This window comes from Pseudophryne corroboree, chromosome 11, assembly GCF_028390025.1.
Source record: "Pseudophryne corroboree isolate aPseCor3 chromosome 11, aPseCor3.hap2, whole genome shotgun sequence".
Classification (NCBI taxonomy): domain Eukaryota; kingdom Metazoa; phylum Chordata; class Amphibia; order Anura; family Myobatrachidae; genus Pseudophryne; species Pseudophryne corroboree.
Genome location: NC_086454.1, coordinates 265690677 through 265979034, shown reverse-complemented (window position 1 = coordinate 265979034; position 288358 = coordinate 265690677). Strand labels below are relative to the sequence as shown.

The 288358-nt window shown below is 45.5% G+C and overlaps 1 long non-coding RNA gene and 4 pseudogenes across 1 annotated transcript; 2 read left to right on the top strand and 3 right to left on the bottom strand.

Moving 5' to 3' along the window:
* Nucleotides 1-101316: 101316 nt before the first annotated feature.
* On the bottom strand, nt 101317-278345 carry LOC134970154 (uncharacterized). Its single transcript, XR_010189696.1, has 4 exons — nt 278122-278345; nt 229382-229508; nt 224915-225048; nt 101317-102745 (listed from the first exon to the last, which is right to left on the bottom strand). It is a non-coding gene; the product is annotated as an uncharacterized LOC134970154 (long non-coding RNA).
* On the bottom strand, nt 197190-197309 carry LOC134971271 (5S ribosomal RNA; annotated as a pseudogene).
* LOC134971479 (5S ribosomal RNA) lies at nt 208011-208130 on the bottom strand (annotated as a pseudogene).
* Nucleotides 211920-212039, top strand: LOC134971304 (5S ribosomal RNA; annotated as a pseudogene).
* LOC134971303 (5S ribosomal RNA) lies at nt 227909-228028 on the top strand (annotated as a pseudogene).
* Nucleotides 278346-288358: the final 10013 nt, after the last annotated feature.

The following is a 288358-nucleotide window of genomic DNA, read 5'->3' as shown; positions in this document are numbered from 1 at the left end:
ACAATCTTCATTCCGGGAGTAGACAACTGAGAAGCAGACTTCCTCAGCAGACACGAGCTCTACCCAGGGGCCGTTCATCTATCAAGACTTACCGCATCTACGTTTGACGGCATGGAGGTTGAGCGTCAAATTCTAGCCCGGAAAGGGATCCTGGATAGGGTTATTTCAACCCTGATACATGCCACAAAGGGGGTAACGTCTAAACATTACCATCGTATTTGGAAAAAATACGTCTCTTGGTGTGAGAACAGGAAATTTCCTGCAGTGGAATTTCAACTGGGACGTTATCTCCTTTTTCTGCAGTCAGGTGTGGGTGTGGGCTTATGTTTGGGCTCCATAAAAGTCCAGATTTCGGCCTTATCCATTTTCTTCTAAAGACAATTGGCTTCTCTCCCTGAGATTCAGACATTTGTGAAGGATATTCTGCACATCCAACTGCCCTTTGTGCCTCCTATGGCACCTTGGGATCTCAACGTGGTGTTGCAGTTCCTGTAATCGGAATGGTTTGAGCCTTTACAGGACGTAGACATCAAGTTTCTTACGTGGAAAGCCGTCACGCTGTTGGCCTTGGCTTCTGTGAGGCGTGTGTCGGAGCTGGGGGCGTTGTCTCACAAAAGCCCCTATTTGATTTTTCATGAAGAGAGGGCTGAACTAAGAACTGGTCAGCAATTTCTTCCAAAGGTGGTGTCTGCGTTTCATATCAACCAACCTATTGTGGGGCCGGTGGTTACCGACACCTCTGCTACTTCAAAGTCCTTGGATGTGGTGAGGGCTTTGAAGATCTATGTGAAGCATACAGGTCGTCACAGAATATCTAACTCGCTGTTTGCTCTCTATGATCCCAATAAAATTGTGTGTCCTGCTTCAAAGCAGACAATTGCACGCTGGATCAGGCTTTCTATCCAGCATGCTTATTCCACGGCAGGTTTGCCATGTCCAAAATCTGTAAAGGCCCACTCTACTAGGTTGGTGGGTTTTTCCTGGGCGACTGCCCAGGGTGTCTCGGCTTTACAGCTGTGCCGAGTGGCTACTTGGTCAGGTTCGAACACGTTTGCTAAGTTCTATAAGTTCGATACTTTGGCCTCTGAGGAACTTCAGTTTGGTCAATCAGTTCTGCAGGAACCTCAGCACTCTCCCACCCGGTTTGAGAGCTTTGGTACATTCCTATGGTACTAATGTGGACCCCAGTATCCTCCAGGATGTAAGAGAAAATAGGATTTTAATTACCTACCGGTAAATCCTTTTCTCGTAGTCCGCAGAGGATACTGGGCGCCCGCCCAGTGCTTCGTTTCTTCCTGCACTGTTACTAGAGATGTGCACCGGAAATTTTTCGGGTTTTGTGTTTTGGTTTTGGGTTCGGTTCTGTGGCCGTGTTTTGGGTTCGAACGCGTTTTGGCAAAACCTCACCGAATTTTTTTTGTCGGATTCGGGTGTGTTTTGGATTCGGGTGTTTTTTCAAAAAACCCTAAAAAACAGCTTAAATCATAGAATTTGGGGGTCATTTTGATCCCAAAGTATTATTAACCTCAATAACCATAATTTCCACTAATTTTCAGTCTATTCTGAACACCTCACACCTCACAATATTATTTTTAGTCCTAAAATTTGCACCAAGGTCGCTGGATGACTAAGCTCAGCGACCCAAGTGGCCGACACAAACACCTGGCCCATCTAGGAGTGGCACTGCAGTGTCACGCAGGATGGCCCTTCCAAAAAACACTCCCCAAACAGCACATGACGCAAAGAAAAAAAGAGGCGCAATGAGGTAGCTGTGTGACTAAGCTCAGCGACCCTAGTGGCCGACACAAACACCTGGCCCATCTAGGAGTGGCACTGCAGTGTCACGCAGGATGGCCCTTCCAAAAAACACTCCCCAAACAGCACATGACGCAAAGAAAAAAAGAGGCGCAATGAGGTAGCTGTGTGAGTAAGCTAAGCGACCCTAGTGGACGACACAAACACCTGGCCCATCTAGGAGTGGCACTGCAGTGTCAGGCCGGATGGCCCTTCCAAAAAATACTCCCCAAACAGCACATGACGCAAAGAAGAAAAAAAAGAGGCGCAATGAGGTAGCTGTGTGACTAAGCTCAGCGACCCAAGTGGCCGACACAAACACCTGGCCCATCTAGGAGTGTCACTGCAGTGTCACGCAGGATGGCCCTTCCAAAAAACACTCCCCAAACAGCACATGACGCAAAGAAAAATGAAAGAAAAAAGAGGTGCAAGATGGAATTGTCCTTGGGCCCTCCCACCCACCCTTATGTTGTATAAACAGGACATGCACACTTTAACCAACCCATCATTTCAGTGACAGGGTCTGCCACACGACTGTGACTGAAATGACGGGTTGGTTTGGACCCCCACCAAAAAAGAAGCAATTAATCTTTCCTTGCACAAACTGGCTCTACAGAGGCAAGATGTCCACCTCATCATCATCCTCCGATTCATCACCGTGTACATCCCCCTCCTCACAGATTATCAATTCGTCCCCACTGGAATCCACCATCACAGCTCCCTGTGTACTTTGTGGAGGCAATTGCTGCTGGTGAATGTCTCCATGGAGGAATTGATTATAATTCATTTTAATGAACATCATCTTCTCCACATTTTCTGGAAGTAACCTCGTACGCCGATTGCTGACAAGGTGAGCGGCGGCACTAAACACTCTTTCGGAGTACACACTTGTGGGAGGGCAACTTAGGTAGAATAAAGCCAGTTTGTGCAAGGGCCTCCAAATTGCCTCTTTTTCCTGCCAGTATACGTACGGACTGTCTGACGTGCCTACTTGGATGCGGTCACTCATATAATCCTCCACCATTCTTTCAATGGAGAGAGAATCATATGCAGTGCCAGTAGACGACATGTCCGTAATCGTTGTCAGGTCCTTCAGTCCGGACCAGATGTCAGCATCAGCAGTCGCTCCAGACTGCCCTGCATCACCGCCAGCGGGTGAGCTCGGAATTCTGAGCCTTTTCCTCGCACCCCCAGTTGCGGGAGAATGTGAAGGAGGAGATGTTGACAGGTCGCGTTCCGCTTGACTTGACAATTTTCTCACCAGCAGTTCTTTGAACCCCTGCAGACTTGTGTCTGCCGGAAAGAGAGATACAACGTAGGTTTTAAATCTAGGATCGAGCACGGTGGCCAAAATGTAGTGCTCTGATTTCAACAGATTGACCACCCGTGAATCCTTGTTAAGCGAATTAAGGGCTCCATCCACAAGTCCCACATGCCTAGCGGAATCGCTCAGTGTTAGCTCCTCCTTCAATGTCTCCAGCTTCTTCTGCAAAAGCCTGATGAGGGGAATGACCAGACTCAGGCTGACTTCACGTGTGGCAAGTTCAAAAGGTTGCAGAACCTTGCACAACGTTGAAATCATTCTCCACTGCGCTTGAGACAGGTGCATTCCACCTCCTATATCGTGGTCAGTTGTATAGGCTTGAATGGCCTTTTGCTGCTCCTCCAACCTCTGAAGCATATAGAGGGTTGAATTCCACCTCGTTACCACTTCTTGCTTCAGATGATGGCAGGGCAGGTTCAGGCGTTTTTGGTGTTGCTCCAGTCTTCTGTACGTGGTGCCTGTACGCCGAAAGTGTCCCGCAATTCTTCTGGCCACCGACAGCATCTCTTGCACGCCCCTCTCGTTTTTTAAATAATTCTGCACCACCAAATTCAAGGTATGTGCAAAACATGGGACGTGCTGGAATTTGCCCATATTTAATGCACACACAATATTGCTGGCGTTGTCCGATGCCACAAATCCACAGGAGAGTCCAATTGGGGTAAGCCATTCTGCGATGATCTTCCTCAGTTGCCGTAAGAGGTTTTTAGCTGTGTGCGTATTCTGGAAAGCGGTGATACAAAGCGTAGCCTGCCTAGGAAAGAGTTGGCGTTTGCGAGATGCTGCTACTGGTGCCGCCGCTGCTGTTCTTGCGGCGGGAGTCAATACATCTACCCAGTTAGCTGTCACAGTCATATAGTCTTGAGTCTGCCCTGCTCCACTTGTCCACATGTCCGTGGTTAAGTGGACATTGGGTACAACTGCATTTTTTAGGACACTGGTGAGTCTTTTTCTGAGGTCTGTGTACATTTTCGGTATCGCCTGCCTAGAGAAATGGAACCTAGATGGTATTTGGTACCGGGGACACAGTACCTCAATCAAGTCTATAGTTGGCTCTGCAGTAATGATGGATACCGGAACCACGTTTCTCACCGCCCAGGATGCCAAGGCCTCAGTTATCCGCTTTGCAGCAGGATGACTGCTGTGATATTTCATCTTCCTCGCAAAGGACTGTTGGACAGTCAAATGCTTGGTGGAAGTAGTAAAAGTGGTCTTACGACTTCCCCTCTGGGATGACCATCGACTCCCAGCAGCAACAACAGCAGCGCCAGCAGCAGTAGGCGTTACACGCAAGGATGCATCGGAGGAATCCCAGGCAGGAGAGGACTCGTCAGAATTGCCAGTGACATGGCCTGCAGGACTATTGGCATTCCTGGGGAAGGAGGAAATTGACACTGAGGGAGTTGGTGGGGTGGTTTGCGTGAGCTTGGTTACAAGAGGAAGGGATTTACTGGTCAGTGGACTGCTTCCGCTGTCGCCCAAAGTTTTTGAACTTGTCACTGACTTATGATGAATGCGCTGCAGGTGACGTATAAGGGAGGATGTTCCGAGGTGGTTAACGTCCTTACCCCTACTTATTACAGCTTGACAAAGGCAACACACGGCTTGACACCTGTTGTCCGCATTTCTGTTGAAATACTTCCACACCGAAGAGCTGATTTTTTTTATATTTTCACCAGGCATGTCAATGGCCATATTCCTCCCACGGACAACAGGTGTCTCCCCGGGTGCCTGACTTAAACAAACCACCTCACCATCAGAATCCTCCTTGTCAATTTCCTCCCCAGCGCCAGCAACACCCATATCCTCCTCATCCTGGTGTACTTCAACACTGACATCTTCAATCTGACTATCAGGAACTGGACTGCGGGTGCTCCTTCCAGCACTTGCAGGGGGCGTGCAAATGGTGGAAGGTGCATGCTCTTCACGTCCAGTGTTGGGAAGGTCAGGCATCGCAACCGACACAATTGGACTCTCCTTGTGGATTTGTGATTTCGAAGAACGCACAGTTCTTTGCTGTGCTTTTGCCAGCTTAAGACTTTTCATTTTTCTAGCGAGAGGCTGAGTGCTTCCATCCTCATGTGAAGCTGAACCACTAGCCATGAACATAGGCCAGGGCCTCAGCTGTTCCTTGCCACTCCGTGTGGTAAATGGCATATTGGCAAGTTTACGCTTCTCCTCCGACGATTTTATTTTAGATTTTTGAGTCCTTTTTTTACTGATATTTTGTGTTTTGGATTTTACATGCTCTGTACTATGACATTGGGCATCGGCCTTGGCAGACGACGTTGATGGAATTTCATCGTCTCGGCCATGACTAGTGGCAGCAGCTTCAGCACGAGGTGGAAGTGGATCTTGATCTTTCCCTATTTTTGGAACCTCAACATTTTTGTTCTCCATTTTTAATAGGCACAACTAAAAGGCACCTCAGGTAAACAATGGAGATGGATGGATACTAGTATACTTATGGATGACGAGTGACTGACGACACAGAGGTAGCTACAGCCGTGGACTACCGTACTGCGTCTGCTAGTATAGAGATGATAATGATATAAAAAATATATATATATCACTACTGCAGGTATATATAATATAATGACGGACCTGCTGGACACTGTCAGCAGACTCCTAAACTACTAGTATGAAGAAGATAGAAAAATAAACCCCACCACAGGTAGGTATACAATTATGGACGAGCACTGACGACACAGAGGTAGCCACAGTCGTGGACTACCGTACTGCGTCTGCTAATATAGAGATGATAAAGATGATAGAGATGAACAAAAAAAATATAACACTACTGCAGGTAAATATTTATATAATATAACGAATGACGGACCTGCTGGACACTGTCAGCAGAATGCGTTTATAGAATAAATAAAAAAAACACCACAGGAGTGTTTAACTTTTTCAGGCAGACAATATACTGGTGGTCACTGGTCAGTCACACTGGCAGCAAAAGTGTGCACTGTACTCCTGCTATAACTGCACCCCAGTCTCCCCCACAATTCAGCTGTGTGAGCAGTGAGCACTCAGCACAGTCAGATATACATAGATGATATTATCATGCAGCACACTGAGGCTGAGCACAGATATGGTATGTGACTGTGTATCGTTTTTTTTCAGGCAGAGAACGGATTATATTAAATAATAAATAAAACTGGTGGTGGTTGAAGAAGATAGAAAAATAAACCCCACCACAGGTAGGTATACAATTATGGACGAGCACTGATGACACAGAGGTAGCTACAGCTGTGGACTACCGTACTGCGTCTGCTAGTATAGAGATGATAATGATATAAAAAATATATATATATCACTACTGCAGGTATATATAATATAATGACGGACCTGCTGGACACTGTCAGCAGACTCCTAAACTACTAGTATGAAGAAGATAGAAAAAAAAAAACCCACCACAGGTAGGTATACAATTATGGACGAGCACTGATGACACAAAGGTAGCTACAGCCGTGGACTACCGTACTGCGTCTGCTAGTATAGAGATGATAATGATATAAAAAATATATATTTATATCACTACTGCAGGTATATATAATATAATGACGGACCTGCTGGACACTGTCAGCAGACTCCTAAACTACTAGTATGAAGAAGATAGAAAAATAAACCCCACCACAGGTAGGTATACAATTATGGATGAGCACTGACGACACAGAGGTAGCTACAGTCGTGGACTACCGTACTGCGTCTGCTAGTATAGAGATGATAATGATATAAAAAATATATATATATCACTACTGCAGGTATATATAATATAATGACGGACCTGCTGGACACTGTCAGCAGACTCCTAAACTACTAGTATGAAGAAGATAGAAAAATAAACCCCACCACAGGTAGGTATACAATTATGGACGAGCACTGACGACACAGAGGTAGCTACAGCCATGGACTACCGTACTGCGTCTGCTAGTATAGAGATGATAATGATATAAAAAAAATATATATATCACTACTGCAGGTATATATAATATAATGACGGACCTGCTGGACACTGTCAGCAGACTCCTAAACTACTAGTATGAAGAAGATAGAAAAAAAACCCCACCACAGGTAGGTATACAATTATGGACGAGCACTGACGACACAGAGGTAGCTACAGCCGTGGACTACCGTACTGCGTCTGCTAGTATAGAGATGATAATGATATAAAAAATATATATATATTACTACTGCAGGTATTTATAATATAATGACGGACCTGCTGGACACTGTCAGCAGACTCCTAAACTACTAGTATGAAGAAGATAGAAAAAAAACCCCCACCACAGGTAGGTATACAATTATGGACGAGCACTGACGACACAGAGGTAGCCACAGCCATGGACTACCGTACTGCGTCTGCTAGTATAGAGATGATAATGATATAAAAAATATATATATATCACTACTGCAGGTATAAATAATATAATGACGGACCTGCTGGACACTGTCAGCAGACTCCTAAACTACTAGTATGAAGAAGATAGAAAAAAAAACCCCACCACAGGTAGGTATACAATTATGGACGAGCACTGACGACACAGAGGTAGCTACAGCCGTGGACTACCGTACTGCGTCTGCTAGTATAGAGATGATAATGATATAAAAAATATATATATATCACTACTGCAGGTATATATAATATAATGACGGACCTGCTGGACACTGTCAGCAGACTCCTAAACTACTAGTATGAAGAAGATAGAAAAAAAAACCCCACCACAGGTAGGTATACAATTATGGACGAGCACTGACGACACAGAGGTAGCTACAGCCGTGGACTACCGTACTGCGTCTGCTAGTATAGAGATGATAATGATATAAAAAATATATATATATTACTACTGCAGGTATATATAATATAATGACGGACCTGCTGGACACTGTCAGCAGACTCCTAAACTACTAGTATGAAGAAGATAGAAAAAAAACCCCCACCACAGGTAGGTATACAATTATGGACGAGCACTGACGACACAGAGGTAGCCACAGCCGTGGACTACCGTACTGCGTCTGCTAATATAGAGATGATAAAGATGATAGAGATGAACAAAAAAAATATAACACTACTGCAGGTAAATATTTATATAATATAATGAATGACGGACCTGCTGGACACTGTCAGCAGAATGCGTTTATAGAATAAAAAAAAAAACACCACAGGAATTTTTAACTTTTTCAGGCAGACAATATACTGGTGGTCACTGGTCAGTCACACTGGCAGCAAAAGTGTGCACTGTACTCCTGCTATAACTGCACCCCAGTCTCCCCCACAATTCAGCTGTGTGAGCAGTGAGCACTCAGCACAGTCAGATATACATAGATGATATTATCATGCAGCACACTGAGGCTGAGCACAGATATGGTATGTGACTGTGTATCGTTTTTTTTTCAGGCAGAGAACGGATTATATTAAATAATAAAGTGGTCAGTCACTAGTAACTAACTATCAGCAAAACTCTGCACTCTGAGTACTCCTAATGCTCCCCAAAATTACTAAGTAATCAACTCAAGTGTCTCTATCTACTAACGGAGAGGACGCCAGCCACGTCCTCTCCCTATCAATCTCAATGCACGTGTGAAAATGGCGGCGACGCGCGGCTCCTTATATAGAATCCGAGTCTCGCGATAGAATACGAGCCTCGCGAGAATCCGACAGCGGGATGATGACGTTCGGGCGCGCTCGGGTTAGCCGAGCAAGGCGGGAAGATCCGAGTCTGCCTCGGACCCGTGTAAAAAGGCTGAAGTTCGGGGGGGTTCGGATTCCGAGGAACCGAACCCGCTCATCTCTAACTGTTACTTGGTTAAGTATTCTTGGTTCAGCAATTGCTGTTCCTGGTTTAAAGTTTGGTTAGCTTGGCTGTCTTCCGGTTTGTGTGTGCTGGTTCGGAATCTCACCACTATCCTTTTTTATCCTTCTCTCAAAGTATGTCCGTCTCCTCGGGCACAGTTTCCCAGACTAAGTCTGGTAGGAGGGGCATAGAGGGAGGAGCCAGCCCACACTATCAAGTTCTTAAAGTGCCCATGGCTCCTAGTGGACCCGTCTATACCCCATGGTACTAATGTGGACCCCAGTATCCTCTATGCAATATGAGAAAAGGATTTACCGGTAGTTAATGAAAATCCTATTTTTTGTACCGCCCGGCTGCACATGCGATCGCAAACTTGCAAAGCAAAAATACACTCCCCTATGGGCGGCGACTATCTGCTCGCAGCAGTGCAAAAAAACCCAAGCGGGCGATCAGGTCTGAATTAGGCCCATTGTCAGCAAGATGAAAAGATGAAATATAAAAATATAACGATATAAAAGATAAAAATAGATATAAAAAACAGGAGCAAACAGTAATAAACGGTACAAAATAGTAATGGAAAGATAAAAAGAAAGAAAGGAGGAGAGGAGAGGGAAATCGGGTGTCAGCTGTATCAATTAAGATGCAATATGGGCAGTATATTCCAGGGGGAGGCATTTGATATGCCGGCTGTCGGGATCCCGGCACTCAGCATACTGGTGCCGGGATCCCGAAAGCTGGGATACCGACAACTATTCTCCCTCTTGGGGGATCCACGACACCCCTGGAGGGAGAATAAATAGTGTGGCACGTGTAGCAAGGGGCTCTTTTGCGCTTGTAACGCTGCCGGCATGCCAGCGGTCGGGGTCCCGGCACCGGTATGCTGGGCTCCAGGATCCCGACAGCCAGCATATTGTAGGTCTCTATTCCAGGGTCTCTTTAGATCTTAATCAATCATACCAGATGGCAGTAAAATCAGAAGAAGACAGTTTATTAGAGGTTGTGAGGTCCTCCGCAGCCATGTAATGATCCACCCTCTAAAACCACATAGAGAACGGGGTACAACTGAGGCTCTCCAAAAACACTGGATAGTCACTCCTGTTGCATTTAAAAGGTGCCGACGCAACATTTTTTTAAATTGAGCAAGAGGCATAAATGTGTAGTTAGGAAGCCAAAACTCGGGAGCATCGGGAGTATGTTTTATTTTTTAGCATATGTCCTTTTCCCCATAAACTAGCAGTAAGGTGCTGTATGTATCTGGTGTCAATTCAGGAGCAAATGCAGAATTTCTGGAGGGGAGTTTCCAAATGGTAGATTTTAGAGTGATTGTCACCAGCCGATGAAGGATGCATAATTAGCATGTAACAAGCTATAGTCCGCTCCAAACACAGTGCAGCTTATGTAATACAGTACTACCGACATATGCAGACACAATGTTCATGGTAAGCCACCTACCAGATTCTTTCTATGGTGCGATGACTGAGCACTCAGATCCACAGACACACACACAGCAGTCATAGGACGGGATGTACAAAGAATGCAGCCACATTCTGCATTGATACTAATCACATATGTACTAGTCTAACATATGCGATTAGTATCGAAATGCGATAAGTGAGGCCCCTTGCGAAGATTGGTGTGCCGATGAGAGGTGTGAGCGGGTCTCCGTCACCTCCTGACCCATGGAGTTGATGTCTGCAGCCAGTTCCAGGCTCCTCCTCCCTGTAGCCGGAAGGGCTGCTGGCTGTGTTGCTGGGGGAGAAGGAGGTTGGGATCAGGGGCCGCGATGGGAGGCTGCCAGCACACAGGTAAGGGGGCAGGAGTGAGCGGTGCTGGGCGGCGTGGGTGGTGGGATGCTGCTGTGGGATGTAGTACTTAAAGGCTTCTATACGTTAATGTCATAAAAAGCTGGCATTACCCTCGGCATTATTAATGGGTGGCCAGGGCCTAGTAAATTTGAAAATACCATAAAAACACAGAAAACAGGGTTTTCATCTCATTTTTCCTTTAGTACATCCCGGCCATAGTAGGCAAATCTGCCTCCTCTGGGCATGTGCAGCAGCTCCATTCTACTCTTTATACTAGTGGCCGCTAGCCAGGCTGTGGGGAAAGAAGGTTTCCGGCTTACTGGACTGAACTGGACACCCCCTTCCCGTGTGTTTGCCTATGCAGTGTTCTAATGTACTAACATTGCACTTTTCTCAGCACTAAGAGACATCCTGCATCAACGCTCATCGCAGCCATGCAGGATGTTTCAGTGCTGCAATGTATGATAAAGAGAGTCACCGGAGAGGTGTTACGATGAGCCATCTATCTGGTGATCTCTACCATGCCTTTATGGGTCAGTGTGGGTGCTTAGGAAACAAATGATCTTATTCTAATGCACTGGTAATTGACACACAGAGCCATACTTAGATGTCACTATGTGCTCCTGGCCAGGGAATGGTCAGTAAGTACACATTATACTTTGCCACCATGGCGGCAGCATTATTAACGGGAGATGTAGGTGCTGGTGGAGAAAGATCTGCCTTTCTTATACATACTGTAAAACACGGCTTCATACATTTACGCTTTGGTCTTTGAAGCATTTCTGGAGAGTTCCCTTAAATTTTATTCCCTCAATTCCACTTGAAATTAAACTGGGGGAATGTGAGAGGGTCTGACTTTACAAAAGTGATGATTTTTCCATAATTTTGCCACCGGGGTTAATGCGGCAAAGCCAGCTCGGTTCTGTCTTTAATAAAATTGTTGCATTAAATCCTGCAAAAAAAATTGCTGAAAATTCTGCACTTTGCTTAATAAAATCCTATTACGTTCCCCCAGTTTTTTTTAATGCTGTCACTTTGAAGTACGCAATGAAGGCAAGACCCCAAATTGTGAAGTCTACAACCCTTTTCTGACTGAGAGCCCGCAGGCGCTGGAACAATGTCCGAAAAGCTCTATACTGTATTTAAGTTGGCAAGTGCAAGACATCACATTCATGGTTCATTAAATACACACCTAAGACTGAAATACTTTGGCATGCTCTTGTTATACCGGAGGAGATCAAATGCCCTTTTTAATAATAAAAAATAAAAAAAATAGGAAAATGTTTGTAATCTGTATTTAGTAATGTTAAAGTAACATAAAGGTCAGGTCCACTGTCAGACATTCCCATAATGCTTCAGTGTTGCCTCTATCCTGAGGAGTCTGGAAGTAAGAAAATGTCCATTATGCAGTGTTGGAATGAACAATTGGGTCAAGTTCTCAATGGATTAAGCTTTTAAATCTGTCTATTAGATTTCAGTTTAAATGAAGTATCGTTTCTCCCCCTTCATGTCTGTAACCATACCTCCCAACTGTTCTGATTAGAAGGCTGTCTCCCGCTGTCCCACCAGCAGATGAAACTCCTGTGAAGTGGATGTTGGGAGATGGGCCATGTCCGATTACCCAATAGGCTGCAGCCTATGGCGCATTGAGTTTTGGGGCATACTCAGCTAAGTGCTGCTTTTATCTGCGTTTGTGCCCGCATAGGTGCTCAGCAATAGGAGGACATCTACTCCAGCAAGGTTGGTAATTAACAGGCATTAGGCTGCCCAGCAAAGATGACTGGTCAAAGACAGCAGGATGTCTGGCAAATAATGAGCTACTGATCACCATGGTGGCTTCTACTTGCCTCCCCTCCCACCACTTCAATAAGATCCTCCCTTGGATCTATGTGGTCAACACACACAGTAAGTTATTGCACCCATTGTGGTTTGTATGGTGACCATGGGTATATAATACTGGGGACTATATGTAAATGTATATATATATATATATATATATAAAATGGCTGGAATACCCGGCGTTGCCCGGGATTTTAAGAATGTTTGTTTCCAAAAATAAATTGAAATATTAAACACAGAGTATAAATAACATTGTAGATAGCTGAATACCCATGCTTCGCTATGGGATGAGGATGGTAAATTAGAATGATAGTTGTTCGTTAATTTACGTTGGTTGGAGATCTAGTATATAGGAATATTTTGCTTCCCTGACGCGCTTTGTGTAGTGGCCGGACCCCTTCTTGGCCCCCCAAGGGACCCTGCTCTTCCCACTATACAACTCTCAGTCTGCGGCTTATTGCTGCCTCCATTCCCCTCCTCACATCAGTCAGTGCACCAGTGAGATTATCAATTTATTTACAGTTTCTTATTTAGCGTAGCACATTATGTATCTCCTGATATACTCCGTGCTGCTGGGGGACCATGCTATTTCCACTATATAACTCTCTGTGTGGGTTTGTGCTACCTGCATTCCTCTCCTCACATCATGTCACTGGCCCTGTCATCACTGACATATCATGCATGTCCTGATATAGTCTGTGCTGCTGGCCCACCCCTAGGGGTGCTAGTGGTGTATAACCCCCACAGAGTTTGTTCCCAGATTGTAAGTCAAACGTGCACCAAGTTTGGAGTAACTTGCTCCAGCCCTTCCAATGTTACGCTGTCTGCTGACATACTCTGTGCTGCTGGCCCATCCCTAGGGGTGCTAGGGGTGTCTAACCCCCACAGTGTTTGTTCCCAGAGTGTAAGTCATATGTGTACCAAGTTTGTTGTAAATTGCTGCAGACATTCCAGAGTTATGCTGTCTGCTGAAATACTCAGTGCTGCTGCCTCACCCCTAGGGGTGCTAGGGGTGTATAACCCCCACAGAGTTTGTTCCCAGATTGTAAGTCAGATGTTTACCAAGTTTGGTGTAAATTGCTCCAGCCCTTCCACAGTTATGCTGTCTGCTGACATACTCTGTGCTGCTGGCCCATCCCTAGGGGTGCTAGGGGTGTCTGACCCCCACAGTGTTTGTTCCTAGAGTGTAAGTCATATATGTACCAAGTTTGTTGTAAATTCCAGAATTATGCTGTCTGCTGAAATACTCAGTGCTGCTGCATCACCCCTAGGGGTGCTAGGGGTGTCTTCCCCCCACAGTGTTTGTTTCCTGTTTGTAAGGCATATGTGTACCAATTTTTGAGTACATTGCTCCAGCAATTCCGGAGTTATGCTGTCTCCTAATATACTCTGTGCTGCTGTCTTCCCCTGGGGGTGCTAGGGATTTCTAATTTTTTTAGTTGCCTCGGCCATGTTTTAATATGCTTGTATGTCAAATTTCACGATCTTTGCTTGTAAACACACACACACACACACACACACACACACACACACACACACACACACATACACAGAGATGTGCATCAGCCTATTTTTGCTGGTTTTGTTTTTTTCTCTTATTCATCCTCGGGTTTTGGTTTTTGCAAAAAATGCCTCAAATCACAGAATTATTTTGTTCCTCTAGTATTTTAACCTCAATAAAATTCATTTCTAGCAATTTCCAGTCAATACCTTTCAAATTTCAAAGGGCTTTTATATTACGTGAATATATGCACTGAGGTACAGCGCACACAGGCTGTACAAACATTCAAACAAACAACTTTAAAAAACAAATAATTGTAACATTTTTAGCAACTGACACTGCAGGGAGTCACACTGCTTATATGCAAACGTAGTGGGCAATGGGGAATGGCCTGTGGAGTTAGTGCAACACCACTGTGTAACAGAAATTATTAGACTAAAGGGAATAGACACAGCACAACCACTCGATGGATGCAGTACAGCTTGTGGATTGACACAGTGACAGCAAAGCTTGTGGATTGACACAGTGACAGCAAAGCTTGCGGATGGACTGACAGTACAGCTTGTGGATGGACACAGTGACAGTACAGCTTGTGGATGGACGCAGTGACAGCACAGCATGTGGATAGACACATTGACAGTACAGCTTGTGGATGGACACAGTGACAGCACAGCATGTGGATGGTCACAGTGACAGTACAGCTTGTAGATGGACACAGTGACAGCACAGCATGTGGATAGACACAAGTGACAGCACAGCATGTGGATGGACACATTGACAGTACAGCTTGTGGATGGACACAGTGACAGCACAGCATGTGGATAGACACATTGACAGTACAGCTTGTGGATGGACACAGTGACAGCACAGCATGTGGATAGACACATTGACAGTACAGCTTGTGGACTGACACAGTGACAGTACAGCTTGTGGATTGACACAGTGACAGTACAGCTTGTGGATGGACACAGTGACAGTACAGCTTGTGGATGGACATAGAGACAGTACAGCATGTGGATGGACACAGTGACAGCACAGCTTGTGGATGGACACAGTGACAGTACAGCTTGTGGATGGACATAGTGACAGCACAGCATGTGGATGGACACAGTGACAGTATAGCTTGTGGATGGACACAGTAACAGTACAGCTTGTGGATGGACACAGTGACAGTACAGCTTTTGGATGGACATAGTGACAGCACAGCATGTGGATGGACACAGCACTTAGCCCCAGCAGAGCACAGCGCAGAGTGACTGAAGTGGAATGGCGCCGAGTCACCACCACGGAGTTCTCATATAAAATCCATAACCCACGAGAATCCAACACCGGGATTGTGACATATTGGCTCGATTTGGAATGTGGGCCCAGTGGGAAATCCTTATCCAGGGCTCGGATTTACTTGGTTACTGAAAGTTCACATACTGTAGGCTCATATTTCCTAAAATCCAAACCACTCATCTCTAAAAAAAAAAAAAAAAAAGTTTCTGTTTTCTCACAAATGATAACTTCCCACTGGGACTCACACAGAGCTTAAATTATTAACTTAGTGCCGCAGCACCTCCTGAGTATTATTGAACACACACAAGTTTAAAGAATACTAAAAACTTTTTTTCTGTATTTTGACAAATGACAACTTCACACCATGACTCACATAGCGCTTATATTATCAACGCAGTGTTGCGGCACCTACTGAGCATTAATGAACACACACAGGTTTTTAAAACAACCCCGCAAAACTCTTTTCTGTTTTTCCACAAATTACAACTACTTCACCAAAAACATTTGCAGGCATTGGTGTGCATCAATAAAGGTTTACTGCTGCCCTGTATTACTACTGGGAGCTCTGGGCTGCACTGTTGGCAGTAACATCACCAGTGTGCTTCAGTAAAGGAATAATGCTGGCTGCTGCCCTGTATTAGGAGCTCTGGACTGCAATGTAGGTAGTGACAAAAAACACCAGGTTGCACCAAGGGTTAATGCTGCCCCTGTATTTGGAGCTCTGGGCTGCACTGTGGGCTTACAGTACCAGTGTGACTGACTGTGCACCAATAAATAAAATAGAGGGTTAATGTTATGGTTAAAAATAAAAAAAATGATGACATTCAAATAAATATAAATAATGCTGCCCTTAGTTAACTGCTGTGAAATGGTGTCCAAATCACCGGCGGAGGGGCTTATATGAATTGGGTAGATTCGGTTTTCTGAAAACTGAACCCGCTCATGTCTAATATATCGTATACAAAACTGATGAGGTCGGCACTCACTTATGTGGGCATCTGCCTGGGTGCCGTCCTAAGGTCCAATGTATATCAAATGTCGTTCTAATAGAGAGGGGTATGCATCCATCCACTCATCATGTATATAGAACAGGCGGCACTCTCAGGTCTTTGTGAAAAAAGTGTATTATCAAAAAAATTCAATGAAATAATTGGCACATAGCGCCAACGTATCAGCGCCGCGCAGGGCGCTTTTTTCAAGGCTGTGTGCAAAAGGCTACAAGCAAACCAAAGTGGATGGATGCATACCCCTCTCTATTAGAACGACATTTAATATACCGTATATATATATATATATATATATATATATATATATATAATTAATATTGTTATTATATAGGCAAAACTAAAAGGGAATTGAAAATCAGAATATTAGAACATACACGACATATAAAGAATGGAGTTACCAAACACAGCGTACCCTGACATTTTAAGCAATTCCACAATAGTGATCCAAATCTATTGAAATTCAAAGGTATAGAACATGTAACATTGGACCAGAGAGGAGGGGATAGGGACAAAAACCTGACAAAGAGGGAAACTTTCTGGATAATTACACTAGATACTTTGATCCCTAGAGGACTAAATGAAAATTACGAAATCACCCCCTTTATTTCAGACCAGTGATCCCTAATATACTACTTGGTAATGCTACGAGATGCCTATGTCTCTGATTCTTTAATAGTGAACTGATTTCTTTTAGGAAGTCCACTGAATGTCCCGAAGGAGAAGGTAGTATAGTCTCCCCTGAGTAGAGGTATATATGTACCTTTGGTGTCTATTGACTTGTCTATTTATACACCTATCTGTCTATCTCTGCGCTGACCCGCCTATTTGTATATCTGTTTGTTTACTTATGGATCCTCCTACTGAAGCAGCAATGCTGTTGCTCTAATCGGTATTAGTAAAAAAAGGTATATATTTTTAAAAAAAGTTCTGAATATGTGGTGTATATCTGTCTGAATAATGAGAGAAACGTTTATTGATCATATAAGAAATACCAGATTATAGCTCTGATAAAGGTTATGCTGCGATCTCTGCTTTAAAAGTGATAAATGAAGGAATTACAATTCTTCTAGATATACCAGTTCCCTGCCTGTTTAAATGTCTAAATATCTGAATATATGCTATAGTTATTATTGCACAAAGGGGGTAATTCCAAGTTGATCGCAGCAGGAAATTTTTTAGCAGTTGGGCAAAACCATGTGCACTGCAGGGGAGGCAGATATAACATTTGCAGAGAGAGTTAGATTTGGGTGGGTTATTTTGTTTCTGTGCAGGGTAAATATTGGCCGCTTTATTTTTACACTGCAATTTTGATTGCAGATTGAACTCACCACACCCAAGTATAACTCTCTCTGCACGTTATATCTGCCCCCCCCTGCAGTGCACATGGGCCCTCATTCCGAGTTGTTCGCTCGTTATTTTTCTTCGCATCGGTGCGATTTTCCGCTAACTGCGCATGCGCAATGTTCGCATTGCGGCTGCGTCAAGTAAATTTGCTAAGAAGTTTGGTATTTTACTCACGGCATTACAAGGTTTTTTCTTCGTTCTGGTGATCTGAGTGTGATTGACAGGAAGTGGGTGTTTCTGGGCGGAAACTGACCGTTTTATGAGTGTGTGCGAAAAAACGCTGCCATTTCTGGGAAAAACGCGGGAGTGGCTGGAGAAACGGGGGAGTGTCTGGGCGAACGCTGGGTGTGTTTGTGACGTCAAACCAGGAACGAAACTGACTGAACTGATCGCAGTGGCAGAGTAAGTGTCGAGCTACTCAGAAACTGCTAAGAAATTTCTATTTGCAATTTTGAGAATCTTTCATTCGCAATTCTGCTAAGCTAAGATTCACTCCCAGTAGGCGGCGGCTTAGCGTGTGCAATGCTGCTAAAAGCAGCTTGCGAGCGAACAACTCGGAATGACGGCCATGGTTTTGCCCAACTGCTAACACAAATCCTGCTGCGATCAACTCAGAATTATCCCCATACTGAGGCCAGATGCAACTAAGCCACTATGTATCTCCTGTGTACTCGTATTGAAATAACCTAAAGAAACATTGTAACGAAAGGAATTTACCTTGTAAATCGAAACAAGAAGTATTACTAACAACTGGATAATTTGTGAATGGTTGTTTTGACTATAAAGTGTAAAAAAATGCGCTCTGATGAGATCTACCCTGAAGTATCTATTTCTTTTTTTATGGTTCTCTCATACTCAGACTTATGGGCCCTACACACTGGCAGATGAAACAGAACGATATGAACGTTCTCGTTCATAATGAACAAGAACTCGTTCATATCATTCTGTGTGGAGGCACCAGCGATGAACGATGCGCGGCCCCGCACTTGTTGATCGCTGGTGCCCTGTCGCTTGTGCATGCAGGCCAATATGGACGATCTCGTCCATATTTGCCTGCACTGCTATGGAGCCGAGTGATGAGGGGAGTAAAGAAACTTCACTCCCCCCGTCACCTGCCCCCCCGCCGCCAGGTCGCCCGTCGGTCGTATCCGCCTTCGGGCGGCTTGGCGGCGGATCGGTATGTGTGTAGGGCCCATTAGTCTGTCTATGGTAATTATGAAACACTGCAATCAGGTGTTACATGAACACGGAGCATAGAAAGTCTCCTTGTCTCCCCTAATGCAGCGTGTGAATATAAATTGATTATATATACAAAACATAATAGGTGATATGCAGGATAAGAAATTAAACTTAAGAATTATCTAAAATGAGTGTACTTTTATAAAGAATTTTTTTATTGTACATGTTCTTAATGTGTATTCTAATGTGTATAGTGTGTTTTATATACGGTAGTTAGCTGATGCATGTGCTGATTGGATACTGCTACAATAAAAACCAAGTCCACGTCACCAGGGCCAACCCTCTGACGAAGTCTGACGACGAAATGCGTTGGGGCATGACCTAGTGATTCCCGGATCGTCTCTCCCCGCTCTGTAAGCGGTGGTGTCCTGACATGTTGAGATTAGTCTGTGGCGCGAGGTACAGGATCCTGACGCGGATACTGGCGGGTGGTGGAGCCAATGCCGAGGATTTTACTTTTAAACCAAGTGGTATTTAAAGCCCACTCAGATGAACTCTGAGGTATAAAAAACAATTAATGTGTATGTACGAGTTTTTATGAATAAAAAGCATACTGCACTATGACGCGCCCCTCTGACTTTCCTTTTTAGACATATATATATCTATATATATGCTGAGGGGGCAGGGCCACCTCCAGGAAGAACAGCACTGCCTGGAGCATCCTTATGTGCACAAATTTAAGTAACTTCAGTCACTGAGGAGCGATGAATATGAATGTATACAGGTGAGAGTGAGTGTATAAGGCTAGGTTCCTGGAGGTATGTCGTGTTCACTGTGGCTGAGCATCAGGGCTGAATTAAGGACCATACTGTATGTGCCTACTGTGATAAGCTTAGAAAATGTGACCAGTGCTGTAGTGTAGGTGTGGTCAGTGCCATGTGGGTGTGACCAGTGCTATGTGGGTGTGGCCAGTGCCACATGGGTGTGACCAGTATTGTGATTGTGTGGGTGTGGTCAGTGCCATGTGGGTGTGACCAGTGCTATGTGGTTGTTGCCAGTGTCATGTGGGTGTGACCAGTACTGTGTGGGTGTGGCCAGTGCCATGTGGGCATGTACATTTTCTACCCTATCAGCCCCAATGTCTCCCTAAATACATCAAAGTAGAACAAGTCCATAGTTTAATAGAAATACTATTTTAATACTTATTATACTTATACTGATTTATGGCCAACCGTGTGTTCAGCTGGGTGTTTGGCCATCCTCATGCTGTCAGGGTGATGATTCTATTTTTATGTGGAGGCCTGGGGCTGGAGTCCCATCTGTCTCAATGTTAATCTGGATAGGACCTGGTCAGACAGCTGACAGTTACCACGTCGACATTCACCATAATGTTGACATTAGAATGTTGACATGGCTCAATATGTTGAAAGGCACATTGTGGACATCTGAAATGTCGCCATATGAAATGTTAGGTTTAGGGATTAGGAGTAAAATACAGGAACGCTGCTCTCCCAGACGTCCCCACCAGAAGTGCTGGTCACATGGCCGCTGGGCTGATCACATGACGACACTGGAGATGCTGCTGTCGCTGTGACCAGGTAAGTGTCTTCTAGGCCACAAGGGACATTAGGTAAACATTCTGTTGACATTTTATCCCTGTAAACAAGATGAATGTTGACATGGTCACTGTTGGCATGCTGAGAATGATGACATTTCAACCATGCTGACATTCTCATCTTGACCCAACACATGTTGACATAAGAACTGTCGATTTAACACATCATACCCAGGCCCAGATTTATCAAGCCTTGGAGTGTGATTAATTGCACGGTGATAAATTACCAGCCGACCAGCTCCTAACTGCCATGTTACAGGCTGTGTTTGAAAAATGACAGTTAGGAGCTGATTGGCTGGTACTTTAGCACCAAGCAATTTATCTCTCTCCAAGGCTTGATAAATCTAGGCCCCAATCTGGCCCTGCTGTGCATAGCAGCCTCAGACCTAAGTTTGTCACTTCCGCTTAGCTCCACTTCCATTCCCACTTCAGGTCCAGCTGGAGTTATGCTGAAAATAACAATCTGTCTTACAGGTAAGCATGGAGAATGCTTCTGAGAGAAGAGAACCGTGCATTCACCAACTCCCCCGTTGCACCTTACATTTCCTCTGCCAAAGTAACTTTCATTTTCCCACTTCTGCAGAGTAACAGGTCACTAAATTAGAACAGGCAGATATTAATTATGTGACAGCATTACGAGGTGAGAAACTGGAAACAAACAGTTGACACTGGAACGTCACAATGCCATAAAACTTTAATTAGATGTGTACATTAGTCATTTTGAATTGAAGTATTAATATAGGACATACAAAAACTCATGTCACAGAAGAAAAGTTTCAAACCTTCCTGTAAATGCCACTTCTCTCATTATTGGGAAGTGATGTCTCCCGGGAACCATTGACCCAGTCTGTTTTATTTACAAAATACAGTCAGGCGGAGAACAAGAGCATAGAGTTAAGACATGCTCTCATCAAAAAGCGGTAGGATGGCGCTTTTCCTTCCAAGGCTTGCATAAGTGAGTAGGGACTAAATACATCTGACTGTCAGTTCTCCTCGTGAAGCATTTTTATAAGTGCTTTGAGATCCTGTTTTTGAAGCAGTGTCCTATATAATGCTGAAGTATTGTTATGACAGCATATTCTGTCTGTAAGGACACCGAAGGGATCAGAAATGTTGGTATTTGCAAAACGCTAACAGGTTCTCTTTGCATTGATTATCATAGAATATGTAACACCGAGAAACTTGTGTCTTCTATTTTGTAATTTAAACTTTGCCTCAATGCCAGTCATTTGTGTGCATGGCAGTAAAATATTGGATGCTCTTGCGGCCTGAAAATAAAATGTATCTCGAGGGACGGACTCCTGTCTGTTGCAGAATATTCTCTTTGTTCAAGTATCAAATGCACAGGGAAGATTGTGAGATAAATTTTACTGTGACCAGAACATGTAAAAACGTAAAAGCATAACATGGAGGTTTAGCAGGAAGAAGGTATAATAGTACTCTTTCTCAGCAAAGAGAGACTACACAGTGATAGCTTCAGACACAGTGCCACCTATTGTCCCTCCAGTATAGCTTCCATGCAACACCTAAGGGAAAATTCAATTAGTGCTATTACAGTATACTGCAGGGTACGTGGGCAGAGTCACCTTGCTTACTTTTGCTCACATCCCATAGAAGTGTGAGCAAAGATGAGTCAGATTTCCCCTACCATAGCTGTTGATAACTATCACCACTGTCAACAGTCATAGAATGCAGGGGTAGGCACTGGTCATTATTGTGAAAAGGCACAATGGCTGTTTAAATTACAGCTTTGAGAAAGACGTTGGTTGTCGAAACGCGTCGGAAGGAGAAATGCGTTACTCACTACCAGTAAACCTGAGGAGCTGTATAAGTGTTGTTTGCCTGGGCCCATTTCTACTATGCAAAGGATTTTGATTCAAAGTGCTGATAACATCTGTTTCTGATAAAAAATAAGTAGACCATTACTGTCCATTTGATCGGTGAAGTAAAAAACAGCTCATATGCCTAAGCAAGCGTAATGTTTGTGAGTTCATATGTACACAAAGGGGGTAACAAAGACTCAAGCCCGGGTGATGGAACATTCACTCCCTTATAGTCATTTGTGCACATATGATGAAATTTGTCCTGCATGAATGACAACATAAGCTTCTATTGTTATTTCCATGTTACTGAGTTATAAAAAAGACCATTGAAAAGAATGGTTCGATAACAGCTTGAACTACGCAGTGCTAAATATCCTGGAGTTAGTTCAGTGAATTCTCGGGCAGAATCAGAGATGTACATAAACCTGATGGCTGCGTACATCTCTGATGGTTTCAGATCTGGACATGTGCAGATCTCTGCCTGCAGCAACAGTCACAGTGCCCCCTAAGGCGCAACAATGATTGACATGCTGCGGCCATTTGAGGACAGGGAAGGGGCGGCCCCTGCCAGTGTTCCAGAAATGATGGCCGTGTCGTCCCTATCTACTGGGCATGTCGAAGCAAGTGGTTGCACCCTTGGACACAGCTTCACTGACCCTGGCAGCGTGACAACACGACCATCCTGAGTAATGTAAGGGTTACACAGATACGCGATATTCACGCACAGTGAAACCATGCAGCAGTGTTTGTTTTATTGCATTACTCTAAACTCTAAATCAGCTCCAGTCAGAATATCCTAAGGGGCCCATTTAGCAGAGCAACTCTGTTATTTTGGTGTCACCCCCTCAGATGGTGTCACCCAGTGCGTCCCGCAACCCTCTCATGGGGTCAGCTTACCGACGCCAGGATCCCGGCAGCATACCGACGCTGGGATGCCGGCGGGGAGGGGCGAGTGCAGCAAGCCCATTGCGGGCTCGCTGTGCTCGACACGCTGCGGGCTCGGTGGCGACCTGCGGTCACCACAGGTTCTATTCCCACTCTATGGGTGTCGTGGACACCCACGAGTTGAAATAGTCCCTGTTGGTCGGCATGCCGACCATCGGGATAGCGAGCCGTCGGGATGGTGGAGGAGGTCATGTGACTGTCAGTCAGCTGACCGGCGGTCACATGAATAGTGAATACCACCCCTCTCATGATGCCACTGCCTGCAGTAGGGCTTCAAGTAATACACTGCTGTTGTTTTTCCATGGATGGATGGTAACAACTAAAAGGAGCAGTACAGACATTAACAAGAATTACAAAATAAATAACATTATATAAATCATAGATTCCCTATAATCACCAGCAATATTGCTTTAATTGACAAAGGGGAAAGTATGTAATGAGATCTACTCTGTGTTGCTGAGGTTTGTGGAGCAGTGTGGGCGTCACTGAAATGTCACATGTAGGCACATAGAGGCAACAGAAATGGTCTTTTCAAATGCTCCATCTGTTTCCATTTTAGGATGTGTAGTATGTGGCAAGAGGATCAAGGGAGCGAGGAACCAAATCTGTATTCTTGTTTATATTATGGCTGTCATTAGCCCAGAACAAACACTCGCATCGCTGCAAAACTTTTTGAACTGTTAAATAAAGACCAACAGACAAACTGCAAAATGACTGAACAAAAGGAACCTTTTTAAATGCTAATCGATCCACTTTCTTTTTCCTTTTACAAACAGAAACGTTAATACATTAAACAAAAACGACTCTCTTTTAAATCCGACGTGGAGTGCAGAATAGATTCTGTACACATCCAAGTTCACTTTGGAAATTTACAGAATTACGTCTTTTGAAATATTCTGTGTCCTTACATTCTCATCCGAAGAGCGAAAATAATAAATGTATACTCAGCCCTAGAGCAATGCTTTGTGAAATGCATGAACATACAGCAGAGCAGTACGTGATATGTGTAAGATAATGATATTGAGTCTAGAGATGTGCACCGGAAATTTTTCGGGTTTTGTGTTTTGGTTTTGGGTTCGGTTCCGTGGCCGTGTTTTGGGTTCGAACGCGTTTTGGCAAAACCTCACCGAATTTTTTTTGTCGGATTCGGGTGTGTTTTGGATTCGGGTGTTTTTTTCAAAAAACCCTAAAAAACAGCTTAAATCATAGAATTTGGGGGTCATTTTGATCCCAAAGTATTATTAACCTCAATAACCATAATTTACACTCATTTTCAGTCTATTCTGAACACCTCACACCTCACAATATTATTTTTAGTCCTAAAATTTGCACCGAGGTCGCTGGATGACTAAGCTCAGCGACCCAAGTGGCCGACACAAACACCTGGCCCATCTAGGAGTGGCACTGCAGTGTCACGCAGGTTGGCCCTTCCAAAAAACACTCCCCAAACAGCACATGACGCAAAGAAAAAAAGAGGCGCAATGAGGTAGCTGTGTGACTAAGCTCAGCGACCCAAGTGGCCGACACAAACACCTGGCCCATCTAGGAGTGGCACTGCAGTGTCACGCAGGATGGCCCTTCCAAAAAACACTCCCCAAACAGCACATGACGCAAAGAAAAAAACAGGCGCAATGAGGTAGCTGTGTGAGTAAGCTAAGCGACCCTAGTGGCCGACACAAACACCTGGCCCATCTAGGAGTGGCACTGCAGTGTCAGGCCGGATGGCCCTTCCAAAAAATACTCCCCAAACAGCACATGACGCAAAGAAGAAAAAAAAGAGGCGCAATGAGGTAGCTGTGTGACTAAGATAAGTGACCCTAGTGGCCGACACAAACACCTGGCCCATCTAGGAGTGGCACTGCAGTGTCACGCAGGATGGCCCTTCCAAAAAACACTCCCCAAACAGCACATGATGCAAAGAAGAAAAAAAAGAGGCGCAATGAGGTAGCTGTGTGACTAAGATAAGCGACCCTAGTGGCCGACACAAACATCTGGCCCATCTAGGAGTGTCACTGCAGTGTCACGCAGGATGGCCCTTCCAAAAAACACTCCCCAAACAGCACATGACGCAAAGAAAAATGAAAGAAAAAAGAGGTGCAAGATGGAATTGTCCTTGGGCCCTCCCACCCACCCTTATGTTGTATAAACAGGACATGCACACTTTAACCAACCCATCATTTCAGTGACAGGGTCTGCCACACGACTGTGACTGAAATGACGGGTTGGTTTGGACCCCCACCAAAAAAGAAGCAATTAATCTCTCCTTGCACAAACTGGCTCTACAGAGGCAAGATGTCCACCTCATCATCATCCTCCGATTCATCACCGTGTACATCCCCCTCCTCACAGATTATCAATTCGTCCCCACTGGAATCCACCATCACAGCTCCCTGTGTACTTTGTGGAGGCAATTGCTGCTGGTGAATGTCTCCATGGAGGAATTGATTATAATTCATTTTAATGAACATCATCTTCTCCACATTTTCTGGAAGTAACCTCGTACGCCGATTGCTGACAAGGTGAGCGGCGGCACTAAACACTCTTTCGGAGTACACACTTGTGGGAGGGCAACTTAGGTAGAATAAAGCCAGTTTGTGCAAGGGCCTCCAAATTGCCTCTTTTTCCTGCCAGTATACGTACGGACTGTCTGACGTGCCTACTTGGATGCGGTCACTCATATAATCCTCCACCATTCTTTCAATGGTGAGAGAATCATATGCAGTGACAGTAGACGACATGTCCGTAATCGTTGGCAGGTCCTTCAGTCCGGACCAGATGTCAGCATCAGCAGTCGCTCCAGACTGCCCTGCATCACCGCCAGCGGGTGGGCTCGGAATTCTGAGCCTTTTCCTCGCACCCCCAGTTGCGGGAGAATGTGAAGGAGGAGATGTTGACAGGTCGCGTTCCGCTTGACTTGACAATTTTCTCACCAGCAGTTCTTTGAACCCCTGCAGACTTGTGTCTGCCGGAAAGAGAGATACAACGTAGAGCACGGTGGCCAAAATGTAGTGCTCTGATTTCAACAGATTGACCACCCGTGAATCCTTGTTAAGCGAATTAAGGGCTCCATCCACAAGTCCCACATGCCTAGCGGAATCGCTCAGTGTTAGCTCCTCCTTCAATGTCTCCAGCTTCTTCTGCAAAAGCCTGATGAGGGGAATGACCTGACTCAGGCTGGCAGTGTCTGAACTGACTTCACGTGTGGCAAGTTCAAAAGGTTGCAGAACCTTGCACAACGTTGAAATCATTCTCCACTGCGCTTGAGACAGGTGCATTCCACCTCCTATATCGTGGTCAGTTGTATAGGCTTGAATGGCCTTTTGCTGCTCCTCCAACCTCTGAAGCATATAGAGGGTTGAATTCCACCTCGTTACCACTTCTTGCTTCAGATGATGGCAGGGCAGGTTCAGGCGTTTTTGGTGTTGCTCCAGTCTTCTGTACGTGGTGCCTGTACGCCGAAAGTGTCCCGCAATTCTTCTGGCCACCAACAGCATCTCTTGCACGCCCCTATCGTGTTTTAAATAATTCTGCACCACCAAATTCAAGGTATGTGCAAAACATGGGACGTGCTGGAATTTGCCCAGATTTAATGCACACACAATATTGCTGGCGTTGTCCGATGCCACAAATCCACAGGAGAGTCCAATTGGGGTAAGCCATTCTGCGATGATCTTCCTCAGTTGCCGTAAGAGGTTTTCAGCTGTGTGCGTATTCTGGAAAGCGGTGATACAAAGCGTAGCCTGCCTAGGAAAGAGTTGGCGTTTGCGAGATGCTGCTACTGGTGCCGCCGCTGCTGTTCTTGCGGCGGGAGTCAATACATCTACCCAGTGGGCTGTCACAGTCATATAGTCCTGAGTCTGCCCTGCTCCACTTGTCCACATGTCCGTGGTTAAGTGGACATTGGGTACAACTGCATTTTTTAGGACACTGGTGAGTCTTTTTCTGAGGTCTGTGTACATTTTCGGTATCGCCTGCCTAGAGAAATGGAACCTAGATGGTATTTGGTACCGGGGACACAGTACCTCAAACAAGTCTATAGTTGGCTCTGCCGTAATGATGGATACCGAAACCACGTTTCTCACAGCCCAAGATGCCAAGGCCTCAGTTATCCGCTTTGCAGCAGGATGACTGCTGTGATATTTCATCTTCCTCGCAAAGGACTGTTGGACAGTCAATTGCTTGGTGGAAGTAGTAAAAGTGGTCTTACGACTTCCCCTCTGGGATGACCATCGACTCCCAGCAGCAACAACAGCAGCGCCAGCAGCAGTAGGCGTTACACTCAAGGATGCATCGGAGGAATCCCAGGCAGGAGAGGACTCGTCAGAATTGCCAGTGACATGGCCTGCAGGACTATTGGCATTCCTGGGGAAGGAGGAAATTGACACTGAGGGAGTTGGTGGGGTGGTTTGCGTGAGCTTGGTTACAAGAGGAAGGGATTTACTGGTCAGTGGACTGCTTCCGCTGTCGCCCAAAGTTTTTGAACTTGTCACTGACTTATGATGAATGCGCTGCAGGTGACGTATAAGGGAGGATGTTCCGAGGTGGTTAACGTCCTTACCCCTACTTATTACAGCTTGACAAAGGCAACACACGGCTTGACACCCGTTGTCCGCATTTCTGTTGAAATACTTCCACACCGAAGAGCTGATTTTTTTGGTATTTTCACCAGGCATGTCAATGGCCATATTCCTCCCACAGACAACAGGTGTCTCCCCGGGTGCCTGACTTAAACAAACCACCTCACCATCAGAATCCTCCTTGTCAATTTCCTCCCCAGCGCCAGCAACACCCATATCCTCCTCATCCTGGTGTACTTTAACACTGACATCTTCAATCTGACTATCAGGAACTGGACTGCGGGTGCTCCTTCCAGCACTTGCAGGGGGCGTGCAAATGGTGGAAGGCGCATGCTCTTCACGTCCAGTGTTGGGAAGGTCAGGCATCGCAACCGACACAATTGGACTCTCCTTGTGGATTTGTGATTTCGAATAATGCACAGTTCTTTGCTGTGCTTTTGCCAGCTTAAGTCTTTTCATTTTTCTAGCGAGAGGCTGAGTGCTTCCATCCTCATGTGAAGCTGAACCACTAGCCATGAACATAGGCCAGGGCCTCAGCCGTTCCTTGCCACTCCGTGTGGTAAATGGCATATTGGCAAGTTTACGCTTCTCCTCTGACGATTTTATTTTAGATTTTTGAGTCCTTTTTTTACTGATATTTTGTGTTTTGGATTTTACATGCTCTGTACTATGACATTGGGCATCGGCCTTGGCAGACGACGTTGATGGAATTTCATCGTCTCGGCCATGACTAGTGGCAGCAGCTTCAGCACGAGGTGGAAGTGGATCTTGATCTTTCCCTATTTTTGGAACCTCAACATTTTTGTTCTCCATATTTTAATAGGCACAACTAAAAGGCACCTCAGGTAAACAATGGAGATGGATGGATACTAGTATACTTATGGATGACGAGTGACTGACGACACAGAGGTAGCTACAGCCGTGGACTACCGTACTGCGTCTGCTAGTATAGAGATGATAATGATATAAAAAATATATATATATCACTACTGCAGGTATATATAATATAATGACGGACCTGCTGGACACTGTCAGCAGACTCCTAAACTACTAGTATGAAGAAGATAGAAAAAAAACCCCCACCACAGGTAGGTATACAATTATGGACGAGCACTGAAGACACAGAGGTAGCTACAGCAGTGGACTACCGTACTGCGTCTGCTAGTATAGAGATGATAATGATATAAATAATATATATATATATCACTACTACAGGTATATATAATATAATGACGGACCTGCTGGACACTGTCAGCAGACTCCTAAACTACTAGTATGAAGAAGATAGAAAAAAACCCCCCACCACAGGTAGGTATACAATTATGGACGAGCACTGACGACACAGAGGTAGCTACAGCCGTGGACTACCGTACTGCGTCTGCTAGTATAGAGATGATAATGATATAAAAAATATATATATATCACTACTGCAGGTATATATAATATAATGACGGACCTGCTGGACACTGTCAGCAGACTCCTAAACTACTAGTATGAAAAAGATAGAAAAAAACCCCCCACCACAGGTAGGTATACAATTATGGACGAGCACTGATGACACAGAGGTAGCTACAGCCGTGGACTACCGTACTGCGTCTGCTAGTATAGAGATGATAATGATTTAAAAAAAATATATATATCACTACTGCAGGTATATATAATATAATGACGGACCTGCTGGACACTGTCAGCAGACTCCTAAACTTCTAGTATGAAGAAGATAGAGAAAAAAAAAACCACCACAGGTAGGTATACAATTATGGACGAGCACTGACGACACAGAGGTAGCTACAGCCGTGGACTACCGTACTGCGTCTGCTAGTATAGAGATGATAATGATGTAAAAAATATATATATATCACTACTGCAGGTATATATAATATAATGAGGGACCTGCTGGACACTGTCAGCAGACTCCTAAACTACTAGTATGAAGAAGATAGAAAAAAAACCCCACCACAGGTAGGTATACAATTATGGACGAGCACTGACGACACAGAGGTAGCTACAGCCGTGGACTACCGTACTGCGTCTGCTAGTATAGAGATGATAATGATATAAAAAAAATATATATATATCACTACTGCAGGTATATATAATATAATGACGGACCTGCTGGACACTGTCAGCAGACTCCTAAACTACTAGTATGAAGAAGATAGAAAAAAAAAACCCCACCACAGGTAGGTATACAATTATGGACGAGCACTGACGACACAGAGGTATCTACAGCCGTGGAATACCGTACTGCGTCTGCTAGTATAGAGATGATAATGATATAAAAAATATATATATATCACTACTGCAGGTATATATAATATAATGACGGACCTGGTGGACACTGTCAGCAGACTCCTAAACTACTAGTATGAAGAAGATAGAGAAAAAAACCCCACCACAGGTAGGTATACAATTATGGACGAGCACTGACGACACAGAGGTAGCTACAGCCGTGGACTACCGTACTGCGTCTGCTAGTATAGAGATGATAATGATATAAAAAATATATATATATATCACTACTGCAGGTATATATAATATAATGACGGACCTGCTGGACACTGTCAGCAGACTCCTAAACTACTAGTATGAAGAAGATAGAAAAAAAAACCCCACCGCAGGTAGGTATACAATTATGGACGAGCACTGACGACACAGAGGTAGCTACAGCCGTGGACTACCGTACTGCGTCTGCTAGTATAGAGATGATAATGATATAAAAAATATATATATATCACTACTGCAGGTATATATAATATAATGACGGACCTGCTGGACACTGTCAGCAGACTCCTAAACTACTAGTATGAAGAAGATAGAAAAAAAACCCCACCACAGGTAGGTATACAATTATGGACGAGCACTGACGACACAGAGGTAGCCACAGCCGTGGACTACCGTACTGCGTCTGCTAATATAGAGATGATAAAGATGATAGAGATGAACAAAAAAAATATAACACTACTGCAGGTAAATATTTATATAATATAATGAATGACGGACCTGCTGGGCACTGTCAGCAGAATGCGTTTATAGAATAAATAAAAAAAACACCACAGGAGTGTTTAACTTTTTCAGGCAGACAATATACTGGTGGTCACTGGTCAGTCACACTGGCAGCAAAAGTGTGCACTGTACTCCTGCTATAACTGCACCCCAGTCTCCCCCACAATTCAGCTGTGTGAGCAGTGAGCACTCAGCACAGTCAGATATACATAGATGATATTATCATGCAGCACACTGAGGCTGAGCACAGATATGGTATGTGACTGTGTATCGTTTTTTTTCAGGCAGAGAACGGATTATATTAAATAATAAATAAAACTGGTGGTGGTCACTAGTAACTATCAGCAAAACTCTGCACTCTGAGTACTCCTAATGCTCCCCAAAATTACTAAGTTAGTAGTAAATCAACTCAAGTGTCTCTATCTATTCTAACGGAGAGGACGCCAGCCACGTCCTCTCCCTATCAATCTCAATGCACGTGTGAAAATTGCGGCGACGCGCGGCTCCTTATATAGAATCCGAGTCTCGCGATAGAATCCGAGCCTCGCGAGAATCCGACAGTGGGATGATGACGTTCGGGCGCGCTCGGGTTAACCGAGCAAGGCGGGAAGATCCGAGTCTGCCTCGGACCCGTGTAAAAAGGCTGAAGTTCGGGGGGGTTCGGATTCCGAGGAACCGAACCCGCTCATCTCTAATTGAGTCCTGTGCACAGATGCAGGGTTCTAGAAAAGCCACTAATCAGTGTTTCCCGATACAGTTGGAAAAAGCTTTGCATTATGGCTGAGGACTCTCTAACATGGTCTATATCTACAAAACCTGGTGCAATGAGACAATATACAGATGTAGCCATGCTCATCCAGCCTGCGGCACAGTCGCACGTGCCCACGCTCCTTAGTAGCCGAGCTGCAGCTTAGTAGTAAGGCGCCCATGTATTCATTTGGGTGCATACTTAAACTCACATGTGCGTCCTAGTCGCGGGCACACTTGCCGCTCCTGGCTTACTGCAAATACGGCAAGCAGCAGACTAGATGAGTGTGGCTACATCTGTAGTGAGCGTTCCTTTGCAGCACGGACAATTGCACCGCTGTAGACGTTTTTTTACCCACTTCCAACGTGGCTATAGAAATTGGAGTAATAACTGAAGGCCTTAGACCCAGTATTGTGCATAGTACAATAAACGCAAACAGGGCTGCCATCAGAAATTGTGGTGCCCAGGACTGACAAAAGAGACAAAGCCCCTCTGTTCCCCCAAAAAAAATATTCTGCCACACCGCTCCACCCCTATGTGATGTCATACATTGTGACATTACATATAGGTGGAGTGTTGCAGACCTACTTGAACGGTTCACAGAGAGCTGATGCACAGGGAAGGCTTGTTTTAAGAAGTTCTCCCTGTGCATCAGCCCGCTGTTGTTTCACAGCCTGGTGCAGCTCTCGGTATTGGTGCTAGGAGCCAGGAGTGGGCCCTCTTCTCTGTAAGGGCCTGGGACACCAGTCCCCACAGCACAGCACCCCCCCCCCCCTCCCCCTATGGCTGACCTGCACGCAAACGGATCTGAGATGGAAACCATTGCTTCCATTGAAGTCATGTCCTTTCTCTGGTAGCTTGCATTCAGGAGCTCTGTGGTGTCATTCCACATTTCTGAATGTATATAGTGTGCAAGTAACACAAACACATGCGTTTGATTTAGCCTGCCGTTTCATTGGCATTCCCTGGCACAAATCCAATCCCAGTGGGTGCTTGCCATTAACTCGACACAAGAGGAGGGGTGGCATGGACACTCTCCAAACTGTACCACCTCCTTCACCCTTCCACTGCTATGGACGCTAAATCAAACTCAGGCAATAGTAGTAACAAGCAACCTGTATGATAACTGGTTATAGAGTCACAAGTGCTTTCCTTCTCTGAAATCTTGCAAGTAATTGAAACTCATAGGAATTCCTTGCAATTTGGTGCATTAGGTAAGATCCCTGACAATAATACTTCTTCTCCCTCTCCTCATTATATAACCAGCTAAGCAGCAACTTAACCCTAACCTTTTCCTGACTAAGAGAAGCATGTTATGGTTTCTGACGTTGGATCACATTAAATTAGTTTTGATTAACTCTCTTACGGTTGTTAGGAGACACTCAGACTCCTCTGAGACTTGCCAAATGTCTGCGGTGGAACAGTCTGTTCTTCAGAGGTGCAAAGCTTACGGTCTTCATCCTATGTTTCTATAGTACCCAGAATAAATGTATAGTAGATGTTAGTGTGTTGGATTATCACGGGCCTGATGTTACCAGGTTGTGGTGCGTTGGCAGGAATCACCTCATTCTCTAGCACTCAGTAGCACTGTTGCTTTCCCTCACTGACACTGCCACGAGGAAAATGTTCCCTTTCCCAGACACAGACAGACAATATACAAGCAAAAGATATTTGAGTCTATTTCTAGGTACTACAAATAAAGGCTAAAATGGGTCACTTCATTTAAAGGAGCATTTCTTAAATCACACTAAATATAGGATTTACTAATGAAATATCCCAAATGCCTAAGTGACACTTCTTACTAAATATTCCCTCATTAACTATACAAGAAATGCAGAGTATCTAGCTCTTCATAGATGCATGTTATGTACCAATAATTCTCACAGTAATGACAACATAACAGTTATTCTTAATCATCTCTAATTAGCAGTACACAATCATATCAACATAGCAGTTCACAATTATATCTGGTTTACTCAAGCAAGGAACGATATAGGGGGTAATTCAGATCTGATCGCTGCTGTGCATTTTCGCCCAGCGAGCGATCAGATCTGAACTGTGCATGCGTATGCACCGCAATGTGCCGACGCGTCGCACAACAGCAACAGGCATCGGCACCAAGCGACGGTATGGTGCGGAAAAACAGAATTTACAGGTGTTCGCAAGGTGACTGACAGGAATAGGCCATTTGTGGGTGGCAATTGACTGTTTTCCAGTAGTGTCCGGCGTTTTCTGGGAGGGTGTCTGACGTCAGCTCTGGGCCCCGATCAGCAGGATTCCATCACAGAGAGTAAGCCCTGGGCTGAGCACAGACAGCACAAATTGATTTTTGTGCAGCTCTGCAAAAGAAGCGATCGCACACTTGCACAGCACTTTTCCCCTCCCCCTGTAGGTGGCGACTATCTGATCGCAGGTCGGCAAAAAACGCAGCCCAGCGATCAGGTCTGAATTAGGCCCATAGTCACAAAGATTCCTATACACTCTAAATATGGTTAGTTTAATGAACGTTCACCTTAAATTGATGAACGGTCCCTCGGGCAAAGTCCAGAACACAGAACTAATAAAGCAGCTTTACTACTTTCAACCTGGGTTGTTCTGGGGAATGTCGTGTGCACAATTGGGTCCCTTACTTGGATGTATGCAGATACAATAAGATCTGTAAATGGTATAATTGCAGCATGATAATGTATGCAATAAGAAAGGGATAGTTAAAATCATCAAACCTGCATCAGTCTTTCCACATATACCTGTTTGCTGTTTACCCAGGATCAATCATTTCAGAAAAGATTTTAAACATTGGGCCTAATTTATATTTGTATGCAACTGCATTCGTAATTGCACTTTCCTAGGATATGGAGCTGCTAATGTTAGCAAGTGAAGCTGACGCCCAGAAATGAGAAGAGACGGCCACCGGAACCATTGAAAAGTAATTTGCAATTGCGTACACATTTGCAGCATATACGCAAAAACAAGGAACACTGAGGTTAAGGTAGTCCAATGGCTAAGCAGACTGGACACAGCAGTACAGACACAGGAGCCATGTTTTAGCACATATGAGCTTTCAGCTGATGACAGATACAAGCCCCAAAAATGGCCATAACACCCCTGCGTTTTCCCAACCACTCCGTTAACACCTCCAAATGGTACTTCCTGTCAGTCACATATCCCTGAAATCCTCAATGCGAGCGGGATCACAGCGTCACCTTTCTGCATAGCGATTGCAGCACGTGTGCAGTCTGCTGCTAATCGCTCCACTGCGTGAACATCGGCCCCTGCGTACAAACATGAATTAGGCCCTTTGTTTCTATGCAATATCTTTTCTGCTGCAATCAAGTGTAACATTTGAACTTGTATAGGTAGGTTTCATGTGGTTTTCTTATTGCATACATCATGGCACTCATCTGGTTTTTTTTCAATTATTTTGTTTACTCTATAGCCTTTACTAGAGTTGCTGCAGACATCCTAGCGCTGCTCTTCTGCTTTTTTTGTCCATCTTTGCAGCACTGATATATATATATAGTAATAGGAAAATGGGGGTCATTCCAAGTTGATCGTAGCTGTGCTAAATTTAGCACAGCTACGATCATTCACACTGACATGCGGGGGGACACCCAGCACAGGGCTAGTCCGCCCCGCATGTCAGTGCCGGCCCCCTCGCAAAAGTGCAAAGGCATCGCACAGCAGCGATGCCTTTGCACTTCAAGAGTAGCTCCCGACCAGCGCAGCTTTAGTGTGCTAGCCGAGAGCTACTCGTCGCTCCCTGGCCCGCAGCGGCTGCGTGTGACGTTACGCAGCCGCCGCGGCCCGCCCCCCCCAACAGTCCGGCCACGCCTGCATTGGCCGAACCACTCCCCCTAAACGGCGGGTTAACGCCACCGTCCAGCCCCCTCCCGCCCAGCGACCACCTCTGCCTCGGAGGCGATCGCTAGGCAACGACGGTTGCCATGCACCGGCGCACTGCGGTGCGGTGCATGCGCAGTTCCGACCCGATCGCTGCGCTGTGACAAACTGCAGCGAGCGATCGGGTTGGAATGACCCCCAATGTCTATCATACAAAGTAAGGATGGCGATATAAAAAATTAGTTTCTGTCCCCAAATTACTTTCAGGCAGCGGCTGCCTCTCCTATTCAGGGCAATCTGGGATGACTGGAGATTTCCTTTCTACTGTGATGCTTGGTCTGTTGCTTGGTCACTGGAGCTGGCGGTGGCACCACAAGGCTCAGCAATCTCTTTAATGCAACTAGTCTCTCTCTGGACACTGACTTTCACATGCAGCTTGTCTCTCTTACTCAGGTTGTCTCTCTCACTCACCTGCGTAGCAGGGCGGCAGTGGGCCCTGTGTGGGTCCAGTTCCCGTGTGAATGCTACCATGATGTTGTGCAGAGGGGGAGGTGCTGCCAGCACCAGGGAGTGCAGCCCTGCCCACTGCATTCTCAGGACTCGCTGAGCAGCTGTACACACTGCAGTGTGATTGGCCATAGCATCCACTGTAGCAGTAATTCTAACTGCAGCTGCCGTCTCGCTCTCTGCATAGTTCCATACTATTGGCTGCTTGAAAAACTCCATCTTAGGGGAGGGGGGGATTCAATTGGGTGCAAGGAAAAAGCCTTGCAGACCATGGGCCTATATTTGGGATTACCGCCAGTATGCATGCTCCCGATACCCACGATATCCAATTTTGGAGGCTGCAGAGAGGGGAGGCGGCTGCTGGGAGGGGAGGTGGCTGCTGGAAGATGTAGTTCTCCCAGCTGCTGCACCTGAGGGATCACACACACACACACACACACACACACACACACACACACACGGGGTCACACACACAGCGGGGTCACACACGCACACTCATGCACAAACACTCATTCACTCTCTCACACTCACAGACACTCACATGCTCACCGCTGCTGCAGGAGTCCGGATACCAACACTGAAGGAGAAGACACATCTTTGGAAGGTTAGTAATTGCTGACTGATTAAGATAATTGGAAACTTCCAATTGCTTAGTTAGTCCCCAAGGGAGGTGCTGCCTGGGGGGCCAAAGCAAGTCCCAGTAATTTTTCCTAAAAATAAAGATTTTAGGAAAAACCAGACTTGCTCTAGAGGTCTAATCACTGTGTCTCATATTCAGTCCACTAATTGAATAGCAAACCCTGCGACAGTGGGAAAAACTCTGCACTGCAGATTTTTTTTGATCTCCCACCCTCAACTGAATTCTCCCATTAGTCTATCCTTTGTTATTCTCTGACCTGCAGTCCCAAGAGAGCGCCAGGCATAATACCTCCCCCTACATCCCGCACCCTTAGAATCCCGACAGTCGGCATGCCGACTAGCAGAGACTATGTCCACGACACCCATGGGGGATATTCAATTGTTTGAAAAGTCAGTTGGGTATCTGTTTTTTCCTATCTAACAGACAGGAAAAAACAGACATCCAACTGACTTTTCAAACATTTGAATTTCCCCCATAGAGTGGGAATAGAACCTGTGGTGAGTCCGCAAGGGGCTTGTTGCTCTCACTCCCTCCGACAGCCATCTCAATGCTGGGATCCCAGCGTTGGTTTGGCCACGCATACCCAACTCGTGGGGACATTGGGAAGTGATACACTGCAACTGGGGGTATCACATTTCTGCAGCACAAATCTGTGGTTTGCTGTTAGTAAATTTGCGTTTTGCAGTGTATAACGTTATACCATCATCATCACATCCTTATTTATACGTTATACTATAATGTATAAATAAGGATGTGATGATGATGGTGCACCCTAACTGCATCACACAGCGGAATTAACTGACACAGCTGGGCACACTTAAGGCAATGTTCTGCCAATGAAACTTGTACATTTTCTGCGCCCATATGCAAGGCCAGGCCATTTTAATGTGCTCCTATAACATGTAATAGTGAAACAAGGAATGCTTGCTAAGTTAATATAGACTGAGGAGCTATTAGTTGAAGCGGTAAATAAATCACAATCCATAAAAAAAATCACTGTCCAAACTTTTTCAATATTAACTTGGCGAGGGCTGTGTAGCACTACACAGCGGTATGGAGGAGCCCCATAAATCTTTTATAAACATTCATGTAGCGCTTCAAAGAAATAAAGTTCAGATTCGAAGTAGACAAATGTTTTCTGTGTCCACTTGCCTTTGGCACATTTATTAAATATACATAAAAGACACAGAAACATACCCTGGCTGTGTCTTGTAACACCTTGTTCTGTGCCGCCCTGAAATTACGTGTGATATGTGCTCTTAGAAGAAGATGGATTGTTCACATGTAACTAGGCTAGTAATGTGGAAACGTCACAAAGGCACAAGCCTAGGGTGGAAGAATTGCAGCATGTCTCATCACTGGATTGTAACTCTATATTATTACTTTTTTCTTTCTTCTTTTATATCAACAATCATGAAGACAGAGAGACGGACAGAATGGTTCATTTAGGGTCTATCCATTATTGAGTCCCAGTTACCCCCCAATAAGTAAGTATCCAGCTAGTTGCGAGGTGTAGTAGTGGATCGTAAAATACCATAGCAATTCAATATTGCTCCAGTGATCACCGATTGGATGGCTGCTCCAAAAAGCACCCGTCCTTGTGATACCAACCACTGATGATTCCCTCGCTAATTATCAGCAGAAGAATTTTACACTGCCCAGACCGACACACCAGTGTTAGTGCACATGTGCACCGCTGGAGGGGACACAGGGATGGAACAGCAACCCAGATCTTCTCATAGGGAAGAACAGGACTGAATGTGGTGTATTTTTTCCTACAATCAAACTCCAAACACTTTAGTTTTCTGAGTTTGCTGAATACTGGAATACTAGTGTTTCCGCATGTATAACGGGCTCATAAGTGATCATGAATAGGCCCCCTTGTCAGATATGCTTAAACAATACCAAGTTTCAGCACTGGTAGTTTACATACAGGTAAGAAGGTGCTGGCTGTAGTCCCTTAATGTTATACCCCTTTTCCATCTGAGTACCAGGTCCGATCCAGGATGTTTAACCCGGCTACAACCCGTGTCAGCCCGCCGTTTCCACTGTACTTCGACACGGGTTATTCCCGGGTCGGATCTGTTTCCACTTAACCCGGGTAAGCTCTGTAAAAGCTATTGATGTCACTTGTTACTCGGGTCTGAAAACACGGGTAATGACCGTTTCCACTGTACAATTACCCGGGTCATTACCGTGTTACCGTGTTCAACCCAGGTAGCTACCCGGGTAGGATTCCAGGGTCACTCAACCCGTGTTGAGCCGTTTCCACTTGCTAAAAACCTGCGTTGATGCACGCACCCGTGCAAAAACATGGGTAAGTTTAGCTAGTGGAAAAGGGGTATTAGTAGCTGGAGCTCAGTGGGGGAGCCTCAGTGACAATAAGGACATTGGGGGTAATTCCAAGTTGATCGCAGCTGGATTTTTGTTAGCAATTGGGAAAACCATGTGCACTGCAGGGAAGGCAGATATAACATGTGCAGAGAGAGTTAGATTTGGGTGTGGTGAGTTCAATCTGCAATCTAATTTGCAGTGTAAATATAAAGCAGACAGTATTTACCCTGCACAGAAATAAAATAACCCACCCAAATCTAACTCTTTCTGCACATGTTATATCTGCCTCCCCTGCAGTGCACATGGTTTTGCCCAATTGCTATCAAAATCCTGCTGCGATCAACTTGGAATTACCCCCATTGAGCAGATACATATCTCCCTAGGCTTGCCTAGTGGTAGCACTGGCCCTGGCCTCAAAACTGCTTTTGCTTACAATCCATCCATCCTTATAAGGAGGACATTTACCTCTCATACAGTTAGTGTCTCTCCTGTGGTGTAACTAGTGGTGAATATTTTAATCCCAATCTAACATTTATATAAATTTAGTTGATTTGATGGCCAAAAAAGGTAATTTCCATTCATTCACAGTTTTATCCATTAAACCATTTATACAATTATCCACTGTTGTTATATAGGCTCATCATGGAACCCGCTAAATCTCTGAAATAAAATTATAAGCAATATTAGAAAAAGTGAATCTGGTTAAGATAGCACATTAAGGGATTCATGAGATCTTATTGGTCTAATAACCGGAGCAGGGCTTTATAAAGAGATACACCAGGAACTTGCCTAGACAGGAGGTTTTCCATGCCACCTCATCGGAGCAAGCATGACTAACATGCAAGGGGCACAGCTACCATCTTAGCCAGTGAAATACTGCCACAGGATTCACAACAACAGCCCTCTCTAAGTATAGAAAGCATTTTATAAATGTTACCTCAAAACTGATTGGTTGCCATGGGCAACTTCTGCACTGGCCTACTCTTTTCACTGCTTCATGAATAGATCCCTTTATCTCAACAACTATTTTTTGACAAAAAAAAAGCAAGTGAGATGTTAATAAGACTAGCGCCCAATTACAAATATTTGGGCATATTCACAATGCCTAGAGCAGTACGCACTCTAACTACAACCCTGAACAGTAGACAAAAGTCAGACCATGCTCAAAGAGGGTAAGAACGCTAGAAAAGCGTGGCATACTCTTTCTGCTATTACTAGTGCGGTTAGGTGGCACGTCACCTTTAAGTATCTTTTCTGCAACAAGTCCTGGATTGTCATGTTTCTGTGCCTAGTCACATGCTCCCTTTCTTCCCTCAGTAGCAGCTGTGCGCACATGAATGGTAAATCAAGAACAGTACACTGTTACTTACACTTATTTCAAAGATTTCCTATCAGAGTCTATTTCCATCCCTGGCAATCTGCTAGCAGTTAGCCCGCCTCTATACTAATTCTGTACAGTAAACACCTGACTGACATCTGGCATTTCTGTAACCCATCAAAAATGGTTTGTTCTTTATAGAAATGTTTTCCGGCGGTATATTTCAGGGTCTTATGATGATAAATCCTATTTACAGGTTTTAAAGTGGTGTTAAATAACAAGTGCTGCCACAGTACAGCATCCAGATCAATGAATCTACAAAAGTTGAATTTTCCCCACTATTTTTAATTGAAAAGTTATTTTTAGACTAGTCCTTTAGTGTACGCCTGTCGTTTTTTTTCTCCAAGTAAAACTCGAACATATAACGGGAACAACATCTCTCCTGCAGTTGCCAGAGGTGCGAGTCAGTCATGTCCGCCAAGCAGTAAAATACCAACTTGTAGATCACATGTCCTGTATTATTTATTGAACTCCGTTGATCCGTTGATCTCACTTTGTCTTTCATTGTCACCTCATTTGTGTTCTCCATGGGGAAGCGTGGTGGCACGGTGGTTAATATTGCGTCCTCAGAAGTCTGGAGTTTTAGGTTCAGTTCAACCTGTGTGAAGTTAATATGCTCTCCCAGGGGGGTATTTATCGAAGATTGGAGAGAGATAAAGTGGAGAGAGAGAAAGTACCAACCAGTCAGATTCTAAATTACATTTTACAGGCTGTGCTAGACAATTGACAGAAGCGGATAGGTTGGTACTTTATCTCTCCGTCTTATTTGTCTTCTAGATTTGATAAATCCCTCTCAGCTACCTATCCCCAGTGTTAGCATACTTCTCCATTTTGGGGATCCACATGTAGCGAAAGTACAAGCCAAGCAGCTAATAATAATCACACTAGATACCAATGTAAGTGTTGCACCGGCTAGCTCAGAGGGTGCTAAGCCTACTGTACCTATTTCAGAAGACTAACCTGGGAATTAGGGTTATCTTCTCCAATGTAGTGTCTCTATCCTCCACCCAAGTCCTACTCTTCAGGGTTACACATGTCCCCTGGGCTGCAGCTCTGACCACACATTGCAGGGGGGGCTGGTTAGCACCTATAAACATACATGTGATTTTGTATATAATATATATGCTGGCTACCTTACCCAGGGATCAGCATCTGTCGTTGTGTGTATCACTAACCTGCTGTCTGCTGAAGCGTAGGAGACATCACTCTGCTTGTCTGTCATCTTCTATAAGCCCGCCCCTACACTCCTGTGAGCCAATGGGAGTCATGGGACAGGCTTATAGAAGAGGATCGGCAAGCAGAGTGATGTCTCCTGTGCAGCGACGGCAAGTCAGTGATACACACAGGGGCGACTGCTGATCCCTGGGTAAGGCAGCCAGCACATATATTACATACAACATCACATGTATTACAACATAAAAGCAAGAGAGCAGGTGCACCATACAAACACATAGGATGCACAAGCTGATTAAAATGATATGCAGCTTGCCTATATTCTGTATGTGACTGTGACTGTTTCTGCATACAAAATGCTATGTTACAGGAATTTTCAGGAATACACTGTAACATAGCATTTCGTATGCAAACACTGCAGCAGTCACACACAGAATATAGGCATGCCGCATATCATTTTAATCAGCAGAAGCTTCTTGTGCCCCTAGGCATACCAAATGCCCTAAGCATTTGCCTAGTTCGCCTATGCCTAGGGCTGGCTCTGGTTGAAAGGTAAGATATGGGGCTCAGAGAGGCTTGCTGCTCAGAATGAATACCTTGTTGAGCAACCATATTATTTCTTCACATTGTATTTCACATTGCATTTTATGCATGACGATGATAACTGGCTGAAAAAAGAATTGCCATTTTCAAGAGTTTAAGAGCAAAAAGCATCTAATATTTTTGGTGCTCATTATAAAATAATTCAAATAAGGTGCATTTTCATCAAATAAGACGCCCAACGTTAGCAGAGCTGTCAACTGACTCACAGCAGGCATCTATTGAGGCAAGATGTATGAGGACACGTCTGTATCCAAGCAGTATCAGAGATCACAGTTTTAGCGGCCGTGTGAGTGGGATGGTTGTGCAATAGTGTTCGCCATATGTGTAAGGGGCATTATGTGTGTCATGTGTATAAATTAATTAATAATGTGTGGCAAATTTGTAAGGGGCACTATGTGTGTCATTATGTGTATAAAGGCACTAATAATGTGTGGCATATGTGTAAGGTGCATTACTGTGTGGTATTATGTGTATAAATGCATTACTAATGTGTGTCATTGTGTGTAATGTGCTCTATTGTGTGGCGTAACATATAGAAAGGGCACTACTGTGTGGTCTAATGTGAATAAAGAGCAATATGGTGTGGTGTAGTGTGAATAAGGAGCAATTCAGTGTGATGTAATGTAAATAAAGGGCACTACTGTGAGGAGTAACTATATAAGGTAAAGTGGTACTACTGTGTGATGCAACGTGAATTGGGGACACTATGGCATGATAAAATGTGACTAAAGTTGCAGTACTATGGCGTAATTTTAAATGGGGGTACGTTTGTGTTGCCATGTCCCTTCCCAGCAAGATCATATCCCTTTTTGGGCTGTGCGCCGAATGTGCGCACTGTTCCTATTTAAAATATAGGGGGTAGAAACACCAAAATGAGGACTGCTATGGGTGAGGGGTGATGGTGATGGGAAAGGGGTGCAGGGTCAGAGGCGGAACTAGCGGCGGTGCTAGGGGGCACCAGCCAAAACTTGCCTAGGGCATCATATTGGTTAGGGCCGGCTCTGCTTCCACCGGCAAGTGGGTTTCTGTAGCACCATCTTGCCAGTGATATTCAGGAAGATGGCATATGTGCACAAGAAAGCACAGGCACAGCATCAGAGTCATTGCTTTCACTGTGCGGCGCCATCTTCCTGAAGATAATAATAATAATAATAATAATAATAATAATTTTATTTATATAGCACTCTTTCTCCCATGGGACTCAAGGCGGTTTACAGACATAGCATATGGTGCAAAGGATTTAGTATTACAGCAAAAAGATAAGAGAAAGGAAAAGAAAACCTAGAGAGCCCAAATGACATAATGCAGGGTTGGTGCAGTCATTTTGGGTAATAATTTCCACAAGTTAAATATTATAGCCACAAAAGGTACCAAGCGAGGCAGCCTTCTTGGGCACACTACATAGGAATATGCTGGGTGGAATAGGTCACGCATAGAAGAGATTACTCAAAATGGAGTGATTACAGTGTCCTAACGCTAGGAGTAGAGTCCCAACATAACCATTCCATCCCACCCACGAGCGTTTGATGTCACTGGAAGGATGGCTCCTAGCAAAGAGTAATACTTAGGGACAGATTTACTAAAGGGTGGTTTATAAACCACCACACACTGGATGTGAGTTTCAGCCTGAAAACTTAAACTGCATCAGATGTGTTACCCTAAACCGCATACAGGGCCTGATTCAGCTATGTATGTAACTGTGTAAAATTTGTGCAAATGGATGTGTGAAAAATGTTAAAAATTCCCAATGAACATGCGTCCCATTGGTGTGCCTCACAATATGCAAAGCCAATGCTGGCGCATGCATATAAATATTAAGGCAATGTACGGGGTGTTACTGGGGCGGTGACTGGTAGGTGGCTGGTAATGCACGCATTAATGGTCCATCTGACGGGGGTATGTTATACTGTAGAAGTGTCATGGGCGTGTCACTGAATGTTTCTGCATACAGAGACGCTCAGCCGTTTGCGTCTTCATGCTCCAGGTGGCAATGCAGTGTGCCCACCGACAGTGGGCATCTCAGTCCTTGCACATTTATATCCACGCTATTACACAGTGGAAGGGCTATGTAGCAGCATTACAGATCTGACTGCAGCAAAATATGCAAACAAGGATGCTGCTGCAGGCATTTCTGAATCAGGCACACAATCTATTTCATCTGTAAAAGCCAAAGCGTTACTCAGCATAGGGGCCAGCCCTGCAGGGGGCATCCAAGGAAACCACTGGGCCCCACAACCAGAAAATACTGGCCCAATGCTGATTAGTATTGTGCCCAGGGCAAGGCTGCCCAAATGCCAGAAGGGCTGATGGGCTGATCCGACCACAAAGAGAGACCTGGCTGACTGAGCAGCTCAGCCTTCCGGCACTCTGTTCAGCTGCCCAGCTCTCATAGTCAGGGGCTGGCTGAGCAGCTCTGCCTCCCTGCGCTCTGTTCGACCTCCCAGCATAGAGAGACGGGGCTAAATTAAATGTCAGAGCTGTACAACAGCCCCAGCTCATCCTTGACTGTGCCCCTTCTAGTGTCCCTGGCTGATGGGTTCCAGCAGAGGCGTCACTCACCTCTCAAACCCCTGGGTCGGGTGGCCAAAAAATGGGAGTGGCTTCGCGAGAAGGGACCGTGGCTTTGCGAGATGGGGCCGTGGCTTCGCGAGATGGAGGCGTGGCTTCACGTTCCTACCTCCAATTTTGTCAGATCGGGGGTCCGGGAGATGCAGCCTGGCCTCAGAGACTAATTTCGTCAGTGCCGGGTTCAACATGGTGACAGGAGCCGGGTTGCTGCACGTAATATTACAGTGCAGCACCCGGCTCCTGTCACTGAGCAGGAGCCGGCACTTTGGTGTCACCCCTCGGCGGATGACATCCGAGTGCGGGCCACACCCCCCGCACCCACCTTCTGACGCCACTTGGTTCCAGCATAATATACTAAAAATAGAGTGCAAGTACAACAATCCCAAAGTGACAATTGCCAATTTTGTTGGCATAATGAATATATTCAATTTGTTAATCCCCTCCTAGAATAATTTAATAGTGTTCCCCTGTGGAACCCTTAAATACAGTAATAGTATTGGTGAATTAGAGATGAGCGGTCTGGATTCCAAGCAATCCGAACATCAGGCATCCGAGTCTACCCGAGCAGAGGCTTGGGTATTCCTGCCCGACGCGGATCCCACATTGAGTCCTAGTGTCACCCACTCGGTGTCAGATTCTTGCAGGACTGTGTCGGCAGTCGCTCGTCCATCCATAATTGTATACCACCTACCCGTGTTTTTTCTTTTTTCTTTCTTCTTTATACATACTACTATAGTAGCTTACTGTAGCAGTCTGCGGTGCTGCTGAGCTGACAGTGTCCAGCAGGTCCGTCATCAGTCATTACATAATAAATATATCTACCTGTCCGGCTGCAGTACTAGTGTGATATTATATATATATATATATTGATTTCATCTCATTATCATCCAGTCTATATTAGCAGCAGACACAGTACGGTAGTCCACGGCTGTAGCTACCTCTGTGTCGGCAGTCGCTCGTCCATCCATAATTGTATACCACCTACCCGTGGTTTTTTTTCTTTCTTTCTTCTTTATACATACTACTATAGTAGCTTACTGTAGCAGTCTGCGGTGCTGCTGAGCTGACAGTGTCCAGCAGGTCCGTCATCAGTCATTACATAATAAATATATCTACCTGTCCGGCTGCAGTACTAGTGTGATATTATATATATATATATTGATTTCATCTCATTATCATCCAGTCTATATTAGCAGCAGACACAGTACGGTAGTCCACGGCTGTAGCTACCTCTGTGTCGGCAGTCGCTCGTCCATCCATAATTGTATACCACCTACCCGTGTTTTTTTTTTTCTTTCTTCTTTATACATACTACTATAGTAGCTTACTGTAGCAGTCTGCGGTGCTGCTGAGCTGACAGTGTCCAGCAGGTCCGTCATCAGTCATCACATAATAAATATATCTACCTGTCCGGCTGCAGTACTAGTGTGATATTATATATATATATATTGATTTCATCTCATTATCATCCAGTCTATATTAGCAGCAGACACAGTACGGTAGTCCACGGCTGTAGCTACCTCTGTGTCGGCAGTCGCTCGTCCATCCATAATTGTATACCACCTACCCGTGTTTTTTTTTCTTTTCTTTCTTCTTTATACATACTACTATAGTAGCTTACTGTAGCAGTCTGCGGTGCTGCTGAGCTGACAGTGTCCAGCAGGTCCGTCATCAGTCATTACATAATAAATATATCTACCTGTCCGGCTGCAGTACTAGTGTGATATAATATATATTGATTTCATCTCATTATCATCCAGTCTATATTAGCAGCAGACACAGTACGGTAGTCTATGGCTGTAGCTACCTCTGTGTCTTTTAGTTGTGCCTATTAAAATATGGAGAACAAAAATATTGAGGTTCCAAAATTAGGGAAAGATCAAGATCCACTTCCACCTCGTGCTGAAGCTGCTGCCACTAGTCATGGCCGAGACGATGAAATGCCAGCAACGTCGTCTGCCAAGGCCGATGCCCAATGTCATAGTACAGAGCATGTAAAATCCAAAACACCAAATATCAGTAAAAAAAGGACTCCAAAATCTAAAATAAAATTGTCGGAGGAGAAGCGTAAACTTGCCAATATGCCATTTACCACACGGAGTGGCAAGGAACGGCTGAGGCCCTGGCCTATGTTAATGGCTAGTGGTTCAGCTTCACATGAGGATGGAAGCACTCAGCCTCTCGCTAGAAAAATGAAAAGACTCAAGCTGGCAAAAGCACCGCAAAGAACTGTGCATTCTTCGAAATCCCAAATCCACAAGGAGAGTCCAATTGTGTCGGTTGCTATGCCTGACCTTCCCAACACTGGACGTGAAGAGCATGCGCCTTCCACCATTTGCACGCCCCCTGCAAGTGCTGGAAGGTGCACCCGCAGTCCAGTTCCTGATAGTCAGATTGAAGATGTCAGTGTTGAAGTACACCAGGATGAGGAGGATATGGGTGTTGCTGGCGCTGGGGAGGAAATTGACAAGGAGGATTCTGATGGTGAGGTGGTTTGTTTAAGTCAGGCACCCGGGGAGACACCTGTTGTCCGTGGGAGGAATAGGGCCGTTGACATGCCTGGTGAAAATACCAAAAAAATCAGCTCTTCGGTGTGGAAGTATTTCACCAGAAATGCGGACAACATTTGTCAAGCCGTGTGTTGCCTTTGTCAAGCTGTAATAAGTAGGTGTAAGGACGTTAACCACCTCGGAACATCCTCCCTTATACGTCACCTGCAGCGCATTCATAATAAGTCAGTGACAAGTTCAAAAACTTTGGGCGACAGCGGAAGCAGTCCACTGACCAGTAAATCCCTTCCTCTTGTAACCAAGCTCACGCAAACCACCCCACCAACTCCCTCGGTGTCAATTTCCTCCTTCCCTAGGAATGCCAATAGTCCTGCAGGCCATGTCACTGGCAATTCTGACGATTCCTCTCCTGCCTGGGATTCCTCCGATGCATCCTTGCGTGTAACGCCTACTGCTGCTGGCGCTGCTGTTGTTGCTGCTGGGAGTCGATGGTCATCCCAGAGGGGAAATCGTAAGACCACTTTTACTACTTCCACCAAGCAATTGACTGTCCAACAGTCCTTTGCGAGGAAGATGAAATATCACAGCAGTCATCCTGCTGCAAAGCGGATAACTGAGGCCTTGGCATCCTGGGTGGTGAGAAACGTAGTTCCGGTATCCATCATTACTGCAGAGCCAACTAGAGACTTGTTGGAGGTACTGTGTCCCCGGTACCAAATACCATCTAGGTTCCATTTCTCTAGGCAGGCGATACCGAAAATGTACACAGACCTCAGAAAAAGAGTCACCAGTGTCCTAAAAAATGCAGCTGTACCCAATGTCCACTTAACCACGGACATGTGGACAAGTGGAGCAGGGCAGGGTCAGGACTATATGACTGTGACAGCCCACTGGGTAGATGTATGGACTCCCGCCGCAAGAACAGCAGCGGCGGCACCAGTAGCAGCATCTTGCAAACGCCAACTCTTTCCTAGGCAGGCTACGCTTTGTATCACCGGTTTCCAGAATACGCACACAGCTGAAAACCTCTTACGGCAACTGAGGAAGATCATCGCGGAATGGCTTACCCCAATTGGACTCTCCTGTGGATTTGTGGCATCGGACAACGCCAGCAATATTGTGTGTGCATTAAATATGGGCAAATTCCAGCACGTCCCATGTTTTGCACATACCTTGAATTTGGTGGTGCAGAATTTTTTTTAAAACGACAGGGGAGTGCAAGAGATGCTGTCGGTGGCCAGAAGAATTGCGGGACACTTTCGGCGTACAGGCACCACGTACAGAAGACTGGAGCAACACCAAAAACGCCTGAACCTGCCCTGCCATCATCTGAAGCAAGAAGTGGTAACGAGGAAGAATTCAACCCTATATATGCTTCAGAGGTTGGAGGAGCAGCAAAAGGCCATTCAAGCCTATACAATTCAGCACGATATAGGAGGTGGAATGCACCTGTCTCAAGCGCAGTGGAGAATGATTTTAACGTTGTGCAAGGTTCTGCTGCCCTTTGAACTTGCCACACGTGAAGTCAGTTCAGACACTGCCAGCCTGAGTCAGGTCATTCCCCTCATCAGGCTTTTGCAGAAGAAGCTGGAGACATTGAAGGAGGAGCTAACACGGAGCGATTCCGCTAGGCATGTGGGACTTGTGGATGGAGCCCTTAATTCGCTTAACAAGGATTCACGGGTGGTCAATCTGTTGAAATCAGAGCACTACATTTTGGCCACCGTGCTCGATCCTAGATTTAAAACCTACCTTGGATCTCTCTTTCCGGCAGACACAAGTCTGCTGGGGTTCAAAGACCTGCTGGTGAGAAAATTGTCAAGTCAAGCGGAACGCGACCTGTCAACATCTCCTCCTTCACATTCTCCCGCAACTGGGGGTGCGAGGAAAAGGCTCAGAATTCCGAGCCCACCCGCTGGCGGTGATGCAGGGCAGTCTGGAGCGACTGCTGATGCTGACATCTGGTCCGGACTGAAGGACCTGTCAACGATTACGGACATGTCGTCTACTGTCACTGCATATGATTCTCTCCCCATTGAAAGAATGGTGGAGGATTATATGAGTGACCGCATCCAAGTAGGCACGTCACACAGTCCGTACTTATACTGGCAGGAAAAAGAGGCAATTTGGAGGCCCTTGCACAAACTGGCTTTATTCTACCTAAGTTGCCCTCCCACAAGTGTGTACTCCGAAAGAGTGTTTAGTGCCGCCGCTCACCTTGTCAGCAATCGGCGTACGAGGTTACTTCCAGAAAATGTGGAGAAGATGATGTTCATTAAAATGAATTATAATCAATTCCTCCGTGGAGACATTGACCAGCAGCAATTGCCTCCACAAAGTACACAGGGAGCTGAGATGGTGGATTCCAGTGGGGACGAATTGATAATCTGTGAGGAGGGGGATGTACACGGTGATATATCGGAGGATGATGATGAGGTGGACATCTTGCCTCTGTAGAGCCAGTTTGTGCAAGGAGAGATTAATTGCTTCTTTTTTGGTGGGGGTCCAAACCAACCCGTCATTTCAGTCACAGTCGTGTGGCAGACCCTGTCACTGAAATGATGGGTTGGTTAAAGTGTGCATGTCCTGTTTATACAACATAAGGGTGGGTGGGAGGGCCCAAGGACAATTCCATCTTGCACCTCTTTTTTCTTTAATTTTTCTTTGCGTCATGTGCTGTTTGGGGAGTGTTTTTTGGAAGGGCCATCCTGCGTGACACTGCAGTGCCACTCCTAGATGGGCCAGGTGTTTGTGTCGGCCACTAGGGTCGCTTATCTTACTCACACAGCTACCTCATTGCGCCTCTTTTTTTCTTTGCGTCATGTGCTGTTTGGGGAGTGTTTTTTGGAAGGGCCATCCTGCGTGACACTGCAGTGCCACTCCTAGATGGGCCCGGTGTTTGTGTCGGCCACTAGGGTCGCTTATCTTACTCACACAGCTACCTCATTGCGCCTCTTTTTTTCTTTGCGTCATGTGCTGTTTGGGGAGTGTTTTTTGGAAGGGCCATCCTGCGTGACACTGCAGTGCCACTCCTAGATGGGCCCGGTGTTTGTGTCGGCCACTAGGGTAGCTTATCTTACTCACACAGCTACCTCATTGCGCCTCTTTTTTTCTTTGCGTCATGTGCTGTTTGGGGAGTGTTTTTTGGAAGGGCCATCCTGCGTGACACTGCAGTGCCACTCCTAGATGGGCCAGGTGTTTGTGTCGGCCACTAGGGTCGCTTATCTTACTCACACAGCTACCTCATTGCGCCTCTTTTTTTCTTTGCGTCATGTGGTGTTTGGGGAGTGTTTTTTGGAAGGGCCATCCTGCGTGACACTGCAGTGCCACTCCTAGATGGGCCCGGTGTTTGTGTCGGCCACTAGTGTCGCTTATCTTACTCACACAGCTACCTCATTGCGCCTCTTTTTTTCTTTGCGTCATGTGCTGTTTGGGGAGTGTTTTTTGGAAGGGCCATCCTGCGTGACACTGCAGTGCCACTCCTAGATGGGCCCGGTGTTTGTGTCGGCCACTAGGGTCGCTTAGCTTAGTCATCCAGCGACCTCGGTGCAAATTTTAGGACTAAAAATAATATTGTGAGGTGTGAGGTATTCAGAATGGACTGAAAATGAGTGGAAATTATGGTTTTTGAGGTTAATAATACTTTGGGATCAAAATGTCCCCCAAATTCTATGATTTAAGCTGTTTATTAGTGTTTTTTGAAAAAAACACCCGAATCCAAAACACACCCGAATCCGACAAAAAAAATTCGGTGAGGTTTTGCCAAAACGCGGTCGAACCCAAAACACGGCCGCGGAACCGAACCCAAAACCAAAACACAAAACCCGAAAAATTTCAAGTGCACATCTCTACAATACACATGTACAGCAAGGAGAGATACAGGGCCTGGTTCACGGTTGGTTGCAAGATTTCTATGCAGTTGAGTGATTATTGGCCGACTGCACTTGAGCCGCAACGTTGAAGTAGAGCTCATGATTTGACTGGTTGTATATGGAATCGCCATGCTTCGGGCAAGGTGCCTTGCTCCGCTACCGCTTCGCTCGGCACAGATTACGGTTCCAATCGTATTCCACATGGATCGTTAAGTATGAAAAAAGCCAAAAAATTAAAAGAAAAAAGTGAAAAACTCATGTCGACCTTTTGACCTGTCGACCTAGTACATGTCGACATAAAGGCCATGTCGACCTAATGGCACTGTCAACCTTCAGTGGTCGACCTATTGAATGTCGACCTAAGTTGTGTCGACCTAACGACCGTAACCCCTTCCCGCAGCCATGCTGCACGACATTAGAGCTACTGTACTCAGATGTCCGATGATCAGCTGATCTGCGAGTGGTGCTGCGTATTTGGATGCTGCCACTGAGATTTGCAAAGACGTCAGTAGGTGTCTCAATACAAATCCCTGCGGCTGCGCGTCAGTAGCATATTTGTGTGGGATCACATGCATCAGGCCCACTCAGATAAGTGCAGATAGTCACCATCTACAACATATCACAATAGTTCTTCTGGATTTTGAACCTTTTTAATAATAATAGCATTCTGCTTCTGCAGGTATTTATTTAATTTCATCATTCAGTGATCCATAAACAATGCATGCTTAACAAGATCAGTTAATTAACAATATCACAGCAACCTACTAATTAGTAAAAAAAAACCTGCAATGACATTTAAAGTTGATAATTTTCTTTTAACTAATTCTACATATGTTTCACAACTTTATAATTGAAATTGTATAGGATATTCAGTTCTCACAGTTGGAAAACTGGGATGAAGTCATTTGATACTATACGGGACGTATTTATCAAAGTGCAGCGATAAGACTGACTTACAGATGTAGCCATGCTCATCTTTGCTGCGATGCGGTATGTTGCATCATGGCTTGCTGCATGGAGTGCCAGGCTGCAACTGTTCGCAGTCGACGGTCGCTCCATTCATTCAGCGATCCCGGCTGTGTATAGTAGCAGCCTGGCGCGCCATGCAGCAACCCGTGATGCAACATGCCGCATCCCAGTAAGATGAACATGGCTACATTTGTACAATACTGGCGGTGATACTCAGCTGCCTTAGTGATACCGGTTCGGAGGCGCAAGGGTCTTGCTAAGTCTCTGGAGATATGCACGTGCGTGACTCGGGCACAGTGTGTAACTAGAAACCCAGACATTTATTATTATTGCAAAGAAAATATAGAATTAGAGAAAATATTGAATACATATAGAAAAAGTGCCTTATTCAAAGATTAATCTGATGACTAGGGTGGCCAATTCCAGGCCATTTTTTCTATCCCGGGAATCGGGATTGAAGAAGATCAATCCTGGGATTCCCTGGATACCCGGGATTGACTTCTTTTCAGTGTCTTCCCCCCCTTCCCTGCCCAACTCACATAACTAACCCTAAACAGGACTTCCACTTGCTGGAGGTGCAGGGCGGCAGTGAGGTCCGGCGGGCGGCCAGTACAAGGCGGCAGTGAGGTCTGGCGGGCAGGCGGCTGGCTGCGCAGTGTGACCTCTAACTTCACGTCATGCTGCGCAGCGTGTACTGCCCAGACGAGGAAGAGCTGAGCATGGGGAGCCGGGCAGCGTCCAAGCCTCCTGAGGACGCTCAACGCTGCCCAGCCCAGCATAGAAAATACTAAAGTGGTGGCCAATCCCGAAATCCTCGTTTGAGACTCAGAACTAAGTGATATGCAGAGAGAGTGGTTTTCACTGGCGTTCCTGAGAGGTAACAAGGGTGTATCTAGCCAGACGTAGGCGTGATTGAGGCATTTCCTGGCAGCGGCTGCATCTAAAGATGCAGCAGCGCTGACACAGGAGGCCATCTTCAGAGGCAAAACTGCAATATAAAACAGTGGCTGCTCAATCAATTTAATAGTCCTTCACAGATGCGTGAAAGGGAGAGGTTATTCTAGACAAGAAATAAAGGAAAAATATTACCCCATCACACTGCAAAGGATCAGCAACGAGATTTGAATACTACATGATAATAGAAATACAGAGATCTTAGTTGCATATATTTGCAAATATATGATTAAGCAATAAGGCCCAGTCAACAATTCTCTGTTCTGGCAGTTGCTAACGCTACATAATAATTATAGCACCCACTCTGGGTCATATAATTGCATATTGTTATGCTACATGACAATAGCACACACATGAATATATCTATATTGAGAGCCAACGCACCTGGGGGTACCCCGAGATCCTCAATAGGTTATTTCTCGGACGCTAACAACTGAATTTTGAAACTATTGTATAGTATTTATAATATTTCTGTTGGACAGTCCTCCTTACTTAGTAATGAGCTATTTATGAATGATAAGGTGTAATACAAATACCAAGTGGTTTTATAAAATAAACAGGATTTTATATACCTACCGGTAAATCCTTTTGTCGTAGTCCGTAGAGCAGTAATTTTCAACCTTTTTTTTACTCGCAGCACATCGAACAATATTTTAAAATTGCCAAGGCACACCATAAGTTCCCCACAGAAAAAAACAAAACAGACACATTGGCCCTCACAGTAAAAAAAAATCCACACATACATTGGCCTACACAGAAAAAACAATCACATTGCTCCCCACATAAATCATGTTGCTCAATACATAAATCCTATTGCTCCCCCACATAAATCAATTACATGCTCCCTATAAAATCATGTTGCCCACACATAAATCAATCACATTTCTCCCCATATAACTCCTATTGCTCTCCACATGAATTACTCACATTGCTCCTCCCATAAATCCTTATTCTCCCCACAAAAATCCTATTGTTACCCACAGGAGAACTAAAATAACAAATATTAGCCCCTAACGGTCAGCTGTCCTCCTCCCTGTCCCTTAGTGGTGGGGGTTGTTCATAGTGGAGTGCTGCGAATACTGAGCAGCGGGCAGTCGGGCATATGTGGATGTGGGTGGGCAAGGAAAGCTGTGTATGCAGGTGGGAAATGGAAGGTGTGTATGCAGGCGGTTGGGCTGGCTGGGTGGTGAGATGTGGCGGCCATGACCTATGATATCACACCGCCACGTCTTCATGGCATAGGTCACAGCTGGAGCACAACTAATCCTCTAAGAAGAGCCTGGGCCAACAGTTCACTCTGAAGGTGCAGGAAGCTGCTTTGGCTCCATGGCACACCTTGCAACTGGTCGCGGCACACTAGTGTGCCACGGCACACTGGTTGAAAAAGCCTGCCGTAGAGGATGCTGGGGTTCCATTTAGCACCATGGAGTATAAACGGGTCCACTAGGAGCCACTTGCACTTCAAGAGTTTAACAGTGTGGGATGGCACCTCCCTCTATGCCCCTCCTACCAGACTCAGTCTAGAAACTGCCCGAGGAGACGGACATACTTCGAGAGAAGGCAATACACAGATAGTGGTGAGATTCACACCAGCTCACACATAATAAAAGGAGAACCAAGCTAACCAACTTGAAACAATTCAGCAACGACTGAACCAATAATACTTAACCAAGTGACAAGCAGGAATACGAAGCATTGGGCGGGCGCCCAGCATCCTCTATGGACTACGAGAATAGGATTTACCGGTAGGTATATAAAATCCTGTTTTCTCTTACGTTGTAGGGGATGCATTTAGTACCATGGGGATGTACCAAAGCTCCCAGGATGGGAGGGAGAGTGCTGAGGGTCCTGCAAAACTGATTGGCCTCTGAGGTCCTACAGTTTGGTCTAAGTATCGAACTTGTAGAACTTAGCAAACGTGTTCGACCCTGACCAAGTAGCTGCTCGGCAAAGCTGAAGGGCCGAGACACTCCAGGCAGCCGCCCAGGAAGAACTCACTTTACGAGTAGAGTGAGCTTGTACAGAACTTGGAACCGGCAATCCTACCGTAGAATAAGCATGCTGGATAGTAAGTCTGATCCAGCGAGTAATCGACTGCTTAGAAGTAGGACACCCAATTTTGTTGGGATCATAAAGGACAAATAGTGCGTCCGACTTTCTGTGATGAGCAGTTCTCTTCACATACATTTTTAAAGCCCATACAACATCCAAGGACTTTGAAGTAGTCGAGGTGTCAGTAGCCACTGGCACCACAATAGGTTGGTTGATATGAAAATCCGACACAACCTTTGGAAGAAATTGCTGACATGTTCTGAGCTCAGCTCTATCCTCATGGAAAATCAAGTAGAGGCTCTTGTGCGACAATGTCCCCAATTCTGACACACGTCTTGCAGAGCCAATGCCAACAGTGTGACTGCCTTCCAAGTAAGAAAGTTTATGTCCACCTCCTGTAAAGGTTCGAACCAATCCGATTGCAGGAACTGCAGCACCACATTAAGATCCCAAGGTGCCGTAGGAGGCACAAAGGGTGGTTGGATGTGAAGAACCACTTTCAAGAATGTCTGAACCTCAGGGAGAGCAGCCAATTGTTTCTTGAAGAAAATGGACAAGGCTGAAATCTGGACCTTTATGAAGCCTAAGCGTAGACCCACATCCACACCAGCTTGCAGAAAGAGGAGAAAACGTCCTAGTTCAAACCCCATCGCAGGAGCCTTCTTGGATTCACACCAAGACACATACTTTTTCCAAATCCGATGGTAATGTTCAGACGTTACTCCCTTCCTAGCTTGGATCAGAGTAGACTTTTGTTATGCACACCAGTGCCTGCAGGAATGTACTGGTGTCAGAACTGTTATGCACTCCAGTGCCTGCAGGAATGTACTGGTGTTTGAACTGTTATGCACACCAGTGCCTGCAGGAATGTACTGGTGTCTGAACGGATAGGTATGCAAAACAAATGAACTCACAGACAGACTGGGGAATATGACATTACGTACACAGAAGGTGATAGGGTAACAAAATACACACAAAGTGAACAGAGAAGCCCAGAGGCTAAGGAACTTGGTGTCTCCCTAGTATTAGTAATGCTCAGATGGGAAAAGCAAGATGTTGTGTTTTAATACGTAGAGAACCCGAAATGCTGTTGCTAAGGGCAACAGCAAAACCCTAAAGGGTTACCAACGGGTGTGGCAGTAAACTCCTTGGTCAGAGATGGAATGATAGACACAAGGAGAGTCTCCACAATCCTAATTCTCACTTGCAGTGCACAGGTTCAGCTTACTGCCACTAAACTGACACCTGACACCTTGCACAGTGAGACAGGATTTAGGCAGGCAAGTCTTAGAATACAGCCGCAAACTTGCTAAGTTCACAGAGTAGTAAAAGAACCCCAGCAAGCTAAACGACTGACTCCAGTCTTACTGCTAGGTCTGGATTGGCAGAGTGTAGTACCAAATCCCCAGGCCTATTTGCAGTAAGCAACAACAAATACAAAGCTACACAGTACTGGCTAACTTTCAGGAACTGACTAACCAACAAAGATTCAGCAGCATCTGCTTAACCTGAGAAGAGGCCTTATAAAGCAGGTGCTGTCCACGCCCCACTCAGACCTCACAGACTGTGAGCACAAAAACCAGCACCGGATCCCCTGCCGTGCACAGAGCCTGTAACCACTGCACAGCAAAAGACCCGAACCGGAGTATCAGCTGCGCTCAGGTTACTCCGCTAGCACTTGTCTCCCGTTTGCCATGACGACGTGGCAGCACAGGGCAGGAGACCCTAACAGTACCCCCCCCCCTCTGATGAGGGGTCAAAGAACCCCTACTACCGGGTTTATCGGGGAACTGCGAGAAGAAAGAGCGTATCAGTCTGGGGGCATGAAGATCACAACTGCGCACCCACGACCGCTCCTCTGGGCCATACCCCTTCCAGTGCACCAAAAATGACAGCCAACCCCGAACCATCTTGGAGTCAAGAATCCTTTCAACAACAAACTCCCTCTGGCCACGTATCAGAAGAGGGGAAGGTCTTCCACTGGAAGAAGGATTACTAATCGCCCGTTTTAAAAGGGAACAATGAAATGTTTTATTGATACCCAAAGAACGGGGCAGATCTAACTGAAATGCCACCGGATTGATAACCCTGGTGATCCTATAAGGGCCGATGAACCGGGGGCCTAACTTATGAGATGGCTGTCTCAACTTCAAATTCTTGGTAGACAACCAGACGAAGTCTCCTAATTTGAAGCTGCAGGGTCTTTTCCGCTTATCAAAAACCCTTTTGGTCACTAATGACACAGACACAAGGGCTTTCTTCACTTTCCGCCAAATACCTCTAAGGACCGAAACCACAGAGGAACCACCAGGCGTGGAGTCCAGGGGGTCAAAAGAATTGGCCTTAGGATGATGCCCATACACACAAAGGAAGGGAGAGATCCCTGTAGCAGAGTGAGCCGCGTTGTTATAGGCAAACTCCGCCATGGACAGATGAGCAACCCAGTCAGTCTGACACTTGGAGACATAACACCTGAGGAACTGCTCCAAGGACTGGTTCACCCTTTCAGTCTGCCCATTAGACTGCGGATGGTAGCCTGACGACAAGCTGACAGAAATCTGGAGATCGGAACAAAATGCCCTCCAGAATTTGGCCACAAACTGGGATCCGCAGTCAGAGACCACATCAAGTGGCAACCCGTGGAGACGCACAACATGCAGCATAAATAATTCAGACAGGCGTCTGGCCGATGGCAGCCCAACCAGTGGAACGAAGTGCGCCATCTTCGAAAACCTGTCAACGACAACCCAGATGGCTGTCATCCCCGAGGATTTGGGCAAGTCCACCACAAAATCCATTGAAATGTGGGTCCATGGCTTAGATGGGATAGAGAGTGGATGTAATGGGCCAACAGGAACCCCTCTAGGAGTCTTATTTCGGGCACAGATGTCACATGCCCGAACCCACTGATCCACATCCTTAGCCACCGAGGGCCACCACACTGCCCTAGATAGCAACTCCCGAGTTCTGGCAATACCCGGGTGACCTGCCGACTTCTTGGCATGGAATTCCAGGAACACTCGCTGTCTTAACCTAGGAGGCACAAACAAAAGACCTACCGGAAGGTCTGGAGGAGCCTGCTCCTGTGCTCTAAGGACCAATGATAAGAGGTCCTGGGTAATGCCCACTTTAATACATGATGGGGACACAATGGGCAACGGCTCCTCGGTGGTCTCCTGGATTGGAGCAAAACTCAGCGAGAGCGCATCAGCCTTGATGTTTTTTGACCCAGGGCGATATGTTATCAAAAAATTAAAGCGAGCAAAAAACAAAGCCCATCGTGCCTGCCTGGCATTGAGACTCTTCGCTGACTCTAAATATGCCAGATTCTTATGGTCGGTGAGAATTGAGACCACAAACTTAGCCCCCTCAAGCCAGTGTCTCCACTCCTCGAGTGCATCCTTAATAGCCAACAATTCCCGGTTACCCACGTCATAATTCATCTCGGCAGGCGAAAATTTACGGGAAAAGTAAGCACAGGGATGAAGGCGATTATCAGACACTCCCATCTGAGAAAGCACTGCCCCAATACCCATCTCAGAGGCATCCACCTCCACCACAAAAGGACGCTCTGGATCTGGGTGTCGCAGCACCTTGGCCGATACAAATGCCCTTTTGAGACGGGCAAAAGCCGCTTTAGCTTCACAAGACCAGTGAGCAACATCCGCCCCTTTCTTAGTGAGTGCCACCAAGGGCGCCACTATAGACGAAAATCCAGCGATAAATCGCCTATAAAATTTCGCAAAGCCCAGGAAACGCTGAAGCGCCTTCAAACTAGTGGGCTGCACCCAATCCAGGACTGCCTGTACCTTGGAACCCTCCATTTGGAAACCTTCTGGGGAGATAATATATCCTAGAAATGCGATTTGCTGAACTTCAAATTCGCACTTCTCCAGCTTCGCCCCAAGCCGGTGGTCTCTGAGTTTCTGGAGGACTAAGCGTACATGCTTCCGATGTTCCTCCAGGGAATGGGAGAAGATTAGGATGTCATCTAAGTATACAACTAAGAATCTATCCAAATATTCCCTGAGCACATCATTCATGAAACCTGGAAGACTGCCGGGGCATTACAGAGCCCAAAAGGCATCACCAAATATTCATAATGCCCTGAGTGGGTATTAAAGGCAGTCTTCCATTCATCCACCTCTCTTATTCGGATTAGATTGTACGCACCGCGTAGGTCAATCTTAGAAAAAATGGTGGCAGTACGAAGCTGGTCAAACAAGACCGAAATGAGAGGCAGTGGGTATGAGTTTTTAATCGTGATACGGTTCAATTCCCTGAAGTCGATGCAGGGTCGCAACGAACCGTCCTTTTTACCCACGAAGAAGAACCCCGACCCAACTGGAGACTGTGAAGGTCTGATAAATCCCTTAGCCAAGTTCTCCTGAATGTACTCTGCCATAGCCTGAGTCTCAGGACGTGACAGGGAGTACAACCTGCTCTTGGGAAGCTTAGCATTTGGCAACAAATCAATGGCACAGTCATAGGGGCGATGGGGAGGTAGTACCTCTGCAACTTTTTTGGAGAACACGTCCGCAAAATCCGTCCGCAAAATCTGCATAACACCCTGGCAATCCTGGCAAACTTAGCTGCGAGAGCCTGACTGGAAGGCTCAAGCAACTCCTGAAACAATCAGTACCCCAACTAAGAATCTCCCCAGAGACCCAGTCAAATTGAGGATTGTGGGCCCTTAACCAGGGTAACCCCAACACCAATGGGGCAAAAGTACAGACAGTCACATAAAAGGACAATTTTTCAGAGTGTGTGGCTCCAATAAACAAAGAAATCTGGCTAGTGCAAGAGGTAATTTTACCTTGGGATAATGGTTCCCCGTTTAACCCACAAATCTCAATTTCCGATGCCAAGGGTACTAAGGGAACAGAGTGTTTCAGGGCGAATTGGCGGTCCATAAAAACCCCGTCGGCCCCACTGTCCACAAAGGCCTCAGTCTTGACAGTTTGACCGAGGATCTTCAAGGTCACCGGAATGATAAAAGTCTTCTTGGGAAATTCTGACTTCTGGCCTGACAGGATATTTCCCATCACCCTCAGGCCCTGAAGTTTTCCGGCTTTTCTGGGCATGATACTACCACATGACCTTTATTCCCACAGTGCAAACACAACCCCTGCTGTCTCCTCCGCGTCTTCTCACGCGAGGAGAGGCGGGTAGCCCCAATCTGCATAGGCTCCTCGGAAAATTCCTCAGAGTCTGAGGTTCCCTTGGGAAAGAAGGAAACCTCAGTCTCCCTTTCAAGCCTACGCTCTCACAGCCGTCTATCCACCCGGATGGATAACTGCATGAGCTGATCCAAGCTATCAGGCAAGGGATATTGTACCAGTTGGTCCTTTATCTTGTTAGAAAGACCTCTTCGGTACTGGTGTCTCAGGGCTGGGTCATTCCACTGGGTATCATGGGCCAACCTCCGAAACTCCGTACAGTAAACCTCAACTGGCCTTCGCCCTTGCTTAAGGATCGAAATCTGAGCCTCGGCTGAGGCCGTCTTGTCAGGGTCATCATACAACATGCCCAACACTTTTAAGCGACGGACAGTCAGGCTGCAACCCATATGCCCAGACCTGTGGGTCTCCTTGTAGCAAGGAAATCACTATGCCCACCCGCTGAATCTCCGACCCAGAAGACTGAGGCCTAAGCCGGAAGTATAGCTTGCAGCTCTCCTTGAAACAAAAGAACTGCGAGCGATCTCCAGAAAAATGATCCGGGAGATTTACTTTCGGCTCCTTAACCCCTGAAGGTGCTGCTGCTGCGGGAGCTCCGCCAGCGGCCTGGGAGGTGTGCATTTTAATGGACAAATCATTAAATTGTCGAGTCAGGACCTGCACCTGATCGACCACCTGTTGCAACTTATTTTGAGGGGTATGCTCCATATTCCCACAAAATTTCAACAGGAGTATTAGGCTGCTGAATATGTTATGCACACCAGTGCCTGCAGGAATGTACTGGTGTCAGAACTGTTATGCACTCCAGTGCCTGCAGGAATGTACTGGTGTTTGAACTGTTATGCACACCAGTGCCTGCAGGAATGTACTGGTGTCTGAACGGATAGGTATGCAAAACAAATGAACTCACAGACAGACTGGGGAATATGACATTACGTACACAGAAGGTGATAGGGTAACAAAATACACACAAAGTGAACAGAGAAGCCCAGAGGCTAAGGAACTTGGTGTCTCCCTAGTATTAGTAATGCTCAGATGGGAAAAGCAAGATGTTGTGTTTTAATACGTAGAGAACCCGAAATGCTGTTGCTAAGGGCAACAGCAAAACCCTAAAGGGTTACCAACGGGTGTGGCAGTAAACTCCTTGGTCAGAGATGGAATGATAGACACAAGGAGAGTCTCCACAATCCTAATTCTCACTTGCAGTGCACAGGTTCAGCTTACTGCCACTAAACTGACACCTGACACCTTGCACAGTGAGACAGGATTTAGGCAGGCAAGTCTTAGAATACAGCCGCAAACTTGCTAAGTTCACAGAGTAGTAAAAGAACCCCAGCAAGCTAAACGACTGACTCCAGTCTTACTGCTAGGTCTGGATTGGCAGAGTGTAGTACCAAATCCCCAGGCCTATTTGCAGTAAGCAACAACAAATACAAAGCTGCACAGTACTGGCTAACTTTCAGGAACTGACTAACCAACAAAGATTCAGCAGCATCTGCTTAACCTGAGAAGAGGCCTTATAAAGCAGGTGCTGTCCACGCCCCACTCAGACCTCACAGACTGTGAGCACAAAAACCAGCACCGGATCCCCTGCCGTGCACAGAGCCTGTAACCACTGCACAGCAAAAGACCCGAACCGGAGTATCAGCTGCGCTCAGGTTACTCCGCTAGCACTTGTCTCCCGGTTGCCATGACGACGTGGCAGCACAAGGCAGGAGACCCTAACAACTTTGTTCGGAATGCCCTTCCGTGCTAAGATCTGGCGTTCAACCTCCATGCCGTCAAACGTAGCCATGGTAAGTCTTGATAGGCGAACGGCCCCTGTTGTAGAAGGTCCTCGTGAAGAGGACGAGGCCTCGGATCCTCCAGCAGTAATTCGAGAAGATCCGCATACCAAGCCCTTCTTGGCCAGTCCGGAGCAATGAGGATCGCCTGAACTCTTGTTCTTTTTATTAGTTTGAGAATCCTTGGGATGAGTGGAAGTGGAGGGAACACTAACACTGACTGGAACACCCACGGAGTTACCAGGGCATCCACCACCACTGCTTGTGGGTCTCTTGACCTGGAACAGTACCTCCGAAGCTTCTTGTTGAGGCGAGAGGCCATCATGTCTATCTGAGGAACACCCCATCGGCTTGTTACATCTGCAAATACCTCCGGGTGGAGGCTCCATTCTCCTGGTTGGAGATCGTGTCTGCTGAGGAAGTCCGCTTCCCAGTTGTCCTCTCCTGGAATGAAGATCACCGACAGCGCCACCACGTGCCTTTCTGCCCAGAGGAGGATTCTTGTTACTTCTGACATGGCAGCTCTGCTCATCGTTTCACCCTGTCGGTTTATGTAGGACACTGCCGTTACATTGTCGGACTGAACCTGAATGGCCTGATCTTGCAGAAGATGTGCCGCCCTGTAGAAGACTGTTGTATATGGCTCTTAGTTTCAGAATGTTTATTGGAAGGATGATTTCCAGACTTGACCACTTTCCTTGGAAGTGTACCCCCTGGGTGACTGCTCCCCAACCTCTGAGACTTGCATCCGTGGTTAGAAGGATCCAATTCTGAATCCCGAACCTGCGTCCCTCGAGTAGGTGAGAAGATTGCAGCCACCAGAGGAGTGAAATTCTGGCTTTCGGTGACAGGCGTATCCGCTGGTGCATGTGAAGATGTGATCCTGACCACTTGTCCAGGAGATCCAGCTGGAAGAACCTTGTATGGAATCTTCCATACTGCAGCGCCTCGTAGGAGGCTACCATCTTTCCTAGAAGGAGAATGCACTGATAAACCAATACCCGGGCTGGCTCCAGGACATCCTGGACCATTGATTGGATCACCAACGCTTTCTCCACTGGTAGAAACACCCTCTGTACTTCTGTGTTGAGTATCATCCCCAGGAAGGGCAGTCTCCTTGTCAGCTCCAAATGTGACTTTGGAAGGTTCAGGATCCACCCATGATCCCGGAGTATTTGAGTTGAGAGAGCAATACTCTGCAACAGCCTCTCCCTGGAAGATGCCTTTATCAGGAGATCGTCCAGATATGGAATTATGTTCACTCCCTGCTTGCGAAGGAGGAACATCATCTCTGCCATGACCTTGGTGAACACCCTCGATGCTGTGGATAGGCCAAATGGCAAGGTCTGGAACTGATAGTGACAGTCCTGTAGTGCAAACCTTAGATAGGCCTGGTGAGACAGCCAGATCGGAATGTGAAAGTACGCATCCTTGATATCCATGGAAACTAGAAATTCCCCCTCCTCCAGCCCTGAGATCACGGCTCTCAGAGACTCCATCTTGAATTTGAATACCTTTAAGTAGGGGTTCAATGACTTCAGGTTCAATCTTGCTTTTACCGAACCGTCCGGTTTTGGTACCACAAACAGGTTTGAATAGTAACCCTTGTTTTTTTGGAGAGTTGGAACTGGAACAATGACATTTGTTTGTACCAATTTTTGAATGGCTTCCTGCAGGATTGTACTTTCTGTCAGCAAAGCTGGTAAGCCTGATTTGAAGAATCTGTGAGTTGGGAGTTCCTGAAACTCCAGTCTGTACCCCTGGGTAACAATATCTTTTACCCAGGGGTCTAGGCATGATGACGCCCAGATGTGACTGAAATTTTTTAGCCTCGTTCCCACCTGCCCGATCTCCAGGCTGGGAGGTCCACTGTCATGCCGGAGATTTTGAGGAAGCAGAACCTGGTTTCTGTTACTGGGAACCTGTTGTTACGTTCACTGTACTCGGTACTCAGGGTGGACAAGCCCCGAGCACAGGAACTTAATGCTGCAGTGGAAACGGAGCTCGGCAGCAACCCCTAAGGTACCCTGACTCCGTTGTCTCACCCTCGTGATCAGCCTACGCCTGCGAGAATATGTTTGTTTGTGCCCACGGCAGCCGCATTTGAAGGGCGGATTAAGTCTGCCCAACTCCGATGCCCCCCGGTCTTAATTGGAGACAAGGCGTAAACTGAGACGGGGCGATGACAAGGGGAGCCTCTAACTAAAGATGGAAATACCCAGTTGGAGGTGTTACAGAACTCAAAGGAAGTATGTGCTGCACAGCCGCCAGGACGAACTACAACAAAGGAAATGCTGTCCACATGCCGACACAATACTGTTGTGTACCGGCGATGACAGCATACGCAGAACCCTCTACAGAAAATCCAAAGCAAATATAACAAGAAGCTACGGCCAAGGCCGTAAGATGAGGCAAAGCCGCTACTCACGAAACCGGTGTGAACACAGGCGGACGGTCAAGAACCCCCAAAGCCGAAGACACAGGCTCACCGAACCAGAGGGCAGGCAGGATTCCGACAACAGCCCAGAGGACACCAAGACACAGGATAACTGGATCTGGAACATGCAATACCACAGGACTTATGGACAGGAACACGCCAAGGCAGGAAGCAGCTCAGCATAAGCTGTCAACGGCGTCAGTGTCAGGCACTGGGGGCGACTATAACAGGGAGCCCTCTAATAGCTGCAGAGAACCTACATTAGCGATGTCGTGCAGCTGCCCTGCTGCACAACCAAAGGCTGACAGGTGGATAACAAATTACATGGCAACGGGGAACGCCATCTGCCTCCGGCATCCCCGTTGCCAAGGACCGGGCAGCTCACTGCGCACAGCGTCCTCCCGTTACCAGGCGCTGTGCGGGGATCAGGAGGAGGCGCGGCGGACATGACGCGCCGGCCCCGTTGCCAATCAACGGCCGGGCACCGGCGAGACCCGCCGCGGCAAACACCTGTTGGTGCAGGTTTTTGGGATTTTCCCCGACCTCCCCTAAAGTAGGTGGAGGCACCCATGGATTTTTTACATTTTGCGGTCCAAAAGGACTGCAGTGTAGGATATGGTTTCCTAGCCGATGCAGCTGCAGAAGGAAGAAAGGTCGACTTACCCCCAGTTGCCTTGGATAGCCACGTATCCAGTGCGTCCCCAAACAGGGCCTCACCTGTGAAGGGTAGGTTCTCCACACTTTTCTTGGATTCTGCGTCCGCAGTCCATGTTATGATTCCAGCACTCTGGTCAGAGGAGATCTTATGGCAAGGACCGGAGCACTGGAACGGAATGCTGGGGAAGGGAGCAAGACAGGAAAATAGCCCCTGGCGCCCTAACTCTGTTGTCTCACCCGTGTTGTCAGAGATCCCCTGCGAGACTATGGTTTCTTGAGCCCTTGGCAGCCGCGTTTGAAGGGCGGATTATGTCTGCCCAACTTCGATGCCCCCCGGTCTTAATGAGAGACAAAGGGAAACCCGAGACAGGGTGATAACAAGAGGCCCTCTAACTAAACAACCAGGCCAGGGGCTAAGCAAACTCAAAACTATAATATGTGCGGAGAAACCACCAGGGAAAAGGACAACCAAAATATCCACTTGTCCAATTCTCCTACCCGGCACCGCCGAGTACCAGAGAGGACTTGTGGAAGCGGAACCCTCCGCAAATGCTCCAAACACAAAATATAAAAGGTAAAGCGGCTGAGCCGCAACACACGGCAGAGCCGCAACTCACGAACACCACTGGATATAAAACGGTGATCAGTCAGGACTCCAGGGAACCAAACGACCTCTTGGGATGAGATGACAACTCCCGAATACCGGACTTCTGAGGACTGGAATGACCGGATACAGCAGAACTGGAAACAGACTCTCAGCAAACAAAGGCAGCATGCAGGAAGCTATTACCGGCGTCTGTGAGAAGCCCTGGGAGTGTATTTAACAAGGAGTCCTCCAATCAGCTGCTAAAGGCTGATTAGAATAAATGCCGTGCTGCTGCCTTGCTGCACGGCCAGAGAGCAGGTGAATATCTTAATTTCCTAAAGCCTAGCAACGGGGAACGCAGTCCCCCAGTGGCGTCCCCGTTGCTAGGGTCCGTGCGGCTCAGCGCGCCCGGCGTCTAGCGTTGCTAGGGAGCCGGCGGCTGTACGCGCACGGCGTCTCTAGTTGCTAGGCGCCGGGCCGCGCAGACAAGCGGACCCCGGCGCCTAACAGTACCCCCCCCTTGAGGAGGGGTCAAGGAACCCCTAAAGCCAGGTTTCTGAGGAAATTCCCGAAAAAATGCCCTCTTGAGCCTCGGGGCATGAAGATCCTTATCCAGGACCCAAGACCTTTCCTCCGGACCATAGCCTTTCCCGTGAACTAGAAAATACAGCCGACCCCGGGACAATTTGGAATCGAGAACCTTCTCTACCAAGAACTCCTGTTGTCCCTGTACATCCACTGGAGATCTACCCTGAGTGATCTTCCGAGGAAATCTACTGGAAGAAACGTATTGTTTCAACAGGGAACAATGAAACGTATTTCCAATCCTGAGAGATCTTGGTAAACGTAACCGAAAGGCAACTGGGTTGACTCTTTTAATAATAAGAAATGGCCCAATAAATTTGGGTCCCAGTCTAGCCGAGGATTGTCGAAGCCTGATGTTGCGAGTCGACAACCACACCCTATCTCCCACCTTAAAAGTGCAAGGACGTCGGAGCCTGTCAGAAAATTCCTTCTCTCGAAAGGCCGCTTAGCCGATTCAATGTATTGCAGGTTCTTATGGTCAGTCAATACCGAAATAGTATGTTTTGCTCCCTCCAGCCAATGCCTCCACTCCTCGAAAGCCCACTTTACCGCCAGTAACTCCCGATTACCAACGTCATAGTTGGATTCAGCGGAGGAAAATTTCCTGGACATAAAGGCACAAGGATGTAACTCCAGAGACTCCGGATCCTTTTGAGAAAGGATAGCCCCCACTCCAACCTCCGAGGCATCAACCTCCACCACAAAGGGCAATTCCGGATTAGGATGTCTGAGGACTGGAGCCGAGACAAAGGCTTGTTTCAAGGCCCGGAAGGACAACTCAGCTTCACGCGACCAGTTGGTAGGATCCGCTCCTTTCTTTGTCAGAGCTACAATGGGAGCAACCAGGTCAGAAAAAGAATGAATGAACCTCCTATAATAATTCGCAAACCCTAAAAAGCGCTGAATTGCTTTTAAATTGGTGGGTTGCGCCCAACTAAGGATGGCCTGGAGTTTCTTTGGTTCCATGGAAAATCCCTGAGGGGAAATTATGTACCCTAAAAAAGATACTTCCGTGACATGAAACTCACACTTCTCCAGCTTGGCATATAAATGATTCTCACGTAACTTTTGAAGAACCAGACGCACCTGGGTAACATGTTGTTCCATTGATTCAGAAAAAATCAGGATGTCGTCTAAGTAAACGACCACGAATTTCCCTAGGAAGTCACGGAGCACATCGTTAATGAGGTCTTGAAAAATTGCCGGAGCATTGGACAGGCCGAACGGCATCACCAGGTATTCGTAGTGACCCGACTGAGTACTGAAGGCCGTTTTCCACTCATCTCCAGATTTAATTCGGATGAGGTTGTATGCTCCTCTAAGGTCAATTTTAGAAAAAAATCACAGCAGAACATAACTGATCAAAGAGTACAGAAATCAACGGCAAAGGATAGGTGTTTTTAACTGAGATCTTATTCAGGGCTCTAAAATCAATGCAAGGTCTAAGCGAGCCATCCTTTTTCTCCACAAAGAAGAAGCCTGCACTTAAAGGAGATTTTGATGGTCTAATAAATCCTTTCTCAAGGCTCTCCTTTACATAATCATTTATAGCCGCAGTTTATGGCCCGGATAATGCATATAATCTTCCCTTTGGCAATGTGGCACCAGGAATTAACTCAATAGCACAATCATAAGGCCGATGGGGAGACAGAATGTCCGCATTGCCTTTGGAGAAAACATCAGCAAACTCCAGGTATTCCACCGGAATGAGTTCTGGAATGATAGCTGCTACTCTGACTGGAAACGTAATACATTCCTTATCACAAAAGGTACCCCATTGTGAAATCTCCCCCGACCGCCAATCAATGGTGGGATTATGAAAGGCCAGCCAAGGGTGACCCAGAACAACTGGAACTGCTGGGCAATGTGTAAGAAAGAACTCGATTTTCTCGGAATGTAGAGCTCCTACTGTAAGTAGTACAGGGGGTGTATGGAGAGAAATAATCCCATTAGACAGCGGACTCCCATCTAAGCCATGCATGGTGACACACCTACCCAAAGGTAACTGAGGAATGCCTAAGGCCTTAGCCCAAGTTAAATCCATAAAGTTTCCTGCAGCTCCACTGTCAACAAAAGCCGACACCGAAGAACTGAGGCTGCCAAAGGAAACTTTAACTGGGACTAAAAGGGAGTTATTCGAGGAGATAAGCTGCAGACCTAGGTGAACCCCCTCACAATTCACCTGGTCAAAGCGTTTCCCGACTTGTTCGGACAATTACGAGCAAAATGTCCCTTACCCCCACAGTACAGACAAAGACCAGAATTTTGCCTTCTGGCTCTTTCTTCAGGAGACAGCCGGGAGAGACCCATCTGCATGGGCTCCTCTATGTCTTCAGGAATGGAATATACACACGGACTTGACCTTACAGGTGCTCCTTTTTCAGCCCTCCGCTCCCTGAGACGACGATCAATCTTAATAGAAAGCTCCTTGAGTTTATCGAGAGTCTCAGGAGCGGGGTACTGAAGGAGACTGTCTTTTATAGACTCTGATAAGCCGAGGCGAAACTGACTACGCAGGGCTGGGTCATTCCAGCCACAGTCGTTCGACCAACGGCGAAACTCCGTACAATAAACCTCCGCAGGATTTCTACCCTGTCTGAGAGCGCGCAACTGACTTTCAGCGGACGCCTCTCTATCAGGGTCATCATACAAGAGCCCTAAAGACTCAAAAAAAACGTCAACTGACAACAATGCCGGATCCTCTGCTCTTAAACCAAATGCCCAGGTCTGAGGATCCCCCTGGAGCAAAGAAATAATAATCCCGACCCGCTGAGATTCAGTACCCGAGGAAGTCGGTCTTAAACGAAAATAAAGTTTACAGGATTCTTTAAAATTAAAAAACTCTTTTCTATCACCAGAAAAACGGTCAGGCAAATGCATCTTTGGTTCAGGGACTACCCTTGGGGAAGCTCGCAAAAGATCTTCCTGCGACTTCACCCGAAGAGAAAGATCCTGAACCATCTGAGTAAGTTCTTGGATCTGGCTGACTAAGAGCTGACCAGGATTTGGCCCTAAACCTGTTGGATTCATGAGGCCGATAAACAAGTTCTTGGATCTGGCTGACTAAGAGCTGACCAGGATTTGGCCCTAAACCTGTTGGATTCATGAGGCCAATAAACTCTCACAAAACTGAATGAGAAAAAATTAAACCCCGTTTAATTTTAAGTTTTGGTATGGCCGGTAATAATGTTATGATTCCAGCACTCTGGTCAGAGGAGATCTTATGGCAAGGACCGGAGCACTGGAACGGAATGCTGGGGAAGGGAGCAGGACAGGAAAATAGCCCCTGGCGCCCTAACTCTGTTGTCTCACCCGTGTTGTCAGAGATCCCCTGCGAGACTATGGTTTCTTGAGCCCTTGGCAGCCGCGTTTGAAGGGCGGATTATGTCTGCCCAACTTCGATGCCCCCCGGTCTTAATGAGAGACAAAGGGAAACCCGAGACAGGGTGATAACAAGAGGCCCTCTAACTAAACAACCAGGCCAGGGGCTAAGCAAACTCAAAACTATAATATGTGCGGAGAAACCGCCAGGGAAAAGGACAACCAAAATATCCACTTGTCCAATTCTCCTACCCGGCACCGCCGAGTACCAGAGAGGACTTGTGGAAGCGGAACCCTCCGCAAATGCTCCAAACACAAAATATAAAAGGTAAAGCGGCTGAGCCGCAACACACGGCAGAGCGGCAACTTTACGAACACCACTGGATATAAAACGGTGATCAGTCAGGACTCCAGGGAACCAAATGACCTCTTGGGATGAGATGACAACTCCCGAATACCGGACGTCTGAGGACTGGAATGACCGGATACAGCAGGACTGGAAACAGACTCTCAGCAAACAAAGGCAGCATGCAGGAAGCTATTACCGGCGTCTGTGAGAAGCCCTGGGAGTGTATTTAACAAGGAGTCCTCCAATCAGCTGCTAAAGGCTGATTAGAATAAATGCCGTGCAGCTGCCTTGCTGCACGGCCAGAGAGCAGGTGAATATCTTAATTTCCTAAAGCCTAGCAACGGGGAACGCGGTCCGCCAGTGGCGTCCCCGTTGCTAGGGTCCGTACTCAGCGCGCCCGGCGTCTAGCGTTGCTAGGGAGCCGGCGGCTGTACGCGCACGGCGTCTCTAGTTGCTAGGCGCCGGGCCGCGCAGACAAGCGGACCCCGGCGCCTAACAGTCCATTGGCACAGCCACAATCCTCTGCGTGCCGAGACTGCCATGGTTGTGGCCCTTGCGTTAAGCAGGCCCAGGTCCTTCATGGCTTCTACCATGAAACCTGCGGAATCCTGTATGTGACGTAAAAACAAGTCAATGTCACTCCTATCCATGGAATCTAATTCATCAAGTAAGGTTCCTGACCACATTACTATGGCCCTAGAAATCCACGCACAAGCAATAGTGGGTCTCAGAGCCACTCCCGTAGCAGTGTATAACGATTTGAGCGTAGTCTCAATCTTGCGGTCAGCCGGATCCTTAAGGGAGGGCGCGCCAGGGACAGGTAAGACAACCTTTTTTGACAATCTAGATACAGAAGCGTCCACTATTGGTGGGCTTTCCCACTTCTTCCTATCCTCTTCTGGGAAAGGGAAAGAAACGAGTGATCTTTTAGAGATTTGGAATTTTTTCTCTGGTTTCTCCTAGGTTTTTTCAAATAGAGAGTTCAACTCCTTAGAAGCAGGGAAGGTAAGCGAGGATTTCTTATTAAAATTAAAATAATTCTCCTCTTCCTGACCAGGTACATTCTCAGTAATATGCAAAACATCCCTAATGGCTTCAATCATCAGTTGCACCCCTTTGGCAAGGGCTGCACCCCCCCCCCCCCTCCCCCTCCCGGCATATCCCCATCACCGTTCCCTGTATCAGAGTCGGTATCAGTGTCAGCTTGCATTATCTGTGCAAGTGTATGTTTTTGTAGGGGTGGTCTTCTGTTTGCCGGCGGTCGGGCTCCCGGCGCTCAGTATACCGGCGCCGGGAGCCCGACAGCCGGAATACCGACAATTATTTTCCCTCGTGGGGGTCCACGACCCCCATAGAGGGAGAATAAAATAGTGTGGCGCGCGTAGCGCGCCACCGTGCCCGTAGCGTGGCGAGCGCAGCGAGCCCGCAAGGGGCTCATTTGCGCTCGCCAAGCTGTCGGTAAGCCGGCGGTCGGGCTCCCGGCGCCGGGATGCTGGTCGCCGGGAGCCCGACCGCCGGCCAGCCGTAGTGAACCCTTTTTGTAGGTATGTAGGTGGGTTGAGGGGCGCAGTAGTGGGGGCTGAATACATCATAACCTCCATAGATTTTCTCAAAAACTGCATCTCCTTCTCAGTATGGGACAATTTTGTAGAAATACTGGATATCATCCTCCTTATGGAATCCACCCAGGTGGGTTCGGACCCAGAAGGTTGAGCATTTGTACACTCTTGAGTAAATAGTATAGAGTCTTCAGGTGAAGATATACATTCTGCAATACAGGACCCACAGTCCCTAGACATGGTAATGTGAGTTATATGCACCCTTACACACACACACACACACACACACACACACACACACACACACACACACTTGTCAGACAGTTTCCCCCAGAGTACTTTCAGAGAGTCACAGAGTATGAGGAGCCAGCCACACCACGCCCTTTCAGTCTGTTAATATGATAACAGTCCGGCGCTGACTAACTATCCTTAACAGGGTAGCTAGTAGTATTATCACACTACCCCCTCTAATCTATAACCCCCTGGTACCGCAGAGGTGCTGGAGTTATGTGGAGGGACAGCGCTTCCCTGTTAGCATCTTGTGTGGAGATCTGCAGGGAGAAAATGGCACCGGTGAGCCGCTGGTCTGCTCTGAGAGGAAGCCCCGCCCCCTGCAATGGCGCGTGGCTTCCCGCACTTTGTTATTTATACTGGCCTGAGGTATTAATGTTAACAGTGGGATTAGCCCTTGTTAGTTCTTGACCAGTGTGGAGTTTTATCGTGCTGGCTCAGGACGCCCCTCAATAGCACCTACAAACTGTGCATGTTGCTGAGCCTTCCTGGAGCGCAGCCATCAGAGCTGCGCTCCCACCCTTGTGCCGCCTTGTCTACCCGCCGGCGACCTGCTAACCGGGATGCCGGCGGTGTACTCACCACTCTTCTATCTTCTGGCTCTGTTAGGGGTGGTGGCGTGCTGCGGGAGTGTGCGGTCGCCTCGTGGGCTTGCGGACATTTCCCTCAGGAGCTCAGTGTCCTGCCAGCGGAATAATGTACCATTAACTCTTTATTAAGTTGGTTCATTACTCCCCACTAAGTCCCACGAAGCAGGTAGACTGTTGCCAAACAGCCTCCTGTAAACTAACAAACTCTAGAGAATAATAAAACTAAAGAAAACTCCTAGGAGCTCCCATAGCTGTGACCGTCTCCTCCAGGCACATTTTCTAAACTGAGTCTGGTAGGAGGGGCATAGAGGGAGGGGCCAGCCCACACTGTTAAACTCTTAGAGTGCAAGTGGCTCCTAGTGGACCCGTCTATACCCCATGGTACTAAATAGAACCCCAGCATCCTCTAGGACATAAGAGAAATATACATATAATATCACAGTGTCCACAGTAACTCCTAACATGGAAATACAGTAAAAGTATAGGCTCCTTTCGCTTATGGAAAAAGTGAGGGCATGCTACATACGCATTACCATTCTGTTTGCAATCCACTCACATTCACAAGGGGGAGCTGCCTGTGACTCGGAATCAGGCCCAGATTATAGAGAGCTGTACATTTAAATAATGTAAGAGACCTACAGTATGTACAAAGGCCTGATTCATGTTTGCAAGCAAAGCAAAAAAGCAAACAACTGGGCAAAACCATGATGCACTGCAGGTGGGGCAAATGTAACATGTGCAGAGAGAGTTAAATTTGGGTGGGGTGTGTTCAAACTTAAATCTAAATTGCAGTGTAAAAATAAAGCTGTCTCACATTTGTGGGCTACATGCAAAAGCAGCCGGTATTTACCCTGCACAGAAAAAATATAAATGTATTTGCTTCCCTTGCATTGTAAATGGGGGGTCATTCCGACCGTTCGCACGCACCGGTTATTTGCGACGGTACGAATATGTTGGAAATGTGCATGCGTGTCGTACGCATTGCGCACGCGTGTCGTTGCGTCGCCGGGCAACGACGTCGCCAGAGACAAATGTGATCGCAGCAGTGATCGCAAGAAGATGGACAGGCAGGTGGGGCAAATGTAACATGTGTTCCATGTTCCAAGGCGGATACACACCGTTTCCAGCCATTTTCGGGGAGTGGTAAGAAAAACGCAGGCGTGTCCAAGCGAACATAGGGCGGATGTCTGATGTCAAAGCCGGGACCTGCATCGCTGGATCCGTCACACAGGGTAAGTAGGTCTAGGGCTAGTCTTGTTTTGTGTGAAACTTTTTTAGCATAGCAGGGATGCACAAGCGTTCGCAGCCCCGCTATGCTAAAATACACTCCCCCATAGGCGGAGATTAGTTGATTGCACCAGCAGCAAAAAGTTGCTTGGTGCGATCAACTCGGAATGAGGGCCCTGGTTTGTTCCAGATACAAAGTTACTTGCTTTTTTGCTTTACTTATAAACATGAATCAGGGCCAATGTCACTAAACAGAAAATAATGATCATGTCCAAACACGCTTTAAATCCAAGAGGTATAGGGAACACATGATGCAGAAAGTAGATGGCAAGGATATTTGGGAGTGACTAGCTTTGGGTTTAATTACAATAAAGAAAATTATTCATTACAGATATAATTTTGTTTTTAATAAGTCCGTCCCACAGATCATCTAAAGTTTTTAAAGGGGTGAGGATAGTTTTATCGGACTGGGTAAGGCATACCGCCCAACTGTCCCGATTCCAGCAGGGCAGTCCCGCTATTTGGACCTTGTCCCGCTGTCCCTTCCGCGGGTCGCAGTGTACCGCGGGCAGGGGGCAGTTGGGGGAGCCTTTGATCACCCACTGCTCTGCTCGGCAAAGCAGCGAGTGATCCATTCAGTGCTGGGAGGGGAGCAGGGGGCTGCCCAGCTGATCAAAGAGCGCTGGGCATGCCCCAAAACGGGTTCGCGGAGCGAGGCCACGCCCACCCAATCGTGACCACGTCCTCCCACCCGAGGCCACACCCCTTTTCGGGTCGAGCACGGCTACGCCGCACGACTGTCTCGATCCAGAGTCATTTAAAGTTTGAAGGTATGGGTAAGGTTTTCCTACTTAGTGGAGGAAGAGGAGGCGTATTGCATCCAAGGATGAAGGATGATAAACATGGACATTACAGCCCAAATGCCAATGAGGTGTTTAAATAATAGAGGTGGGAGAGGAATTTTGGAGTTATTGATGGTCTAGGGTCAACACCGTGAATTATATTTGGATGCCAATAACTGTAAGGAGCAGCAGTTGAGGAATGCTGGAAGATGTAGAAGAGAAGAACGACACAATTCATGACTACTGCCATGGAGATACAGTAGGTCAAAAGATCAAACAGGTAGAGAGGCTGGCCCCATATATATTTAAAAAAAACGAGATTTATAGTACACTGTGCTCCACAGGGAATGACATTGGGGTGTAGAGTAGGATCTTGATCCGAGGCACCAACAGGCTCAAAGCTTTGACTGTTCCCAGAATGCATAGCGCCGCCTCCTCTATAACCCTGCCTCAGTGCACAGGAGCTCAGTTTTTGTTAACCAGTCCAATGCAGTAGCAGGCCAAAGAGACGACAACTGTTAGTAGCCACATACACCACATTCTCACGACAGGAGAAAGTGTCAGCGGCTAATGCCATACCAACCCAAATTAGCTAAGTGTGTCAGGGTGGGCGCCCTGTGGAGCCCAGTGTACCTCGCAGAAAGAGATTTAACAACGGTAAGTTCTTACCATAAATCTCGTTTGCTGCTGCGGGGTACACTGGGCTCCACAGGGAATGACATTGGGGATGTCCTAAAGCAGTACCTTATGGGAGGGGAAGCATTGTAGTGGGCACAAGAACCCAGTGTCCAAAGGAAGCATCCTGGGAGGCGGATGTATCAAAGGCATAGAACCTTATGAACGTGTTCACTGAGGACCACGTAGCCGCCTTGCATAATTGTTCAAGGGTCGCACCACGGCGGGCCGCCCAAGAAGGTCCAACCGACCGAGTAGAATGGGCCTTTATGGTAGCAGGAGCTGGAATGCCAGACTGTACATAAGCATGGGCAATCACCATTCTAATCCATCTGGCTAGGGTCTGCTTGTGAGCAGGCCAGCCACGTTTGTGAAAACCAAACAGAACAAAGAGAGAATCCGACTTCCTGATGGAGGCAGTTCTCTTCACGTAGATACGGAGAGCCCGTACCACATCCAAAAACCGCTCTTTGGAAGACAATTCAGGAGAGGAAAAGGCTGGAACCACAATCTCCTGATTAAGGTGGAAAGAAGACACCACTCTAGGTAAATACCCAGGACGTGTTCTAAGAACTGCCTGATCACGGTGAAAAATCAGATATGGTGACCTACAAGATAAGGCACCCAAATCCGACACCCATCTAGCAGAGGCAATAGCCAGCAGAAACAACACCTTAAAAGAAAGCCACTTAAGGTTTGCAGATTCAAGAGGCTCAAATGGAGACCCTTGCAAGGCCTCCAAAACCACCGACAAGTCCCAAGGGGCCACAGGAGGGACATAAGGAGGTTGAATCCGCAACACACCCTGAGTGAACGTATGTAACATCGCAATTTTTCTCTGGAACCAAACCGACAAGGCAGAAATATGAACCTTGATGGAGGCCAGATGAAGGCCCAAATCCAGGCCCTGTTGTAGAAAGGCCAAAAGTTTGGCCGTACTAAACTTGTAAGCATCAATATTGTTAGATGGGCACCAAGCAAAGTAAGAATTCCAGACCCTATGGTAAATCCGAGCAGAAGCCGGTTTCCGGGCCTTCAATATAGTTTGAATGACCGCCTCAGAAAAACCTTTGGCCCTCAAGACGGAAGCTTCAAGAGCCACGCCGTCAAAGCCAACCGAGCTAAATCCTGATATACACAGGGGCCCTGAACAAGGAGATCTGGGTGCTGTGGAAGAAGGGGACGCTCTATCGAAAGACCCTGAAGGTTTGAGAACCAATGACGTCTGAATCACGCGGGAGCGATCAGAAGTAGGATTCCTCCTTCTTGCTTGAACTTCCTTATTACTCTGGGCAGGAGTGACACCGGAGGGAACACGTATGGCAGCTGAAAGATCCATGGAATTGCCAGTGTGTCCATGAACGCTGCTTGAGGATCCCTTGTCCTTGCTCCGAAGACCGGAATCTTGTGATTGTGTCGAGACGCCATCAGGTCCACATCTGGAAGGCTCCACCTGTCCACGAGGAGTTGAAACATTTCTGGATGGAGGCTCCACTCTCCGGCGTGTACGTCCTGACGACTGAGAAAATCCGTTTCCCAGTTTAGGACCGCCGGAATGAATACTGCCGATATGGCTGGCAGATGGCGTTCTGCCCACTGAAGATTCCTTGAAACTTCCATCATTACCATTCGGCTTCGAGTGCCGCCTTGATGTTTAATGTAAGCCACTGTGGTGGCGTTGTCCGACTGTACTTGATCAGGTCTGTTCTGTATTAAATGCTGGGCCAAGTTCAATGAGTTGAACACCGCCCGCAATTCCAGAATGTTTATCAGGAAGAGAGACTCCTCCTTGGTCCACCGACCCTGAAGGGAGTGTTGCTCCAACACCACGCCCCAACCTCTCAGACTGGCATCCGTCATCAGAAGGACCCAGTTGGAGATCCAGAAGGGACGACCCCTGCTCAATCCTTGGTCCTGAAGCCACCAGCTGCGCTCAGTAACAGACGGACCTCCGGAAGACAAGGAGATCATTTGAGACCTGACCTGAGGCAGGTCGTCCCACTTGGCAGAGGGCAGGAATGGAATTGAGCGTACTCCACCATGTCGAAAGCCGACACGATGAGACCTAGCACTTGCACTGCCGAATGTATCGACACTTGCGGACGAGATAGGAAGCATCGAATCCTGTCCTGAAGCTTCAGGACTTTCTCATGAGACAAAATCAACCGCTGGTTGTGAGTGTCCAACAACGCCCCCAGGTGCACCATGCTCTGAGCAGGGACCAGGGAAGATTTCTTCCAGTTGATGAGCCATCCGTGGGCTTGCAGAAACTGGATAGTCAGATCCAGATGACATAGGAGAATTTCTGGGAAATTTGCCAGGATCAACTAGTCGTCCAGGTACGGTAGGATCCTAACTCCTTTACAGCGGAGCACAGCCATCATTACCACCATGACCTTGGTGAAGACTCGCGGAGCCATGGTCAAACCAAAAGGTAACACCCGAAATTGGTAATGGAGGTTGCCAACCGCAAACCTCATGTATTGCTGATGAGACATTGCAGTGGGAATATGCAGGTAAGCATCCTGTATGTCCAGGGAGACCATATAATCCCCAGGTTCCAATGCCAGAACAATAGAGCGAAGAGTTTCCATACGAAACTTGGAGACCTTCACAAATTTGTTCAATGACTTGAGGTTGAGAATGGGTCGGGATGACCCATTCGGTTTCGGGACTAGGAACAGCGGAGAATAGTACCCCTTGCCTCTCTGAGCCAGAGGCACCTGTACTACGACTCCTGTGTCCAGGAGGGACTGTACCACCAAATAAAGAGTTTTTGCCTTCACCTATTCCGAAGGGTCGTCTGTCAGGCAAAATCGATGAGAGGGACGATTTTTGAAGGATACAGCGTAACCTCGAGTGATGACTTCTCATACCCAGGCATCGGAAGTGGTCTTCAACCATTCCTGGGTATACCCTAGAAGTCGGCCCCCCACCCTGGGATCCCCCAGACGGAGGCCCGCCCCATCATGCGGCAGGCTTATCAGTCTTGGAAGCAGGCTGACAGGCAGCCCAGGCCCATTTGGGTTTGGGCTTATTGGGTTTGGAAGTGTGAGCCTGTTTCGGGTATGCCTGAGCCTTTGCTTTCCCTGAAGGACGAAAGGAAGTACTCTTAGCCTTCGGTACCGAAGGAGCAGTACTAGGTAGACAAGCTGTTTTAGCAGAAGCTAAGTCAGCCACAATCTTGTTGAGGTCTTCTCCGAAAAGGATGTCTCCCTTAAAAGGGAGTACCTCCAGGGTTTTCTTAGAGTCCAGATCCATGGACCAGGACTGTAACCATAGAATCCGGCGAGCCAGTATGGACGTAGTAGAAGCCTTGGCCGCCAGGATACCAGCATCAGAAGCCGCCTCTTTAATGTAATGAGAAGCTGTGACAATATACGATAAGCATTGTCTAGCATGATCAGAAGCGTTGGAAGACATCTCAGCTTCCAACTCCTGAGCCCACGCTTCAATAGCCTCTGCAGCCCATGTCACTGCAAAGGTGGGCTGGTGCGCAGCACCTGCTAAGGTGTAAATCGCTTTTAAATAACCCTCCACACGCTTATCAGTCGGTTCTTTCAAAGACGTGACGGTAGTTACGGGCAGAGCTGAGGATACCACTAGCCGCGCCACCTTCGAATCCACTGGCGGTGGTGTTTCACAATTTTTACTTAGCTCCGCAGCGAGGGGATAGCGAGCCAGCATCTTCCTGTGAGGCGTGAATTTCTTTCCTGGATTTTCCCAGGACTCCTGACGTATGTCAACTATCAGAATGAAGTAAAACTTGTTTAACCACTTTCTGACATTTAAATCTGCGGCATCAGGCTCCGGGTCATCAGTAATCTGAAGAATGAGCCTGACAGCCTTCAACAAGTCAGCAACATCCACCTGTGAAACAGATTCCCCATCAGACATGTCAGAATCAGAATCTGTGGGGTCAGTATAAACGCCATCCTCATCAGACGAGGTGTCTGGGTCGTTGGTGGATTGTGAGAAAGTAATAGCCTGCTTAGAGGACCCCTTGGTCTTAGGCGGGCGAGGGTTAGACTTCTGAGTAGTCAGTGATTGGTTTAATTGCTGTAACTGAGCAGACAGTTGATTTGCCCAAGATGGGATAACCGCAGGCACCATAAGCGGCTGTACCGGCACAGGAGGTCTCATAGGGGGCGTTAATCTAGTTACCAGTGTATTCAAAAGTGTGGAGAAAGTAGCCCAAGGCGGGTCATTTTTAACCCCCGTTGCTACGATCCCACTGGAGGGTAAGGAGCCCCCAGAACCTGAACCCTCAGCTGCTATATTTTCCTCAAATGTGTCTGCAGCGTCACCACCACACAATGTGGGATCAGCTCCAGCACCGTTGCCCCTTGTAGCTGACATATCCGAAAGCTCAATGCAGGGCAACCCAGTACAATATCGGCAGCACAATACCTGACAAGAACCCCCTGTGCAGTGTAACAGCACAAACAGGGAATTCAAGAGGTATATGGTGACTAAAAATCACAGAGAAAAATACACACTGAGTATATCTTGTGAAACACCTATATTAAATGATAAACCTGACGCACTTAGCCCCCTCAGGTTATAGAATATAGGGATAGCAATCTGAGTGAGATACACGAAATGGATGTCACACAGCAGCTATATGCACACACACATAGTCACATTATACAATGCAGAAATTATGACATGCAATAAAACTGCACTGGACTAGCAATACAAAGTAGTACTAAGTATCAGTGGTTAAAGTGGGCCGGAACGGGGCGGAACTGCGTTCCGTCACCTCTAATTGCAGGCGGAACCAGTTCCGCCTCCGTCCGGCCACTGCATCAGGTCCCGGCTCATTGTAAAGTTTGCAGCGTCCGCCAGCCAATCCCGGCTCGCGGACCGGCTGCATAACCAATAAAAAGAAGGGGCGGCTATTTCAAAAGCTGGCGTGAGCCAATCACGGCTCGCGGACCGCCAGCCAATTAGAAGCTGCCAAGTGGCAGTTTCTCATTGGCTAACAGTCTGGAATACGTGATTGGTGCGCAATCGGCGCTAGATTCAAAAGAGCAGCCCCTTCTTCCCCTATACAGATACTGGGAACGGCGAGTCTGTCTCCCCGCAGCACAGCGTAATGGGACCGCCGGAGCCCGTGATTCCACTGTCCCCCCGCACACATGCACAGGCACCCCCCACAATCCACGCGTGCCCTACATTGATTGCTGCACATTCCTGTGCCCCTCTCCTGCTGCGCCCGCCGTCAGGTCTTGTGAGTGAAAGTGGAGTGTGCTTTCTTTCGTCGGCGGCCGCGCACTTGAATCACCCTCCTGGACTCGTCCCACAATGTTACATGATGACGTCACACCGCGTGTCCTCCCTCTCCACCTGCCTGCACTCTCTCCTCGTGTGCCGACATGCGCCATGCCAATGCTACAGCCTCCCGTACCGCAGGCCTGCAGCTGAGGTCAGTTTCTACAGGGGAAAGAGAGGGGGCCTTCCAGTGTGTGTTCCCCAAAACAGCACTCCTCATAAAATCAATATGATCATTAATTAGGCATACATGTTTCTCCAGCGGCACACAATAAGGACAAGAATCGGCTTTAGTCACTAAAGCCAACTCTTGTCCTTATTGAGTGCTGCTGGAGAAACATGTGTTTTTTATATATATATATATATATAATATGTGTGTGTGTTTGTTTACGCTGACAGGGAGTGAGGGAGAGAGAGATATGCAGCTCCAGGGCGGATACATTTACTCTAAATGGCGCCCTGGGGCTGGGGGAGGGGCTACAGGTCAAAGCCTTATCCCCCTGCTGGACTTCACCACTGGGTACTGTGGGCTTATAAAAACGGTTTATGAGAGGAAACTGACCTGTGCCCTTGCCCTGGTGGTCTAGTGGAGTCCCTGTACTACCACAGTGTCCACGCCAGCGCGCGCGGCCCGCCACCGGCCGTGCGGGATCGCAATTTACAGCGGGTCCCGCCAAGGGGACCCACTTACCTGCTCCCTGAGTGCGGCCACGCGATCCAGGAGAACAGCGGTAGTGTGTGTGTGACTAACTGGAAGAAACCAGAGCCTACGCTGTAAGTACCCGGCAACCAGGGCGCGGGAGTATACTGTGCCAGAGGCGTAACTAAGGCAGGGTGAGTGGGGCACGTGCCCTGGGTGCCTTGGCAGGCCCAGCAGGGGGGGGGGGCCCCCGCGCCACCGGCGGCCAGGGCATCATGCCTACTCGCCCCCGTCACGCTGCAATGTGAGGGGAGGAGAGCGCAGCGTCTCTCCTGCCCCTCGATGTGCTAACTACCGCTGCCGCGTGGCGCTGCTTGTGTGTCTGGTCTCCGGCAGCGTTAGCCAATCAGAGCTTGCGGACCGGTTTCTGATTGGCTGCCGGTCCGCGAGCTCTGATTGGCTAACAAACCGGCGCCACATTTAAGATAGCCGCCGCCGGAGACCTGGAGCGTTGAGTGGCAGGAGAGGCGCTACGCTGCACTCTCCTCCCCTCACATAGCAGAGGGAAGCGGTGAGTGACGGTGGGGGGGGGGGAGTCTTATATCTGGCACTGTGGGGCATGTAACTGGCACTGTGGGGCATGTATCTGGCACTGTGGGGCATGTATGGCATTGTGGGGCATGTAACTGGCACTGTGGGGCATTGTATCTGGCACTGTGGGGCATGTACGGCACTGTGGGGCATGTAACTGGCACTGTGGAGCATTGTATCTGGCACTGTGGGGCATGTATGGCACTGTGGAGCATGTAACTGGCACTGTGGGGCATTGTAACTGGCACTGTGGGGCATTGTAACTGGCACTGTGGGGCAATGTAACTGGCACTGTGGGGCATTGTATCTGGCACTGTGGGGCACTGTGTATCTGGCACTGTGGGGCAATTGTGTATCTGGCACTGTGTGAAAAGTAGGTGATAGTGTGCTGAGTGGCGACGTAGCGGGTAGGTGATAGTCATGTTGGCATGCCCCATTTTCAGTGACCACACCCCTTCTGGTGCATGGCCACGCCCATTCTGGTGAGAGTCCACACCCCTTCTGGTGCGTGGCCACACCCCTTCTGGTGCTAGGTCACGCCCATTTTTTTGGCGCACATACTTCTTTCTGTGAGGTTTTTTTTTTTTTGGGGGGGGGGGCGCCACTCTTCATCTTGCCGTGGGCTCTGAAAACCCTAGTTACGCCTCTGCACAGCGCCGCTGGGGGAGGTGATGGAGCTGCAGCAGGAGATGTCTGACTGACAGCTAACACAGTCAGTGTCTCTGCTGCAGCCCTTGAAGTCTTCATTTTTCATTAAAAGCTTCTTCTCAGGGCTGCTGGAGCAGCCCCCCTGTTGTATGCCTGCTTACTGCATGGCACCAACTACAAAACTGAGCTCCTGTGCACGGAGGCGGGGTTATAGAGGAGGCATCGCTATGCATTCTGGGAACAGTCAAAGCTTTGAGCCTGTTGGTGCCTCGGATCAAGATCCTACTCTATTCCCTTTGGAGCCCAGTGTACCCCGCAGCAGAAATAAAAATCCAGGACACACTAATTTTCAGATATGAAATACGGCAGAATTTACCGGGATCCTGCCTGCGCAGACATCCCGCACCGCACCCTACTATATAAACCCCATAATATAGGAGTTATATTGCTGTGAAGATAAAATACAGGTTATACATAGACTTCAGTGGTGTTGGGACATTTATCTGCAGTACCATAGGGACATATGCGCAGACTTACAACATCGGCCGCTTGCGTGCGACATAACCGCTGCAGCCACCTCTGAATCAGACCAACTATGTGTATATAATGTCTACGCACCCTGAATCATACATAGTAACATAGTATCTAAGGTTGAAAAAAGACAATTGTCCATCGAGTTCAACCTATTTGTGGTCTCCTATGAAGGATTATTTTGTATAAAATTTTGACTGATGTTGATGACTGCTGTTACGTTTTACCCCTCTTTTTTTATAATAACCATAGTGCATGACTATGCCCCGTAACCCTGGATATCCTAATCCATTAAGAATTTATCTAACCCATTCTTAAAGGTGTTGACTGAGTCGGCCATTACAACTCCCTCAGGCAGGGATTTCCAAACACGTATCGTCCTTACCGTAAAAAAGCCTTCACGCCGTATTGTGCGGAATCTCCTCTCCTCTAACCTAAGCGAGTGTCCACAAGTTCTCTGTGTTGATCTAACCAAAAACAGGTCCTGCGCATGATCTGTATATTGTCCCCTTATATATTTGTAGATGTTGATCACGTCCCCTCTTAATCTCCTCTTTTCCAGTGTAAACATGCCTAGTCTTGCAAGCCTTTCCTCGTATTCCAGCGTCTCCATACCCTTAATTAGTTTGGTCGCCCTCCTCTGAACCTTTTCTAGCTCCAGGATATCCAGACACTCATATTCATATGTTTTGTGTGGAATTACAATAAAATTCTCTGCACATGGAAATAATTTCTGTTTTAATAATGTCTATCTGTTCATGTCATTTAGTGCCAAACAAAAATAAGATATAAGCAGAAATATGTTGAATAACTGTCGTGTATAAGGAGTTAATAACATTTTCCTAGTTATGCCCATAATCTATTGCAAAGAGTAATATAAGACCCATATTTACTGGATTCAATTTACCGCAGTTGTTAAAATGTCACCTTTAAAATGCTGATATTGATTTACTGTATGAGACCTAATACGCTGTTTTCTACACCAGTAAATCTTTAAAACAGAATGTAGCATTTGCTAATACTGAAGGAGATAAACACAGGACAGATTAGTGACTTAAAAAAAGAAAAAAGAAAGAAGAAACAATATAAAAATCTTGCACCCTGGAAACTCGTTTAGTCATTTTATTGTTGTCCATCTTCTGACACCATTAAATTAGTAGTTGTATTATTACGCTGGTGTGACTTCACTCTGGGGCAGCTTTACTAAGCCTTGGAGAGAGATAAAGTGGAGAAAGACAAACTACCAACCAATCAGCTCCTGTCATTTTTCAAAAACAGCCTTGTAACAGTTGGGAGCTGATTGGGAGCTGATTGGCTGGTACTTAATCACTCTCCCCTTTATCACGCTCCAAGGCTTAGTACATCTCCCCCATTGTCTTTCTATCTTTTTCTGTGCATTTCATCATGTTTTTTATATGATCCGGCAACTGTTTATTTTGTGGCGATACAACACAGCAATCCATATAATTCTATCCAGGGAACAGCCTTGTAACGTATCAGAAATGTAAACATTCTAGAATTGCGCTCCCATCTAAAAAAGGTCTAAAACAATTTCCAGCCAATCTGGCATTTACATGTCATGCACAAAGCCCACTGTGTTTTCTGCTTCACAACAGCCACTGTGCATTCCAAATGCAGCTGTAAATTGTAGATACTATTGTGATAAACCGGTTCTCAATGCACACTGTCAAATACTTAATGGCATAGCGGGAGGGCGGGAGGCTCCCAAAAATCGTGTGGTGCTCCCAACCCACCGGAAGAGAAGGCTAGTCTCTCAAATATGTCCTCCACCACCCACAACACCCCCACCCCCAGTCTCTGCAAAAGTGGGCAGACCAGAGTAGCAGATGACACGATTCATGCTGAAACGCAACATCATAGCCCCACCCCCCGCTTTACAATGCCTGCATTTCATAGCAGGGGGCATGGCTATGATAATGCGATCCCACAACCATGCCCCCTGCACAACCACCTTTACTGTGTCACACTCCTGAGCTGCCCTTTATATTAAGCCACGACCCCGAACCACCACCCACTGTTCCGTTCTGGCTGCCCCCTCCCGGAGGGCATTCATGACGCGCCATCAACTTTAAAATGTATTCATCGCATACTTGCCTACCTTGCTACCCCCTTTGCAGCTTGATGTGCACCCCTTAGTATTGGTAATAAAAAACATTATGGGGCGTGGCCATGCCTGCCAGATTTGGACACACCCTTCAAGTGCCACCATGATTATGTAGGTGATACAACTGGTTCTGCAATTGTGGGAGCATTTATTTGCAGAAGACATTTTTTTTAACTGCAGTCAGGAACTTCAAAGAGATTATAGGCCCTCATTCCGAGTTGTTCGCTCGTTATTTTCCTTCACATCGGTTTCTGCTAACTGCGCATGCGCAATGTTCGCACTGCGGCTGCGTCAAGTAAATTTGCTAAGAACTTTGGTATTTTACTCACGGCATTACAAGGTTTTTTCTTCGTTCTGGTTATCGGAGTGTTATTGACAGGAAGTGGGTGTTTCTGGGCGGAAACTGGCCGTTTTATGGGTGTGTGTGAAAAAACGCTGCCATTTCTGTTAAAAACACGGGAATGGCTGGAGAAATGGGGGAGTGTCTGGGCGAACGCTGGGTGTGTTTGTGACGTCAAACCAGGAACGAAACTGACTGAACTAATCGCAGTGGCAGAGTAAGTCTCGAGCTACTCAGAAACTGCTAAGAAATTTCTATTCGCAATTTTGCGAATCTTTCGTTCGCAATTCTGCTAAGCTAAGATTCACTCCCAGAGGGCGGCGGCTTAGCGTGTGCACTGCTGCGAAAAGCAGCTAGCGAGCGAACAACTCGGAATGAGGGCCATAATCTTGAGCATTATCCCTATTTTCTATATGTTTCAACAAAGAAGTCCCATTTGCTAATCCAACCAGTTTTTCAAAAAGTTGCGTGGAGGCTGCTGATTCATCCTTTGTGCTTCTGCTCCCCTGGATTTACAAATAGAAAAAACAAAGGCCTGGACCAGGTCCCCACATTTCATCATTCCTTGGACCGTGTTGGAGGGATCTCCACGAAACCGTGGCAACTTTTCCACAATCTACATCAAGGGACTGCCATTCTGCGGGACGCTGAACCGCTTTAAACACCTTGAATGCATCAGTGGTAATTATTCACGGTTGTCTATTACTGTATAGGTGCTTATGGGATCAAAAGGGACTATTCAAAAGGAACAGGTCATTTGAATTCTATCTGACCCAGATTAACTTTTCCATTTGGGAGCAGGACTTTAAGCAGCAATTCTATTAACCTCAGCTACATTTTAAATGTGTAATTTTCCCTTTTTTCAAATTAACTTTATTTTGTGTATTCCATTTTTAATCATTTAATATGTGGATTGCAGAGATCTACTCATTTCATATGTGACCATTTAGCGCTTTATGTTTTCTTTTTTGGGTTTGTAGCAGACCTGCAAACTTGGACATTTCCGAGGTACAGTATCACCCGCAAATGTCAATAATCACTGTGCACTACATTGGGTTACAGTGACTTTATTCCTCAAGTGCTCTTACTTATTGAAACTCCAGACACTAGGGGAAAACTGTACTCACCGATTGTCTGCAGTATGATAGGGTTGTCCATCGATTGGTTAACCATCGACAGCAAAAATCCATCTATGGAAAATAATTAGTGTCTCAAACCATGGCTGAGCTGAATTAGTGGTGTCACGTGATAGTGGGTTGCCAACTGAAGAAGTAGGATGGGGCTTTGAAACATGTGATGGGTGAATAGCTAAGGACCATGCAACTCCAATATTAAGAAAATCCAATGCGTGTTACCAACTGATCTCTGCCATTAATGATAAAACCAGCAACCATCGGTATCACACCATCAATGTTTGCTAACCGTCGGATGTTGATGGCCATCCCTAAGAGAGATTATCTTATTCTTGCAATACAGAGACTGGCAAGGATTATTTAAGGATGAAGCCTTATACTAACCTAGAATTGGCCCAACCCATTACTCTAGCACAGTGACCTTCTTAAAACAAATTATGTTTGTAGAGCCTGTTCCTGTGACCTACTTTACTGCTGGCTTATGTGCCATGTAAGTGACATTCCCTAATAGCTACTATACAATACAGTAACAATCATTGGTGACCAATATACGGGTCAATATGAAGGCCAGACCCTAGCAATTAATGTATATTACACAGACCATTCTATAATGGAGATTTGTACATTACAAAGCCCCTTCACTGGTGGCTGGTGTAGATACAGTACAGAACCTATTTCCACAGAGTGAATTTGCTTGTAGCTAGTGTAAAACACAGAGTCCATTTATGGATGGCCACAAATGTAGGTGCTTCCAGGCCATCATCGCTTGCAAAGTGATAAAATGAAGAGTGAAAAAGTACCAGCCAATCAGCTCCTGACATTTTTTAAACACAGCCTGTGACATGGTAGTTAGGACCTGATTGGCTGGTACTTTTTCTTTCTCTATTTTATCACTCTCCAAGCGATGATGCATCTAGCCCTCCATCTTGAAATGCTCTTGTAGGTCAGTTAGGCAGCATACCTCCCAAGAGTCCCCATTTTTGCAGGACAGTCCCAATTCACAGGTTGCGATAGACGTGGGGTTGTAGCAAAAACTACATTTCTCAGTGGGTTAGGCTGTGGTTTGGATGGATCAGGGATGGGACTTATTTTGTTCCAATTTACATTTGTTACTAAATATTAGGAGGAATGCATACAGTGGGGTATATTTACTAAGCTCCCGATTTTGACCGATTTGGTGTTTTCTGTTCAAAGTGTCATCTCGGGAATTTACTAAACTCAAATCTCGGCAGTGATGAGGGCATTCGTATTTTTTTTACGGCTGTGTTGTAAAAATACAAATGAATACACCATCGGTCAAACGCGGCTGTTTAGGTATAGAACTCGGTCATTTACTATGCATTCGTATTTGAAGTCTCTACCGTGAAAATGCATTTGTGGCCGTGAAAAAAACCAATTCGTAAAAAAATGCGGAAAAAATATAGACCTGCTTTTGAGAAGCGTGTTTACATGTGTTTCCAATTCTACATTAGTCACACCTGAATTTTTTTGACCTTTAAAAGGGACCCAAGCACATTTTTCTAATCTCTCACTCTGAAATGGCTGCTGCCGTGTGTAGTACTGATTTCTTGTTTGCTGGGGGATACCTGAGACTGCTCCATGATGCTACAATAAACCAGGGCCAGGAAACTGAACATGGTCAGCAGGTTGTACAGGTGCCGCGGAGGCTGCGCAGGCCTCGTTTTTTTTAGGGGGCGTTTATACTTGAACGCATTGGCTCATGACCAGGTCATACAGATATTCCGGCTAAATAGAAACAACATTTTCCATCTGTATGACCTCGTCAAACTGGACCTAGACCCTGAGACAGCACGCTCTCGCTCTGTCTCAGGCCTGCACAAACTCCTGGCTGTGTTGCACTTTATGGCTACTGGTAGCTTCCAGGCTGTGACTGGTGATGTAATTGGTATTTCCAAGCCCACCTTTTCAAAATATTTAATTCAGGTTAGTTAAAACATACATACACGTCTATGTCTAAGTGGTGCTTCTGTTATGTAATATAACACAGTATTGTATTTATTACAGGTCATGACACTCACCTTATATTTTGTAATGTCCACTCAGGTTTTGGATGTCTTGGATCCCCACATAGATGCCTCTATCTGCTTCCCTACCCAGGAGTCACAGTGGCATGCAGTCAGGGTAGCTTTCTATGAGCTTGCTGGCATGCCCAATGTGCTGGGTGCCATAGATTGCACACACGTTGAGCTGAGACCACCTAGGGTCAGGCAATATATTTATACCAATAGACATCTGGGCCAATCCACTAATGTCCAGGTGGTTTGTGATGCAAATCTAAAAATGATGAGTGTTGTTGCGGATTACCCTGGCGGCTGCCATGACTCCTTCATCCTCAGTCAGTCATCCCTCTTTGATAAGTTTGATGCCGGACAAATGCCTGATGGCTGGCTGCTGGGTATGTTCCAAGTGTTCTCTACTAATTTTTTTTTTAATTTACTGCGCTTAATGAAGTAAAAAGCTGCTTTCTTAAGGATAGATACTTGTGATAATTAATAGAAAGCGCTAGGTGCTGATAAAATATATAAGTGTGTGGGTGAAATATTGATATTAATATCTTATTAAAAGTGCGGTACCTGTGAAAAGAAATTTACTGATTAGTAAAAAATGTTTACACTCTTTTGAGTGCGTATATTTAGGAGTAGCCAGCAACACTTTGTTTTTATTTGTCCTGGTTTGCCCGTGATTTTCCTACCTTTCCCTGTGCTTAGATGATTCTGTGCCGCTGAGAGCGCTGCGGCTCTGATGTTCCTTTCTGTGCGGCGGCCGGCGGGGCTGGCGGCGCTTCAAGTCCCGCTGCGTCCAGCAGGGCTGTGCGCTGATGTAGTCTCTATCCCGGCTCCAGGTGCAGCTGTTGTTAGCTGCTCGTGTTGCGGCCGATGGTATGGCCGCGCAAAAGGCTTCCTCCTTGTTAGTAAAAGACTCCCCAACGCGTTTCATGCAGTTAAATGCACTTTTTCGAGGAGTGGAAGTGAATAAAATGTCTTTATTAAGTTAAGTTTTTTATATTAAAAAATACCTGCACTTCCGGACGGAAATGACATCATTTTAAGTGGGAACCGTGTGTTAGGTTATATACTTATAGATGATTATTATGAAATATGTAGTTTGATGAATTTATACCAGGTACCGCTAATAGAATGGGAATATTTGTTTGTTCATTTGTTTTTATTTATAGATAATGGCTAAAAACAAAAACACAAAAATTAATTAAAATTATATGAAAAAAATTATATTTATTTCTAATTGAATTAATTGTTTGAAAATTTTTTGATATTTTAGTCTTGTCTGAAAAAGAATATACTTGGTAAACCTGTATTAAGTTTCTTGCAGATTTGATGTTGTTATTTCCGAAGGAATGGATTTAATTCAATTTCTACATTCAAACCCTTTGGAGTCATGGTTTTTAGATCAAAAATCCATTTTGTTTCTACCATTTTCAGTTCTTCCGAAATATTGCCACCTCTCCAATTGGGTTGAACTTTTTTAATCACCATGAATTTTGTTCCGGTTGGATTTTTATTATGAACTTCTAAATAGTGTTTTGAGACGTTGTGTGTGGTCAGTCCTTTTTTAATGTTATTGATATGTTCTGCGAACCTGACCTTTGCTTTTCTTTTTGTTTGTCCGACATATTGAAGGTTGCACGGACATTGTAGGAGATAGATTACTCCCTCTGTATCGCAGCTTAATACTTGATTGATGTGGTATATTTTTCCAGTTACTGTGGATGAGAAGTTGGTGGTATTTTTCATTGTTCTGTTGCTTATCCCACATGCTTTACAATTTAAGCATTGTCTGTATCCTTTATCAATGAGATCATGCTCTTTTTTCCTCTGTTGATGTAGGTAGCTTTTTACAATTGTCTGTTTAATGGATTGCGCTCGAAGATAGATAATCTTTGGTTGTTCTGGTATTATGTGTTTCAGTGTCTCATCTAGTTGTAAGATATGCCAATGTTTGCGTATCATATTTTCTAGTATTGTTGTGTTACTGCTGTATTGGGTGATGAATGGCAGTTCTGGTAAGTTTTCTTTTTTATCTTTGTCTTTGTACTTAAAATATTTTCTGTCCAGATGGTATCGTCTTCCCATTTTGACACAAAAAGGTTGGCATAACTTGGGGCCAAAGGTGTGCCCATAGCGGTGCCACATTTTTGAAGGTAGAATTTGTGGTTATACCAGAAATAGTTATGCTTTAATATGAATTCGATGTTTGCCATGATAAAGTTGATTTGTTGATTTGGAATTGTAGTTTGAGTGGAAAGGTAGTGTCTTGTATGCATGCATCCTACTTCGTGTCCGATGCATGTATAAAGTGAGTTGACGTCTGCTGTTCCTAATGTATATGATGTTTTCCAAGTGACATTTTCCAAAATTTGAAGAATGCTGATAGTGTCCTTGAGGTAACTTTTTTGTTGAGTAACCAGACTTTGTAAAAAATGATCAGTATATTTGGATAGGTTTGATGTAATGGAATTGATGCCTGAGATAATGGGTCGTCCAGGTGGATTTGTAAGGTGTTTATGAATTTTTGGCAAAAAAATAAAATGTCGGATTTTTCGGGTTGGTTGTGTGAGATAGTCAAATTCTTTTTTGTTAATGATGCCTATTTCTATGCCTTCTTCGAGATGTTCTTGCAGCTCTTTCATAAAAACTTGTGTGGGGTCTTGTTTTAAAATGATATACGTGTCTAGATCTCCTAATAGACGTTCTGCTTCTGCTTCGTACATGTCTCTTTGCATTATGACGATTCCTCCACCTTTATCTGCGGGCTTGATAACTATTGTTTCGTCCTTTTTCAATTTCATCAAGGCTGTACTTTCTTCTTTTGATAGGCTGTATCTTATTTTCTGTTTTTGGGGAATTTTGTCTATATCCTCCTCCATAGCTTTTTGAAATGTATTGATGAATGGACCTTTGCAGTGGCCTGGATTGAATATTGATGTAGGTTTGAAATGGGTATGTTGCTATTCATTGGTGGATGTTTGTGGAACTTCAGTCTGTATGTTATGAAAATATTTTTTGATTGTTACTTTTCTAATAAATTTTTGCAGATCTATGTATAGGTTGAAACTGTCCACCTTGGAATGGGGCACAAACTTGAGACCCTTTTTCAAAAGCTGTTTTTGTGATGTCGTTAATTCTTTTTTACTCAGATTGAAGATTGTTGTTTTGGATTCCAAGTTTGTTATCTTCTTTTTATTTCTTTTTCCACCTCTTGTTCCTCTTTGTCTTGTTCTCTGTTTTTCTTTGATTTTTTGTTCAGGGGCGATGTTCTCTGATCTGGTGGTTTTCTGCCAATATGGCTGTTCTCTAAAAAAACTTGTATATCTTTGTCTGAGGAATATCCGTCCGTGTCATCGCAGTGGTTACTTTTGGTTGATTGTTTCCTCCATTGTCTGTTTGTGTAACTGTTGAGTTATTTTCTCCTTTTTGATGTTTCTTCTGATTATTTTCTAATAAGGACGAGAATTGTTTTTCATCCTCCTGTCTTGCCGTGTGTTGACCTTGAATATATGAAGTTCTCGCTAAAGCGTCTTGGTAAACAAAGTTTCTTTGATTGTAAGGTTTGTATTCTCTTTGATTTCTGTATAGAGTTTTCTGTTGTATAAGTGGTCTCTTTCCTACTGGGTGTTTGTAGGGGGTCTGCACAGAAAATTATCTTTGATTTTTCATCTCATTATATGTGAATTTTCTGCCTATATTCTGTATTGGTTTGGTTGTTTGTGTTGTTCTTTTTTCATTTTGAGATTTTTGATATGCCTGTTGTTCGTCTATGTCTCGTTTAAATTTTATTTGTTTTTGAATCATGATGTTATTTTCTAATTTATTTATTTTTTCTTCTGTCATTTTCATCAGATTTTTGAAATCTTCCATATTTGACAATGGTTCAAATTGTTTTTCATAGATTTGGATATTCTCGTTGATTTTATTAATGGATATTTCTCTGTCTTTGATAATTAATTTTATTAGATCTTCTGAGCAAGTATCCAAGATTTGGTTCCATTGGGTGTAGAAGTCTGATTGTATTGGTTCAAATGTGGCATTTTTTTGGACCCTCAGACCTCGTGAGATCATATTGTTTTCTAGATATTTATTTAGAGTCGCAATTTCCCACCATTGTTTATACATAAAGTTCCTGTACATAAAGTTTCTCTGATTTTAGAAATTGGTTACAAAACCCTTCTTCTTCGTTAGGAGGATCATTATGTATGATGGTGGTGGAAAACATATTTTCTATATTATTCCTATAGTTGTTAAATGATATATGAGCAGATTTGTACGGTATCATTATTTAAAACTAGAGCAGCAGCAATTATCCAAATGATCTCTACTAAAAAAAAAAATTGAATTTACTGCGCTTAATGAAATAAAAAGCTGCTTTCTTAAGGATAGATACTTGTGATAATTAATAGAAAGCGCTAGGTGCTGATGAAATATATGTGTGTGGGTGAAATATTGATATTAATATCTTATTGAAAGTGCGGTACCTGTGAAAAGAAATTTACTGATTAGTAAAAAATGTTTACACTCTTTTGAGTGAGTATATTTAGGAGTAGCCAGCAACACTTTGTTTTTATTTGTCCTGGTTTGCCCGTGATTTTCTTACCTTTCCCTGTGCTTAGATGATTCTGTGCCACTGAGAGCGCTGCGGCTCTGATGTTCCTTTCTGTGCGGTGGCCGGCGGGGCTGGCGGCGCTTCAAGTCCCGCTGCGTCCAGCGGGGCTGTGCGCTGTTGTAGTCTCTATCCCGGCTCCAGGTGCAGCTGTTGTTAGATGCTCGTGTTGCGGCCGATGGTATGGCCGTGCAAAAGGCTTCCTCCTTGTTAGAAAAAGACTCGCCAACGCGTTTCATGCAGTTAAATGCACTTTTTTGAGGAGTGGAAGTGAATAAAATGTCTTTATTAAGTTACGTTTTTTATATTAAAAAATACCGGCACTTCCGGCCGAAAATGACATCATTTTAAGTGGGAACCGTGTGTTAGGTTATATACTTATAGAGGATTATTATGAAATATGTAGTTTGATGAATTTATACCAGGTACCGCTAATAGAATGGGAATATTTGTTTGTTCATTTGTTTTTATTTATAGATAATGGCTAAAAACAAAAACACAAAAATTAATTACAATTATATGAAAAAAATATATTTATTTCTAATTGAATTAATTGTTTGAAAAAATGTTGATATTTTAGTCTTGTTTGAAAAAGAATATACTTGGTAAACCTGTATTAAGTTCCTTGCAGATTTGATGTTGTTATTTCCGAAGGAATGGATTTAATTCAATTTCTACATTCAAACCCTTTGGAGTCATGGTTTTTAGATCAAAAATCCATTTTGTTTCTACCATTTTCAGTTCTTCCAAAATATTGCCACCTCTCCAATTGGGTTGAACTTTTTTAATCACCATGAATTTTGTTCCGGTAGGATTTTTATTATGAACTTCTAAATAGTGTTTTGAGACGTTGTGTGTGGTCAGTCCTTTTTTAATGTTATTGATATGTTCTGCGAACCTGACCTTTGCTTTTCTTTTTGTTTGTCCGACATATTGAAGGTTGCATGGACATTGTAGGAGATAGATTACTCCCTCTGTATCGCAGCTTAATACTTGATTGCTGTGGTAGATTTTTCCAGTTACTCTGGATGAGAAGTTGGTGGTATTTTTCATTGTTCTGTTGCTTATCCCACATGCTTTACAATTTGAGCATTGTCTGTATCCTTTATCAATGAGATCATGCTCTTTTTTCCCCTGTTGATGTAGGTGGCTTTTTACAATTGTCTGTTTGATGGATTGCGTTCGACGATAGATAATCTTTGGTTGTTCTGGTATTATGTGTTTCAGTGTCTCATCTAGTTGTAAGATATGCCAATGTTTGCGTATCATATTTTCTACTATTGTTGTGTTACTGCTGTATTGGGTGATGAATGGCAGCTCTGGTAAGTTTTCTTTTTTATCTTTGTCTTTGTACTTGATCAGTTCTTTTGTGTCCATCTGTTTCAACCTATCGATATGTTTTTGAATTTCAAAGTCGGGGTATCCTTTTTCTACGAAGTTATGTTTCATAAGTTCACTTTGTTCTAGAAAGGTGTTGTCATCCGTGCAATTTCTTTGTAGTCTTTGTAGTTGGCCTCCAGGAATGTTTTTGATCCATTGTCTGTGATGGTTACTGTGAGTAGGTAGTGTGTTGTTGCCATTAACCTCTTTAAAATGTGTCCTGGTTTTTATTTTTTGATGTTCAATAAAGATCTCGAGATCTAAAAAGATGACTTGTTCTTTACTGGTTGTTGTAGTGAATACCAAGTTTATTGAGTTGCTATTGATGTACGTGATGATTTGTTGTAATTTATCTTCTGGTCCGTCCCAAATGAACAGCACGTCATCTATATAGTGATACCAACAAATTAAATTTTCCCAAAAAATATTTTCTGTCCAGATGGTATCGTCTTCCCATTTTGACACAAAAAGGTTGGCATAACTTGAGGCCAAAGGTGTGCCCATAGCGGTGCCACATTTTTGAAGGTAGAATTTGTCGTTATACCAGAAATAGTTATGCTTTAATATGAACTTGCTGTTTGCCATGATAAAGTTGATTTGTTGATTTGGAATCGTAGTTTGAGTGGAAAGGTAGTGTCTTGTATGTATGCATCCTACTTCATGTCCGATGCATGTATAAAGTGAGTTGACGTCTGCTGTTCCTAATGTATATGATGTTTTCCAAGTGACATTTTCCAAAATTTGAAGAACGCTGATAGTGTCCTTGAGGTAACTTTTTTTGTCGAGTAATCAGACTTTGTAAAAAATGATCAGTATATTTGGATAGGTTTGATGTAATGGAATTGATGCTAGAGATAATGGGTCGTCCAGGTGGATTTGTCAGGTGTTTATGAATTTTTGGCAAAAAATGAAATGTCGGAACTTTCGGGTTTGGTTGTGTGAGATAGTCAAATTCTTTTTTGTTAACTTTATGTATAGGAATCCAAACAATGGTGGGAAATTACGACTCTAAATAAATTTCTAGAAAACAATATGATCTGACGAGGTCTGAGGGTCCAAAAAAATGCCACATTTGAACCAATACAATCAGACTTCTACACACAATGGAACCAAATCTTGGATACTTGCTCAAAAGATCTAATAAAATTAATTATCAAAGACAGAGAAATATCCATTAATAAAATCAACGAGAATATCCAAATCTATGAAAAACGATTTGAACCATTGTCAAATATGGAAGATTTCAATAATCTGATGAAAATGACAGAAGAAAAAATACATAAATTAGAAAATAACATCATGATTCAAAAACAAAGAAAATTTAAACGAGACATAGACGAACAACAGGCATATCAGAAATCTCAGAACGAAAAAAGAATCAGATCAGAGAACATCGCCCCAGAACAAAAAATCAAAGAAAAACAAAGAACAAGGCAAAGAGGAACAAGAGGTGGAAAAAGAAATAAAAAGAAGATAACAAACTTGGAATCCAAAACAACAATCTTCAATCTGAGTAAAAAAGAATTAACGACATCACAAAAACAGCTTTTGAGAAAGGGTCTCAAGTTTGCACCCCATTCCAAAGTGGACAGTTTCAACCTACACATAGATTTAAAGTTAATTTAGACCGAGCGCTGTGTGGTGAATGTGAAATAATGTGAATAATAATAAATAAACTAAATAAAATAAAATAAGATAAATTAAATAATAAATAAATAAGGGAAAGGGATTGGGATTAATGCAATGTTTACAGCTCCTTTATGGATATGTGGAGCCGAGTGACACTGTCTCTGCAGGAAAAGGATTCAGTCTTTTGTATTCAAAACTGTCCCTGTCTTACCCTGAGAGATGCTTCCGATGGTGCAAGGGGAGGTATAGCTGTGACAGTTCCGCTGTGGTCTCTCCCGCTAGCCGTACTTGGTTGTTTTTCCGCCTGGATCACCGCGACCGGAAGTTCGGGTCCCCGCTTCCGGTTGTTCGTGAAACGGCAGGTGGTAGCGGTTCTAGTGTCCTTTGTATCAGCTCCTTTTGTCCAACGCGTTTCGAATCCTATTCGGATTCTTTCTCAAGGAAGGATTGGAGTTTCTATCATTGTTTTGCTTTTTATAGGAAAAAACTTTATTAAAAAACAGGAAGTGGCCGGAACCGGAAGTGAGGTTTCCGGCGGCATCCTCATGGTAAAACAAGGGGATATATTCTATAATATTCCCAAAGTTAAAAATTGCATTTGAGGATGGGAATGGGGGATTGGGGATCGAAAATTATATTACAATAAAGTAAAATACAAATAAAATAAAAATAAAATAAAATAAAAACAAATATATAAAAAATGTAAAAAATATATGAATAAAATAAATAAAATAAAAGTGTTCATGTGAATGAAAAGATTTTTTGATGTCAAGAGTTCTTGATCATATATTATAGGAAGACATTCAGCTCTATGTCAATATTGAGGCCATGTGGTTCTAGGGTCTTCATTTTGTATATCCACTCTGTTTCTTTTTTCTTTAATGTTTTTACTATATCCTCTCCTCTCCAATGGGGTTCGACATTTTTGATCCCAATGAATTTTAATCCAGCTGGATTTTGATTGTGTTTGGTGAGAAAGTGGGCTGAAACACTGTGTGTTTTTAAACCTCTTTTTATATTGTTGATGTGTTCTGCTATCCTTATCCTTAGTTTACGTTTGGTTTGTCCTACGTATTGTTTGCCGCAGGAACATTCCAAAATGTAGATAGCTCCTTCTGTGTGACAAGTTACTTGATCTCTGATTATGAATTCTTCTTTTGTTATGTTGGAGTGAAAAATGGTTGTTGGTTTTGTGGTCGTTCTTTGATTTTTGCATCCTGGACAGGTTGTGCAGGGGTGGAAACCTTTACTTTTTTTATTACAATTCTTTGGTTCTTGTACAATTGGTAAAAAACTTTGGGTCAGTTGCTGTTTTAAATTATTTGCTTTTTTATATATATATATATATATATATATATATACATAGATCTGCAAAAATTTATTAGAAAAGTAACAATCAAAAAATATTTTCATAACATACAGACTGAAGTTCCACAAACATCCACCGATGAATATCAACATACCCATTTCAAACCTACATCAATATTCAATCCAGGCCACTGCAAAGGTCCATTCATCAATACATTTCAAAAAGCTATGGAGGAGGATATAGACAAAATTCCCCAAAAACAGAAAATAAGATACAACCTATCAAAAGAAGAAAGCACAGCCTTGATGGAATTGAAAAAAGACGAAACAATAGTTATCAAGCCCGCAGATAAAGGCGGAGGGATCGTCATAATGCAAAGAGACATGTACGAAGCAGAAGCAGAACGTCTATTAGGAGATCTAGACACGTATATCATTTTAAAACAAGACCCCACACAAGCTTTTATGAAAGAGCTGCAAGAACATCTCGAAGAAGGCCTAGAAATAGGCACCATTAACAAAAAAGAATTTGACTATCTCACACAACCAAACCCGAAAAATCCGACATTTTATTTTTTTGCCAAAAATTCATAAACACCTTACAAATCCACCTGGACGACCCATTATCTCTGGCATCAATTCCATTACATCAAACCTATCCAAATATACTGATCATTTTTTACAAAGTCTGGTTACTCGACAAAAAAGTTACCTCAAGGACACTATCAGCATTCTTCAAATTTTGGAAAATGTCACTTGGAAAACATCATATACATTAGGAACAGCAGACGTCAACTCACTTTATACATGCATCGGACATGAAGTAGGATGCATGCATACAAGACACTACCTTTCCACTCAAACTACGATTCCAAATCAACAAATCAACTTTATCATGGCAAACATCGAATTCATATTAAAGCATAACTATTTCTGGTATAACCACAAATTCTGCCTTCAAAAATGTGACACCGCTATGGGCACACCTTTGGCCCCAAGTTATGCCAACCTTTTGTGTCAAAATGGGAAGACGATACCATCTGGACAGAAAATATTTTTTCGGAAAATTTAATTTGTTGGTATCGCTATATAGATGACGTGCTGTTCATTTGGGACGGACCAGAAGATAAATTACAACAAATCATCACGTACATCAATAGCAACTCAATAAACTTGGTATTCACTACAACAACCAGTAAAGAACAAGTCATCTTTTTAGATCTCGAGATCTTTATTGAACATCAAAAAATAAAAACCAGGACACATTTTAAAGAGGTTAATGGCAACAACACACTACCTACTCACAGTAATCATCACAGACAATGGATCAAAAACATTCCTGGAGGCCAACTACAAAGACTACGAAGAAATTGCATGGATGACAACACCTTTCTAGAACAAAGTGAACTTATGAAACATAACTTCGTAGAAAAAGGATACCCCGACTTTGAAATTCAAAAACATATCGATAGGTTGAAACAGATGGACACAAAAGAACTGATCAAGTACAAAGACAAAGATAAAAAAGAAAACTTACCAGAACTGCCATTCATCACCCAATACAGCAGTAACACAACAATAGTAGAAAATATGATACGCAAACATTGGCATATCTTACAACTAGATGAGACACTGAAACACATAATACCAGAACAACCAAAGATTATCTATCGTCAAGCTCAATCCATCAAACAGACAATTGTAAAAAGCCACCTACATCAATAGGGGAAAAAAGAGCATGATCTCATTGATAAAGGATACAGACAATGCTTAAATTGTAAAGCATGTGGGATAAGCAACAGAACAATGAAAAATACCACCAACTTCTCACCCACAGTAACTGGAAAAATATACCACATCAATCAAGTATTAAGCTGCGATACAGAGGGAGTAATCTATCTCCTACAATGTCCGTGCAACCTTCAATATGTCGGACAAACAAAAAGAAAAGCAAAGGTCAGGTTCACAGAACATATCAATAACATTAAAAAAGGACTGACCACACACAACGTCTCAAAACACTATTTAGAAGTTCATAATAAAAATCCTACCGGAACAAAATTCATGGTGATTAAAAAAGTTCAACCCAATTGGAGAGGTGGCAATATTTCGGAAGAACTGAAAATGATAGAAACAAAATGGATTTTTGATCTAAAAACCATGACTCCAAAGGGTTTGAATGTAGAAATGTAATTAAATCCATTCCTTCGGAAATAACAACATGAAATCTGCAAGGAACTTAATACAGGTTTACCAAGTATATTCTTTTTCAGACAAGACTAAAATATCAAAACATTTTCAAACAATTAATTCAATTAGAAATAAATATAATTTTTTCATATAATTTTAATTAATTTTTGTGTTTTTGTTTTTAGCCATTATCTATAAATAAAAACAAATGAACAAACAAATATTCCCATTCTATTAGCGGTACCTGGTATAAATTCATCAAACTACATATTTCATAATAATCCTCTATAAGTATATAACCTAACACACGGTTCCCACTTAAAATGATGTCATTTCCGGCCGGAAGTGCAGGAATTTTTTAATATAAAAAACGTAACTTAATAAAGACATTTTATTCACTTCCACTCCTCGAAAAAGTGCATTTAACTGCATGAAACGCGTTGGGGAGTCTTTTTCTAACAAGGAGGAAGCCTTTTGCACGGCCATACCATCGGCCGCAACACGAGCAGCTAACAACAGCTGCACCTGGAGCCGGGATAGAGACTACATCAGCACACAGCCCTGCTGGATGCAGCGGGACTTGAAGCGCCGCCAGCCCCGCCGGCCGCCGCACAGAAAGGAACATCAGAGCCGCAGCGCTCTCAGTGGCATAGAATCATCTAAGCACAGGGAAAGGTAGGAAAATCACGGGCAAACCAGGACAAATAAAAACAAAGTGTTGCTGGCTACTCCTAAATATACTCACTCAAAAGAGTGTAAACATTTTTTACTAATCAGTAAATTTCTTTTCACAGGTACCGCACTTTTAATAAGATATTAATATCAATATTTCACCCACACACTTATATATTTCATCAGCACCTAGCGCTTTCTATTAATTATCACAAGTATCTATCCTTAAGAAAGCAGCTTTTTATTTCATTAAGCGCTGTAAATTAAAAATTTTTTAGTAGAGAACACTTGGAATATACCCAGCAGCCAGCCATCAGGCATTTGTCCGGCATCAAACTTATCAAAGAGGGATGACTGACTGAGGATGAAGGAGTCATGGCAGCCGCCAGGGTAACCCGCAACAACACTCATCATTTTTAGATTTGCATCACAAACCACCTGGACATTAGTGGATTGGCCCAGATGTCTATTGGTATAAATATATTGCCTGACCCTAGGTGGTCTCAGCTCAACGTGTGTGCAATCTATGGCACCCAGCTCATTGGGCATGCCAGCAAGCTCATAGAAAGCTACCCAGACTGCATGCCACTCCTGGGTAGGGAAGCAGATAGAGGCATCTATGTGGGGATCCAAGACATCCAAAACCTGAGTGGACATTACAAAATATAAGGTGAGTGTCATGACCTGTAATAAATACAATACTGTGTTATATTACATAACAGAAGCACCACTTAGACATAGACGTGTATGTATGTTTTAACTCACCTGAATTAAATATTTTGAAAAGGTGGGCTGGGAGATACCAATTACATCACCAGTCACAGCCTGGAAGCTACCAGTAGCCATAAAGTGCAACACAGCCAGGAGTTTGTGCAGGCCTGAGACAGAGCGAGAGCGTGCTGTCTCAGGGTCTAGGTCCAGTTTGACGAGGTCATACAGACGGAAAATGCAAACCAGGACAAATAAAAACAAAGTGTTGCTGGCTACTCCTAAATATACTCAGTCAAAAGAGTGTAAACATTTTTTACTAATCAGTAAATTTCTTTTCACAGGTACCGCACTTTTAATAAGATATTAATATCAATATTTCACCCACACACTTATATATTTCATCAGCACCTAGTGCTTTCTATTAATTATCATATGTTCCAAGTGTGTTGTGTGTATGTGTGGTAACTTCAACCTCGTCATTATGTTTTTTCCATAAACCACATGTCCTAATGTTGCCTATATCTGTCTGCCTATATTGGTTATGGCTGCTACTCTTGGCTCCTTACTCCATTGTCCCAACCTGATTCTCCTGCTGAAGACAATTATAATAATGCACATAAGTCCACGCGGAATGTGATAGAAAGATGTTTTGGGGTGCTGAAATCTAGGTTTCGGTGTCTGGATAAGTCTGCAGGGCTTTTGTTGTATAGTCCCTCAAAGGTGACTAGGATTGTGTTCTGCTGCTGTTTTCTTCATAACATGTGTTTGCGCCAACATCTGCCACATGTTGGTGATGAAGAAAACAGTCAGCAAGTAGGTGAGTTAGAAACATCTGGCGACAGTGTGAGTACAGATGTAGGGAGGCAGGTAAGGCAAGAAGTGATTCTGCGTTATTTTACCGGTAAGTATTATTTATTCATAATTAACCTTGCCTAACACCAATTATAAAATGTTTCATAGGTCTGAATTCTGTTTGTGTTGCATTATTGTTTGTTATTTCTCATGTTGTTTACAGTTAGGCAATAAAATGTATAACTTACACTGTCACTCATTAACAAATGAAACATTACACATATTGCGTATGATTAAATTATTACCTTAAACTCAGGCATTTTGAGTGAATCAATTAGATAATTTGTAATTTTCTAATAACATACTGTAGTTGTTGCTGCAGCCTTGATCATTTCTTTGTTTTTTGTTTGCTGGGTGCAGAGGATTGGGATGGTTCATTGGTCCTGGTTCTCCTGGATCGTCTAACTGGGGAGGTAACTGGGGTCTGGCTTGGTGTGGTTGTTCCTGAACTTGAGCTTAGTTGGTGGGATGCCAACACATTTAGGCTTTGGCTCAGGTTGTTGAGGCTTGCTGTGAGTTGTGTAGTTGCGGCAGTGTTGTTGGCAATGATTCGGGAGAGGCTTTCGTTTATTAATTGGTTATGTTGTATAATTTGTATGAGGGCTTGTTGCTGCCGCTGTTGGTCATCCATGATTCTTTGTAAATTTGCGTGCATTTGGCTGTTGTCTGCCCTCATCTGCCCCATAGAATTTGCTACTCTGCCAACTTGAACTATCAGTCTGCCTGAGTTCCGACTGAGTCTAGGCAGATGATGGGGCAGACTGGCAAGGTATTGGCTGTGGGTGTTCAGACAGGCATAGTGTTGCGCCTGTTGTGTGGCCCAACTGGACCAAAACTCTGGGCCATTTGTGGCTGGGGTGGTGTTGGGCTCAATTGGGGGCTGTGGGATGTTTGGGGTGGTTGGGTTATGTCCTGCGGCGTGGTTGGCTGGTTTGGATCAATCGCTTGCAGGTGTAGTGTGTACGATTTCTGCAAGTCAGTTTCCTGCTGGGTATCCTCGGGCATGATGGGTGGTTCTGTATGGGGTTGAAGACAGCCACTATTTAGTCAATATTTAGCATTGGTTTTTTTATAGCTTTACGTCAACATGCATTACTTCATAATATTCATGTTGTAAATAATAAATAGATTGTGGGCTAAACTTAACAATTTAGGTCACCTTTTTGTAGAAATATGTGGCTTCTTACATTCCCTACTCAGTTCAAAAATGTTTCAGGGAATTGTTGGACTCTGAGCCATAATTAATGTGCTAACACGAAGAACTCTAACAAATACAAATTACTAGTGCTGTGCACCGGAAATTTTTCGGGTTTTGTGTTTTGGTTTTGGGTTCGGTTCCGCGGCCGTGTTTTGGATTCGGACGCGTTTTGGCAAAACCTCACCGAAATTTTTTTGTCGGATTCGGGTGTGTTTTGGATTCGGGTGTTTTTTTCAAAAAACCCTAAAAAACAGGCTTAAATCATAGAATTTGGGGGTCATTTTGATCCCATAGTATTATTAACCTCAATAACCATAAGTTCCACTCATTTCCAGTCTATTCTGAACACCTCACACCTCACAATATTATTTTTAGTCCTAAAATTTGCACCGAGGTCGCTGGATGGCTAAGCTAAGCGACACAAGTGGCCGACACAAACACCTGGCCCATCTAGGAGTGGCACTGCAGTGTCAGGTAGGATGGCACTTCAAAAAAATTGTCCCCAAACAGCACATGATGCAAAGAAAAAAAGAGGCGCAATGAGGTAGCTGTGTGACTAAGCTAAGCGACCCAAGTGGCCGACACAAACACCTGGCCCATCTAGGAGTGGCACTGCAGTGTCAGACAGGATGGCACTTGAAAAAAATACTCCCCAAACAGCACATGATGCAAAGAAAAAAAGAGGCGCACCAAGGTCGCTGTGTGACTAAGCTAAGTGACACAAGTGGCCGACACAAACACCTGGCCCATCTAGGAGTGGCACTGCAGTGTCACGCAGGATGGCCCTTCAAAAAAATACTCCCCAAACAGCACATGATGCAAAGAAAAAAAGAGGCGCAATGAGGTAGCTGTGTGACTAAGCTAAGCGACCCTAGTGGCCGACACAAACACCTGGCCCATCTAGGAGTGTCACTGCAGTGTCACGCAGGATGGCCCTTCAAAAAAATACTCCCCAAACAGCACATGACGCAAAGAAAAAAAGAGGCGCAATGAGGTAGCTGTGTGACTAAGATAAGCGACCCAAGTGGCCGACACAAACACCTGGCCCATCTAGGAGTGGCACTGCAGTGTCAGACAGGATGGCACTTCAAAAAAATTGTCCCCAAACAGCACATGATGCAAAGAAAAATGAAAGAAAAAAGAGGTACAAGATGGAATTGTCCTTGGGCCCTTCCACCCACCCTTTTGTTGTATAAACAGGACATGCACACTTTAACGAACCCATCATTTCAGCGACAGGGTCTGCCACACGACTGTGACTGAAATGACTGGTTGGTTTGGGCCCCCACCAAAAAAGAAGCAATCAATCTGTCCTTGCAATCTGTCCTCTACAGAGGCAAGATGTCCACCTCATCATCATCGTCCGATTCATCACCCCTTTCACTGTGTACATCCCCCTCCTCACAGATTATTAATTCATCCCCACTGAAATCCACCATCTCAGGTCCCCATGCACTTTCTGGAGGCAATTGCTGCTGGTGAATGTCTCCACGGAGGAATTGATTATAATTCATTTTAATGAACATCATCTTCTCCACATTTTCTGGTAGTAACCTCGTACGCCGATTGCTGACAAGGTGAGCGGCGGCACTAAACACTCTTTCGGAGTACACACTGGAGGGAGGGCAACTTAGGTAGAATAAAGCCAGTTTCTGCAAGGGCCTCCAAATTGCCTCTTTTTCCTGCCAGTATAAGTACGGACTGTCTGATGTGCCTACTTGGATGCGGTCACTCATATAATCCTCCACCATTCTTTCAATGGTGAGAGAATCATATGCAGTAACAGTAGACGACATGTCAGTAATCGTTGGCAGGTCCTTCAGTCCGGACCAGATGTCAGCACTCGCTCCAGACTGCCCTGCATCACCGCCAGCGGGTGGGCTCGGAGTTCTTAGCCTTTTCCTCGCACCCCCAGTTGCGGGAGAATGTGAAGGAGGAGCTGTTGACGGGTCACGTTCCGCTTGACTTGACAATTTTCTCACCAGCAGGTCTTTGAACCCCTGCAGACTTGTGTCTGCCAGAAAGAGAGATACAACGTAGGTTTTAAATCTAGGATCGAGCACGGTGGCCAAAATGTAGTGCTCTGATTTCAACAGATTGACCACCCGTGAATCCTGGTTAAGCGAATGAAGGGCTCCATCCACAAGTCCCACATGCCTAGCAGAATCGCTCTGTTTTAGCTCCTCCTTCAATGTCTCCAGCTTCTTCTGCAAAAGCCTGATGAGGGGAATGACCTGACTCAGGCTGGCAGTGTCTAAACTGACTTCACGTGTGGCAAGTTCAAAGGGTTGCAGAACCTTGCACAACGTTGAAATCATTCTCCACTGCGCTTGAGACAGGTGCATTCCACCTCCTTTGCCTATATCATGGCCAGATGTATAGGCTTGAATGGCCTTTTGCTGCTCCTCCATCCTCTGAAGCATATAGAGGGTTGAATTCCACCTCGTTACCACCTCCTGCTTCAGATGATGGCAGGGCAGGTTCAGGTGTATTTGGTGGTGCTCCAGTCTTCTGTACGCGGTGCCTGAACGCCGAAAGTGGCCCGCAATTCTTCGGGCCACCGACAGCATCTCTTGCACGCCCCTGTCGTTTTTTAAATAATTCTGCACCACCAAATTCAAGGTATGTGCAAAACATGGGACGTGCTGGAATTTGCCCAGATGTAATGCACGCACAATATTGCTGGCGTTGTCCGATGTCACAAATCCCCAGGAGAGTCCAATTGGGGTAAGCCATTCTGCGATGATCTTCCTCAGTTGCCGTAAGAAGTTTTCAGCTGTGTGCGTATTCTGGAAAGCGGTGATACAAAGCGTAGCCTGCCTAGGAACGAGTTGGCGTTTGCGAGATGCTGCTACTGGTGCCGCCGCTGCTGTTCTTGCAGCAGGAGGCAATACATCTACCCAGTGGGCTGTCACAGTCATATAGTCCTGAGTCTGCCCTGCTCCACTTGTCCACATGTCCGTGGTTAAGTGGACATTGGGTACAACTGCATTTTTTAGGACACTGGTGACTCTTTTTCTGAGGTCTGTGTACATTTTCGGTATCGCCTGCCTAGAGAAATGGAACCTAGATGGTATTTGGTACCGGGGACACAGTACCTCAATCAAGTCTGTAGTTGCCTGTGAATTAACGGTGGATAACGGAAACACTTTTCTCACCGCCCAGGCTGCCAAGGCCTGAGTTATCCGCTTTGCAGCAGGATGACTGCTGTGATATTTCATCTTCCTCGCAAAGGACTGTTGGACAGTCAATTGCTTACTGGAAGTAGTACAAGTGGTCTTCCGACTTCCCCTCTGGGATGACGATCGACTCCCAGCAGCAACAACAGCAGCGCCATCAGCAGTAGGCGTTACACTCAAGGATGCATCGGAGGAATCCCAGGCAGGAGAGGACTCGTCAGACTTGCCAGTGACATGGCCTGCAGGACTATTGGCTTTCCTGTGTAAGGAGGAAATTGACACTGAGGGAGTTGGTGGTGTGGTTTGCAGGACCTTGGTTACAAGAGGAAGGGATTTAGTGGTCAGTGGACTGCTTCCGCTGTCATCCAAAGTTTTTGAACTTGTCACTGACTTATGATGAATGCGCTGCAGGTGACGTATAAGGGAGGATGTTCCGAGGTGGTTAACGTCCTTACCCCTACTTATTACAGCTTGACAAAGGCAACACACGGCTTGACACCTGTTGTCCGCATTTGTGTTAAAATAATTACACACCGAAGAGGTGATTTTTTTTTGTAATTTGACCAGGCATGTCAATGGCCATATTCGTCCCACGGACAACAGGTATCTCCCCGGGTGCCTGACTTAAACAAACCACCTCACCATCAGAATCCTCCTTGTCAATTTCCTCCTCAGCGCCAGCAACACCCATATCCTCATCCTGGTGTACTTCAACAGTGACATCTTCAATTTGACTATCAGGAACTGGACTGCGGGTGCTCCTTCCAGCACATGCAGGGGGCGTGCAAATGGTGGAAGGCGCCACCTCTTCCCGTCCAGTGTTGGGAAGGTCAGGCATCGCAGCCGACACAATTGGACTCTCCTTGGGGATTTGTGATTTAGAAGAACGCACAGTTCTTTGCTGTGCTTTTGTCAGCTTAAGTCTTTTCTTTTTTCTAGCGAGAGGATGAGTGCTTCCATCCTCATGTGAAACTGAACCACTAGCCATGAACATAGGCCAGGGCCTCAGCCGTTTATTGCCACTCCGTGTCGTAAATGTCATATTGGCAAGTTTACGCTTCTCCTCAGACGCTTTTAATTTTGATTTTTGGGTCATTTTACTGAACTTTTGTTTTTTGGATTTTACATGCTCTCTACTATGACATTGGGCATCGGCCTTGGCAGACGACGTTGATGGCATTTCATCGTCTCGGCCATGACTAGTGGCAGCAGCTTCAGCACGAGGTGGAAGTGGATCTTGATCTTTCCCTATTTTACCCTCCACATTTTTGTTCTCCATTTTTTAATGTGTGGAATTATATGCCAGTATCAATAGCAATGGCCTACTACTATATATACTGCGCACAACTGAAATGCACCACAGGTATGGATGGATAGTATACTTGACGATACAGAGGTAGGTAGAGCAGTGGCCTACTGTACCATACTGCTATATATTATATACTGGTGGTCAGCAAACTGTGCAAAACTGAAATGCCCCACAGGTATGGATGGATAGTATACTTGACGACACAGAGGTAGGTAGAGCAGTGGCCTACTGTACCGTACTGCTATATATTATATACTGGTGGTCAGCAAACTGCAAAATTGAAATGCACCACGGGTATGGATGGATAGTATACTTGACGACACAGAGGTAGGTAGAGCAGTGGCCTTCTGTACCGTACTCCTATATATTATATACTGGTGGTCAGCAAAATGATGCACTGTACTCCTACTATATACTACAATGCAGCACAGATATGGAGCGTTTTTCAGGCAGAGAACGTATAATACTGGTGGTCACTGGTCAGCAAAACTCTGCACTGTACTCCTCCTATATAATACTGCTGGTCCCCAGTCCCCACAATAAAGCAGTTTAGCACAGATATATGCAGCACACTGAGCACAGATATGGAGCATTTTTTCAGGCAGAGAACGTATAATACTGGTGGTCACTGGTCAGCAAAACTCTGCACTGTACTCCTCCTATATAATACTGCTGGTCCCCAGTCCCCACAATAAAGCAGTGTGAGCACAGATATATGCAGCACACTGAGCACAGATATGGAGCGTCTTTACAGGCAGAGAACGTATAATACTGGTGGTCACTGGTCAGCAAAACTCTGCTCTGTACTCCTATAATACTGCTGGTCCCCAGAATAAAGATATTTGCAGCCCCCTGAATCAAAGTGAGTGGACGCCAGCCACGTCCTCTCACTATCATTTCCAAGTCACGAGTGAAAAATGGCGGCAACTCGCGGCTCCTTATATAGAATACGAATCTCGCGAGAATCCGACAGCGGGATGATGACGTTCGGGCGCACTCGGGTTAACTGAGCCATACGGGAGAATCCGAGTCTGCCTCGGACCCGTGTAAAATGGGTGAAGTTCGGGGGGGTTCGGATTCTTAGGAACCGAACCCGCTCATCACTAGTTTAAACAGATATTAATTATATATTACTTGTGTATCATATCTGTATAAATCTCACAAGTTGATAGCTGTACTTTCCTCCAGTTTAGATGGCTAATAAGCACCCAGCATAATTTCTTTTCACCCGCTAATGATAGAATCTTTCCAGGCCAGCCATCCTCGGTGTACAGAATCTCTTTAGTATCCTAATATTATTTGCTGTATTTGGATGCTGTGATAGTTTACATACACGTCGGGTGGAGGATATGCAATCAGACTCCTATGAACAGTATTCAGCACACTTTGATTGTCATCAGCTGCAGCTTATTATTTCGTCAAGGATTCCTCCTGTTTATCGATGACAAACAATGTGCAATCACTTTCTATTGATTGTAAATCACATTGCATAGACTGGGCGCACTTGGCAAAAAATAAATAAATTAAGAAAAAGTGATGCCTTATGCCCATTGCCGGGCACGAGGAGGCTCCAGGCTTTCAAATGTACTCACTTACATTTATTTTCATCTGTACAGTGCCATGTTGTCATGGCAGGGAAGGATGGAGGGAAGACAACCTCGTATGCTGTTGTGTAACTACAAGCCACAGCATTCCCTGACAGGCACACAATAATCTATAGAACAATGGGGGTCATTCTGACCCATTTGCTCGCTGCTTTTTGTTACAGCCGAGAGAACGGGCCCCTACTGTGCATGCGCCGGCCCCGTAGTGTGCCAGCGCATGTCAGACGGCCGAAGGCCGTAGCAGAGATGCGATCGCCTCTGCCTGATTGACAGGCAGAGGCGGTCGCTAGGTGGGAGGGGGCGGAATGGCGGCATTTGGCCGCCATTTCGTGGGAGCAGTCCGGCAAATGCAGGTGTGGCCGGACCGAATGGGGGTCGGGTGAGTGATGAGTTGCTCCCGGCCAGCACGCTATAGTTGCGCTGCCCGTGAGCTACTCTTGAAGTGCAAAGGCATCGCCGCTTTGCGATGCCTTTGCACTTCTGCGCGGGGGGGGGGAGGCCCGCACTGACATGTGGGGCAGGATAGCCCTGTGCTGGGAGTCCCCCCACATGTCAGTGTGAATGATCGTAGCTGTGCTAAATTTAGCACAGCTACGATCAACTCGGAATGACCCCCCATGTGCAAAGTATTGTCCAGTCGGTATATATATATTAGTGATGTGCACCGGACATTTTTCGGGTTTTGTGTTTTGGTTTTGGATTCGGTTCCGTGGCCGTGTTTTGGATTCGGAAGCGTTTTGGCAAAACCTCAACGAAATTTTTTTGTCGGATTCGGGTGTGTTTTGGATTCGGGTGTTTTTTTTCAAAAAACCCTAAAAAACAGTTTAAATAATAGAATTTGGGGGTCATTTTGATCCCATAGTATTATTAACCTCAATAACCATAATTTCCACTCATTTCCAGTCTATTCTGAACACCTCACACCTCACAATAATATTTTTAGTCCTAAAATTTGCACCGAGGTCGCTGGATGGCTAAGCTAAGCGACACAAGTGGCCGACACAAACACCTGGCCCATCTAGGAGTGGCACTGCAGTGTCAGGCAGGATGGCACTTCAAAAAAAATGTCCCCAAACAGCACATGATGCAAAGAAAAAAAGAGGCGCACCAAGGTCGCTGTGTGACTAAGCTAAGCGACACAAGTGGCCGACACAAACACCTGGCCCATCTAGGAGTGGCACTGCAGTGTCAGACAGGATGGCACTTCCAAAAAATAGTCCCCAAACAGCACATGATGCAAAGAAAAAAAGAGGCGCAATAAGGTAGCTGTGTGACTAAGCTAAGCGACCCAAGTGGCCGATACAAACACCTGGCCCATCTAGGAGTGGCACTGCAGTGTCAGACAGGATGGCACTTAAAAAAAATTGTCCCCAAACAGCACATGATGCAAAGAAAAAAAGAGGCGCACCAAGGTCGCTGTGTGACTAAGCTAAGCGACACAAGTGGCCGACACAAACACCTGGCCCATCTAGGAGTGGCACTGCAGTGTCAGACAGGATGGCACTTCCAAAAAATAGTCCCCAAACAGCACATGATGCAAAGAAAAAAAGAGGCGCAATGAGGAAGCTGTGTGACTAAGCTAAGCGACCCAAGTGGCCGATACAAACACCTGGCCCATCTAGGAGTGGCACTGCAGTGTCAGACAGGATGGCATTTCAAAAAAATTGTCCCCAAACAGCACATGATGCAAAGAAAAAAAGAGGCGCACCAAGGTCGCTGTGTGACTAAGCTAAGCAACCCAAGTGGCCAATACAAACACCTGGTCCATCTTGGAGTGGCACTGCAGTGTCAGACAGGATGGCACTTCCAAAAAATAGTCCCCAAACAGCACATCATGCAAAGAAAAAAAGAGGCACACCAAGGTCGCTGTGTGACTAAGCTAGGCGACACAAGTGGCCGACACAAACACCTGGCCCATCTAGGAGTGGCACTGCAGTGTCAGGCAGGATGGCACTTCAAAAAAATAGTCCCCAAACAGCACATGATGCAAAGAAAAAAAGAGGCGCAATGAGGTAGCTGTGTGACTAAGCTAAGCAACCCAAGTGGCCAATACAAACACCTGGTCCATCTAGGAGTGGCACTGCAGTGTCAGACAGGATGGCACTTCAAAAAAATTGTCCCCAAACAGCACATGATGCAAAGAAAAAAAGAGGCGCCCCAAGGTTGCTGTGTGACTAAGCTAAGCGACACAAGTGGCCGACACAAACACCTGGCCCATCTAGGAGTGGCACTGCAGTGTCAGACAGGATGGCACTTCCAAAAAATTGTCCCCAAACAGCACATGATGCAAAGAAAAAAAGAGGCGCACCAAGGTCGCTGTGTGACTAAGCTAAGCGACACAAGTGGCCGACACAAACACCTGGCCCATCTAGGAGTGGCACTGCAGTGTCAGACAGGATGGCACTTCCAAAAAATAGTCCCCAAACAGCACATGATGCAAAGAAAAAAAGAGGCACACCAAGGTCGCTGTGTGACTAAGCTAAGCGACACAAGTGGCCGACACAAACACCTGGCCCATCTAGGAGTGGCACTGCAGTGTCAGACAGGATGGCACTTCCAAAAAATTGTCCACAAACAGCACATGATGCAAAGAAAAAAAGAGGCGCACCAAGGTCGCTGTGTGACTAAGCTAAGCGACACAAGTGGCCGACACAAACACCTGGCCCATCTAGGAGTGGCACTGCAGTGTCAGGCAGGATGGCACTTCAAAAAAATAGTCCCCAAACAGCACATGATGCAAAGAAAAAAAGAGGCGCAATGAGGTAGCTGTGTGACTAAGCAAAGTGACCCAAGTGGCCGACACAAACACCTGGCCCATCTAGGAGTGGCACTGCAGTGTCAGACAGGATGGCACTTCCAAAAAATAGTCCCCAAACAGCACATGATGCAAAGAAAAAAAAAAGCACACCAAGATCGCTGTGTGACTAAGCTAAGCGACACAAGTGGCCGACACAAACACCTGGCCCATCTAGGAGTGGCACTGCAGTGTCAGACAGGATGGCACTTCCAAAAAATAGTCCCCAAACAGCACATCATGCAAAGAAAAAAAGAGGCACACCAAGGTCGCTGTGTGACTAAGCTAGGCGACACAAGTGGCCGACACAAACACCTGGCCCATCTAGGAGTGGCACTGCAGTGTCAGGCAGGATGGCACTTCAAAAAAATAGTCCCCAAACAGCACATGATGCAAAGAAAAAAAGAGGCGCAATGAGGTAGCTGTGTGACTAAGCTAAGCAACCCAAGTGGCCAATACAAACACCTGGTCCATTTAGGAGTGGCACTGCAGTGTCAGACAGGATGGCACTTCAAAAAAATTGTCCCCAAACAGCACATGATGCAAAGAAAAAAAGAGGCGCCCCAAGGTTGCTGTGTGACTAAGCTAAGCGACACAAGTGGCCGACACAAACACCTGGCCCATCTAGGAGTGGCACTGCAGTGTCAGACAGGATGGCACTTCCAAAAAATTGTCCCCAAACAGCACATGATGCAAAGAAAAAAAGAGGCGCACCAAGGTCGCTGTGTGACTAAGCTAAGCGACACAAGTGGCCGACACAAACACCTGGCCCATCTAGGAGTGGCACTGCAGTGTCAGACAGGATGGCACTTCCAAAAAATTGTCCCCAAACAGCACATGATGCAAAGAAAAAAAGAGGCGCACCAAGGTCGCTGTGTGACTAAGCTAAGCGACACAAGTGGCCGACACAAACACCTGGCCCATCTAGCAGTGGCACTGCAGTGTCAGACAGGATGGCACTTCCAAAAAATAGTCCCCAAACAGCACATGATGCAAAGAAAAAAAGAGGCACACCAAGGTCGCTGTGTGACTAAGCTAAGCGACACAAGTGGCCGACACAAACACCTGGCCCATCTAGGAGTGGCACTGCAGTGTCAGACAGGATGGCACTTCCAAAAAATTGTCCCCAAACAGCACATGATGCAAAGAAAAAAAGAGGCGCACCAAGGTCGCTGTGTGACTAAGCTAAGCGACACAAGTGGCCGACACAAACACCTGGCCCATCTAGGAGTGGCACTGCAGTGTCAGGCAGGATGGCACTTCAAAAAAATAGTCCCCAAACAGCACATGATGCAAAGAAAAAAAGAGGCGCAATGAGGTAGCTGTGTGACTAAGCAAAGTGACCCAAGTGGCCGACACAAACACCTGGCCCATCTAGGAGTGGCACTGCAGTGTCAGACAGGATGGCACTTCCAAAAAATAGTCCCCAAACAGCACATGATGCAAAGAAAAAAAAAAGCACACCAAGATCGCTGTGTGACTAAGCTAAGCGACACAAGTGGCCGACACAAACACCTGGCCCATCGAGGAGTGGCACTGCAGTGTCAGGCAGGATGGCACTTCAAAAAAATAGTCCCCAAACAGCACATGATGCAAAGAAAAATGAGGCGCAATGAGGTAGCTGTGTGACTAAGCTAAGCGACCCAAGTGGCCGACACAAACACCTGGCCCATCTAGGAGTGGCACTGCAGTGTCAGACAGGATGGCACTTCCAAAAAATTGTCCCCAAACAGCACATGATGCAAAGAAAAAAAGAGGCGCACCAAGGTCGCTGTGTGACTAAGCTAAGCGACACAAGTGGCCGACACAAACACCTGGCCCATCTAGGAGTGGCACTGCAGTGTCAGGCAGGATGGCACTTCAAAAAAATAGTCCCCAAACAGCACATGATGCAAAGAAAAAAAGAGGCGCAATGAGGTAGCTGTGTGACTAAGCAAAGTGACCCAAGTGGCCGACACAAACACCTGGCCCATCTAGGAGTGGCACTGCAGTGTCAGACAGGATGGCACTTCCAAAAAATAGTCCCCAAACAGCACATGATGCAAAGAAAAAAAAAAGCACACCAAGATCGCTGTGTGACTAAGCTAAGCGACACAAGTGGCCGACACAAACACCTGGCCCATCGAGGAGTGGCACTGCAGTGTCAGGCAGGATGGCACTTCAAAAAAATAGTCCCCAAACAGCACATGATGCAAAGAAAAATGAGGCGCAATGAGGTAGCTGTGTGACTAAGCTAAGCGACCCAAGTGGCCGACACAAACACCTGGCCCATCTAGGAGTGGCACTGCAGTGTCAGACAGGATGGCACTTCCAAAAAATAGTCCCCAAACAGCACATGATGCAAAGAAAAAAAGAGGCACACCAAGGTCGCTGTGTGACTAAGCTAAGCGACACAAGTGGCCGACACAAACACGTGGCCCATCTAGGAGTGGCACTGCACTGTCAGGCAGGATGGCACTTCAAAAAAATAGTCCCCAAACAGCACATGATGCACAGAAAAAAAGAGGCGCAATGAGGTAGCTGCGTGACTAAGCTAAGCGACCCAAGTGGCCGACACAAACACCTGGCCCATCTAGGAGTGGCACTGCAGTTTTCTAGCGAGAGGATGAGTGCTTCCATCCTCATGTGAAGCTGAACCACTAGCCACTAACATAGGCCAGGGCCTCAGCCGTTCCTTGCCACTCCGTGTCGTAAATGGAATATTGGCAAGTTTACGCTTCTCCTCAGACGCTTTTAATTTTGATTTTTGGGTAATTTTACTGAACTTTTGTTTTTTGGATTTTACATGCTCTCTACTATGATATTGGGCATCGGCCTTGGCAGACGACGTTGATGGCATTTCATCGTCTCGGCCATGACTAGTGGCAGCAGCTTCAGCACGAGGTGGAAGTGGATCTTGATCTTTCCCTATTTTACCCTCCACATTTTTGTTCTCCATTTTTTAATGTGTGGAATTATATGCCAGCATCAATAGCAATGGCCTACTACTATATATACTGCGCACAACTGAAATGCACCACAGGTATAGAATGTAGATGGATAGTATACTTGACGACACAGAGGTAGGTACAGCAGTGGCCTTCCGTACCATACTGCTATATATACTGGTGGTCCCTGTGTCAGCAAACTGCAAAACTAAAATGCACCACAGGTATAGAATGTAGATGGATAGTATACTTGACGACACAGAGGTAGGTACAGCAGTGGCCTTCCGTACCGTACTGCTATATATACTGGTGGTCACTGTGTCAGCAAACTGCACAACTGAAATGCAGCACAGGTATAGAATCTAGATGGATAGTTTACTTGACGACACAGAGGTAGGTTCAGCAGTGGCCTTCCGTACCGTACTGCTATATATACTGGTGGTCACTGTCAGCAAACTGCAAAACTAAAATGCACCACAGGTATAGAATGTAGATGGATAGTTTACTTGACGACACAGAGGTAGGTACAGCAGTGGCCTTCCGTACCGTACTGCTATATATACTGGTGGTCACTGTGTCAGCAAACTGCAAAACTAAAATGCACCACAGGTAAAGAATGTAGATGGATAGTATACTTGACGACACAGAGGTAGGTACAGCAGTGGCCTACTGTACCGTCCATAATGCTATATATTATATACTGGTGGTCAGCAAACTGTGCAAAACTGAAATGCACCACAGGTATGGATGGATAGTATACTTGACGACACAGAGGTAGGTACAGCAGTGGCCTACTGTACTGTAATGCTATATATTATATACTGGTGGTCAGCAAACTGTACAAAACTTAAATGCACCACAGGTTTGGATAGATAGTATACTTGACGACACAGAGGTAGGTACAGCTGTGGCCTTCTGTACCGTACTCCTATATATTATATACTGGTGGTCAGCAAAATTATGCACTGTACTCCTACTATATACTACACAATGCAGCACAGATATGGAGTGTTTTTCAGGCAGACAACCTATACTGGTGGCCACTGGTCAGCAAAACTCTGCACTGTACTCCTCCTATATAATATTATACTGGTGGTCCCCAGTCCCCACAATAAAGCAGTGTGAGCACAGATATATGCAGCACACTGAGCACAGATATGGAGTGTTTTTCAGGCAGACAACGTATACTGGTGGTCACCGTCAGCAAAACTCTGCACTGTACTCCTCCTATATAATACAGCTGCTCCCCAGTCCCCACAATTAAGCAGTGTGAGCACAGATATATGCAGCACACTGAGCACAGATAAGGAGCGTTTTTTTCAGGCAGAGAACGGATGAAACTGGTGGTCACTGATCAGCAAAACTCTGCACTGTACTCCTCCTATATTAATATAAAGCTGCTCCCCAGTCCCCACAATGATATAAGCAAGCACAAATATTTGCATCAACTCAACAATAAATAAATGGAGAGGACGCCAGCCACGTCCTCTCCCTAACATTTCCAATGCACGAGTGAAAATGGCGGCGACGCGCGGCTGCTTATATAGAATCCGAATCTCGCGAGAATCCGACAGCGGGATGATGACGTTCGGGCGTGCTCGGGTTAACTGACCATACGGGAGAATCCGAGTATGCCTCGGACCCGTGTAAAATGGGTGAAGTTTGGGGGGGTTCGGTTTCCGAGGAACCGAACCCGCTCATCACTAATATATATATATATATATATATATATATATATATATAATCAAGGAAAAAAATGGCGTCACTCCAGGTCTTAAGGTGGTAAATCTTCAATCAGAAAAATGTGGAAACATCACAAAAATCCAACGTTTCGGGGCCCGTAACCCCTTTGTCAAGGTGTCACGGGCCCCGAAACGTTGGTTTTTTGTGATGTTTCCACATTTTTCTGATTGAAGATTTACCACCTTAAGACCTGGAGTGACGCCATTTTTTTCCTTGATTGTTTATACTCACTGCTGTGGAGGGCACCCAGGCATTTATACATTACAGGACCAGGAGTGCTGGGCATTACATCTATTATATATATATATATATATATATATATATATATACAAGCACTTGTGGTTCCTAGGGAGGATATAGCACACTCCCAATAGCAAAAAGAACCAGGCGGCACTATGAGGACTGGTGCAAAAAATAGTGAATTTTAGTGAAAAATCACATGAATAAACATGCTTAGATTACAAATAAGTAGGCTTAATAACAAGTTATAGGAAATACTGCTATGCACGTATAAATGCTAAGAGACATAAGCATTTTAAATGAAAAGGAAGAAAGTGGTCTGTGGCAATCTAAGAAAAAGTCATAATGATCACTTTAGCAAACAAAGAGAGAAAAATATGTGAAAATTAAATGGTTGTAATGCAGAAAGTCCCAGTGGACACATACAATACCAGGGGATACCAGGGAGTGATCTGAACTACAAAGGGTTCAGCATCACTGAGCACAGACGGCCGTTTCACCAGGGTGAGCAACTTCCGAATTTTCTAAGTCTGTATCTATCTCTTGGTTACTTCCCAATAATTTTAGATCATTACTAATTTTTGGCAATCTTGGTTTTGTTTTCTTATGAATGCCGTATTGGAACCAATTCTTACTAGGATCTTCACGGTAGCAAACACAGCCTCGACCAGGGGATTACCATCAATTAATTATTAGTGAATTGTATTTATAATTATACCTACCTGTGCCCTGTTTTTGATCAATTAGGCTAATGGATTTCTAATAACCTATTGTCACTACAATTGTAAATGCATTTCATTTTCATCCATTTGTGTCCTTTATCTTGATCAACCAGGCATATATTTGTTTTCCATATATTTTTCACCATAGGTGCTCTTAATTTACTGACATGGAAGTGGGGTATTCCTGCACTGCTATGAGAAATGTGTATAAGGTATATATGTAACCAACATATAGTAAGTGACCTGGAATAATTTCTTGAATAATTAGTGGTGTTGGCGGTGCTCCCCCGAGGAAATGACAGATACAATCACTGGGGTTTTTTTGTCCCGGGAAGGAACCACGGAACCAAAGAAGAAAACCTCTTTGTGGGGGCACTCATTTAAAGATTATTGTTTAAAAGTTTATTGTTCCTTCCCGGGACAAAAAAACCCCAGTGATTGTAGCTCTTAATTTACTATCAGGCCTATCCTGATTTTTGATAATTCTGAATCAGATTCTTCTTTCCCTGTGTGGGATTTATCAATTATTTATTTATTTATATACTTTATACATTTGAACACTTTTTCTGTGAAGATTGTTACCAATATATGTATATTTTGTGTATTTGAACATTTTTCTGTATCAAAACCTTCCCCCTTCTTTTATGTGGAACTAAATTAAAAGTTAAGTTTTAATAAATTTACAAATTTCAAAGCGTGCCCCAACACAGAGTCTTTCTTTTTTCTCTTTCCTATTCAAGCTTTTACTGACTCTGGGAGCACCACCAACTTATAATAATTATCAGGTACCTTCAAGGATCTCTATGCTTAGTATTGTTGGTTAGCCTAACAGTTTTCTACAAGTTTTGTACAAACCCATGTCCATTGCTATAATAACTTTCCTGTGCGGAACCAAACCAAATCTCTCTGTTAAAAATTATAAATCACATAGGCTTTGCATAAAAAAAAAAAACCCCACACACAGACACCCACAGGAAAATAATAAAACACATACAGAAGGCTTTGAATTGCATGAAAAAAACCACTCACGTTCGCCTCCATATGAAAAAAACAGACATATAGGGCTGGATGTAATGACACACGAGATCGTCGGAGGTGCGAGATGCCGGCGAGTCTCAGACGTTTTATTAAAACGGCAATTACTAACAAGGCATGGTTTTGCCTTGTGAGTGATTGCCCCTTTAAAAAAAAGTCTGAGATCGTCTGGCATCTCGCACCGCCAGCGATCTCGGGCGTTATTACATCCGACCCATAGGCTTTGCAAGACAAAAAAACACACACACATAGGTGTAATACCCTGAAGCTATTGCACCATGGAGATCCCCTTGTGATTTTTTTTTTGTTTACATTGTGGAACTACAAGTCCCAGAGTAGATCGTGGGCTGAACTTTATGTGACCCTGTCAGATTGGGACAGGGATTTTGCCGCCAATTCTCTGGTCCTGTCACTTCTTACCCAGCAACATAAAAAGTCTGGGAAACATGTCCCCAGCTGATTGGGTCCCCTGGGTTGTAGGGCAGAGTGACCAGGGGGTGGTCTGTTGCTGGGGCCCCGGGAGCCAGTCATCATAGAGGAGAGGGGAGGTGGAGGAGCACCAGGACCCTTAAAAGAAGCCTCACAGCACAGGAGAAAGAGACCTGGAGGAATGGGAATATGTACCTGGGGAAGTGGAGCCATGTAGTGTCCAGAGCCTGAAGACTGGAGTATGCAGCGCTGGGAGGATCGCTGCCAGAGGAGCCCTGGAGGAATGGGAAGATTACCTGGGGAAGGTGTCGCCATGTAGCCCCAGGAGCCGCCTGCCAGTGTGTGAGGACCGTCTGCGCAGAGAAGAAGCCGAGGGGAGAACCAGCGACCGGAGCACCAGTGCCAGAAGAATGCCGGAGACCCTGCCTGAGGAGAAGAGCTGGCCGCGTCAGTGCCAGCGGGGATGGAGTGCGGAGAAGAGCCGCCGCTGCTGAGAGACTGGAGCGCTGGGCCGGAGGAACCGCAGCCCGTCCAGCAGAGCAGTGATGACATCCGTCCCCTGGATTCCAAGGAGCGGCAGATGAGAAGCGCGCAGGCACCGCGAAGGACGACCCCGGGAAGAAGACCCCAGCGAGGACCCCTGGCGGCTGGAGTACGGCGAGGACCCGAGAAGACCCCAGCGTAGAGATGACGGCGCGGACCGGAGTCTGCTGCACAAGAGGAGTGAAGACCCGGAGACGGCGCGGCGGCAGCTGAAGAGGAGTAGACCGGACCGGAGACTGAGGAGGGAGACTCCAGACAGCCACGCTGAAGATGCGGAGGATCGGAGGTGGCAGAAGCGCCGCAGCGATGGGTGAGAACTTGCAAACAACCCTTCCGCTGCCAGAAACTCTGCCCCTGTTGTGCCCTCCGCTGCAAAAACTCTGCTAATAGGGGACATAGTATTAGTAAAGGGTGTAGACACCCCTAAGATCCCCTGTGTCCGGTATTTAACCCCTTCCGCTGCATGAACTCTGCATTTGGGGAACATATTTACTAAGTGGGTAGGTTGCCCTTCATGAGTGCCCCGGTGAGACAATTAATAATAAAAGGGGTGGGCTCCCCTCATCACAGTACCCCCGCAAGTTTAGATAATTAGGAGTTGCGCTCCCCTCATTTGTATGTGCCCGGCTTAACCCCTTCTGCTGCAAAGACTCTGTAATCTGGGGGCAATATATTGTATTCCAGGGGAAGAGGCTCCCCACTAGTGCTGTGCCCCGCATATTTGTTTTGGAATGTTGTAAAAGGGGGTAGACTGCCGTTATATATTTGTGAATGTATTTATCTGCTATTAAGGAATGCTGGTACTGATAGTTCTTTTTATGCAAGTTCCGCCCAGCAGTGTGAAAGCTAATGTTAATGCATTTATCTGCTATTAAGGAATGCTGGTACTGATAGTTCTTTTTATGCAAGCTCCGCCCAGCAGTGTGAAAGCTAATGTTAATGCATTTATCTGCTATTAAGGAATGCTGGTACTGATAGTTCTTTTTATGCAAGCTCCGCCCAGCAGTGTGAAAGCTAATGTTAATGCATTTGTCTGCTATTAAGGAATGCTGGTACTGATAGTTCTTTTTATGCAAGCTCCGCCCAGCAGTGTGAAAGCTAATGTTAATGCATTTATCTGCTATTAAGGAATGCTGGTACTGATAGTTCTTTTTATGCAAGCTCCGCCCAGCAGTGTGAAAGCTAATGTTAATGCATTTATCTGCTATTAAGGAATGCTGGTACTGATAGTTCTTTTTATGCAAGCTCCGCCCAGCAGTGTGAAAGCTAATGTTAATGCATTTATCTGCTATTAAGGAATGCTGGTACTGATAGTTCTTTTTATGCAAGCTCCGCCCAGCAGTGTGAAAGCTAATGTTAATGCATTTGTCTGCTATTAAGGAATGCTGGTACTGATAGTTCTTTTTATGCAAGCTCCGCCCAGCAGTGTGAAAGCTAATGTTAATGCATTTATCTGCTATTAAGGAATGCTGGTACTGATAGTTATTTTTATGCAAGCTCCGCCCAGCAGTGTGAAAGCTAATGTTAATGCATTTATCTGCTATTAAGGAATGCTGGTACTGATAGTTCTTTTTATGCAAGCTCCGCCCAGCAGTATGAAAGCTAATGTTAATGCATTTATCTGCTATTAAGGAATGCTGGTACTGATAGTTTTTTTATTGCAAGTTCCGCCCAGCAGTGTGAAAGCTAATGTTAATGCATTTATCTGCTATTAAGGAATGCTGGTACTGATAGTTCTTTTTATGCAAGCTCCGCCCAGCAGTGTGAAAGCTAATGTTAATGCATTTGTCTGCTATTAAGGAATGCTGGTACTGATAGTTCTTTTTTTATGCAAGCTCCGCCCAGCAGTGTGAAAGCTAATGTTAATGCATTTATCTGCTATTAAGGAATGCTGGTACTGATAGTTCTTTTATTGCAAGTTCCGCCCAGCAGTGTGAAAGCTAATGTTAATGCATTTATCTGCTATTAAGGAATGCTGGTACTGATAGTTCTTTTTATGCAAGCTCCGCCCAGCAGTGTGAAAGCTAATGTTAATGCATTTATCTGCTATTAAGGAATGCTGGTACTGATAGTTCTTTTTTATGCAAGCTCCGCCCAGCAGTGTGAAAGCTAATGTTAATGCATTTATCCGCTACTAAGGAACGCTGGTTACCTGAGACTGTTGTTTACAAGCCATAACCAGCCTGCTTTAATTGTGCACAAGTTACCTGCTTACCTGCTACTTGTATTGATAACGCTGGTTACCTGAGACTGTCGTTTAATAGCCATAACCAGCCTGCTTTAATCGTGTACAAGTTCCTGCTTACCTGCTACCTGTATTGCTGACGCTGGTTACCTGAGACTGTCGTTTAATAGCCATAACCAGCCTGCTTTAATCGTGCACAAGTTCCTGCTTACCTGCTACTTGTATTGCTAACGCTGGTTACCTGAGATTGTCGTTTAGTAGCCATAACCAGCCTGCTTTAATTGTGCACAAGTTACCTGCTTACCTGCTACTTGTATTGCTAACGCTGGTTACCTGAGACTGTCGTTTAATAGCCATAACCAGCCTGCTTTAATCGTGCACAAGTTCCTGCTTACCTGCTACCTGTATTGCTGACGCTGGTTACCTGAGACTGTTGTTTAGTAGCCATAACCAGCCTGCTTTAATTGTGCACAAGTTACCTGCTGACCTGCTACTTGTATTGCTAACGCTGGTTACCTGAGACTGTCGTTTAATAGCCATAACCAGCCTGCTTTAATCGTGCACAAGTTCCTGCTTACCTGCTACCTGTATTGCTGACGCTGGTTACCTGAGACTGTTGTTTAGTAGCCATAACCAGCCTGCTTTAATTGTGCACAAGTTACCTGCTTACCTGCTACTTGTATTGCTAACGCTGGTTACCTGAGACTGTCGTTTAATAGCCATAACCAGCCTGCTTTAATCGTGCACAAGTTCCTGCTTACCTGCTACCTGTATTGCTGACGCTGGTTACCTGAGACTATTATTTAGAAGCCATAACCAGCCTGCTTCAATTGTGCACCAGTTACTTGCTTACCTGCTACCTGTATTGCTAACGCTGGTTACTTGAGACTGTTATTTAGAAGCCATAACCAGCCTGCTTCAATTGTGCGCCAGTTTCCTGTTTACCTGCCACTTGTAAGTTTTGTTAGGATAATAAAATGGAGTTGGATACTATATTATGTTTGTGTTGTCATTGTGTCTGAGAGGTAAAGCAGGTCTGCCGCTCTGATCACCCGAACCTGATTCACACTAGCACCCCACAATTTAGTTCAAGTTTTCGGCACCGTAAATGTCATGTGTTTGGTTGTGGGTGGACATTACATAAAATTTTGGCGTCACGAACAGGATCAGAGAATCGCAGGCGGGCCTGTGCTCCAGACACAATGACTTGTTTGCCAACAGAGCTGTACCCAGTTCAAGGCTTATGTTAACCGATGTATAGTGTTAAGGTGTATACGTGAGGACACGTATAATTTTAGGGGGGAAGAATGTAATACCCTGAAGCTATTGCACCATGGAGATCCCCTTGTGATTTTTTTTTTGTTTACATTGTGGAACTACAAGTCCCAGAGTAGATTGTGGGCTGAACTTTATGTGACCCTGTCAGACTGGGACAGGGATTTTGCCGCCAATTCTCTGGTCCTGTCACTTCTTACCCAGCAACATAAAAAGTCTGGGAAACATGTCCCCAGCTGATTGGGTCCCCTGGGTTGTAGGGCAGAGTGACCAGGGGGTGGTCTGTTGCTGGGGCCCCGGGAGCCAGTCATCATAGAGGAGAGGGGAGGTGGAGGAGCACCAGGACCCTTAAAAGAAGCCTCACAGCACAGGAGAAAGAGACCTGGAGGAATGGGAATATGTACCTGGGGAAGTGGAGCCATGTAGTGTCCAGAGCCTGAAGACTGGAGTATGCAGCGCTGGGAGGATCGCTGCCAGAGGAGCCCTGGAGGAATGGGAAGATTACCTGGGGAAGGTGTCGCCATGTAGCCCCAGGAGCCGCCTGCCAGTGTGTGAGGACCGTCTGCGCAGAGAAGAAGCCGAGGGGAGAACCAGCGACCGGAGCACCAGTGCCAGAAGAATGCCGGAGACCCTGCCTGAGGAGAAGAGCTGGCCGCGTCAGTGCCAGCGGGGATGGAGTGCGGAGAAGAGCCGCCGCTGCTGAGAGACTGGAGCGCTGGGCCGGAGGAACCGCAGCCCGTCCAGCAGAGCAGTGATGACATCCGTCCCCTGGATTCCAAGGAGCGGCAGATGAGAAGCGCGCAGGCACCGCGAAGGACGACCCCGGGAAGAAGACCCCAGCGAGGACCCCTGGCGGCTGGAGTACGGCGAGGACCCGAGAAGACCCCAGCGTAGAGATGACGGCGCGGACCGGAGTCTGCTGCACAAGAGGAGTGAAGACCCGGAGACGGCGCGGCGGCAGCTGAAGAGGAGTAGACCGGACCGGAGACTGAGGAGGGAGACTCCAGACAGCCACGCTGAAGATGCGGAGGATCGGAGGTGGCAGAAGCGCCGCAGCGATGGGTGAGAACTTGCAAACAACCCTTCCGCTGCCAGAAACTCTGCCCCTGTTGTGCCCTCCGCTGCAAAAACTCTGCTAATAGGGGACATAGTATTAGTAAAGGGTGTAGACACCCCTAAGATCCCCTGTGTCCGGTATTTAACCCCTTCCGCTGCATGAACTCTGCATTTGGGGAACATATTTACTAAGTGGGTAGGTTGCCCTTCATGAGTGCCCCGGTGAGACAATTAATAATAAAAGGGGTGGGCTCCCCTCATCACAGTACCCCCGCAAGTTTAGATAATTAGGAGTTGCGCTCCCCTCATTTGTATGTGCCCGGCTTAACCCCTTCTGCTGCAAAGACTCTGTAATCTGGGGGCAATATATTGTATTCCAGGGGAAGAGGCTCCCCACTAGTGCTGTGCCCCGCATATTTGTTTTGGAATGTTGTAAAAGGGGGTAGACTGCCGTTATATATTTGTGAATGTATTTATCTGCTATTAAGGAATGCTGGTACTGATAGTTCTTTTTATGCAAGTTCCGCCCAGCAGTGTGAAAGCTAATGTTAATGCATTTATCTGCTATTAAGGAATGCTGGTACTGATAGTTCTTTTTATGCAAGCTCCGCCCAGCAGTGTGAAAGCTAATGTTAATGCATTTATCTGCTATTAAGGAATGCTGGTACTGATAGTTATTTTTATGCAAGCTCCGCCCAGCAGTGTGAAAGCTAATGTTAATGCATTTGTCTGCTATTAAGGAATGCTGGTACTGATAGTTCTTTTTATGCAAGCTCCGCCCAGCAGTGTGAAAGCTAATGTTAATGCATTTATCTGCTATTAAGGAATGCTGGTACTGATAGTTCTTTTTATGCAAGCTCCGCCCAGCAGTGTGAAAGCTAATGTTAATGCATTTATCTGCTATTAAGGAATGCTGGTACTGATAGTTCTTTTTATGCAAGCTCCGCCCAGCAGTGTGAAAGCTAATGTTAATGCATTTATCTGCTATTAAGGAATGCTGGTACTGATAGTTCTTTTTATGCAAGCTCCGCCCAGCAGTGTGAAAGCTAATGTTAATGCATTTGTCTGCTATTAAGGAATGCTGGTACTGATAGTTCTTTTTATGCAAGCTCCGCCCAGCAGTGTGAAAGCTAATGTTAATGCATTTATCTGCTATTAAGGAATGCTGGTACTGATAGTTATTTTTATGCAAGCTCCGCCCAGCAGTGTGAAAGCTAATGTTAATGCATTTATCTGCTATTAAGGAATGCTGGTACTGATAGTTCTTTTTATGCAAGCTCCGCCCAGCAGTATGAAAGCTAATGTTAATGCATTTATCTGCTATTAAGGAATGCTGGTACTGATAGTTCTTTTATTGCAAGTTCCGCCCAGCAGTGTGAAAGCTAATGTTAATGCATTTATCTGCTATTAAGGAATGCTGGTACTGATAGTTCTTTTTATGCAAGCTCCGCCCAGCAGTGTGAAAGCTAATGTTAATGCATTTGTCTGCTATTAAGGAATGCTGGTACTGATAGTTCTTTTTTTATGCAAGCTCCGCCCAGCAGTGTGAAAGCTAATGTTAATGCATTTATCTGCTATTAAGGAATGCTGGTACTGATAGTTCTTTTATTGCAAGTTCCGCCCAGCAGTGTGAAAGCTAATGTTAATGCATTTATCTGCTATTAAGGAATGCTGGTACTGATAGTTCTTTTTATGCAAGCTCCGCCCAGCAGTGTGAAAGCTAATGTTAATGCATTTATCTGCTATTAAGGAATGCTGGTACTGATAGTTCTTTTTTATGCAAGCTCCGCCCAGCAGTGTGAAAGCTAATGTTAATGCATTTATCCGCTACTAAGGAACGCTGGTTACCTGAGACTGTTGTTTACAAGCCATAACCAGCCTGCTTTAATTGTGCACAAGTTACCTGCTTACCTGCTACTTGTATTGATAACGCTGGTTACCTGAGACTGTCGTTTAATAGCCATAACCAGCCTGCTTTAATCGTGCACAAGTTCCTGCTTACCTGCTACCTGTATTGCTGACGCTGGTTACCTGAGACTGTCGTTTAATAGCCATAACCAGCCTGCTTTAATCGTGCACAAGTTCCTGCTTACCTGCTACTTGTATTGCTAACGCTGGTTACCTGAGATTGTCGTTTAGTAGCCATAACCAGCCTGCTTTAATTGTGCACAAGTTACCTGCTTACCTGCTACTTGTATTGCTAACGCTGGTTACCTGAGACTGTCGTTTAATAGCCATAACCAGCCTGCTTTAATCGTACACAAGTTCCTGCTTACCTGCTACCTGTATTGCTGACGCTGGTTACCTGAGACTGTTGTTTAGTAGCCATAACCAGCCTGCTTTAATTGTGCACAAGTTACCTGCTGACCTGCTACTTGTATTGCTAACGCTGGTTACCTGAGACTGTCGTTTAATAGCCATAACCAGCCTGCTTTAATCGTGCACAAGTTCCTGCTTACCTGCTACCTGTATTGCTGACGCTGGTTACCTGAGACTGTTGTTTAGTAGCCATAACCAGCCTGCTTTAATTGTGCACAAGTTACCTGCTTACCTGCTACTTGTATTGCTAACGCTGGTTACCTGAGACTGTCGTTTAATAGCCATAACCAGCCTGCTTTAATCGTGCACAAGTTCCTGCTTACCTGCTACCTGTATTGCTGACGCTGGTTACCTGAGACTATTATTTAGAAGCCATAACCAGCCTGCTTCAATTGTGCACCAGTTACTTGCTTACCTGCTACCTGTATTGCTAACGCTGGTTACTTGAGACTGTTATTTAGAAGCCATAACCAGCCTGCTTCAATTGTGCGCCAGTTTCCTGTTTACCTGCCACTTGTAAGTTTTGTTAGGATAATAAAATGGAGTTGGATACTATATTATGTTTGTGTTGTCATTGTGTCTGAGAGGTAAAGCAGGTCTGCCGCTCTGATCACCCGAACCTGATTCACACTAGCACCCCACAATTTAGTTCAAGTTTTCGGCACCGTAAATGTCATGTGTTTGGTTGTGGGTGGACATTACATAGGGCCCCACATGAAAATAAAATGAACATAGACAAGGGGCGTGGTGGCTGTCCTGCCAAAATCAGGATAGTCTGGAGGTATGCAGGGAATGGGTGCTAGCCACCCAGGGCAGAAATGTACAAAAAAATAAGACCCACAAACATTGGCCCCCACTGTAAAAGAATAAAACCCTCATAAATTGGCCACCACTGTAATCAAATTAAACCCACACTGTGCCAGAGTCTTTGCTCTCTAGTGCCTAGCGTCATCTTCCCTAATATCACTGGGAAGATGGCATTGGCCGGAGAGGATGGACCCACTTCCTGATAAAGTAGCAATTTCCCCCCGCCCCCATATGTGAAAATTGTGCCCCCCTGTGGAGCGCACAGGGCCGCAATTATATCATTATTCAAATATTTTTACTAGTAAAGAGCATCATCATGACCCCCTTTTCAAGCCATGCCCCCTTTACCGGGGCCCGGCATGGATCTCTACGGCCCTGCTGACCACATCTCCTATAGAATTAGAAACACCCCTAAGCATGGGCCCCACCACTGCATTACCCAGGTGGGGCCTTCATGCCCAAGACCAACATTGCCTGCATGTGCCACTCTAAGCATCCTCAAGTGCCCCTTTTTGGCACTAGTGCCAAGGGATGAATACACCTGATCTACAGCACACACTCGAAATTTGGATCTTTTAGATTTCTTGTTTGGTTTTATTGTATATGTGCATTATGCAACCATTGATTCATCAGAATGTTTTTGTTTTAATACTTTGTGATATTTTTTTAAGCTTTTCATATAAATGATGGAAATGGTATAAGAATTGGGAAGAAATCTGCGACTCCAGACCGATAGTGGAAGTGCGTTTTTTGTTTACAGCAGGCTACTTTTCCAGCGCAGTTATACATTGTTGCTCTCTATCCCTTTCCACTCTCCCACACTTCAATGCTCTTAGGTGCATAGTTACACACGGTACGAATTTACCTCTGATATGGACTATATAGAGTAAATACAGTGCATATCACACCATGTGTATGCACAGTGCGATGCCGATGCGCGGTCCCGTGGGATGTCATCACAATGAAATATAGTGGGAGCAGGCGTTGCCAATACTGTCTATGTTGGAGGCTCATCAATATAGTCAGTGTCGGCCGCTGCACGGGACGCACCGTGTTTATGCGGCATAACACCTTACTTTACCCCAGTGATACATTATACATGATACATTTCAGGACCAGGGCCGGTTCTACACCTTGTGGCGCCCAGGGCGAAAGTTTCCATTGGCCCCCCTCTCGACTAAAACAGTTAGTGCGCGCCTTCGGCGCGCGTCAAAAATAGGGGCGTGGCCACAGTTATGCCCCCAGTAGTTGTGCCTCCAGTAGTTGTGCCCCCAGTAGATTTGCCCCAAATACTTGTGCCCCCAGTAGCTGTGCCCACTGTAGCTGTGCCCCCAGTAGTTGTGCCCCCCGTAGCTGTGCCCCCTGTAGCTGTGCCCCCAGTAGCTGTGCCCCCAGTAGATTTGCCCCAGTATCTGTGACACCCAGTAGATTTGCCCCCTGTAGCTATGCCCCCAGTAGATTTGCCCCAAGTAGTTGTGCCCCCAGTAGCTGTGCCCCCTGTAGCTGTGCCCCCTGTAGCTGTGCGCCCTGTAGCTATGCCCCCAGTAGATTTGCCCCCAGTAGATTTTCCCCCTGTAGCTATACCACCAGTTGATTTGCCCCAAGTAGTTGTGCCCCCCGTAGCTGTGCCCCCTGTAGCTGTGCCCCCAGTAGCTGTGCCCCCAGTAGATTTGCCCCAGTATCTGTGACACCCAGTAGATTTGCCCCCTGTAGCTATGCCCCCAGTAGATTTGCCCCAAGTAGTTGTGCCCCCAGTAGCTGTGCCCCCTGTAGCTGTGCCCCCTGTAGCTATGCCCCCAGTAGATTTGCCCCCAGTAGATTTTCCCCCTGTAGCTATGCCACCAGTTGATTTGCCCCAAGTAGTTGTGCCCCCAGTAGCTGTGCCCTCAGTAGCTATGCCTCCAGTAGTTGTGCCCCCTGTCGCTGTGCCCTCAGTAGTTGTGCCCCCTGTTGCTGTGCCCCCTAGTAGCCGCTTACAAACACACAAAAAAATGAAAACAAACAATACTTACCAGCTTCGCTCCTGCTTCCCGACCTCTGCTGCTCCATCTGGCCACCCGCTCCTCTATGGGATAGACGTCATGACTTCTCTCCCATAGCAGCGCAGCACAGACACTAGAGGTCAATGCGTATGAAAGTGGAGCCGGCTGCAGCGGGCGCCCACACAGCCCACGGCGTCTGCTGCCGCTGGGAAGCGGGATGCGGAGTGTGGGTAGGTGGCGGGCGCCTGTGGAGTGACTGCGGCTGCGCCCGCAGGCCGCTGCGCCCTGGGCGCAGGCACTGCTTGCCCGCACCAAGAACCACTCCTGTTTGGGACATGCTTACTTCAATTTCTTTTTTCCCTTTTTATTTTGGGCACGGAGTGCGTGTGTGTGTGTGTTGGGGGTTGAGTGAATGACGTCATTGTGACTGTGTAGGTGTTTGCAGTTTTTTCCCGTTGATAGGCAACACCCAGCTGTTTCTTGGTAATTTAACTTTGGTGTGAGATATTTGCATGCAACAATGTCCAATTACATTTATTTTAGACACTACAACCATCATTATGTGTGTTACATTCTCATAATGGCCCCCATTTATGTAGCCTTGGAGAGTGATAAATAGCACGTTGATAAAGTACCAATCAGCTCCTAACTGTCGTGTTACAGTCTGGGTTTGAAAATAACAGTTAGGCGCTGATTGGTTGGTACTTTATCACCGTGCAATTCTCACTCTCCAAGGCTTGATAAATCTGGGCCATAGACTGCAAAAAAGAAACACCATCCCATTAATCCTCATTCTAATAAATATGGATAACAGAATGTGTGCCACGCTGGAATCCACATCAGAATCCCCCACTATCTCAGCAGGACTCTACTGTTGAGCATCAAAGTCACAAATCAATTTTCTGACACTTCCCTTTAACCTGTAGCAGGGTTGAGTAGAGGACGGAAATCACAAAACAGCCCAGTCACGGCACTTTGCTCTTTCCCTATTCTCTCAACAAATATGAAAGATTTATGGCTGCAGATGGGATTCCCTAAAGGCAGAGAAGAGTCATGACTCTTACAATCAGCTGGGTTTTACAGCTATCTATAAATGTCCCTAGAGCTGGCTGCTTTTCTCTTTCATGTCAAATTAAAGGGACAGCTACAGGGAGAATATCACTATGCTTAGGTCAATAAACAGTACAGGATTATGATGAAATAGCAGTATCATGGCCTACTCCTCCAATATCCTAAATGGCTTTCACAGATCACACCTGCAGTACCTCACACACATACCAGCAGTGCCTCACACATGTCATACCAACAGTGCCTCACACCCCTCATACCTGCAGTACCTCACATACATGCCAGCAGTGACTCACACACGTCATACCAACAATGCTTTACACCCTTCATACCTGCAGTACCTCACAAACATACCAGCAGTGCCTCACACATGTTATACCAACAATGCTTTACACCCCTCACACCAGCAGTACCTCACACACATGCCAGCAGTGACTCACACACGTCCTACATGCAGTGCCTAAAACGCCATACCAACATGGTCTAACACCCCTTATATATTTTGCTGCTGTGATCAGGCCCATTAGTGTCTAAAGATTAGGCCCATAGTGTCTCAAAGAGGAAAATATAATAGCTTTGTGAATTCCAGGCTTCTGCAACCTAAGATAATAATACATGGTACAGATCTGTGGAAGGACAACATGGCCTGGTCTTAAAGTTGTAGAAGTGCAGTGTCAGCACCTTTATTAACATTTGATTCTTTTATTTATATTGTATCAGATTATCCAAATCTTATACACAACAAAAACATACTGGTAATTTGACACAAATGGACCCAAGTATGCGTGTCCACATGGCAGGAAATTTAGGCTGTAAGATCCATGGGGTGGGGACAAGATGGCTGCCTCAAACTCTGCAGTAACATAAAATGCTTTGAGTGGTACTGGAAGAAAGCAGTGACATGCGGTGAGATCCGTGGCTGGGGAGGCACTGGCTGAAAACACCACCACCACCATCCCCCCCCCCAAAAAAAAAAAAAAGCGTAGAGTCCCCTTTCTCAACAAAAACCAGCACCAGGTTGTACCAGCCAGGGAGGATAATGCCATAGCAAGGGAGACACTAGGTGCGGGGTCCCCCTGCCATCACATTAAACACCCCCAAACCAGTCAGCCCAGGGCTGGAATTCCTCGGAAAGTGGGGACCCCAAAATAGAAAAAATAGGGCCCCCCTCCCGAGCAACAGCCAGCACTGGGCTTCAGGCCAGTGCTATTCCCCGCACCCTGGTGGCGGTGAGTGCGGGGTTCATGGACCGATAATATTGTTCTTTACAGGAGGCCTATAGGTCCCAGCAAGCCTGCCCCAGCATGAAGGCAGTTGGAGAACCACAAGTGCCTGCATTCCCGGACAATAAGGGCTAATCCTCCTCTAAAGAAAATATTAAAATGAATACAAAACACGTTTAAAAAAAAAAGTTTTATTATACATGGCCGCCGCCTCGCCAGAGCTTTCATGGCATCTTCACCTGGTGGGCAGTGGCCTTTAACCACTTGCCTGGCATGGTCGCATCAGATGTGACCATGCCTGCGAGTGATTTATCTGACCTGGTCGCACAGGATGCGACCAGTCAGATAAACTGTGTTAGCAGCAGCAGGGAAGGGAAGCTTCCCTCCACTGCTGCTGGCAGAGGGACCAGAAGATCCATCTGCCTCCCTGCACCCTCCCCCTGGGCGGGATGTACTAATGTACATCGCCGCTCTGCGCCACGATGCTGATCGCATATGTACTAACATATGCGATCAGCATTGCGGAGGACAGCTCTTCCGATAAGAGCTGTCCTCCGCGATGCGCAGCGGCAGCCTGACTTCCGGGATTCGGCCCGGGAGTCAGTCTGCGCATGCACGGGGTGACGGGGGCGGCCGCAGGGCATGCTGGGAGGATCCCTCACACAGCGCCGCGGAGAGAAGCCCATAAGCTTCTATGGACTATCGCCAGCTAAAGCTGGCGTACCCCGCCGCGGGGCTGACCTGCCGGGGGTTAGTACATCAGGAAAATGCGGTAAACAGGGAGTTTACCGCATTTTCCGCTTAGTACATCCGGCCCTCTGTGTCTGCTGTGCTGCCGTTCATTGCTGATCGGTCAGCATGGCAGGATCCCCCAGCGGCTGCAGACAATAGCAGCCGCTGGTAAGGGTAAAACAACCACCCCAAGCCAACTCCAGACCCCCCCATGTGTACCTGGCAGCTCTCCGGGATCTTAAAATTAAAGTCGCGATGTTCCTGATGTTCCGATGGTCACGATGTTCCCGATCGATGTTTTGATGTTTGTAAAGAAAAATATTTTTTTCTTTTTTTTTTTACTAAAATCATTTTGGATAGGGTTAAGTTCATGTTCTTCACCTAATTCACTCATGACAAAAACCCAGACAATTTTGGAGCGGTTTTTGGGGAAATAAATTGTCAGTTAAGTAGTTAAGCTCTTTATCATGGCTGCTGCCCATCCAGGACTTCCACGACGTCTTCGTTCTTTAGGAGCTCTTCAGTGCTCCTCCTCCGCCGTCGGACTGACAGCTGCGCCTCGTGCTGACTCATATAAGTCAGCCAGAGGGGGCGGGGCGATGATGCGGCGGACATCTTGAATTTCAAAAATGACTTTAAGGCTGCCAAACGCTGCAGAAAGGCAGTCAGGGATCTCGGATCCATGCCTGCTCCTACTGCCTGCACCGCCGCTGCATCACGCCGCCTCTAACATCCCTGCACCTCAGCCGCATCACGCCACAATCCGCAGCCACTGACACCCGCACCCACCCAGTTTTAAATGTAAAAATGATTCAATTAATATAAAGGAGATACTTATGACACAGAATATGTGTCATAACTATCTTCTTTGTATAATTGTAATCATTAATGACAGGTGAGGCACTGCCTCCCCTGTCTCCCCTGACTGCACGTTCTTGTAAGAAAGATGCTATATAAATAATGTTATAAAAAGAAATATTATTAACTTTGGCAAAGGTGCTTTAAGAGAGCAGGGGGCCCATGTGGAGGTTCTGATTGGGCCCCCTCCTCTCCAGCAGTGCAGTAGACTCTGGCATTGTGCCATACTCTATTGAGCATGTGCAGGTCTCCGGGAACATGGCGCCCATGCCGCATTACCAAGGGCATCACTATTGCGCATGTGCAGATTACAGAAAAAAGGCCATGGCGGCCATTTTCCAAGTGATTTCTGCATCTCTGCGCCGGGCCGACAAAGCGGTAAATATACTTAAATGGGTGCAGTGTGTGCAGTGTGTGGGTCCTCCCTGGACCCAGAGGCCCACGTGCACCGCACACCTTGCACCCATTTTAGATACACTGGTGAACTAGGGATATGTTACATGCTCTGCTGGGGATTATAGTATATTGCAAGCACATACCTCCCAACTGTCCCGATTTTCGCGGGACAGTCCCATTTTTTGGGGACTGTCCCGCTGTCCCACCCGCGGGCCACAGTGTCCCGCGGTGGGGGTGGGGGGCAGTTGGGAGGCTCTGTCACCCGCTGCCCTGCTTAGCAGAGCAGTGTTGAATAGACGCTGTGCGCATGCGCACAGCGTCTATTCAGTGCAGCCAGAGGGAGAGGGGGCATGCCAGCGGCTCACAGAGAGGTCCTCCCGCGAAGCCATGCCCCCTTTTTCTTAGGCCACGCCCCCTTTTCAGGAGCGCGCGCGGCTTCGCCGTGCGTGTGTCCCGCTTTATAAAGAAGAAATGTTGGGAGGTATGCTAGCACTGTATTGGTCAGACTCAGTCAGTCTCACTATGACCTATGTGAATGTATGACAGAGATAAGCTAGTGACTGCATCACATTGTGGTTAGTGTGTTTCATGTCCCTGGGTTACATAGAGGAGACAGGAGCCCAAGAAATAATTAGATCTACTCAGTATTGTAATGTCATTTTAGCGTCCATTGGATGTCCTGGCAAATAATTTTTGGATATGAATATGCAGTATGCTAACATTTCCCTCAGATAACTTGCTCCTGAACCAGATGCCAGAAACCAAAGGAGATACAATACAACTGATTTTTCTATTTTTTTTATTTACTGTTGCAAACTAATGAAAATAACTACTTAGCAATGTCATATAAAAACCTTGTTTATTATTCCCTATGGGATTATATCATTTATGATGACTGTTCTCATTTTATTCGGTTTAAGTGAGGCCAGCTATTTGTCATCATCAAGTAGTTCTTTTCTGAAACCTACAAACGGGGTTTGTGGGTTTCCATCGTTAATAATGCAAGCTTTAACTGTCCTTCTTTGGCCATATGATATTGGGTATGCAAATGATTTGTCTTCGGATGAGTCTGACAGCATAGATAAAGCTGGATCCACAAAACAGTAAAAAAGAGAATCATATTTTAATAAATTGCTAAACCTAATTTTTGCACTCCACCTGTCACTAGTATGCCCTCTGGATGTATTTGTATTTCTGTTCCCTTATAGAATAGATAACAGATAATTTGAATGTTGGAGTTGGCAAGCCCTACTGTACAAGCTCCATACTTAGATTCCCACAGGGAGGCTTCAAATCCCTAACCAAGATGGCCATCAACCCTATTACTGCACATGCGCGGTGCCATCTTGTCACTGTATTAGAGCTCCACAGTGAGAGATGAACGTCACAGAGACCTGTGAGACATTCCACACTGCCAGAGAGCTGCTACTACTGCTAGACAGAGGTGTAGCTAGGTGCCATGGTGCCCAGAGCAAGGGTATGTTTTTGTGCCCCCCTCCCCTGTACTGAATTGGGGGCATAGCCAATGTGTGGTGGCATGTTATATTTAAAAAGAAAAAATATATAAAGATCCTAAATTAGTGACAGGGCCAGTTCTAGACCTTGTGGAGCTCAGGGTGAACATTTCCTTTGGGTGCCCCCCATGTTGAAAATAGGCACAGTGCGTGCTGAAGGTTATTCACATTACACCACACAGTAGTACCGCTCATATACGCCACACACAGTAGAGTCCCTTATACATGTTAGGCCACACAGTAGAGTGGCATATACATGTTACGCCACAATAGAGCGCCTTATACATGTTACGCCACACAGTAGAGCCCCTTATACACATTAAATTACACAGTAGATCCCCTTATACATGTTACACCACACAGTAGAGCCCCTTATACACGTTAAGCCACAGTAGAGCTGCTTATACATGTTATGCCACAGTAGAGCTGCATATATACACGTTATACCATGGTAGAACCCAAGGCTTATACACGTTACACCGCAATCACAGTAGAGCCACTATGGAAGGAGCTGTATATAACTATTTACTCGTTTAATTCAAATAAATGAAAACACTATATATGCCCCAAATGACCTGACCTCACAACCCCAATGAAAATAATGCCCCAAATGTGGCCCCCCCACAGACCTGATAACCCCCAATCTCTCAATGAAAATACTGCTCCAAAACTGCCCTCTGCAGATTTGATAATCATCCAATGCCTCAAAAAAAATAATGCCCCAAATGTGACCCCCACCCCCACTGACTTGAACCCCCCCCCACCCCACCAAAACTCTCAAAGAAAATAATGCACCAAAACTGGCCCCCCGACTTGCCTCAATGAAAATAATACCCTAGAACTGCCATCCTAGCCCTAATAATCCCACTATGCCTCAATGAAAATATTATCCCAGAATTGCCTGAAGGGCAGAGAGCGTTGCACTGCAGCAGCCTGAGGGGCAGAGAGAGCTGTGCTGAAGCAGCCTGAGGGGCAGAAATAGGAGCTGCAGCATAAATGTAGAGAGAGTTGCTGCAGCAGCTGGGGCAGAGAGAGGTGCTGCAGCAGCTGGGGCAGAGAGAGGTGCTGCAGCATCAATGTAGAGAGTTGCTGCAGCAGCCAATTTAGAAATAGGTGCTGCAGCAGCTGGGGCAGAGAGAGATGATGCAGCATCTTGGCAGAGAGAAATTATGCAGCAACTGGGCAGAGAGAGATTATGCAGCAACCTCTCTCTGCCCCAGTTGCTGCATAATCTCTCTCTGCCCAGTTGCTGCATCACCTCTCTCCAGGGCTGACATCAGGAAGGCACTGCCAGGACTCCAGTCCCTGACCGTGAGGGGGCCTGCTTGGCATCGGTGTGGATTGGAGCACACCACGGGTTGCAATAGAGGGTCAGCGCCGGTGGCATTTTGAATTTGCAGCGGAAGCTACTGATTGGCTGCCAGTCTGTGAGCTCCAATTGGCTCGTGGCCTGATCCAAATATGATATACTGCTGGTACTGTCCTTCTATGGCTGCCGGCTCCAGACGCCTTCTCTGTGCTGCTGCTGTGGTGCCAGCCCACCACGGTCATGCCTGGTGTGTTCTGTGGCTTTGTCCTGGGAGCGGCAACCAACGCTCACAACAGCAAGTTTTGGGGGCTGCAGGGGGAGTGAAAGGTAAGGGGGGGGGGGCTGCCTATTCTGGCAGACCTGGGCCCCACAATTTTTGATGGCAGCCCGGCCTCTCTGTGCGCCAGCTCCTGCAGCAACTCTCTCTACCCCAGCTGCTGCAGCACCTCTTTCTGCATTCACTGCTGCAGTACCTCTCTCTGCCCCTGCTGCTGGGTTAGATGGAGAGAGGTGCTGCAGCAGAGGGGGCAGAGAGTGGTGCTGCAGGACAAAAGTAACCCTGCTGCACAGCTACAAGCAAACAGTGAGAAATATAAAGAGGGCGGGCAGAGCTTCAGGATGTGCTGGTGATCAGTATCTCCTGCTGTTGCTTCTGGCCTGCCCTGTTCTAGGGTACGAGTCCATGTGCGCCCCCTCTGCTCCTCCTCCTTCTGCTCGGCAGCTGCTTATACAGGGGGAAGGGTAACAACGACACGCCCTCTAAAATTTTTGGCGCCCGGAGCCAGGGGCGTATCTACTCCTTGGCCACAATGGCACTCTCCAGGGGCACCAGCCAACATGGGGCGCCACCTGGGGGTGCCACCCGTAGCCAAGGGGTAGTGAATCTGCTGGTGTTCCGTCCAGTGAGTCGAGCCACATCAACAAGCTGCCGCCACGACCGCTGCCATGAGAGCCGTCCAGCATTCTGCTGTAACTACATGGTCAGGCTGGGAGAGTCAGGGGCGGAACTCCTGGTGATGCTGCCGGTGTATTGCACCGGTGGTCACCGCATTGTGTCCCGAAGCGGGTGGCATTAGCAGTGCTAATAATGAGTTACAGTGACTCATTAAAGTACACCAGCCTGCCGAGGGCAGCACTGTGGGAGGAAACTTTCCGGCCAAAGGAGGGGAACTCTCTCCTATCTCCCCACCCTTCTCCACCTCCGGCTCCTCCACTTTATGCCTGTTATTGTTGCTGGGGACTATCAGGAGATTGTGGCATCCGATGCCACCTGATGCTGCTATGTCAAACTATATGCACTTTAACCTGTCTGTGCCATGTTGGTAATTATGCTTGATAAAGGGCATAAAATGAACGAAACGTCGCAATACCCTGCAAAAAAACCTGTACTTTTTATGGATTAAGCTTAAAATTTTGGTGAGTGCCTACCTGCTTTATGAATTGTTACTATTGGACTGCATTAGTGCATTAACCATTGTAGTGCACCCCACTTCTGCTTGTGACCTATGGTGCGAGTGCCAGACTATGGAGGACTATATCTCTCAATCTATCTATCTATCTATCTATCTATCTATCTATCTATCTATCTATCTATCTATATGTAGCCACGCTCATCGTGGCTATATCTGTGGTAGATGGGCACACACACACACATATAGTACACACACAGCTGTTATATGGCACACACTGATATTTTATGTATAATTTTGATTGTTTTTCATTCTCTTTTCTCCCATCTCCCAGGTTTTCCCGTTTTTTCCTTGGTCTCCGCCTGTTATTCCCCCTATGTTCATCACATCCCCCTGTGGTCTTTTTTTTAATGTGACACTTATACCATTTTCAAACAGAAAACCCAGCAATTACCCGGCATTTCAGTGCCAGGGCGTTTTGCTGGGCCCTGCCTGACACCTCCTTTCACACAGAGAAGAATTTGGACCCAGTCATTTGCGGATCAAAACAGGTATTTCGTCTGTGTGAAAGGGTCAACCCGGGTCAAAATTCCAGTGTCTCCCACCCCTGTGAATTCCTGGGTCGAAGTCCTGGGAATTTCAACATGGAATGATCCTTTCACACAGAAAAAGGACCCGTGTTTCTTGGCAAATTACTGGATAGAACTTCTTCACCCGGTAATTTCATTTTCTGTGTGAAAGGGGTATTACCAGTTGTTGTTGTGGTCTGGAGAAACCACCAATGTCCCCTATCTTCCTACCATCTCCACAAGTTCTTCCAGTCAAGCCTTGTCTTCCTCCTCTTTACCCTTTTCTTCCTACCATCTCCCCATCTTTCTCTCATTTCCCCCTGTTCTGCCAGTCTCCTCTTGTCTTACTCCTGTCTCCTGATTAATGGCACTATTATGTGGTGTAATGCGAACAACGGACACCACTGTGTGTTGTAATGTGAATAAGGGGTACTACCATGCGGTGTAATATGTATAATGTTGCACTACTGTGCGTTGTAATTTGAATTGGAACTGTGTGGCCATGCCCTGTCTCCATGAGGCTACACCCCTTTATTTTTGGCATGGGTCGAAGGCGCGCACCATCCATATTTTATAATAGGGGGGGGGGGCACCAGTCCCTTACTATGCCAGGGGTGTTCAGATCCCAAAATACTCCTCTGCCCGGAGCCCCTGCTGCTAGAGAGCCTAGTACTGCTTGCATCCGGCACTGCTATCCATATGCAGTCACTGGCCGGTGACCTGTGTGTTTCGCTCCATGCAACAAGTCTGTGTGTGTATATCTATGGCCACCAGCCCCTAGTAGTACGTTAATGTACATCTAAGCTGTATTGTGTATTGAGAATTGTGGTGCCTTTTGTTACCTGTACTCGATTTTTGTTATTTTTGTACTGTAATGTTAGGTTTGTATCCCTGTACTGTTCTATAGTTATCCCTTTGTACGGCACTGCGAAACACTTGTGGCACCTTATAAATAAAATGTAATAATAATAATAATAATATGTGTATAATTGTTAGTATAGCTGTACAATCACATTGCTACTAAATAAACCACCCCACTGGTTAAGCACGGCGCTGTTTGTTGTCTCAGGGCATCTGCTGGTGTGCGCACTCACACTGCAATACCACCACTACCTGTACACACATATTTCAACATTGTATACTGTACATGTGCTTTGACGCCATGCAATGAGATTGCACCCGATATATTTCTTGTTTAGTTTCAAAATTAAAAATTAACTGGTTGCTATAGGTAACTGCATGCAAGGTCATATAGCTGCTCTAGGTAAATGGAGTGCAGCTGCTATGGGGCCCAGAGCTGAGAGGAGCCACCTTCCCTATCAAAGTTACATGTATTATATACATTTTTCGCCATTGGGGCCCTTTTTCACCAAGGGGCCCTTACAAACTTATCTAGTTACGCCCCTGACTGTGTGTGTAGCACACATCCATCTCAACTATCCCTGTTTATGACAGCTTTAAGCAAACCCAGGGCCGGTTCTTGTCCTTGTGGCGCCCCGGGCAAAACGTTAGGGGCGTGGCTTAATACGGGAGCGTGGTCAGTTACGCCCCCATTTGTAGTGCCGCTAAAAGAAAAGAAAGAAAAAAAGTATACTTACTACCCCCGCTCCTGATTCCAGACCGCTGCAGACCTCCGCCGGCGCCGCTCCTCTCCTCGGATGCATAGACACTAGAGGTCAATTATGACCCCTAGCGTCTGTGCCACAATGCTGTGCGGTGCGCAATGACGTCATCACGTACCGCACAGCAAAGGTCCTCTCCACGAAGGGAAACTAGACGCGTAGCGTCTGGTTCCCTTCATAGCGGGGGACCAGCGGGGGAGCACAGCGGGGGGCACTGTGGGGGGGGCGCAGTGGCGAATCTTGCCATGGTGCGGCGCCCTCCGGAAGGCGGCGCCCCGGGAAAAGTCCTGCTTGCCCGTGGCAAGATCCGCTACTGAGCACACCTACAGGGAACTTCGCACCCTCCCACGTGGCATTGCGCACTTGTGCCGCCAGTGTAGTAGAACTACAATCAGAAGGACTTTTTAAGTTGTTAAATAGGCCATAGCTGAAGTAAAACTGACCTACACATGAGAATCACCTCACATAAGTTGTTTAGAATCGTTTATGTTATATTTCAATAAGAACTAGCACTTCAGAACAGACCATTATCAATATTTGGTCAAATATTTCCCTCATATTATCTTTCTACCCCTCTAAATTCAGGCCCCCTATATCTGGCAGCATTCCTACATGCGTACGAGTTAGGATGATTCTGGCAGTGCATCGTGCACAGAGAATCAGTGAGCGTAAAACTCATCAAGAATAATTATTAAACACATGAACTCATTAACCATATATTCCTGATGTAAGACACGGTGGTTATTAGAGAGTAGAACGTGACCTTCACAAACAACAGGACCCATTTCACTTAAAAATAATCTTATTAATTGTGCACACAGCATTTTCTCTCACAATGGTTTCTATTTGGAATATTTTGCCCATTTTATTTTTCTATTGATGGGGAAGACAGAACCCTGGCCCTGATCCGTCCTGACCCCCTCCCTCATATTTGTACCAAAATACACTGCAATATCTCTTATTTCCTGGCAATACTTATTTATCTGTTATTGGACTTCCGCTCATCCTGATTCTAACTAAACTCATCTTGTTTGGAAATCGTACACTGTCATGTGAAAGTCTAACAAAATAAAACAGGGAAAAATATTAATCATACAGGAAAACAATACAGAAATGAGAGTACTTATCACCACACTGATACCATGTTCCTACACAAGAATGAATCATTGCTTCTTCACAACAAATACTTGTTTTTTATTACATCTAAAAGCTTAATTTGGAGTTTGGTTTTCTTACAAAGGAGGGATAAGATAAGGAAGCATGGCCGTGATTAGGGCAGCAGAGTCTAGAAGCTATTGAGAAAATGAGGTGCAAAAACGTGATTCATAGACCTGTGGTTTGTTGCTCAAGCTTAATGCAAACGTATCATATAATGTAATATTATTTAACAAGGCCAGAGTATATGCACAGAAAAGGGTTGCAGTTAATTTACCGGCTGTCAAGATCGCAGCGGTCAGGCTACCGATGCCGGAATCCTGGCAGCCGGTGAAATGCCGCCGGACGGAATCACGACTTAAGTCCAGTATTCCCACATGGGTGATGGTCTATGCCAACACCCGAGCTCTCCACCGGGCTGCGAGGGGACTCGCTGCGCTTGCTGCAGGATTCCGACTGCCGGGATTCTGGCGTTGGTCTCCTGACCGCCGGGATCCCGACTGCCGGTATTTTGTACCGAATCCCACAGACAAATCTGCTATTTTCATAAGTTTGCTGCATTCTCCATATGCGCTAATGTCATTTGCAGTGGATAGCGAAGAAATCCTAAGGCAATGCAGTCCAGTGCACCAACCTCTAGAAAGTGGAACTTTCCGGAACTTGTACTGATAGGCAATGCCATCTGTAGATGGCGTTGCCCATAGAAGCGTATGGGCTTCTTGCCGCAGACTTCCCGAGAGAGGAATCCCGATTACCCAGGCCCAGCCTGGGACTTTAGGATGGGTACAACCAGGGCCAGGTTAACAAGGGGAAAGATGGGACTACAGCTCCAGGCCTCCATGTATAAATAGGCTCCTTATAGGTCTCCACATATAAATAGGCCCCTTATCATGCCAGTATGATGATGACCGGCCATCCAGCTGGCAGAACTGCAGTCATAAATTTTAAGTATTTAAATTGTATTTCTATTTCCCCCACTAGGGTGGCCAATCCCAGGATCGGCAGGATCCCGGCCTAAAATTGGCTAGGATTCAATCCTGGGATTGGAGCTTCCAATCCCGGGGATTTTGGGATTGGCCACCACTTTAGTTATTTCTATGCCGGGCAGCGTTGAGCGTCCTCAAAAGGCTCAGATGCTGCCCGGCTCCCCCTGCTCACCTCCCCCGCATCCGAACGGTACACGTTGCACAGCATGATGTGAAGTCAGAGATCACGCTGCGCAGCCAGCTGCCCGCCGGATCTCACCGCTGCCCTGCACCTCCAGCAAGTGGCCCACCCTCCCTCCCATGCTGATTGGGGTCAGTTATGTGGGTTGGGAAGGGAAGGAAAAGGGGGTGGGACACTGAAAATCAGCCAATCCCGGGTATCCCGGAAATCCCGAGATTGATCATTTTTCAATACCGATTCCCTGGATTGGAAAAATGGCCCAGGATTGGCCACCCTATCCCCCACAAAGTGATGCAATTTTTCTACAATTACATATTTGTGGAGACATTGGGGCTGATAGTGTAGGGAAAGTACACGACCATATGGCAATGGCCAGACCCACACAGTTATACCTCCTCAGGTTCTCACTATAGGCCCTTGATCATTTTCAGTCCCAGACCCATGTGGCCCTTAATCCAGCCAAGGGCCCAGTGAGGGCCGGGCCAGCTGCCGAGGGGGACAAAATGTCACTTTTTTCAGTGCACATATTATTATTGCGTCCTGCCCATGCCCACAAGTAAGAGCGGGGTGGTGGTCACACAATCAGAGCGCCAGAGCAGCATTCTCTACCTGCCTCTCAGCCTGCAGCCAGACAGTGAATTGCTGTCAGCATGCTGATTGGCGGATGGCTGGCGCATGGGAGAGATGACGCAGGGCCGCAAGAGGGGCATGGATGGATACGGGGGAGTGGCTGGCCGAACACAGGGCATGTTTGTGACGTCAAACCAGGAACTAAACAGACTGAAGTGATCGCTAGCTAGGAGTAAGTCTCGAGCTAATCTGAAACTGCACAATCTTTTTTTGTAGCAGTTCTGCAAACCTTTCGTTCGCAATTCTGCTAAGCTAAGATACACTACCAGAGGGCGGCGGCCTAGCGTGTGCAACGCTGCTAAAAGCAGCTAGCGAGCGATCAACTCGGAATGAGGGCCTTAGTTCATTGCTTTGCCCAGAGCCTACAATTCTGTTTAAGACGGCCCTGACTCCAACCACGGAACTGAGTTACAGTATAGTTAGTGTAAAGTCTAAGAAATATGCACACGTTTGTTAGAAGGTGCGTTACATGACGACTTACCACACTTGTCTACAGCTGCTATAGCCTTAAAGCAATCTACGTAATTGTAAAGAAAGAAAAAGAACCATTTACTTATTTATTTGCTCACTCACTCTATACCAAAGACTGTATGACTAAGATAAATGATACGCCTTAAATAACTGAAGTGTTTTCTACTTAATTAAATCTGTTTGCTTTCCCTGCTGAAGTTTTTACATAATTTGTCAGACAGAGAGCCTCTGTCTAGCTTCACTCTGGAGCTGGCAATGAAAGAGGTGCAAGTGCACAGAAAACTAAAGCTTCACACTGTAAGTCTGCCTGACTGGCTTGCAGGCTTTTAGGTAACAGAAATGCTATGTGAACATCATCAGTAAGTAACTTGAATTTCAATGAGTTGTCCACTCCAAAAAAGCATGATGCTCCATACAATAAATAACTGCTGTCGTTCTTGGTGCAAGGTGGACCAAGGACGAGGTGTTTCTCATGGCAACCAATAGGATTCCTGCTATCATTTAATAGAATGTACTAATAGAATGTACTAGATCAAAGATAGCTAAAATCTGATTGGAAGGTATGCACCACCGCTTGTCCTCTTCAGAAGGTTTGATAAATCTCGCCATAGTTTAGTGGTATGGAACGGCAGTTGAGATCTTCTAGTGAGCAGAGGGTTAATAAGAAAGATGGGCATTCTTACTAATGTGGGTGAAGGATGGTAGTGAGAAGAGGAGACTTGGCACCCTGCTCTCTGTCAAACACAAGTGAGGAAGTCACATGCACAATCTTGCTGACTCCTGCTTTTAGGTGAAAGAGAAAGTGTGGGCCGAGGTAAAGTGTAATTAGCTGTAATGAGTCATTCTCATCCTGGAACATGATCTATGTACATAGGGAAGTCCAATTTCTCAGATTTGCATGTGCTATTTACAGCCGGAGCTCACTGTGGTTCTGGTGGTACTGTAGCTTTGCCATTGGAAGCTGAAATTGTTGAGGAAGGTACATCTCTCTGTGTGGGAGCACTATCAAATCTTGGAGAGTGACACAGAACCAACCATCCAGCTTCTGTCATTTGTCGAACACCCTGTAAAATGACAAATGGAAGCTGATTGGTTGGTACTTTATCTCTCTCCGAGATTTGATAATTTTCCCCCTGCGGGTGATTTCTACACAAAGATGTGTAGTTACAATTCTTCAATACATAATGGTTTCCAAATAATAGATGACAAGCAAATATACTTCTAATTACATGTATCTGTACATCAGAATGTAGTCCACTGAGAAATTGTTTTCAACTGTTTTCCCAGTAGGTCATTATTATTAAATGTTGTCCCCTCTGGGTCTGCACTGAATACGTTTACATTTTACTTCCCATGAATTTTATGTAAATGTTTATTAAATGTGAGACAATCAAGCATTTGCTGAATAATTGTAAATTGTCTCTGTGCATTGTTTTCCTATACAGAGGCACCAAATAGGAGGAATGAGGGTGTTCCTGGCACTGTATATAATGCCTGATTCAGAGGTGCATCAATCAAAGTCATACTGCGCATGTGCCACTATGGTATTGCGACAGGGGTTGCAGAGAGGATTTATCCGCAAAGTGACTGACAGGTAGTCAGGGTTTGGGGGAGTTAAGTAGGAGGTATCTTAAGATCTTAAAGAGGTAGATCCCCTTTACCTTATAGAGGTAGCTCTCCTTTGTCTTATAGAGGTAGCTTCCCGTTACCTTATAGAAATAGCTCCCCTTTACCTTATAGATGTAGCTCCCCTTTTCCTTATAGAGGTAGCTCCCCTTTATCTTATAAAGGTAGCCAGTACCGTAACTAGACATTTTAGCGCTGTGTGCAAGAAACTGCATCGGTGCCCCCCTCATTATTTAAAATAGGGCCAGTGCGCGCCGTAACGTGGCTTCATGGGGAAGGGGTGTGGCCGCAAAGTAATACCAATTCATATTACGGTGCACAATATTCTCCATTATTCAATTACGCCACACAGTAGCATCACTACACCAGGTAGAGCCCAGTTTACACATTACATCAGGTAGAGTCCCCTTTTTATACATTACGGCAGGTAGAGTCCCCTTTTACACATTACGGCAGGTAGAGTCCCCCTTTTACACATTACGGCAGGTAGAGTCCCCTTTTACACATTACGGCAGGTAGAGTCCCCCTTTTACACATTACGGCAGGTAGAGTCTCCTTTTACACATTACGGCAGGTAGAGTCCTCGTTTTACACATTACGGCAGGTATCACACTTATTAAAAGGTGCTCATAGACAAAATGTAGAAATTGTGCGTTACATAAAATTATTTAACAACTTTGTTCAGAGTACTACTCTCATTAACCCTTGTTGCTAGTATAACCTTCATTGACCACTTAACTCAGAAATTGTGAAGTGGTCTTCATATAGCATTTTAACATTATGTCCAAGAGGTAGGATTTTTAGAGGTAAACATTTGAGGTTCTCATTTAATGAGCCTCCTCTCCTCTTTTCCACTTATATAACAGCTGAACACCTTGTTAGCTGCAATGCATCTGGTAGCTGGGTATTAAAAAGAACATAATGTGGAAATACACTAAGGCAAAGTAGACAAGGTCCAGGTTCTTAATAACCGTCTTCTTTCTGTCAACATCTTCACAGCATGCGACACTTACTGTACATCACAAAAATTGCTCATTATGCACCTGGTCCTTGTTTGGGGTATCACACACACACTCCGACCCCCTCTCCCACCTCTGCTGGCCACCGCTGCTGCTTCCCGCACTGTACAACACGCACCACTACTGCTTACCCACACTGCAGGACAAAGACCTCGCCGATGCTTACCCGCACTGTCGGACCAGCACTGCCACTGCTTACCCGCACTGTAGGAAACGCACCCGCTTCCATCTGTGCACCTCTTTTCTGCCGCTTCTTACCCGGCACTGCAGGCAGCGCAGTGGGAGAGGTGGCAGGAACAGCTATGGGGATCCGATGACAGAGACCAGCTGGCATGGGGCGAGGGTCTCGCCTTCCATATTATAAGTATGCCGGCGCTATGAGAATGTGCCCAGAGCTATGGACTGCAATGAAGGAGCAGGCCATTTAGAAATCACAGCATCACAGCAGCGGCTGGTTCCGCCCCCAGGTGACATGCGCTGTGTGCAAGGCACACTTAGCACACAGCTAGTTATGGCCCTGAAGGTAGCTCCCCTTTACCATATAGCGGTAGCTCTCCTTTACCTTATAGAGGTAGCTCCCCTTTATCTTATAGAGGTAGCTCGCTTTTACCTTATAGATGTAGCTCCCCTTTTCCTTATAGAGGTAGCTCCCCTTCATCTTATAAAGGTAGCTCTCCTTTACCTTATAGCGCTAGCTCTCCTTTACACTATAGAGGTAGCTTCCCTTTATCTTAAAGAGGTAACGCACCTCTACCTTATAATGGTAGTTCCCTTTTATCTTATAGAGGTAGCTCCCCTTTACCTTATAGAGGTAGCTCCCCTTTATATTATAGAGGTAGCTCCCCTTTACCTTATAGAGGTAGCTCCCCTTTATATTATAGAGGTAGCTCCCGTATACCTTATAAAGGTAGCTCTCCTTTATATTATAGAGGTAGCTCCCAATTACCTTAGAGAGGTAGCTCTCCGTTATCTTATAGAGGTAGCGCCCATTTATCATATAGAGGTAGCTCCCCTTTATATTATAGAGGTAGCTCCCCTTTACCTTATAGAGGTAGCTCCCCTTTATCTTATAGAGGTTGCTCCCCATTACCTTATAGAGGTAGCTCCCCTTTATCTTATAGGGGTCTGGGACTCAAGGTCGACACCAATTAGGTCAACACCACTTATGTTGACACCAATTGGTCGACACACCTTAGGTCTACACCAGAAATAGGTCGACACGGACAAAAGGTCGATATGAACAAAGTCGACATGGAAAAAGGTTGACATGAGTTTTTTATGTTTTCTTCGTAATGTGACCGGGAACCCCAATTAGTGCACCGTGTCCCCACGCATGACTCGCTTCGCTCGGCACAGGTTACCGTTCCCAATCGTAGTCCACGTGGATCGTAAAGTATGAAAAAGTTTTAAAAATTGAAGAAAAAAAAGTGAAAAACCCATGTCGACCTTTTTCCATGTTGACATATTTATGGTGTCGACCTAAGGTGTGTTGACCAATTGGTGTCGACCTAAGTGGTGTCGACCTAATTGGTGTCGACCTGGAGTCCAGATACCATGTTATAGAGGTAGCTCACCATTACCTTATAGAGGTAGCTCAGCATTACCTTATAGCGGTAGCTCCCCATTATCTTATAGAGGTAGCTCCCCTTTATCTTATAGAGGTAGCTCCCCTTTATCTTATAGAGGTAGCTCCCCTTTAAGGTGTCAGCATTTTCACCTAAACCATACTCGCTGTAACGTTAACCTTAACCCTATAGATGCCAGTGAAATGCTACACACAATTTTACATCTCATGTATATGCTGCCCAAAATAATGTTCTGGATTACATACTGAAACCATATAACTCAAGGATCATTGGTTGCTGGCGTGCAAATCCGCAACTACACAACTCACACACTTTCATAGATGTATTATTCCATTAACTGACCGAAATTTACAGCTTGAAAGTTGCTTGCGCAACCGCTGTCTCTGAACACATGTACATGTTTTTCTTTTAGCTTGAAACAGATGGGCAATAACTCATCCTCTGTTGAGATTTGCTGAGTGTGATTTATACTGCAGCATAAGTAACAATTGATAGATACGACAGCCAGTTTACTCATTTGCAGAATGCTATCTCTCTTTCTCTTAAATAACAGCTAAAGTTCTCATAAAAATGATAATCTTATAAAGAAAGCATAACGTAAAACCACCCTGGCATGTCTCCAGACGTGGGCTAATTGTTTCACAAGTATACATTCCAATAACTCCCTCCTGACTGGGAGGCTCCAGTACAGAGAGAGGCAGCTTTCTCTACACGGCCCGGCAATGTAGCTGTGTGGATATGTGGATGTACATTGCAATGTTTCGCTTCACCTACTGTAGCTTACAGTATATGCCACTTTTTGGGGGCTTTTTTTTAACTGGTTGTCTATTTAGGCTTAGATTCTCTTATTTTATGTCTGACACTTGTGTAAAAATATGGGTATTTTGAATTATTGGGCCTGATTTATGTGTGTAAGTAAAGCAAATTATCAAGCAACTGGGCAAAACCATGTTACACTGCAGGTGGAGCAGATGTAACGTGCAGATAGATTAAGATTTTGGGGGTAATTCAGAGTTGATCACAGCAGCAAATTTGTTAGCAGTTGGGCAAAACCATGGGGTCATTCCGACCCGTTCGCACGCAGTGGTTCTTCGCTGGGGTGCGAATGGGTCAGAATTGCGCATGCGTGGCGACCGCAATGGGCACGGGCAGCGGCCAGAATAAAGAAGAAAGTGATCGCTAGCACGATGGCAAGAAGATTGACAGCGGGGAGGCGTTCCGTGGCGTCTACTCACTGTTTTCCGGGCGTGGAGATCCGAACGCAGGCGTATCCAGGCGTTTGGAGGGCGGATGTCTGACGTCAATCCCGGCACCTTCATCGCTCGATCCGTCGCAAAGAGTAAGTAAGTCTGACCCTGGTCTTGTTTTACAGGAAACTTTTTTAGCATAGCAGGGCTGCACAAGCAATCGCAGCCCTGCTATGCTAAAATACACTCCCCCACAGGCAGCGTCAAGTTGATCGCACGAGCAGCATAAAGTTGCTATGTGCTATCAACTCGGAATGAGGGCCCATGGCCCTCATTCCGAGTTGATCGCTAGCTGCTTTCGGTCGCAGCGCGGCGATTAGGTGAAAAAGCGGCATTTCTGCGCATGCGTACGGGCCGCAGTACGCACGCGCGAAGTACTTTCACACAAAACTATGCAGTTTTACACAGGGTCGAGCGACGCTTTTCTGTCGCTCTATTGATCGATGTGTGATTGACAGGAAGTGGGTGTTTCTGGGTGGTAACTGCCCGTTTTCTGGGAGTGTGCTAAAAAACGCAGGCGTGTCAGGTAAAAACGCAGGTGTGCCTGGGGAAACGGGGGAGTGGCTGGCCGAACGCAGGGCGTGTTTGTGACGTCAAAGCAGGAACTAAACTGACTGAGGTGATCGCAAGGTAGGAGTAGGTTTGGAGCAGCTCAGAAACTGCATGAAAACATTTTCGAGCAGTTCTGCTAACCTTTCGTTTGCATTTCTGCTAAGCTAAGATACACTCCCAGAGGGTGGCGGCCTAGCGTGTGCACTGCTGCTAAAAGCAGCTAGCGAGCGATCAACTTGGAATGAGGGCCCATGCAGAGCCGGCCCTAACCAATATGATGCCCTAGGCAACATTTTGGCCTTTGCCCTCTAGCACCACCGCTGGTTCCGCCTCTGACCTTGCACCTCTTTCCCAGCACCATCACCCCTCACCAATAGCAGTCCTTATTTTGGTGTTTGTACCCCCTATATTTTAAATAGGAACAGTTCGCACATTTGGCGCACAGCCCAAAAAGGGGTGTGTTTTTGCTGGCAAGGGGCAAGGCCACACAATAGTAACCCCAGTTCCAATTACGCCACACAGTACTGCAACTTTATTCACATTTGATCATGCGATAGTATCCATAATTCATATTACATCCCACAGTAGTATCACTTTACCTTATAAACGTTACTCCTCACAGTAGAGCCCCTTATTCACATTTCATCACACTGAATTGCTCCTTATTCACATTACACCACACCCTATTGCTCTTTATTCACATTAGACGACACAGTAGTGCCCTTTCTATACGCAATGCCACATAGTAGAGCACCTTATACACATAATGCCACACATTAGTAATGCATTTATACACATAATTTCACACAGTAATGCCCCTTACACATGAGATACATTATTAATGTCCTTATAAACATAATGCGCCTTACACATTATGACAACCTTTATTAATGCCCTTTTACACATAATGTCCCTTACACATATGCCACACATTATTAATACCCTTATACACATAATGACACACATAGTGCCCCATACACATTCGCTGCACATTATTAGTGCCCCTATACACATAATGACACACATACAGTACTACCCTGTTACACATATGCCACACATTATTAATGCCCTTATACAGATAATGACACACATATTGCCCCTTACACATATGTTGCACATTATTAATGCATTTTTACATGACACACATAATGCTCCTTACACATATTACGAACACTACTGCACAACCAACCCACACACACACACACACACACACACACACACACACACACACACACACACACACACACACAGCACTCACACTGCCACTCACACTGCCACTCACACTGCCACTAACACTGTGATCCCTGCCTCTGCTTGGATACAGATGTGTCCTCAGAAATCTTGCCTCAATTCTAACGTCGGCACCTTTTTTATGAAAATGCATCTTATTTGCATTGCTATGTGGCTAGGATGCACAAGCAGCTTCTGCTGATTAAAATGATATGCAGCATGCCTATATACTGTGTGAGACTGTGGCTGTATCTGCATATGAAATACTACACACAGAATATAGGCATGCTGCATATCATTTTAATCAGCAGAAGCTGCTGATGCCCCTAGGCATATCAAATGCCCTAGGCAATTGCCTAGTTTGCCTATGCCTATGGCCGGCTCTGGGCCCATGTGCACTGCAGGTGTGGCAGATATAAAATTTGCAGAGAGAGTTAGATTTGGGTTGGTTATTTTGTTTCTGTGCAGGGTAAACACTGGCTGCTTTATTTTTACACTGCAATTTAGATTTCAGTTTGAACACACCCCACCCAAATCTAAATCTCTCTGCCCATGTTACGTCTGCATTTCAAGTCCAGGATCCTCACAGAACAGGGCAATACTCACTATCACTGTCCACTACGCTCCCTCATTGCACTATGGAGGTAATTCTGAGTTGATCGCAGCAGCAAGTTTGTTAGCAATTGGGCAAAACCATTTGCACTGCAGGGGGGGCAGATATAACATTTGTAGAGAGAGAGTTAGATTTGGGTGGGTTATTTTGTTTCTGTGCAGGGTAAATACTGGCTGGTTTATTTTTACACTGCAATTTAGATTTCAGTTTGAACACACCCCACCCAAATCTAACTGTCTCTGCAAATGTTATATCTGCCCCCCCCCCCCCCCACCCCCCTGCAGTGCACATGGTTTTGCCCAACTGCTAACAAATTTGCTGCTGCGATCAACTCGGAATTACCCCCTATAACCAGTTCTTTATGAACATTGGAACTTTGTATTGTAAACATTTTGGTAGGGGACTTGGTGGTGATAGGTTAAACCGTTTGCATGGATATCTCCTTCAAAGACTATTAACCATCAACATTATAATTTTACTATAGGACTGGGATCACTGAGGTAGTCTGCATTTAGAAAAGTTTACTTTAATTTTCCACTGGGTACTCCCAGTTATAGACCATAAGGGTCTCCTCAAAGTCAAACGGACCAGCATAGCAGACAAGAATATTGCATGATATAAGTGTACTTTGTGATGTTACTAGTATTGATTGGTGTTTATACAGACAGGTACTTGCCCATCATGCAATAACATCAGGGAGGCGTCTTATTGGCTCCAAATTTATTCTGCAGCAGGATAATGACCCCAAACATACAGCCAAGAAATATCTTCAGCATAAAGAAGAACAAGGAGTCCTGAAAGTGATGATATGGCCCCCACAGAGACCTGATCTCAACATTATCGAGTCTGTCTGGGATTAAATGAAGAGACAGAAGGATTTGAGCACGCCTACATCAACAGAAGATCTGTGGTTAGTTCTTCAAGATGTTTGGACCAACCTCGCTGCTGAGTTCCTTCAAAAAACTGTGTGCAACTGTACCTAGAAGAATTGAAGCTGCTTTGAATACAAAGGATGGTCACACCAAATATTAATGTAATTTAGATTTCTTTACTGTTCATTCACTTTGCATTTTGTTAATTGCTAAAATAAACTATTAACACTTCTATTTTTTAAAACATTTTTACTTTTCAGCCTTTTTCCACACCTGCCTAAAACTGTTGCACAATACTGTATATAGATAGAAGAAAACATCAGCGCCAAATGGAAAAGTTCACCCATCTGATGTTCATTGAACCTCGCACCAACTGGACAGCAGAAACACCCCCACAGGTTATCAGCACACCTCTGTATGTTTCCTGTATTTTCAGGAGACCCCCTTCTCCTAATAATGGAATATTAATTCCATAATTGGTCTCAGATTACTAGCCCTTTTGAATTGATGTGATTGGGACATTTTAATTGTGATTTCACATCTTATCTTTTCTATTTTGTTACGTTTCACCCCCTGCATCCCATCACCTTCTACTGCACCTACAACTCCCTAATCCCAATTTCTTCCTTATTAATATATTTGTATGTTCTATCATTTTGTAAAATCTATGAAATTTGTATAGCTATTTCAAGCAGGGGCGCTTTAAGACTGCAGGTGGGCCCCCTCCTCTCCACAGCGCTGCAGGTTCCTGCATCGAGCCGGAGTATACTGCACATGCACAGATCTCCAGAAACATGGCGCCTGCCATGGTCCGGAGACAAATTTTGAACTGCGCATGCACAGCGGCCATATTTGGATGGATTTTTTCCGCAAATGTAGCGGCTTTAACGCTAGTCATGGGACTCCGGAGAGGTAAGTATAAACAATATGGGTGCAGTGTGTGCGGTGTTGCCCCCCCTGGACCCATGGGCCCGTGTGCACCGCACACATTGCACCTACAGTATGATAGAAACGCCAATGATTTCAAGTGATTTGGGTTTAACCACTTGCATACTGTCAGTCTTCATTTGAGTACTCCCACACTGCGCTCGCCAGTTGCCGCTGCCACTGTGTGCCCTTAACGCTGCCGCTGTGCACCGACGCCGCCGAGCCTCCGCCTCCCCAGCCTGCTGAGAGCGTGATCCTGACTTAATCACGCTCCAGCAGCTGGGGTGACGGGCACAGAGAGGACCCTGGGGGCATTTGTGTATATGGCACTGTGCGGCAAAGTATACCTGGCACTGTGGGGCAATATGTATCTGGCACTGTGGGGGGCATTTGTGCATCTGGCACTGTGGGGGCATTTGTGTATCTGGCACTGTGGGGCAATGTTTATTTGGCACTGTGGGTGCATTTGTGCATTTGGCACTGTGGGGGCATTTGTGTATCTGGCACTGTGGGGCAATGTATATCTGGCACTGGAGGCATTTGTGTATCTGGCACTGTGGGGCAATGTATATCTTGCACAGCAGGGGCATTTGTGTATCTGGCACTGTGGGGCAATGTATATCTGGCACTGGGGGCATTTGTGTATCTGGCACTGTGGGGCAATGTATATCTTGCACGGCAGGGGCATTTGTGTATCTGGCACTGTGGGACAATGTATATCTGGAACTGTGGGGGCATTTGTGTATCTGGCACTGTGGGGGTCATTTGTATATCTGGCACTGTGGGGTCATTTGTGTATCTGGCACTGTGGGGGCATTTGTGTATCTGGCACTGTGGGGGCATTTGTGTATCTGGCACTGTGGGGCATTTGTGTATCTGGCAATGTGGGGTCATTTGTGTATCTGGCACTGTGGGGTCATTTGTATATCTGGCACTGTGGGGTCATTTGTGTATCTGGCACTGTGGGGCAATGTATATCTGGCACTCAGGGGTCATTTGTGTATCTGGCACTGTGGGGGCATTTGTGTATCAGGCACTGTGTGGGCATTTGTGTATCTGGTACTCTGGGGTAATGTATTTCTGGCACTGTGGGGCAATTTATATCTGGCACTGTGGAGCAATGTGTATCTGGAACTACTAGATCATATGTGTATCTGGCCACGCCATATGTGTATCACATCCCCATTTTCATTGGCCATGCCCCATGTGGCATTTGGGCACACCCATTTTTTGGCACGCACACACAGTACCCATAAAACATTTTTTCTACTTACACCACTGCCCGGCGGTAAGAAGACTGACGCCGGGAGCCCAACAGCCGGGATCCCGGCAGCGAGCGTAGCGTGTCCCCTCACGGGCTCAGTGCGCTCGCCACGCTTCCGGCCCAATGGTGACTTTCGGTCACCACAGGATTCTATTTCCCTCCGGGTGGTGGCATGGACCACCACCCAAGAGCGGTAACCAGCCGGCGGTCGGGATTCCGCCCGCCGGTATTTCAGCTGGTGTTGGGAGTCCGGCGTCGGTATCCTGACTGCCGGGATCCCGAAAGGCGGTAAATAGACTGCCTCCAACCTATACAGTGTCATTTGCTGTTTTACTGTATGTATAGTGTTTGATTTGACTCTTTGGCTGTACCACCGTCTACTTTAAATAATATTGCCACCTATACTGATTTAATTAGCTATTATATAGGTGGTCTTAATGCAGACACTAGATTTTTTGTTTCCTGAGCCAAAATGATTTTCTTTGTATGTTACTGCAGCTTAAAGCTGGGATGAGAGAGAGATATGAGCAGCCAGGAGCCTCGCACATAATTGTATTTAGACCCAGGTCCCTGAGGGAATCTTGCAAAGTTCCTCCAGCTTTACAGGTTTTTCATTGACTGGTTTAGGGTGACACCATCTCAAGATGGCATTACCTAGAGTGAAAGCAAAACTTTCCACTAATTGATTAAATATGCAGACACAACCGTCCGCATAGGCAGGTGATAGGGGTGTGGTAACCAACAAAATAGAGGGCTTGTAGGAAACATCTGGGGTTTCTCTGTAGTAAAGTATCCCTCTAATTTAATAGGAGAAAGCAATGATAACCCCTCCTCTCCTTTAGCAAAATTGGGTTATCAATACTTCATAAATAGGTCCATAAATGACTAACTTATTACATCTTGGCTTGGTCCATAAATATTAGTGAAAACTATTCTGTTAGGGGGCGTAATGGGATCTTTGTAATTTGCCATGTTTATTTGGATGTCTCTTTAAGAGACATGCAAAGCCTCTGAGTAAGTTTATTCTGCCCAGTAGCTCCACCAATGGCTGACCTTATAAGCATGAGGGGCATTAAACCACGAGGGTAGTGAGTGTTGTTCCTTTAATAATGTGCTGGTAGTTTTCACTTTAAGACAGTCAGCTTAATTTTTAACAGCCAATAGTAGTCCAGTGGGGAGGAGTTTTGTAGTTAATAGTGGTGTGAGGCAGAATATCTGCCTCTTTGTTCCAGTTTTCTCACCCTCCCACCCCTTTGTGTGTATGGTTTATTACTGCGTGTGTGGGACGGTAAAGAACAGTAGTTTGTTAAGTTACGTTTTAGGCTTATACCCCTTTTCCACTAGCTTATAAAACAAGGGTAAATGCGCGGGGGCGCGCATTTACCCCTGTTTTTTCCTAGTGGAAAAGGGTCCCCCTGCAAATTCCCGGATCAAGTGATCTGGGAATCTTACACGGGTAGCTTGCCGGGTTGAACACATGTTCAACCCGGTAAGCTGTGTAGTGTGAACGGGAGCCGTGTCGAGGGGACACGGCTCCCATTCACAGTGTATGGGAGGGCGGCGCTGGGAGATCATGTGATCTCCCAGCGCCGCCGCTGCTGCGTCACTAGCAGCGTCACCAACCTGGCAATATTGCCGGGTTGGTGAGCGCTGTGGGAAAGGGAACTGTAGCACGGGACGCAGCCATGTCAGGCGACACGGCTGCGACCCGTGCTACAGATGGAAAAGGGGTATTAGTGAGTGCACTTTCTTGGCATTGGAGTATGTCGTAAACCAATTGTACTGGACAGGAAATGGTTGGGTACAGGTATGTCATAAAGCAGTTATGCTGGACCGGAAATGGTTACACCACCTAAAGGGGTGGGTTATGGAATGGAGAGCTGAACTGCAATGATTAGTTCTCTCTGGGTGTGTTTGGTTGTCCTGTCTGTTCTTTAGTGCCGCCATCATTTAAAAATGTAAATTAAATAAAGTATTATTTGTCAATAATAAAGTTGACACAAATTTGTAAACACCAGCTATATATAGTTGTTCAGTACAGTAAGCACAGGTAACATTTAAAGGGTAACACGCAAATACACCGCTAGTGAGTTTTTTCTACATGAGACTATTAGGCCTCTCCTGAGAGAGTTAAAGAAATGTATCTTGAGAAGTGAAAGCTTGGGAACCATTACAAGGTCATATCATATCCACCACACTGAACAATGTAACAATGTATATTTTTATTCTGTGATTCCCCCCCCCCTTAATGTTATTCATTTAATCTGTGTGGCTATTGTTTCCGTACTTTAACCTACAAGTGGTTCTAAAGAGGCAGAATTTATTTCTATTTGGAAGGAGTTAAGAATGTCCTTCAAATGAAAACTACAAACAAAACAAGTTTTCAGAGAGAAGTGGAAGGGATCCAAATTCCGAGGGAGACTGTGAGAGAAGGGAGACAGATAGAGCGGAGGGTGAGATAGACAGTGGGGGAGAGGATTGGAGACTGACTATAAAAAAAAAGAACATGTTTAAAAAATAAAGTTTAGTAAAGAGAATAAATTGAAGGTGAGTGAATATAGGTTGATGCAAGTATGAAATCTTATTGTAAGAAATACTTATGGAAACATACCTGATACTGAGAGCTCTTATTAACACAAAATGACCTAATACCGTATCTTCTCAGTCTAGAAATATTTGAGGTCCAGGTTTTATCTGACAAGAATTTCATTCACCATGCAGAAAAATATTTTCAAGCCCGATACTATGGGTATCCTGAGGACAGTTGACCACTAGGCTGTTTACCTTTGTTATGGATCCATGCAGGGGGGAAGCTGGAACACTGGGCGACTGGTCCTGAATCTGATTTGGAAGTAAAGCCAAAAAAGCAAGTAACTTTGCACCTGGGTAAAACCATGCTGCACTGCAGGATGGACAGATGTAACGGGTAGCAGTTGATTTACCGACGGACACAATACCGATGGTCATAATCCTGACAGCCAGTGACCGACAGTCAAAATACAGACACGGTCAAAATACCAATTATGCCGACATGTTCAAAATGCCGATATAGACAGAATACAGGCATTTGAAATGCCGGTGTGTCAAAATGCCGACATGCATTTTTAGTAGTGATGAGCGGGTTCGGTTTCTCGGAAACCGAACCCCCCCGAACTTCACCCTTTTTCCACGGGTCCGAGCCATACTCGGATTCTCCCGTATGGCTCGGTTAACCCGAGCGCGCCCGAATGTCATCTTCCCGCTGTCGGATTCTCGCGAGATTCGGATTCTATATAAGCAGCCGCGCGTCGCCGCCATTTTCACTCGTGCATTGGAAATGTTAGGGAGAGGACGTGGCTGGCGTCCTCTCCGTTATTGTTAAACTTGATTGTGCACTATTGCTTAATTGTGGGGAGGATTGGGGAGCAGCTGTATATAGGAGGAGTACAGTGCAGAGTTTTGCTGATCAGTGACCACCAGTTTTATCTGTTCTCTGCCTGAAAAAAATGCTCCTTATCTGTGCTCAGTGTGCTGCATATATCTGTGCTCACACTGCTTAATTGTGGGGACTGGGGAGCAGCTGTATTATATAGGAGGAGTACAGTGCAGAGTTTTGCTGACAGTGACCACCAGTATACGTTGTCTGCCTGAAAAACACTCCGTATCTGTGCTCAGTGTGCTGCTTTATTGTGGGGACTGGGGACCACCAGTATAATATTATATGGGAGGAGTACAGTGCAGAGTTTTGCTGACCAGTGACCACCAGTATATAATATATAGCATTACGGTACAGTAGGCCACTGCTGTACCTACCTCTGTGTCGTCAAGTATACTATCCATCTAGATTGCATTGTATACCTGTGGTGCATTTCAGTTGTGCGGTTTGCTGACACAGTGACCACCAGTATATATAGCAGTACGGTATGGAAGGCCACTGCTGTACGTACCTCTGTTTCGTCATTAAGTATACTATCCATCTACATTCTATACCTGTGGTGCATTTTAGTTTTGCAGTTTGCTGACACACTGACCACCAGTATATATAGCAGTACGGTACGGAAGGCCACTGCTGTACCTACTTCTGTGTCGTCATTAAGTATACTATCCATCTACATTCTATACCTGTGGTGCATTTTAGTTTTGCAGTTTGCTGACACAGTGACCACCAGTATATATAGCAGTACGGTACGGAAGGCCACTGCTGTACCTACCTCTGTGTTGTCATTAAGTATACTATCCATCTACATTCTATACCTGTGGTGCATTTTAGTTTTGCAGTTTGCTGACACAGTGACCACCAGTATATATAGCAGTACGGTACGGAAGGCCACTGCTGTACCTACCTCTGTGTTGTCAAGTATACTATCCATCTACATTCTATACCTGTGGTGCATTTTAGTTGTGCGCAGTATATATAGTAGTAGGCCATTGCTATTGATACTGGCATATAATTCCACACATTAAAAAATGGAGAACAAAAATGTGGAGGTTAAAATAGGGAAAGATCAAGATCCACTTCCACCTCGTGCTGAAGCTGCTGCCACTAGTCATGGCCGAGACGATGAAATGCCATCAACGTCGTCTGCCAAGGCCGATGCCCAATGTCATAGTAGAGAGCATGTAAAATCCAAAAAACAAAAGTTCAGTAAAATGACCCAAAAATCAAAATTGAAAGCATCTGATGAGAAGCGTAAACTTGCCAATATGCCATTTACGACACGGAGTGGCAAAAAACAGCTGAGGCCCTGGCCTATGTTCATGGCTAGTGGTTCAGATTCACATGAGGATGGAAGCACTCGGCTCTTCGGTGTGGAATTATTTCAACACAAATGCGAACAACAGGTGTCAAGCCGTGTGTTGCCTTTGTCAAGCTGTAATAAGTAGGGGTAAGGACGTTAACCACCTTGGAACATCCTCCCTTATACGTCACCTGCAGCGCATTCATCATAAGTCAGTGACAAGTTCAAAAACTTTGGATGACAGCGGAAGCAGTCCACTGACCACTAAATCCCTTCCTCTTGTAACCAAGGTCCTGCAAACCACACCACCAACTCCCTCAGTGTCAATTTCCTCCTTACACAGGAAAGCCAATAGTCCTGCAGGCCATGTCACTGGCAAGTCTGACGAGTCCTCTCCTGCCTGGGATTCCTCTGATGCATCCTTGAGTGTAACGCCGCTGCTGTTGTTGCTGCTGGGAGTCGATCGTCATCCCAGAGGGGAAGTCGGAAGACCACTTGTACTACTTCCAGTAAGCAATTGACTGTCCAACAGTCCTTTGCGAGGAAGATGAAATATCACAGCAGTCATCCTGCTGCAAAGCAGATAACTCAGGCCTTGGCAGCCTGGGCGGTGAGAAACGTGGTTCCGGTATCCACCGTTAATTCAGAGGCAACTAGAGACTTGATTGAGGTACTGTGTCCCCGATACCAAATACCATCTAGGTTCCATTTCTCTAGGCAGGCGATACCGAAAATGTACACAGACCTCAGAAAAAGAGTCACCAGTGTCCTAAAAAATGCAGTTGTACCCAATGTCCACTTAACCACGGACTTGTGGACAAGTGGAGCAGGGCAGACTCAGGACTATATGACTGTGACAGCCCACTGGGTAGATGTATTGCCTCCCGCAGCAAGAACAGCAGCGGCGGCACCAGTAGCAGCATCTCGCAAACGCCAACTCGTTCCTAGGCAGGCTACGCTTTGTATCACCGCTTTCCAGAAGAGGCACACAGCTGACAACCTCTTACGGAAACTGAGGAAGATCATCGCAGAATGGCTTACCCCAATTGGACTCTCCTGGGGATTTGTGACATCGGACAACGCCAGCACGACTGTGCGTGCATTACATCTGGGCAAATTCCAGCACGTCCCATGTTTTGCACATACATTGAATTTGGTGGTGCAGAATTATTTAAAAAACGACAGGGGCGTGCAAGTGATGCTGTCGGTGGCCCGAAGAATTGCGGGCCACTTTCGGCATTCAGCCACCGCGTACAGAAGACTGGAGCACCACCAAACAATCCTGAACCTGCCCTGCCATCATCTGAAGCAAGAGGTGGTAACGAGGTGGAATTCAACCCTCTATATGCTTCAGAGGATGGAGGAGCAGCAAAAGGCCATTCAAGCCTATACATCTGCCCACGATATAGGCAAAGGAGGGGGAATGCACCTGACTCAAGCGCAGTGGAGAATGATTTCAACGTTGTGCAAGGTTCTGCAACCCTTTGAACTTGCCACACGTGAAGTCAGTTCAGACACTGCCAGCCTGAGTCAGGTCATTCCCCTCATCAGGCTTTTGCAGAAGAAGCTGGAGACATTGAAGAAGGAGCTAAAACAGAGCGATTCCGCTAGGCATGTGGGACTTGTGGATGGAGCCCTTAATTCGCTTAACCAGGATTCACGGGTGGTCAATCTGTTGAAATCAGAGCACTACATTTTGGCCACCGTGCTCGATCCTAGATTTAAAACGTACGTTGGATCTCTCTTTCCGTCAGACACAAGTCTGCAGAGGTTCAAAGACCTGCTGGTGAGAAAATTGTCAAGTCAAGCGGAACATGACCCGTCAACAGCTACTCCTTCACATTCTCCCGCAACTGGGAGTGCGAGGAAAAGGCTAAAAATTCCGAGCCCACCCGCTGGCGGTGATGCAGGGCAGTCTGGAGCGAGTGCTGACATCTGGTCCGGACTGAAGGACCTGCCAACGATTACTGACATGTCGTCTACTGTCACTGCATATGATTCTCTCACCATTGAAAGAATGGTGGAGGATTATATGAGTGACCGCATCCAAGTAGGCACGTCAGACAGTCTGTACGTATACTGGCAGGAAAAAGAGGCAATTTGGAGGCCCTTGCACAAACTGGCTTTATTCTACCTAAGTTGCCCTCCCTCCAGTGTGTACTCCGAAAGAGTGTTTAGTGCAGCCGCTCACCTTGTCAGCAATCGGCGTACGAGGTTACTTCCAGAAAATGTGGAGAAGATGATGTTCATCAAAATGAATTATAATCAATTCCTCTGTGGAGACATTCACCAGCAATTGCCTCCAGAAAGCACACAGGGATCTGAGATGGTGGATTCCAGTGAGGACGAATTAATAATCTGTGAGGAGGGGGATGTACACAGTGAAAGGGGTGAGGAATCGGAGGATGATGAGGAGGACATCTTGCCTCTGTAGAGCCAGTTTGTGCAAGGAGTGATTGATTGCTTCTTTTTTGGTGGGGGCCCAAACCAACCAGTCATTTCAGTCACAGTAGTGTGGCAGACCCTGTCGCTGAAATGATGGGTTCGTTAAAGGGTGCATGTCCTGTTTATACAACATAAGGGTGGGTGGGAGGGCCCAAGGACAATTCCATCTTGCACCTCTTTTTTCTTTCATTTTTCTTTGCATCATGTGCTGTTTGGGGACAATTTTTTTGAAGTGCCATCCTGTCTGACACTGCAGTGCCACTCCTAGATGGGCCAGGTGTTTGTGTCGGCCACTTGTGTCGCTTAGCTTAGTCACACAGCGACCTTGGTGCGCCTCTTTTTTTCTTTGCATCATGTGCTGTTTGGGGACAATTTTTTTGAAGTGCCATCCTGTCTGACACTGCAGTGCCACTCCTAGATGGGCCAGGTGTTTGTGTCGGCCACTTGTGTCGCTTAGCTTAGTCACACAGCGACCTTGGTGCGCCTCTTTTTTTCTTTGCATCATGTGCTGTTTGGGGACAATTTTTTTGAAGTGCCATCCTGTCTGACACTGCAGTGCCACTCCTAGATGGGCCAGGTGTTTGTGTCGGCCACTTTTGTCGCTTAGCTTAGTCACACAGCGACCTTGGTGCGCCTCTTTTTTTCTTTGCATCATGTGCTGTTTGGGGACAATTTTTTTGAAGTGCCATCCTGTCTGACACTGCAGTGCCACTCCTAGATGGGCCAGGTGTTTGTGTCGGCCACTTTTGTCGCTTAGCTTAGTCACACAGCGACCTTGGTGCGCCTCTTTTTTTCTTTGCATCATGTGCTGTTTGGGGACAATTTTTTTGAAGTGCCATCCTGTCTGACACTGCAGTGCCACTCCTAGATGGGCCAGGTGTTTGTGTCGGCCACTTGTGTCGCTTAGCTTAGTCACACAGCGACCTTGGTGGGCCTCTTTTTTTTCTTTGCATCATGTGCTGTTTGGGGACAATTTTTTTGAAGTGCCATCCTGTCTGACACTGCAGTGCCACTCCTAGATGGGCCAGGTGTTTGTGTCGGCCACTTGTGTCGCTTAGCTTAGTCACACAGCGACCTTGGTGCGCCTCTTTTTTTCTTTGCATCATGTGCTGTTTGGGGACAATTTTTTTGAAGTGCCATCCTGTCTGACACTGCAGTGCCACTCCTAGATGGGCCAGGTGTTTGTGTCGGCCACTTGTGTCGCTTAGCTTGGTCACACAGCGATCTTGGTGCGCCTCTTTTTTTTCTTTGCATCATGTGCTGTTTGGGGACAATTTTTTTGAAGTGCCATCCTGTCTGACACTGCAGTGCCACTCCTAGATGGGCCAGGTGTTTGTGTCGGCCACTTGTGTCGCTTAGCTTAGTCACACAGCGACCTTGGTGCGCCTCTTTTTTTCTTTGCATCATGTGCTGTTTGGGGACAATTTTTTTGAAGTGCCATCCTGTCTGAAACTGCAGTGCCACTCCTAGATGGGCCAGGTGTTTGTGTCGGCCACTTGTGTCGCTTAGCTTAGTCACACAGCGACCTTGGTGCGCCTTTTTTTTTCTTTGCATCATGTGCTGTTTGGGGACTATTTTTTTGAAGTGCCATCCTGCCTGACACTGCAGTGCCACTCCTAGATGGGCCAGGTGTTTGTGTCGGCCACTTGTGTCGCTTAGCTTAGCCATCCAGCGACCTCGGGTCAAATTTTAGGACTAAAAATAATATTGTGAGGTGTGAGGTGTTCAGAATAGACTGGAAATGAGTGGAAATTATGGTTATTGAGGTTAATAATACTATGGGATCAAAATGACCCCCAAATTCTATGATTTAAGCTGTTTTTTAGGGTTTTTTGAAAAAAACACCCGAATCCAAAACACACCCGAATCCGACAAAAAAATTTCGGTGAGGTTTTGCCAAAACGCGTCCGAATCTAAAACACGGCCACGGAACCAAATCCAAAACCAAAACACAAAACCCGAAAAATGTCCGGTGCACATCACTAATTTTTAGGGACTTTTGCCCCAAAACAGACTTGTTCATACTTTGCCATCCCAGCGGACGTGGAGCGGGAATATAATAGTGTGCCGAGCACAGCGAGGCACCGTGCCCGAAGAATGGCGAGCACAGCCAGCCAGCCATGTGAGGGGACGCGGTACACTTAGATGGTGTTCATGTCGACCTATGTCGGCATTGACACCAAAAAATCACAGAAAAACTCAGTCAGTATTTTGATGATGCTGCCTGCATGTACTGCGAGTGGAAACATGGCAGTGATGCCCCTGCCTATGCAGCCAGGATGCATGTCTACCCAGCCATGCTGCGTAGGCAGGGGTCAGCCTCTACTGAGGTTGAATAGAATTGTGATTGCATCACAGGGCGGCCCCCAGCATATGAATTTAGTGGTCGCAGATTTTGCTAAAATTGTAGAATCTGTGACCAACTCTGAATAACCCTTTGTGCGGGAATGTTATTGGTGGGTCTCCGGTCCTCAAGTAAGTCTTATCCAAGATTACCACTGTTTCGGTCATAAAGTGAAACAGTACTTTGGTGGTACAATAAGTCCAGCAATGGTAAAAAGTTACCACATCCGTATAGAAGTTTATTGGGTCCTTTTAGCGAAGATGCGCAATGCCCAGAAGTGGATTCTTCATTAGAAGACAGCTGTTTGATCAGGAAAAGTTTAAATAATGGAATCAAGTACCAATTGGAGAACTCTGGAACCATTAAGTGGGAGCTTACCAACGATGTTGCAATTGAACATGCACTTCAGCACAGTGCCGTAACTAGACTTTTTAGCGCTGTGTGCAAGAAACGGCATTGGCGCCCCCCCTTAAGTAAAATAGGGGCAGTGCGCACCGCAGGTGCGTGGCAAAAATATAGGGGTGTGGCTTCATGGGGAAGGGGTGTGGCCACAAAATAATACCAGTTCATATTACGGTGCAAAGTGTCACAACTGAGGGCTGGTGCTGACCAGGGGGAAGCCTCAGTTGTAGGGGCTGAGGTATATGTGTACCTGGGAGGCAGTACAGGGTTCTTGGACATGCAGGGAACCTTTAGAACAAATGCCCGAAGGCGTGACCAAGACAAAAAGGTAAAGTTCAAAGGTTTTATTAAACACAGTTCAGAGAAATACTTGGGATCGATGACGGAACACCGATGGTGACTTGGAATCGATGATGGAACACCGATGGTTACTTTGGGATCGATGGCGGAACACCGATGGTTACTGGAGATCGATGGCGGAACACCGATGGAGACTTGGGATCGATGGCGGAACACCGATGGAGACTTGGGATCGATGGCGGAACACCGATGGTGACTTGGGATCGATGGTGGAACACCGATGGAGACTTGGGATCGATGGCGGAACACCGATGGTGACTTGGGATCGATGGCGGAACACCGATGGAGACTTAGGATCGATGGCGGAACACCGATGGTTACTGGGGATCGATGGCGGAACACCGATGGAGACTTGGGGTCGATGGCGGAACACCGATGGTGACTTGGGATCGATGGCGGAACACCGATGGAGACTTGGGATCGATGACGGAACACTGATGGTTACTGGGGATCGATGGCGGAACACCGATGGTTACTGGCAGGGCAGAGCACTGCTGGAAGCTGGTGTCGGTAACTGCCAGTCACAGGATGCAATGATGAGACACTGCAGAGTCAGGCTGTACTGCAGAGAAAGTCCATGGAAGAACTGCACACTGGAATCACTGTAGACAATTGAAGCACTGACCTCTTTTCACCCCAGGAACAAGATATTTATACCAGCTGGGAAACAGGGATTGGCTGGCTGATTAACCAGAGACCAGAGTGCAGCTGCTGGGTAATCAGGCTGAGAACAGAGTGCAGCTGATAGGCTGAAAGGTATCATGTGATTAAAACAAACATGGCTGCGCCCATGTTAGAACTTGGAGGGAAAGACTGTTTGTAACTTGCATGTGAAACTTAACCCTGATGCTGCCAGAATCACAGTAAGGAGATTAGAGACAATGAGATGCAGCGTCCTGCACACAGACAGTGCAGATGGAATCCAGGCTTGGAACACTGGGACAGTCTCAGGAGACATTTGGAAGGTAAATATTGATAAGGAATTACCTGGATCGTGACACAAAGAAGTCTCCAGTATTCAAATTATGCCGCACAGTAGTGCCACTACACCAGGTAGAGCCCCTTTTTACACATTACTGCAGACAGAGTCCACCTTTTTACACATTACGGCAGACAGAGTCCCCTTTTTTACACATTACGGCAGTCAGTCCACCTTTTTACACATTACGGTAGACAGAGTCCCTCTTTTTACACATTACGGCAGACAGCGTCCCCCTTTTTACACATTACAGCAGCCAGTCCCCCTTTTTACACATTACGGCAGACAGAGTCCCCTTTTTTACACATTACAGCAGCCAGTCCCCCTTTTTGCACATTACGGCAGACAGAGTCCCCCTTTTTACACATTACGGCAGCCAGTCCCCCTTTTTACACATTACGGCAGACAGAGTCCCCTTTTTTACACATTACAGCAGCCAGTCCCCCTTTTTGCACATTACGGCAGACAGAGTCCCCCTTTTTACACATTACGGCAGCCAGTCCCCCTTTTTACACATCATGGCAGACACACATTAGGTAAATAGACAGACAGACAGAACAGATGCTAGATACTTACTGTCTCTCCGCTGGCTCAGGCAGTCACGCTCCTCGGTGCAGCAGCTGCTGGCAGATCCTGGGCAGGGGAGGAGGAGGAGGAGGGAGGTGGACTCGGGAGCAGCAGCAGCACTCTGTAATTGGTAGTGATGAGCGGGTTCGGTTTCTCGGATTCTCCCGTGTGGCTCGGGTAAACCGAGCGCGCCCGAACGTCATCATCCCGCTGTCGGATTTTCGCGAGACTCGGATTCTATATAAGCAGCCGCGCGTCGCCGCCATTTTCACACGTGCATTGAGATTGATAGGGAGAGGACGTGGCTGGCGTCCTCTCCGTTATAGTAGAAAAGACACAGAGTGACTTAGTGTTATAATTGTGGGGAGGATTGGGGACGGGGAGCAGCTGTTAGGGAGTACAGTGCAGGGTTTTGATTATAATAGTAGTGACCACCAGTTTAATCCGTTGGTTCTCTGCCTGAAAAAAACACTCCACCATATCTGTGCTCAGTGTGCTGCACTGCTGCATGATATATCTGTGCTGAGTGCACTGCTCACACTGCCTAATTGTGGGGACTGGGGAGCAGTTATAGCAGGAGTACAGTGCACAGTTTTGCTGACAGTGACCACCAGTCCAGTATACGTTTGTCTGCCTGAAAAACACTCCGGTGGTGGCTTTTTTTTTCTTCATACTAGTTTAGCAGTCTGCTGACAGTGTCCACCAGGTCCGTTATTATTATACAGTATATATATATATAGCAGTACGGTAGGCCACGGCTGTACCTACCTCTGTGTCGTCAGTGCACTCGTCGTCCATAAGTAATATAATACTATACTATCCATCCATCTACATTGTATACCTGTGGTGGCTTTTTTTTTCTTCATACTAGTTTAGCAGTCTGCTGACAGTGTCCACCAGGTCCGTTGTTATTATTATACAGTATATATATATATATATAGCAGTACGGTAGGCCACGGCTGTACCTACCTCTGTGTCGTCAGTGCACTCGTCGTCCATAAGTAATATAATAATACTATACTATCCATCCATCTACATTGTATACCTGTGGTGGCTTTTTTTTTCTTCATACTAGTTTAGCAGTCTGCTGACAGTGACCACCAGGTCCGTTATTATTATACATTATATATATATATAGCAGTACGGTAGGCCACGGCTGTACCTACCTCTGTGTCGTCAGTGCACTCGTCGTCCATAAGTAATATAATACTATACTATCCATCCATCTACATTGTATACCTGTGGTGGCTTTTAGTTGTGCGCATTAAAATATGGAGAACAAAAATGTGGAGGTTAAAAAAATAGGGAAAGATCAAGACCCACTTCCACCTCGTGCTGAAGCTGCTGCCACTAGTCATGGCCGAGACGATAAAATGCCATCAACGTCGTCTGCCAAGGCCGATGCCCAATGTCATAGTACAGAGCATGTAAAATCCAAAACACAAAAGATCAGTAAAAAAATGACCCAAAAATCAAAATTAAAAGTGTCTGAGGAGAAGCGTAAACTTGCCAATATGCCATTTACGACACGGAGTGGCAAGGAACGGCTGAGGCCCTGGCCTATGTTCATGGCTAGTGGTTCAGCTTCACATGAGGATGGAAGCACTCATCCTCTCGCTAGAAAAATGAAAAGACTTAAGCTGGCAAAAGCACAGCAAAGAACTGTGCGTTCTTCTAAATCACAAATCCCCAAGGAGAGTCCAATTGTGTCGGTTGCGATGCCTGACCTTCCCAACACTGGACGGGAAGAGCTTGCGCCTACCACCATTTGCACGCCCCCTGCAAGTGCTGGAAGGAGCACCCGCAGTCCAGTTCCTGATAGTCAAATTGAAGATGTCACTGTTGAAGTACACCAGGATGAGGATATCGGTGTTGCTGGCGCTGGGGAGGAAATTGACAAGGAGGATTCTGATGGTGAGGTGGTTTGTTTAAGTCAGGCACCCGGGGAGACACCTGTTGTCCGTGGGAGGAATATGGCCATTGACATACCTGGTCAAAATACAAAAAAAATCAGCTCTTCGGTGTGGAATTATTTCAACACAAATGCGGACAACAGGTGTCAAGCCGTGTGTTGCCTTTGTCAAGCTGTAATAAGTAGGGGTAAGGACGTTAACCACCTCGGAACATCCTCCCTTATACGTCACCTGCAGCGCATTCATCATAAGTAAGTGACAAGTTCAAAAACTTTGGGCGACAGCGGAAGCAGTCCACTGACCAGTAAATCCCTTCCTCTTGTAACCAAGCTCACGCAAACCACACCACCAACTCCCTCAGTGTCAATTTCCTCCTTATCCAGGAAAGCCAATAGTCCTGCAGGCCATGTCACTGGCAAGTCTGACGAGTCCTCTCCTGCCTGGGATTACTCCGATGCATCCTTGAGTGTAACGCCTACTACTACTGGTGCTGCTGTTGTTGCTGCTGGGAGTCGATGGTCATCCCGGAGGGGAAGTCGGAAGACCACTTGTACTACTTCCAGTAAGCAATTGACTGTCCAACAGTCCTTTGCGAGGAAGATGAAATATCACAGCAGTCATCCTGCTGCAAAGCGGATAACTGAGGCCTTGGCAGCCTGGGCGGTGAGAAACGTGGTTCCGGTATCAATCGTTACTTCAGAGCCAACTATAGACTTGATTGAGGTACTGTGTCCCCGGTACCAAATACCATCTAGGTTCCATTTCTCTAGGCAGGTGATACCGAAAATGTACACAGACCTCAGAAAAAGAGTCACCAGTGTCCTAAAAAATGCAGTTGTACCCAATGTCCACTTAACCACGGACATGTGGACAAGTGGAGCAGGGCAGACTCAGGACTACATGACTGTGACAGCCCACTGGGTAGATGTATTGCCTCCCGCTGCAAGAACAGCAGCGGCGGCACCAGTAGCAGCATCTCGCAAACGCCAACTCGTTCCTAGGCAGGCTACGCTTTGTATCACCGCTTTCCAGAATACGCACACAGCTGAAAACCTCTTACGGCAACTGAGGAAGATCATCGCAGAATGGCTTACCCCAATTGGACTCTCCTGGGGATTTGTGGCATCGGACAACGCCAGCAATATTGTGCGTGCATTACATCTGGGCAAATTCCAGCACGTCCCATGTTTTGCACATACCTTGAATTTGGTGGTGCAGAATTATTTAAAAAACGACAGGGGCGTGCAAGAGATGCTGTCGGTGGCCAGAAGAATTGCGGGCCACTTTCGGCGTACAGGCACCGCGTACAGAAGACTGGAGCACCACCAAAAACACCTGAACCTGCCCTGCCATCATCTGAAGCAAGAGGTGGTAACGAGGTGGAATTCAACCCTCTATATGCTTCAGAGGATGGAGGAGCAGCAAAAGGCCATTCAAGCCTATACATCTGCCCACGATATAGGCAAAGGAGGTGGAATGCACCTGTCTCAAGCGCAGTGGAGAATTATTTCAACGTTGTGCAAGGTTCTGCAACCTTTTGAACTTGCCATACGTGAAGTCAGTTTAGACACTGCCAGCCTGAGTCAGGTCATTCCCCTCATCAGGCTTTTGCAGAAGAAGCTGGAGACATTGAAGGAGGAGCTAAAACAGAGCGATTCCGCTAGGCATGTGGGACTTGTGGATGGAGCCCTTCATTCGCTTAACCAGGATTCACGGGTGGTCAATCTGTTGAAATCAGAGCACTACATTTTGGCCACCGTGCTCGATCCTAGATTTAAAACCTACGTTGTATCTCTCTTTCCGGCAGACACAAGTCTGCAGGGGTTCAAAGACCTGCTGGTGAGAAAATTGTCAAGTCAAGCGGAACGTGACCCGTCAACAGCTCCTCCTTCACATTCTCCCGCAACTGGGGGTGCGAGGAAAAGGCTAAGAATTCCGAGCCCACCCGCTGGCGGTGATGCAGGGCAGTCTGGAGCGAGTGCTGACATCTGGTCCGGACTGAAGGACCTGCCAACGATTACTGACATGTCGTCTACTGTCACTGCATATGATTCTGTCACCATTGAGAGAATGGTGGAGGATTATATGAGTGACCGCATCCAAGTAGGCACGTCAGACAGTCCATACGTATACTGGCAGGAAAAAGAGGCAATTTGGAGGCCCTTGCACAAACTGGCTTTATTCTACCTAAGTTGCCCTCCCTCCAGTGTGTACTCCGAAAGAGTGTTTAGTGCAGCCGCTCACCTTGTCAGCAATCGGCGTACGAGGTTACTTCCAGAAAATGTGGATAAGATGATGTTCATTAAAATGAATTATAATCAATTCCTCCGTGGAGACATTCACCAGCAGCAATTGCCTCCAGAAAGTGCACGGGCACCTTAGATGGTGGATTCCAGTGGGGACGAATTAATAATCTGTGAGGAGGGGGCTGTACACAGTGAAAGGGGTGATGAATCGGACGATGATGATGAGGTGGACATCTTGCCACTGTAGAGCCAGTTTGTGCAAGAAGAGATTGATTGCTTCTTTTTTGGTGGGGGCCCAAACCAACCAGTTTTCTCTGACGTCCTAGTGGATGCTGGGAACTCCGTAAGGACCATGGGGAATAGCGGCTCCGCAGGAGACTGGGCACAAAAGTAAAGCTTTAGGACTACCTGGTGTGCACTGGCTCCTCCCCCTATGACCCTCCTCCAAGCCTCAGTTAGATTTTTGTGCCCGAACGAGAAGGGTGCACACTAGGGGCTCTCCTGAGCTGCTTAGTGAAAAGTTTAGTTTTAGGTTTTTTATTTTCAGTGAGACCTGCTGGCAACAGGCTCACTGCATCGAGGGACTAAGGGGAGAAGAAGCGAACTCACCTGCGTGCAGAGTGGATTGGGCTTCTTAGGCTACTGGACACCATTATCTCCAGAGGGATCGAACACAGGCCCAGCCATGGAGTCCGGTCCCAGAGCCGCGCCGCCGGCCCCCTTACAGAGCCAGAAGCAAGAAGAGGTCCGGAAAATCGGCGGCAGAAGACATCCTGTCTTCACCAAGGTAGCGCACAGCACTGCAGCTGTGCGCCATTGCTCCTCAGCACACTTCACACTTCGGTCACTGAGGGTGCAGGGCGCTAGGGGGGGGCGCCCTGAGCAGCACTAAAAACACCTTGGCTGGCGAAAATACATCACATATAGCCCCCAGGGCTATATGGATGAATTTTAACCCCTGCCAGATTACACTGAAAAACGGGAGAAAAGGCCGCAGAGAAAGGGGCGGAGCCTATCTCCTCAGCACACTGGCGCCATTTTCCCTCACAGCTCCGTTGGAGGGAAGCTCCCTGGCTCTCCCCTGCAGTCACTACACTACAGAAAGGGTTAAAAAAGAGAGGGGGGCACTAATTAGGCGCAGTATAAACAATACAGCAGCTATAAGGGGAAAAACACTTATATAAGGTTATCCCTGTATATATATAGCGCTCTGGTGTGTGCTGGCAAACTCTCCCTCTGTCTCCCCAAAGGGCTAGTGGGGTCCTGTCCTCTATCAGAGCATTCCCTGTGTGTGTGCTGTGTGTCGGTACGTTTGTGTCGACGTGTATGAGGAGGAAAATGATGTGGAGGCGGAGCAAATTGCCTGTAATAGGGATGTCACCCCCTAGGGGGTCGACACCTGAGTGGATGAACTGTTGGAAGGAATTACATGACAGTGTCAGCTCTTTACAAAAGACAGTGATTGACATGAGACAGCCGGCTACTCAGCTTGTGCCTGTCCAGACGTCTCATAGGCCGTCAAGGGCTCTAAAGCGCCCGTTACCTCAGATGGCAAATACAGACGCCGACACGGATACTGACTCCAGTGTCGATGGTGAAGAGACAAATGTGACTTCCAGTAGGGCCACACGTTACATGATTGAGGCAATGAAAAATGTTTTACACATTTCTGATAATACGAGTACCACCAATAGGGGTATTATGTTCGGTGAGGAAAAACTACCTGTAGTTTTCCTGAATCTGAGAAATTAAATGAGGTGTGTGATGAAGCGTGGGTTTCCCCCGATAAAAAAACTGATAATTTCTAAACAGTTATTGGCATTATATCCTTTCCCGCCAGAGGTTAGGGTACGTTGGGAAACACCCCCTAGGGTGGATAAAGCGCTCACACGCTTGTCAAAACAGGGGCTCTACCCTCTCCTGAGATGGCCGCCCTTAAGGATCCCGCTGATAGAAAGCAGGAGGGTATCCTAAAATGTATTTACACAACATACTGGTGTTATACTGCGACCAGCAATCGCCTCAGCCTGGATGTGCAGTGCTGGGTTGGCGTGGTCGGATTCCCTGACTGAAAATATTGATCCCCTAGATAGGGACAGTATATTATTGCCTATAGAGCATTTAAAAGATGCATTTCTATATATGTGTGATGCACAGCGGGATATTTGTCGACTGGCATCAAGAGTAAGTGCGCTGTCCATTTCTGCCAGAAGAGGGTTATGGACACGACAGTGGTCAGGTGATGCGGATTCCAAATGGCATATGGAAGTATTGCCTTATAAAGGGGAGGAGTTATTTGGGGTCGGTCTTTCAGACCTGGTGGTCACGGCAACAGCTGGGAAATCCACGTTTTACCCCAGGTCGCCTCTCAACATAAGAAGACGCCGTATTATCAGGCGCAGTCCTTTCGTTCCCATAAGGGCAAGTGGGCAAAAGGTTCCTCATTTCTGCCCCGTGACAGAGGGAGAGGAAAAAGGCTGCAGAAATCAGCCAGTTCCCAGGAACAGAAGCCCTCTCCCGCCTCTGCCAAGCCCTCAGCATGACGCTGGGGCTTTACAAGCAGACAGGGAGGCAGTTTTGGAAGCCATTCACAAGCTGTATTCCCAGCAGGTGATAATCAAGGTACCCCTCCTGCAACAGGGAAAGGGGTATTATTCCACACTGTTGTGGTACCGAAGCCGGACGGCTCGGTGAGACAGATTTTAAATCTAAAATCTTTGAACACTTACATACAGAGGTTCAAATTCTAGAGAAGGGGACTACATGGTGTCCCTGGACATCAAGGATGCTTACCTTCATGTCCCAATTTACCCTTCTCACCAAGGGTACCTCAGGTTTGTGGTACAGAACTGTCACTATCAGTTTCAGACGCTGCCGTTGGATGGTCCACGGCACCCCGGGTCTTTACCAAGGTAATGGCGAAATGATGATACTCCTTCGAAGGAAGGAAGTTTTAGTTATCCTTTACTTGGACGATCTCCTGATAAGGGTAAGATCCAGGGAACAGTTGGAGGTCGGTGTAGCACTATCTCAGGTAGTGTTGCGACAGCACGGTTGGATTCTCAATATTCCAAAATCGCAGCTGGTTCCGACGACTCGTTTTCTGTTCCTAGGGATGAGTCTGGACACAGTCCAGAAAAAGGTGTTTCTCCTGGAGGAGAAAGCCAGGGAGTTATCCGAGCTAGTCAGGAACCTCCTAAAACCGAGCCAAGTCTCAGTGCATCAATGCACAAGGGTTCTGGGAAAAATGGTGGCTTCCTACGAAGCAAGCCCATTCGGCAGATTCCACGCAAGAACTTTCCAGTGGGACCTGCTGGACAAATGGTCGGGGTTGCATCTTCAGATGCATCAGCGGATAACCCGGTCACCAAGGACAAGGGTGTCCCTCCTGTGGTGGTTGCAGAGTGCTCATCTTCTAGAGGGCCGCAGATTCGGCATTCAGGACTGGGTCCTGGTGACCACGGATGCCAGCCTGCGAGGCTGGGGAGCAGTCACACAGGGAAGAAATTTCCAGGGCTTATGGAGACATCACTTCACATAAATATCCTGGTGCTAAGAGCCATTTACAATGCTCTAAGCTTAGCAAGACCTCTGCTTCAAGGTCAGCCGGGTTGATCCAGTCGGACAACATCACGGCAGTCACCCACGTAAACAGACAGGGTGGCACAAGAAGCAGTCAATGGCAGAAGCTGCAAGGATTCTTCGCTGGGCGGAAAATCATGTGATAGCACTGTCAGCAGTATTCATTCCGGGAGTGGACAACTGGGAAGCAGACTTCCTCAGCAGACACGACCTCCACCCGGGAGAATGGGGACTTCACCCAGAAGTCTTCCACATGATTATAAACCGTTAGGTAAAACCAAAGGTGGACATGATGGCGTCCCGCCTCAACAAAAAACTCGACAGGTATTGCGCCAGGTCAAGGGACCCTCAGGCAATAGCTGTAGACGCTCTGGTAACACCGTGGGTGTACCAGTCAGTGTATGTTTTCCCTCCTCTGCCTCTCATACCCAAGGTACTGAGAATTATAAGATGGAGAGGAGTAAGCACTATATTCGTGGCTCCGGATTGGCCAAGAAGGACTTGGTACCCGGAACTTCAAGAGAGGCTCACGGAGGATCCGTGGCCTCTACCTCTAAGAAGGGACCTGCTCCAGCAAGGACCCTGTCTGTTCCAAGACTTACCGCGGCTGCGTTTGACGGCATGGCGGTTGAACGCCGGATCCTGAAGAAAAAAGGCATTCCGGATGAAGTCATCCCGATCCTGATCAAAGCCAGGAAGGATGTAACCGCAAAACATTATCACCGCATTTGGCGAAAATATGTTGCGTGGTGCGAGGCCAGTAAGGCCCGACGGAGGAATTTCAACTGGGTCGATTCCTACATTTCCTGCAAACAGGAGTGTCTATGGGCCTGAAATTGGGGTCCATTAAGGTTAAAATTTCGGCCCTGTCAATTTTCTTCCAGAAAGAACTAGCTTCAGTCCCTGAAGTGCAGACGTTTGTAAAAGGGGTACTGCATATACAGCCTCCTTTTGTGCCTCCAGTGGCACCTTGGGATCTCAATGTAGTTTTTGGGTTCCAAAAGTCACATTGGTTTGAACCACTTAAAGATGTTGGCCCTGGCCTGGGCCAGGCGCGTGTCAGAATTGGCGGCTTTATTCTGTAAAAGCCCTTATCTGATTTTCCATACGGACAGGGCGGAATTGAGGACTCGTCCTCGGTTTCTCCCTAAGGTGGTTTCAGCGTTTCACCTGAACCAACCTATTGTGGTGCCTGCGGCTACTAGGGACTTGGAGGACTCCAAGTTGCTAGACGTTGTCAGGGCCCTGAAAATATATGTTTCCAGGATGGCTGGAGTCAGAAAATCTGACTCGCTGTTTATCCTGTATGCACCCAACAAGCTGGGTGCTCCTGCTGCTAAGCAGACTATTGCTCGTTGGATTTGTAGTACAATTCAGCTTGCACATTCTGTGGCAGGCCTGCCACAGCCAAAATCTGTAAAAGCCCATTCCACACGGAAAGTGGGCTCATCTTGGGCGGCTGCCCGAGGGGTCTCGGCTTTACAACTTTGCCGAGCAGCTACTTGGTCAGGGGCAAACACGTTTTGCTAAATTCTACAAATTTGATACCCTGGCTGAGGAGGACCTGGAGTTCTCTCATTCGGTGCTGCAGAGTCATCCGCACTCTCCCGCCCGTTTGGGAGCTTTGGTATAATCCCCATGGTCCTTACGGAGTTCCCAGCATCCACTAGGACGTCAGAGAAAATAAGAATTTACTTACCGATAATTCTATTTCTCGTAGTCCATAGTGGATGCTGGGCGCCCATCCCAAGTGCGGATTGTCTGCAATACTTGTACATAGTTATTGTTAACTAAATCGGGTTATTGTTGTAGTGAGCCATCTTTTCTAGAGGCTCCTCTGTTATCATACTGTTAACTGGGTTTAGATCACAAGTTATACGGTGTGATTGGTGTGGCTGGTATGAGTCTTACCCAGGATTCAAAATCCTTCCTTATTGTGTACGCTCGTCCGGGCACAGTATCCTAACTGAGGCTTGGAGGAGGGTCATAGGGGGAGGAGCCAGTGCACACCAGGTAGTCCTAAAGCTTTATTTTTGTGCCCAGTCTCCTGCGGAGCCGCTATTCCCCATGGTCCTTACGGAGTTCCCAGCATCCACTACGGACTACGAGAAATAGAATTATCGGTGAGTAAATTCTTATTATTTCAGTCACAGTCGTGTGGCAGACCCTGTCGCTGAAATGATGGGTTCGTTAAAGTGTGCATGTCCTGTTTATACAACATAAGGGTGGGTGGGAGGGCCCAAGGACAATTCCATCTTGCACCTCTTTTTTCTTTCATTTCTCTTTGCGTCATGTGCTGTTTGGGGAGTATTTTTTTGAAGGGCCATCCTGCGTGACACTGCAGTGCCACTCCTAGATGGGCCAGGTGTTTGTGTCGGCCACTTGGGTCGCTTATCTTAGTCACACAGCTACCTCATTGCGCATCTTTTTTTCTTTGCGTCATGTGCTGTTTGGGGAGTATTTTTTTGAAGGGCCATCCTGCGTGACACTGCAGTGCCACTCCTAGATGGGCCAGGTGTTTGTGTCGGCCACTTGGGTCGCTTATCTTAGTCACACAGCTACCTCATTGCGCCTCTTTTTTTCTTTGCGTCATGTGCTGTTTGGGGAGTATTTTTTTGAAGGGCCATCCTGCGTGACACTGCAGTGCCACTCCTAGATGGGCCAGGTGTTTGTGTCGGCCACTTGGGTCGCTTATCTTAGTCACACAGCTACCTCATTGCGCCTCTTTTTTTCTTTGCGTCATTTGCTGTTTGGGGAGTATTTTTTGGAAGGGCCATCCTGCGTGACACTGCAGTGCCACTCCTAGATGGGCCAGGTGTTTGTGTCGGCCACTTGGGTCGCTTATCTTAGTCATCCAGCGACCTTGGTGCAAATTTTAGGACTAAAAATAATATTGTGAGGTGTGAGGTGTTGAGAATAGACTGGAAATGAGTGTAAATTATGGTTATTGAGGTTAATAATACTATGGGATCAAAATGACCCCCAAATTCTATGATTTAAGCTGTTTTTTAGTTTTTTTTTTAAAAAACACCCGAATCCAAAACACACCCGAATCCGACAAAAAAAAATTCGGTGAGGTTTTGACAAAACGCGTCCGAACCCAAAACACGGCCGCGGAACCGAACCCAAAACCAAAACACAAAACCCGAAAAATTTCCGGTGCACATCACTAGTAATTGGTGGCGGTGCCACATGCAGCTGTCCCTCTCTTTCCACATTGGCTTGCCACCGCCGCTGTGAATGCAGGGATGAGGGAAGAGCATCCCAGCATTCACAGCAGCGGCAGCCAGCCTATGTGGAAGGAGAGGGACAGCTGCAGCGGCGCCGCCACCAATTACAGTGTGCTGCTGCGGCTCCTGAGTCCACCTCCCTCCTCCTCCCCTGCCTCCGGAGCGTCTCCTCTCCTCGCTCAGGTGGCTTGTAATGAGTCAGTTTGACTCATTACAATGCCGCTGAGCAAAGTCACGGGGATGCGGCCAGTTGCGCCCTCAGGGCGACTGCGCTGTGTGCCACGCACACCTGGCACACACGTAGTTACGGCCCTGCATCAGCACTTGTTATTAACCAAAATTTTATGCGGTCCGGCAAACCAAGGAGCGGGTTGACATTCCTGTCCACATTATGATGCTGCAGCTGGAAAGGCGTATTATTACTAGGCATTCAAACTTTTGTCTTACTTATGAGTAGAGATGAGCGCCGGAAATTTTTCGGGTTTTGTGTTTTGGTTTTGGGTTCGGTTCCGCGGCCGTGTTTTGGGTTCGACCGCGTTTTGGCAAAACCTCACCGAATTTTTTTTGTCGGATTCGGGTGTGTTTTGGATTCGGGTGTTTTTTTTCCAAAAAACCTAAAAAACAGCTTAAATCATAGAATTTGGCGGTCATTTTGATCCCAAAGTATTATTAACCTCAAAAACCATAATTTACACTCATTTTCAGTCTATTCTGAATACCTCACACCTCACAATATTATTTTTAGTCCTAAAATTTGCACCGAGGTCGCTGTGTGAGTAAGATAAGCGACCCTAGTGGCCGACACAAACACCGGGCCCATCTAGGAGTGGCACTGCAGTGTCACGCAGGATGGCCCTTCCAAAAAACCCTCCCCAAACAGCACATGACGCAAAGAAAAAAAGAGGCGCAATGAGGTAGCTGTGTGAGTAAGATTAGCGACCCTAGTGGCCGACACAAACACCGGGCCCATCTAGGAGTGGCACTGCAGTGTCACGCAGGATGTCCCTTCCAAAAAACCCTCCCCAAACAGCACATGACGCAAAGAAAAAAAGAGGCGCAATGAGGTAGCTGTGTGAGTAAGATAAGCGACCCTAGTGGCCGACACAAACACCGGGCCCATCTAGGAGTGGCACTGCAGTGTCACGCAGGATGTCCCTTCCAAAAAACCCTCCCCAAACAGCACATGACGCAAAGAAAAAGAAAAGAAAAAAGAGGTGCAAGATGGAATTGTCCTTGGGCCCTCCCACCCACCCTTATGTTGTATAAACAAAACAGGACATGCACACTTTAACCAACCCATCATTTCAGTGACAGGGTCTGCCACACGACTGTGACTGATATGACGGGTTGGTTTGGACCCCCCCCAAAAAAGAAGCAATTAATCTCTCCTTGCACAAACTGGCTCTACAGAGGCAAGATGTCCACCTCATCATCACCCTCCGATATATCACCGTGTACATCCCCCTCCTCACAGATTATCAATTCGTCCCCACTGGAATCCACCATCTCAGCTCCCTGTGTACTTTGTGGAGGCAATTGCTGCTGGTCAATGTCTCCGCGGAGGAATTGATTATAATTCATTTTAATGAACATCATCTTCTCCACATTTTCTGGATGTAACCTCGTACGCCGATTGCTGACAAGGTGAGCGGCGGCACTAAACACTCTTTCGGAGTACACACTTGTGGGAGGGCAACTTAGGTAGAATAAAGCCAGTTTGTGCAAGGGCCTCCAAATTGCCTCTTTTTCCTGCCAGTATAAGTACGGACTGTGTGACGTGCCTACTTGGATGCGGTCACTCATATAATCCTCCACCATTCTATCAATGTTGAGAGAATCATATGCAGTGACAGTAGACGACATGTCCGTAATCGTTGGCAGGTCCTTCAGTCCGGACCAGATGTCAGCATCAGCAGTCGCTCCAGACTGCCCTGCATCACCGCCAGCGGGTGGGCTCGGAATTCTGAGCCTTTTCCTCGCACCCCCAGTTGCGGGAGAATGTGAAGGAGGAGATGTTGACAGGTCGCGTTCCGCTTGACTTGACAATTTTGTCACCAGCAGGTCTTTCAACCCCAGCAGACTTGTGTCTGCCGGAAAGAGAGATCCAAGGTAGGCTTTAAATCTAGGATCGAGCACGGTGGCCAAAATGTAGTGCTCTGATTTCAACAGATTGACCACCCGTGAATCCTTGTTAAGCGAATTAAGGGCTCCATCCACAAGTCCCACATGCCTAGCGGAATCGCTCCGTGTTAGCTCCTCCTTCAATGTCTCCAGCTTCTTCTGCAAAAGCCTGATGAGGGGAATGACCTGACTCAGGCTGGCAGTGTCTGAACTGACTTCACGTGTGGCAAGTTCAAAGGGCATCAGAACCTTGCACAACGTTGAAATCATTCTCCACTGCGCTTGAGACAGGTGCATTCCACCTACTATATCGTGCTCAATTGTATAGGCTTGAATGGCCTTTTGCTGCTCCTCCAACCTCTGAAGCATATAGAGGGTTGAATTCCACCTCGTTACCACTTCTTGCTTCAGATGATGGCAGGGCAGGTTCAGTAGTTTTTGGTGGTGCTCCAGTCTTCTGTACGTGGTGCCTGTACGCCGAAAGTGTCCCGCAATTCTTCTGGCCACCGACAGCATCTCTTGCACGCCCCTGTCGTTTTTTAAAAAATTCTGCACCACCAAATTCAAGGTATGTGCAAAACATGGGACGTGCTGGAATTTGCCCATATTTAATGCACACACAATATTGCTGGCGTTGTCCGATGCCACAAATCCACAGGAGAGTCCAATTGGGGCAAGCCATTCCGCGATGATCTTCCTCAGTTGCCGTAAGAGGTTTTCAGCTGTGTGCGTATTCTGGAAAGCGGTGATACAAAGCGTAGCCTGCCTAGGAAAGAGTTGGCGTTTGCGAGATGCTGCTACTGGTGCCGCCGCTGCTGTTCTTGCGGCGGGAGTCCATACATCTACCCAGTGGGCTGTCACAGTCATATAGTCCTGACCCTGCCCTGCTCCACTTGTCCACATGTCCGTGGTTAAGTGGACATTGGGTACAACTGCATTTTTTAGGACACTGGTGAGTCTTTTTCTGACGTCCGTGTACATTCTCGGTATCGCCTGCCTAGAGAAGTGGAACCTAGATGGTATTTGGTAACGGGGGCACACTGCCTCAATAAATTGTCTAGTTCCCTGTGAACTAACGGCGGATACCGGACGCACGTCTAACACCAACATAGTTGTCAAGGCCTCAGTTATCCGCTTTGCAGCAGGATGACTGCTGTGATATTTCATCTTCCTCGCAAAGGACTGTTGAACAGTCAATTGCTTACTGGAAGTAGTACAAGTGGGCTTACGACTTCCCCTCTGGGATGACCATCGACTCCCAGCAGCAACAACAGCAGCGCCAGCAGCAGTAGGCGTTACACGCAAGGATGCATCGGAGGAATCCCAGGCAGGAGAGGACTCGTCAGAATTGCCAGTGACATTGCCTGCAGGACTATTGGCATTCCTGGGGAAGGAGGAAATTGACACTGAGGGAGTTGGTGGGGTGGTTTGCGTGAGCTTGGTTACAAGAGGAAGGGATTTACTGGTCAGTGGACTGCTTCCGCTGTCACCCAAAGTTTTTGAACTTGTCACTGACTTATTATGAATGCGCTGCAGGTGACGTATAAGGGAGGATGTTCCGAGGTGGTTAACGTCCTTACCCCTACTTATTACAGCTTGACAAAGGGAACACACGGCTTGACACCTGTTGTCCGCATTTCTGGTGAAATACTTCCACACCGAAGAGCTGATTTTTTTGGTATTTTCACCAGGCATGTCAACGGCCATATTCCTACCACGGACAACAGGTGTCTCCCCGGGTGCCTGACTTAAACAAACCACCTCACCATCAGAATCCTCCTGGTCAATTTCCTCCCCAGCGCCAGCAACACCCATATCCTCCTCATCCTGGTGTACTTCAACACTGACATCTTCAATCTGACTATCAGGAACTGGACTGCGGGTGCTCCTTCCATCACTTGCAGGGGGCGTGCAAATGGTGGAAGGCGCATGCTCTTCACGTCCAGTGTTGGGAAGGTCAGGCATCGCAACCGACACAATTGGAGTCGGACTCTCCTTGTGGATTTGGGATTTCGAAGAACGCACAGTTCTTTGCGGTGCTACTGCTTTTGCCAGCTTTAGTCTTTTCATTTTTCTAGCGAGAGGCTGAGTGCTTCCATCCTCATGTGAAGCTGAACCACTAGCCATGAACATAGGCCAGGGCCTCAGCCGTTCCTTGCCACTCCGTGTGGTAAATGGCATATTGGCAAGTTTACGCTTCTCCTCCGACAATTTTATTTTAGGTTTTGGAGTCCTTTTTTTACTGATATTTGGTGTTTTGGATTTGACATGCTCTGTACTATGACATTGGGCATCGGCCTTGGCAGACGACGTTGCTGGCATTTCATCGTCTCGGCCATGACTAGTGGCAGCAGCTTCAGCACGAGGTGGAAGTGGATCTTGATCTTTCCCTAATTTTGGAACCTCAACATTTTTGTTCTCCATATTTTAATAGGCACAACTAAAAGGCACCTCAGGTAAACAATGGAGATGGATGGATTGGATACTAGTATACAATTATGGACGGGCTGCCGAGTGCCGACACAGAGGTAGCCACAGCCGTGAACTACCGCACTGTACTGTGTCTGCTGCTAATATATAGACTGGTTGATAAAGAGATAGTATACTCGTAACTAGTATGTATGTATAAAGAAAGAAAAAAAAACCACGGTTAGGTGGTATATACAATTATGGACGGGCTGCCGAGTGCCGACACAGGGGTAGCCACAGCCGTGAACTACCGCACTGTACTGTGTCTGCTGCTAATATAGACTGGTTGATAAAGAGATAGTATACTCGTAACTAGTATGTATGTATAAAGAAAGAAAAAAAAACCACGGTTAGGTGGTATATACAATTATGGACGGGCTGCCGAGTGCCGACACAGAGGTAGTCACAGCCGTGAACTACCGCACTGTACTGTGTCTGCTGCTAATATAGACTGGTTGATAAAGAGATAGTATACTCGTAACTAGTATGACTATAAAGAAAGAAAAAAAAACCACGGTTAGGTGGTATATACAATTATGGACGGGCTGCCGAGTGCCGACACAGAGGTAGCCACAGCCGTGAACTACCGCACTGTACTGTGTCTGCTGCTAATATATAGACTGGTTGATAAAGAGATAGTATACTCGTAACTAGTATGTATGTATAAAGAAAGAAAAAAAAACCACGGTTAGGTGGTATATACAATTATGGACGGGCTGCCGAGTGCCGACACAGAGGTAGCCACAGCCGTGAACTACCGCACTGTACTGTGTCTGCTGCTAATATAGACTGGTTGATAAAGAGATAGTATACTCGTAACTAGTATGACTATAAAGAAAGAAAAAAAAACCACGGTTAGGTGGTATATACAATTATGGACGGGCTGCCGAGTGCCGACACAGAGGTAGCCACAGCCGTGAACTACCGCACTGTACTGTGTCTGCTGCTAATATATAGACTGGTTGATAAAGAGATAGTATACTCGTAACTAGTATGTATGTATAAAGAAAGAAAAAAAAACCACGGTTAGGTGGTATATACAATTATGGACGGGCTGCCGAGTGCCGACACAGAGGTAGCCACAGCCGTGAACTACCGCACTGTACTGTGTCTGCTGCTAATATAGACTGGTTGATAAAGAGATAGTATACTCGTAACTAGTATGTATGTATAAAGAAAGAAAAAAAAACCACGGTTAGGTGGTATATACAATTATGGACGGGCTGCCGAGTGCCGACACAGAGGTAGCCACAGCCGTGAACTACCGCACTGTACTGTGTCTGCTGCTAATATATAGACTGGTTGATAAAGAGATAGTATACTCGTAACTAGTATGTATGTATAAAGAAAGAAAAAAAAACCACGGTTAGGTGGTATATACAATTATGGACGGGCTGCCGAGTGCCGACACAGAGGTAGCCACAGCCGTGAACTACCGCACTGTACTGTGTCTGCTGCTAATATATAGACTGGTTGATAAAGAGATAGTATACTCGTAACTAGTATGTATGTATAAAGAAAGAAAAAAAAACCACGGTTAGGTGGTATATACAATTATGGACGGGCTGCCGAGTGCCGACACAGAGGTAGCCACAGCCGTGAACTACCGCACTGTACTGTGTCTGCTGCTAATATAGACTGGTTGATAAAGAGATAGTATACTCGTAACTAGTATGTATGTATAAAGAAAGAAAAAAAAAACACGGTTAGGTGGTATATACAATTATGGACGGGCTGCCGAGTGCCGACACAGAGGTAGCCACAGCCGTGAACTACCGCACTGTACTGTGTCTGCTGCTAATATAGACTGGTTGATAAAGAGATAGTATACTCGTAACTAGTATGACTATAAAGAAAGAAAAAAAAAACACGGTTAGGTGGTATATACAATTATGGACGGGCTGCCGAGTGCCGACACAGAGGTAGCCACAGCCGTGAACTACCGCACTGTACTGTGTCTGCTGCTAATATAGACTGGTTGATAAAGAGATAGTATACTACTAATATTATATATACTGGTGGTCAGGTCACTGGTCACTAGTCACACTGGCAGTGGCACTCCTGCAGCAAAAGTGTGCACTGTTTAATTTTAATATAATATTATGTACTCCTGGCTCCTGCTATAACCTATAACTGGCACTGCAGTGCTCCCCAGTCTCCCCCACAATTATAAGCTGTGTGAGCTGAGCACAGTCAGATATATATATACATTGATGCAGCACACTGGGCTGAGCAGTGCACACAGATATGGTATGTGACTGAGTCACTGTGTGTATCGTTTTTTTCAGGCAGAGAACGGATATATTAAATAAAACAAACAACTGCACTGTCTGGTGGTCACTGTGGTCGTCAGTCACTAAACTCTGCACTCTCTTCTACAGTATCACAGCCTCAGGTCAATCTCTCTCTCTCTCTCTCAACCCTAATCTAAATGGAGAGGACGCCAGCCACGTCCTCTCCCTATCAATCTCAATGCACGTGTGAAAATGGCGGCGACGCGCGGCTCCTTATATAGAATCCGAGTCTCGCGAGAATCCGACAGCGTCATGATGACGTTCGGGCGCGCTCGGGTTAACCGAGCAAGGCGGGAGGATCCGAGTCTGCTCGGACCCGTGAAAAAAACATGAAGTTCGTGCGGGTTCGGATTCAGAGAAACCGAACCCGCTCATCTCTACTTATGAGTTTGGGTTCTAATTTATAATAGAAGAAATGTTCAAGTTCAGCCACATTACAGGAGGCCAGCATTGCGTCTGAGCTTGCCGCAAAGGAGCATTGGATGCTGGGAGTGCAACGGATGACCTAACACCCTAGTTCAAACACAGCATGTCAGTAGAAGAAATTCTACAGAAGGAATCCACACTTTACATGACTGCATTTACTAGGCAGAGAAGGTGATGTCATGATGATGGGTTCACTACGATATGCCGGCGGTCGGGCTCCCGGCGACCAGCATACCGGCGCCGGGAGCCCGACCGCCGGCTTACCGACAGTGTGGCGAGCGCAAATGAGCCCCTTGCGGGCTCGCTGCGCTCGCCACGCTACGGGCATGGTGGCGCGCTACGCGCGCCGCACCATTTTATTCTCCCTCCAGGGGGGTCGTGGACCCCCACGAGGGAGAATAAGTGTCGGTATGCCGGCTGTCGTGATCCCGGCACCGGTATACTGTGCGCCGGGATCCCGTCAGTCGGCATACTGATGATTACTCAGCCAAGAAATAACTATCTGTATACTTTAATAGACTTACAAGAATTGTAAAGTGCAAGTTTAGAAAAAAATTATCTCTCACTTATAAGAGTCACACATTAATCCAACAACAAGATATAACTGTATATCGCTAAACTACACAGTAATCCATATTTCAACAGAAATTACATGTGCAGCAAATTCTTTCAGACACATTCATAGGCAAACGCAGGGGGGGTTTATGGTCACATCATGCAGTTTAATGGACAGAGTGGAGCTGCTGCACATGCCCAGTGGTAGCAGCTTCTTCTACCATGTTTGCTGTGTGTGAATCCTCAAACAGTGCACTGCACCTGAGAGTAGCTACCAGGAAGAAGAGAAAGGGGCCTTACCATGTGGTAGGAGAATGTGTGCTTAGAAAGTGCAGTACTGCTTTTGTTATATTTGTGTCTTTATTTTCTGTAGTATGTTTAACCTTTTCCTGACCACTTATTTATATTAATTAAATGTTTGATACAGCCTATACTATAGATCATCTATAGTGTTAAATTACTACTGTATTCCATGTTCCGCAGAGTGGGAGATTGTGGATTGCATTTTGAAACGCCCCTCTAGAAATCTTGCGTTTACCACTGACGTTACTCCTAATTTACCATCAAGCACACAAAGCAGAACAGACCACCATTTCATATTTACATAGTTGATTTAAACAAATGAAATGTGCATGTAAAAGGCTTAAAGCAATACTTCAGAGTACCATAGGCCACGGGCGTAGCTAGTACTTTGTGGGCCCCATAGCAACATTTTGAAGGGACTACTGTCCCAAAGCTTCTAGAGAGACAGCTCTCCACAACAGCTGTTAATATTATACCCCATAATAGTGCCCTAGTTCATATTTTGTCACATTGTAGGACTGTCAGTACACATTAAGCAACACAGTACCATCAATTCCCATTATGACATACAATGTCTCTAGAGCCCTCTTGTTTATTTGATATCATATTACAATGAGCAAGTCCAGGGGTTTAACTAGCTATATTGTAGGCCCCAAGGCCAGTGGTGGATCCAGCAGGGGGCGATGAGGGCGATCAACCCCCGTAACACAGTGACCCAGCCCCGTCCACTTGTTTTTCCTGTGGGCAGCAGAGGTCGGGGGAGCTGTGTGCAATGGCCGGGACCTGGCCGCATTGAATATGGGCAGCTGAGACGGTGTCGGGTGAGACCATCCAGTATGCCCCAGCCCCTGCTACCAGCAGCAGCACAACTCTCTGCTGCCGTGGCCTTGATTGCTACTTCAGCCGTGGAGGAGCTGCCACCGCCACCATGTCTGACTACCCCAGAGCCCAGCCCGGGAGCCGCAAGGATGCCCGACAGGTAAGGGGCGGGGAGAGGACGGGAGGCGATTGGCTGGTGTGGAAAGAGCAGCCAGAGTGCTGTGCTGGGGAGAGCCAGCCAGGGCAGGAGAGACAGGGGACCCGTTCCAGGAGATGGAGGAGGAGGAGGGCTGGGTGGACAGGACTTCATCCTGTTGTGTCTGTGTATGTACTGTATGGTGCATCACTACTGTCTGTATGTGCATGGAGTGTTACTAGGGGTTGTGTATGCTGTGTATCACTAGTGTCTATGTGTGTGTTAGTAGTGTATGTATGGTGTATCACTAATGTCTATGTGTGTTAGTATTGTATGTATGGTGTATCACTAGTGTCTGTGTGTGTGTTAGTAGTGTATGTATGTATGTATGTATGTATGTATGTATGGTGTATCACTAGTGTCTGTGTGTGTGTTAGTAGTGTATGTATGTATGTATGTATGTATGTATGTATGGTGTATCACTAGTTTCTGTGTGTGTGTGTGTGTGTGTGTGTGTGTGTGTGTGTGTGTGTGTGTGTGTGTGAGTAGTGTATGTATGGTGTATTACTAGTGTCTGTGTGGGTTAGTAGTGTATGATGTACAGTATGGTGTATACCTAGTGTCTGTGTGTGTGTTAGTAGTGTATGTATGTATGTATGTATGTATGTATGTATGGTGTATCACTAGTTTTTGTGTGTGTGTTAGTAGTGTATGTACGCAGGGTTGGACTGGCCCACAGGGGTACAGGGGAAACCACCGGTGGGTCCTACTGCCTGGGGGGCCCACCCTCTCCTCTAGGGATCAGGTTCCAGACTGTGCTGTTACTAATCTAGTACATAATCTTGCATGCACTACAGTGTTTACTGTATATATATATATATATATATATATATATATATACAGTATATATATATATATATATATACAGTATATATATATATATATATATATGTACACACAGTATATATATATATATATATATATATATGGGACAACACTTGCAAAATGGTTAGGCAAATCAATGTGGTGGCTGGGCAGACGCCCTCTAGAAACTGGCCACACCCCTAAACATGGGCCCCTACCACTGCATTTCCCTGGTGGACCCTACATGCCCCAGTCCGACACTGTATGTATGGTGTATCACTAGTGTCTGTGTGGGTTAGTAGTGTATGTATGGTGTATCACTAGGTCCTAGCAGACTGGACCTGAAGGGGGAGGAGTCCGGATTCATTTTAAAACCGCCCCTCTATAGGAGAAGTCTAGTTCCGCCCCTGTCCAAGGCAAATGTTTTTAAGGGCCTCTATGTATCACCCAAAGGTGAAAAGTGTTTATAACTAGTGATGAGCGGGTTCGGTTTCTCGGAAACCGAACCCCCCCGAACTTCACCCTTTTTACATGGGTCCGAGCCATACTCGGATTCTCCCGTATGGCTCAGTTAACCCGAGCGCGCCCAAACGTCATCATCCCGCTGTCGGATTCTCGCGAGATTCGGATTCTATATAAGCAGCCGCGCGTCGCCGCCATTTTCACTCGTGCATTGGAAATGTTAGGGAGAGGACGTGGCTGGCGTCCTCTCCGCTATTGTTGAACTTGATTGTGCACTATTGCTTAATTGTGGGGAGGGCTGGGGAGCAGCTGTATAATATAGGAGGAGTACAGTGCAAAGTTTTGCTGATCAGTGACCACCAGTTATCCGTTCTCTGCCTGAAAAAAACGCTCCATATCTGTGCTCAGTGTGCTGCATATATCTGTGCTCACACTGCTTAATTGTGGGGACTGGGGAGCAGCTGTATTATATAGCAGGAATACAGTGCAGAGTTTTGCTGACAGTGACCACCAGTATACGTTGTCTGCCTGAAAAACACTCCATATCTGTGCTCAGTGTGCTGCTTTATTGTGGGGACAGGGGACCACCAGTATAAAATTATATAGGAGGAGTACAGTGCAGAGTTTTGCTGACCAGTGACCACCAGTATATAATATATAGCATAACGGTACAGTAGGCCACTGCTGTACCTACCTCTGTGTCGTCATTAAGTATACTATCCATCTAGATTCTATACCTGTGGTGCATTTCAGTTGTGCAGTTTGCTGACATAGTGACCACCAGTATATATAGCAGCACGGTACGGAAGGCCACTGCTGTACCTACCTCTGTGTCGTCAAGTATACTATCCATCTACATTCTATACCTGTGGTCAGGCCCGGCGACAGGGGGGGTCAAAGGGGACACCCGTCCCGGGCCCCGCCGTTGTTAGGGGCCCCAAGGTCCAGGCAGCGGGCAGCAGTGGCTGCAGTTCATCACAACTGTCAAAAAAAACTGTTTGCTCCCGGCATCGCGGATTCGCGAGCCGGCCGCTGCGCTGTGATTTAAGTGTGTGTGTTTGTATGCGTGCGCCCCCCCAAGTCCCGTGTGCTGTTCAACCCCTCAGTGCCCTGTGATTGATGTGTGTTTGCGTGCGCGCGCCCCCGCCCCCCCTCCTTCTCTCCCAAATCCTGTGTGCTGCTCACCCCTCAGTGCCCTGTTTACCCCTCAGTGCCCCCAGCCCCCAGGTCACCTGTTATCCTGCCAACCATTTCCCAGCCAGGAAGCTCGGCCGGACAGGTCACCTGTTATCCTGCCAGCCAGTCCCCAGCCAGGACCGCCCCTCCAGCGTCCTCACCGCACGCTGCCTCCCTGTCTCTCTCTGCTGTGTGAGTGAGGAGCCGGACTGAGGCACGGAGCGCACAGCAGGAGCTGCCAGGACAGGACAGACAGAGTACTGCGGCCTGTGGGAATTGGGGAGGCAAGCCTGGTGAATTAGCGCGGCTGTGTCAGTGTGTTGCTGCAGCAGCAAGCAGGGTAAGGCTTTTGCATTTCATAAATCATAATACATGTTTATGTATAGGGAATGGGATTTGGGTTTGGGTTAGGGCTTTAGGTTTAGTTTGGGGTGGGATGCCGGCAGGCAGGCACATTATCCATGCATATGCATTCTGCACATGGATGCATCTGCATGCATGTGCGTGTCAGATGAGATCAGACTCATCAGAGCAGAATGTCTGTGCTGTGGTGGTGACTGGTTATTCAGGCTCAGTTGCTGCTCAGCACAGACTACAAAATTCATGACCATTGTGGGTCTGTGAATCTTAATTTTGGAAAGGGATGATCCCATTATATCGGTATTGTATTGTTCCATTAAAGTTTTGTTTTCTAGACGTTAGAGAGTCTATAATTTTGTTTTTAATATACTTGTGTCCTGTAGATAATATGGGTCCCTGTCCTGTTTCCTGGGGGTGGGGATGGTGGGGGTGGAGTAGGGGGGCGGGGGGGGCCCGCAGAGATATCAGTGTACCGGGCCCCAAAATTTCTGTTGCCGGCCCTGCCTGTGGTGCATTTTAGTTTTGCAGTTTTCTGACACAGTGACCACCAGTATACTATATATAGCAGTACGGTACGGAAGGCCACTGCTGTACCTACCTCTGTGTCGTCATTAAGTATACTATCCATCTACATTCTATACCTGTGGTGCATTAAAGTTTTGCAGTTTGCTGACACAGTGACCACCAGTATACTATATATAGCAGTACGGTACGGAAGGCCACTGCTGTACCTACCTCTGTGTCGTCATTAAGTATACTATCCATCTACATTCTATACCTGTGGTGCATTTTAGTTTTGCAGTTTGCTGACACAGTGACCACCAGTATACTATATATAGCAGTACGGTACGGAAGGCCACTGCTGTACCTACCTCTGTGTCGTCATTATGTATACTATCCATCTACATTCTATACCTGTGGTGCATTTTAGTTTTGCAGTTTGCTGACACAGTGACCACCAGTATACTATATATAGCAGTACGGTACGGAAGGCCACTGCTGTACCTACCTCTGTGTCGTCATTAAGTATACTATCCATCTACATTCTATACCTGTGATGCATTTTAGTTTTGCAGTTTGCTGACACAGTGACCACCAGTATACTATATATAGCAGTACGGTACGGAAGGCCACTGCTGTACCTACCTCTGTGTCGTCATTAAGTATACTATCCATCTACATTCTATACCTGTGGTGCATTTTAGTTTTGCAGTTTGCTGACACAGTGACCACCAGTATACTATATATAGCAGTACGGTACGGAAGGCCACTGCTGTACCTACCTCTGTGTCGTCATTAAGTATACTATCCATCTACATTCTATACCTGTGGTGCATTTTAGTTTTGCAGATTGCTGACAGTGACCACCAGTATATATAGCAGTACGGTACGGAAGGCCACTGCTCTACCTACCTCTGTGTCGTCAAGTATACTATCCATCCATACCTGTTGTGCATTTCAGTTGTGCGCAGTATATATAGTAGTAGGCCATTGCTATTGATAGTTACTGGCATATAATTCCACACATTAAAAAATGGAGAACAAAAATGTGGAGGTTAAAATAGGGAAAGATCAAGATCCACTTCCACCTCGTGCTGAATCTGCTGCCACTAGTCATGGCCGAGATGATGAAATGCCATCAACGTCGTCTGCCAAGGCCGATGCCCAATGTCATAGTAGAGAGCATGTAAAATCCAAAACACAAAAGTTCAGTAAAATGACCCAAAAATCAAAATTAAAAGCGTCTGAGGAGAAGCGTAAACTTGCCAATATGCCATTTACGACACAGAGTGGCAAGGAACGGCTGAGGCCCTGGCCTATGTTCATGGCTAGTGGTTCAGCTTCACATGAGGATGGAAGCACTCATCCTCTCGCTAGAAAAATGAAAAGACTTAAGCTGGCAAAAGCACAGCAAAGAACTGTGCGTTCTTCTAAATCACAAATCCCCAAGGAGAGTCCAATTGTGTCGGTTGCGATGGCTGACCTTCCCAACACTGGACGGGAAGAGCTTGCGCCTTCCACCATTTGCACGCCCCCTGCAAGTGCTGGAAGGAGCACCCGCAGTCCAGTTCCTGATAGTCAAATTGAAGATGTCACTGTTGAAGTACACCAGGATGAGGATATGGGTGTTGCTGGCGATGGGGAGGAAATTGACAAGGAGGATTCTGATGGTGAGGTGGTTTGTTTAAGTCAGGCACCCGGGGAGACACCGGTTGTCCGTGGGACGAATATGGCCATTAACATGCCTGGTCAAAATACAAAAAAAATCAGCTCTTCGGTGTGGAATTATTTCAACACAAATGCGGACAACAGGTGTCAAGCCGTGTGTTGCCTTTGTCAAGCTGTAATAAGTAGGGGTAAGGACGATAACCACCTCGGAACATCCTCCCTTATACGTCACCTGCAGCGCATTCATCATAAGTCAGTGACAAGTTCAAAAACTTTGGGTGACAGCGGAAGCAGTCCACTGACCACTAAATCCCTTCCTCTTGTAACCAAGCTCCTACAAACCACACCACCAACTCCCTCAGTGTCAATTTCCTCCTTACCCAGGAAAGCCAATAGTCCTGCAGGCCATGTCACTGGCAAGTCTGACGAGTCCTCTCTTGCCTGGGATTCCTCCGATGCATCCTTGAGTGTAACGCTAACTGCTGCTGGCGCTGCTGTTGTAGCTGCTGGGAGTCGATCGTCATCCCAGAGGGGAAGTCGGAAGACCACTTGTACTACTTCCAGTAAGCAATTGACTGTCCAACAGTCCTTTGCGAGGAAGATGAAATATCACAGCAGTCATCCTGCTGCAAAGCAGATAATTCAGGCCTTGGCAGCCTGGGTGGTGAGAAATGTGGTTCCGGTATCCACCGTTAATTCAGAGGCAACTAGAGACTTGATTGAGGTACTGTGTCCCCGGTACCAAATACCATCTAGGTTCCATTTCTCTAGGCAGGCGATACCGAAAATGTACACAGACCTCAGAAAAAGACTCACCAGTGTCCTAAAAAATGCAGTTGTACCCAATGTCCACTTAACCACGGACATGTGGACAAGTGGAGCAGGGCAGACTCAGGACTATATGACTGTGACAGCCCACTGGGTAGATGTATTGCCTCCCGCAGCAAGAACAGCAGCGGCGGCACCAGTAGCAGCATCTCGCAAACGCCAACTCATTCCTAGGCAGGCTACGCTTTGTATCACCGCTTTCCAGAAGAGGCACACAGCTGACAACCTCTTACGGAAACTGAGGAAGATCATCGCAGAATGGCTTACCCCAATTGGACTCTCCTGGGGATTTGTGACATCGGACAACGCCAGCAATATTGTGCGTGCATTACATCTGGGCAAATTCCAGCACGTCCCATGTTTTGCACATACATTGAATTTGGTGATGCAGAATTATTTAAAAAACGACAGGGGCGTGCAAGAGATGCTGTTGGTGGCCCGAAGAATTGCGGGCCACTTTCGGCATTCAGCCACCGCGTACAGAAGACTGGAGCACCACCAAACATTCCTGAACCTGCCCTGCCATCATCTGAAGCAAGAGGTGGTAACGAGGTGGAATTCAACCCTCTATATGCTTCAGAGGATGGAGGAGCAGCAAAAGGCCATTCAAGCCTATACATCTGCCCACGATATAGGCAAAGGAGGGGGAATGCACCTGACTCAAGCGCAGTGGAGAATGATTTCAACGTTGTGCATGGTTCTGCAACCCTTTGAACTTGCCATACGTGAAGTCAGTTTAGACACTGCCAGCCTGAGTCAGGTCATTCCCCTCATCAAGCTTTTGCAGAAGAAGCTGGAGACATTGAAGGAGGAGCTAAAACAGAGCGATTCCGCTAGGCATGTGGGACTTGTGGATGGAGCCCTTAATTCGCTTAACCAGGATTCACGGGTGGTCAATCTGTTGAAATCAGAGCACTACATTTTGGCCACCGTGCTCGATCCTAGATTTAAAACCTACGTTGGATCTCTCTTTCCGGCAGACACAAGTCTGCAGAGGTTCAAAGACCTGCTGGTGAGAAAATTGTCAAGTCAAGCGGAACGTGACCCATCAACATCTCCTCCTTCACATTCTCCCGCAACTGGGGGTGCGAGGAAAAGGCTAAGAATTCTGAGCCCACCCGCTGGCGGTGATGCAGGGCAGTCTGGAGCGAGTGCTGACATCTGGTCCGGACTAAAGGACCTGCCAACGATTACTGACATGTCGTCTACTGTCACTTCATATGATTCTCTCACCATTGAAAGAATGGTGGATGATTATATGAGTGACCGCATCCAAGTAGGCACATCAGACAGTCCGTACGTATACTGGCAGGAAAAAGAGGCAATTTGGAGGCCCTTGCACAAACTGGCTTTATTCTACCTAAGTTGCCCTCCGTCCAGTGTGTACTCCGAAAGAGTGTTTAGTGCAGCCGCTCACCTTGTCAGCAATCGGCGTACGAGGTTACTTCCAGAAAATGTGGAGAAGATGATGTTCTTCAAAATTAATTATAATCAATTCCTCCGTGGAGACATTCACCAGCAGCAATTGCCTCCACAAAGTACACAGGGACCTGAGATGGTGGATTCCAGTGGGAACGAATTAATAATCTGTGAGGAGGGGGATGTACACAGTGAAAGGGGTGAGGAATTGGAGGATGATGATGAGGTGGACATCTTGCCTCTGTAGAGCCAGTTTGTGCAAGGAGAGATTGATTGCTTCTTTTTTTGGTGGGGGCCCAAACCAACCAGTCATTTCAGTCACAGTCGTGTGGCAGACCCTGTCGCTGAAATGATGGGTTCGTTAAAGTGTGCATGTCCTGTTTATACAACATAAGGGTGGGTGGGAGGGCCCAAGGACAATTCCATCTTGCACCTCTTTTTTCTTTAATTTTTCTTTGCATCATGTGCTATTTGGGGACAATTTTTTTGAAGTGCCAGCCTGCCTGACACTGCAGTGCCACTCCTAGATGGGCCAGGTGTTTGTGTCGGCCACTTGTGTCGCTTAGCTTAGTCACACAGCGACCTTGGTGCGCCTCTTTTTTTCTTTGCATCATGTGCTGTTTGGGGACTATTTTTTTGAAGTGCCATCCTGCCTGACACTGCAGTGCCACTCCTAGATGGGCCAGGTGTTTGTGTCGGCCACTTGTGTCGCTTAGCTTAGCCATCCAGCGACCTCGGTGCAAATTTTAGGACTAAAAATAATATTGTGAGGTGTGAGGTGTTCAGAATAGACTGGAAATGAGTGGAAATTATGGTTATTGAGGTTAATAAAACTATGGGATCAAAATGACCCCCAAATTCTATGATTTAATCTGTTTTTTAGGGTTTTTTGTAAAAAACACCAGAATCCAAAACACACCCGAATCCAACAAAAAAATTTCTGTGAGGTTTTGCCAAAACGCGTCCGAATCAAAAACACGGCGGCGGAACCGAATCCAAAACCAAAACACAAAACCCGAAAAATGTCCGGTGCACATCACTATTTATAACATATGTAACTGTAACAGGGAAAGTGGTCACCATAGCAGCTGCACTCCCTGCACCTCTAGTAGCCGCGCCCTTGCCATGGACTATACAGGAAGCTGCCATTATTTGAAGACACTAAGGAGCTTGATGATGCAATTTGTAGCAAAACATGGCAGTGCACAGAGTAAGCAGCACTGCAAAGATGCAAAAGACATCACCACTCGCCACCTAAGGTCCACGACCAGCCAACCCTCCTCCCCCACTCGCCACCCCCCACCGGGATTCCGCTGCCGGGATCCCGGCGTCGGTATGCTGACCATCAGTCTCCTGACCACCGGTCACGTATACCACACCCCTGGTACAGATGTAATAAGCCTGGAGAAGTGATAAAGCAGTTATAAGTGGATGGTGAATGCACCAGCCAATCAGCTCCTGTCATTTTTTTTCAAACCCGTAAGAATTGGCTGGTCTTTATCACCTTCCACTTATCACTGCTTTATCACTTCTCCAGGCTTAATACATCTGCCCCACTGTGAGTTATGAGTACTGTTTATAAAACATTATTTAATAACACCACATAAGCCCTGGTTACAAATGTAACTATTTAATCATACAATATGGCTGCGTAACATGGCTGCATAAGTCCGAACATTTAATTTGCTGATTTTACAATACTGGGAGAAATGTAATAACTTGAGAATTCCAGTGACGTAAAGATACCAAAAACTCACAGCAATATTGCGGTAACTTTAGCGTAGAGGACGTGGGATGTCACAGTCAGACATTTAGAGATAAAATGTAGCATTTTTCGTACGACGTTCCCCCTATCATTTTCGTGCTGCACTGAATTATAACCACACCACAGACAAGCTCTATCATGTGGAGATTATAAAGTCTGTGCAATGCGAATTTCCAAATACAGCCCAGAATAGCCATTCCATGCAAACAAAAGGCATCAGTTTGAGATGGTGGGACCCATGTTGAGTTCATCATACACTTATTTACAGAGCTTATCCTGCATGTTTACACGCTATGGTAGCCTGCTCTGGAACATTGCATATGCAATTGCAAGTGATGCACTCCTCTTGCGCGGCCCGCCATCAGGAGAGTGCTGCGGGCACAGTAGTCCCGGGCCCTGCCTCTCTAACGCTTTGCTCCTCCCCCTTTTCGTGCCCGAGATCTGACAGTCACAGGAGGGAGAGAGGACGCTGCAAGCATCAATTGTAAGCACCCCTCCCAAAATGGCCGCCGCCTCATAGGAGACAGTTATTAAAGATACTAGAGGAGGCTCCTCTAGTATCTTTAATAACTGTCTCCTCTGAGGTGGTGGCCATTTTGGGAGGGACATTTTCAATTGAAGTTTGCAGTATCCTATCCCCCCTACTGTGACAGTGTCAGAACTCGGGTATGAAAAGGTGCGGGGCTACCAAAATGGAGGGGGCGGGGCTACACGGGACCAGGCTGGCTGCTACCACAGGTCACTGGAGAATGCTCTGCAACAGCTCCTGTGATAGGTAAGTTAGGGAGAGTGAGTAAGAGAGAGAAAGTGTGTGTGTGTGTGTGTGTGTGTGTGTGTGTGTGTGTGTGTGTGTGTGTGTGCGTGTGTGTGTGCGTGTATCTGAGTGTGTGTGTATCTATGTGTGTGTGTGGATATATATCTATTTTATTTTTGTACTATATATATATATATATATATATATATATATAGAAAAAGGCAGGGACAGCACTGAAAGCCACAGACAAAAAGTTTAAGGGAGGTGCAAGGCAGCAAATTGATATAAAGGCACTCACTTGATCCAATAAAGGAAAAAGCAGAACAAGCCAGCACTCACGGTTTTGATGAAAAGAAAAACGAAGGTTTATTCCATGTTGACACAATGAGCGTACATACAGGCACAGCCCACAGCCCGACAGCTGTTTCGACCGACTTAGGTCATCCTCAGGGGCTACAAGAGCTGAGTAATGCACAGGGATATAAACAAAAAACGGCGCCAAAATCAAAGACAGTAATCCACCAATGATGGAAGAGAGGGGCAGGGGCAAGTTCCATGTACGGCTCCCCCGCATCTCCCGGGCCGTCGCATGGTAACCAAGGTAAACAAAGCCGGCACGCTCCCTGGCAACAGCTCGAGTGCGCTGTTCGCAGCACAGGGGAGCCGGGCCAGCACCACTGACGCTCACTGGGGGGACGGGAGAGGGATGACAAAAGTGCGTTATACAAGGGTGCATATCAAAACAAAATGGGAAGGGTCTGGACGGAACATAACAATGAAGTAAAAGAAATAAACAATGCTGAATATGAAAACGCAAGGGACCGCTGTCAATTCACATTTAAGAGGTAACAAAAACCATTAGAGAAAGCCGCTGAGCCCAGAATCCTGGGGACACATAACGATGATATAATAAAGTTATCAATCACAGGCTGGAACAAAACCAGCCGGAATATTAGATGCAGGTTAAGAGATGGATAATGGGTGAAGGTGTATAATACCCAGCGGCAACGACTGGATGGCAAGAAGACAGCGAACCCACAGAAAGACCCTTACGAAGTGCAATAAGTGCAAGGCTGCAGAGGAATACACACGGGTCAAAGATGGAGCAGGATGTGGTCTCCGGTGTATTGAGAAGAGTGAAGCAAGGGATAGAATGGCATACAGGGCAAGCCGGTGAAAACCAGACCCGCCCAGATGCCATGTATAATGTGTGTAGATAAAAACAAAGTGGTGGGATAAGGAAGAAAGGAAGACACTGGAGCATGCATCAAAAGTGGGGAAAAAAAGAGAGAAAAACTCATGAAGAAAGGCCTCTGCGTGATCCTCGACTGCGTATAACCAGGTGATATAGTTACAGCACCCAGTATTCCCAGGCCGTCTCCAAGCCTGGTACTGTCTGGGCCCAACACTGCTTAGTTTCCAAGATCGGACGGAATTGGACGTTATCCAGTGTGGTATGGCTGTAGAAATCACTGAAATGTCCGAGCGGTCCTGACATGGAATAGGCCTGTTCCTATTGGAGACAAAAGAATGAAATAAGGAAAGCATAGAATAGCGAGACTCAAAATTGCCCCAGCCAAACCCAACATGAAGTGTGTAAGTGACTGGGCACACAGTGATAATCCAATGCTGGAATAAACAAACAAAAGCAAAAGACTGGACGCACGGCGGTGTCTAGACGGGCACAGAGTGGTCACACAATGCCTGAATAAACAAACACATGAATAAAAGGACTGGACACACGGCGGTGTCTAATGAAATGAAACAAAAAAAATCATTCAACAAGTTGCTTCACAAAAAGCAACCTAAACGAAACTCCTCATTGAGGCCAATGTGTTAGGGTCTCCTGCTCTGTGCTGCCACGTCGTCGTGGCAACCGGGAGACAAGTGCTAGCGGAGTAACCTGAGCGTAGCTGATACTCCGGTTCGGGTCTTTTGCTGTGCAGTGGTTACAGGCTCTGTGCACGGCAGGGGATCCGGTGCTGGTTTTTGTGCTCACAGTCTGTGAGGTCTGAGTGGGGCGTGGACAACACCTGCTATATAAACCCTCTTCTCAGGTTAGGCAGATGCTGCTGAATCTTTGTTGGTTAGTCAGTTCCTGAAAGCTAGCTAGTACTGTGTAAACTTTGTATTTGTTTGTTGCTTACTGCAAATAGGCCTTGGGATTTGGTATTACACTCGGCCAATCCAGACCTAGCAGTAAGACTGGAGTCAGTCGTTTAACCTGCTGGGGTTCTTTTGCTACTCTGTGAACCTAGCAAGTTTGCGGCTGTATTCTCAGACTTGCCTGCCAAAATCCTTTCTCACTGTGCAAGGTGTTCAGGTGTCAGTTTAGTGGCAGTAAGCTGAACCAGTGCACTGCAAGTGAGGACTAGGATTGTGGAGACTCTCCTTGTGTCTATTATTCCATCTCTGACCAAGGAGTTTACTGCCACACCCGTTGGTAACCCTTTAGGGTTTTGCTGTTGCCCTTAGCAACAGCATTTCGGGTTCTCTACGTATTAAATCACTACATCTTGCTTCTTTCCATCTGAGCATTCCTAATATTAGGGAGACACCCAGTTTCTTAGCCTTTGGGCTTCTCTGTTCACTTTGTGTTTATTTTGTTACCCTATCACCTTCTGTGTATGTAATGTCATATTCCCCAGTCTGTCTGTGAGTTCATTTGTTTTGCATCCCTCACCGTTCAGACACCAGTACATTCCTGCTGGCACTGGTGTGCATAACATATTCAGCAGCCAAATACTCCTGTTGAAATTTTGTGGGAATATGGAGCATACCCCTCAAAATACTTTGCAACAGGTGGTCGATCAGGTGCAGGTCCTGACTCGACAATTTAATGATTTGTCCATTAAAATGCACACCTCGCAGGCCGCTGGCGGAGCTCCCGCAGCAGCAGTACCTTCAGGGGTTCAGGAGCCGAAAGTAAATCTCCCGGATCGTTTTTCTGGAGATCGCTCGCAGTTCTTTTGTTTCAAGGAGAGCTGCAAGCTATATTTCCAGCTTAGGCCTCAGTCTTCTGGGTCGGAGATTCAGCGGGTGGGCATAGTGATTTCCCTGCTACAAGGAGACCCACAGGTCTGGGCATATGGGTTGCAGCCTGACTGTCCGTCGCTTAAAAGTGTTGATGCTTTTTTTACGGCACTGGGCATGTTGTATGATGACCCTGTCAAGACGGCCTCAGCCGAGGCTCAGATTTCGATCCTTAAGCAAGGGCGAAGGCCAGTTGAGGTTTATTGTACGGAGTTTCGGAGGTTGGCCCATGATACCCAGTGGAATGACCCAGCCCTGAGACACCAGTACCGAAGAGGTCTTTCTAACCAGTTAAAAGACCAACTGGTACAATATCCCTTGCCTGATAGCTTGGATCAGCTCATGCAGTTATCCATTCGGGTGGATAGACGGCTGAGAGAGCGCAGGCTTGAAAGGGAGACCAAGGTTTCCTTCTTTCCCAAGGGAATCTCAGACTCTGAGGAATTTTCCGAGGAGCCTATGCAGATTGGGGCTACCCGCCTCTCCTCGCGTGAGAAGACGCGGAGGAGACAGCAGGGGTTATGTTTGTACTGTGGGAATAAAGGTCATGTGGTAGTATCATGCCCAGAAAAGCCGGAAAACTTCAGGGCCTGAGGGTGATGGGAAATATCCTGTCAGGCCAGAAGTCAGAATTTCCCAAGAAGACTTTTATCATTCCGGTGACCTTGAAGATCCTCGGTCAAACTGTCAAGACTGAGGCCTTTGTGGACAGTGGGGCCGACGGGGTTTTTATGGACCGCCAATTCGCCCTGAAACACTCTGTTCCCTTAGTACCCTTGGCATCGGAAATTGAGATTTGTGGGTTAAACGGGGAACCATTATCCCAGGGTAAAATTACCTCTTGCACAAGCCAGATTTCTTTGTCTATTGGAGCCACACACTCTGAAAAATTGTCCTTTTATGTGACTGTCTGTACTTTTGCCCCATTGGTGTTGGGGTTACCCTGGTTAAGGGCCCACAATCCTCAATTTGACTGGGTCTCTGGGGAGATTCTTAGTTGGGGTACTGATTGTTTCAGGAGTTGCTTGAGCCTTCCAGTCAGGCTTTCGCAGCTAAGTTTGCCAGGATTGCCAGGATGTTATGCAGATTTTGCGGACGTGTTCTCCAAAAGAGTTGCAGAGGTACTACCTCCCCATCGCCCCTATGACTTCCCAAGAGCAGGTTGTACTCCCTGTCACGTCCTGAGACTCAGGCTATGGCAGAGTACATTCAGGAGAACTTGGCTAAGGGATTTATCAGACCTTCACAGTCTCCAGTGGGTTGGGGTTCTTCTTCGTGGGTAAAAAGGACGGTTCATTGCGACCCTGCATCGACTTCAGGGAATTGAACCGTATCACGATTAAAAACTCATACCCACTGCCGCTCATTTCGGTCTTGTTTGACCAGCTTCGTACTGCCACCATTTTTTCTAAGATTGACCTACGCGGTGCGTACAATCTATTTCGAATAAGAGAGGGGGATGAATGGAAGACTGCCTTTAATACCCACTCAGGGCATTATGAATATTTGGTGATGCCTTTTGGGCTCTGTAATGCCCCAGCAGTCTTCCAGGACTTCATGAACGATGTGCTCAGAGAATATTTGGATAGATTCTTAGTTGTATACTTAGATGACATCCTAATCTTCTCCCATTCCCTGGAGGAACATCGGAAGCATGTACGCTTAGTCCTCCAGAAACTCAGAGACCACCGGCTTGGGGCGAAGCTGGAGAAGTGCGAATTTGAAGTTCAGCAAATCGCATTTCTAGGATATATTATCTCCCCAGAAGGTTTCCAAATGGAGGGTTCCAAGGTACAGGCAGTCCTGGATTGGGTGCAGCCCACTAGTTTGAAGGCGCTTCAGCGTTTTCTGGGCTTTGCAAATTTTTATCGATGATTTATCGCTGGATTTTCGTCTATAGTGGCGCCCTTGGTGGCACTCACTAAGAAAGGGGCGGATGTTGCTCACTGGTCTTGTGAGGCCAAAGCGGCTTTTGCCCGTCTCAAAAGGGAATTTGTCTCGGCCAAGGTGCTGCGACACCCAGATCCAGAGCGTCCTTTTGTGGTGGAGGTGGATGCCTCTGAGATGGGTATTGGGGCAGTGCTCTCTCAGATGGGGGTGTCCGATAATCGCCTTCATCCCTGTGCTTACTTTTCCCGTAAATTTTCGCCTGCCGAGATGAATTATGACGTGGGTAACCGGGAATTGTTGGCTATTAAGGATGCACTCGAGGAGTGGAGACACTGGCTTGAGGGGGCTAAGTTTGTGGTCTCAATTCTCACCGACCATAAGAATTTGGCATATTTAGAGTCAGCGAAGCGCCTCAATGCCAGGCAGGCACGATGGGCTTTGTTTTTTGCTCGCTTTAATTTTTTGCTAACATATCGCCCTGGGTCAAAAAACATCAAGGCTGATGCGCTCTCGCGGAGTTTTGCTCCAATCCAGGAGACCACCGAGGAGCCATTGCCCATTGTGTCCCCATCATGTATTAAAGTGGGCATTACCCAGGACCTCTTGTCATTAGTCCTTAGAGCACAGGAGCAGGCTCCTCCAGACCTTCCGGTAGGTCTTTTGTTTGTGCCTCCTAGGTTAAGACAGCGAGTGTTCCTGGAATTCCATGCCAAGAAGTCGGCAGGTCACCCGGGTATTGCCAGAACTCGGGAGTTGCTATCTAGGGTGGTGTGGTGGCCCTCGGTGGCTAGGGATGTGGATCAGTGGGTTCGGGCATGTGACATCTGTGCCTGAAATAAGACTCCTAGAGGGGTTCCTGTTGGCCCATTACATCCACTCTCTATTCCATCTAAGCCATGGACCCACATTTCAATGGATTTTGTGGTGGACTTGCCCAAATCCTCGGGGATGACAGCCATCTGGGTTGTCGTTGACAGGTTTTCGAAGATGGCGCACTTCGTTCCATTGGTTGGGCTGCCATCGGCCAGACGCCTGTCTGAATTATTTATGCTGCATGTTGTGCGCCTCCACGGGTTGCCACTTGATGTGGTCTCTGACCGCGGATCCCAGTTTGTGGCCAAATTCTGGAGGGCATTTTGTTCCGATCTCCAGATTTCTGTCAGCTTGTCGTCAGGCTACCATCCGCAGTCTAATGGGCAGACTGAAAGGGTGAACCAGTCCTTGGAGCAGTTCCTCAGGTGTTATGTCTCCAAGTGTCAGACTGACTGGGTTGCTCATCTGTCCATGGCGGAGTTTGCCTATAACAACGTGGCTCACTCTGCTACAGGGATCTCTCCCTTCCTTTGTGTGTATGGGCATCATCCTAAGGCCAATTCTTTTGACCCCCTGGACTCCACGCCTGGTGGTTCCTCTGTGGTTTCGGTCCTTAGAGGTATTTGGAGGAAAGTGAAGAAAGCCCTTGTGTCTGTGTCATTAGTGACCAAAAGGGTTTTTGATAAGCGGAAAAGACCCTGCAGCTTCAAATTAGGGGACTTCGTCTGGTTGTCTACCAAGAATTTGAAGTTGAGACAGCCATCTCATAAGTTAGGCCCCCGGTTCATCGGTCCTTATAAGATCACTAGGGTTATCAATCCGGTGGCATTTCAGTTAGATCTACCCCGTTCTTTGGGTATCAATAAAACATTTCATTGTTCCCTTTTAAAACGGGCGATTAGTAATCCTTCTTCCAGTGGAAGACCTTCCCCTCTTCTGATACGTGGCCAGAGGGAGTTTGTTGTTGAAAGGATTCTTGACTCCAAGATGGTTCGGGGTCGGCTGTCATTTTTGGTGCACTGGAAGGGGTATGGCCCGGAGGAGCGGTCGTGGGTGCGCAGTTGTGATCTTCATGCCCCCAGACTGTTACGCTCTTTCTTCTCGCAGTTCCCAGATAAACCCGGTGGTAGGGGTTCTTTGACCTCTCGTCAGAGGGGGGGGGTACTGTTAGGGTCTCCTGCTCTGTGCTGCCATGTCGTCATGGCAACCGGGAGACAAGTGCTAGCGGAGTAACCTGAGCGTAGCTGATACTCCGGTTCAGGTCTTTTGCTGTGCAGTGGTTACAGGCTCTGTGCACGGCAGGGGATCCGGTGCTGGTTTTTGTGCTCACAGTCTGTGAGGTCTGAGTGGGGCGTGGACAGCACCTGCTATATAAACCCTCTTCTCAGGTTAGGCAGATGCTGCTGAATCTTTGTTGGTTAGTCAGTTCCTGAAAGCTAGCTAGTACTGTGTAAACTTTGTATTTGTTTGTTGCTTACTGCAAATAGGCCTTGGGATTTGGTATTACACTCGGCCAATCCAGACCTAGCAGTAAGACTGGAGTCAGTCGTTTAACCTGCTGGGGTTCTATTGCTACTCTGTGAACCTAGCAAGTTTGCGGCTGTATTCTCAGACTTGCCTGCCAAAATCCTTTCTCACTGTGCAAGGTGTTCAGGTGTCAGTTTAGTCGCAGTAAGCTGAACCAGTGCACTGCAAGTGAGGACTAGGATTGTGGAGACTCTCCTTGTGTCTATTATTCCATCTCTGACCAAGGAGTTTACTGCCACACCCGTTGGTAACCCTTTAGGGTTTTGCTGTTGCCCTTAGCAACAGCATTTCGGGTTCTCTACGTATTAAATCACTACATCTTGCTTCTTTCCATCTGAGCATTCCTAATATTAGGGAGACACCCAGTTTCTTAGCCTTTGGGCTTCTCTGTTCACTTTGTGTTTATTTTGTTACCCTATCACCTTCTGTGTATGTAATGTCATATTCCCCAGTCTGTCTGTGAGTTCATTTGTTTTGCATCCCTCACCATTCAGACACCAGTACATTCCTGCTGGTACTGGTGTGCATAACACAATGGGAGTCAAAGAATGAAGTCTGTGAATCCACTGAAGCTCTCTTTGAAGTAACAGTCTGTCACGATCGCCGCCCCGCTGGAGTGGTGGGATCTGGTCGATGATGCAACGTTCGAGTTGATTATTCGTGTGCCCAGCTTCTTTGAAGTGTCTTACTACGGGCAAATTGGTGAAGTCCCCCGTGGTGTCTGTAGTCATAAGGCATTTCTTAATGGAGGACCGGTGCTGGCTTAGCCTTTCCTTGAGCATTCTGCTGGTCTTGCCAACGTACAGACGATTACAGGGACATCTGAAAACATAAACAATAAACCGGCTGTTGCAGTCCAGACTGTACTTAATCGAGTACTCCTTCTAGTCAAACGGATTGGTAAAGCGATTGCCCAGTAGTAGAAATGTACAATTGGAGCATCCCGTGCATCTATAGACCCCAGGTTTCCTCGTCAGCCAATTGGAAGCTGTGTTAGTTTTTTTCTGAGTGAAGTCCGTTTTCACTAGAAGGTCCTTCAAATTCGGTCCCCGTCTGTAGGCAAATCTGGGAACCATAGAAAGTTCTTTGTTGAGAACTGGATCGCTTGCAATAAAATGCCAATGTTCACGAATTTTGTTGCGGATGAAGCCAGAGGCTGTGGTGAACATACTACTAAAGTTTAATCTGTCCTGATCGTGATCAGCAGGACGATTCTTTTTAAGTAATGCATCTTCTCTCTTGATTTGTCCGATCCTCGAAAGGGCATCTGTAATCTCCTTTTTGGGGTAGCCTCTGTCAAGGAATCGCTGACACATAGACTCCAAGGCAGCCGGAATGGCTGTTGGGTCTGACGTGATGCGGATCACCCGTAGAAGTTGTGAGAAAGGTAAACCCCTTTTCAAGGGTGCAGGATGGAAGCTAGAGTGTAGTAGCAAAGTGTTTCTGTCTGATTCCTTACTGTAAATATACGTCAACAGCCTATTGTCCTTCTTTTTGATGGAAACGTCCAAGAAGTTGATATGTGTTTTGCTGAAAGACAGACTGAATCGGATGGTGCCTGGAAGTAAATTCAATTCTCCAATGAATGCCAGAAGGTTCTCTTCGTGTGCCTTGCCAGATGAAAAAAAGGTCATCAATGTGGCGTACATAAAATGACAAAAATTGGCCAAAAAGAGGATTACCAGTAATATGCACCTTCTCATAGGCCGCCATGAAGATATTGGTGTAGGAGGGCGCCATATTTGAACCCATGGCGGTCCCCTGTTTTTGTAAATAAAAACAGTTTCCAAAGAGGAAATAGTTCTTATTAAGAATGATATCCATGAGCAACAACAAAAAGGACACGGGTGGACCAAAATAGGCATCATTGTCAGTCAAGAGTTCTCTGCAAGCTTCAATCCCTTGTAGGTGTGGGATATTGGCATATAGACTTGAGACATCAAGTGTCACCAAAAACGTTTCTTCAGTGATGTTGCATACTGCTTCTAGCCTCCTCAAAAAATCGGATGTATCCTCGATGAAACTGTCTGTTCGCTTGACTAATGGCTGTAGGTAGAAATCAACTAGTTGAGATAGAGGCTGACATAAGGACCCCCTAGCTGAAATGATAGGATGTCCCGGAGGTTGAGAAAGAGATTTATGAATTTTCGGGAGTGTGTACATAAAGGGTATCCTGGGATATGCAGTGGTCAAAAAATCAGCAGTGGTCTTGTTGATGTACCCATTGTTGAGTCCCATCAAAATGATAGAGTCTATCTCACTTTTGTAGAACCTGGTGGGGTCAAATCCAAGTTTGAGGTAGCATGTAGTGTCTGCCAGTTGATTGTTGGCTTCCATGATATAATAGTCATAGTCTAGCAGTACAATGCCTCCCCCCTTGTCGGCAGATCTAATGACCAATTGGGTATCATTGCGTAAAGTCTCAATGGCCTTCCTTTCCCCCATGGTAATGTTGTGATGGGATAGCCTTTGTTGGGAAATAAACTGTACGGTGTCCCTTTTGAGAACCCTCATGAACGTTTGTATAGAGGGATTGACAGAAGGAGGATCAAATGAACTGGGTTTTTTCAAAGGACACAAATCTATCGTTGGTGATGTGGAGACAGGTTTGGTGTTGTTGCCTGAAAAAAAGTCTCTGAATCGCAGCTGTCTGCCAAGCTTATACAAATCCACTTGCCACTTGAATTCGTCCTGGATCGCGGTGGGGATGAATGAAAGACCTTTGCTGAGAATAGATGATTCGTCTGGTGTGAGGGGATGTTTAGAAAGATTAAACACCACGGTTTCTAGTTGAATTTTTGTTGCCGCCTTTTTTCTTTTTCTCCCACCTCGACGGGTGGGTATAAGGGGTTTTTTGGAGGTCGTCTGCTCCTGGCGGATCTGGAAAGATATGCAGTGTTCTGACCAGACGTAGTCGGAACGTCAGAATCACTGTCTGAGGTGTGCGACTGACTGTCAATGTCCGTGAAAGGTTGTTGCGGTCTGCGTCCACGCTGCTGTGGTTGCCTAAATCTTCTTTGGTCATTGCGAGAGTACCAGGGATACACTCTATTTTCTTTATAGTCCAATTTAACCTGTTTGTATTTGTTTTTCTTAAATTTAAGCAAATCCTCCTTAAATTTCTTTATATCTCTGTTAAGATTGGATAAAAGATCACAATCAGGAGTTTGGATGGCCCTGTAAAGATCGGACGTTTCCAGTTCCAAAATCTCTTTTTTGATACAGTCCAAATCTGTGCCGGCTTGTTCTATCACTAAAAGCATGAAATTCAAAGAGCATTTGTTAAGTATGTTACACCATTTTGTGCAAAAATCGTTATTGTGTCTGCCCAACGTAGGTTGATTGTGTAGCCTAAACCCCCTAGGTATATATTGTTCCTTGTAATATTGTGAGAGGGTGAGGCCATGTAGATGTAACTCAATTTCTCTCTTTTTCAACCTGAGCAAATCACTGGGGAATTCCTCTGGACTATCTTTATGAAAAGCCAGAGAATCAGTATCGTCAAATAAAATTCTTGCTGCATCCGCAGGATCGAATTGTAAAACAAATATCAGTTCCTTATTTAAAGACATTGAATTGGCAGCAGGTTCCTTACAGAGGCTGGTGGTGCTGAACAGTTTGGTCGCCTCTAAGCTGCTGTAATGTACATAGCAAAATGCAAAACACAAAAAAACAACAAAAGGGTTCAAAAAACATATAAAAATGAGAAAAAAAAGGGGGAAAAGAGTACATATAAACTCCAGACGGCAGGTGCAAGTCTGGTTGAAATCCAATACAGAAAAAGGCAGGGACAGCACTGAAAGCCACAGACAAAATGTTTAAGGGAGGTGCAAGGCAGCAAAATGATATAAAGGCACTCACTTGATCCAATAAAGGAAAAAGCAGAACAAGCCAGCACTCACGGTTTTGATGAAAAGAAAAACGAAGGTTTATTCCATGTTGACACAATGAGCGTACATACAGGCACAGCCCACAGCCCGACAGCTGTTTCGACCGACTTAGGTCATCCTCAGGGGCTACAAGAGCTGAGTAATGCACAGGGATATAAACAAAAAACGGCGCCAAAATCAAAGACAGTAATCCACCAATGACGGAAGAGAGGGGCAAGTTCCATGTACGGCTCCCCCGCATCTCCCGGTCTGTTGCATGGTAACCAAGGTACACAAAGCCGGCGCGCTCCCTGGCAACAGCTCGAGTGCGCTGTTCGCAGCACAGGGGAGCCAGGCCAGCACCACTGACGCTCACTGGGGGGACGGGAGAGGGATGACAAAAGTGCATAATACAAGGGTGCATATCAAAACAAAATGGGAAGGGTCTGGACGGAACATAACAATGAAGTAAAAGAAATAAACAATGCTGAATATGAAAACGCAAGGGACCGCTGTCAATTCACATTTAAGGGGTAACAAAAACCATTAGAGAAAGCCGCTGAGCCCAGAATCCTGGGGACACATAACGATGATATAATAAAGTTATCAATCACAGGCTGGAACAATACCAGCCGGAATATTAAATGCAGGTTAAGAGATGGATAATGGGTGAAGGTGTATAATACCCAGCGGCAACGACTGGATGGCAAGAAGACAGCGAACCCACAGAAAGACCCTTACGAAGTGCAATAAGTGCAAGGCTGCAGAGGAATACACACGGGGCAAAGATGGAGCAGGATGTGGTCTCCGGTGTATTGAGAAGAGTGAAGGAAGGGATAGAATGGCATACAGGGCAAGCCGGTGAAAACTAGACCCGCCCAGATGCCATGTATAATGTGTGTAGATAAAAACAAAGTGGTGGGATAAGGAAGAAAGGGAGACACTATAGCATGCATCAAAAGTGGGGGGAAAAAAGAGAGAAAAACTCATGAAGAAAGGCCTCTGCGTGATCCTCGACCGCGTATAACCAGGTGATGTAGTTACAGCACCCAGTATTCCCAGGCCGTCTCCAAGCCTGGCACTGTCTGGGCCCAACACTGCTTAGTTTCCAAGATCGGACGGAATTGGACGTCATCCAGTGTGGTATGGCTGTAGAAATCACTGAAATGTCCGAGCGGTCCTGACATGGAATAGGCCTGTTCCTATTGGAGACAAAAGAATGAAATAAGGAAAGTATAGAATAGCGAGACTCAAAATTGCCCCAGCCAAACCCAACATGAAGTGTGTAAGTGACTGGGCACACAGTTATAATCCAATGCTTGAATAAACAAACAAAAGCAAAAGACTGGACACACGGCGGTGTCTAGACGGGCACAGAGTGGTCACACAATGCCTGAATAAACAAACACATGAATAAAAGGACTGGAGACACGGCGGTGTCTAATGAAATGAAACCAAAAAAATCATTCAATGAGTTGCTTCACAAAAAGCAACCTAAAAGAAACTCCTCATTGAGGCCAATGGGAGTCAAAGAATGAAGTCTGTGAATCCACTGAAGCTCTCTTTGAAGTAACAGTCTGTCACGATCGCCGCCCCGCTGGAGTGGTGGGATCTGGTCGATGATGCAACATTTGAGTTGATTAATCGTGTGCCCGGCCTCTTTGAAGTGTCTTGCTACGGGCAAATTGGTGAAGTCCCCCGTGGTGTCTGTAGTCATAAGGCATTTCTTAATGGAGGACCGGTGCTGGCTTAGCCTTTCCTTGAGCATTCTGCTGGTCTTGCCAATGTACAGACGGTTACAGGGACATCTGAGAACATAAACAATAAACCGGCTGTTGCAGTCCAGACTGTACTTAATCGAGTACTCCTTCTTGTCAAACGGATTGGTAAAGCGATTGCCCAGTAGTAGAAATGTACAATTGGAGCATCCCGTGCATCTATAGACCCCAGGTTTCCTCGTCAGCCAATTGGAAGCTGTGTTAGTTTTTTCTGCGTGAAGTCCGTTTTCACTAGAAGGTGCTTCAAATTCGGTCCCCGTCTGTAGGCAAATCTGGGAACCATAGAAAGTTCTTTGTTAAGAACTGGATCACTTGCAATAAAATGCCAATGTTCACGAATTTTGTTGCGGATGAAGCCAGAGGCTGTGGTGAACATACTACTAAAGTTTAATCTGTCCTGATCGTGATCAGCAGAATGATTCTTTTTAAGTAATGCATCTTCTTTCTTGATTTGTCCGATCCTTGAAAGGGCATCTGTAATCTCCTTTTTGGGGTAGCCTCTGTCAAGGAATCGCTGACACATAGACTCCAAGGCAGCCGGAATGGCTGTTGGGTCTGACGTGATGCGGATCACCCGTAGAAGTTGTGAGAAAGGTAATCCCCTTTTCAAGGGTGCAGGATGGAAGCTAGAGTGTAGTAGCAAAGTGTTTCTGTCTGATTCCTTACTGTAAATATATGTCAACAGCCTATTGTCCTTCTTTTTGATGGAAACGTCCAAGAAGTTGATATGTGTTTTGCTGAAAGAGAGACTGAATCGGATGGTGCCTGGAAGTGAATTCAATTCTCCAATGAATGCCAGAAGGTTCTCTTCGCTGCCTTGCCAGATGAAAAAAAGGTCATCAATGTAGCGTACATAAAATGACAAAAATTGGCCAAAAAGAGGATTACCAGTAATATGCACCTTCTCATAGGCCGCCATGAAGATATTGGCGTAGGAGGGCGCCATATTTGAACCCATGGTGGTCCCCTGTTTTTGTAAATAAAACAGTTTCCAAAGAGGAAATAGTTCTCATTAAGAATGATATCCATGAGCAACAACAAAAAGGACACGGGTGGACCAAAATAGGCATCATTGTCAGTCAAGAGTTCAATCCCTTGTAGGTGTGGGATATTGGTATATAGACTTGAGACATCAAGCGTCACCAATAACGTTTCTTCAGTGATGTTGCATACTGCTTCTAGCCTCCTCAAAAAATCGGATGTATCCTCGATGAAACTGTCTGTTCGCTTGACTAATGGCTGTAGGTAGAAATCAACTAGTTGAGATAGAGGCTGACATAAGGACCCCCTAGCTGAAATGATAGGACGTTCCGGAGGTTGAGAGATTTATGAATTTTCGGGAGTGTGTACATAAAGGGTATCCTGGGATATGCAGTGGTCAAAAAATCAGCAGTGGTCTTGTTGATGTACCCATTGTTGAGTCCCATCAAAATTATAGAGTCTATCTCATTTTTGTAGAACCTGGTGGGGTCAAATCCAAGTTTGAGGTAGCACGTAGTGTCTGCCAGTTGATTGTTGGCTTCCATGATATAATAGTCATAGTCTAGCAGAACAATGCCTCCCCCCTTGTCGGCAGCTCTAATGACCAATTGGGTATCATTGCGTAAAATCTCAATGGCCTTCCTTTCCCCCATGGTGATGTTGTGATGGGATAGCCTTTGTTGGGAAATAAACGGTACGGTGTCCCTTTTGAGAACCCTCATGAACGTTTGTATAGAGGGATTGACAGAAGGAGGATCAAATTAACTGGGTTTTTTCAAAGGACACAAATCTATCGTTGGTGATGTGGAGACAGGTTTGGTGTTGTTGCCTGAAAAAAGGTCTCTGAGTCGCAGCTGTCTGCCAAGCTTATACAAATTCCCTTGCCACTTGAATTCGTCCTGGGTCACGGTGGGGATGAAGGAAAGACCTTTGCTGAGAATAGATGATTCGTCTGGTGTGAGGGGATGTTTAGAAAGATTAAACACCACGGTTTCTAGTTGAATTTTTGTTGCCGCCATTTTTCTTTTTCTCCCACCTCGAAGGGTGGGTATAAGGGGTTTTTTGGAGGTCGACTGCTCCTGGCGGATCTGGAAAGATATGCAGTGTTCTGATCAGACGTAGTCGGAACGTCAGAATCACTGGCTGAGGTGTGCGACTGACTGTCAATGTCCGTGAAAGGTTGTTGCGGTCTGCGTCCACGCTGCTGTGGTTGCCTAAATCTTCTTTGGTCACTGCGAGAGTACCAGGGATACACTCTATTTTCTTTATAGTCCAATTTAACCTGTTTGTATTTGTTTTTCTTAAATTTAAGCAAATCCTCCTTAAATTTCTTTATATCTCTGTTAAGATTGGATAAAAGATCACAATCAGGAGTTTGGATGGCCCTGTAAAGATCGGACGTTTCCAGTTCCAAAATCTCTTTTTTGATACAGTCCAAATCTGTGCCGGCTTATTCTATCACTAAAAGCATCAAATCGAAAGAGCATTTGTTAAGTATGTTACACCATACAGCCGGTTTATTGTTTATGTTCTCAGATGTCCCTGTAATCGTCTGTACGTTGGCAAGACCAGCAGAATGCTCAAGGAAAGGCTAAGCCAGCACCGGTCCTCCATTAAGAAATGCCTTATGACTACAGACACCACGGGGGACTTCACCAATTTGCCCGTAGCAAGACACTTCAAAGAGGCCGGGCACACGATTAATCAACTCAAATGTTGCATCATCGACCAGATCCCACCACTCCAGCGGGGCGGCGATCGTTACAGACTGTTACTTCAAAGAGAGCTTCAGTGGATTCACAGACTTCATTCTTTGACTCCCATTGGCCTCAATGAGGAGTTTTGTTTAGGTTGCTTTTTGTGAAGCAACTCATTGAATTACTTTTTTGGTTTCATTTCATTAGACACCGCCGTGTGTCCAGTCCTTTTATTCATGTGTTTGTTTATTCAGGCATTGTGTGACCACTCTGTGCCCGTCTAGACACCGCCGTGTGTCCAGTCTTTTGCTTTTGTTTGTTTATTCAAGCATTGGATTATCACTGTGTGCCCAGTCACTTACACACTTCATGTTGGGTTTGGCTGGGGCAATTTTGAGTCTCGCTATTCTATACTTTCCTTATTTCATTCTTTTGTCTCCAATAGGAACAGGCCTATTCCATGTCAGGACCGCTCGGACATTTCAGTGATTTCTACAGCCATACCACACTGGATGACGTCCAATTCCGTCCGATCTTGGAAACTAAGCAGTGTTGGGCCCAGACAGTACCAGGCTTGGAGACGGCCTGGGAATACTGGGTGCTGTAACTACATCACCTGGTTATACGCGGTCGAGGATCACGCAGAGGCCTTTCTTCATGAGTTTTTCTCTCTTTTTTCCCCACTTTTGATGCAAGATCCATTGTCTCCCTTTCTTCCTTATCCCACCACTTTGTTTTTATCTACACACATTATACATGGCATCTGGGCGGGTCTGGTTTTCACCGGCTTGCCCTGTATGCCAAATCTGTCCCTTGCTTCACTCTTCTCAATACACCGGAGACCACATCCTGCTCCATCTTTGCCCCGTGTGTATTCCTCTGCATCCTTGCACTTATTGCACTTCGTAAGGGTTTTTGTTACCCCTTAAATGTGAATTGACAGCGGTCCCTTGCGTTTTCATATTCAGCATTGTTTATTTCTTTTACTTCATTGTTATGTTCCGTCCAGACCCTTCCCATTTTGTTTTGATATGCACCCTTGTATTACGCACTTTTGTCATCCCTCTCCCGTCCCCCCAGTGAGCGTCAGTGGTGCTGGCCCGGCTCCCCTGTGCTGCGAACAGCGCACTCGAGCTGTTGCCAGGGAGCGCGCCGGCTTTGTGTACCTTGGTTACAATGCGACGGACCGGGAGATGCGGGGGAGCCGTACACGGAACTTGCTCCCGCCCCTCTCTTCCGTCATTGGTGGATTACTGTCTTTGATTTTGGCGCCATTTTTTGTTTATATTCCTGTGCATTACTCAGCTCTTGTAGCCCCTGAGGATGACCTAAGTCGGTCGAAACAGCTGTCGGGCTGTGGGCTGTGCCTGTATGTACGCTCATTGTGTCAACATGGAATAAACCTTTGGTTTTCTTTTCATCAAAACCATGAGTGCTGGCTTGTTCTGCTTTTTCCTTTATTGGATCAAGTGAGTGCCTTTATATCATTTTGCTGCCTTGCACCTCCCTTAAACTTTTTGTCTGTGGCTTTGAGTGCTGTCCCTGCCTTTTTCTGTATTGGATTTCAACCAGACTTGCACCTGCCGTGTGGAGTTTATATGTACTCTTTTTCCCATTTTTTCCCCCATTTTTATATGTTCTTTGAACCCTTTTGTTGTTTTTTTGTTTTTTGCATTGAGCTATGTACATTACAGCAGCTTAGAGGCGACCGTACTGTTCAGCACCACCGGCCTCTGTAAGGAACCTGCTGCCAATTCAATTTCTTTAAATAAGGAACTGATATTTGTTTTACAATTCGATCCTGCGGATGCAGCAAGAATTTTATTTGACGATGCTGATTCTCTGGCTTTTCATAAAGATAGTCCAGAGGAATTCACCAGTGATTTGCTCAGGTTGAAAAAGAGAGAAATTGAGTTACATCTACATGGCCTCACCCTCTCACAATATTACAAGGAACAATAAATACCTAGGGGGTTTAGGCTACACAATCAACCTACGTTGGGCAGACACAATAACGATTTTTGCATGAAATGGTGTAACATACTTAACAAATGCTCTTTCGATTTGATGCTTTTAGTGATAGAACAAGCCGGCACAGATTTGGACTGTATCAAAAAAGAGATTTTGGAACTGGAAACGTCCGATCTTTACAGGGCCATCCAAACTCCTGATTGTGATCTTTTATCCAATCTTAACAGAGATATAGAGAAATTTAAGGAGGATTTGCTTAAATTTAAGAAAAACAAATACAAACAGGTTAAATTGGACTATAAAGAAAATAGAGTGTATCCCTGGTACTCTCGCAGTGAGCAAAGAAGATTTAGGCAACCACAGCAGCGTGGACGCAGACCGCAACAACCTTTCACGGACATTGACAGTCAGACAGCACACCTCAGACAGTGATTCTGACGTTCCGACTACGTCTGGTCAGAACACTGCATATATTTCCAGATCCGCCAGGAGCAGACGACCTCCAAAAAACCCCTTATACCCACCCGTTGAGGTGGGAGAAAAAGAAAAAAGGCGGCAACAAAAATTCAACTAGAACCTGTCAAAGTTGAAAAATATTCCAGTACACACATCATGTACAAACCACACACACATGCCCGCTGCGCATGCACTTGTTCCGCCATGCGTGCACATATTCACAAATTGCGTGTGGTCGCACCCACGGTCCTGCGTGGTTTGAGCGTGGTGTGAGTAATTACAGTGGAGTTTGTACTCTCATGGAAAAGCCACAAAGACATATCATAAATCTAATATATATATAGTGTATAAATCCCACACTGTCTGCGTTAACCTTTAAATAGCATGAAAATCAGTCACACATAAATTAAAACTCCCAGAGACTAAAATACAATGGCCTTATTTACACTAAGCTTTGAAATTCTATAAAGAAGGCATACACCTTTGTTTACTAAAATAGCCAAGTTTCTATTTAAAACAATGAGTACTGAACTTTCATTGTCTCACCTGAAAGTAAAAACAAACGAAGTGGCAATTCCCAGGAACCGATTCTGTTTAGAAAATCAGAAACAATAGCTAACCACAACAAGACCAGACAGATAGAAATTTAAGATATTAACATTCCTAGTCTAAAACCCATGGAAATGTAGGTGTTCATATATATATATATATATATATATATATATATATATATGAATGAATAAATATATAATTCCTAACAAATTGTAATAGCAGGAGTATGTGTGTACGTGTATGTATGTATATATATATATATATATATATATATATATGAATATGTGGATATATGTATATCTTGAAGATTGAAATAGATAATCATATCATGTGTGGGATCATATTGTCCAGAGACACGTAAACATTTATCTGGTGGGAATAAGAATATTATTAAATATTACCTCATTAAGTTATTAATAATACCATATTTATGATTAATGTGATGGGTTTAACTGATCATGGGGCGGGAACTCAGATGTAAACAACAGAAACCACATCTCAAGTCCTAGCCATCGCCCACTTCTTGAACTGACCAATGGTCCCCGGTGCACAGGATATGTCCCACCCCCGAACCAATGGAAGAAGAGCACACAGTGTCTATTGTATTATGTTTTGATCTACTGAATAAAGAGCGAGCTGTAGGCCAGGTCACTATCACAAACTCTTAACGCTTTAAACCTGATTAGCGGAGGACCGGGACCGGGAAGCACGCGCGATCATTCACACGTATGTACATTGACTGTAGCCATTATTCTGTTATAGATTTATCTTGTTAGCCTGTAGTGTATAATGTGTACTGTTTTACCTTTTGAAATAATCCACTGTGGCCTTAGAACCCTGTGGTTCAACTACATATCGGTGTTGTGTCCTCATTTCCCTGCTAGGGTTTAAAGCGTATTTAACTGTATAAGGTTTATAAGTATTGATAAGGTGTACGCACTGCGGGTACTTTATACCATCAGCGCTACTTAAGGTTTAAGGTATAACATCATAGCAGTGCTTTGCTGCATAAAGGTTTAAAGTGTAACCATATTATTACATTGTATTACTAATAAGGTTTAAAGGTTATCAATTGTGTGTACGCGTGCTGTGCGTACTCTGTACACTCAGTGCGGCGTGTGTACGCCAAGTACATACCACGTACGGCACTCTGTACGCAAATAGCGTACAAAGTGCGTAGCGCGTGTATTCAGGTAAAAGTGTATCTAGAGGTATAGCTTTATGGTTTAATATAATATCGACATTATCAATTGGGAGCTCTCACGGGATATCACGTTCTTAATGATGCACTGTACATTACAAACGCGGCTGTAATTGACTGGCTAATGATGGACGCATCGCAAAATGTTGACGAAAAAACATCCACGTTAATGTAATGTTGTGGTATCAGTAAGATGCTGATATGAAATTTAAGGGACAATTCATTTCTCATAATATTTAAGATGCTAAACTGTATTTTTATTGTTGCAAAACAAGGTTCAAAGGTCATATTGTGTTTGATTCAGATTGGATTGTTTATCTGTTTAAGTAGGTTTAAAAGTATATTTAAAAGTTGCTGCAAAGCTTTGATATAGTTTTATTTTTAACTCAGGCCTAAAATAACTTCAGGGGCTTGCATGGTGTGTGATTTCTTTGTGACAAAGGAAGCCGCATGGTTTGTCCTCCATTTTGGACTAACCACATGGCCTTTCCACCATTTTGTGTAACCCTCATGGATGTGGAAGGGGGAGGAGCCGCGGCCATGTTGGGAAGGTCATTTTTCTAAATGGCTGATTTTCACTGCCCGGAATAATCAGCTCTCCCTGGTCACAATCAATCACCATTTATGAGTTACCAATGCATTTATTTAACCCATGCCATAGTCAATTACAAATAGTTTCAGATGGGGCTTAATGAAAGTTAATAGTAAGATGAATACTTGATGTAAGAACCACACACAGATATAAACAAAGGTGTTTTTTTTACCTCTAAGATTCAGTTAACTCTGCTTGCTATAAGATAGCCATTGAAATGCAAATTAACCTGTGTAACTGGTTTTTCCTAGCAGTGAACAAAAAACCACCTTTACAGGCAGCTAATAGCACATAGCATTCATATGCAAATTAGAAGCACTTAATGGGTAAATGAGTCTCAGGAGACCAGTGAATGGTACATATATATAATATTATAATTATGTGTGTGTTTATATCAATGTATGTTCTGCAAGATAGCTATCCAATCTGAATCATACCATTTGAATTATTGATGATTATTAAATTCATTTCGACCTGTGCTGAGAAATTTGTTGCTATTTAGTTAAAACATAGACTATATATTAAGGGAGTAAAACGTAAAAACACATATACAGTCTGACCTAGTTAAACAGGTTTATACAGAAAGATACTGTGTTGTGTTAAGTAAACGATTATAGGTAATATCGCTTACATTTATAGAAGTGTGGGATTTGTACTATTGCGGACGTACGGTCTTTTGTATACGTGTCTCGGACAAAGTACGGGACTGCGTACGCAACGTAAAGACGTACGCACGATCGCGTGGTTACGCAACGTGCGTAAGGATACGGTCGCTAAGTACAAATTACACAATAAGCATTGTTTAGTTTAGGCGCGAAACGGTAGCCACGCGATAATAGCACAAATTGCTCAGTGTCCAAGATTTAGTTTAAACAAAACCTTTTTTACTGCATTACCTCTGGTACTAATGCTGTTCACCTGAATGAAAGTTAATTTTCTGTACAGAAAAACCAAAAAGTGTATTTGAGTGAACGAACGTGAGTGTGCAAACAATAAAGGTTTTGTGGACCCAGGGAATTCGGGATCCCGTAGGAGACCACACCAGATGAGTGGACACTTGGTGGCGTGAGAGTGACTTGCTCACGTTAACATTGATTAAAGTACAAAGGAGCAAAGTAGTAGATATCGCAGACCAAAGGTCAGCAAAGGTATAGAGTACCGCAGACCGGAGGTCAGCGAGGTTTTTGTTTAGAGAGCGCAGCCCAGGTGGTTGGCGTAGAACCCATACAGGCCCATTCAGATACTCTCCGGCTGAGGTTTCGCAGCCTGAAAAACGATTCCATTGGTCGTACGGCGGATAAGTAACAGTTACCTATACACTGTGCGATTGGACCGCGCGTTCGTGGGTGCAATATTTAGCTCAACGTGATACCCTTTTACGACCTTTGCGTAAAATCGCGGGATCATAAGCGCTAGGTGTAGCACACGCAACGTGATTTGTGTAACAGTTTTTTATTTTTAAGGGAGTTTCTCTGGTCACTGAGGAAATCTCCAACAACCAATATTTACTGGGAAGGGTAAGTTACTCCCATATACTTCCAGTGAATAGAGGTTACACAGGGGCCCTAGGTTGGGTACGTACCGGCGCTGACGACAGTGTTTAGGTGTATTGGCCAACGTGGGCGTGAGTGGGTGAGAGCACTCGTTGAACTTTCACCGTTGCCTTATATTGAGTATTTTGTTTTTTTGTAGGAATTAGCTGAGAAGGCAATACCTGCAGAAGATGGGGGCCAGTTGCTCAAGTAAGGGACGATCAACCAGGGTTCAGGTTGATATTCCGCGGTCCAAGGGGTCGGCGAGGTACATAATGTGTGAGAAATATGGATCAAACGCAGAGGTTTTATGCAATGAATGGGAACGTATGACTGTGGAAGATAGGGAACCATTCCCTAGGGTAGGCAGTTTTGAACCAGAGGTGTTGCAGAATTTAAGGTTTAGGATATGTCTGATAAAATCCCGAAAACAAAGGGTCAGACACACAAACTGTTTAAATTTATGGCAGCAAGAGGGCGATATGCAAGAGAAATTAACATATGCAATCGGTTCCAAACCTAGCGGGAATGAGAACACAAACACACCATTGTCGACACAGGTCGAAGGGGAACAGAAGGCTACAGTCAATGATACATCCGTAAATGATAGTAATATGAAAGAGCAATGTATTAACCCTAACTTTTGCAAAATCTATCCTGTTTTGAAGTCTCTCCAAGGTTTTAGGTCACAGGAAGATGATGGAGTCAGCCAAATCGCAGCTCTCCTCCAAGCAGTCATGTTGCAGGAAACTCAGGTGGGACCTGTCCAACCAGGTAGTGCAGTAACAGTATTCCCCAATGAAAGAACGGGTGAGGTCACAGCTACCGGTAAGTATGAGACAGTTCATTGCACAGAAACAACACCACACAGTTAACAGATTAGGAACGGAATGGTAGGATTACACCCTGTCTTGGAAATAGTAACTCCCAATGGGGGAACCGATAGTCAGGGAGTAGTCCTCACCGAGAATAATGCAATGTATTGCGCGTGGCCCAGAGATGAGCTGCGATCAATCATTTCAGAAGTCCCCAACCCTCGGAAGCATTTAGCCAGATGTCAGAAATTTATCAGAGATCTGGGTAATGTGTATGAACCAACAAACCAACATTGGCGGACATTTTTGAAAGCATGCCTACTCCCTAAAATTGACACCCAAAAAAAAAAAAAAATTACCACTGATTGTAGGCTAGAGTCGAATAGTCCTATGACTGACAGAAACAATCAGGAAAATATAGAACGAATTAATAAGCAACTAGAGTTGTGTTTTCCCACTGAGTGGAGAAGAATTTTCTCCATAAAACAGAGGAAAAATGAAATGACATCTGATTATTTCCACCGAGCACTGCAGGAAATGGATAGATACATGGGGGTATTAGATGCAGGGAACGATGAAAATTACAGAAAGGTAGCTGTGTCTGTGCTAATGGACGGACTCGATCAGACAGTGAGGGACAAAGTACAAACATCTTTGCCTGGTTGGAGAGGGGTCACAGTAGCTTGCCTTAGAGAGTGCACAATTTAACATCATAGGAATATTGCTAGGCGTAGAAAACTGCGAGAGGAGAGGCTGAGGATTGAAAGTATGCAGGCTCTTACACCAAAGTCTCATCAGCCCAAACCCCAAAACCCTAGTAGTAACAAAAGACCGATAATATGTTACATTTGTAAAAATAAAGGACATTTTGCTAGAAATTGTAGGAGTAGTAGAGCACATAGCCAATATAGACCCCTAGACAGAATAAATAAACCACGTTATTAAACACATAGACAGGATCAAGGGACATATAGTAAGGAATCACGAGCAGTATAGAAAAACACAGATTCGGTTAATGGGAAGAACAGAATAAATGCAACTTTACCCTTTTGACAGAACATACGTAGATTAGGAGGAGGCTTCTAAACTTCTGCTTCTCTCCCTCTAGCAGAAGTGACCTCTAAGTAATTTAACAGGAGTTTTGTTAGAGATGGTATACATATAGAGTGCTCCCACCCAGGAAGCACAAAATATGTTAAAATATCCACGAAGACTAATATTGCATTTCACTGTTTTAGAAGCATGTCCATCACAGGTAGAGGAAATTATCTCAAAGATACCGGGTTCCCTATGAACTTAGAATGGACAAGACACTTGATTGATGGCTGGGATAGTCCCAGTAGAGATATAACACACATAGAATTTTTTTTAAGGGAACAGCCTGATTAGGGAATCATTCCCCGTAGTGCCCAATCCAGATGTCAAACTTTGTAAAATCTTCTTTGTTACTAAACTCTGTGATTTGTCTTCAAAGTTTCCTCTTCATCTCTGACGTTCACAGGACAGAATTACAGCTCAAACGTCACATGTCTACTCGGTCTTTTCAGAGGTCTGCCCAAACCCAGTATATCTCACCAGCATCACTGTGCCTGGCCATGCACAAAGGGTGGAGAGTGGAAATACTGGTGAAGGGAGACTGTGCATAGATACCGATAGACATAATGGTGTGACAGCCTGATGGTGAACCAGGGCCGGATTAAGCCTTTGGGGGGCCCGGGGCACCTAAGAGAGGGGGCCCTTATATCAGCACCGCCCCCCTGGTGTTGCGACACCCGCTGTATGTGTGCCTCCTTTTCCTGCACCTCCATGAATGGCAGCAGTGCAGGTCGGATAGATAGATAGATAGATAGATAGATAGATAGATAGATAGATAGATAGATAGATAGATAGATAGATATCTGTGTGTATAGATATCTATCTATATGGATGGATCTATCTAGGCATATCAATATACCACTCTATTATATGTAGTAAAAGATTCTGCCCCAAATCCTTCCCTCTTTCCCCTCTCTCAGCAGCAACTCATCACCTCTGCTTCTTATATATTTGAAGATCCCCTTCACCCATTATGTATTTTAATGATCTTTCCCCCCTTAAATATGAAATATTTTCTCACCCTCCACACTTTATGAAATATATAAAGCGATACAGACTGCTGCTGATTGGAGTGGGCTGCGTTCTGTTTAGTCCTCTAGATCCCAGCATAGTCAGTCAGTCCAGCCTCCCTCTCTCTGTCACCGACCTTCAGAAGCACAGCACTGGTGTCTGCTTGTCATCGGTGCCGCTGGAGTAGGGGAGTGAGAGCAAGTACAGGCAGGTGCAGGTGTCTGGGACGATATTACTTCTCTCATGGGCTCTTCCGCCGCTGCAGCTCCCTGCGCTGCTGTGGACAACTGCTGCACTGCTGCTGTGGGTTGCTGATTGCAGCAGAGCTTGGAGAAGCGGAGCTCGTTCCCGTTCAGCAGCTCCAATAGGGGGGCCCCATGACACAGAGGACCCGGGATTACTGACCCCCTAGGCCCCCCACTTCCGGCTCAATGTGTGCCTCGGCTGCCCGACACCTCCACTACCCCCCGGGTCAGCTCCTCCCTTCAAGACGCGCGGCCAGTCAGAGAGCCGGTGGAAGCACAGCAGCACATAACAGGTGCGGCGCTGTTGCGGCACTGAAGATCGTATTTAAGGTCTGATCTGTGGTGTGTGGCAGGGGGCCCTCTTTAATTGGGGGGCCCCGGGGTACTTACCCCCTGTGACCCCCCCTTAATCCGGCTCAGGTGGTGAACGCAAATGTGACAAATTTTCTTTTTATTATTTTCTCTCTTTCACTTTCCACGGATGGTTTACTTCACACAACTGATAATACACAACAGTTAAACACATTGTAATGCAAGAGTCATGTTCCCTATAGAAAGGTCGCTGACTCGGAGAACATCGTATCACTGGAGTGTCTGTTCCAGGAAGGTTGAGAGGCAGGACTATTGTCACGACACCTGAGCGCGGAGAACAACAAGATCAGAGGCGGTTGTCGCACCAGTTTTCTTTTTCCTTTTTATTATTTTCTCCATCTCCCATTACCTTCCTTTCCTCCCCCTTCTTGTTCCCTTTCTCTCCCCTTAACAAGATGGACTTACCCCAAGAGACTGCATTCCCGGATTTCCTGTTAATCCTGTTGTTGACGAGAACAATCTGTTTCGGTGAGAGTACCAGAGAGGTCGAGAAAGGATCTGGAATGGGTTCTGATGGCAAGGACGGATTTGTAGAATTCCAAGAGCAACACACCCATCGAGCAAAGGCGAGTATCAGAAAACGATCTGGTAGTCAGGAAACTAGGAGGCACTGTGAAGGGTTATTGGCTGAGGAAGATTGCATTTGTAGGAATTGTGAAAACATAGTTGAGGATGGGTGCATCCAGAGATGTCAGTCCAGCCTTAATATCAACATGGACCGTCATCCATTGAGTGACTACCACTCACTAGTGGGTAAGGTCTTAAACCAGACAGAATGCTGGGTGTGCTCACAAGTACCTCAAGGTCAGAGCAAGTCAGGACTAGTACCGTACCCTTTAGCAATAGATGAGGTACTCGAGTTACGGGGTGGGAGACCGGTGGACAAGAAATGTAATATTTCTAGGCCCCCTAGTTTGAAGCTCCATCAGTATCACGTAGATAGATCCTTATTATGTTTCAACATTTCCAATTCCCGAAAGCCGGGAAATTGGGAGGTGACATGGAATAACCAGACCATGGCATTTTCGCACAGAGCTGATAGGATACCCATAGATTCTGAACTTATACGCCAAATAGCCAACAGTGGAAGGTATTGTCGGTACAGGTATACTCAAGGAAGTAAGACAATGCGGGTTGGAGAAGTATCACCAGGGTACTGTGCGCATATCATACAGCATGATACGTGTACTGAACAGATGAGAGAGATAGGGATAGGATTTTTCACTTGGAAAGTTTGCAATATGGTAATGTCATATTCTGTCCCATATGTTCTCCCCAATGATGCTTATTTCATATGTGGGAGGAAGGCGTATAAGTGGCTTGCCCCAAACTCAGAGGGATTGTGTTACATTGGAAGAGTGTTGCCAGAGGTTATGACCATAACCCATGATAAGATGAAAGACGTTCACCGCAGTGCTCAAGCTCCTTATACTCATACTCACTATGAACACATCGTTAAGAGACACCTCATAGATAGGACAGAGCACGTAGCCTCTGATTTGATACACGAATCCACCGGGATTCAATTCCTTCTCGCATTAGATATCACCCGTACTGCCAGAGGAATTATAAATTATAGGTACATCCATGCGCTAGCGAATCTGATAGATAATATCACTGAGATGTATGACGACACCTTCAGGATTACGGGAAGGGAGTTGCAAGCTTACAAAACGGAACTGATCCAGCACAGGATGGTCCTCAATTATATCACAGCCGTGACGGGAGGGTACTGTGTCACATTGGCAACTCAATATGGTGTGAAGTGCTGCACGTATATTGCAAACAGCACTGACGACCCAACTGAGATCATTGATCAAAAGATGGACGATATCTTGCAGTTGAAGTGGGAGTTCCGACGGAGACACAACCTTTCCCTGACTGCTGTGAGTAATGAACTGACCGGCTGGGTCTCATGGTTGAACCCACGCAATTGGTTCTCAGGTTTAGGAGAATGGACTCAAAATGTCATTATGAGTGTAGGAAAGTCTCTCCTTTGTATCCTGGGAGTTGTCATAATTATTGGCTTGATATTTAGGTGTGTTCGAATTTTAACACGGCGCAAGCGCAGTACAAAAGTGATGAGTTTAAGGAGCAGGGGTATTGCTACAGCAGTAGATTTAATTTATGACCCATCTATAGAAACGATGTTGTGATAAGGATTGCAAATGAATTCCACGGCCCGTTTCTTTCACCCGTTTTTCCTTTGTTTTCCCTCAGCAAAAATACACCCATCCGGAAAAGACTTCAATCAACACCCAAGAATGATTACGCAAATGTTATGTGAATGTATTTTTGATATGTTTCTTATCGTCATCTCTACAACCTTCAGGTAGTGACACACATAGTCGACAGGTGATATCCACATATTAGCATTCACATATGTTCCCCCTCCATGTATCATCAACTAAATGTGCACCCCATTTGTTGGAACAAGAAGCCGAAAAGAGCTCGGTAGTGTTTGTTGGCCCACTTACAGACCCTAAATACGGGATAAGAAGGATTTAATGTATACTTCGCAATACCTCGAAGCTTATCTAGAACATATACGGCACGATGATACATGCCCCTCAGACATGGATTCATACATACATGCTTTTTACTATCCCACTAGGTCATACATTTCCTACCTACCCCTCTCTCCCGATTACCCAAACTTCTGTAGATATTGTATTGATATTTTTCTGTTTAGTGATTAGATAGTGGCAGTTATTGTTGACTACCAAAGGGTAGACTGTCAAAGTCGAAAAATATTCCAGTACACACATCACGTACAAACCACACACACATGCCCGCTGCGCATGCACTTGTTCCGCCATGCGTGCACATATTCGCAAATTGCGTGTGGTCGCACCCACGGTCCTGCGTGGTTTGAGCGTGGTGTGAGTAATTACAGTGGAGTTTGTACTCTCATGGAAAAGCCACAAAGACATATCATAAATCTAATATACATATATATATATATATATTGTATAAATCCCACACTGTCTGCGTTAACCTTTAAATAGCATGAAAATCAGTCACACATAAATTAAAACTCCCAGAGACTAAAATACAATTGCCTTATTTACACTAAGCTTTGAAATTCTATAAAGAAGGCATACACCTTTGTTTACTAAAATAGCCAAGTTTCTATTTAAAACAATGAGTACTGAATTGTCATTGTCTCACCTGAAAGTAAAAACAAACGAAGTGACAATACCCAGGAACCGATTCTGTTTAGAAAATCAGAAACAATAGCTAACCACAACAAGACCAGACAGATAGAAATTTAAGATATTAACATTCCTAGTCTAAAACCCATGGAAATGTAGGTGTTCATATATATATATATATATATATATATATAGATGGTTGGAATAGGCGGCACTCATAGGAATTTTCAAAGCAGAAGATAATCAGACTCAGCAGTCAGTGTAGTCAACGTTTCAATTTAGTAAATAAATTTTCGTCAGGACATTGTCTGCATATATATATATATATATATATATATATATAGAGCTTCAATAAGAGGCGGCACTCAGTGACTTTTTCAATAATCAAATGCGTGTATTGTGGAACATCAACGTTTCGGGGACCCCCGTCCCCTTCATCAGGATAACCCAACATGACAAACAACAGTGTTTAAATAGATCACACTCACCCCCCTTTTTTCTCGCGCTGTCCCGTTGCAAACGCCGTTGGCCACGCTGCTCCGGCTTCCTGTCTGGCGTCCCGGCGCACATCCTGTGACGCGGTCCTGCCGTCTCGGTTGCCAGGCAAGTAGTCATGACGACGCTATAAACAAACAGACTGCGATTCAACTTAAACAAAAACTGAAATCCTGTGCACCGCAAACAATATAAATAACAAATTCAATCTTTAACATTCTAATATCTGGTATTGCACCTGCAGCATAATCGGAATGTAATTGTCATAAAACAAACATGTGTATTAAAATGAATCATCATAACAAATTTATATAAAAAATCGGAATCTATATGAGTACTCCGTAGTGAATTGTTAAAATAGTTTCTGTGACCTTACCCCTCAATTGTTTCAACCTAATAGACTCCCCGCAATCTACCACCTCTTATCGGGGCCCATTATTAAAAATAAGTCCTGCCGTCTCTTTGTGATTACATAACAATGACCTAACTTGATGTTCCCTTATTGTTTTAAACAAGATATCTTCATTGGCCCATATTTTGCTATTGGGTGCTCAGATCAACCCTTTTTGTGCTCCAACCTTACTAGGTTATCTATTTACTCTATAGCTAATTGCTAAATACAGGGTTTACGCCATAGCTCCCCTACACCTAGTCGCATCTCAAAACGATTTCTGGACCAACTTAAAGCCATCTCCTCCCATACGGGGTCATCAAAGGAAATTTATCAGCCCCAGATTATCATTGAACCCGCCTGGTCTGAGGGTATTCAATTTATGAATCCATCTCGACTCAAGCTGTAGGAGTTGCTTACCCCTATTGCCACCTCTCACTGATTCTGGGACGTGGTCTATAATTCGGTGCTTCAAAGTGGCCATGGTATGTTTGGCTTCCAGGAAATGGCGGGCCACCGGTTGGTCGCCTCTTCCCGTCAGCAATGCGTTTCTAATGGCTTGCCTATGTTGGGCCATCCTGATTTTAAATTGGCACTCTGTCTTTCCCACATACAGCCTGCCACACGGGCAAATTATCACATAGACCACAAATTTTGTGGTGCATGTGAGTGGCCATCTGATGGGGAATTTTTTGCCTGAAAAAGGATGTGATATGAAATCAGCAGGTGACATGTGTGAGCATGTGGTGCACCCTGTGCATTTAAAGCAACCATTCTTTCTTGTCATGAAATTTTTGGGATTTTCTTTGAATTTGGCCATGTCAGTTTTTACTAAAATGCTCTTAAGACTCCTCCCCCTCGCATATTTCGGTAAAATGCGTTTCTGTTTAAACATCTGTAACTCGGGGTCCGTGGAGACAATTGGCCACCATGATCTCATGCTTTTTTTCATGAATTCACTGTTCACATCGAATTCACTAACCCACGGGATTACATTAGTCACATCTTTGCCTGTGCGGGATCTTAGTAGATCCTCTCGTTTGTGACCCAAGGCCTTTTTCCTCGCTGCTTGTAAAAATTGTCTTGGGTAACCCCTCTCACCTAATCTGCGTTCCATTTCATCCATTTGTTGGATAAGTGCATGCTCCTCATCACAGGTCCTACACACCCTCAGGAATTGCGAGTATGGTAGTCCTGTGATGGTGGCTGCAGGATGGAAACTATCATGCCTGAGTACCGTGTTGCGGTCTGTGGGCTTTTTATAGAGACTGGTGTGTACAGTCCCCTCCCTTAATTGAATGCAAATGTCTAGGAAACAGATCTCAGCATTGCTATAATTCATGGTGAACTTCACGGGGCTGTTGGATAAATTGTGTTTCTCTATTAGTTGCTCCAAATCTTGTATTGCCCCTCGCCAAAATATCAAAAGGTCGTCTATGTATCTGTAGTACAAAAACGACCTTTGGGCTATTTCTGGCCTCTCAAAAAACAATGTGCGTTCGATCTCCCACTTGACTGCGTTCACGAACGAGGGTGCCACCGAAGAACCAATGGCACACCCCGTTCCCTGTCTGTAGAACTTGTTATCAAACATAAAAAAATCACTACTTGCAATAGACTTATTTTTAACACAGAGGAACGTTAATTCACCTTGGAACATACATCCAATCAGGACTGTGTGAAGTACTACAGTAACAGACAATTTATCAAACATCAAGTGCGTTAATAAGGAACTGGGACGCCACGTTCCTTTCAAGCATAACACTTGGACATTACATTTTACCCCATGATATTTTGTGTATGCACGCATATACAAAGTATCTACAAAGGCCTCCTTTTTTTGTTTATGTCTTTGCTTGTTTTTATTTTATAAGTTTTTTCAACATCGTTGTTTATCTTCTCTGCATCAATCAATAATTTTCTTCTTGCATTTTTTTCTTCCTCTTTTCTTTTTCCTACTTATTTATCATATCAATAAGAGTCAGCAAATTTGTTTGCATTTACATTATATAGCCTATCTCCATTAAGAAATGCCTTATGACTACAGACACCACGGGGGACTTCACCAATTTGCCCGTAGCAAGACACTTCAAAGAGGCCGGGCACACGATTAATCAACTCAAATGTTGCATCATCGACCAGATCCCACCACTCCAGCGGGGCGGCGATCGTGACAGACTGTTACTTCAAAGAGAGCTTCAGTGGATTCACAGACTTCATTCTTTGACTCCCATTGGCCTCAATGAGGAGTTTCGTTTAGGTTGCTTTTTGTGAAGCAACTCATTGAATGATTTTTTTGGTTTCATTTCATTAGACACCGCCGTGTGTCCAGTCCTTTTATTCATGTGTTTGTTTATTCAGGCATTGTGTGACCACTCTGTGCCCGTCTAGACACCGCCGTGCGTCCAGTCTTTTGCTTTTGTTTGTTTATTCAAGCATTGGATTATCACTGTGTGCCCAGTCACTTACACACTTCATGTTGGGTTTGGCTGGGCAATTTTGAGTCTCGCTATTCTATACTTTCCTTATTTCATTCTTTTGTCTCCAATAGGAACAGGCCCATTCCATGTCAGGACCGCTCGGACATTTCAGTGATTTCTACAGCCATACCACACTGGATGACGTCCAATTCCGTCCGATCTTGGAAACTAAGCAGTGTTGGGCCCAGACAGTACCAGGCTTGGAGACGGCCTGGGAATACTGGGTGCTGTAACTACATCACCTGGTTATACGCGGTTGAGGATCACGCAGAGGCCTTTCTTCATGAGTTTTTCTCTCTTTTTTCCCCACTTTTGATGCATGCTCCAGTGTCTTCCTTTCTTCCTTATCCCACCACTTTGTTTTTATCTACACACATTATACATGGCATCTGGGCAGGTCTGGTTTTCACCGGCTTGCCCTGTATGCCATTCTATCCCTTGCTTCACTCTTCTCAATACACCGGAGACCACATCCTGCTCCATCTTTGCCCCGTGTGTATTCCTCTGCAGCCTTGCACTTATTGCACTTCGTAAGGGTCTTTCTGTGGGTTCGCTGTCTTCTTGCCATCCAGTCGTTGCCGCTGGGTATTATACACCTTCACCCATTATCCATCTCTAAACCTGCATTTAATATTCCGGCTGGTATTGTTCCAGCCTGTGATTGATAACTTTATTATATCATCGTTATGTGTCCCCAGGATTCTGGGCTCAGTGGCTTTCTCTAATGGTTTTTGTTACCCCTTAAATGTGAATTGATAGCGGTCCCATACGTTTTCATATTCAGCATTGTTTATTTCTTTTACTTCATTGTTATGTTCCGTCCAGACCCTTCCCATTTTGTTTTGATATGCACCCTTGTATTATGCATTTTGTCATCCCTCTCCCGTCCCCCCAGTGAGCGTCAGTGGTGCTGGCCTGGCTCCCCTGTGCTGCGAACAGCGCACTCGAGCTGTTGCCAGAGAGCGCACCAGCTTTATGTACCTTGGTTACCATGCGACGGACCAGGAGATGCGGGGGAGCCGTACACGGAACTTGCCCCCGCCCCTCTCTTCCGTCATTGGTGGATTACTGTTTTTGATTTTGGTGCCGTTTTTTGTTTATATCCCTGTGCATTACTCAGCTCTTGTAGCCCCTGAGGATGACCTAAGTCGGTCGAGACAGCTGTCGGGCTGTAGGCTGTGCCTGTATGTACGCTCATTGTGTCAACATGGAATAAACCTTTGGTTTTCTTTTCATCAAAACCGTGAGTGCTGGCTTGTTCTGCTTTTTCCTTTATTGGATCAAGTGTGTGCCTTTATATATATATATATATATATATATATCAAAAGAAATCAATCCGGCACTCCACTCCCAATGCGTACAGCAGCTGCGGTGCCCTCCCAGCCAGAGACAACAGAGTCCAGGGTTTACACAGCAACAGTAGGGGCGGCACTCAGTCCAGACTGCATAACTAGTTAAAAGTTTTACTTTATTAGGCCAACATGTTTCGAGGAGTACTCCCCGTCCTCAGGGCCAGACAACCCACCAACTACATAAAACAGTACTTATATACAAAAGACAAGACAAACACTAATGCTAATCGTACTCACCTGCTCCACGGCGCTGCCGCCCGCCACCTCGTCCGGCCGCACGTCCGCGTCGCCATCCGATGACGTCACGGCGCGCCGCGTCGCAGGCGAGTACCCATGGCAACCGGGCGATACTCCGCTCGGTCACCTACAGGGAGGCAATGGGAACAAAAAGCAAATATTAAACATAACATACAAAGTTACATAAAGCATATTAAAAACAAGAGTGTACAAAACAATCCTGAAAGATAATACTAGACTGGATAATTGCAACACCTAACTAGGTTAATGCCTACAGTGCTAATATAAATGAGCATGATTCTAAAAAAGATCAAACCAAGATAATACATACAAGACTGATTTGTTAAAGCATGGCTGCAGTACCTGATAAAGGAATAGGGGGAATGATTAATGGGGGAGTTTTTAGAGGAAACACTGCAGGCCCAGGTTCTCATTGAGACCACCGGGTGACAGTGTACCCAATTTATAAATCCATCTGGATTCTTTTTGTAACAGTAGTCTGTCTCTATTCCCGCCCCTGATCATGCGGGGGACATGATCTATCAGGATGGCTCTAATACTGGCTACCCTATGGCCCAGAAGTACACAGTGGCGGGCAAACGGTTGCTCGCTGTCTTTATTTTCAAAAGCCTTCTTTATGGCACTTCTATGGAGAGCCATTCTCTCACGGAACTGCCTAATGGTCTTGCCAACATAGGCAAGACCGCATGGGCACGTGAGGAGATACACAACATGAGTAGTAGTGCATGTTAAACGGTGTTTAATGGGAATTTTACGACCCGTGGAGGGATGGTTGAAGGAAGTGCCTACCAAGAGTGTATTGCATGTGGCACATCCCAAGCAGCGATAACACCCAGCCTTAGCTCGCAGGAAGTGAGATTCTCTATTGCTAGCCAGCTCCGTGATGTCTAATTTAACTATACGGTCGCCTATATTCCTTCCTCTGGTGTGACTCGGCAATAACGCCGTATTCACCATGGAGGACATGGCCCCGTCAGTTTGTATAACTGGCCACATTTGTTTAGCTTTTTTTACTGTTTGTCTACTCTTGGTGGTGTATTTATTAACCCAAGGAAACACTTCTCTACTACATTGTATACGAGCTTGGCCAGACTGCAATGCCTGCTGTCTGGTCATGTCTAAGACACGTTGTTTAGAAACCTCCAAGTCCCCCATAGGGTATCCCCTTTCAGCAAATCTGTGTTTCATGATGTCTAGTGCCCTACCTGTCTCTACTGGGTCAGATGTTATTCTCCGTACCCTCAAAAATTGAGAGTATGGAAGTCCCCTCAGTAGGGGAGCTGGGTGGAAACTGTGATACTTAAGTACGGTATTCCTATCGGTTGGTTTTACATACAACGAAGTATCAAGCCTGCCATCCTTATGGGAAATGGTCACGTCCAAATAGTTAATGGCCTCTTTCTGCATAACATAAGTAAACTGTACTGGATGACTGGTCATGTTATGAATATCCAGGAGGGAAATTAAGTTTTCTGTGGGACCCTGCCATAAGATGAGCAAGTCATCTATATAGCGTCTGTAGTAGAAAACCTGCATGGATACCTCAGGGTCTATGGAAAACATCTGGCCTTCTAGTTGATACATAAATGCATTCGCGTACGATGGGGCCATATATATATATATATACAATTATTTATTTATTTTTTAGTGTGTGTGTGTGTGTGTGTGTGTGGGGGGGGGCCTGGCTATTTTGTCAATCCCGGGCCCCACAATTTCTGATGGTAGCCCTGCCTCTTGCCATGCACGCAATTTGGCTGTAACAGGGCTTCATCATTTAGCCAAATATCGGACAGGGCATGTTGACAATCCTGCTGGTTATGCAGGGTTTGGTATTAAATGCCTGGTGTTCGGGATGCCGAAGGCATAGGAGGGTGTAAGTATTTTAACCCACCACCCTACCCTAAACCTCCGGGGGTGGTGGCTAGAGCTAACTCTCGAAGGTGGGGTGGGCATTGAGAACAGGTGATTCACCTTCTATCATCTGTATACGTAAAAGTGAAAGTATGTATGTATGTATGTATGTATGTATGTATGTATGTGTGTATGTTTGTTCTTCATAGTCTCCTACATGGATTGATGGATCTGGACCAAAACGTGGTAAATATACCCTTCATTATACAACTTAAAATACTGGCAGGGTTTAAACAAAACAAAATCCACCTCTTTTGGGGCCAGGGCCATATATCTGATATATACAATATAAAACTAGCTGTTTTACCCGTTCCTGGCACAGGAGTTTCAGATTTTTTTATGGTTGTAAATATAAATGAGTATTAAAAATTTGGTAAATCTATAGAGATGTAAATTTGAGACGTCTTAATGTAAGTATATATTAATCCATGGTTCTTGGCGTTACCCGAGGAGCACCTGTAGCAGATACAGTAAAAAGTGACAGGACTATTTTTGTAGTTTTTTAAATTCTACACACTGGAGGTGCAATCCAAATTTTGATCCGACTGCTTGTTTGGGTGTTATCGTTCATGCAACGCAAGCCACTCATTGGTAATGATGTCATTATGTCAACCCCCTTTTTACCCCCTTAGGGGAGTTTTATTAAAGTTCTAATTACGCAATTTTCTTATTTCCCACCTGATTTCATCTCCCTAACATATCGGGAAGTAAGAGAATTAGTGATAAGTGAGTGAGGGCTTTCGCATTTATATATATATAGATTCATTTCTCTGTGTGTTTGTTTGTCTGTCCAGTTATGCATTCAAACACCCCTGTACAGATTAGGCTGAAACAAACGCAAGGTGGTCCAGTTAGATCCTGGTCAGGTTTAAGGGGGTTAGGGTTCTGGTCGGACTTCACGGCGGAATGCGCCAGGAGAACTTTGATCCAAGGAGCCTGTTCTGGGCCTTCCACCGGATGGATTTGGAAGATAACTTCACAGTGGTCACATTGGATCCTAGAAGACATACTAGTGGGTTGGGGTTGGTTGGACTTCATAGTGGAATGCGCCAGTCAGAACTTTGACCGAAGGAGACTGTTCTGGGCCTTTCACCGGGTGGATCTGGAATAAAACTTCACAGAGTGGTAACACTGTATCCAAGAAGACATACTAGGGCAGGCATGTCCAAACTGCGGCCCTCCAGCTGTTGTGAAACTACATATCCCAGCATTACCTGACACAGTTTTTCTGTCAGAGAATGCCAAAGCTGTGTCAGGGCATGCTGGGATGTGTAGTTTCTCAACAGCTGGAGGGCCGCAGTTTTGACAAGCCTGTACTAGGGGGTTGGGGTCCCAGTCAGCTCTTCCGCTGGTGTACACTGCCCATAACTTTTATCCGGGGAGCCTGTTCTTGGCCTGCCATGGGATGGATTTGGAAGTAAACGTCACAAATTGTAAACATTGCTTCCCAGAAGGCATACTAGGGGCTTGGCATCAGTCGGAACTCACTACAGAGTGCACCGGGCAAAACTGTGACCCAAGGAGCCTGTTCTGTGCCTTCCACTGGATAGATGTGGATGAAAATTTCACGGAGTGGTAACACTGGATCCCAGAAGACATATGAGGTGGTTGGGGTTTGTCAAACCTCATGACGGAATGCGCCAACAAAATGTGCCCAGGGAGCCTGTTCTGTTACCGTACACTGTATGGATTTGGAAGAAAACTTCACAAGGTGGTAACAATGGATCCCAGAATACATAGTAGGGGGTTGGGATTCCCGTTGGACTTCCCATTGGTGTACGCTGGACAGAACTTTGACACAGGGAGCCTGTTCTGGGCCTTTCACCGGATGGATTTGGAATAAAACTTCACACAGGGGGTAACACTGTATCCAAGAAGACATACTAGGGGAACCGAACCCGCTCATCTCTAGTCCAAACGCATCATAAGTTGGGATGAAACATAAATCCTGCAGAAGTTGTTGCTTTCGCTTTTAAACGGTTCGAAAAGTTTGATTTAGCAAAGCTTGGAGAGAGATCAAGTGGAGAGAGATAAAGTACCAGCCAATCAGCTCCTCACTGACATTTTTCAAACACAGCCTGTAAAATGTAAAAAAGCTGAATGGTTGGTACTTTGTCTCTCTCTACTTTATCTCTCTCCAAGTTTTGATAAATCTCACGCCTAAATCTTTTTGTAAAAATTGTGGCTTCCAACAGAAAAGAAAGCATGCAAATAATATGACATTAAAATGCCATCAGTTGACAGAGTTATTTCAGGGACCTATGTCTTGCCCTTCACCTTCAGGTGTGACAAGATAACATACAGCAGTTCCCTGCAGCTCCAATGAAAATACCCACTGGGGCACTTTCCCCTCAGCGGCTGTGTGTGCTTGGCACACATCACTGGAGTTTTGCTTGTATAAATGCTGAGAATTTTGTTTTCTTTGTTATGAACAGGGAGAATAGAGGTTTTTCAAACAGTCTGGATGGACTCAGGCTCAGACCAGTTTTCTGGGGCAGGTTTAGGATGTCCGAGAAGACATTGGCCTGGGCCCTTAGCAACAGTGTAAAATGGACCAATAGTGACGCTTGTGTTACTGGGCCACACTCCAGCAGACACATGGCAAGTGTTAGAAAGTCGTGCCAAGGAAGAAAATATAGGGACGTTTTAAAACTTGTGAGTTTCTCCCCAAACACCCCCACCCCCCCTTCCCCGTGATGCTGTCCTCCACTTGTTAATCTGTTTCCTATTACAAGGATAAATAAAATAAAAACAGGCCATTAAAAACACTTTTAAAAAGTTTTTCAGAGCACTAGCACTGAAAGAGTTAGTCATAGTGGACTGTTTACTCTTTAACCATCTCCATACTGGCCCATCTGGCAGTAAACCTTTAATCCCAGCAGTCAGACTGAAAAAAAGTTCATATTTGCTCAGTGTAAGACAAACAGGAAGCAGATTTTTTACCAGCAAAACATGACTTTGGCTCTGGAGCTGCTGGACACCCATTGGGTTCTGACAGAGTTAATGTTTGCACAGCCAACAGATTCAGCTTTACTACTAAACATTGGCTTTACAGAGACTTGGGATCTTTGTACTGTAGACTGTTGTATTGTGTTAGTTTGAAAGCAGAAGCTCCATATGTTATGTTACGTTAGAGTTGTTACTCCAGTTGCTTCCAATTGTATAACACACGGACCAGTCCCCCGGGCAGGAGCAGCCTTGTGTATGTGTTCCCACACAATGTAACTAATAAATCATGATATGTGAAATTGTTAACTGTTTCAACTGTATTTATTGATTTGTCACTGACATGGTTTATCTAAACTATGGGCCTGATTCAGTGTTGAATGCAATCCAAATGGTTTGTGTACAACTCCGATGGTGGATGGACTACGTATGCACAAGACACGTTCTTCGTATGTGCAGAAACGGGTTCTGCGCCATTGCGCGCAGTGCCCTTTAAGCCACAGCCTGAATGACAGGTTTCGGTTGGTTGGAGGCAGGAAAAGGACGATGCTGGGCAGCATTTCCGAAAAAATGGGGGCGTGTCATCCCTCTTTTCTGGGAGAGCCTTGGCAGTACAGATGAGGCGGTCAATCTGAGTAGCCTTAGACTTACTCAGCTGGTCAATGCTGCAGTCACGATGGTGAGCCAATGCTGCATCTTTGGACACAGCACTTGGATCCGCGATGCTGGCAGCTGGTGTCTTTAGCCCTCAGACACCCCCTCTGTGGCATTACCATATTTTAGTTGCACCAGCGATGCTATTAGGGTCCATTCCTGAATCAGCCCAAATGATTTGTAGTAATCTATAGCAAATGGTCCATTTCATCATCATCCTCACCATAATCATCACCTTTGCCATTTATTTGTAAGTAGCTATATACTGAATGCAATTGCGCATAGAGAACAAGTTAAGATGATACAGACAGAGGAGGTGGCAGCAGGTTGAAAGGTCCAAATGTAGCAAGAAAAGGGGGCATGATTACCTGTTTCCAGTCCTCTCCTGGGGCTTGGGAGTGCAAAGCAGGAGTAACTGCCCCCCAAAGGCATGGCAGTGCACAGGTTCTGCAGAGTGCCCCTGATGGGGCAAGGTCATGCCCCTCCCCCTGGCATGATTGGAAATGCCTGCTTGCCCCAGATCTCTTGGCAGCCCTGGAGAGGGCCTTGCTTGTTATAGCTTGCAGTCTAGAGAGGACAGTGCTGATACTATTGCACCTAGTAGGACAATTCATGTTGCCATTATCCTGCATGAACAGAAATGTACAACACCTCTCTAATATGTGGTGGCCATGCATCATGTACAGAAGGCCCAATATTCACAATGGATTGTGGCCATAACCCATGCGTTTCACCATGATCACTAAGTGCTGGGGCCTGAAATATATTCTCTGTGCAAAACAATTGATTTATGATTGCATCTAAGGATTATTATTACATTAGTGGTGTAGGCATAGCTTCTCAGTGTTATACTGTCAGGATTTACTATTGGGGACTGAGTTACATTAATTCAGGGATTGGAGAGTATCCCCGCGTTTCTGTTGAGCATTTATTTGCTGAATTACCTAAAGCAATGTTTTGTAGTCCATTATCTAAACACTGAGAGGCTTAATAATTACAGTATCAGCGATTACCTTGCTTTGTACCAGTGCATCTAGATTTCTGTAAGTGCACATAGGGGCAGATGTATTAAGCCTGGAGAAGTAATGAAGCAGTGATAAGTGCAAGGTGATAATACACCAGCCAGTCAGCTCGTAACTGTCAATTTACATATTGGAGCTGATTGGCTGGTGCATTATCACCTTACACTTATCACTGCTTTATCACTTCTCCAGGCTTAATACATCTGTCCATGGTTTGGTAGAGCAAAGTGACTGCGTGTACTGTGCAGCAGGGTGGAGTAAATGCAGTGCTAGCAAAGAACAGAAAAGAGGCACTTGTGTGCCCTGTTTTACATTTTGAAGAGCAAGACTATTGAAGCAAGGTGATGGGGCTGAGATGGCATATTCCAGGTACTGACCAGTCCAATCTGAAGAGGACCTGAGTTTTGAAAAAGCTGGTGGAAATTGGCTTTCATCCTAAGGCACTTCTTGTGCACCTGCATGTATGCACTTTGGCAGGGAAGTGCAATTTAGGCACCCTCTGAGCAATATAATAAAAAAAACTCCCCAATCATGTGATTAATATAAACCATAGAATAGGTTAAACCAGGCTTTTTCAACCAGTGTGCCGCGACCAGTTGCAAGGTGTGCCGCGGAGCCAGAGCAGCTTCCTGCACCTTCAGAGTGAATTGTTGGCCCGGGCTCTTCTTAGAGGATCAGTCGTGCTCTGGCCGTGACCTATGCCTTGAAGATGCGTCGGTGTGATATCATAGGTCACGGTCGCCGCGTCTCACCACCCAGCCAGCCCACCTGCCTGTATACACATCTTCCAGTTCCCACCTGCATACACAGCTTTCCTTGGCCACCCACATCCACACCTGCCCGACCACCCGCTGCTAAGTATTCGCAGCACTCCACTATGAACCACTTCCGCCACGAGGGATAGGGAGGACAGCTGAATTGTAGGGGCTAATATTTGTTATTTTATTTCTCCTTTGGAGAACAATAAGATTTCAATAGGATTTATGAGGGGAGAATAAGAATTTATGGATTTATGGGGGGAACAAAGTGAATAATTAATCATGTGGGGAGCAATAGGATTTATGTGGGGAGCAATGTGATTGCTTTTTCTGTGTAGGCTAATGTATGTGTGGAAATTTTTACTGTGAGGGCCAATGTGTGTTTTTTGTTTTTTTCTATGGGTAACTGATGGTGTGCCTTGGGAATTTTAAAATATTGTTCGGTGTGCCGTGAGTAAAAAAAGGTTGAAAATCACTGGGTTAAACCATGCATTATATCAGGAAAATGTATTTCATTGAAAGGGGGTGGCAAGAAAAGGTAGGAGTTTGGACTTTGTTGTGCAGGTAATTGTTTAAATTGTGCACCTCCGAGAAATTTTTGACATTGTCGCGCATCGAGGTGCATTTATGGAGGCGGCTTTAAAGATCATATAGTAGGTATGTACGGTATTTTGAAGTGCTTTGGGATAACTACTGAGGGACACAACTGCAAGACAAATGGTATCTAGGACCATCTTCAGAGATTCTGGTCAAGCAATGTCATCATGGAGACTTTCAATTAGAAATATGACATTACATTACATTACTATTAAAAAAGGCACTAAAGAGAAGCATGAGGAACAAAATTATTTAGATTAGTCTCAGCTGAGAATGAGTGGCATGGGTGTGAATTGGTTGATTGATTGGAACAAGCCTACCTGGTGTGACTAAAAAATACTAAAGACCCAACAAATTATGTCTATATCTCAATATTGAGCCAGCGCTAACATTTGGTTCTAGAGCTGATACTCTTTATGAATTATCCAGTTATTCCCTTATTTATCATAAAATTCATTCACAACTTAATTTAATCAGTTGGCTGTTGACCAAATACTAATCTGATTTAAATGTAGTATTAGATAAAAAAATACAAAATAAAATAATCTTACCTGTTACGTATATTCATTAAGAACACCAACCAAGAATTTATTAACTTGTGTTTAACGTGACAAAAAAAATCCCTATGCTTATTCAATAAAAAATGGTGATAACCAACTGGCATACAGAAAAACAAATTGCTGCTGCCTATGTGAAGGCTGGGTGGTATGGACAATTCCTCAGTGCAAACTGATCCCACCAAAATCTGTCAATTTCTCACAATTTTAATTATTCTTGCTCACTATACTCCATTTCAGGCATTTCCAACCTCGATCCTCAAGGCACACTAACAGTTTTGGTTTTAGTGTTATCCATGCTTGAGCACAGGTGACTTAATTAGTACCTCCGTTATATTGATTTAAACATCTGTACTGAAGCTTGGATATCATTAAAACCTGTACTGTTAGTGTGCCTTGAGAACTGAGGTTGAAAATGGCTGCATAATTTCCTGTTTGGATTTGCTAATCTGTTTTCAGACTGGTTATATTGCTGTTTTGAATCACACTGTTAACACCATGATAAGCCTCTAGAACCAGAACAGGAGCAATTGCTTAATCTATAACCTATAAGCCTATCACTAACGGTACTTGTATACCACCAGGACTTCTCCATGAGTAGTAATGATTAATCAAGGGATAGTATGAGTGCCAAAGAATATACAGCACAGAGAAATCAAGTCTAATATTGAAACATACACAAAGCTTCAATATAAATATAGACAATGACAGTAAAAGTTAAAACCACTTACAAGAGGTTCTGCAACAGTACAAGGATTAACACACCATCGCAGTGGCACACATCCTATCCCTTAAGTGTCTTATCCACGTAATTCTGGCTTTCTTGCTGTATTTATTTAAAGAACTGCATGGCCCCAATATCACCTAGGACAATGCACTCATCTTTCATTATACTTTTTTAAATTCATAATTACATGTAGCTTCCAGCAACTATGCAGCCAGGAGCTGACAGTTATTGGGTATCTCTAAACGACAGGTCTGATCTCCTTGAAGGAGAGAACAGATAGAGAACATCTTCCTGCATGCAGGATGCTTTCAATTGATCTATAACCAATTACTTATTAAAATGTAATTGAACTGCAACAGATTGTAACGTATGCTAACTAATATGTAACAGTTCACAGCTATTTCATTAAGCATATTTAATTGGATTTCCAGAAGATAACTAACACGATTAAATAGCAATAGGCTTTAATAGAGTGGTAAAGATTATGATGCTATTTAATTGAGTCAGAATAACTTCCTATGAGCCAATTTGATGCTTATTGAATCACTCTATTAATTATAGTCTTTTGATTTTTTTTCTTTTTCTTTTAATTTTTTTTTATATGAAATGAATAATTTATTCCACAGTGAATGTTGAAATGATCTTCAACCAAGGTAAGTATTCCATTTCTCCCTAGCTCAGTGATGGCTAACCTTGGCACTCCAGCTGTTGTTGAACTACACATGCCAGCATGCCCTGCATCAGTTTTAGCATGGCCAAATAATAAAAATGTAGCAGGGCATGCTGGGATATGTAGTTCAACAACAGCTGGAGTGTCAAGGTTAGCCATCACTGCCCTAGCTGCTGGCTGGAAGGGCTTGCTGGGACTTGTAGTTCAACAACAGCTGGAAAGGAATTTGAATCTGGATATGCAACACGTTATTATGCAGTTTTTCAGATTTTTTGTAGACACATGTATATCTGCATCTATAAATTATATATATATATATATATATATATATATATATATATGCAAGATACATTGTACATAAATAGCTTCTAGCCGAAGGCTCATTTATTGACTACATATATATACATTATTTTATATTACTTTATGTTTTACAATATGGTTCTTATAGCAACATGAAATGTAGCTTATTGTTTCTTTATTTCTCTGCAAAATATCAAGTAATTATATTGCTGTGCACAGGCTAAAATTGGTATAATTCTGTATTGGTTGTGATTAATGCAGTGTGAGTAATTGAACGTGGCTTAATTTACTTTGTTTGCTGTGTGTTGCAGCCACCCGCTGGGTCTCTTATTTAATTTCATTGAATATCTATTTGGATGTATTACTCAGGTTTTATCTAAGCCTCTAGTGCCTAGGGCAGGATATATGATAAGATCCAACATGCTGTCACTGTACACTAATAATTTCATTATGCAGCAATTAAAGTAGACCTGTCATTCCCACATAAAGGCATATTAGTGCATATAGAGATGAGCGCCTGAAATTTTTCGGGTTTTGTGTTTTGGTTTTGGGTTCGGTTCCACGGCCGTGTTTTGGGTTCGAACGCGTTTTGGCAAAACCTCACCGAATTTTTTTTGTCGGATTCGGGTGTGTTTTGGATTCGGGTGTTTTTTTCAAAAAACACTAAAAAACAGCTTAAATCATAGAATTTGGGGGTCATTTTGATCCCAAAGTATTATTAACCTCAAAAACCATAATTTACACTCATTTTCAGTCTATTCTGAATACCTCACACCTCACAATATTATTTTTAGTCCTAAAATTTGCACCGAGGTCGCTGTGTGAGTAAGATAAGCGACCCTAGTGGCCGACACAAACACCGGGCCCATCTAGGAGTGGCACTGCAGTGTCACGCAGGATGTCCCTTCCAAAAAACCCTCCCCAAACAGCACATGACGCAAAGAAAAAAAGAGGCGCAATGAGGTAGCTGTGTGAGTAAGATTAGCGACCCTAGTGGCCGACACAAACACCGGGCCCATCTAGGAGTGGCACTGCAGTGTCACGCAGGATGTCCCTTCCAAAAAACCCTCCCCAAACAGCACATGACGCAAAGAAAAAAAGAGGCGCAATGAGGTAGCTGTGTGAGTAAGATTAGCGACCCTAGTGGCCGACACAAACACCGGGCCCATCTAGGAGTGGCACTGCAGTGTCACGCAGGATGTCCCTTCCAAAAAACCCTCCCCAAACAGCACATGACGCAAAGAAAAAAAGAGGCGCAATGAGGTAGCTGACTGTGTGAGTAAGATTAGCGACCCTAGTGGCCGACACAAACACCGGGCCCATTTAGGAGTGGCACTGCAGTGTCACGCAGGATGTCCCTTCCAAAAAACCCTCCCCAATCAGCACATGATGCAAAGAAAAAGAAAAGAAAAAAGAGGTGCAAGATGGAATTGTCCTTGGGCCCTCCCACCCACCCTTATGTTGTATAAACAAAACAGGACATGCACACTTTAACCAACCCATCATTTCAGTGACAGGGTCTGCCACACGACTGTGACTGATATGACGGGTTGGTTTGGACCCCCCCCAAAAAAGAAGCAATTAATCTCTCCTTGCACAAACTGGCTCTACAGAGGCAAGATGTCCACCTCATCATCACCCTCCGATATATCACCGTGTACATCCCCCTCCTCACAGATTATCAATTCGTCCCCACTGGAATCCACCATCTCAGCTCCCTGTGTACTTTGTGGAGGCAATTGCTGCTGGTCAATGTCTCCGCGGAGGAATTGATTATAATTCATTTTAATGAACATCATCTTCTCCACATTTTCTGGATGTAACCTCGTACGCCGATTGCTGACAAGGTGAGCGGCGGCACTAAACACTCTTTCGGAGTACACACTTGTGGGAGGGCAACTTAGGTAGAATAAAGCCAGTTTGAGCAAGGGCCTCTAAATTGCCTCTTTTTCCTGCCAGTATAAGTACGGACTGTGTGACGTGCCTACTTGGATGCGGTCACTCATATAATCCTCCACCATTCTATCAATGTTGAGAGAATCATATGCAGTGACAGTAGACGACATGTCCGTAATCGTTGTCAGGTCCTTCAGTCCGGACCAGATGTCAGAATCAGCAGTCGCTCCAGACTGCCCTGCATCACCGCCAGCGGGTGGGCTCGGAATTCTGAGCCTTTTCCTCGCACCCCCAGTTGCGGGAGAATGTGAAGGAGGAGATGTTGACAGGTCGCGTTCCGCTTGACTTGACAATTTTGTCACCAGCAGGTCTTTCAACCCCAGCAGACTTGTGTCTGCCGGAAAGAGAGATCCAAGGTAGGCTTTAAATCTAGGATCGAGCACGGTGGCCAAAATGTAGTGCTCTGATTTCAACAGATTGACCACCCGTGAATCCTTGTTAAGCGAATTAAGGGCTCCATCCACAAGTCCCACATGCCTAGCGGAATCGCTCCGTGTTAGCTCCTCCTTCAATGTCTCCAGCTTCTTCTGCAAAAGCCTGATGAGGGGAATGACCTGACTCAGGCTGGCAGTGTCTGAACTGACTTCACGTGTGGCAAGTTCAAAGGGCATCAGAACCTTGCACAACGTTGAAATCATTCTCCACTGCGCCTGAGACAGGTGCATTCCACCTACTATATCGTGCTCAATTGTATAGGCTTGAATGGCCTTTTGCTGCTCCTCCAACCTCTGAAGCATATAGAGGGTTGAATTCCACCTCGTTACCACTTCTTGCTTCAGATGATGGCAGGGCAGGTTCAGTAGTTTTTGGTGGTGCTCCAGTCTTCTGTACGTGGTGCCTGTACGCCGAAAGTGTCCCGCAATTCTTCTGGCCACCGACAGCATCTCTTGCACGCCCCTGTCGTTTTTTAAAAAATTCTGCACCACCAAATTCAAGGTATGTGCAAAACATGGGACGTGCTGGAATTTGCCCATATTTAATGCACACACAATATTGCTGGCGTTGTCCGATGCCACAAATCCACAGGAGAGTCCAATTGGGGTAAGCCATTCCGCGATGATCTTCCTCAGTTGCCGTAAGAGGTTTTCAGCTGTGTGCGTATTCTGGAAACCGGTGATACAAAGCGTAGCCTGCCTAGGAAAGAGTTGGCGTTTGCGAGATGCTGCTACTGGTGCCGCCGCTGCTGTTCTTGCGGCGGGAGTCCATACATCTACCCAGTGGGCTGTCACAGTCATATAGTCCTGACCCTGCCCTGCCCCACTTGTCCACATGTCCGTGGTTAAGTGGACATTGGGTACAGCTGCATTTTTTAGGACACTGGTGACTCTTTTTCTGAGGTCTGTGTACATTTTCGGTATCGCCTGCCTAGAGAAATGGAACCTAGATGGTATTTGGTACCGGGGACACAGTACCTCCAACAAGTCTCTAGTTGGCTCTGCAGTAATGATGGATACCGGAACCACGTTTCTCACCACCCAGGATGTCAAGGCCTCAGTTATCCGCTTTGCAGTAGGATGACTGCTGTGATATTTCATCTTCCTCGCAAAGGACTGTTGGACAGTCAATTGCTTGGTGGAAGTAGTAAAAGTGGTCTTACGACTTCCCCTCTGGGATGACCATCGACTCCCAGCAGCAACAACAGCAGCGCCAGCAGCAGTAGGCGTTACACGCAAGGATGCATCGGAGGAATCCCAGGCAGGAGAGGACTCGTCAGAATTGCCAGTGACATGGCCTGCAGGACTATTGGCATTCCTGGGGAAGGAGGAAATTGACACTGAGGGAGTTGGTGGGGTGGTTTGCGTGAGCTTGGTTACAAGAGGAAGGGATTTACTGGTCAGTGGACTGCTTCCGCTGTCGGCCCAAGTTTTTGAACTTGTCACTGACTTATTATGAATGCGCTGCAGGTGACGTATAAGGGAGGATGTTCCGAGGTGGTTAACGTCCTTACCCCTACTTATTACAGCTTGACAAAGGGAACACACGGCTTGACACCTGTTGTCCGCATTTCTGGTGAAATACTTCCACACCGAAGAGCTGATTTTTTTGGTAATTTCACCAGGCATGTCAACGGCCATATTCCTACCACGGACAACAGGTGTCTCCCCGGGTGCCTGACTTAAACAAACCACCTCACCATCAGAATCCTCCTGGTCAATTTCCTCCCCAGCGCCAGCAACACCCATATCCTCCTCATCCTGGTGTACTTCAACACTGACATCTTCAATCTGACTATCAGGAACTGGACTGCGGGTGCTCCTTCCATCACTTGCAGGGGGCGTGCAAATGGTGGAAGGCGCATGCTCTTCACGTCCAGTGTTGGGAAGGTCAGGCATCGCAACCGACACAATTGGAGTCGGACTCTCCTTGTGGATTTGGGATTTCGAAGAACGCACAGTTCTTTGCGGTGCTACTGCTTTTGCCAGCTTTAGTCTTTTCATTTTTCTAGCGAGAGGCTGAGTGCTTCCATCCTCATGTGAAGCTGAACCACTAGCCATGAACATAGGCCAGGGCCTCAGCCGTTCCTTGCCACTCCGTGTGGTAAATGGCATATTGGCAAGTTTACGCTTCTCCTCCGACAATTTTATTTTAGGTTTTGGAGTCCTTTTTTTACTGATATTTGGTGTTTTGGATTTGACATGCTCTGTACTATGACATTGGGCATCGGCCTTGGCAGACGACGTTGCTGGCATTTCATCGTCTCGGCCATGACTAGTGGCAGCAGCTTCAGCACGAGGTGGAAGTGGATCTTGATCTTTCCCTAATTTTGGAACCTCAACATTTTTGTTCTCCATATTTTAATAGGCACAACTAAAAGGCACCTCAGGTAAACAATGGAGATGGATGGATTGGATACTAGTATACAATTATGGACGGGCTGCCGAGTGCCGACACAGAGGTAGCCACAGCCGTGAACTACCGCACTGTACTGTGTCTGCTGCTAATATAGACTGGTTGATAAAGAGATAGTATACTCGTAACTAGTATGACTATAAAGAAAGAAAAAAAAACCACGGTTAGGTGGTATATACAATTATGGACGGGCTGCCGAGTGCCGACACAGAGGTAGCCACAGCCGTGAACTACCGCACTGTACTGTGTCTGCTGCTAATATATAGACTGGTTGATAAAGAGATAGTATACTCGTAACTAGTATGTATGTATAAAGAAAGAAAAAAAAACCACGGTTAGGTGGTATATACAATTATGGACGGGCTGCCGAGTGCCGACACAGAGGTAGCCACAGCCGTGAACTACCGCACTGTACTGTGTCTGCTGCTAATATAGACTGGTTGATAAAGAGATAGTATACTCGTAACTAGTATGTATGTATAAAGAAAGAAAAAAAAACCACGGTTAGGTAGTATATACAATTATGGACGGGCTGCCGAGTGCCGACACAGAGGTAGCCACAGCCGTGAACTACCGCACTGTACTGTGTCTGCTGCTAATATATAGACTGGTTGATAAAGAGATAGTATACTCGTAACTAGTATGTATGTATAAAGAAAGAAAAAAAAACCACGGTTAGGTGGTATATACAATTATGGACGGGCTGCCGAGTGCCGACACAGAGGTAGCCACAGCCGTGAACTACCGCACTGTACTGTGTCTGCTGCTAATATAGACTGGTTGATAAAGAGATAGTATACTCGTAACTAGTATGTATGTATAAAGAAAGAAAAAAAAACCACGGTTAGGTGGTATATACAATTATGGACGGGCTGCCGAGTGCCGACACAGAGGTAGCCACAGCCGTGAACTACCGCACTGTACTGTGTCTGCTGCTAATATAGACTGGTTGATAAAGAGATAGTATACTCGTAACTAGTATGACTATAAAGAAAGAAAAAAAACCACGGTTAGGTGGTATATACAATTATGGACGGGCTGCCGAGTGCCGACACAGAGGTAGCCACAGCCGTGAACTACCGCACTGTACTGTGTCTGCTGCTAATATATAGACTGGTTGATAAAGAGATAGTATACTCGTAACTAGTATGTATGTATAAAGAAAGAAAAAAAAACCACGGTTAGGTGGTATATACAATTATGGACGGGCTGCCGAGTGCCGACACAGAGGTAGCCACAGCCGTGAACTACCGCACTGTACTGTGTCTGCTGCTAATATAGACTGGTTGATAAAGAGATAGTATACTCGTAACTAGTATGTATGTATAAAGAAAGAAAAAGAAAACACGGTTAGGTGGTATATACAATTATGGACGGGCTGCCGAGTGCCGACACAGAGGTAGCCACAGCCGTGAACTACCGCACTGTACTGTGTCTGCTGCTAATATAGACTGGTTGATAAAGAGATAGTATACTCGTAACTAGTATGACTATAAAGAAAGAAAAAAAAACCACGGTTAGGTGGTATATACAATTATGGACGGGCTGCCGAGTGCCGACACAGAGGTAGCCACAGCCGTGAACTACCGCACTGTACTGTGTCTGCTGCTAATATAGACTGGTTGATAAAGAGATAGTATACTCGTAACTAGTATGACTATAAAGAAAGAAAAAAAAACCACGGTTAGGTGGTATATACAATTATGGACGGGCTGCCGAGTGCCGACACAGAGGTAGCCACAGCCGTGAACTACCGCACTGTACTGTGTCTGCTGCTAATATAGACTGGTTGATAAAGAGATAGTATACTACTAATATTATATATACTGGTGGTCAGGTCACTGGTCACTAGTCACACTGGCAGTGGCACTCCTGCAGCAAAAGTGTGCACTGTTTAATTTTAATATAATATTATGTACTCCTGGCTCCTGCTATAACCTATAACTGGCACTGCAGTGCTCCCCAGTCTCCCCCACAATTATAAGCTGTGTGAGCTGAGCACAGTCAGATATATATATACATTGATGCAGCACACTGGGCAGAGCAGTGCACACAGATATGGTATGTGACTGAGTCACTGTGTGTATCGTTTTTTTCAGGCAGAGAACGGATATATTAAATAAAACAAACAACTGCACTGTCTGGTGGTCACTGTGGTCGTCATTCACTAAACTCTGCACTCTCTTCTACAGTATCACAGCCTCAGGTCAATCTCTCTCTCTCTCTCTCAACCCTAATCTAAATGGAGAGGACGCCAGCCACGTCCTCTCCCTATCAATCTCAATGCACGTGTGAAAATGGCGGCGACGCGCGGCTCCTTATATAGAATCCGAGTCTCGCAATAGAATCCGAGCCTCGCGAGAATCCGACAGCGTCATGATGACGTTCGGGCGCGCTCGGGTTAACCGAGCAAGGCGGGAAGATCCGAGTCGCTCGGACCCGTGAAAAAAAACATGAAGTTCGGGCGGGTTCGGATTCAGAGAAACCGAACCCGCTCATCTCTAATATAAACCTTCTATTGGGTGAGGTGTGTCATGTATGCAAATCACTGAACTACAATATAACAATAATAGATATAATAATAGTAATAAATAAAGACACCAAGACATACATTTGCAGTACAACTGTTAGCTATGTATTTATTTAAAAATAAATTTAAGGGAAAGTATGGTGGCAAAGAAAGGATAGCCAGAATCAACACAATCAACACAATAACAACCAACAACATGCATTATATCCGGATACCGCCCAAGGTGCACGACACAACTATAAAGGGGGGTACACATGGAGAGATCTGTGCATAAATTCTAAGCAATCTGACTATAGTCCAAGCCTTTAAATAAAGACCAACACAGACACACCCCTTGCCACACCATAGGAAGGCTAAGTCATGTGACATTCCCAGTGCCGTTTCTAGCGGCGGGCAAGCTGTGCGATTGCACGGGGCACCTGCCACAGCACTTTGTGGCTCATATTCTGCTTCCCCTTCTCCCTCCCATAGTACTCTGCTCAGGGGGCATAATTTTGCAGAATGACACGTTTGCAGTGTGACATCACAACGCAACTGCGTCATTTCATGGAACTCCACCCCCCGAGCTACTATGGGCGGTAGGAGGGGAAACGGGATAGCAGTGCTGGCAGGCTGCTGCCCATTAGCGAGTATACATCCTTGGCAATGAGCATTACCCTTGGCAACAAACATTACACTTGGCAACGAGCATGGATCCCAGAGCATGAAACCCCTGACAACGAGCATGACACCCAGTGCAAGAAACCCCTGGCAATGAGCAGGTAATTTCAAAGTAATTAGAAGCTTTACTGTAAGGCATAGTGTATTACGGGCATTGCAGTGTATGGCATAATATTGTGCAGGGGACATAATATGGTGAAAGAGACATTACTGTGTGGGGCTTAATATGGTGGAATGTTTTATTTTCCTGTGGTGGCTGAGGTCTGTTGCTGTAGGGTCAAAATCTGGGGTGAAAGGTAGTCTTCTCCTGCAAGGCCACACCCATTTTTGCAAGGCCATGCCCCCTCGCTGGGAGTGCAAGCTCAAATAGTTTTTTTTCTGCCTATGGGGGAGGAGGGTTTAATGTCTATGGGTGGGGAGGGGTTCGCATTTTCTTAATGCTCGCACTGGGAGCCAAATTGTCTAAAAACAGTCCTGGATGTTCCTTCATGCCAGCCCCCATCCTAGAGGTGGAAACTAACTAATTTATTATAGCAATCCTTTAGTTTCTCAAATATCACATAAGGATTTTTATAGTTGATGTTAAAAGTAGAAATATACTTTTACCATTATGTCCTTACTCCCCTCCCCCAAACCACACTGGTGGCAGACATCGTCCTTCCTGCCATACTATACTGGATTAGCCTTTGAAAAGTCTTTTCCAGAGACAAACCAGATAATGAATAAGTAAACATTTGTAAAGCATTGTAACTTTATAGCTCCCACAACATTTACTTTTGCCTGGACACAGCCAATTCACCAACCTCAAAAGAGTCGAAGTGTCAACCAAAAGTGTTCGTTTTGGTTGGAGAGAGGCAGAGCTTGTATGGACAGGGACAGAATAAGGGAGAATCAGGGGCAGGGATTATTTTGTCCAGATTTTCCATTTTTAAATGTTGGGAGATATGAAATACAGTAGGAACAATAGAAGATTATTAAACAATGCAAAAAACATCATTTTGTTAGAGATGTGCGGCAGGCACTCTTCGTGTTTTGTGTTTTGGTTCTGGTTCCATCCTCGTGTTTTGGATCTGGATTGGTTTTGCCAAAACCACCCTTTCATGTTTTGGTTTTGGTTTTGGAACTGGATGATTTAAAAAAAAAAAACATAAAAAAAGCTACAATCACAGAATTGGGGGGTAATTTTGATTCTACGGTATTATTAACCTCAATAACATTCATTTCCACTAATTTCCAGTCTATTCGGAACAACTCAGTCCTCACAATATTGTTTTTATGCCTAAAAGTTGCACCGAAGTAGCTGTATGACTAAGCTAAGTGACACATGTGTGCGGCACAAACACCTGGCCCATCTAGGAGTGGCACTGCAGTGGCAGACAGGATGGCAGATTTAAAAAATAAGCCCCAAACAGCACATCATGCAAAGAAGAAAAAGAGGTGCAATAAGGTAGCTGTATGACTATACAAAAAGGCAATGAGGTGATGGATCAAAGGCGATAAATGGATAAATTAATAAAATAAAATTAAATACGTCACATATTGGGTGTCCTTTCTTGATTGATCACTTTTTGAGATGTCTCATAAATCCAGATGATGAACATGAAAAAAGGAAATGATATACATATATGGGTGGTAACGTTTATGAAATAAATAAATAGTCCATAGGTGTCCAGAAAAAGAGAGCCTAATGTGCCGAGATATTTTGATAGTAGATGAGGACAGTTTTCTCGCCACCATTCAATTCTACTGGTAAAACGTACCGAAACTCACTTAAAATAGAGTAAGAACAGGTGTATAAAGGTATCTTTCGGAGATCTATCCCACGTGATGTAAGGTAGTAATAGAAAAACAGATAACGTACCCCACTTACTCTGTAAGGGGGGTTGATCCCACGTATAAAGGTTTCTTTTATGCCAGGACCAGAGAGAAATTCCAAGATACTTCAAAAACGATTTATTTTAAAAAGAATGTCCATTAAAACAACAATCGGGTACTTTTCTAGGTTCTTTTCAACTCTCAGGTTAAAAAAGGCATGTAGGTCTGATGTATTTAGACAGGGCAACTGATGTAATCCGGTTTTACACCAGTGCTATCATGCAGAATCTATAGAAAGAGTAACAGTCTAAAAAATCATTTGGTTAAAAGTTCTTTACCATTTGATTCTTTCAATCCTATACGCACCAAAGGTTTTCACAGATGTGGAACTTGTCTACCTTGTAGAACTGTATCATCGGATAAAACCAAGATCACCTCATTTGCAGTAAATGACATTAAATATGAAATTTGTGATTTCATAACGTGCCATACAACAAATGTTGTTTACTTGATAAAATGTGAATGTGGCTTATTTTATGTAGGCCGCACAGGAAGAGCTCTCAAAACCCGTGTAGCAGAACATCTGCGTAACATCAAAAAAGGCGTGACAACACACACATTATCGGAACATTTTTTAAAGATACACAAATGCTCTACGTCCAAAATAGCCTTTTTTTTGGGGAATACAACAAGTGAGGTCCAATTGGAAAGATAGGGATATTGAAAGCAATTTGGCCAAGGCAGAAATGCATTGGATCTTCAAACTTAATACCCTCATCCCTTTAGGTATGAATTCTGATTTTGAACTCAAATGGTTCTTATAGTGTGAGTCCGACTTAGAAATCCTTGAAATCAATCATTGAATATTTTCTGTTAATCTTTATTCACTTCCGGTTATCATAAATCAATTTTAGTACATTTAATTTTAAAATGAGTACATTAAGAAAGACACAATAATCTTTATTACTCCATTTCATGTTTGTAATAAGAAACATTAGAATCGTTTTTCTATTTTTATATTTCTTTAAATTCAACCATCATAAGTGTACATTTATAATAACTGGATAGTCTACTTCACAATTACTGATACGAATATTTCTCAATACTCTGCGTTCCACCTTCTTTTTAGATGGAACGCATGCTTTTTCCGTCTGATAAATCTCCCCTATGCGGAAGTGTCATAACACCACTTCCGGCAAGTGGAGCGCAGCGTGGAACGCATGGCGCCCCACTTCCGGTTGAATGAAACGCATGATGGAACGCATGGCGTCCGTCTCCGCGAAAATAACATTAAAGTATGTAACTTCTTCCCACAACTCCACCAATGAGTTTAGCACACTCTGAGGAAGTGTGCATAGTCTCCTAGATTCTATATCATTTTAAAATCGTGTATTATTATATATATATATATATATATATATATATATAATTATTACCCACAATTCCATAGGATGACACTATTTCCTGTCTCAGAGTATAAATACCTGGGATTTCACTGCCTGGATCCACACCTTGAGAAAGACCCAAGAGGTCGAAACGCCGTTGGTGATATCAGGCAGTGAGTTTACTCCTATTTGCTACATGTTTTTAGATTAGATTTTTGTTGTTACTTTTTAGGGGATAGTACCTTTTTGTGTTAGATTCTGCATGATAGCACTGGTGTAAAACCGGATTACATCAGTTGCCCTGTCTAATACATCAGACCTACATGCCTTTTTTAACCTGAGAGTTGAAAAGAACCTAGAAAAGTACCCGATTGTTGTTTTAATGGACATTCTTTTTAAAATAAATCGTTTTTGAAGTATCTTGGAATTTCTCTCTGGTCCTGGCATAAAAGAAACCTTTATACGTGGGATCAACCCCCCTTACAGAGTAAGTGGGGTACGTTATCTGTTTTTCTATTACTACCTTACATCACGTGGGATAGATCTCCGAAAGATACCTTTATACACCTGTTCTTACTCTATTTTAAGTGAGTTTCGGTACGTTTTACCAGTAGAATTGAATGGTGGCGAGAAAACTGTCCTCATCTACTATCAAAATATCTCGGCACATTAGGCTCTCTTTTTCTGGACACCTATGGACTATTTATTTATTTCATAAACGTTACCACCCATATATGTATATCATTTCCTTTTTTCATGTTCATCATCTGGATTTATGCGACATCTCAAAAAGTGATCAATCAAGAAAGGACACCCAATATGTGACGTATTTAATTTTATTTTATTAATTTATCCATTTATCGCCTTTGATCCATCACCTCATTGCCTTTTTGTATAATACTGTTTAATCTGTTGTTTGGACGGATTGAGGATTGAGATTGGGCTGATAATTCGTTGTGCCAGGAATTTACACTATTATCTTGTTTTCAAGCTGTATGACTAAGTTAAGTGACACAACTGTGTGGCACAAACACCTGGCTCATCTAGGAGTGGCACTGCAGTTGCAGACAGGATGGCACTTAAAAAAATCTAGGCCCCAAACAGCACATCATGCAAAGAAGAAAAAGAGGTGCAATGAGGTAGCTGTATGACTAAGCTAAGCGACACAAGTGTGCAACACAAACAACTTGGAACGTGCTGGAATTTGCCCAGATGTAATACATGCACAATATGGCACAGGAGAGAGTACCCCTAAACCACACACACACACACACACACACACACACACACACACACACACACACACACACACACGGCAGAGCCTGTAAAATTAATTTGGATAATAATAACCCTTTTATTTGGAGCTATTATAATAACATGCAGCACAGGCGAGCGTACCCCTACACCAAACGGGGCAAACCCTGTAAAAATTATTTGGATAATAATATAAGTAATGTATATAAGCCTTTTATTTGGCGTAAATAATATACAGCACAGGACACCACCACTGGAATTATGGCAGCACAAGACACCACCACTTGACTGATGCAGCACAAGACAGCACCACTGGACTGGACTTATACGGCAATACCACTGGAATTATATGGCAGGATCACTGGATTTATACGCCAGTACCACTGAAATTATACAGCAGTACCAATGGACTTATACGGCAGTATCACTGGACATATACAGCAGTATCACTGGACTGGACTTATACGCCCTAACCACTGGAATTACACAGCAGGATCACTGGACTTATATGCCAGTACCACTGGAATTATATGGCAGGATCACTGGAATTATATGGCAGTACCAATGGACTTATACGGCAGTACCACTGGACATATACGGCAGTATCACTGGACTGGATTTATAAGCCATAACCAATGGAATTATACGGCAGGATCACTGGATTTATACGGCAGTACCACTGGAATTATATGGCAGGATCACTGGAATTATATGGTAGTACCAATGGACTTATACGGCAGTACCACTGGAAATATATGGCAGTATCACTGGACTGGATTTATAAGCCATAACCAATTGAATTATACAGCAGGATCACTGGATTTATACGGCAGTACCACTAAACATATACGGCAGTATCACTGGACTTAATTTATAAGCCATAACCAATGGAATTATACGGCAGGATCACTGGATTTATACACCAGTACCACTGGAATTATACGGCAGGACCACTGGACTTATACGGCAGTACCACTGGACATATACAGCAGTATCACTGGACTGGAATATGTCAGTACCACTGGAATTATACGGCAGGATCACTGGAATTTTTGCGGTAGTACCACTGGACTTATACGGCAGTACCACTGGACATATACGGCAGTATCACTGGACTGGACTTATACGCCAGTAACACTGGAATTATATGGCAGGATCACTGGACATATAAGGCAGTATCACTGGACTGGACTTATACGCCAGTGCCACTGGAATTATATGGTAGATCACTGGATTTAAATGCCAGTACCACTGGAATTATACGGCAGGATCACTGGAATTATACGGCAGTACCACTGGATTTATATGGCAGTACAGCTGGATATATACAGCAGTATCACTGGACTGAACATATACGCCAGTACCACTGGAATTATCCGGCAGGATCACTGGATTTATACGTCAGTACCACTGGAATTATACAGCAGTACCACTGGACATATACGGCAGTATCACTGGACTGGACTTATACGCCAGTACCACTGGAAATATACAGCAGAATCACTGGACTTATACACCAGTGCCACTGGAATTATACGGCAGGATCAGTGGAATTATACGTTAGTACCACTGGACTTATACAGCAGGACCACTGGACATATAGTATCTCTGGACTGGATTTATACGCCAGTACACTGGAATTATACGTTAGCAGTACCACTGGACTTATACAGCAGGACCACTGGACATATACGTCAGTATCTCTGGACTGGATTTATACGCCAGTACCACTGGAATTATACGGCAGGATCAATGGATTTATACAGCAGTACCACTGGAATTATACGGCAGGATCACTGGAGTTATACGCCAGTTCCACTGGAATTATACTGCAGGATCACTGGAATTATACAGGAGTAACACTGGATTTATACGGCATTACCACTAAACATATACGGCAGTATCACTGGACTTAATTTATAAGCCATAACCAATGGAATTATACGGCAGGATCACTGGATTTATACACCAGTACCACTGGAATTATACGGCAGGACCACTGGACTTATACGGCAGTGCCACTGGACATATACAGCAGTATCACTGGACTGGAATATGTCAGTACCACTGGAATTATACGGCAGGATCACTGGAATTTTTGCGGTAGTACCACTGGACTTATACGGCAGTACCACTGGACATATACGGCAGTATCACTGGACTGGATTTATACGCCAGTAACACTGGAATTATATGGCAGGATCACTGGACATATACGGCAGTATCACTGGACTGGACTTATACGCCAGTGCCACTGGAATTATATGGTAGATCACTGGATTTAAATGCCAGTACCACTGGAATTATACGGCAGGATCACTGGAATTATACGGCAGTACCACTGGATTTATATGGCAGTACAGCTGGATATATACAGCAGTATCACTGGACTGAACATATACGCCAGTACCACTGGAATTATCCGTCAGGATCACTGGATTTATACGTCAGTACCACAGGAATTATACAGCAGTACCACTGGACATATACGGCAGTATCACTGGACTGGAGTTATATGCCAGTACCACTGGAAATATACAGCAGAATCACTGGACTTATACACCAGTGCCACTGGAATTATACGGCAGGATCACTGGAATTATACGTTAGTACCACTGGACTTATACAGCAGGACCACTGGACATATACGGCAGTATCTCTGGACTGGATTTATACGCCAGTACACTGGAATTATACGTTAGCAGTACCACTGGACTTATACAGCAGGACCACTGGACATATACGTCAGTATCTCTGGACTGGATTTATACGCCAGTACCACTGGAATTATACGGCAGGATCACTGGACTTATACAGCAGTACCACTGGAATTATATGGCAGGATCACTGGAGTTATACGTCAGTACCACTGGAATTATACGGCAGGATCACTGGAATTATACGGGAGTAACACTGGATTTATACGGCATTACCACTGGACATATACAGCAGTATCACTGGACTGGATTTATAAGCCAGTACTACTGGAAATATATGGCAGGATCACTAAATGTATATGCCAGTACCACTGGAATTATACAGCAGGATCACTGGAATTTTTATGGCTGTACCACTGGATTTATATGGCAGTACAGCTGGACATATACAGCAGTATCACTGGACTGGACTTATACACCAGTGCCGCTGGAATTATACAGCAGGATCACTGGAATTATACAGCAGTGCCACTGGATTTATATGGCAGTACCACTGGACATGTACGGCAGTATCACTGGACTGGATTTATACGCCAGTACCACTGGCATTATATGGCAGAATCACTGGATTTATATGCCAGTACCACTGGATTTATATGGCAATACCACTGGACATATACGGCAGTATCACTGGTCTGGATTTATACGCCAGTACCACTGGAAATATACAGCAGGATCACTGGACCTATACGCCAGTACCACTGGAATTATAAGGCAGGATCACTGGAATTATACGTTACTACCACTGGACATATACAGCAGGACCACTGGACATATACGGCAGTATCTCTGGACTGGATTTATACGCCAGTACCACTGGAATTATATGGCAGTATCACTGGACTTATACAGCAATACCACTGGAATTATACGGCAGGATAACTGGAGTTATACACCAGTACCACTGGAATTATACGGCAGGATCACTGGAATTATACGGGAGTAACAATGGATTTATACGGCATTACCACTGGACATATACAGCAGTATCACTGGACTGGACTAATACGCCAGTACCACTGGAAATATATGGAAGGATCACTGAATTTATATGCCAGTACCACTGGAATTATATGGCAGGATCATTGGAATTATACGGCAGTACCACTGGATTTATATGGCAGTACAGCTGGACATATACAGCAGTATCACTAAACTGGACTTATACAACAGTACCACTGGAATTATACAGCAGGATCACTGGAATTTTTGCGGTAGTACCACTGGACTTATACGGCAGTACCACTGGACATGTACGGCAGTATCACTGGACTGGATTTATACGCCAGTACCACTGGACTTATACGGCAGTACCACTGGACATGTACGGCAGTATCACTGGACTGGATTTATACGCCAGTACCACTGGAATTATACGGCAGGATCACTGGACATATACGGCAGTATCACTGGACTGGACTTATACGCCAGTACCACTGGAATTATATGGTAGATCACTGGATTTAAATGCCAGTACCACTGGAATTATACGGCAGGATCACTGGAATTATCCTTCAGGATCACTGGATTTATACGCCAGTACCACTTGAATTATACAGCACTACCACTGGACTTATACGGCAGTACCACAGGACATATACGGCAGTATCACTGGACTGGATTTATACGCCAGTACCACTGGAAATATACAGCAGGATCACTGGATTTATACACAAGTGTCACTGGAATTATACGGCAGGATTACTGGAATTATACGTTAGTACCACTGTATTTATACAGCAGGACCACTGGACATATACAGCAGTATCTCTGGACTGGATTTATACGCCAGTACCACTGAAATTATACGGCAGGATCACTGGATTTATACAGCAGTACCACTGGAATTATATGGCAGGATCACTGGAGTTATACACCAGTACCACTGGAATTATATGGCAGGATCACTGGAATTATACGGGAGTAACACTGGAATTATACGGCATTACCACTGGACATATACAGCAGTATCACTGGACTGGACTTATACGCCAGTACCACTGGAAATATATGGCAGGATCACTAAATTTATATGCCAGTACCACTGGAATTATACATCAGGATCACTGGAATTATATGGCAGTACCACTGGATTTATATGGCAGTACAGCTGGACATATACAGCAGTATCACTGGACTGGACTTATACACCAGTACCACTGGAATTATACGGCAGGATCACTGGAATTATACGGCAGTGCCACTGGATTTATATGGCAGTACCACTGGACATGTACGGCAGTATCACTGGACTGGATTTATACGCCAGTACCACTGGAAATATACAGCAGGATCACTGGACCTATACGCCAGTACCACTGGAATTATAAGGCAGAGTCACTGGAATTATACGTTAGTACCACTGGACTTATACAGCAGGACCACTGGACATATACGGCAGAAACTCTGGACTGGATTTATACGCCAGAACCACTGGAATTATACGGCAGTATCACTGGATTTATACAGCAGTACCACTGGAATTATACGGCAGGATAACTGGAGTTATACGCCAGTACCACTGGAATTATACGGCAGGAACACTGGAATTATACGGGAGTAACAATGGATTTATACGGTATTACCACTGGACATATACAGCAGTATCACTGGACTGGACTTATACGCCAGTACCACTGGAAATATATGGCAGGATCACTAAATTTATATGCCAGTACCACTGGAATTATATGGCAGGATCACTGGAATTATACGGCAGTACCACTGGATTTATATGGCAGTACAGCTGGACATATACAGCAGTATCACTGGACTGGATTTATACACCAGTACCGCTGGAATTATACGGCAGGATCACTGGAATTATACGGGAGTAACAATGGATTTATACAGCATTACCACTGGACATATACAGCAGTATCACTGGACAGGAGTTATACGCCAGTACCACTGGAATTATACGGCAGTGCCACTGGATTTATATGGCAGTACCACTGGACATGTACGGCAGTATCACTTGACTGGATTTATACGCAAGTACCACTGGAATTATACGGCAGGATCACTGGATTTATATGCCAGTACCACTGGATTTATATGGCAGTACAGTTGGACATATACCGCAGTATCACTGGACTTGACTTAGACGCCAGTACCACTAGTTTTACATGCCAGTACCACTAAAATTATATGGCAGTACCACTGGACATATACAGCAGTATCACTGGACTGGATTTATATGCCAGTACCACTGGAATTATACGGCAGGATCACCAGAGTTATACGCCAGTACCACTGGAATTATACAGCAGGATCACTGGAATTATATGGCAGTACCACTGGACTTATATGGCTGTAACACTGGACATATAAAGCAGTATCCCTGGATTGGATTTATACGCCAGTACCACTGGAATTATACAGCAAGATCACTGGAATTATACGGCAGTACCACTGGATTTATATGGCAGTACCACTGGACATATACGGCAGTATCTCTGGACTGGATTTATACGCCAGTACCACTGGAATTATACGGCAGGATCACTGGATTTATACAGCAGTACCACTGGAATTATACGGCAGGATCACTGGAGTTATACGCCAGTTCCACTGGAATTATACTGCAGGATCACTGGAATTATACGGGAGTAACACTGGATTTATATGGCATTACCACTGGACATATACAGCAGTATCACTGGACTGGACTTATACGCCAGTACCACTGGAAATATATGGCAGGATCACTAAATTTATATGCCAGTACCACTCGAATTATACAGCAGGATCACTGGAATTATATGGCAGTACCACTGGATTTATATGGCAGTACATCTGGACATATACAGCAGTATCACTGGACTGGACTTATACACCAGTACCGCTGGAATTATACGGCAGAATCACTGGAATTATATGGCAGTGCAACTGGATTTATATGGCAGTACCACTGGACATGTACGGCAGTATCACTGGACTGGATTTATACGCCAGTACCACTGGAATTATACGGCAGAATCACTGGATTTATATGCCAGTACCACTGGATTTATATGGCAGTACCACTGGACATATACGGCAGTATCACTGGACTGGATTTATACGCCAGTACCACTGGAAATATACAGCAGGATCACTGGACTTATACGCCAGTACCACTGGAATTATAAGGCAGGATCACTGGAATTATACGGCAGTGCCACTGGATTTATATGGCAGTACCACTGGACATGTACGGCAGTATCACTGGACTGGATTCATACGCCAGTACCACTGGAAATATACAGCAGGATCACTGGACCTATACGCCAGTACCACTGGAATTATAAGGCAGAGTCACTGGAATTATACGTTAGTACCACTGGATTTATACAGCAGGACCACTGGACATATACGGCAGAAACTCTGGACTGGATTTATACGCCAGAACCACTGGAATTATACGGCAGTATCACTGGATTTATACAGCAGTACCACTGGAATTATACGGCAGGATAACTGGAGTTATACGCCAGTACCACTGGAATTATACGGCAGGAACACTGGAATTATACGGGAGTAACAATGGATTTATACGGTATTACCACTGGACATATACAGCAGTATCATTGGACTGGACTTATACGCCAGTACCACTGGAAATATATGGCAGGATCACTAAATTTATATGCCAGTACCACTGGAATTATATGGCAGGATCACTGGAATTATACGGCAGTACCACTGGATTTATATGGCAGTACAGCTGGACATATACAGCAGTATCACTGGACTGGATTTATACACCAGTACCGCTGGAATTATACGGCAGGATCACTGGAATTATACGGGAGTAACAATGGATTTATACAGCATTACCACTGGACATATACAGCAGTATCACTGGACTGGAGTTATACGCCAGTACCACTGGAATTATACGGCAGTGCCACTGGATTTATATGGCAGTACCACTGGACATGTACGGCAGTATCACTGGACTGGATTTATACGCAAGTACCACTGGAATTATACGGCAGGATCACTGGATTTATATGCCAGTACCACTGGATTTATATGGCAGTACAGTTGGACATATACCGCAGTATCACTGGACTTGACTTAGACGCCAGTACCACTAGTTTTACATGCCAGTACCACTAAAATTATATGGCAGTACCACTGGACATATACAGCAGTATCACTGGACTGGATTTATATGCCAGTACCACTGGAATTATACGGCAGGATCACCAGAGTTATACGCCAGTACCACTGGAATTATACAGCAGGATCACTGGAATTATATGGCAGTACCACTGGACTTATATGGCTGTAACACTGGACATATAAAGCAGTATCCCTGGATTGGATTTATACGCCAGTACCACTGGAATTATACAGCAAGATCACTGGAATTATACGGCAGTACCACTGGATTTATATGGCAGTACCACTGGACATATACGGCAGTATCTCTGGACTGGATTTATACGCCAGTACCACTGGAATTATACGGCAGGATCACTGGATTTATACAGCAGTACCACTGGAATTATACGGCAGGATCACTGGAGTTATACGCCAGTTCCACTGGAATTATACTGCAGGATCACTGGAATTATACGGGAGTAACACTGGATTTATATGGCATTACCACTGGACATATACAGCAGTATCACTGGACTGGACTTATACGCCAGTACCACTGGAAATATATGGCAGGATCACTAAATTTATATGCCAGTACCACTCGAATTATACAGCAGGATCACTGGAATTATATGGCAGTACCACTGGATTTATATGGCAGTACATCTGGACATATACAGCAGTATCACTGGACTGGACTTATACACCAGTACCGCTGGAATTATACGGCAGAATCACTGGAATTATATGGCAGTGCAACTGGATTTATATGGCAGTACCACTGGACATGTACGGCAGTATCACTAGACTGGATTTATACGCCAGTACCACTGGAATTATACGGCAGAATCACTGGATTTATATGCCAGTACCACTGAATTTATATGGCAGTACCACTGGACATATACGGCAGTATCACTGGACTGGATTTATACGCCAGTACCACTGGAAATATACAGCAGGATCACTGGACTTATACGCCAGTACCACTGGAATTATAAGGCAGGATCACTGGAATTATACGTTAGTACCACTGGACTTATACAGCAGGACCACTGGACATATACGGCAGTATCTCTGGACTGGATTTATACGCCAGTACCACTGGAATTATACGGCAGGATCACTGGACTTATACAGCAGTACCACTGGAATTATACAGCAGGATCACTGGAGTTATACGCCAGTACCACTGGAATTATACGGCAGGATCACTGGAATTATACGGGAGTAACAATGGATTTATACGGCATTACCACTGGACATATACAGCAGTATCACTGGACTGGACTTATACGCCAGTACCACTGGAAATATATGGCAGGATCACTAAATTTATATGCCAGTACCACTGGAATTATACGGCAGGATCACTGGAATTATACGGCAGTACCACTGGATTTTTATGGCAGTACAGCTGGACATATACAGCAGTATCACTGGACTGGATTTATACACCAGTACCGCTGGAATTATATGGCAGGATCACTGGAATTATACGGCAGTGCCACTGGATTTATACGGTAGTACCACTGGACATGTACGGCAGTATCACTGGACTGGATTTATACGCCAGTACCACTGGAATTATACGTCAGGATCACTGGATTTATATGCCAGTAACACTGGATTTATACGGCAGTACAGCTGGACATATACCGCAGTATCACTGGACTTGACTTATACACGAGTACCATTGGTCTTACATGCCAGTACCACTAAAATTATACGGCAGTACCACTGGACATATACGGAAGTATCACTGGACTGGATTTATATGCCAGTACCACTGGAATTATACGGCAGGATCACTGTACTTATACGCCAGTACCACTGGAATTATACAGCAGTACCACTGGTCTTACATGCCAGTACCACTAAAATTATACGGCAGTACCACTGGACATATACGGAAGTATCACTGGACTGGATTTATATGCCAGTACCACTGGAATTATACGTCAGGATCCCAGTACTTATACGCCAGTACCACTGGAAATATATGGCAGGATCACTGAATTTATATGCCAGTACCACTGGAATTATATGGCAGGATCATTGGAATTATATGGCAGTACCACTGGATTTATATGGCAGTACAGCTGGACATATACAGCAGTATCACTGAACTGGACTTATACAACAGTACCACTGGAATTATACAGCAGGATCACTGGAATTTTTGCGGTAGTACCACTGGACTTATACGGCAGTACCACTGGACATGTACGGCAGTATCACTGGACTGGATTTATACGCCAGTACCACTGGAATTATACGGCAGGATCACTGGACATATACGGCAGTATCACTGGACTGGATTTATACGCCAGTACCACTGGAATTATATGGTAGATCACTGGATTTAAATGCCAGTACCACTGGAATTATACGGCAGGATCACTGGAATTATACGGCAGTACCACTGGATTTATATGGCAGTACCACTGGATATATACAGCAGTATCACTGGACTGAACATATACGCCAGTACCACTGGAATTATCCGGCAGGATCACTGGATTTATACGCCAGTGCCACTTGAATTATACAGCAGTACCACTGGACTTATACGGCAGTACCACTGGACATATACGGCAGTATCACTGGACTGGATTTATACGCCAGTACCACTGGAAATATATAGCAGGATCACTGGACTTATACACCAGTGCCACTGGAATTATACGGCAGGATTACTGGAATTATACGTTAGTACCACTGGATTTATACAGCAGGACCACTGGACATATACAGCAGTATCTCTGGACTGGATTTATACGCCAGTACCACTGGAATTATATGTTAGTAGTACCACTGGACTTATACAGCAGGACCACTGGACATATACGGCAGTATCTCTAATCTGGATTTATACGCCAGTACCACTGGAATTATATGGCAGTACAGCTGGACATATACAGCAGTATCACTGGACTGGACTTATACACCAGTAACACTGGAATTTTACGGCAGGATCACTGGAATTATACGGCAGTGCCACTGGATTTATATGGCAGTACCACTGGACATGTACGGCAGTATCACTGGACTGGATTTATACGCCAGTACCACTGGAAATATACAGCAGGATCACTGGACCTATACGCCAGTACCACTGGAATTATAAGGCAGAGTCACTGGAATTATACGTTAGTACCACTGGATTTATACAGCAGGACCACTGAACATATACGGCAGAATCTCTGGACTGGATTTATACGCCAGAACCACTGGAATTATACGGCAGTATCACTGGATTTATACAGCAGTACCACTGGAATTATACGGCAGGATAACTGGAGTTATACGCCAGTACCACTGGAATTATACGGCAGGATCACTGGAATTATATGGCAGTACCACTGGATTTATATGGCAGTACAGCTGGACATATACAGCAGTATCACTGGACTGGACTTATACACCAGTAACACTGGAATTTTACGGCAGGATCACTGGAATTATACGGCAGTGCCACTGGATTTATATGGCAGTACCACTGGACATGTACGGCAGTATCACTGGACTGGATTTATACGCCAGTACCACTGGAAATATACAGCAGGATCACTGGACCTATACGCCAGTACCACTGGAATTATAAGGCAGAGTCACTGGAATTATACGTTAGTACCACTGGATTTATACAGCAGGACCACTGAACATATACGGCAGAATCTCTGGACTGGATTTATACGCCAGAACCACTGGAATTATACGGCAGTATCACTGGATTTATACAGCAGTACCACTGGAATTATACGGCAGGATAACTGGAGTTATACGCCAGTACCACTGGAATTATACGGCAGGATCACTGGAATTATACGGGAGTAACAATGGACTTATACGGCATTACCACTGGACATATACAGCAGTATCACTGGACTGGACTTATACGCCAGTACCACTGGAAATATATGGCAGGATCACTAAATTTATATGCCAGTACCAATGGAATTATACGGCAGGATCACTGGAATTATACGGCAGTACCACTGGATTTATATGGCAGTACAGCTGGACATATACAGCAGTATCACTGGACTGGATTTATACACCAGTACCGCTGGAATTATACGGAAGGATCACTGGAATTATACGGGAGTAACAATGGATTTATACAGCATTACCACTGGACATATACAGCAGTATCACTGGACTGGACTTATACCCCAGTACCACTGGAATTATACGGCAGTGCCACTGGATTTATATGGCAGTACCACTGGACATGTACGGCAGTATCACTGGACTGGATTTATACGCAAGTACCACTGGAATTATATGGCAGGATCACTGGATTTATATGCCAGTACCACTGGATTTATATGGCAGTACAGTTGGACATATACCGCAGTATTACTGGACTTGACTTAGACGCCAGTACCACTAGTTTTACATGCCAGTACCACTAAAAGCATATGGCAGTACCACTGGACATATACAGCAGTTTCACTGGACTGGATTTATATGCCAGTACCACTAGAATTATACGGCAGGATCACCGGAGTTATACGCCAGTACCACTGGAATTATACAGCAGGATCACTGGAATTATATGGCAGTACCACTGGACTTATATGGCTGTAACACTTGACATATAAAGCAGTATCACTGGACTGGATTTATACGCCAGTACCACTGGAATTATACAGCAGGATCACTGGAATTATACGGCAGTACCACTGGATTTATATGGCAGTACCACTGGACATATACGGCAGTATCTCTGGACTGGATTTATACGCCAGTACCACTGGAATTATACGGCAGGATCACTGGATTTATACAGCAGTACCACTGGAATTATACGGCAGGATCACTGGAGTTATACGCCAGTTCCACTGGAATTATACTGCAGGATCACTGGAATTATACGGGAGTAACACTGGATTTATACGGCATTACCACTGTACATATACAGCAGTATCACTGGACTGGACTAATACGCCAGTACCACTGGAAATATATGGCAGGATCACTAAATTTATATGCCAGTACCACTGGAATTATACAGCAGGATCACTGGAATTATATGGTAGTTCCACTGGATTTATATGGCAGTACATCTGGACATATACAGCAGTATCACTGGACTGGACTTATACACCAGTACCGCTGGAATTATATGGTAGAATCACTGGAATTATATGGCAGTGCAACTGGATTTATATGGCAGTACCACTGGACATGTACGGCAGTATCACTGGACTGGATTTATACGCCAGTACCACTGGAATTATACGGCAGAATCACTGGATTTATATGCCAGTACCACTGGATTTATACGGCAGTACCACTGGACATATACGGCAGTATCACTGGACTGGATTTATACGCCAGTACCACTGGAAATATACAGCAGGATCACTGGACTTATACGCCAGTACCACTGGAATTATAAGGCAGGATCACTGGAATTATACGTTAGTACCACTGGACTTATACAGCAGGACCACTGGACATGTACGGCAGTATCTCTGGACTGGATTTATACGCCAGTACCACTGGAATTATTCAGCAGGATCACTGGACTTATACAGCAGTACCACTGGAATTATACAGCAGGATCACTGGAGTTATACGCCAGTACCACTGGAATTATACGGCAGGATCACTGGAATTATACGGGAGTAACAATGGATTTATACGGCATTACCACTGGACATATACAGCAGTATCACTGGACTGGACTTATACGCCAGTACCACTGGAAATATATGGCAGGATCACTAAATTTATATGCCAGTACCACTGGAATTATATGGCAGGATCACTGGAATTATACGGCAGTACCACTGGATTTTTATGGCAGTACAGCTGGACAAATACAGCAGTATCACTGGACTGGACTTATACACCAGTACCGCTGGAATTATATGGTAGGATCACTGGAATTATACGGCAGTGCCACTGGATTTATACGGTAGTACCACTGGACATGTACGGCAGTATCACTGGACTGGATTTATACGCCAGTACCACTGGAATTATACGGCAGGATCACTGGATTTATATGCCAGTAACACTGGATTTATACGGCAGTACAGCTGGACATATACCGCAGTATCACTGGACTTGACTTATACACCAGTACCACTGGTCTTACATGCCAGTACCACTAAAATTATACGGCAGTACCACTGGACATATACGGAAGTATCACTGGACTGGATTTATATGCCAGTACCACTTGAATTATACGGCAGGATCACTGTACTTATACGCCAGTACCACTGGAATTATACAGCAGTACCACTGGACTTACATGCCAGTACCACTAAAATTATACGGCAGTACCACTGGACATATACGGAAGTATCACTGGACTGGATTTATATGCCAGTACCACTGGAATTATACGGCAGGATCACTGTACTTATACGCCAGTACCACTGGAAATATATGGCAGGATCACTGAATTTATATGCCAGTACCACTGGAATTATATGGCAGGATCATTGGAATTATATGGCAGTACCACTGGATTTATATGGCAGTACAGCTGGACATATACAGCAGTATCACTGAACTGGACTTATACAACAGTACCACTGGAATTATACAGCAGGATCACTGGAATTTTTGCGGTAGTACCACTGGACTTATACGGCAGTACCACTGGACATGTACGGCAGTATCACTGGACTGGATTTATACGCCAGTACCACTGGAATTATACGGCAGGATCACTGGACATATACGGCAGTATCACTGGACTGGATTTATACGCCAGTACCACTGGAATTATATGGTAGATCACTGGATTTAAATGCCAGTACCACTGGAATTATACGGCAGGATCACTGGAATTATACGGCAGTACCACTGGATTTATATGGCAGTACCACTGGATATATACAGCAGTATCACTGGACTGAACATATACGCCAGTACCACAGGAATTATCCGGCAGGATCACTGGATAAATACGCCAGTACCACTTGAATTATACAGCAGTACCACTGGACATATACGGCAGTATCACTGGACTGGATTTATACACCAGTACCACTGGAAATATACAGCAGGATCACTGCATTTATACACCAGTGCCACTGGAATTATACGGCAGGATTACTGGAACTATACGTTAGTACCACTGGATTTATACAGCAGGACCACTGGACATATACAGCAGTATCTCTGGACTGGATTTATACGCCAGTACCACTGGAATTATACGTTAGTAGTACCACTGGACTTATACAGCAGGACCACTGGACATATACGGCAGTATCTCTGGACTGGATTTATACGCCAGTACCACTGGAATTATACGGCAGGATCACTGGACTTATACAGCAGTACCACTGGAATTATATGGCAGGATCACTGGAGTTATACACCAGTACCACTGGAATTATATGGCTGGATCACTGGAATTATACGGGAGTAACACTGGACTTATACGGCATTACCACTGGACATATACAGCAGTATCACTGGACTGGATTTATACGCCAGTACCACTGGAAATATATGGCAGGATCACTAAATTTATATGCCAGTACCACTGGAATTATACAGCAGGATCACTGGAATTATATGGCAGTACCACTGGATTTATATGGCAGTACAGCTGGACATATACAGCAGTATCACTGGACTGGACTTATACACCAGTAAAACTGGAATTATACGGCAGGATCACTGGAATTATACGGCAGTGCGACTGGATTTATATGGCAGTACCACTGGACATGTACGGCAGTATCACTGGACTGGATTTATACGCCAGTACCACTGGAAATATACAGCAGGATCACTGGACCTATACGCCAGTACCACTGGAATTATAAAGCAGAGTCACTGGAATTATACGTTAGTACCACTGGACTTATACAGCAGGACCACTGGACATATACGGCAGAATCTCTGGACTGGATTTATACGCCAGAACCACTGGAATTATACGGCAGTATCACTGGATTTATACAGCAGTACCACTGGAATTATACGGCAGGATAACTGGAGTTATACGCCAGTACCACTGGAATTATACGGCAGGATCACTGGAATTATACGGGAGTAACAATGGACTTATACGGCATTACCACTGGACATATACAGCAGTATCACTGGACTGGACTTATACGCCAGTACCACTGGAAATATATGGCAGGATCACTAAATTTATATGCCAGTACCACTGGAATTATACGGCAGGATCACTGGAATTATACGGCAGTACCACTGGATTTATATGGCAGTATAGCTGGACATATACAGCAGTATCACTGGACTGGAGTTATACACCAGTACCGCTGGAATTTTACGGCAGGATCACTGGAATTATACGGGAGTAACAATGGATTTATACAGCATTACCACTGGACATATACAGCAGTATCACTGGACTGGACTTATACGCCAGTACCACTGGAATTATACGGCAGTGCCACTGGATTTATACGACAGTACCACAGGACATGTACGGCAGTATCACTGGACTGGATTTATACGCAAGTACCACTGGAATTATACGGCAGGATCACTTGATTTATATGCCAGTACCACTGGATTTATATGGCAGTACAGCTGGACATATACCGCAGTATCACTGGACTTGACTTAGACGCCAGTACCACTAGTTTTACATGCCAGTACCACTAAAATTATACGGCAGTACCACTGGACATATACAGCAGTATCACTGGACTGGATTTATATGCCAGTACCACTGGAATTATACAGCAGGATCACCGGAGTTATACGCCAGTACCACTGGAATTATACAGCAGGATCACTGGAATTATATGGCAGTACCACTGGATTTATATGGCTGTAACACTGGACATATAAAGCAGTATCACTGGACTGGATTTATACGCCAGTACCACTGGAATTATACGGCAGGATCACTGGAATTATACGGCAGTACCACTGGATTTATATGGCAGTACCACTGGACATATACGGCAGTATCTCTGGACTGGATTTATACGCCAGTACCACTGGAATTATACGGCAGGATCACTGGACTTATACAGCAGTACCACTGGAATTATACGGCAGGATCACTGGAGTTATACGCCAGTTCCACTGGAATTATACTGCAGGATCACTGGAATTATACGGGAGAAACACTGGATTTATACGGCATTACCACTGTACATATACAGCAGTATCACTGGACTGGACTTATACGCCAGTACCACTGGAAATATATGGCAGGATCACTAAATTTATATGCCAGTACCACTCGAATTATACAGCAGGATCACTGGAATTATATGGCAGTACCACTGGATTTATATGGCAGTACATCTGGACATATACAGCAGTATCACTGGACTGGACTTATACACCAGTACCGCTGGAATTATATGGCAGAATCACTGGAATTATATGGCAGTGCAACTGGATTTATATGGCAGTACCACTGGACATGTACGGCAGTATCACTGGACTGGATTTATACGCCAGTACCACTGGAATTATACGGCAGAATTACTAGATTTATATGCCAGTACCACTGGATTTATACGGCAGTACCACTGGACATATATGGCAGTATCACTGGACTGGATTTATACGCCAGTACCACTGGAAATATACAGCAGGATCACTGGATTTATACGCCAGTACCACTGGAATTATAAGGCAGGATCACTGGAATTATACGTTAGTACCACTGGACTTATACAGCATGACCACTGGACATATACGGCAGTATCTCTGGACTGGATTTATACGCCAGTACCACTGGAATTATATGGCAGGATCACTGGATTTATACAGCAGTACCACTGGAATTATACGGCAGGATCACTGGAGTTATACGCCAGTTCCACTGGAATTATACTGCAGGATCACTGGAATTATACGGGAGTAACACTGGATTTATACGGCATTACCACTGTACATATACAGCAGTATCACTGGACTGGACTTATACGCCAGTACCACTGGAAATATATGGCAGGATCACTAAATTTATATGCCAGTACCACTCGAATTATACAGCAGGATCACTGGAATTATATGGCAGTACCACTGGATTTATATGGCAGTACATCTGGACATATACAGCAGTATCACTGGACTGGACTTATACACCAGTACCGCTGGAATTATATGGCAGAATCACTGGATTTATATGCCAGTACCACTGGATTTATACGGTAGTACCACTGGACATATACGGCAGTATCACTGGACTGGATTTATACGCCAGTACCACTGGAAATATACAGCAGGATCACTGGATTTATACACCAGTACCACTGGAATTATAAGGCAGGATCACTGGAATTATACGTTACTACCACTGGACTTATACAGCAGGACCACTGGACATATACGGCAGTATCTCTGGACTGGATTTATACGCCAGTACCACTGGAATTATTCGGCAGGATCACTGGACTTATACAGCAGTACCACTGGAATTATACAGCAGGATCACTGGAGTTATACGCCAGTACTACTGGAATTATACGGCAGGATCACTGGAATTATACGGGAGTAACAATGGACTTATACGGCATTACCACTGGACATATACAGCAGTATCACTGGACTGGACTTATACGCCAGTACCACTGGAAATATATGGCAGGATCACTAAATTTATATGCCAGTACCACTGGAATTATACGGCAGGATCACTGGAATTATACGGCAATACCACTGGATTTTTATGGCAGTACAGCTGGACATATACAGCAGTATCACTGGACTGGACTTATACACCAGTACCGCTGGAATTATATGGCAGGATCACTGGAATTATACGGCAGTGCCACTGGATTTATACGGTAGTACCACTGGACATGTACGGCAGTATCACTGGACTGGATTTATACGCCAGTACCACTGGAATTATACGGCAGGATCACTGGATTTATATGCCAGTAACACTGGATTTATACGGCAGTACAGCTGGACATATACCGCAGTATCACTGGACTTGACTTATACACCAGTACCACTGGTCTTACATGCCAGTACCACTAAAATTATACGGCAGTACCATTGGACATATACGGAAGTATCACTGGACTGGATTTATATGCCAGTACCACTTGAATTATACGGCAGGATCACTGTACTTATACGCCAGTACCACTGGAATTATACAGCAGTACCACTGGACTTACATGCCAGTACCACTAAAATTATACGGCAGTACCACTGGACATATACGGAAGTATCACTGGACTGGATTTATATGCAAGTACCACTGGAATTATACGGCAGGATCACTGTACTTATACGCCAGTACCACTGGAAATATATGGCAGGATCACTGAATTTATATGCCAGTACCACTGGAATTATATGGCAGGATCATTGGAATTATATGGCAGTACCACTGGATTTATATGGCAGTACAGCTGGACATATACAGCAGTATCACTGAACTGGATTTATACAACAGTACCACTGGAATTATACAGCAGGATCACTGGAATTTTTGCGGTAGTACCACTGGACTTATACGGCAGTACCACTGGACATGTACGGCAGTATCAATGGACTGGATTTATATGCCAGTACCACTGGCATTATACGGCAGGATCACTGGACATATACGGCAGTATCACTGGACTGGATTTATACGCCAGTACCACTGGAATTATATGGTAGATCACTGGATTTAAATGCCAGTACCACTGGAATTATACGGCAGGATCACTGGAATTATACGGCAGTACCACTGGATTTATATGGCAGTACCACTGGATATATACAGCAGTATCACTAGACTGAACATATACGCCAGTACCACTGGAATTATCCGGCAGGATCACTGGATTTATACGCCAGTACCACTTGAATTATACAGCAGTACCACTGGACTTATACGGCAGTACCACTGGACATATACGGCAGTATCACTGGACTGGATTTATACGCCAGTACCACTGGAAATATACAGCAGGATCATTGGATTTATACACCAGTGCCACTGGAATTATACGGCAGGATTACTGGAATTATACGTTAGTACCACTGGATTTATACAACAGGACCACTGGACATATACAGCAGTATCTCTGGACTGGATTTATACGCCGGTACCACTGGAATTATACGTTAGTAGTACCACTGGACTTATACAGCAGGACCACTGGACATATACGGCAGTATCTCTGGACTGGATTTATACGCCAGTACCACTGGAATTATACGGCAGGATCACTGGACTTATACAGCAGTACCACTGGAATTATATGGCAGGATCACTGGAGTTATACACCAGTACCACTGGAATTATATGGCAGGATCACTGGAATTATACGGGAGTAACACTGGATTTATACGGCATTACCACTGGACATATACAGCAGTATCACTGGACTGGACTTATACGCCAGTACCACTGGAAATATATGGCAGGATCACTAAATTTATATGGCAGTACCACTGGAATTATACAGCAGGATCACTGGAAGTATATGGCAGTACCACTGGATTTATATGGCAGTACAGCTGGACATATACAGCAGTATCACTGGACTGGACTTATACACCAGTAACACTGGAATTATACGGCAGGATCACTGGAATTATACGGCAGTGCCACTGGATTTATATGGCAGTACCACTGGACATGTACGGCAGTATCACTGGACTGGATTTATACGCCAGTACCACTGGAAATATACAGCAGGATCACTGGACCTATACGCCAGTACCACTGGAATTATAAGGCAGAGTCACTGGAATTATACGTTAGTACCACTGGACTTATACAGCAGGACCACTGGACATATACGGCAGAATCTCTGGACTGGATTTATACGCCAGAACCACTGGAATTATACGGCAGTATCACTGGATTTATACAGCAGTACCACTGGAATTATACGGCAGGATAACTGGAGTTATACGCCAGTACCACTGGAATTATACGGCAGGATCACTGGAATTATACGGGAGTAACAATGGACTTATACGGCATTACCACTGGACATATACAGCACTATCACTGGACTGGACTTATACGCCAGTACCACTGGAAATATATGGCAGGATCACTAAATTTATATGCCAGTACCACTGGAATTATACGGCAGGATCACTGGAATTATACGGCAGTACCACTGGATTTATATGGCAGTACAGCTGGACATATACAGCAGTATCACTGGACTAAATTTATACACCAGTACCGCTGGAATTTTACGGCAGGATCACTGAAATTATACGGGAGTAACAATGGATTTATACAGCATTACCACTGGACATATACAGCAGTATCACTGGACTGGATTTATACGCCAGTACCACTGGAATTATACGGCAGTGCCACTGGATTTATACGGCAGTACCACTGGACATGTACGGCAGTATCACTGGACTGGATTTATACGCAAGTACCACTGGAATTATACGGCAGGATCACTTGATTTATGCCAGTACCACTGGATTTATATGGCAGTACAGCTAGACATATACCGCAGTATCACTGGACTTGATTTAGACGCCAGTACCACTAGTTTTACATGCCAGTACCACTAAAATTATACGGCAGTACCACTGGACATATACAGCAGTATCACTGGACTGGATTTATATGCCAGTACCACTGGAATTATACGGCAGGATCACCAGAGTTATACGCCAGTACCACTGGAATTATACAGCAGGATCACTGGAATTATATGGCAGTACCACTGGACTTATATGGCTGTAACACTGGACATATAAAGCAGTATCACTGGACTGGATTTATACGAAAGTACCACTGGAATTATACGGCAGGATCACTGGAATTATACGGCAGTACCATTGGATTTATATGGCAGTACCACTGGACATATACGGCAGTATCTCTGGACTGGATTTATACGCCAGTACCACTGGAATTATACGGCAGGATCACTGGATTTATACAGCAGTACCACTGGAATTATACGGCAGGATCACTGGAGTTATACGCCAGTTCCACTGGAATTATACTGCAGGATCACTGGAATTATACGGGAGTTACACTGGACTTATACGGCATTACCACTGTACATATACAGCAGTATCACTGGACTGGACTTATACGCCAGTACCACTGGAAATATATGGCAGGATCACTAAATTTATATGCCAGTACCACTCGAATTATACAGCAGGATCACTGGAATTATATGGCAGTACCACTGGATTTATATGGCAGTACATCTGGACATATACAGCAGTATCACTGGACTGGACTTATACACCAGTACCGCTGGAATTATATGGCAGAATCACTGGAATTATATGGCAGTGCAACTGGATTTATATGGCAGTACCACTGGACATGTACGGCAGTATCACTGGACTGGATTTATACGCCAGTACCACTGGAATTATACGGCAGAATCACTGGATTTATATGCCAGTACCACTGGATTTATACGGCAGTACCACTGGACATATACGGCTGTATCACTGGACTGGATTTATACGCCAGTACCACTGGAAATATACAGCAGGATCACTGGACTTATACGCCAGTACCACTGGAATTATAAGGCAGGATCACTGGAATTATACGTTAGTACCACTGGACTTATACAGCAGGACCACTGGACATATACGACAGTATCTCTGGACTGGATTTATACGCCAGTACCACTGGAATTATACGGCAGGATCACTGGACTTATACAGCAGTACCACTGGAATTATACAGCAGGATCACTGGAGTTATACGCCAGTACCACTGGAATTATACGGCAGGATCACTGGAATTATACGGGAGTAACAATGGATTTATACGGCATTACCACTGGACATATACAGCAGTATCACTGGACTTATACGCCAGTACCACTGGAAATATATGGCAGGATCACTAAATTTATATGCCAGTTCCACTGGAATTATACGGCAGGATCACTGGAATTATACGGCAGTACCACTGGATTTTTATGGCAGTACAGCTGGACATATACAGCAGTATCACTGGACTGGATTTATACACCAGTACCGCTGGAATTATATGGCAGAATCACTGGAATTATACGGCAGTGCCACTGGATTTATACGGTAGTACCACTGGACATGTACGGCAGTATCACTGGACTGGATTTATACGCCAGTACCACTGGAATTATACGGCAGGATCACTGGATTTATATGCCAGTAACACTGGATTTATACGGCAGTACAGCTGGACATATACCGCAGTATCACTGGACTTGACTTATACACCAGTACCACTGGTCTTACATGCCAGTACCACTAAAATTATACGGCAGTACCACTGGACATATACGGAAGTATCACTGGACTGGATTTATATGCCAGTACCACTGGAATTATACAGCAGGATCACTGGAATTATATGGCAGTACCACTGGACTTATATGGCCATAACACTGGACATATACTGCAGTATCACTGGACTGGATTTATGCGCCAGTACCACTGGAATTATGCGGCAGGATCACTGGAATTATACAGCAGTACCACTGGATTTATATGGCAGTACCACTGGACATATACGGCAGTATCACTGGACTGGATTTATACGCCAGTACCACTGGAAATATACGGCAGCAGTGCTTAAACTGGTCCTATAGAGGTGGTGGAACTCATCCCCCCTCCCCCCGGCGCCCATGCAATATTTTTTTTTGCGCGCGTCAAAAAAGGGGCGTGGTCTCAAACTGAAAGGGGCATGGTCACACAATATTAATAATGCTCACAGTAGTAGCACCCCTAATACACATAATGCCCACAGTAGTAGCACCCCGTAATACACAATGCCCACAGCAGTAGCGCCCCTTTTACAATGACCACAGTAGTAGTGCTCCTTATGCAATGTCCACTGTACTGGTAGTGTCCCTTATATAGAGCCCATAGTAGTGGTGCCCCTTATGCAATGCCCCCAGTAGTAGTGCCCCTTATACCCGTGTAGTATTGCCCCAGTAGTAGTAATGTTGCCTGTAGTAATGCCCCCAGTAATTTAGCCCCCTGTAGTTTAGCCCCAGTAGTTTAGCCCCCAGTAGTAATGCCCCTGCAGTTATGACCCCAGTAGTTTACCCCCACTTTAGTTTAGCCTCCCAGTGGTAATGCCTCAATAGTTTAGCCCCTGTAGTTTAGTCCTCATGTAGTTTGCCCCATGTAGTTTAGCCCCCAGCGGTAATGCCCCTGTAGTTTAGCCCCTGCAGTTATGCCCTAAGTAGTTTAGCCCCCTAGTAGTAATGCCCCCAGTAGTTTTGCCCCATGTAGTTTTCCCCAAGTAGGAATGCACGGCACGCAAGCACTTTCTGACATGGCAGTTTGACATTTTGCCAGGTTATTCCCCTGAGGAAGGTTACTTACCGAAAAAGGCTGTTTGGGAGTTTGCCAGTGATGAAATATTACTGCAATGAGATGAGTATATGCTGTTGTCGATACATGCTGATGTCGATGTAATTGTTCTAAGAATGAAGTTCAACGTGGAGTAAAAATTTGTTTTGAATATTACGCGGAGTGCTGGTTCTGTCTTAAACCTTATTCCGAGGGATTGGCATGTGACTATATATATATATATATATACTAGGCGATTCATCGCGCCCTACGGGCGCTCTTCACACCGTCGTTTGTGGCTACGCCCCGTTAACCCCTGCACTCCTTTGAACATACGCAGGCCGGTAGAGAACAGATGCAGAAATGCAGGGCAATATAGAGGGCATACAGAAAAGAGAGAGGCGTAGGGGGGAAGGGGGGGGGGGGGAATGTACAGAAACGCTGTGCGATGGGTAAAGGATAGGGAGAGGCAGGGTGGTAGGGAGAGGATAAAGAGAGGCAAGGTGTTACAAAACAAAATAGCGGTGGGTGCTGTGGGTACCACGGGTGGGGAAGGGGTGTTGCGGTTGGGGAAGGGAGTGCTGCGGGTGGTGGAGGTGAGGGTGTGGGTGCTATGGGTTGGGGAAGGGGCAGGAGTGCCGGGGGTGGGGGAGGGACGTGTGCCGCGGGAGTGGGGCGGATGTGAAGGATGCTGTGGGTGTTTAGGTGAGGGAGGGGCGTGTGGCACGGGTGGGGGGCGTATGTGGTGGATGCCGCGGGGAGGGTGGTGGGTTGCAGGGGGGAGAGGTGGGTATGGGGGTGGTGCGGGGTTTTTGGGGTGGGCCGGTGGCTTTTGCTGGATGTGGGTGTTACGGGAGGCGGCGGGAGTGCGGTGGGTGGGGGAGGGGTGTGTGCCGCGGGTGGGGGGCGAATGAGGTGGGTGCTGTGGGTGGGGGAGGGGCAGGGGGTGCGGATGTGGTGGATGCTGTGGGTGGGGTGGAGGGTGCAGGGGGGGGGTAGGTAGAGGTAGGTGTGGGGTGGGGGGGTGCTGCGGGTGGGGGAGGGGTGGGTGTGGTGGAGGGTGTAGCGGGGGGAGAGGTTGGTATAGAGGTAGGGGTGGTGCGGGTGGGGGAGGGGCATGGGGTTTTGCGGGGTGTGGGTGTTACGGGTGGGGGAGGGGGCGGGAGTGCAGCGGGTGGGGGAGGGGTGTGTGCTGCGGGTGGGGGAGGGGTGCTGCGGGTGGGGGAGGGGGCGGGAATGCCGCGGGTGGGGGTGGGAGTGCCGCGGGTGGGGGAGGGGTGTGCGCGGTGGGTGGGGGAGGGGGCGGGAATGGCGCGGGTGGGGGAGGGGTGCCGCGGGTGGGGGAGGGGTGCGTGCCACGGGTGGGGGAGGGGTGCGTGTTGCGGGTTGGGGATGGGTGCGTGCCGCGGGTGGGGGAGGGGTGCGTGTCGCGGGTGGGGGAGGGGTGCCGCGGGTGGGGGAGGGGTGCGTGTCGCGGGTGGGGGAGGGGTGCGTTCCGCGGGTGGGGGAGGGGTGTATGCCGCGGGTGGGGGAGGGGTGTGTGCCGCGGGTGGGGAGGGGTGCCGTGGGTGGGGGAGGGGTGCGTGCCGCGGGTGGGGGAGGGGGCGGGAGTGCCGCGGGATGGGTGGATGCCGCGGGTGGGAGGGTGCGGGATGCCGCGGGCCGTGGTTGGGTGGGGTGCGTGACGCGGGTGGGGGAGGGGTGCGTGTTGCGGATGGGTGCGTGCCGCGGGTGGGGGAGGGGTGCGTGTCGCGGGTGGGGGAGGGGTGCGTGCCGCGGGTGGGGGAGGGGTGTCGCGGGTGGGGGAGGGGTGCGTGTCGCGGGTGGGGGAGGGGTGCGTTCCGCGGGTGGGGGAGGGGTGCATGCCGCGGGTGGGGGAGGGGTGCGTGCCGCCGGTGGGGGAGGGGTGCGTGTCGCGGGTGGGGGAGGGGTGCGTGCCGCGGGTGGGGGAGGGGCGGGAGTGCCGCGGGTTGGGTGGATGCCGCGGGTGGGAGGGTGCGGGATGCCGCGGGCCGTGTGCCGTGGTTGGGTGGGGTGGATTCCTGTCTCCCAAATCCCCAGCAGTGTCCCGGATCAGAGCACCCACCTTTCGGGCCAGGCGCATCACGCAGCTCAGCACAGATTGCCGGAACTCCTCATATGTCAGCCAGTCCCAGAGCCGCTGAAGCAGGATGGAGAGGCGGGACCCGGCCCAGCGAGCCCCCTTCCTGAGCTGCCGAGCGCGGCCGCTCTACTGCCCAGAGCAGCACGGAGCGGAGCAGGAGGAGCGGGGCGGGCATAGTGCGGGGGCGGCTGGGGGGAGACGGGCAGCGGTCCCAGAGGGAGGGGACTGTCCAGCCGCCGAGATCTGTGCCTGTGACTCCGCCCAGCGTTACGGGCACAGAGTCACAGACTAAGGCAAATATATAGGAGATATATATATATATATATATATATATATATAAAAATAAATACGATTTATTGTATTTTTTTATTTTTTTGCAAAGCTCTTTCAGTTATTACTATACCTACTGCCACAAATGATTTATCAGTTTAGCTCCTTGCAGGATGCTTTCGGGGTGATCCATAACCAAAACCTATTGACCGAAGACCAACAATACCTATCACTGGTGGGAAATACTTTATTTATTTGCCTATAAGCATGGCATGTTTTCTGTTTAAATTTAAGAAATTTTAATTTACAGAAATGTTTTAATTTACAGAAATTGTAATATATCACTGCATTCAATTAGCCAAAATGTCATTTAATAGTAATAAATATAGTGGTCTAATTATCAAGGCCAAGAAGGTGGTCTGTGCTCCTAAAAATGGTGTTTTTGTGGCATTGCCAAATTTTTCATTAGCAGGGAATTTAACAAGGGGGTAATTTAGAAGATATCAGAGATTTCTGGTCCCTTCCCTCTCTCTATGATCACATACAGTACAGTATGTTTCTATGTGCAAGGATGGTTAGTTATGCAGCGCTCGGACTTGTTTCTATGTGAATTAAGTTACTGTCAGTGATCTGTAAATTAATACGGAATGTGTGTGACAAGGTTTATTTAGGTGCAATATATGTGACAATTGTACAATCAAAATAACACAAAGGCATAAAGTTATATGGTGTGATCATTAAGCAAACAAAATTTTTTTGTCCAATTCAAGTTCCTAAGAGAAATATTACGTTTAAATTCAAAGTAACAATGTCAGGTTTGGATTCCGGTGATATAACAGTTCTTGCAAAGGTGGTGGTTATCTTCCGCGGATTAGAGATGGTTGGTTTTTTTCAGGGTGGGTGGCATGGGTTCCGTGCTGGAGGGATGGCGTCCTGTACCCTAAAGTTTCCACAGAACTTACCCCTCCGATGTTCAGGATGTGCATTTTCTGGATGTCTGTGGTATCAGCCGCGATTGGTTTGGCACCGTTTACCAGGCGCCCTTGCTGTGCTGGTGAGCAACTCTTCTCACAAACATCCATCAACACTCACCACTAACTGCCAACCCCGCAAGTCTACTCAACCAGCCGGCGAGTCGAGCGGCCGGTAACTTAACAACTGACCACGGGACCAGCGGGATCTCGCGATAGCGCAAGTTTCCAGAAGTCAGTGCAGAGACTGGTGGTCCCCCAGGCAACAAACCGTGTGAGAAGAGATGCTCATCTTGTGAATAATTTGGTTTGTGGGTTAACCCTTCTGTAATATTTTTGAGCCGTAATACCAACAGAAGCATTTTCAAGTGGCTGCATTTTTATACCTTGTGTGCTGGACACAAGCAAAGTTTCTAAGAAACAGTTAAAGCACTCTCATCAAATGGCTAAAATAAATATCACAGGAGCCAAACATTAAAAAGTACTAAACTATTATGTGTCACACATGCGAAAGTCACGCGTGGCCCTCTATATTTAGTGGTTTGGTTTTTTTTACCCTAAGAGTCAAAAGTTTTGAACAGTGCGCCTGCAAAAGTAATTTCCCCTATAAACCAATTTGTTTTAAAACACATAATGGATCACATTTTAATATCCCGTACATGATTGTGCTTACAGGGAAAAGAACGGATTCAGTTTCACAGTGTGAAATCTATTCTTCCTCTTGGAAGAATGGTTCTTTGTCCTTGCAGAGAGTTTAAGATGTTAGGAAGACTTTTCCAGGCCTCGCTTAGTGTAAATTTTCAATTTCTCCAGAACTAAATATAAGGGTTGGTGCCAGGTAAGAGTTTCATGTCTAACATTGTACGTGATTAAATGTCTCTGTCAATATTAAATATTTCACTGTTCAAAAGTCCTGTCTAATTCTATGTGACTACAGATACGACCCTGCTTCTGTAACATGTTGAAGAGAACTAGAATATACACTGGCAACAAAACGATTTCTGTCATGGAGAGATTAAGGTGTGGAGGACAGACATTAGTTGCCAGTAATGCAATGCAGTTTCCAAGGACAATATCCAGGGCTCAGATGCAGTGTTCTTTAAGACATTCACAGGGTATAACCATACCTATTAACTGCTCTGATTTACATAGCAAAATCCCAGTTGGTGGAGACTGTCCCTCCGTCCAGCATATGAGGACTTTTTTCCCAATTCCAGGACAGTTGAAAGACATGTTTTACTGATCGGTGACCTTCATGCGAGAAGCAGGTGCCATATCATTGAAGGTGTGTTTTTAGGAAGGGGAATGGGGAGGCTTATCACTTCAGGTACACAGCCTATACACACCCCAGGGTGTGCAGAATGTATTTATAGTGGGTGCAAGGTGTGCGATGCACAGAGGACCCTGTGTCTAGGGGTACCCATACCACACACACCCTGCACACAGGGTCACCAGTGGTATGGCAAGCAGGACCCTCTCCCTGTTAAATCAATAGTCATCTTCTAGTTATCATTGATTTTGTGATACAGTGGGTGATGTTGGGTATATGTTACACCCACAACTGTACCACAAACGTATAAAACTACATTTTTGTGGTCGCACTACAATGTCTGCCTAAACTTACTAATGAGTTTGCTAAATGAGTTATTTCATCCAAAGTTTGTTTTGTCTTTTCAGACTCAATCATACCTACCACTGACTTACTAACTGGATATGGCCCATTTTATACAACCAGGCCACAGCAGGAAGTTGCCCATACATCTTTCCAATTTTTCCTAGAACATTAGCGATTTTTTTTGGAGCATGCCAAGGGTTAACACTCTTCTGGAAACCCAGCAAACATTTGCAATGTGTTCCACGCTCCAGCGTTTTATGGGCTGCCGCTTTCATTTGTACATTTTTTAATATTTTGGCTAGGAAAACTTTGTGATATGTGATATTAAACAGTGTCATTTGGCAACGACAGATGCTAAAACCGATGTTGCATCAACAAGCAATGATGCATTAAGACAAGGATCCATATGAAAAGAAAAAGAGTTGGCCAACAATGGCTGTTCTGCTGCCTCTAAGTCAGCTGTTTCATCTCACATACTGTTGATATCCCGAAACAGAATGTGAGAGAAAGAGAAAACACTGCAACATACATTATTTTGCTGTTACTGGTCTGTTGAGTTCTCTCTCTCTCTCTCGCTTTTTTTCTCTTTTGGATGAAAGTCTAAAAATAACATTGCCCAAAAATATGTCACAGCTTGTTAGCTCATCTGAGCCAGCTAATAGAAATTCCTTTATTTTGTCTCCAGTTATAAGTAAAAACAAAATACTAAGAAAATGTTTTTTGTTTTTTTTTACTACAGTAGTTTGTGAATATGAAATCAAAACACTAATGTTCTATAAAACTGGATAATAGATGAACTAAAGACTTAAATTGTCATTACAAATTAAAATATTCTATATAAAAATAAAAATTACTTCTATATCCATTTTAGGATTTTACTTTTAGGGGTATATTCCATTAGTTGCAGTGTTTAATAATTGAATAGTTCTGGACGTTAAACCCGGAGCTTTCACCCTGTGGTAACTGAATATGCCCTTATATGTACTTCAATGCAAAAAAAAAAGTTTACTTTAAAAAGATGCCTTAACAGCAAAATTACTAACATTGTAACATTTAATTTTTCACTTTACAAAAAGAAAGAATTCAGAGATTCTTAAAAGTTCCCCTATGGCAGCAATAAATGTGCATTTTCAATTGTCTAGATTAGATATGTTTACACTAGAAATGAGACGACTAAAGGTCTGTACACATTAGACGATGTCGCTCTGTGAGCGATGTCGTCTAATGTTTCCCCTCCCGGGCCGGCTGGTCGGCGGCTGACTGTACAAACTGAGCGATATGACCGCTCATATCGCTCAGTGACGTCACGTCTCCGCCAGCCCTGCATGCAGGTCGTGAACAACAGTCCAGATCCTGCATGCATGCACTGGCGACAGCAACGATCATTGCTGACCCGCGGGGCAGCGCATCGGTTGTCGCTGGCGGCATACACACTTGCCGATAAAATGAGCGATGTCGCTCAGGAAGAGGGACAATGAGCGACGTCGCTCATTTTATCAGCAAGTATGTATGGGCCTTAAGAGAAGATATGATTAATATTTACAAATATATAAAGGGGCAATACGCGGAGCTATCATGTGAGTTGTTTACTGAGACACCTCTACACAAAACGCGCGGACACCCGATAAGGCTTGAGGAGAGGAAATTTCGTACTCAGCGCAGGAAGGGATTCTTCACTGTAAGGGCAATACGAATATGGAATACACTGCCAGAGAAGGTTGTAATGGCGGATTCAGTCAATGCGTTTAAAAATGGTTTAGATAAATTTCTAATGGAAAAAGATATCCGAGGATATTGCCTTTAACCTAAATAGAATAGGGAATGCAATATAATTCAGGTTGAACTTGATGGACTACTAGTCTTTTTTCAACCTCACCGACTATGATACTATGTAACTACGGTATCTTATCACCGGCACTTGAAAAAAAGAAAGAAAATATTGTTAAGGCAGCTGAGCGACACTTACTGTAGCTGTCCAGGGGAACCTTGTTTGCAGCGGTAAGGTTTCATTTGTAATCCATAAGGATGCTAAACTACAGTATGGGATTCTTGGTGGTGGTTCATTAGTTCCATGTGGTTTATTTTCTTTTAACTTCATGAATTACAAGGCTGGGACTACAGAAGACGATAATAGAAACATTTAAGATAAGCAATTTATATATTATGGGATGGGGGGAGTCACAATTTTAACCATTTAAATTATCTTACTGTGAGCCACAAGTGCCACTTACGGTATCTTTTAGCGCCACAATAGTCTGTTGCTCTACTTTGAAATATTTTTATCATTATATAGTACCTAATGGCCAGTAACGTCAAGGGAGGGGGCATAGTCCAATTTCATCAGGCGCTCAGCATGGGCAAACCACATACAAAGGGCGGTATTCAATTATTTCCGGTCCCTTCCACACCCATTCTGTTTCTGCTGACAGGCATGGTATTATAATTTCAGCTCGCTGCCCCTGGGGTAGCGAGGCACCCTAACCCTTTACACAGCTAAACCTGATTACTATGGGCACGATATGCACAATAACGTGGATCACTCTAGAAAGGCGATTGGGCGTGATATATAATTTGAATACCGCCCAAAGAGTACAAACATTCAGATAAAAAAATATAGTAAAAGCCAGAGCTGTAATTAGACCTTTTGGTGCCCTGTTCCAGAGAGAGACTTGGCGCCCCCCACCTGAGAGCTCATTATTATTCAGTTACAATACCTTTTATTAAATAACACATTTTAATAAACTGCAATACCCAGGATTCAAACCTATAACCTGTTGAATTCTAATCAAGCACTCTACTCATTGAGCTATTTGATCCTACATAAAAACTATGAACACTATATGAAGCTACTGGTACTTTGTAAAAATTGAAACAGCAGTGCAATTGAGCAGATATATGTAGTGTGCTTCCATAAATATTTGGAGGGAACGTAATAGGGTGTGAGAATCAGAAAGTGAGATATTCTGTGAGAATTCTCCTGTTTTTTAAAGTGGCAATAATTTACATGGCAAAATCAACCTGGTTTTGCCAAGTAAATGATTACAACTTAAAAAAAAAACAGGGGAACTCTCAAAAAATCTCTCCCCCTAACCTGCAGTGCTATGTGCGGTGCCACCTCTGCACACCTAGTTATCGCCCTGCTAAAAGCATAATATAGTTTACCTCAAGTAAAGCTTTTTGTAGTTCACAATAATAGATTATCAAGAAAAAACAAAAACCAAAGATGACAGAAGGTTCACAAATTTAGATAATATAGGGTATGTTGAGAGTTTGATATTCATACAGTATCTGCAAGTTGAAGGCAGGTTTGTGTCTTCCTTCTCTCTCCATCACTTTCTCTTTTCTCTGCAGAAGGATATCCACCAGGACTGGGCCAACAGGAAGTACATCACCAAACAAAAACACACAAAAAAAAATGTAAAATTAAATTCTGGTTTATAGTTTTCATTCAACTACATGCATGATTTTCACCTCATCACCAATAGGACAATAACCTCTCTTTCGTCGCAAACTACAACATTTTGAGACATTGCTGAGTTTGTTTTTTACTGTTAATAGACCTGTGAGCATCTCATTGCTACATAAAGGAAGTTTAATTGTTTTCTACAGTTGCATTTAACAGCTTCATATTAATCTATTTACAGTAGTGGCAGTATATCACAGCACTTCTTCACATTATATGCTATATAGGATTTAGCCATCAGACACAAGAACTGATTTTTTTCAATCTGGCCATGCAAATGATTGACCCAGCAGCGAATTATGATATTGGTAGAGGCCTGAGGCCTTGAGCAGTAGCAAAACGTATAGGCCCTACACACTGGGCGATAATACTCAAAGATATGAACGATACCGTTCATATCTTTGAGTGTGGAGGCACCAGCAATGAACGATGCGCGGCCCTGCGCTCGTTCATCGCTGGTGCCCCGTCGCCTGTGCATGCAGGCCAATATGGACGATCTCGTCCATATTTGTCTGCACTTCTATGAAGCCGGGTGACGGGGGGAGTAAAGAAACTTCACTCCCCCTGTCACTGCCCCCCCCCCCCCCCCCGCCGCCGGGTCGCCCGTCGCTCGTCTCCGCCGTCTGGCAGCTCGGCGGCGAATCGCTCAATGTGTAGGGCCCTATACTTATACAGGAATCACTATCTGCAGCTTTGCATGCTTACAGAGGAGTTGCGATCTGCAGCTCTGAATGCATACAGAGAAGTCGCTATCTACAGCTTTGCATGCTTATAGAGGAGTTGCTATCAACCACTTTGAATGATTAAAAAGGAACTGATATCTGCAGATCTGCACTGTTAGAGAGGACAGTCACTACCTCCAGCTCTGCATGCTTAGAGATGAGTCACTACCTCCAGCTCTGCATGCTTAGAGATGAGTCACTACCTCCAGCTCTGCATGCTTAGAGATGAGTCACTACCTCCAGCTCTGCATGCTTAGAGATGAGTCACTACCTGCAGCTCTGCATGGTTAGAGAGGAGCCACTACCTGCAGCTCTGAATGGTTGGAGAGGAGTTACCACCTGCAGCTCTGCATGCTTAGAGCGGAATCATTACCTGCAGCTTTGCATTCTTAGAGAGGAGTCACTACCTGCAGCTCTGCATGGTTACAGATGAGTCACTACCTGCAGCTTTGCATTCTTGGAGAGGAGTCTTTACCTGCAGCTTTGCATGCTTAGAGAAGAGTCAATACCTGCAGCTCTGCATGCTATGAGAGGAGTCACTACTGCAGCTGTGCCTGCTTAGAGAGGATTCACTACCTACAGCTTTGTATGCCTAGAGAGGAGTCACTACCTGCAGCCAGGCCCGGACTGGCCATCTGGCACTTATGGCAAATGCCAGAAGGGCTGATGGGCTGGTCCGGTCCACGGAGAGTCAGGAAGGCCGCGCTCAGCTCCTGGCTCTCTGGTTTGTTCCCTGCTGCCGCTGCCAGATGTGCTCCGTTGCAATATGGGGGCGTGCCGCGAATCCACGCTCCCATTTGCAGTGTCCGCATGCCCTTTACATGGTGCGCGGACCCCCTTTCTCGGGCGCGTGTCAAGGCCAGGTAGCGTCCCCAGTCTGTCCCTGTCTGCAGCTCTGCATGCTTTGAGAGGAATCACTACCTGCAGTTCATCATGGTTAGAGATGAGTCACTACCTGCAGCTTTGTATGATTAGAGAGGAGTCACTACCTACAGCTCTGCATGCTTTGAGAGGAGTCACTACCTGCAGTTCTGCATGCTTAACGAAGAGTCAAGGGTGGTAAATCAGACTGCATCGCTGCAGCAGCAGCGATTGCAGTCTGAATCACTTTGTGGAGTGCGCATGCACAGTGGCCACACTGCGTGTGCGCACCCCAGGAGCCCAGTGAGATGCTAACATGTCCCCGTGCATGTCAGAGTAAATGTTCATAGATGCGCTAATTTTAGCACATCTACGATCAGATCTGAATGACACCCAAAGTCTGTTGCCCTGCATGCTTAGATAGGAGTCTCTGTTTGTGACTTTGTATGCATAAAGAGAAGTCATCTGTATGTAATGAAATCAAGTCTTAGCAAGAAAATGTAATCCAATATTCTTGTTTAACATGTTATGAAAGTTGTAGAGCAATTTCATGTATAAATTATAAGTGACAACTATTTGTTGTCTGGTACTATGTTTACAAAAAAAACAGCTATATGCAGTGGTTGAAGTGGGGCGGTATACGGAGGTATGGTATACCGTCACTTCTTCCACTGACCCGGAAAGTGCAGCAGTAGGCGAGGGAAGGGGCCATCCTGCTCAGTGTCAGATTAAGGTCCACATGGGCCTGGAGCTGAAATTTAGGACGGGCCTACTGTGGGTAGCCGCAGGGCGTGTGATCAGTGCCGTAGAGAAGTTCTCTAGGGTGGGCAGGGGGGGGGAGGGCGGTGGTGACACATTACATCAGAATATTGGGTCTATTTACTAAGCCTTCAATGAACATATGGATGGAGATAAAGTACCATCCAACCAGTTCCTATAATTTTTCAAATCCAGTCTGTGACATGGCAGTTAGGAGCTGATTGGCTGGTACTTTATCACCATCCAAGGCTTAGTAAAATATCACTATACTACCTATAATACTACTATAATAACTCCGCACTATGGGCCATGACAGCAGAGGCGTTCGCGGAGCGGGTGGGAGGCATTCGCGGTCCGTTGGGGGGACGGCGCAGGGAAAACGGGGGCATGTCGGTGGTATTTTTGGGGTAGCTGCGTGTAATCACACGCAGCCACTCCGAACGGAAAAATGGCGGCGGGACTCCTGCAGTTGCAGTCAGGCTGCACAGGTAGGCTTTCCTAGTTTCTGCGAACACGCACTAATTGCGGCGTGATTGCAATTAGAGCGCGGTCACAGGTGGTGGGCGGCGGGTAGCATGCTAAGCGGCTTTGCCCTGCGATGGGTGGCTCCCAGCATGCGACTGAAAGAGTAGCAGATTCTGCTAAAAAGAAGAATCTGCTACTCTTACTGAATGAGGTCCTATGAACCCTAATCAGCACGGATTGCAGATTCTGCTAAAAAGCAGAATCTGCAATCCCTACTGTAGCATGCTGGGGGCCGCCCGGCATGCTATCCCGCCCCGCAGCTGCGATCGCAATCGGATTGCGGTCGCAGCAATTGTGGATGACCCCCTGCAGTTGCTGCTAGGTCGCGTATGCTGGGGATCCGCTGCCATTTTAACCATCGCCACGCAGCTGACCCAAAAACGATCTAACACTGCCTCCGTTAACGCGACCACACCCCTACCTAGTAGACGGCTGTCTGATGACTAATAATATTCACATCTCCCAGGACATGTTCCACTGACACTTAAACTGTGTATTCATAAAAAGTGCAGGCACCAAGTGTCAGTGAAGCCTTGAGCGCAAAATACATTACATACATCTGTAGAGTCAGGACAGTGGTAGCACCCTGGTGACATCACACGTCTTGGAGGAGGCGCCGAGTCACTGCAGCAAAGGAAAGGGCCAGTGAAGCCTTCCATTGCGCCACCGCCACCATAGATAAACCATCTTTGCCGGCACCGCCGTTTGATCTACTAGGGCTTTCTGTATGTATGTATGTATGTATGTATGTATGTATGTATGTGTGTGTGTGTATGTATATATATATATATATATATATTGATAATACTGATATTATCTTAGACCGCAATGCTATACCTCTAAATACACTTTTACTGTGGAGCCGTTATGGCCGCTAGACTGAATACACGTGCTACGCACTTTGTACGCTATTTGCGTACAGAGTCCCGCACGTGGTACGCACTTGGCGTACACTCGCCACGCTGAGTGTACAGAGTACGCTCAGCGTGCGCACACACAATGGATAACCTTTAAACCTTGTTAATGATACGAT